We start from the raw sequence: 258,954 nt of genomic DNA on the forward strand, positions 1-258,954 counted from the left end.
GCTCGATTTTCCGTGTGTGTGTGTGTGTGTGTGTGTGTGCGCGCTGAAGTAGAAATAGCTGAAGTAGAAATCTGTAATTACGTTCTTCCTCAGTTTTTCACTAATAACAGTAGCAAAAAGATGATCAATACAGTACCGTTCCTTATTGACGTAGTTTGTTTTTTATTTTATTGATTAAATGAACATCGATCAGGCTCCTTCTGTTGACTCATTGTTTGTTTGACCGCCACATACAATTTCTTAGGCACTGATTGAATTTTGATGAAATTTGAAAAAATAAGGCATTTCTTCTTGTTGCTCCTCTTATTTCTATATTTTAAAATGACACAGATTAGACCAGCAATCGTGCTATTGTCTCTGTGCACATCACAACCAAGTTAACACACAAGTTAGTGTTCAACATGAAGGGGCGACATGTTTACCGCTGACTCATTGGCATTAGCAAAAGAAGCAAAGAATCCGTCAATCAACGAGAGTTGAACGCAAACAGTTGTAGGAGCACATTGCTAAAGGTTACGGGACTTGCACGCCACGACTAACGAGTCTGATTGCCGGTTAACGTTACATGATTGTCCACAGCAGGGTGACGTCCGGTTGCTTTTCTCCAAAAGTTGATACAGACTTACTTTTTTGCCGCAGGCATTCAAAACAAATGGAAAGACCTGCGTTTTTACCGGACTGTCTGACCGACATAGCGCTGCATTAATTAGCCAGCAGCTAGTGGACATTTAGCAAGCAGCTTAATCCAACTAAACGCCACAGTGAATTTCAGCCTGCATGCAAGTTTTTTGTATATTTTATTTATATATATATATATATTCAGATCCCAAAATTGAAAATCGAATCCATCAAACGAATATTCAAATATTTGGATCCAGCCCTAATTGCTAATAAGGACTATTGATGTTGTCCAATCCGTGTTCATTTTCCTATCTATGTATGTGTGTTTGTGTACGTGTGCAGTGATCCGAGGAATCTGTGACGACTACAACCTGGACTTCCCAGCTTTCTATGCCTGCATCGGTCTGTGGAACTGCCTCTTCCTCATCCTGGGAGGGATCTTCAATGTCAGCCTGCTCATGAAGCTCTTCAAAAGGTATTTCTCATACACTTTTTCATATTCAACTCTCTTTCATTGCTTTTGTTTTCAGTCAAATCAAATGTAAAGAAGCAATTCTTACTTTTATTTTGTATCTGTTGGCGGGCTTTCCTCTCTGTCGAACAGAAAACGGGTGGTCATGTCAGTGCCTGCAGCAGAATTACTGGCACTCAACAGAAAAGTCTGTTTTGTGCAACAAACAGTTTTCAAAGCACGCATCCTGTGTGACAGCTCCCCTCCCAGCTCCCACACATCCACAGTTTTAGATCTTTCTTTCCGCTTCCCTTTTCAGAGTCACTTTAGCCAAATCTCTGTTAGGCTATACTCTGCCCTCTCTCAACTAAACACTGTGAGGAAGAAAATATACGCTGTCAGGTTCTAAATACTATTTTATTGTCTTTAATACATTTGTTTTTACTCATAATTTTGTGTGTTTAAACGTATATACTAGGGCTGTCAATCGATTAAAAAATGTAATCTAATTAATTACATACTCTGTGATTAATTAATTGAAATGAATCGCATACATAATTAACGGTGCCTGAACAGATACTTTTTAAGAAAGTAAAAAAAAGAAAAGAAAAAAAAAAGGGTACTAAACAACAGTTGGTGACATTAAAGAGCGGCTTGTTTATTGCTAAGGCCATATGGTCAAAATTAAATGATTTAATAATAATGTATAACAATAACTAATTTCAGTAGTAAATTGCTGTTGAACCATCAGATGGGAAAAGGACATTTACAATAACTTCAAATGCACCACGAGGCTTTCCAGTTTCATTGAACGCACCGTCTGTGTTGTTTCTCCGACGGCAGCTGCAGATTGTTACATCCCGGTGTTGAATCCTCTACAGTAAAACACAGTCACACTTTACACCGTTTAGCGTTAGCTGTCAGCATTTTAACCGTGTTTAATCCAGCTACTAGCTAGCGGTAGGCTAACGTTAGCTGCTGTCGAGTATTGTGTTAACTAGCGTCACGTGCAGCGGCGTTTGTGTTTCAGAGCATCAGAGAGAAGTGCAGACATATCAGTGGCACCAGATTTCGGTAGCCAGGGTTGGCAGGAAGAAGATTTTTACAAGTAAATGTTCCAATTAATAATCCAGGCAGAACATTCTCGTCTCCCTCCTTCATTTTACAGTCCAATGGTGGCTAGAACGGCTCCGGGTCAAACATCAATATGGAATGGATTAATCTGCATTATGTTTTTAACGCGTTATTTTTTCTCAGATTAATTAATCGAAATTAACGCGTTATTTTGACAGCCCTAGTATATACAAATTTTGACTTTGCGTTACTTTGCGTTATTCATTTGATGTGTTTTTGTTTACCTGCTGCACATTCAATTGTGCGACAATTAAGGTGATTGATTGTACCTAGTTTAATTCAGTTCTGTTTACGTCGACCAATGCTGTAGAATCATTTTTGTTTAAAAAACAAAATCATGAAAACACATGCATGCAAACTAGAATTTGACACACTATTTTAATTTCAACTTTAGTTTTTTGTTATTAAAGGTGCTGTAGGTAGGATTGCGACGATCCAGGACTTAGCCAAAAAATTTTAACATCGACAACTTCTCAGTCCCTCCCCTCTTTTTGCTAAAGCCCAAAACGGTCTCCTAAGCCCCTCCCCCCACAAGGGAGAATGAATGTGTGTGTATGAGCAGTGATTGACACGCTGTTAGACACCCCCTGGCCCTGATTGGTGCATCTGAACAGGAAGTGGTGGATTTTTGTAAATCTCACTACAGGCTGTAGGTGGAGCCAGAGGAGCCAGATTTCTTTTTTAAATGACCTGCTTCCTGTAGTTCTACTGGAACATAGGGTCAGTTTCAGCAAATAAGTTAGTTGTATAAGGCTTACCTACTGTACCTTTAAAAAAAAATTTAACAATATACAAAACATACAATTCAGAACATGAACACAGTTTATATCAACAGTTTTGTAACACATTATTTTTTATATATATGCACTTTACTACAACAACCTCGAATGTCACGTCTGTAATGTTTTCTGTGTTTCTCCAGGTCCACAGAGGAGGTCATTGCACTGTTTATTTCCATCGCATTTGTTGTGGATGCAGTGAAAGGCACAGTCAAAAGTAAGTATATCTCTTTTTCTTTGTTTCTACTTCACTGATTTCACAGTCTCGCATTGCTGTTTTCCTGCCACATTACAGACATTTTGTCTGTGCAAATCAAATACGTGCTGTCGGAGCCACCACCAGTCCTGTCAGCCTCAAACTCATGTCTGATTTTTTTAAAAAGCCAATCACACTGAGACAGGAAAAAAAAAAAATTAAAATATATATATATATATATACACTTTTTTACATTATATAATTTAAGTGTGCAGCTCACTAATTAATATGGCTGTCCTCAGCTGAAGAATGATTTGACGGATCGTCAAAAGATCTGTTCAACTGATCATTTAGTCCATTTAAGTAAAACCTATCAAATATATTTTTCCAGTGTCATTGTCATCCTGAAAATAAATACTGTCATTCAGAAGAACCTCTTCAAATGTAGTGCTTATTGAAGAGCAAGCCATGTTTTTGAATATTATTGTGATGCCAGATAGTTAATTCCCTGAAAATAGACCATGATATAAGGTGCGAAAATAACTATATAATAAATTATTTATTTTTACACGCAATCAACACATGCACGTTCTGTGATTTGGCCGTTGGGCTGCTCCGTAGTTTGGGAAATCAGGAAGCGCTGCAGCAGTAAGGTTGTGGGTGGCTAGCAGAAGCACACCTTGAGCAGAAATGGATAAAGAAAAGGGTCTTTTGAATGAAAAGTTCAGTTTCAAAGCCCTTCCAGATTAGCCTGGGAAAACCCTGACGAACTTCCGGCAAATTTGAGATTTGCTCTGCAAGTCCGTCTGGCCAAGAGCTCATTCAAGCCCATTTCCAATTTTTCCAAATCGAGGTACCAATCACAACCTTTGAGGCAGGCTTAACACGATGACGATAGCGCAGCGACGTTGAAGCAACATGCTCGCTGGTTCTCCTCCATCGCTCTGATTGGTTTTTAGGTCTATCCAATTGCGCCCAGAGGCATTTGAGCGGCGTCCGTTGGTGATGCCCCTTGCTGTAAATGAACCTTCCCCAGAACCACTCTCAGTTACAACTGAGAAGGGTCTGGTGTCAACCAGGCTACTTCCAGATGGTTCTCTCCCCAAGACTGAAGTTATTTGCATGTGCTGTCGATGTGAACTGAGTTACCACCGGAGTACGTTGAGTCTCTAATACCACTTGCTGGCCAAGCTACGGCTAATGCAGAGTAACCAAAGGCAGGCCACGCTGGATAGTTTGCAATGGAGACACCCGGACAACTCTTCAAGCAACAAACTTTCAACAGCGATAGCACGAATGCACAAGGTTAATTGTTTTGTGTTGAGCTGCTTACACAAATGAGATGTTTAGTTATCCTTTCAGAGCGTAAAGTGGGACACAACACTGTGTCAGTATTACAAAGTAATGTTCCATTCAGGTCAATGCCCATCTGTTGTTGCTTGATGGGCTTGAGTTTGCCATGTTATGCTTTCAGCAGATTTTCTGAGCATGCAATACCTTTGAGGTCATTCTGCAGAGTATTCTAGACAGTCTTTGTCATTGTTTTTTTTTTAGTTTGTTTCAAAATTAGATTAGATTTGCATAAAGCAAGCAGATTTGTCCGCTCCCATGTTGATAAGATCATTCAAAACTTGAAAAATATCCCTTTTAAAGTACATTTAGAACAGATAAAAATGTGCAGTTAATTTGGGATTATTCACAAGTTAACTATGGATTATAATGCTATTAATCGTGTTTAAGTATTTTAATTGATTGATTGACAGCCCTACATGAAACACAACAAACAGATTCTCAGACAACCAAGACGTAATAATCAACAACTTTAATAAGCAGGTCGGACCCCTAACAAGTGAGCATTTTGTCTGGCCAAGAGTAAGAAACTGAGCAGTCTAGATAGTTTGGTGGTGGGAAATCAGAAGAGACATATTAGTTCACACATTAGAGAGATATTATGCACTAAATTAATCTATCCAGATTTCCAACCCAGCCTGCAGCCATATTACACCACCCCTGCCTTTACCGCACCTCATCTTAGTATATCATAAATATTTTACACAATTTAATTTCCAAAAAATAAGATGAGGATAGCAGAGTGTAATTTATTTTGAATGCAATGTTGCCAGCGTAGTAGTTCAATTTTCAGAAACCATTTGTAAAATGCGCTCCGAGCTCATATGCCATTACCATAACATTAACCTATGCCATTTTGTTGACACTTTTCATCCAAAATATTTTGCTGTAACATGAATGAATACATTCCGGGTGTGTATCCCAGTCTCCTGTACAACTTTGCTTGCCACATAACTTTTTTCCTGGATGATGAAAAGGCCTGCGGAGGGAGCAGCATCTAGGTCGCGGCACACACTCTCCCATGGAAGTGATGAGCGGAATTATTTCTACTAGTGTGGCACTCCTGTAGACAAGGTTCATCTTATTTAAAATAGTTGTAAAAGCACTCTACAGAGTTTAACATCCCAACCTTTAACATGATGCTTGCTAAAGGGGCAGAGCCACATTATGACTGGTGGGTTGTTTATACTGTAGGTCTGATGTGGGTGTCAGGACTGATTTCAGTGGACCGATTCCAGATAGAGATACAATCATACAGTATGTGGTGTTTCAGATTCTTATAGTTGCTGCCTGCAATTCTCATTAAGATGATTTTAAATTAGGGATGTCAATAGATTAAAGTATTGTGATTGATCCCATGATTGTCCATCGTTAACTCGCGATTAATTGCAAATTAATTGCACATTTTATATCTGTTCTAAATGTACTTTAAAAGGGTTAGTGCGGGCTCCCAGATAGCTCAGTTGGTAGAGCAGGCACACATATATAGAGATTTATTCCTCGACGCAGCGGGCCCGAGGTTCCGACCTGCGCCCCTTTGCTGCATTTCATTCCCCCCTCTCTCTCCCCTTTCATATCTTTTGCTGTCCTATCAAAATAAAGGCTGAAAATGCCCAAAAAAATTATCTTTAAAAAAAGGGTTACTGTTCAAGTTTTCAATGATCTTATCAACATGGGAGCTGAAAAATATGCTTGCTTTATGCAAATCTTTATTATTATTGAAACAAACTTAAAAAAAAACAATGACAGACTGTCTAGAATATTCTGCAGAATAACCTCAAAGGTACTGTATGCTCAGAAAATCTGCTGAAAGCATAATATGGCAAACTCAAGCCCATCAAGCAACAACAGATGGGCACATTGACCTGAATGGAACATTACTTGGTAATACTGACACAATTTAGAACCCTTAATTTTGACAGCCCTAGCTTAAACATGTTTGATATTTACTGTGTTTGAGCCAAACGTCCAAAAACTGTATGCAAGGTAGTGCTGTGTACCTTGAGTGAGTACTTTTTATGATCCAGCCAAAGCTCAGCTCAGGCTTATCTCACTTTTATGAGGTTCCCTCTCCTCCAGCTCTTCCTGCAGAGTTTACAGTCCTTGTCGCCCAAGTTTCTTCATCCAACATTTTATCTAAATGTAGTCTCTTCCCTGTGTTTCTGTGCCGATTGCTGCATAAACAACACAAAATACTTTTAAGGCGTTTGTTCGTGTTTGATGTGCAGTCATATAGAAGATTTCTTGTTGGATTTTGGGGATGTAGTTTTGTAGTACTTAGTATCAAACCATGTACGCTGATTAGGAGACAAGTATCAGTAGTTATGTATTCGTAGTCTGGACATTTCACACAATAATACAAATGTGCAGGTAGCGCTAGTCAGGCTATCACCAAACTCATTAGGATTCATCCTCCGGGCACCATGAATGTCTGTACAACATTCCATGGCAATCTGTCTAATAATGATTGACATATTTCAGTCTGGATCAAAGTTGTAGACCAGCCAACTGGCTAATCTTCCCATCCCTAGCCCGCTAGCTTGGCTAAAAAATCTGTGTATGTTGCTATAGTAGCTGTTTATGTGTGGGGTTTCTCAGTTGAACTAAACCTTCTGGGTGGGACTTTAGTCTTTCACAGGTACTACCACGCCCCGACGCTGGCTAACGGAAGCATAGAGACCTTCCCTCAGAGTGCAGACCTGCTCGGGGGGAACCGGAGCGAGGTGGCGGCTGGGTTAGCACTCAACGCCCTCCCTGAATCCGTCATCCAGTGCACTCGAGAGAGGCCCGTCCTCTGCCTCCTGCTGATGCTTGGGACATTATGGATGGGCTATACTCTTTACCAGTTCAAACGGAGGTACGTGCATTACTGCGGCACTGCAGCACTCACACAGATAAATCACTGGAGAAGTTTAAATCTTGTTTGGATGGGGGCACTGCCAGCTAGGACCAATACTGCTGAGTTGGACTCTAAAGATTGTCTGGAGTGACGGAGTTTAGAGGAAGTTTCTAGACAAGCTCTTACATAATCCCGTTTCTGTCGAAGCTTCTGTTCCAGCCTGTGATTTAATAAGCATTAATATTCTACTTCTGATTGCCACCAGTAATCAAATCAATCTCAAAGCCCGATAAGCAAAAGGCGGACTGAGGTACTTAAGCAGTGTCAGGATTGCAGGCATTGTCCTTTTCTTGTCCACAGTAATTGTATTCCTCTATTATTTGTCTTCTCTCCCCCCCCCCCTTCTCTTTCAGCCCGTTCCTGCATGCCAAAGTGAGGGAGGTGCTGTCGGACTGCGCCCTGCCGATCTCAGTGCTCCTCTTCTCCTTCATCGGCTCCTACCTTTTCAGTGACATTGAACGTTAGTATTATATATTGCTTCTCCAGATGCTAGAGAGTCTTTCATGCTAAACAAAACTATACCGTCTAATCATAGTGTGGGAATATTGGCCTGCAACAAACGGGACCACAATATAGAGAGGTTTCGACATACAACACTCTGAAGTCAAAATTCTTTACTCTTTACTTAACTTTAATGATCATTATCAAGATCAGATCACACACAGTGGTTATTTGAAATGAATCTCTGATTTATATATTTTATATTTTTGCAGATTTAATGCATTATAAAAATGTGAACATCATAGATATTTTACCGAAGTAGTGTTAAACACTAACTCATTAAAAATGTTTTGTCATGACCCTTTTTTCCATGGCCGTGGTGTTCCATAGAGTTGCAAAGAGGAAAGAGATGTTAGCTGATGTTATATGTTAGACGTAAGTTTCTTCCCACTCTGAATTTCCATTTCTAAATTGTCTTTGAATGATATCCTCTCAACATAAAAAATGCAGGAATCTTTTGAATAATTGAATGATACTGTAGATTTATGTCAGCTTTAATTATCTCAACTCTTCAACTAATGAATAATAATAATTGTTTTTTTTGTTTTTTTGTATATTGGCTCCATGAGCCACTGTTGCTATGGCGAAGGAGCTAGTCAGAGGCGCAAATCAGAGCTGTGGCATATTCAAAATGCTTTGTTAGCTGCATGTTGTATTATCAGGTTTCTTAAAAATAACAGCAGATGGTTTGTTAACACAGAACCATCTGAGGAGCCGTCATTGGAAACTGTTTGGGAAAGGGCGGGCACTTTCAAAAAAATACCTGGCAGGTAAATGGTTGAACCATCTGTCTATCACGTCCGCCATTCTTGTTTTGAACGGTCGCGGCCGCCACACACACCTACACCACGCCTGTAGCTGCCAGGAGCTCCTCACAGGACACTCCTTTTTTTCTTAAAAAAAACTTATATACAAACAATATGGCTCAAACTTCTTCACAGTATTATAAAAGATCAGGTGCATACCAAAAAAAAAAACAAGAAAGAAAAGAAAAAAAACAACAAATACAACAAAAAATAGAGCTTTTTTTGTAAATCATACTCTTCAATACAATTACAGTGTTTCACAGCATTACTTTTTTCATAACTTTAAGGGCTTTGGTATAGGAAAGAAATTCATGGTGAAATATATTAAAAGAAGGTTTAATTTTTATATACTTGGATTTTTGTCTTAAGTTTTCCGATAATGAGGATGTTGTTGACAACAAAGTCATCTTTGGTATTAGCCAGAACAAGTCCATAAACTGTCATTTTGCGAGAAGAGTTGAAGTTGAGAAATCCATGGGTTTAAGCCAGTTGTGTACATCCAGTCTCCAGGCTTCAGAATAAATTCATTGGAAGAACAAATGTTCAGTAGTTTCAGTATCATCACAGAATACACATTCCTTTCAATACAAAATTGTTATCGTAACAATTCACTGGATGGATAAACACCATTTAAGATCTTAAAATGGAGCTCTTTAGCTTTTGGAGCAATTATTAGAGCAATTATTTTGGAGCAAACGCCTTACTTGACTAAATGGATTTTCTTCCTCTTGGATTTAATGTGATCACACTATTCTCGTGTGGTCTTGTGATATCGCAAGAATCCAGATGCAAGGTCATCTTAAAAGTGCAATCTTTAGCATCCACTCACTGATGCACACAACCGAATTCTAGGCTCTGTGATTGGATGTTTCTGATCAAAATGCACATTTGGGGTTGTAGTTAACTTCATTCCCTACTTTTCTATGTGCAAAGGCTTTTACCTACCAGCTAAGTTTTTTTCAAAATACTACAATTGTCCATCACCGCCATTGTCTATGCAGAAAATATACAGAACTTTGATTTCAGAAACCCTGGATGCCCAAAATACCTCCTCCCACATGGTAACTCTACGCCACGTTCATGGGCATATACCTTTTCTCACAGCTTTTTAATGAATGATAAAGTGATTAGCAGTGTGTTTCTATGCTGCTAACTAGGGCGAACATTGCTGAGGGAAAAGAATAGTTAATTTCTAACATCTGCAGGTGTATTAGCATTTGTTTGAACTTGCAGAAGGTTGAAGCCTGTTATTTTGTGTCTTTAGGTAATGTTGTGAGGCTCTTTGCTGTAAAAAATTAATTAAAATAAACCTGCAAATCTAAGCATAGCGTTTTCTTCACAACATCACATTAAATATGAAAAATGAGGGAGAGTAATGAAGTAAGAAAGCTGTTTGTGTTTGCTAGTCAGCTGTCTTTTTGTGACAGTGCAGTAGTGTTTGGGGTGTATTTACACTTTAGGGATTTGGACTCTGGTCCAAGCCTGCTGATGGGCTCCAATTAATAGCTTGTTTACTTCCAAGACAGACTGTCTAACTGCGGGGCCTCCCCTATTTCGTGCCTTTATTGTCTTTTTATGTTTCTTAATCAAGGCACAGGCCAAAACACATTGGAGATTTTCAGTTTTCTATCCTCCATTGTTTTGCATAATTTTTGAGTCTTCATTCATTGTTGCCAAGGCAGCAGCTGCTCTCCAGAGGTCGACACCCAAACACAGAAATGAGCGCCAAACCCTCAAGTGAAATCAAATTGTCAAATCAAAGTGCTTGGCCAATTTTCTGTTCCTTTACCTCCAGAGACAATAAGTCATAAGATAATAAGTCCATTATTGCATTGTCATTTCTTCCCAAATTGTACCAACTTAAATCAGCTGCATGTAATGGGATGCGATATTTACAGTGTTTCTGCAGGGTCTAAAAAAGTCTAAAATTTCAAAATTGTAGGCCTTATAAAGTCTTAAATTTCAAAGTATTGTGTTCTAGGTCTTAAATAGTTTTGAACAGGTCTTAATTTTCCTTCATCCATGCAACACTACCTCCAATGCTCATTGAAATGCTCCCTCCTTTTTGATTCCGTGGTGTTGTAGTTGTTTATTTTGCTATTCCAAATATAATTCGCTGAGACTTCAGATACAGTATTAGGGGACCACTAAGGCCTATATAAAAGAGACTTCAGATACAGTATTAGGGGACCACTAAGGCCTATATAAAAGAGACTTCAGATACAGTATTAGGGGACCACTAAGGTCTATATAAAAGAGACTTCAGATACAGTATTAGGGGGACCACTAAGGTCTATATAAAAGAGACTTCAGATACAGTATTAGGGGACCACTAAGGTCTATATAAAAGAGACTTCAGATACAGTATTAGGGGGACCACTAAGGTCTATATAAAAGAGACTTCAGATACAGTATTAGGGGACCACTAAGGTCTATATAAAAGAGACTTCAGATACAGTATTAGGGGACCACTAAGGTCTATATAAAAGAGACTTCAGATACAGTATTAGGGGACCACTAAGGTCTATATAAAAGAGACTTCAGATACAGTATTAGGGGACTACTAAGGCCTATATAAAAGCATCCAAAAGCAGCATGTCATTGGACCTTTTAAAGCCAAAGTAAAAAAACATATTTCTCTTATTGTTGTTATGTAGGTCTTAAATTTCATTGGTAATAGTTTTCAAAAGGTCTTAAAAAGTCTGAAATTTGACTTGGTGAAACCTGCACAAGCATTTTTGAAAAAAAGATTTTTGGTGTTAAAACATGAGTCATCACAGTGGTTTAAGAGACATTTGATGATGGAATCTGAAGAGTTTGGGATGTCCTGATAGCTAATTTTTAAGGATTATTTGGATTGGATTATTTTTATTATCAATAATCTGCAGATTACTTTCTCGATTAATCAATGTTTTTTTTGTTTTTTTTACGATACTTTTTTGGGCATTTTTAGGCCTTTATTTGACAGGACAGCTGAAGAAATGAAAGGGGAGAGAGGGGGGAATGACATGCAGCAAAGGGCCGCTGGTCAGAGTCAAACCAGGGACCGCTGCATCGAGGAGTATACCTCTATATATGGGCGCCTGCTCTACTAACTGAGCTATCCGGGCGCCCCTCAATTAATCAATGTTGTGCCTAAAATATTAGTTGTTCTATCCAATGAACACCCCCAAAACCAAGAGGTTTAACTTTACTATCCAATAAGACAAAGAAAACCCACAAATCCTCATATTTGAGAAGCTGCAATCAGCCAATGTTTGGTGTTTGTGCTTAAAACATGACTAAAATGATGAATAGATTATCAAAACTTGCCATTTAAATTCTGTTAATTGAGTAATTGATTTATTGACTAACTATTTCAGCTCTAGTTCAGTAACTTTTTCCTCTTCTTCTGTGAACAGTTCCCGTCTTTAAAGTTCACGACCGGCCCGTCTTCAACGTGGCTCCGTTCGAGCGTCTGTCAGCCATGAACGTGGTCAGCGCCATGGGCCTGGGCTTCCTCCTGGCCCTCCTCATCTTCATCGACCAGAACATTGTTGTCTCGCTGACCAATGCACCGGAGAACAGGTAGAGGCAAAGATGAGTTCATATACAGAAGGAGTTTCACAAAGCGAGCATGATTTATTTTCATCTTATATATGACTTTATACACTTAGAAAACTGTCCATACTGTCGAAAGGGGTAATATTAGTGAGGGTGGATCTAATTATTGGGATGGGATACTAATTATTGTGCATTAAAGGGTAACTACCGCTTTTTTTTTTTTTTAAACCTTTTTCCATATTTCTGTGTGTAAGTGACTGATAGGAACAACAACTTTTGAAATTGGTCCAGTATTAAGCGTGAACGCTGTAACCGGCAGTGTGGGGCAAGTGTGCATTGTCAATTTAGTCCAAAAAGTGCTTTATTTTGCAACTGACAGGCTCAGATTATTACTCGATTATTACTCGATTAAGTGTCTGACAACATTTTGGAAAGGATCCATACAGATATAGGCCTTTTAAAACCTCTTTAAGACTTTTCTGTTTAACCAGAAACAGCTCTGAGGTCGCTAGCGCTAAACCCACCAGACTCCATTTAAAGAAATAATACTTTTAGCGTGTATAGAGCCAACATATATTTCACATGTAAATTCGTAAACTATGTGTTTATTTCAACCAAAACTAGAGTTGTGATGGTTGTAAAAATGGGGAGACGACCCAAAATGGCTTTTCATAGTTTTATTTTGTTTCTGTCGACTTTGAATGAAGTGTATTTTACAATGCTAAAATGATTGATGAATATTTACATGGAGTCTGGTTGCTTTAGCGAACGCAATTTTTATGTTTAAAAATAGGATCTTATTTTTTAACAGAAAGATCGACCTCCTTAGAAATCCTTTTCATAATGTTGTCAGACACTTAGAATACTAAGCTGAGCCTGTCGATGGCAAAACAAGCATTTTTGTGAACATAAAACAAGCTGGGCAATTGCCCTATTAACTTAAATTGTAGCTTGTTTTGCTGACTGCTGAATGCAACGATCTCGCTTAATACTGCACCAATGTCAAAGATTGTTGTCCCATCAGTCACCTAGACACAAAAACATAGGAAAATAGGGTCCAGTTTTAAAAAAGTGAGTTACCCTTTAACTGGCATAAACTATTACTGTGACCCTTGAAAAAGCCACCAAGGACCTTTGGAATCTGCTGAAACTGGATATTTGCCCGTGTGTTAGGGAGGGAAGATTAACTGAGCCAGAGACTTGACATCTGAGTCAAATTGTCACAGTCAGGGAGCTCTGAAGAAGCCTCAGAGCCAAAACACCATGTCGAGCCTTTACCCTGTTCTCCTACATTTGCATTGGATGGACCACTTTAGTGCCAACAGGCATCAGCCAGCCCGACAGTGAAAATCTATAATGATGGAATTTTCAACCCTTATCATCCACATTTGTTGGACAGAAATTAATTGGATCAAAATGTCTGTTCCGAAGGAGGACAAATTCACTGGAAGGCAAAACAGCGGCTGCTAAAGCATAAAAAAAGTGTGATTTTCAAGAAAGTTTGATTTGTTCAACACTATTTTCACAAATTGTACTATTGTGATCTAATCTACTCTACACACAAATATCTAAATAAAATAGAATAGAATCCAAAGCCTTGTATTAGCTGTAAATGGTGTAAGTCTATGAAGCAGGTTTTTAAAAAACAGTTTGCTGTATGACACCTTCATTACATCTCCGATGTGTCACTAACAATAGAACAGAAGCTGGAAAAAAAGTTGTGGCTATTTCTGTTCCTGCTTTTCTTTTTTGATCCTTTTATCTAGTGCATCCTTTTATTTGCTTGACATCTTTTTTTTTTATTTTTTATTTGGTCTGGAAATAAGATGTTTATCGACTTTTCTTTCCACCTGCACAGATCTTTTTTAGCATTACTTTGTTTTCTGTTACTTATTTATTCCATATATCTGTCATTATTATGCAAATAAACATGCACTAAGCGATCTTTTTATTTTAAAATGAATTTATAATTCACACATTTTGGCTTGATAACCATTTAGTTAGACCTATCCAGAGGGATTTACAGTGTGCTGGTTTCAAAGGCACAGGACACATGGCTGGTGATGAGTCCGATCAGTGGTTTGATATTTCTGTGCTGAACGGTTGCTGTACACAGTAGAGCTGCAGAGACAGAGGAGATGCACAGCAGAAAACGTGTGGCATCATAAAGCTCGCAGTCGTTCTTTTATGTAAAGTAACTGTAATGTCACACTCTGCTCACAATGTCGTCATCACTGACATATTGCTTTATGTTTTGCCTCGTATGAAATCATGAGAGACATGTAGCTACATCGATTTTCTTGTATGAGAAGAATTATAAGAAAAAGTGACACACTTGAGTGGGGCTGGGTATCGTTCAAATTTTTTTCGGTACCAATACCGTGACTTTGATGGCAGCGGTTCCTGAACGATACTGGTTCCTGAACAATACTTTTTTCGATAAAAATTCTATAAAAATCCATTTTAACAAAAAGAAATTACATTACGCATCACGGCACAAATCTTCATTCATTTTTCAGCTCCCGTCTCTGTGCGTAACAAAGTTTTTCCTGTGTCTCTATGGCAAGTAACGTTAGACAGCCAATCACCAGCTTTATTAGATCTTGGTAGAAGCATGCTGCATGCTTATTGGCTCCCTGACGCTGATGAGATTTACTCTTTAGGTGTTGAAATTTGGTATTGAAAGATGTGGCATTTTTCGATACTCGATACTAGGAGACAACTCAGTCGGTGCCTAAAAAGTATTGAATTCGGGACCCAGCCCTACATACGAGCAAGTTTATTCAGGTTGTGTTGAAGCTAACCCTAGAAGAACGATGCCCTTTGTGTTTGTGTAGTCTATATCACTCTTTTTCGGCCGGATGTCCGTCACCTTCCTCTTTCTATGTGCTGGCATTCTAAACTCTGGTGGATTTGTGAGGACTATGGTTAACTGCTCCTCAGATCTCTGCAGGGTAAATCCAGACAGCTAGCTAGACTATCTGTCCAATCTGAGTTTTCTGTCGCATGACTAAAACTACTTTTGAACGTACACACGTTCCACCAAAACAAGTTCCTTCCGAGGCTATTTTGCAGCGGCACTTTGGCTCCGTCAGGCGCTTAGCACCGCCCAAGACGATTGTGATTGGTTTAAAGAAATGCCAATAAACCAGAGCACGTTTTTCTACCATCCCAGAATGCTGTGTGGACTTGCCAGGCCCTCCTCCACAACGCTGTGGAGGAAGGTCTGGCAATGCAATGTTGAAGCTGACCTTAGAAGAAGGATCCCCTTTGTGTTTGTGTGACTGAGCGTGTGGGTTGACTAACTGCTCTCATGCAAATATTACTGTATGCCAATTTTCTTTTTACATCTCCATCTGTGTGTGTATGAATTTGTGTGTTTCCAGCAGTGGTCTCTGTGTGGTTTGGGTGAGTTGCTGTGGTTCAGCCTGTAGTCGTGCTGCAGTATGTTGTTGTTGATGCCGAGTGTGACCGTTGTGCTGCTCCTCAGGCTGCTGAAGGGCACGGCGTATCACTGGGACCTGATGCTCTCTGGGCTCATTAACATACTGATGTCGGTGCTGGGGTTGCCCTGGATGCACGCCGCCTTCCCGCACTCCACCCTCCATGTGCGCCAGCTGGCTTTCGTGGAGCAGCGCGTGGAGGGGGGCCACCTTTATGAGACGTGAGTTTCCCGCCCCTTCACCGCCGCTGCTAATCAGACGCTTAATTAAAGGTCGTCCTCAGAGCATGCAGGACTGGTAATTCTGTGTTGCAGGCTAACTGTATCCTGCTCTTTCCTGATTGCATGATTACTATGTAACTAACTATTTTCTCTCCGGGTGGAAGAGGGGAGCAGGGTTTTAAGAGATAAGATGATTAGGTTCATCATTACGGCCATATAGATATGTGCAAAGGTATAGTTAGCGTATATTCAGGATTAGAACTGTGATAAAGAAGGCATAGGGCACAATTTTAGCAGGAGCTTTAATTAGAGATATTGATTGAAGAAAATTATGTAGAACTTAATGTTCCAAATTTACATATCTGATTGTCTATGAACATTTGCGAAAGTGGTTATTAACAGCAGTGGTTCTAAACCTTTCCCATGTGTCAACATTAAAAAAACTAAAATACTAAAAGTAACTAAGCTCACTTACAGTATATGGCACCTTTGAGCAGGACCTTGTGGAAGTGCTCCACAATAAAAAAAATAAAAATAAAGCAGGAGACATAAAATTCCCAACAACAGAAATAGAAATGAATGAAAATTACACAAAGACGAGTCTAAACAGGTGGATATTTATCTGATCTGTCCTTTAGTTTAAGCCTGATAAAAGAAGCAATGTCTTGAAACATGCAACCCCTCGAATATGAGTTGTTCAACCAAATACACATTTTTTCTTCTAAGATTGTTTAATTTGAATAATTTTCCAAGGCCTGAAGAGGTCAAGAAAGGTCAAGAAAAAGACAAGAATGCTTAGAGGAAGAATAGACTTTTTCTTGTCTGTCCCACTAATTATCTTGCGACCTCTCAGACGTATTTAATGAAATCTTGGCTTCACCCTTCTTTGGACAGGATAAGTGGAGGGATTGGTGTTTAAATGATACTGTGTGCAATACATAAGACAAGACAAAACCTAATTCTACATTTCATCATGAAAAACTACTGATTGGTCAGCTTAGATTGCACTGCCCTTCACAACATTACACCTATCAGAGGGCAGAGGGCATTTAAAGCACAGCCACACACACAGCAACGCGCGCGCGCACACACACACACACACACACACACACACGTACACAGGATGTTTTTTATTGTGTGGGATCAAAGTCAGTTACAATCTCTGTTCCCTCTTTATTAGCTTAAGTACACAAGAAACAAGGTTGGTGTAAATAGATGTTACAAAATCAGGGTATAGCATTACTTTGTTCACAGTCCAAGATTAGAAAAATGTACTGTATATATTTCCCTCAAACTCCTAAGTGGTTTTTGGTCTGGAAAATTGAGGAAAAGCTGCAGGAACGCTGATAAGAAAATCCTGAAAAAAATGTTGTCTGTTGCATTGTATAAAACAATTGTGTGCTCTCCAGTAACCATTCAACTGTGTCTATTATTGTGTGTGTGTGTGTGTGTGTGCGTGTGCGCGCGTGTGTTCTCAGTATCGTCCAGGTGAAAGAGACCCGGCTGACGTCTCTGACTGCCAACATCTTCATCGGAGTGTCAGTGCTGCTGCTGCCTCTCCCGCTGCAATGGATCCCCAAACCGGTCCTGTACGGCCTCTTCCTCTACATCGCCCTCACCTCCATCGACGGAAACCAGATGTGCGACCGCATGGCTCTACTCCTCAAGGAGCAGGTGAGAGAAAGTGTTTGTGTGTGTGTGTGTGTGTGTGTGTAATGTAAATATTTACCTTGCATGAGAACAAGGAGAGATCCATTGTACCAGGTTGTAGCACAATTGCTATTTTAGAAAATTGCGTGCGTGTGTGTGTCTGTGTCTGTCTGTGTGTTTGTGTGTGTGAGTGAGTGTGTGAGACCATATGTCGATTGCAGGGCTCTGCAGATCAAACGGTTGACTGGGTGCCCGGTGCTGTAGGGCCACATCTGAGTCAAATCATATTTGCAAATATGATTTTTTCGTGTGTGTTTTCATCTACTCAGAATACTTTACAGATAGTAAATTAACATTGTTGTTCTCGTGTGGTATCAGCCACAGAAAGATGCTTTCTGTCACCCGTCTTACTTCCTGCTGAACCTCACGTCACATTAAAATATAAAACCATATATTACCAAAATGTTTTTTTTTTTTCAAAAAGGAAATCAACAAGAATCTATTTTCTTATGTCTCATCTCCTGTGTGTCCGATTTAACCTTGCTACTGGAAGCAAGACTTTCTCCTTAACTGTACACTTCACACACTGGCGCCTCCAAATGGCAGTGAGAGGTAACTGTTACCTCACATTAAAAATGTAATATCCCCCCTCCCCTCGGAAATGTATTTTGCTTATAGTTACTTCACTTGGATGTTTGAGCTTCACTGTGCAGAATGATGTACGTGCGGAGTTTCACTCAAAGTAACAAGAAGTAGATGACAAGATCAAAATCCCTGCTTTAACATAAAATCCTGACGACACGTGATTTTGTTTCAGGAGACACATTTACAGGCCTCCACTGTGGAGTCTTGAGTCTCTACGTTCCAGATAAGTCATGTTTCCAAAATGATTGCAGGCGGTAAGCAAGATTGGGAAACAGTTTTATTGACAGAGGTATGTAGTCATTTTTGATTGCTGTTAAGGTTCATACCCAAGGGTGTAACTTTGGGTTCAACATTGGGGGGGTTGAGATCTCCATCTATCTTGCGAGGCCGTTTGTTTCATCATTGAGGGAACAATTTCTAACCGGGGGTTCTTGGCGTGCATGCTATAAATACACTTTATAAGAAAACATCAACTGAAAGCCAAATGCTATTTATGATTTAAAAGCCGCTGTGCACTTCTTATAGTTGTGTGGGCCGTCCACTTCCCTGAGTCATTTCTTTGAGGACAGCAGGAGACCCAAGGACAGCGAGGAGAAGAACCTCGGGGTAGATTGTTTTTTAATCTGTCCTGATCCTCTCACCTCCTGCAGACGTCTTACCCGCCCACCCACTATATCCGCAAAGTTCCCCAGAGGAAGATCCACTACTTCACCTTCCTGCAGATGATGCAGCTGCTGGTACTCTGCACGTTTGGCATGTACCCCATACCGTACATGAAGATGATCTTCCCTCTGTTCATGGTCATGCTAATTCCAATCAGGTACGACCCCGGCCGCTTTTGTCCCAGAAAATGAGTTTTCCTCAAGTACTTTAAACCAGGCTGCCTCTCAGCAGCCCACACATTAACAAGTGCTGTGTCTGACCTGAATCTGTCTCTGGGCGAATCTGTGGATGTGTTTCTATTGGTACAGGCATTATGCAACATGACACCACACAAATTGCAACAACAACTCTGTCAACAGATCTAGTCTCATAAAGGTCTCCTCTATAACATATAAAAAGTCCTAAGAGATCCAAGTGGTGGAAAGTATTGAAAAATACTGACATCCCTGATGCCACAATTTCCCATTGCAGCCCCATCGCAGGGGAGACACTACAGGTGAATAAGGAAAATATTTAGACCAACAGATATTACCACGAAACTTCCCCAGTTGATTACTTACATTAAGACAAGATTTTTTTGTATTACAAGCAAGCAAGCAAGAAAAGGCCAAACTAATAAGATTTAATATTTTAGCATGACATGTCTATGGGGTTTGCCATTCTGAGTACCGTTTCGGTGGTGAGCAACACAGACACAGGCGACACCCCCTAGCGTTATGGCGGTGAAATGCACCGCGCTGCAAAGCAACCCTAATGCAGAACTCCGAAAGGGTCACGACGCCATAGGAGCTACGGCGTGGAGTTGACGCAGAATCAGAAGTGTCTGACAACATTATGGAAAGGATCCCTACAGAGAGAGAGCTTTTTTAAAGAGTAAGATCCTTTTTTGCTTCCACCACTTGGATCTCTTAGACTTGTTATATGCTATTGAGAAGACAGTTATTATCAGTTGAAAGAGTTTTTGTTGCAATTTGTGTTGAGATTCACCCCTTTTTTTCTCACAAAATGCTTGCACTACATAACCACATATCTTTCTAAACAATACCTTCTGTGTGGAATAAAGTTGACATTTCTAGTTTTCTTGATTAATCTTAATTTAATTTTTCAATTGATTTCCTTTGTGTCTAATGTGTTTCTTTTTGGAAACATCTGGCTGTCGAGATACAAATGTTTTGTGCCGCAGTGCATCTGCACAAAACAAAATGTGTGGAAAACAGTGGCTGCAGCACTGACAGCAGATGGGTGTTGTGCATTATAGATGTTATTTGTAAATTCACAGAATAATTTACCGCACTCCTTGACTTGGAATATATTCAATAAAAAATGATTTTTTTTCATTTGGAAAAAAGCAAGTCAACTTTATTTACCCAGTACTTAGTATTACTTACTAGTATTTTCCTATTTTTGTGATGATTTGATTTTTTTGCAGGTCTGTGAAGCACCTTTGTGACTAAGGGACTTAGGGTTTTTTTTTTGTTTTTTTTTAAAGCAAATGATGTTTTGTTAGTTTGTTTTTTCAGAGCACCATACCCAAGTTTACTGAAAGACACTGGTTGGGCTTCATTTCCACACCCTTACATTACATACCATTATTAAAGTCCAAATCTAGTATGCAAGCCTGATCCAGTGGTGACATCACACTAGGCCTGCACGATATTGGAAAAACCTTACATTGCGATATTTTTTTCCCCTGCGATAAATATATATATTTTTACAAGGGGACATAAATAGCCCTATTTAGAAATACTAAATCATTCTCAACTACTGGGGTGATTTTGTAGGGGAGTGCATCTACAAAGAAAATAAAAATGAAAAAGGAAATATTCTTATGTGAACCAGTCTTTGTTGAACTTTAATGCTTTACAAAAACCAAAGCAAGTTAGCTCTGTGATTACTCTTCTGAAGAGATTTTGGAGAGGGAAATTGGGAAGAAATACACTGGTTGACTGACATGACACCATTGTATTCATATAACATCAATCCAGGCTAAAGTGAATGATATTAATAATGCATGCATGTTGCTTCCTCTAAATTTGAGGTTGTGGTCGACTAGCGGGGCCTGCTTTGGTTGTTTGATAAATTGATCAACATTGATTGTGATTGGTGGTTTGCTGTGCATGCAGAGCCTGCATGTCACACTCTTCAACAAACTGTGTATCCAACAACACTTAAATCAGTGTAAATGACGTTATATCAGAAACAGACTGCTGTTGTAGATTAGTGTTATGTTTCCAGTGTCGCAGCTCCGAACCATAACGTTAGTTGGGACAGACCCATTGTTTCTTTAGGCTAACTATGTTAGCTTTAGCCTGGCTGGTAGCAGCTTTCTGCGGTGAAAAATGGCTGGGAGATGTCGTGATTACGTTGCATTAATTAGGTGATTTAGTTTGTCTTTGCAGCGAACATAAAACACTGACTGCTGTATCTTCACTACCCATGGAAAAGCATGTGCATCATTGTGTACGGTACTTTTCTACACACAGGAGAGCCTCACTTCCGATAACAACCCCATGGAAAAGGAGAACGGTGAAAGTTTACTTTTTTATCAAGCAGCAAAGAAGTTGTAGCGTCAACATCGCAACGTCCTGCGATGTGACTATCGCGCATGTGCACATCGCGATGTAGACGATGAAATAAAATATCGTGCAGCCCTACATCACACCAACTGGCAGTTCAGAATGGCTTGTTCAATGATGTCACAGTGTCACAAAGCTAAATGTATCAAAAGCACTCAAATAATACTTCTAACTGCAAAATCCACCCCGAGACTAGACAACTGCTGTTTATAGTAGTCTTTATGTCTTATTAAAGTGCTCATATTATGCTCATTTTCAGGTATTTATAGGTTGTACCAGAATAGGTTTATGTGGTTTAATTTTCAAAAAACACCATATTTTTGTTGTACTGCACATTGCTGCAGCTCCTCTTTTCACCCTGTGTGTTGAGCTCTCTGTTTTAGCTACAGAGTGAGAAATCTCACTTCTGTTCCATCTTTGTTGGGAGTCGCACATGCGCAGTAAGTACTGCTAGCCAGTCAGTTGCAGAGTATGAGGGAGTGCCATGCTAGCAGCTGTGTTACAAAGTGACCACGTTTGTCTCTGAAGTAAAGGCTGGACTACAATAGAGCTGTTTGGAGCAGTTTGTGAACAGTGTTTTCTGTTGGAGATGGTAAGTCCCTTTGGGGGGGGACTTTGGGCTTTTTCACTTTGTAAACCTATAACATGCACAAAAAGATATATAACACAATAAAGGAAAGGGAAAAAGCCAAAAAGCATAATATGAGCAATTTAAGGCTAACTCTTTTGTTATTTAAACCTTTTCGGGTAGATGCTAGATCGGATCCGCTAGAAGTGTCGACATCAAAGAACGTGCCTTGTGGCCCGCCTTATTCTCCCTTTGATTGGCTTACCCTGTTATTGAATCACCTTACCCTAACCAATCCCCACTCCTCATGCCTAAATCTAACAACATCGACATCCGGATCCGATCTAGCATGTATCACCTTTTCGGGGCACTTGAAGACTGCAGCAAAATGTCCAGACAACGTTGACATATTAACTTATACATTTGCTATTGGTTATGGCTAAATGCTCCACTATGTTCACCAGCTAGTGTCTGCCTGTATCTGTGTGCTGTTTGCTGCTGGGCAGGTAGTGTACAGTGGCTAGAAACACCTGCGTCGTGAAACGCTAATCACAACAAAAAGACTGAACCAAACCAGTTAACCAAAACAATCAGCTTGTTCACATGCTCTGTAGAGCTGAGGGGGACATGCAGAGTCGGGTGATTTTTCTGTCACTACAAGAAAAAGACTTTATTAATCCTGCAAGGGGAAACTACATTTTTATACTCTGTTGGTGTTACACATTACACACAGGCCCGAAATACACACACGTGCACAAACAGGACCTTATACATGCACTAACGGACAGATGTCAGAGTGAGGGAGCTGCCCAGTAAAGGGGCCCCAAGCAGTTGGGGGTTCGGTGCCTTGCTCGAGGGCACCTTGGCAGTGCCCACAATCCGTACTTCGTCCGTACGGGGACTTGAACCAAGTCCCTACCGACTGAGCTACTGCCACTAAGCAGCACCTTTCACATACATTTAGTCATTTCATCCATATACAATGGGTGATTAGAGCAGCTTTAGTGCAGCCATCATCATGTACAGTTTGCCCTAGTCTGTATCCACGATGTTCCACTTCCGGGATTGCTCCGTTGCCGCCGGAAATTCCCCCGGATATCACTCTTTTCGGCCGGATGTCCGTCACCTTCCTCTTTCTAAACTCTGGTGGATTTGTGAGGACTATGGTTAACTGCTCCTCAGATCTCTGCAGGGTAAATCCAGACAGCTAGCTAGACTATCTGTCCAATCAGAGTTTTCTGTTGCACAACTAAAACAACTTTTGAACGTACACATGTTCCACCAAAACAAGTTCCTTCCGAGGCTATTTTGCAGCAGTACCAAGGCTCTGTCCAGCACTTAGCGCCACCCAAGACGATTGTGATTGGTTTAAAGAAATGCCAATAAACCAGAGCACATTTTTCTCCCATCCCAGAATGCTGTGTGGACTAGCCAGACCCTCTGGATCTGGAAGGTCTGGCAAAGCGAGACTAAGTTTGCCCTAATGCCGTTTGTGCTGCCTCAACAGCAGCAGTTGTAATTCTGCTGCATTAAAAAGAAAAATCATTTAATGTCAACTTGAAGATTTTACCTTTAAGTGTATCATTTTGTAGTTGATATACAGTATATGTGGCATGTTCCCACCCAGATCTCTAGTGCCATACTTCCATCAGCCACCACTGTATCGTTGATTCCATCTGTTGTTCCCTGGTACTGCTGAGAAGGAAGTGATAAATCTGGTCTGATAACATCTGACATTCTGATGGTTTGCTGGTTTGTTTCCTCCAGTTTTCTTTCTCAGTGCCGGTCTAACAAATAACGACTTACATGGATTTTGTGTGCTCTGTGTTTAGGAACAACGTGCTTCCTCATATCATTGAGGCCAAATACTTGGACATAATGGATGCCCAACACATGTAGCCACAGATGGAGACAAGTTCTGGATCCACCAAAAAAGTAGGGGTCTGGAATTAAGAAAATGAAAAGAAATGAGGATTAAAAAACAACAAGATATTTTTCAATGCAACACTGTACGGAAGTAAAGAGGAGAATAACCGATTGTTTGGATTTTTGTATCCGATAAGAACATTCTTACAGGTGAAGCACTGGAAATGTGGGAAGTCGCGTGAGAAAGAGAGATGAGAGCTGTTGGAAATATTTCCAAACATGGACAGACAGCATCTCTCTGAGGGAAAGTTCTACCGAAGATCAGGAGCATCCAGAACTCCCTGTTTCACCTCCGTTTGACCCCCGTCAGCTTGTTCAGTGCCATATATATACCTCCACGTTCTCCTCTCACGCCATATCAATATGATTACAATATCCTTACTGAAGTGTATTCATCTGTGTGTTAAGCTAAAAAAGTACTCACTTATACTGTGTAAGTAATTAAAAATGCTGCCAGTGTACATTGTAGAGTACGTAGAAAGGTGTAATGGCACAATGTAAGTATGAACAATATCTTTTTTTGACACTTTGCACTCACATTGTGTTTTTACACTGTCATTCGGGGAAATATTGCATACTTACACTGTGTTAAGTACTTAAATACTTTTTTTCTGTGGGTGAATTAGCTGGTAAGAACACTGCATTTAAAGGTGGAATTCCGGCCAATTTTTACCTGAATCTTGATTGCTATATATCTCCGAGTACTGTCGATAGGGGGGGAAAAAACGAGCAAAAGGGGTGCTAGCAAACTGGAGTTGCTGCAGTTACGTCCAGAGATCCCAGTTTGTTAAAATGCCAGTTGTCGGGGGATGTTCTAAAGAGTGCCTTTGTGCCTCTTAACGGACACAAAATGCAATTAAAATGTCTGTGCAACATGAACAGGGCCCTTGCGTGACAACAAGATGCGTTTTCAACTCAGACATTGTGAAGAAACCGTTTAAATTCAAAGTTTGTACTGTCACCTGTCTCGATCCTGTCGGTAGCTAGCTGCCCGACTGACATCTTCGCTTCTGCTTTCTCTCCCGTCGGTAAACAGTAGTGTGCAGATCGGAGCGTAGTGTGTGAAGAGTGAAGATCGGAGGTGTTCACAATGTATGTTGATCTACTGTGGAAAAGAAATGGTTCCTGTTTGTTTACCATTTCCTGCAACAACTGAATTCCAACGGGACTTCAGCGCGAGACTACAGCTAGCCTTTAGTAACGCTATTACTGTGCAAGCCACAGGCATCATTTGGAAATAAACTTCAAGTTTTCGTCGCAAAGGCATGACCTGTCCTCTGGAGGACATAGCCAGACCACCGGCACTCCGTGGATCGTTGTCGGCAGCGGCAGGAGACGAAGGCGGCGGGAGAGAAAGCAGAAGCGAGGATGCTGGTCGGGCCTGTTAGCCCGGCTAACTCACCACCGCCAACAGGTGACAGTATAAAATTGAATTTAAACGGTTTCTTCACAGTGTCTGAGTTGAAAACGCATCTTGTTGTCACGTAAGGGCCCTGTTCATGTTGCACAGACATTTTAATTGCATATGTGTCTGTTAAGAGGCACAAAGGCATTCTTTATAAGATGCCCCGACAACTGACATTTTAGCTAACAAGCAGCAACTCCAGTTTGCTAGCACCCATTTTGCTCGTTTTTTTTTCCTATCGACAGTACTCGGAGATCTATAGCGATCAAGATTCAGGTAAAAATCGGCCGGAATTCTCCTTTAAGCCACTGCAAAGTAAACCTGTACTTTTTGTAATTCTGTCATCGTGCAGTGTTAAAACCTTTACATTCCTGCACCTTTTAGCTGTGATGCCCCTTTTTCTACGAAGGACTCTTGTGCCCGTGCATATTTAGTTTCTAAGTCATTCCAGCAAATGTCAGTGTTCATTAACCAGGCAAAGGAGTGTGTGTGTTTGTGTGTGTACATTACTAGTCTGTCCTTCATCTAGCTTACTGCCAGCTCTTTAGAGAAGCTCATTTTTAAGGTGTTTAATTTACTCAACCAAATAAAAAAATAAAAAAAAACATTCCACAGGTATATATTACATACATATTACAATTATTTAGAACGACAGCACAAACCAAATCATATAGTGAAATCTTTATCAAATTATGAATATATTAGAATATATTATGGCAATATACAAAACAGATTTTTAGGTTAAATTCAAATACAATATTTATTTATCATGATGACAGTTTATCTTTTAAGTACCAAATGAGAATTGTATATGTTTATCCCGAACTGGAAAGTGGTTTGTAATTGTCTGTTTGCTCCTTTACATTCCACAGTTACTGATTCTTGTGTTTGGAGTGTCTCGTCTTACATCTGGCTTTGCCGCAGTGTTTACATATCAAAATCCCTTCCAGCTCCATGGCAAAGTCCAACACAGTTCTGGTGCATTGCTAGTAAAGATGGAAGTCAGGTAAAGGTAAAAAAAATATAAAAAAAATAATAAAATAAAGATAAAGAAAGCGTTTGTGAGCTTTGGATTCAACAAAATGCATCTCATTTTTATTTTTGTGAACAAGTATTAAAAGATGAGTTCTAGAATAATCTGGTTTTGTTTTATATTTAGATGTTATGATTAGATCAATGCTTGCAAATGTTGTCATGTAACAATCCAGATGTCTGGAAAGATTATCTTGTTATCTACAGTACAAAAAGAACAAAACAAAAAAAGAAAATTTCTAAGCGAGCGCTGGTTTGCTTAAAGCATGACTCATCTGGGTTTTTGATACAATGTGATGCCAATGGACATGTATCCTACGATTACAAAAAAGTAGCAAGTCGAAACAGTAACTTCTCTATAAACCGAATGCAACGCTCAATATTCAGCAATACTGTGTATAAAAAAAAAAACAGAACTTCACTGGTGACATTCGAGTTTCACAGCGAAGGCAGCCAAAAAGACAGGCCAGCTGTATTTTTAAGACACAAACTTTTTTCAGTCCATCCTACAGGCAGGTATAAAAACTGCTCTGTGCCGATTCAAATATTGCACACATCAAGGAGTAGAAGGAGAAAAAAGCATGCCTGTCAACAAGGCTTTCTCAGTGCTGGATTTTATTACGGTTTACAGTACTTGCTTTTCCAATATCCAAATGGCAGCTCCCTCATGCAGTTCTGTTCAACTTTGTCTTACAGATGTGAGAAAGATGTCCAATTTAAACAGATGTCTCATGCCGAGATAGCAAGGCATGAAAGGGAAGCTCTGGGGAATTTGCATAATCTCTGGATTAAGGCTTAAAACAGCACTGGTGAGAGAGGAGAGAGATTGTGAGGTATGAAGTGATATGTACAGTTTGCAATGCAAAGTTTAGTTTTTATCAAGTATCCATTATAATCCATGGCATGGTATTAGTTTCTAACTTTGGGCCGAGTACAGAGATTTAACCATTCTTCTTATGTGACAGTAGTGTTGTCCCTTGATATCTGCTCTGTACTGATGATTTTGGAATAGCAGCAAACTTCTCTCAGAGGACTAAACATTGGATTCAGAGTGATAGACATTTGTGAAACCTTGACTCCCTTCCTCCTAATTGAATTTGTTTGAAATTGCGTACTGTGGTGTTTTTCCTTTCCTTTTCCTGAATTCATATAACCTACTTTTTCTAATCATGAATGTAAGATGTGTGGGTTTTTATATAGCATACTAATTTAGGTGTCAAACAGAATCTGTAATTTTTTGTCAAAAAGATCAGCTATATGTAAAAATGAGAAAAAAATGGTTATAAGACAGAATGTGTTGGTTTACTATAGTGTGTGTGTGTGTGTGTGTGTATATATATATATATATACACACACACACATATATACTGTACACTGAAAAAGAGACTATCTCAAGCTGTTTGCCAAATAAAAAGTAGTAGTGATGTAAATATGTGTGTGCGTGTGTGTATTGACCACAAAAAATTCTCTGAATAACTGTCCAGATGTTGAGAATGTTGATGTGTATATTAATAGCCTTTAGAGGAGGATTCAGGACAGATATTTGACCCCCTTGACTAACACTTTGTTCCATTATAAGGTATCACAAAAGGTTGAGATGTACATTTACGCAGTGAATTTGCAGGACACAAATCTGTTGTGGAGCTGTTAAACAAGACCATCTCTTTATGTAAAAAAAAAAATAACACTTTGTTTCAAGCAAGTGTAACCCCAAATGGAACTAGCACTGGGCCTCGAACCTTTAAACCTTTTTGGTACCAGCCAAAATGGTGTGTGGTATCTAGTATCAAATACTTTATAATTTAATGAAACAATGTTTTATTCTAGACAAATGTGTTTATATATCCCAAAGTAGAGAGGACACAACAGAGAACATAGGATGGACAGGGAACATTTCCCATTAAAAACACATGGCTCTATTGGTGAAGACTGGTTGAAGTGGCTGCCCCAGTTCTAAGGTGATGTCCCTCCCAAAGCTGAAATGACAACTGCACTCTTTGTTGTGCACAACACAAATATCAAAATCTAATTTGAAGATTGACCGAGCAAATGTCCAGCTCTCTGGAGAATTAACCCTTTTCTTAATGTATTTACTTTACTTAACTCTTACCTCTTGCACCACCCTCAGGCCAAAATATCAACTTTGCACACAATAAATCTCATAATCCAGCTGATATGAATGTTGTGATCATTGCTGAGCTCAGTCATGCTCCCAAAGGGATGAACCTTTTCAATTTGACTGACCCCATAGCTTTTCCTCTGGCGTCACCCTCAGGACAAACTTTAGAGTTGCAGCTCCACCACTCTGAAAATCATCAGGATGCATTGTGGTATTTTTTAGATCTTACACAGAAACAAGCCCCACAAAAAAACATGTGACAAACGGGCAGAGGTGGAATATAACTCCACTGCATTTCCTCTAGTACTGTACTTAAGTACAATTCTGAGGTTATTGGGTCTCTTTTGTTTTACATGCTACTTTATACTCCACTACATTTCAGAGGGAAATCTTTTACTTTTTATTGCACTACATTTATCTGGCAACTTTAGTTACTAGTTACTTTACAAATTAAGTAAAGCATGTATGAAAAGTTTGACTATAAGAGCAACCGAACAATCAATTATTCAATTAATGGAGAAAATAGTCAGCAAAAGAAAAAAGAATCAGTTGCATATTTAACAGTCACAGGGGACTCTTTTCTGCATTGATTACTTCTTTTTCGTAATTTAACAACATTTTTAATGCAGGACTTTTAGAGTCTTTTTACAGTGTGGCATTAGTACTTTTACTGCAGTAAAGGATCTGAATACTTCCTCTACAGGTGAACTTCTCTGAGTGCAGCCTCTGTTTGTCCAGTACATTGATGTATAATAAGATGCGTCCATATTGGGCTGCTGCTGTGCTGCACCTGCGCAGATAACCGCAGATCTCCAAGTCTTTAGCTAGATTCCTGGTGCGGAAGTGTGCCCTGTCTGTCCGTCTCTTTGTGGGCCGGGTCATGAAACTTCAGGGGTGGGTCTCTTTCAGTAACTTCGCAGCTGGAGTTCTCTCTTCAGCATCCTGGAGGCTGGTGGCTCTCAGCAGCAGCAGCAGCAGCAGCCAGAAACACGTGTGTCTGTTCAGTCAGTCCGTCGCGAACAACATGGCAGAGGAAGCGAAGAAACTGGCCGCTTACGCCGCGGTGGATAACCACGTCCAGGTACATTAGCGTCACTGTTAGCTAATATATCCACAAGTGTCCACAGCCTGCTAGCTTTTAGTTTACAGCAGCTCAGTCATGTGTAGTCTTAGCTACATTCTCGGATGCTGCATGCTAGCTAAGTTAGCCACTATACAAACAGAGGCAGACAGTAATGTAGCCTAGCTTGCTAATGTATTGCCGTTATCTAACTTGCACGGTTTGAGAGGGAATTAGCTCAGTGTTATGCATGCTTGGCCCGGCTGTATTCTGTGTTGTGTATTATGCATGGTGTAATAGTAAAGTGCCAGTTTGCAATTACACGTTATATAATTGAACTGCGATAGAGCAGGAACGTGATATATGGACAGTTTTGGTAACGAAATATCAGCTACAAGAAGTGGACAAAAGGGTATCAAGGCGTGTGATATCTTGTTGAAACTGTTAAGGTATTTTATTTTGAACTTAATTGTATTTTCGAGGCTGTAATTTAAGACTTGTGTGTTCATGTGTTGTGTTCCTGTATAACTCTATGGAAAAGAGAACCCAATGAACACATAAATACACTTTAATATAACATCTCCAGTACTGCTCTCCACTTTCTTTCAACACACCTCCAGTCAAGTCGGTGTCAGCTCATGGCAGTTTTTGAGCTCCCTGACACTTTTTAAGGCCTGGTGTGAAATCAATTTGAGTTGTTTTCTGGGGAGCTTGCCTATGTTCCCACATTTCTAAGATTTTTTTTTTTTTTTTTTTTTCAAAAAGTAGGCCCTATGTTCCCACGTTTACTTTTTCATACATTTGTATCAGAGTTTTTCCCCCGTTTCTCCCAGTTTGGTAGCCAATTACACCCAAAATATTATCCAGTAGCAATGGACTACAGATGTAATGTAACCCTAACATAGGGCCTCATTTTAAGAAAAAGCTTAGAAATGTGGGAACATAGGGCCTAATTTTCAGTGGAAAAAAAAAACCCACTTGAAATGTGGGAACATATAGGGCTGTGGGACCACTGGGCTGACCCCATTTTCTGTCTCTCATAGAACAACCAGGTGGTTGGAGTGGGCAGCGGATCAACCATTGTCTATGCTGTGGACAGATTAGGTGAGTGAAACCACTGACCAACTGACTTTTGTCTTTTAAACACTTGGCCACAGTAAGATTAAAGCTCATTGCTTACTTTTTGATTTTAAAGTTCAGTCTGCTTCAGTGTGTATGTATTGGTGTATTTTTCTGATTTATCATTGCAAGTGAATTTCTTAAAAAAAATAGAAGCAACACTTAGCCGTGCTTAAGGTTGCTTTGTGTATGCTGTTTATTCCAGCTGAGAGAGTGCGTCAGGAGAAACTCAACATCGTGTGTGTGCCCACCTCTTTCCAGGTTAGTCTGGAACATTTAGTGTTACTTATAGGCCAACATGACTTTGAATTGTATTCATCCTCGTGGCGTAATGATGTATACACAGTGGCAACAGCATGTGTTTCAACATTGTGGCTTCATTACCACACACAATCTTCTTCTTTTTTCTTGTCTTTAACATCTACATGTTAATATTATTCAGCTTGACTTGCAAGAGAAGATGCATTCATTCCTAAATTTCCCAACATCAATAAGAGCTGTTTCTGTGTATTTGTGCCGTTTTTACAACATGTCCAAAAGTACAAAGAGTATTGCAGGTTTTTTTATCAGCTTTTTGTCTCATGTCTCCAGTGTTTCTGCGGGGTCTTAAAAAGTTTCCAAATCAAAATTTTATGCCTTAAAAAGTCTTAAATGTGCTGAAATACCGTGTTCTAGGTCTTAAATAAGTCTTCATTTTCCGACGTCCTACACCGCTACCTCTAATGCTCTTTATTCTGTGGCGTTGTAGTTCTTTGTTATCAGCTTTCGTGTTATTGCCTCAAGTCTCTTTCGGATTGGACCACAGACACAAAACAGATTTTATTCTTCAGCAATACTGAATTTAGGGCTTAGTTGATGTGTGATAAAGGGTTGTAAATTTCATTCATAATGGTCTTAAAATTGACGGTGAAACCTGCAGAAACCCTGGTCTCCTGCTGGTCACATGTTGTCCCATCTCTGGGCTTGTCCTCCCACAGGCTCGTCAGCTGATTCTGCAGCACGGCCTCACGCTGTCGGATCTGGACAGGCACCCAGAGGTATGATGAGCTCGTTGCAAACAAATCTGAAAGCAGTGGCAGTGAGGAAGGGCCGCAATATGTTGGCGCTCAAACCCTGTCAGCATGAATTTGAGAGTTGTGAACATGATGCCCGTGCAACTGCAGAGAAGACATGAATTGTGGAGCTGACTGTTTCTAAATCTAGAGGATGGTTTGTTGTAGGGCAGAGTGTCGCCAGTAGCTGTGTTCCAAACCGTTCCATCATTCACTCACGCACCCGGCGCAGAACAAAGCCCGACGCAAGTGTCTTTGCTAGTTTAAGACAGACGCAGTTGTCAGTTTCCCGCCCAGCGCCCACGTCGTTTAAATAGCAAATGCACCTGCGCCCATCTGTGCGCCCATGGGCATGCTGGTCTTACAGGGAGTTGTGTTCAGGTGCATTCTGGGTGTATTGCTATCTTGAGGCAGTGGGAAGTGATTGTGCCATTAACCAACAAAAACCTGGTCTAAAGTCAATAACACAGCATTTCATTGTTATTTTAACAAGCAATTTGGTAAAAAGCATCTTGGCACAGCGCGCACACACTATGCTTGTTACACACACACAGGGAAGTGCAGCAGCACACACACATGCAAAAGATTACAAATAAAAATATTACGTTGCAAATCCTCCATCAGCAATGCTCCAAGGTCCAAACGCGCCTGGCTTTTAAAGGGAATGGGAGATGATCTCTGATTGGTTTATTGCAGGTTACGCCCAAAACACAACTCTGATTAATGAAGACACTAAGTACAACCCTTTAGAACTATGCGCCAGGCACACGGACCCTTTTTTTCCGCCGTCAAACCAGCAAAAGTGGATTTGGACACACCCTAAACACACCTGCGCCAGGTGCTTCGTGCCAGGTGCTTCACGCCAGGCGCTTAGATCAGGCCCATAGTGTTGATTATATAGGGAGCAATCTTCTGAAACCACTCTCACTGAAAGTATCGTTACGTCAGTAGTTATTTGTGTGATGGAGGCGTGCGCGCCCAGCATCATGTAAACAAACCCGAAACAAAACTACTTCTAATACGTCCCTGAAACGAACCGAGCCCTCGGGAGGAGAGTAAAGTGTGTGTGTGTGTGTGTGTGTGTGTGATCAAGCTGCCACTTCCTCCTAACACATCCTGTGCAGGCATAATGGAGAAAGACAGCAGCAATAACTCTGAAATGCGCTTTTTATTTTCCAAAACTCCTGGACGGCTCGTAGTCAAAAGCCATATGCACGTTGTGTAAAGCCGAATTAAAATATCACCGAAGCACGTCAAGCTTGAGCTTCCACCTACGGAGCTAAGCATAGTAGTACAGTTAACGTGATGCTACCCGCTAGCGGGCTAAATGGGTGGCAACTAACTGCAGACCTGTCAGCATCGTAGAGGACTCGGGTCTTTAAGACGTACTACGGTTGACCTGTCTCGTTGCCGTCGAGGGGGACAGTAGTTTCACCATACACATACCACACGGAGAAAGCAGCCGCACTGGAACTGCTGCAAACGCTGTCTCATTTACCGGTGATCACTGGACGTCAGCGAGTAATCAACATTATTTAGGAGTTACTAAACACTATATTGACTCTAGTAAGGATAGGGATTTTTAAGTTTTTTAGTTAGGTACTTGGAGGAATTGTGCAATAATGACAGATTCACACATTTTTCTTTTGTTTACAGTAAATAAATAACAATTACAAATCTTAAAATCAAGTTCATAAAGTAACTTTCTTTGCATTCATTTGATTCCCAATTAAGATACACTGGTAAAAATTGCTTTCTGTTGTTAATATGTACTTAAAAACTGTTCTGAAATGTATATCAGATTGTTCAATTTTATTTTATTCTCTGCTGTAATAAGTTTACATTCCTCCCACACAGCTGGATGTGGCGATTGACGGAGCAGACGAAGTGGACGCAGACCTCACGCTGATAAAAGGCGGCGGGTGAGTGCTGTTTAACGCAGACGGCAGAACTGAGCCGGTGTCTCCTGATTTCTGTCTCACACTCATCCTCTCTTTGTCTCATAGCGGCTGCCTGACTCAGGAGAAGATTGTAGCCGGGTGTGCCAAACATTTCGTTGTCATTGCTGACTACAGGTTTGTCGTTTATGGAAAGACGTTTCTATACAGTGAACCTCGGGGGTTTTCTGTGCTATAGGAAATAAGTTGGACTTCAGTGGAACTGTTGAATGTTATTACCCTGTTTCCACACAGCTAGATCACCTACTCTTCGTGTCTCTTTTACGTCTCATATTTTTGTGAGACTTTCCACACATGAACTATTGTATGAACACGGTAACTGGATGAGTCTGTGTAACTCTGATCCAGCAGATTGTGTACCTAAGGATACGCTCGTATGGAATACAAGGGCTCTGTAGTTTAATCTGCAAAGTGAATTGTGTGTGTGCGCCCAGATATGGATCTTATCTTCCTTCTCCTCTCCCAGAAAGGACTCCAAGGCTCTGGGCCAGCAGTGGAAGAAGGGAGTTCCCATTGAGGTGATCCCCATGGCGTACGTCCCCGTCTCCAGGACGATAGCCAAGCGCTTTGGAGGGGAGGCCAACTTACGGATGGCTGTCAGTAAAGCAGTAAGTGGAGGATTGGCTTTGCTGTCACGTCTGTCTTCATAACACCTCTCTGTTCCAGCAGCAATTTCACAATTGGGTATATTTCTGAAATTCTGTTTACATACAGTACAGTTAGTTTCTTCTAGTTCTCTTTCCAGGGGCTTGGGGGGGGAGGTGTCCTAAGTCCAGGTTAAGAATGGTGGCTGGTGATACCTTTTTTTTTAAAACTAAAAGAGCCTAGTTGTTCTTCAGCAAATAAATGAACCTCTACCAGCAGTCTGCTCTGGACCAAATTATTGGCCAAAATGGCGACCAAGTCAATGTACCTACACGTATCTGGACTTTCTGGCACCCTGTGGACTCTATGACCTATTGTAGCACTATGGAGCTGTGTAAGTGTGTTCCCATTTAGTTTGTCTTGTGCACGACGGTGACATAGCTCACATTTCTACCACTGGCTTCACACTATTTGACTAACCTACAAGCGGGGGCAAAGTGCCAAAATATGCTGCAATGTGCGAGCAAAGGTTGCGAATGAGAAGACTGCAAGCTGGTAGATGTGGTGTAAACAATGTGATTTTAAAATTTAGGGCTGTCAAAAACTTTTTTAAGATTATTTTTTTGGGCATTTTAGTCCTTCATTTGATAGGACAGCTAAGACATGAAAGGGGGGGGGGGGGGTGGGGGAATGACACGCAGCAAAGGGCAGCAGGTCAGATTTGAAGCCGCTGCGGCGAGGACTGACCCTCTGTCCATGGGATGCACGCTGTACTACTAGGTGAGCTACCCAGGAGTCCCAGGGCTGTCAAAATGAACGCGGTAAAAACGAGTTAACACAAAAACAAATGTACGCATGATTAGCGCACCCGACGAGAAGGGTGTTCAGTTCGCAGTAATGAGCGGCTCGCTCTACTTCATTCCGCATATTACACAGCTTACCCACTGAGCACACCTGTGTCCCAGTCGGGAAGGTTAACGTTACCGCCAATGAGCACGGCTCTCCCCGGTGAGTGAGCTAACTGATGCTCTTTGACCAGTTCCCATTAGCTCTGTTAGCGCTCCCCGTCTCCCCCACCCTCTCTCTCCCTTTGTGACCGCCGATCAGCTGCATGAGCACAAATATTGATTTAAAAACGATTTTATGTGGCTGGGTTAGCTCAGTTGGTAGAGCAGGCGCACATATATAGAGGTTTACTCCTCAACGCATTCCCCCCTTTCATGTCTTCTGCTGTCCTGTGTAAATAAAGGCCTAAAATGCCCAAAATAATATTCTAAAAAAAAAAAACGATTTTTATTGATTTTAAAAATGGTCCGCCCAAATCTATGATCAGAACTTCGTCCATGGCAACGGCCTGTTGTACATAAATAGCTGCTGAACGCAGTGATTGACCAATCCGCATCAAGTATTCAACCAGATGCGTGTTACCAAGTAATGTTCCATTCAGGTCAATGTACCCATCTGTTGTTGCTTGATGGGCTTGAGTTCGCCATATTATGCTTTCAGCAGATTTTCTGAGCATACAGTACCTTTGAGGTTATTTGTCATTGTTTTGGATTGTTGCAATATAAATAAACATTTGCATGAAGCAAGCATATTTGTGCACACTCCATGTTGATGAGAGCATTAAAAATGTGAAAAATATCCCCTTTTTTAAAGTACATTTAGAACAGATAAAAAAATGTGATTCATTTAGTTAGGACAGCCCTAAAAATTGTCTTTGCAAATGTTTTATGTGCGTTGAACACATTTGTCTCACAACGAGTTTTGGTTAGAAACGTAAGGGTAACTCTTGTTTGTTCACAAGAATACTCTACAGGGCCCGTTTACAGTAGGGAAGGGCTTGTGAGAACAGTGGAACCAGAGGACAAACAGAACACCTACACGTGCACTATATCTGCCTCATTAACAGTCTTTAGAGTACAACTTAAATGATTTACTTCCTACTCCGTTCTTTTAAAATGAACAGCATCCAGCAGGAGAAAGGAGAGTTTGTGTTGTTCCTTTTGGGGGCAGTTTGTGTACTAATGACTGGACAAGTCCCAGTTTGTGTACCCAGGAAGCCTTGATTATCACAGATGTGTTATTTAATCAACATTTGCCTCATAGTTACACATCATTTCTTAATCACGTAGAAGCGGTTGTCACCTAATCAAGGTAAAGGAATGTGTCAGTTCTGCTTATCGGGGGTGATTCTAGGATCAGACCTTTTGGGGGGGGGCTCAGCCCCTAATGAGAATGTGACACGGATACAGTGCCATGCAAAAAAAACAAAACTGCTAAATCAGTAATTTCATTAGCTGATAATCTGAGCTAGCTACTGAACAACAACGTCAGCCAACACACTATTAACACTGTGATGGAAGTCACAGTCGTAACGACCAAATTGACACAATGTTCTAACATTCAGCAATTTCAGTTGCTTACGTTTTAATTTGGGTTCTAATCTGCTCCATGAAATGACCAATGTCTTCTCTGGGGACCACCAACGTTAAACTTCACAACCACACTCCTACTCTTCCTCTGACAGATCAGATAGAGACTCAGCCTCTGATTGGCCAACACTAGGTTTCTGTTAACCCTTTCCTTGACTGGGTTACAGGTGCATAGCATCGGCGACAGACGCACAGGATATTAAACCAAATATTTCAAGCCCTTTGAACCTGTAACTGTTTCTTCTGTCACTAACAGACACATTCACAAACTCTAACTTGAAGCACTGAAATTGATTTTTAAGTTTTTATTATAATTTTCAAGGGGCTGAGCCCCCCTAAAAAGGGTCTAAAATAGCCAGAGCTGCTTATCAAGGCTTCAGATTTATCTAGACTTTGCCAAATTCAGTTTTAAATAAGACTATTGTTTCTAGATTTATTTTAACCTTTCTATTGTCCGAGTGCACTGGAGAACAAAGTCCTTGAAATGGAAATTGTTCGACGTTCAAATGATAACTCTTTTCAGTGAAGTTAACACAAGTGTGTGTCATTTTTGTGTACCTCAGTCGTGGTCCCTTGTCTGTGACGGACCCTTTATCACAACATTTCAGTTGTGTAGTAAGTGCCCTAAACACACATCTGTCTTGTGAAGTTGGCTCGCAGCTCTCTGCTATAAAAACTTGTGAATGATTTTATATATAAAAACTTGTGAATGATTTTGGCAAGTGACTTGAGGTCTGAGTTGTCTTTCTGGCTCTCAGGGTCCTGTGGTCACTGACAACAGTAACTTCATCCTGGACTGGAAGTTTGAGCACGCTGACAACTGGAAGGAAGTCAACACCGCAATCAAGATGATTCCAGGTGAGGCGCTGCTTGCTAACAAACACTGTTTAACTTTCAAAGATTCATTTAATGTAGGGCTGCACAATATATATATATATATATATATATATATATATATATATATATATATATATATATATATATATATATATATATATATATATATATATATATATATATATATATATTTTTTTTTATTTTTTTTTATCGTCATCACAATATTAACTGGCTCAATAAACATCGCGAAAGACATTCGGAGACTTTTTGTGTTGGTTGAAAGAAAATCTCAGAAAACTGCACTTTAGAATGTTACTGTCATTCCTTGTGGTGCTTTTTATATTCAATTCCATGTGCGATTTGTTCAATAAAAGAATGCTGGAAATGATTTCATTTGTTTTAAATTCAACTGAAATATCTTTATTTATCGCAAGTAATATCGTCTTGTGATATTCAACGTATCGAGACGTTGCAATTAAATGTATCTTTGCAAGTTAGACAATGTGCGGGACTTTGTTTGCAACTTTTGACCTACTTGCCCCTCTCCTAACGCACCTGTCTCATGAAATAGATGTGCAAAGTATTTTCCTGTTGTGCATATTGTGCTGCTAGCACATCGTCATCATGTGTGTGTGTGTGTGTGCGCGCTCTTCAGGTGTGGTGGAGACTGGGCTTTTCGTCGGCATGGCTGAACGAGCCTACTTCGGGATGGAGGATGGAAGCGTGCAGGTTCGAGATCCTCCGGTCAACTAAGAGTTTGCCATGTTCACGGTCGTCCCTCCTCCCCGAATGACCTCATTTTTACCCACAAGTGCCGTGTTTATGATTTACACCTGGTCCCAGACTGTGTTTGGACAGAGCTGCACCTTCTGCAGAACTGGACCAAACTGTAGCTGGGCTGTTTTCACACATCTCAAAGACAGATACAATTGCGGATCACTTGGTTTTTCCTCATCCTGCAGGTGATGCGTCTGACACTGAGTTTTAAAGTGCCTGATGAGTCAAATCAAGTGCGTCTGATATGCTTAGTGGTTGTTCCGTCCGTCTGTATTGTTGCTCAGTTTGGCTGCCTGGTCTCACTGGGAATGTTGCCTCTTCTTGTGATTAGCAGGTTTGACTAAATGTCTAAGTGCTGTGAATCACTGCAGTGTTGCAGAATGAAACTAAGGTGTGCCTTGAGATTATATTTTCAGTCATATCAAAAGAAATGATGCTATTAAAGACACATTTAAAAGTTTATAATCATATGTCAAGCTATTGCCATCTGCTACTGTAGGCTGCTGCAAATAACAGAAGTCTACTCGTCAAGTGAAGGCTCAAGACATTGTAAGCAGTCAGAAAGCTGATATGCCTTGAAGTCATTTTGTTTAATTAGATCACAGAAAGAGGAGTAATATGAACTATATTCGACAACATCAAGAAGTTATACTTTACAGAATTAATTTCTGTAATTAATGTGCTAATTTAAACTGAAAAAAAAGCTCCAAAAATGAATGAGATCTTCAGTCATGATAAGGGAGTTCTTCTCCCTGGCTGTTGTATTTTAGCATATGATAGCCATGGTTGCCATGGACCAGATGATTTCTTGGGAGAAGACCGAGCTTAGGAAATGTTTGCGGTTTTGTCTGAGTTTCAACAGCTGTTCCTGTACAGTTACACTAATCAGTTGTTTAACCAAACCACTGAATGTGTGCTGTCATGCATGTACCCATCTCCACTGTGTTGGCTCTTTTTTGTCCCTGTACATTACTTGCATTACAATTTCTTATTCCGTACACAAGCCATCTGGTCACAGGAGGTCTTGTGCCATCAATTTAATTTAGTGATGCACCGAATCCAGATTTTTGGGGTTCGGCCGAATACCAAATCCACTGGTTAAGATTCTGCCGAAACCGAATACCGAATCCTACTCCCATCCTCAGTCCGTTAACAGTAAACATATTAATGAAGTAAACATCTTCCATAGCAGTGTATTTTTCATTTGTTAGGGTCCTTGCCACCATGAGACAAATCGGCATTGCAGATTGAACATGTAGCTGGACTTGAATGGCCTTCTTTTGACTGAAAGTACTGCCAAACAACACATTTTTCTGCTCACAAGTTCCATTTTCACTTTCTCACAGCCTGCTGCATTGAACGCTCCACCTACGTAAACACCTTCCCGTAATCAACGGTGCTGTCATTACGTCGACCAGCGTAGGGCAAGCGTAGGGTTCGGTGGAAAAAACTTCTAAGGTTCGGCAGAAACCGAACCCCTTCAAAAAGCCCAATATTTGGCGGAAGCCGAATCCTGGATTCAGTGCATCCCTAATTTAATTTTAAATGTAGCTATAGAGAGACGTGTAGAACGTTTTGAGGTAATGATGATGGGCACTTATGCTATAAAATGGTCACAGTTAATTGCTAACTGATGTAGCTCAAATCTGAACCAGCATCAACACAAGTACATTGTATGTGCCTTGGCAGGCAGTTTTATTCAGATGTAGCCAAATTCATTGATTATGTAGCTGGTCCTATTGTTGGAACACTGTACTCAGAATCGGTGCTACATTTTGATTAAAAACTGCATCATCAGGTTTTAGGAAAGACATTTCAATAAATAAATGTATCAAACGCAGCAGTTAAAGATAAATCCTTATGGTTTGGTTGAATTAGTGTCCGGCTCCCAAAAAAAAAAAAACCCTTGAACGTATGTCATGTTTCACAAGGTAATTTTAAATATTTTGAAGTCTTAAAAAACAAAAAAAAAAAAAAAACAGGAACAATAAAACTTATTTCTTTTTTTTTTTTTTTTAAACAAATACTTGATATATATTCACTTTGGAATGCAGCTGTCCACTCTGCTTTTGGCTCACAATGCCTTAAACTTAATTTTTGTGTTTTGTATGTACAGCTCTGAGCGACTCAGAGAACATCTGGGAAATGTAATGCAAATTTGTCTACAAGCCACTGTTATTAGGTACCGGGCATCCGATTCTATTTGAGTCTACTTCTACTATTCAGTCAAATTCCCCCTAACTCCCCTAAATCAAATGGAACTGGATGCATTTGAGGGTGTATCGCCTCAGTGGGGTGTCGACAAAGTGAAAGTTAATTGAGAATATATGGCCCAGTTTGGGTCCGATACAAGTTGTTGTACACCTCTTATTCCTTTTCTTTATTAATTCACTGTGATAATCATTTTGCTGTGAAGGTGCTATTTTGTTTGTCAACCAATACATAACTGTAATGAGAACAGTAATGCCTCCTTGTTTTTTTTTTTAATTTGTGGAACACATACTTGGTTCTGAAACTAGATACGAAAGCAGAAACAATTAGTCAATAATTCAATTAGTCCATCTTCAGAAAATAAATTAATAGTGTTTTTAGGTTGGCAGATGCATCTATGATAGTAAATGAATATATTTCAGTTTACAGACAATTATTAATGTTAAGGCTTAGGCTTATGGTATAGGCTATTATCCTATGTACCAGTCTATTAATCAACAAAATATTTACCAGATTAATTGACAATGAAAATAATTGTTAGTTGCAGCCCTTTTAGACATCAGTAGAGGTAACGGAGAATTATTTGTATTTTTATTTATTTTTGTAATTTGGATGAACCAAGCCTTTGTAAGTACAGAATGTATGTTTCATGTCAAAGAAGATGTTAAAAACCAATGATTACAGTTAAAAAAACAAAAAAACATAGATTGTGCCCTTCTCCTCTATGGTCACTTGGGGGCGCTAGAAATGCTAGCAATTCTGCTGCAAGGTGTTTACGTCTCGCACAGCAAACTGGGTTCACAAGTTGACCTTATATACTCCCTAAAACCATTCAAATGTTTTCTATACGCATTGAGCAACTATCTGTACAGCTACAAATGTTTTTTTGTTTAAAGCAGCGGTCATGAATATTTGTGAAAACGCAACTAATGAATTTGAAAGCTTTGTGGCTGGCATGCAGTTTCAAGTTTCCATTTGAAAAAGTTCTTAATGCTTTTAGAGTCTTTCAAAGACATTATGTAATAATGGCTGTTTGTTTATTCGAAAGTGAGAAAATATAACTCGTGACCAGGAAATGTACCTATCATGTACAGCAGGAGAGCCACGTTGATGCTTTTATGGCGGCTGCCTTGACAACTACTGTGAATGACAGCTGAAATACCAAATCTAGTGCTAACGTTTAGTCACGAGCGTATAAATAGACCAATAGCGTTGCTGCTTATCGACATTGTCTCTCTTATTGAACGGACGGTGCCACATCCCACCAATCATATATCCGCAACAGGATTCGCCATCGGGGATTTTTTTGCGTCACCTTTTGGTCCCGTTGTGTGCCAAACGCCAGTGCGCCTGCGTCGTTTTGACAAACATAGGCTTAGCCAATGAAGTGCACTGTTTGGGGGGCTGGAACAGTTTGAGCCCGCCTTTTTGAGTGACAGCTCTCTTATTCAATCGCATTCTGCTTAGTATGCGAGTATGCAGGATTGACAGCAAACTGCGCAATGAGAGACGGTTACATGAATTTTTAACGAATGTAGGGATTTTACTGTCCAATCCTAGTGTAGAAACAAGGCGGGACTTAGCGTTACCAAGGCAAGTCTTGTGTGAAGTATAAAGGGAATAACATGGTGTCCCAGTGGCTGTTTATGTTTACTTAAAGAACAGAAGGGCGTTTTGCAAGACACAACGGAGTTTTCTTTGTAGTTACAGTTTTTTTGCACTTTAACTTTTTCATGTTAAGATTTACAAGGCCAGTGGCATGTAAATCTCATATTTCACTAATGTGCCAGTCTTACAAATGGAAAGGGGGCTTCACTTTGGAAACGTGAGCATTTCCCTGGTGCTCCTGCTGTTGCTGAAAGCGCTCATCGGATTCGGGACTTCGCAAGCTCAAGGCTCCGCCATCGGGAGGGAGCCGCAGTCCGCCACCCGGGGCTCAAGTTCGACCTCGGGGGAAGATGGTGCAAGAGTCATGGAGCGGGGCTTGGAGAACGTTGGCCCCCCGGTTATTGTAGCTGACGTTACCGTTGAGGATGACGATAACGGTTCGGCGGGGGAGACCGACGAATCCTATGGAGAAAGTAAAGGAAACGTCCAACCGACAAGGTATTTTTATTTAAATGGTTAAAGTTAACAGACAGCCAGCAGCTAGACACCCATTATCGGACACCTGCAGTTTGACACGCGTGTTTCACACTTGCAAAATGTGGACGACCTCCACAAATGACAAACAAACCAAATGAAAGCATGAAAAACTTTCTTTTTCATTGAACTAACTAGCTAGCTAGCTAGCTATAACGTCGCGTTAACCGGGCTGTTGAGACTCACCGTCTCGTGCTTTGGACGCATGCTATGTATTGCTTCGCCTCAGTACTGCAATCAAAACTTGTTGTGGAGGAGATTGCTATGTTCCCTCCGACTCACACATCTCGTTTTAACCAGTATTATCGCTGCTCACCTACTCGTATTGTTGATATATTGTCGTAGAAGAAATATTAAGCGGTGGCAGCGAGCTGTCAGAGTACAAAAACACACTGTTGACGAGTGAGTTTGACTTCGTGTCGGATAATGGGCGCAGATTTGATTAAAGTTTGACAGTTTCCTCTTTCCGAAAGCCTGTGTACTTTTCGCGTCAAAAGTACACAGGAAAAACACATGCGACAGTCATATGTGGTTAACTTGAACTAGCTACTTTTAAGGTACTATTTGAGATTATTCTGTCTAAAGTGTTTAGGACGTAGCTAGACTGTCTGTACAGTCCATTCGGCTTGGCATGTCCGGGCTAAACGCCCTTGCAGTTCATCCACTCAGAATGTTTGTGAAGTCCCCTGCGCACTGAACGCAGGCTACTACCGTGAAGCATGTCTTGGTTGTTATTTGGGCATGTCGGAAGTTGTATTAATACAGTATGCATCCATGAACTAACTGGGCATACAGGTAACGTTGTAATCATGCTCTCAGACAGGGAGTCCACAGATCTGAAAAGTTCAAAACTGCACTTGGTTCAGTTTATGTGCTAAATAAACAAGAAGAATGGTGTGAAGGGCAGGACCCTGCCTGCTTTGTTTCCGGGGCTTCTTGTCAACATTCACTCGTCAGTTTGCCCAGTTTCCATTCATTATCATACAGAAATCACATTACATGAAGGGAACATTCCTAATCACTTAACAACAGAGATACTATCATCTTATGACCCGCCTGAAAGGAGATCTTAGCTGAGAAAAGCAAAGTGTGAATAAAGTACGAGTCTGTTTATTTAATTAACCACAGTTAATTGGGAAGTGATCATGACATGTACAGTATGTTGCAATTTGAAGTCAAAGGCAAAGTGGCTTTGCAGGACAAGAAACAAATTTTCATACCCTATCTAAAGTGTTTGACTTGACATGTTGAGATGCTGCCTGGATGCACAGATCTGTTATTTAACAGAGTAGAAATGGCTAAGTGGGAATTTATTGTCATTGTCCTGGTTAGGACATTTGTCTTGGACATAAACTGAAAGCAGTTGTTGTAAATGAAAAGCAAACGTGCGATAGGTGCTCTAGCTCTACTCAGGTACCAAGAACACAAATCAGACTTGACAAGTGCATATTATTATTATTTTATGACTGTTATGCAAAGGCGATGTCACTCAGCTGAGAAAATCCCCAGGATCTTTGTCAGTCAAAAGTGCACAGCTTCACACAGACCCGAACCCTGTTATACCTGCTGCTGCTACCCAAAGTGAGATGCAGTTGTTGGCGCAGTGGGTAGGGCATTGATTTAGTCTTCCTTGGTAAACAGTGGGTTTGACGCCCATCTTAGATCTTTGGCGCAGTGTGTTCTTCAGGATGTTCCTTCTCTCTGCCATGTTATTCTTTTTGTTTTTGTTTTTGTTTTACCAAGACCATTCCAGCTACTTTTGACTGTGATACAGCTTCCAGAATCATTCTTATTCCCGTGCCTTTTCTTCGTTGAAGCCTATCCGGTCATTCACTAAATTATTCTCTGTGTAGTATTATACATGTGCTGTCTGCTTTTCAAGAGGAAGTTGGATCGAAGTCAGTCATAACATTGAACACATTGGAGTGGAACCTCTTGAGTTTTTTTTTTGCTGCTGTTTTGTAGCTTAATACTTCAACTTGCTGCTGCTGTATCTTCATGGTGGTAAAAAGGCAGCATGTTTCCCATTCGTCGTCACTCTGTTTTAATCAAAACATCAGATATTAGTTCTTGTTATTTGGGGTACCAAACAACCCCAGCTTTGTCACAACAGGCAGCCACTGAGCACACTGTGCAGTCAGTCCCATGAAGCTCAAGTCAAGAGGAATAGGTGTAATAAGTTGGCGTTAGGGCTGTGTATTGGCAAGAATCTGGCGATACGATACGTGTCACAATACATGGGTCACGATTCAATATATTGCAATATATTTCGATACTGTGCGTAAGGCAATATATTGGGATTTTTAGTATATAGTTTAGTATAATTTTAGAAACACTAATATTAAAAAAAAAAAAAAATGATGTGCATAAAAGTCAAAGAGGTTTACTTTAGGTAAACAATTCAGTAAACAGAAAATCAAACTGCCAGTTTGGGATTGTGGTTAACTTGGCGTATAATATATTCTTTTGAAAAATTTAGTAAGACAGAGAAAAAAAGAAGCTGTTTTCACACAGCTTTTACAGGAATACAATCCTTGTGTTCACCACTGCACAAGACGGGCAGGAAGTGGCTTGCTGTTTACAACCAGTGTACTACCGAGGACACAAACTTAACAGGATATAAGTGACAGCAGAATAACTGTGGTTTGAGGGCAACTTAAGACTCCTGCCTGTCATCTGCAGTGCAGAATCAAAAGTCAATCTGAAGTCCTTGTCAGAGCAGAGTTTTGCTCTGATAAAAAGTCGGCCATCCCCCCCGCCAGGCACCGCAGCTGCTGCATGAGAACTCCTGAGCGTTGATCCTGCTGCTGGTCCACACCCTGCCACTGCTCGCGTTCTGTGCCTGCCTGCGTCTGATTCCACTCACTATACCTACCTGTGTCTGTTCGCTTTCTGCTGCTTCTTCTCTCTTATTCACAGTTTGTCCGCCACCACTTATTGGCTTTGAGTCATCTTTTTATCAGTCACCTTTTGGGTAATATGTTTAGAATATATTGTCCATAGCATTAAATGATTTAAAGTATTCCTTCCTCTCTTTTGTTTTGGTTTATTACATTCAAAATAGTCTAGAAATATTGAGCTCATCAAAGGTTATTTTTGTACTTGTCTATTTGTGCAAAACCTAAGTAATAGCATTAAACTAAGTTTTTATTTCTGCCAGTTTTTCAAAATGCTGCCACAGAGGGCATGACTGTACACCCCATCACAAAAACAAACCTGTGACATGTAAATGTCAATAAGATAAAGAATGAACATAGATGGCAAATGCAGCAAGACTATAGAGGTGAATTATTTATTAAACAGCATATCTATAAAACCACAACAAATATATATGTTAAATATGACAAGATAAGAATTAACTTATGGAAGTTTTTGTCATAGTGTCAAAACAGTCCTACGACCACATCCTGTCTGTCTTTACTCTCTCATCTTACACCTGCTCCTTCCGCAATGCTCTCCCTTACAGAGTGATCTCATGAAGTGGCGTATGTATGACACGCCAATTCGTATGCCATTATTGGCGTGTTATCAAGACACATAATCACTTTTTAGCGTGTTTATCAACGCCGTTTGGCCTCCATTGACTTACCTTGCGATTGCGTGTGAATTTACACCATAGCGAGTAGTATGAAAGGGCAAAAATCAGCGTAGGGAGGTTGGTCGGGGAGGAGGATGGTTCAGCAACACAGGACTTTCTGTCCTGCATGTCACTTTTCCTTTGTGTCCCGTGTGTCACGTTTGCTAAACTCAACCGTTGCTCTCTTCTTTTACTGAAGCCAACCCCGTTCTTCTTTTCCTAAAGCCAACCCGTCCGCTGTATACGGCCCAGATAACACGCCACTTGGCTTTAGAAAGTGGCGTGTATGTTTAGGTGATAACACACCACTTTCTGCAAGTGGTGTGTATGTTTATGTCCGCTGTATACAGCGTAGACATACACGCAGATAGCTCAAAATGCGTACAGATAACACGCCACTTGGCTTAAGAAAGTGGGCGTATATGTGTACGTGAAGTCATGATATCACGTTGTCCCTTACTTTCATACATATACACATTGCTTTTTAATGTCACCCCTTGAGTATACACTCTACTCCATGCTCTGTTTCCATCCATTAGTCAAATTTGCCGTTTCCCTTCAAATGGGCCAATTTAAGCAAAAGAAGACTTCTAAATGTCAGAAAACACATTTACAACAGAAGGAAAAATGTCTCTCAAGAATCAATTCCTCTTTTAAAAAAAAAAAAAAAGTTGTTGTCCCAGTATAGTAAACAAAACCCACGGAATGGTTGGTGTTGGTAATAGAGCGACTTGGACTTAAACAATAGAAAAGAAAACCAGCTATGACTAAGTGTGAAACCGTCAAATTGAACACTTTGGAAAGTCATCGCCTCTATGTCTACGATTAATCAGGTCAGCCTTTTTAAAAACGTGAGCGCCCGGATAGCTCAGTTGGTAGAGCGGGCACCTGTATATCCTATATGTCCTCGACGCAGCGGGCCCTGGTTCGGCTCCGACCTGCGGCCCTTTGCTGCATGTCATTCCCCCTCTCTCTTCCCTTTCATTTCTTCAACTGTCTTGTCCATAAAGGCCTAAAAATGCTCCAAAAAATTAAAAAATAAAACATATCGCCAATGGTGCGGTGTCGTGCGGCTGCCTGTTGCAGCAGCTCCTGATGTGTACGTGGATTTGTGTATTTTTTTTTAAAATAGTGTGGAAGTCTATCTATCTATCTATCTATTCTGTGACCTTTCAAGGCTTTACCTGCGGCTGTTGTCCCAAGTCAAACAGACGAGCTCCTGTGGTGAAAATAAGAATGTTAACACACCCTTAATCAACTTTACAAAGTCGCCATTTAAAAAAAAAAAAAAAAAAAAGAAGAAAAAAAGTATCATGACCTTGTTCATAACACAAAATCCAAACCAATGAACCCACTCCACCTTGGAAGATTCACTTTAGTGCTTTGTTGATAATATAACTCTCACAGCCTGGATCTCTTTGTGTTTTAAAGAGAATGGATGAAAAGCCCTTTTTATTTTCTTCCAAATTAGATTTTGGTGTGGAGCACTTCAAACACTCAGACTCTTGCAAACATTTCATGCGGACAGCTTGAGAATCAGTCAACGCTCACATGTCAACATTTTTAAGTTTCTGTCAGGTTTTTTTTTTTTTTTCATCCTCGTTCCCTCCTTCGCCCCTGTATCCTGTAATCTATAAATATTCTAGATGTTCGCTTTGATCCGGCCTTCAGTTGTGACGAAAGCTGCTGTTGTGTCAGCTGACGGCTGTCACCTCACTTGTAACGCTGCCATCTATATGTTACTCTGCTCTGGAGACTTGGTGTTTACATCTGTCTCTCTCTCTGTGTGTGTGTGTGTGCGTGCATGTGTGCGTGTGTGTGTGTGTGTGTGTGTGTGTGTGTGTGTGTGTACAGTATGTGAATCATGCATGTGACGGCACTGGCAGGTTTGAGTGCTCCATCGGGACCTCCAGCACCTTAGGGAGCACTTGGAGAGGAGAGAGGACAGCAGCTTTGTTGGAACCTGTCCCCTCCCCCCCCCTCCCCCTCAAGGGCCCTGCAGCAGCAACAGCTCTTGTGGGCCGCCGTGCTTGCCGGCTGGCTCCCACCAGCCTACTGCTTAGCAACAGCCAATCCGCCAAGCAGGGCGACTTGTCCACCAATTGCGTCGGAGAGACGGGGCTAGTGCTCAGAATTTGAGTTGGCCACATGGGTCTGGCTATAGTTAGGTAAAAGAGGAGGAGGAAAAGTTTTTTTTTTTTTATCATTTTTTTTTGGGAGGGGAGAGTTCACATCCTTGTTGTGTTTTTTTTTCCTCTTACTTTGTTTCAGTAGTCCACTAACTGTAACCAGGGAGATGTTGTGGGTTTTTATAAATAGAAACTGTCCCCAAAATAACAGGTCAAGATGAAGATGATTGAACTCCCTCTGGGAGGTTTTTAATTGAGCACTTTTAAGTTTGTGTACAGCAGTTGTTTTACATTGGAGGGGTCTGAATGTTTACCTCTAGCTGCTAAACTCAGTGTCACTTCAAACAAGCTTGTATATTATATTTTAATTCCTTAGGTAACCATATTTGTATTCATGTCTGGTGCTATTTGTTTGTCTTATTCAGCTATTTCTTATTTTGATTGCTCTCTGTAGTAATGTTGAAGTTGTTGTCCAGTGTGCAGTGGTTTGAGCAGCAGTGGCCGATGCTGGGATGTGATGACCATAATTATGTCTTTGTCACTGACTGCCTGACTCTCCCTGCACTTGATGAACACTGTCTGGGTTATAGAAGAGCTTGTCTGCATGTTGTTTCCTAACTGTGTGCAGTGACATAAATAGTAACCAGTTCTTCATAAAAGTGATTGCTGAACACTATTGGTTTTTCAACGTGTTATCGAGAGGAATGAGTTTATTAGGTCAGTCAGTGGCTATTTCGGTAAGTCGGCAGGACCCATCCTGCAGCACTGCAGTATGGGTGGGGCAGAGGCAAAAAGGTGGGATACTCAGAGAGAGGGAGGGAGGAGAGGAGAGGATGAAAACAAGGAGTTAGCTGGTAGTTAGTAGGACCACGCTGTCTTGTTTTCACTCTCGATGGCTCCTCACTGCTTAGCAACAACGAATCAGATCCTCGGATCGGAGCTGCAGCCCAGCCAATCAGCCGCCAGGAGTGTGGCGCCATAGAGTTTGGATTTTACCACGTGTGAGATAAAATGGGTTGGAGAAGGGAGCGCACTTATATGAGAGAGAGAGAGAGAGAGAGAGAGAGAGAGAGAGAGAGAGAGAGAGAGAGAGAGAGAGAGAGAGAGAGAGAGAGAGAGAGAGAGAGAGAGAGATTTAAATGGTGTGTGTGTTTTTTACGCTAGTACTAGACTTTTTTTTAACCACACCCTTTGCTCTCTGCTGCTGCGCTGGTCTGCTGCAGTGACCCTGATGGATGTGAGGTTGATTTTTTTTTTTTTTTTTTTAAGGAGACTGCACATCGCAGGTCTGTCACTCAAGTCCTCATTAATCCGGCTTCAGCTGCTGTGACAAAAACCTAAAAAAAAAATGATCACTTGATTATTCAACAAGGTTTAGAGGACAGTTGTATAAAACATTCAAGTCACATTAAGCTGTCTTTAAGTGCGGCTGTTATGTCATCTCTGATTAGTAATCATGCTTCTTTTTCTTTTTTTAACCGGGATATTTAATCTAGTTTTACTGCAAGTGTTTAAGTGTAGCCATTGTTAGGCACATGGGAGCACATTCATGTTTGCTAAAGAAAAAGACCAGTTTCTGGTTTCCTGCTGTGCTGTGCTAACTGCCTGCAGGTCCTAAGCCTTTTAATATCCTGAATTAAATGATGGGATTACCACATTAAAACATTTAAACTTAGGTACCCAAGTTACTATTTCTTTCATTATTATTCTGAATAAAGACATTTTAAAACCTTATCTGTAAGAATGTGCACAGTTGAACACAAGGCACTTGATACTTTTTTCCCTTCCTGCTGATGCAGCTGCTGGTGCTGGGTGCGGCCGGCTCAGAGCTGCATCCATAACTTTCTCCCCACGTGCTCCCCATGTTCTCGTATTTTTGTTCTGCTTCTCGGTGGCCACGCAGCAGCAGAACTCCACACTCCAGCGTGCATCCAGGCTGCTCGCTGTTGCATGGTTACAGGCAGTTCTGCTCTGCCATTGGCTCCGAGTCTGCAGAGTTGCCCACCCATTGGCTAAGCAAGGAGAAAAGCGGTGCTTCCATTGGCTGCTGCAAAGTGCAAGGCTGTTACGATTGGTGCGGCTCGACGGCTCCCGCTCCTTGGAGACTTGGCCTGTGTAAACATCCTGGTTGCTTCTTTCAATGGAGTGTGTTTACCAGCAGCTTGGTTGTGTGTGTGTGTGTGTGTGTGTGTGTGTGTGTGTGTGTGTGTGTAGACTGAGGCTGAGTGTCTCTGAGGAGCAGAGAGTCTGGTGAGAGCGAGGCTAATTGGCTCCCTGCTCCGCCATACGCTTTGTGATTGAAGAGACGCTCTGCACTATTATGACACTTTGACAGCATTACAGGCAAGGACACTTACAACCCTCAGTGTGTTGGCAGCTTCACTACTTTCCCTCTTTCTCCCTCTTCGTTCTCCATTCCAACGTCTTCTTCAGTGTCTCCGCCGCCTGCATCTGCCACAGTCGACGGCAGCAGCCCCACAGGCTACATGCTATCCCTTTGGTGACGAGCAGAGCAGCAGTGTCTCGGGGCTCAGACGTGGAAAATAAATGATACAGTAGGGCTGTTTGTTTTGTTTGAGTTGGTTTTATTGTTCGGTTTAGTACTATTTTTTTATAGCTACTCCCCCGCCCCCCCACCCCTCCCTTCCTCCACTGCTCGTTTTCTCCATTACCATCATGATACCTAAGTTGTAGACTTAAGTGCCCCCAACCCCCTCTCTAGTCCTTATCCTTTATCTGGAGTACAAAGAGTCCACAAAAGCCTTTGATCTCCCTCCGAATGAAATTCTTCTATCTCTCGCGCACCCTGTTTCCATCTCTGAAGTTGAACTTGATGCTCTCGGTGACTTCTGCCTCACTTCTACATTCACAGCATGACTTGGAGGGGGGCGGGGCCGGCCGAGCGGAGGCCGCCAAAAGCTGCCACCCTCTCAGAGAGCTGACTGCTTAGCAACAACCAATCAGCCTAATATTTTTGGCAGGGTCTCGCAGCCAATCGAGAGGGTGAGAACGGGCTTTAGCGCTCTGTTTTTATTGGTGGCTGAGAGGAAAAACAATGTTTTTCTTAGTACTCTACACTTGAGTGCTAGTGGCGATGCTGATAATGCTAAAAGCAGATTTGGGGAGATAATCTTGGCTTTGATGGGGCAGAGAGACACATGGCTCATTACTGTTAAGTGATCCTATTTGCATTTTTATGCAAACTTCCCAAAATCAGTTGAGCTGAACAAAACTAGCTGGTCCAGAGCAGCAAGTTTAACTCCCTGTGAATGTGTGAGGGACTACATTGAAACAGAAGCAAAACCTTCCTAAAATTGATTTGCACCCTCTGAAACAATCAATTTCTTAGTTTTCCTAAGGCTTAAACATCGTTGAACATGCTCCTTCCCCTTCATGACTGAAGAGTGTTCGATAAGTGAGATCAATAAGGGATTATAGCTAGTCAGTAGCAATTCACCTGCTCAGTCTAAATGATGGATAGCACAGGTGATGAAAATAACACTCGGCTTTGTTGACAGCTCTTGCACTGCGCGTAAATAAAGGGAGATGAATTTCATTATTTCCTAATATCTTTCAGTCTGAGCCGTAAAAGTATAACACTGTCTCTTCCCTCAGCAACTGCTGTGTAGGCAGTTAAAACCCCACATGCCCCAGTGGCCAGCAGTGCGAAGCTGGTTGGGTCCCAGCTGTGTGGATGTGAAGCAGTGGGTGCTCAGTTCCGGCATGTGTGTATGTGTTAAATAAAGCTAAAAGCCCCGTTGACAGCATCTCCTCTAGACAGATACAAATCAATAGTCAGGAGGTGGCCCCTGCCATAGCTCAGGACATGATTGACAAGCAATGCGGCAAAACCCTTAAGAGTTAGGCAAAGGGTGGGGCTGGATGTCTCGATTCACTCAACTCACTTAAACTGTTTTTAGCCTGGAGTTACTAGATGAAATAGAATCTTGCCGTGTGGGTACATAAAGAGGAATAAAACTCATTTGGAGAATTTGTACTTTACTACTGATGGAGAAAATCCCTTCACCATGTTTTTGGTAGAGCTACAGAATTAATTGGGGGCGGGACAACTGAAATCTATAAATCCATCACCACAATTATTTAAAACATTGTTTCTCAGAGGTAAAGTGCACTGGTGCTGTGAGAAATATGTAGCCCATACATCATCTAAGGGAAAACTCTTCCAACTGCTGCATCTCATTACCCCCCCCCCTCCCTCACCCCGCATTTTATTTTTAGCTTCTCACTGTGTCTCTGCCAACAATGCCTCAGAATGAAATATGTGGAAAATATGTCCACTTTATTTTTGAAATAACAGTATGACTTTTTTTTTTTTTTTATGATCTCTGATGGTCAAACATTTTTTTATTATATCCAACAGTGCCTAAACTCACAAACATCTGTGAAGGTAAAATTACGCACGGTTTGGTTGTTTTCTTAACAGCACTGATATGGCATTGCGGGCAGTCAAGCCAATATTTGTGAATACTAATTTTCTGCTAATGTTGGAGAGCCCAGAAGAAAGCCGAAAATGTCGAATCCAACGCCCCTGGACTTTGTCGATAAATGAAACTTTTTTTGTTGCTGTTGTGGTTTTACATGTAAATGAGCCTAATGTTATGGCAGTATTAACAGCCTGAGAATAGTATCCATGTCAATTCCCCCTGTGTGCTCTTAACAGTCGCTGTTACCATCTGTTTCAGAGCATCACCAGTGTGCTCTTCCCATACCTGAGGTGCAACAAACTGTTATGCCTTTCCTGGAAGAAAAAAAAAAAAAAAAGAAAGAGGGGATAACAATATAGTCCACTTTTAATAAAATGATGACAAAAGAAAAGCAAATCATTTATTTTTTTTCAGAGCTTGTAGAAATGAAGTCACCATTGTCTGCCTGCCAGCTTTTTCTTTCTTTCTTTCTTTCTTTTGATTTTGAGACTAAATCTTAAACTCAGTCCCAGGGGGGTGCGCTCGCTCTGTGAGACAGTTAACATAAAAAAAAATGTTAAATTGTGAGTAAATGGGGGGGGGGAGTGACGTGTTGTGAGTAATAAACTATACTCAATCAATCTAGTTCTTCCATCCATTATTTTTCACTCACCTCAAGCTCTTTGAACAGAGTTTACAGTTCTTGTATCCCATTTTTCTGTTTTATGGAAATAAGTTGCTATGTGTGGGATGTCTGGTCAGGTTTGATAATCCTCAGGTCTGCTCCCATCTTTAATCAACATGCCGCCCATACTAGCTGACAGGACGGGGTTTGTCATGGCACAGGTGTGCTGTTGGCTGCAGTTGAAGGGCACCCTGATTTGCAAAATAAGGTTGAGGACTAGAGGGGAAAAGACAACATCTGCACCCCCGCTTAACAATTCTTCGCCCTTTAATGTCTTGTATTTGATTGCATTAAACATAAACCCCCACTGTGACGATAGGTCAACACTGGTGTATTTTTTAATAAAAAAACACAGCAGTGAGAGAGCAAGACAGTCTTGTCAACATTCAGGGGGGCGACCTCTAGCTCACCTAGTAAGAGCGTGCGCCCCATGTAGGCTGAGTCCTTTGCAGTGGCCTGGGTTCGAGTCCGACCTGCGGCCCTTTTCTGCGTGCCATCCCCCATCTCTCTCCCACCTGTCTATCCACTGTCACTAAAAAACAAAAAACATTGGTGCCCAGGGCTGCAAAGAGTGTACCCATGCCACAGTAGTTGTGTAGTAAAACACAAGTACGCTTCCCAATACAATATTGATTATTTGGACAACGATATAATATTTGCTGTAATCACAAAGTCTGCCACGATATGATTTTGATTTGATTCAATTCAGGGGCTTGCGATGGATATGAGACGATATTATTAATGCCCATTTAAAGGTACAATATGTAACCTTTTACCATCAAAATGACTATACCTATGTTATATATATTTTGTTGAGTTGTGTACTTACACTATCCCAAATGTTTCCAACAATGTTCAAACCAGAGAAATCTGTAATTTTATTTCTGACACGGGACATTTCGTTTAGTCGCCTGTCAGTGGCATCCTTTGACCCCTCCAGTCACTCTAACTTCCATCAAAACACAGGAACCCAGATGATGCGTTCGAGAGTAATTGGAAATCATACAATGTCACAGAGTTATACTCAGTAACTGTAATACTGCTTTTTTTTTTTTTTTTGCCACATGGCATCATATTTTCATTGATTACATGCCACTTTGCAGCACAGTAATACAGCAGAGACCTTAATTATTGATACATTTCAATATGTGAAAAGTGAAACGCGACCTCAATATGATTTGACAATTTTATTACTGAGCTCTTTTAGACATTAAAATTAAAAGCAAACTATTCTTTTTGATAAAAAGAATAAATAGAAAGTTGGAATTTTCAAAATAAAGGCGCATCTTGAGATGATGATGTGTATCGATATTTTCTCTTTGCATCGATGCTATTGGATCGTTAATCATTGAATCGATATCGTTACACTCCTATGCTACAGTATGAAAAGCTGCAATAAGTGTCCCCAACTGCTTATTTTGGACAGTGTGCTGAAGTCTTTGTGTTGTGTCCGCAGGTCTCTTGTGATCATCAGTACCCTGGATGGGCGGATTTCGGCTCTGGATCCTCACAACCAGGGCAGGAAGCAGTGGGACCTAGATGTGGGCTCAGGGTGTCTGGTGTCCTCCAGCCTCAGCAAACCTGAGGTAGACCAACCTTTGCATTATGTTAGTGAATGGTAATGCAATCAAAATCTAGATGTATTGCCCTTTACAGTTTTCACCATAACAAATATGCCACTCCATGTATAATAATTCAAATAATCCAGATTGGTATACTAAAACTATAAAGAGCCAATAAAGAGTCAACCACAGCCCCTTAAACAGGTTAAACAGACTGATTAAGATCTAGCAGAAGATGAAAAAGAGGTTAAGGATGCGGCCTTTGCCTCATAACAAACGCCGTTCCTCCTGGCTTTCTTTCCGTCGACAGTAAGACCAGTCAACCAAGGGTTCCTGTTGCTTACATTCATCTCATGTACACGCATACCCAAGACATACTGTACACCCCCACATAAATCTTGGAGTAGTTGTTTTGCCTGGAGGATTAGCCTCTTTGTTGACTGTGGTGGTTTACAAATACAAGCGCAGTAAGCCCCTCGTCTGTACATGTATACAGAAGCTTAAACCGCCCACACCGACATGCTGAAAGTGAAGTGTAGCCCAAACGCAGCTCTCCCAGATACATGCTAGAGACGTGTTCATGGTTTACTTTGATGTGGACTCGCTCTGTGTGAGAGTTTTGCCTGAGGGAAAAAGTCGGGGTGGCTGCTGAGATCAGTCTAATGTTTGTCTGCTGCTGTTGGTGAGGCGTGTTTCATTGTAATGAACTCTCTGGCTCTGTCATATAAATACGTTTCGGCCTTATTAGTCTGGTATAACAAAAAAATAATAATCTAGAGCCAGTTCATGAAGTTTAACTCCTTTTGACAGGTTTGCTTTTTAGTGGGTGAATTGGTTCTTAACTATGTGCCATTCAGCCTGAAAAGTCTGCATCTTTTCATCCTAGCACACTAAACTACAGCAGCGAAGTCCACTGATTAGCAAACCTACAATTAGGAGGGAAGGAATCACTGACTTCAGCTGTTGTAGTGTGGGTTGGAATAAAAAAAAAAAGAACCTTCCAACTTGCTTCCTGATGGCGCATTGCTGAAAACTGCTGTGTTTGAGATTTAGAAAAATACAATTCATGAACCTTTTGTCTCGGGTCCTCAGAGGTTATGTTGTGGAGAACCCCTAAAGGCTCCTCAAAGCACTGGAAGTTTAAAGTGCCCATATTATGAAAAAAAACCCCACTTTTTTCTGGGATTTGGGGTGTTATTTTGTGTCTCTGGTGCTTCCACACGCATACAAACTTGGAAGAAAAAAAAATCCATGCTTTTTTTGAGTGAGATACGGTTTTCTGAATGTGTCCTGCCTTCAGTCTCCGGGTGAGCTGTTCAAAATCAGCAGGGCTTTTTACATCACTAGCCGAAACGAGGTGGCCAACCGTAGCATGCTAGCTCGTTCTGAAAAACACTGCTACAACACACACTAGTTCACCATAATCTACAAAAGAACTACTTGCATGTCCCTGTTCTGCAGGTATTCCACGCAAAGTTGGAAGTGCGCCCTCGTTTAGAAGAAGTCTCCCGGCTAATACTGCCTTGTACTGACCGAAGTTGTAGAAACAAATGGCTAGCTAGATGATGTGATCTTACCCTGTACTGCGCATGTGCGACTGCCAACAAAGCTGTTACAATAGTGAGAGGTCTCACTCTGTAGCTAAAACAGAGACCTGAACACACAGGGTGAAAAGAGGAGCTGCAGCAATGTTTTAAAAAAAATAATTAAACCATGTAAGCCTATTCTGGTACAACCTCAAAATGCAATTATGAACCTGAAAATGAGCATAATATGGGCGCTTTAATACAGTAAAGATTGTGAGAGTGAAGTTTAGCTTCTCCACTCAGAATGTAAATTTGACCTAAATATAAAGTTGCACCCCGCTATATTATCGACTGAATTACAAGATATCACACTTGTTATATGGGAACTGCAGATTCTCATGCTGTCAGTGGATGGATAATATGATTCTCTATGGTCTGATCAAAGTCTTCAACTTGCTGTTTTGAACTAGGCTGTTTTTCTTAGTTCACAGAAAATGTACTTCTCCGAGATTCAAAGGGCGTTTTTTTCCCCCCAACATCAGTTTCTTTTCCTCTACTGTTAATTCAACTTTTTCCCCCCATTATCTTTACATTTCTCTAATAAAAAATGTGATAGTGACAAAACAACTTACATGGACACATGCACATACATACTTACAACAGGCAGTAGTGTAGAAAGTCATACAATTCGGTAATAACAACAAACTTTTCTGGACAGTGACTCAATTAACAGTGAAAGTCATCACATTATGACCCCACTGAACTGAAGTGTTTTTAATATAAACAAAGCAAACCTACATTTGCTCAAACATATTTTCTCTCTCTCTGGAATTGTAGAGGTTAAACTGAAAATAATTCAAATACTTCTTTGGGAGACATTTACTGTTAAAAATGATTGTCCAACAGGCAGTTTTTTTTATTTTGTAGCAAATAGCTTAGCAAGAAGTTCTTACTAGAAAGTGTAACGGGTACAAATCAAGAGGAAAAAATTGTTAAACACTGAAACAAAGTATTTCGCTGTCACTGCTTTTCACGGCTGCTTTATAGTCTCTCTGAGGACATTACATTGTTTTTCTTGCCTTTACATCTGTGCTCAGTGTGTGAGACCTCACAAGAGTGTCAAAAACGTCATAGACAGACACATGTGACACCCTCCCCATCGTGTGTGTGTGTGTGTGTGTGTCCCTCTATCTGTGTTTTCACCTGTTGGCCTTCATCTGGCTGAAAGAGCGGAGCGAGGAGAGATGCCTGTCAGCTCTGAACCCAGTGACTCGCTGTGACGTCATCTGTTATGGTCCTCAGAGTTTGCCTGTGTTATGCTTATGTACTTTATGTAATTTCAAATCTAGATTTGCCCTCTCTGCCCTCCGTTACCTGGGATGCCTGTCTGCTGTGTATGTGTGTATGGGGGGGGCTGCCACTAGCTCCTACCCCCCCCCCACGTCTCCTTAGCGCTTAGCAACGGTTTCATTGGTGCATGCCGGATCCCTGAGACACCATTCTGCTCAGTGATTAGAGGCTAGGGGGGGCTGCCGCCGTGCCATTGGCTGGCCTCGACATGCCAGGGAGGAAACAGCCAGTCACCTGCTGCATCCTGCCGAGTATGTATTTGTGTCGCCCTTTTTTTGTGTGTGAAATGAGGGACAGCAGAGCCACAAACAGCATTGTCTGCAGAAAAGAACCCATCACTTCAAAAAGCCAAGAGTCGCTCCGGGGTGTTACAAGGGGGGGGATGAAGGTTGTGTGTGTGTGAGGATCTTACATGGAGGGAATCAGTGGCAACGTGGAGTGAGTCATGCTGGGGGGGGGGCGGTTAAAGGGATGAAGAAGAATAGGGGGGAGGTTGGGCGATTAGGGGAGGTGAGGTAATGCCTCAGACCAGGGATGATGTCATCACATAACAGACAATACAGACACGCTCACACTTACATATACACACACACACACCTAGTACCTCTGCCGGCACGCAGCGTGAATGAATGAACGAGGAGAGAATTTGATTGATAACTCCACAATGACTAACGATTGATGGCCATGCTGTGGCTGATGTGACAAGCAATAATTCTTCTAGAGCGGCGAAGGGAATGATAAAAGGCCAGAAGGGCAGTATTTTTTGGCATAAAGTCTTTCTTCCGGCCACTCTGATTTTATTTTGATAGTTTAAAAAAATAAAAAATAAAAAAATAAATAAATTGTTTGTCTGGTTCTGTTCTGCCAGTGTGTGTGTGTGTGTGTCTCTCTCTCTCTCTCTCTCTCTCTCTCCTTTAAGTGGAGCAGTAGCCTTGTGGGCCAACAGTGGCACATTAGCGGCAGGTGAGAGCTCACACTGTTTGGCAGGTTCGCTGAATCGTCGACAGCAACACACACACACCAACACCACCCCCCCACCCTACTCCCTCTGAACCTACACCCAGACATTTCCCAAGGGCGGAATACAATGACATGAATAGTAATAGTCAAATAATGATCAAGTGCTCCAGCTCATTTGGATGACTTTGGATGAATGCCTCCTTCATCCAAAACAAAACAAAATGGGTATATAAATAGTATTTATAAAACACTAATAAAGATACACTACTAAAGATGAACTAATAATCATCAGTGTATTGCACATATAGTATTGATGCTAGAAAGTGCAAAGATGCACATGTTAAACCAGACTCAGACCTTGCACAGTGAAGACATGCGCTGGATGCTCCCTGCAGCCTCAAAATAACTGAATGGCTCTGTGGTGGTGTGGTAGTGGATCTTTTTGTTAGAGAAAGGCGCACTCACACATTCAAAAAAAGAAAAGAGGGTAAGACTTGAATGAGTCTGAGTTATAGCTCCTAAAAAATGAATAGGCATTGGAAATTCATAGCAAAAGAGACACACAAGGAGAATGGAAATGTTTGTGCGGTCACAGTCAGTATTTTAATTCATTTAGAATCTTTTTTTTTTAGGTGACGGGCTCTTTTGAATCTTTTATTTTAATATTCTCTAAAAGTTGAAAATGCTAAATGTGAGCCCTTTCCTGTTTTTGTTTTTCAAAGTTTGTCTTTTTTTTTCAAGATGCAACAAAAATATGAAACACTAACAAAAGAACCATGAAAACAAAAATGAAGACCGAACAAAGACATAAAATAACAGATCAGGGACGGGTCATTGATCATCATTTTATACACAGCTCATCAAAGAACACCTTTAATTTGCTTTGATGTTTTCTTTTCCTTAAAGAAAGGGTTTATAAAAATACATCCTTTTCCTCAAACCTTATTTCTTTCTGGAATGCTGTGCATCTACAAATTCTGAACAATTAACTCAAACAGATTTCCATTTTAATGAAATACATTTCCTCAGCAATAGCTAGCAGGATTTCTGTAAGCTTCATGGCATGGGTACACTAAGATTTAAATTAGTAAATGTACCCAACAGACATACTGTCTGGTGGGTAAGTAATAACATCTCAGATTATACTGTAGTCGAATGCCGAAATTCATAAAATGTGTGACACGGTAAAATGGATTGCAGAAATGTCCCCTTATCTAATCCACACTCCCGAAAAATTTAGTAGAAGAGTTTAGCATTAGATCTACAGTATATGTATGCAGTGTGAAAGGGGAACATAAAGTCGATGCATGTATTGGATGAATGTGTATCTGTAGTCAAGTGTAGAAGTAACGGCAACATTTTTCGTCTGGATTTCTCCACGTCAAATAATATTACAGAAGACCACAGAAATGTAAATAGTTTTAAACATTATTTTGAGGGCTTTCATTGCCTTTTATTACAGGGTTTCCACGGGGTCTTAAAAAAAAATCATTTTAAACAGGTCTTAATTTTTCTACGTCCATGTAACGCTACCTCCTAATGCTCTTTGAAATGTTTTATTTTTTATTCTGTGCTGTCGTAGTTGTTTCTTACACTCGTCCAAATATAATTCGCTGTTTATGTACAGATTATTATTACTCCGTGTCGCTTTTATTCAATTTGAATACATTTATTTACTTTGCAGGTACTTTTGTGACTCTGCATTTCGTTGTGCTTTTATGTTGTGATATAGCCTAGGTCTTAATTGTCATTCATAATGGTCTTAAAAAGGTCTTTAAAAAGTCTTACATTTGACCTGCAGAAACCCTGTATTAGAGAGAGTGCTGAAGGGGGGGGGGGAGAGACACACGCTCTACTGGGTGAGCAAGAGGTCACCCCAAAATTTATATTTTTAAAAAGAGGTCATATTAGGGAACTTTTACTGGCCTAAAAAACAAACTTTAGTGCCTTCTTTGATGACGTCCACCATAAAGACAGACTGCTTTATCTTTTAAGAGCTGTCAAAATATGCAAAGTGAATCATCCTACAGTACATGCCACAAACTCTACGGACTCATTCTACTACGCTGTGCGGTTTTCAAGCCTTGTTTACTTAGTTACAACAACAGAGAAATGGTTGATCATTTACCAGACGTCCCTGCCAGCTAGAGCCAATATGATGCTATTGTTGATAATGCACTGAACCAAGTTGGGAGAGGGGGTGTGGATAGGTCAGCCTGCTTGGCGCCAATCAGATTTCCTTACGTCTGTAACTTACATCTACGTAACTTTTGACAACTTCTGTTTCTTTTCGTTCAGTTTGACTTTTTGCTGATTTAGTGTTTTGTAGGGCGACATGATAGATTGGTCAGTGCAGAAATTAGTGTAATGAAATCCCGAGTCTATGGGAGATCTAAGAAGTGATCCAGGATAGCTGGTGTTGGAACACTTTGCTGGATCAGAGATGGATTAAGGCATCAGGAGCAGGATGACTCATCCACAGCTCTGAGACGTTCCCCTCCTGCTCTAAACCTCTTTGCTCCCCCTCAGCCATACCAGCATGGTGTGATGTGATGGTTATCATCTCCTCCTCCCCCCCTTCACTTGCTAAATTTATCCTCATCTTGAATCCAAATCACCCTCCTCCCTCGAAAAAGATGACATCACCTCTGCTCCTGGCTCTGCTCTCTAGTAAATCATTCGGCCACACATTTCTCCCTCCTGGCATTTTGTTAATCCACCACAAAGCAACCACACTGACTTTCTTTTTATTAAGTCTGATAGCATTTCCAATAGGAGGTGATTGACAGGTCACAGGTTCGACACCAGCAGCACCTGATGTGTCCATTCGTCTTTGGAAGCGTCCATTTACGAGACAAGGAATCGCTAATTGGTCCAAATTCTGCTGTTATGTCACGGAAAAGTTTGTTGAAAAGAGTGAGTCACAACTTGGATAGTCCAAATAAACAGATTTTTGATGACAGTCTTTGTATAATAATGACTGAAGTGCTCGAAGAAAACAATTGTCCCTACACCCCCTGATGAGCTAAAGCTGTGGAGGTCAAATCAGGATTAGGCTCAGGTTTTTGCAATGATGTCATCCTTGCCCCCCCCCCCTCCCACACACACACACACACACACACACACACACACCTACAGTGAGCACCTAACAGCACACATACAGGAGCACACACGCACATTATCCACGGTTGGACACTTTTTTTTATAAAGATCCAGGTTAATTACGTAGGCTCTTAGTTGTGTAATGGTCCCAAAGCCTGTGGATTGAGTCCAAGTGTGTGGGGGCTAAAGCTGCTGCTGTATGGGCGGAGGTGTGTTGGCCAGTGTTGTCTGTGTGGGCAAATGTTTTTGTGTCTGAACGATTGTCTGTCTGAGCTGAAAACGATATTTCAAACCGTAAAAGGTATTCCAGTAGGTTTAATCTATTGTGTGCTAAGGAGTTCTGCAGCATCTCTGCAGTTTGACTTTGAAAACATTTCACATTTTCAGGATTTCATAAAAGTTGTACTCTTTACAAGCAAAAGCTTTGCCTCAAACTCAAAAGAGACCATCTTTAACTGAGGGATTCAAACTTGACTGGTTCCAAAAAAACAAGCTAACCGATTAAACTGCCATGTCCGTGGTTGGGCCCCTTCCTGCACATGCCTATGTTATGGAATAACCCAGATGAAAACTCTTAAACCACTTTGGACGAAACCTTTATGATGTTTTGTGTTACCACATTCCTTTTCTTTCCTTTGTTGGGCTATGTGCTTTTCCAACTCATTTACATCAACCTGGTTTTGACACGTCAGCAATTGACACGAACGCTTTAAAACCAACCTGTTTGTTCCTGCAGGTGTTTGGCAATAAGATGGTAATCCCTTCACTGGACGGTGCCTTGTTCCAGTGGAACCGGGACAGGGAGACTATGGAGGCAGTGCCTTTCAGTGTGGAGTCCCTGCTAGATTCGTCTCACCGAATCGGGGAGGACACTGTCCTGGTCGGGGGCAAATCTCTTACTACCTACGGTCTGGGGGCCTACAGTGGCAAGGTCAGTGAACTCACCTTAGTTAGAGCTTGTTGTATGTTGATTAGGACTGTAACAGTATATTCGTTCCAAACCGTTTTCGGTACAGGACGTCCACATCAGTTCAGATCACTGTGCGACATTGGTTTGGTACGGCCTGTGACATAACCATGTACCATGAGTTTTACCCGGAAGGTTTTGGCAGCGCATTAGTTGTTGTCTATCAGCTGTAGCATGCTAGTTGATTTAGGCCAGTCATTTCGATCGACAACCGTTTGTTTCAAACCGTATGCCAACATTGTTCAACTGAAGTCGGGTCTCTCTGTGGAAACTTTCAATTAATAGAGTAATACAAAAACCGACTGGAAGGGGAGTGAGTTAAAGTAATTGTCGTAATGTTTTTTGAGAGAGGCCAACACGACACCTTGTTCTCACCACAAAACCCCTGTCTAATAACCCCCTTCGTCATGCTGTGTGCCTCAGCTTCGGTACATCTGCTCTGCGATGGGCTGTCGCCGGGGAGACGAGGAGATAGAGGCCGAAGATGTGCTCCTGCTGCAGAGGACTCAGAAGACTGTGCGAGCCATCAGGCCCCGATCAGGGATAGAGAAGTGAGTTTGATTTAATCAGTCAATCAGTCTGTCCTCGTTAGTCAGCCGGTCAGTCAGTTTGAGTCACGAAGCAGCTACTGTATCTTGTCTGGTATTCCACAAGGGTTCACAGGCACTCGATTGACTTTCCGTCAATGGTTTAAAAAAAGTCAGTTAACCTTTCACCCGCTAGCAGTTAACATTACTACGTCAGTAGTAGTAGTAGTAGAAGCATCATCATGTATCTATTGCCTTTGTCAGCGTCCTCTCAGCAGACCCATGTTAGATAAATATTACTTTTGTTTACTTTGGTACTAAGAGGGATAAAAATACTCAACCATTATTATTTATACATCTGAAAGTCTAAATCTAAAAGTTTGACACCTAAGTGTGATAATCCGTTCCAGAATTACAACTGAAGCGTGTCTTATCATTCTTGATATTAGATGGAACTTCAGCGTTGGAAACTTTGAGCTGAAGCTACTTCCTGAGACGCAGTCTGGAATGAACTTCCTGGAGGGGGAAGTTGCCAATGGCGACACCTGGAGGGAGAGTCAGCGGGTCATCACTGATGAACCAAAAGAGAGGGGGCAGACGGAGAAGCAGCAGAGCCAGAATCTAGACCTCGTCATCAAAGTGTCTGTTCCAGATTGGAAGATCATGGCCTTCAGCACCGAGCCTGATGGACAGCTGATCTGGGAACGACATGTGAGAAGTTCTAACTAACTGCATTTACTATTAAGTGTGTTTACTTCGTGGCCCCTCACTCTGGAGTTCATATATCAACTCATTCGGTATCACCTGTGTTGTGTAGTTCTGCACGCCCATCGCTTCGGCTTGGCTGGTGGGCGGGGGTAAAGTCACACCCATCGCCCTGTTCGACGACAACGCCTACAGCAGCCAGTCGGAAACGGATGAGGAGGATGACGACGACGATTCGAAGAAGGCCAGAGGAGCTGAAGCGTCCAATGTTTACCTTGGTAAATTCACACACTGCAGGCTTGTGTATTCCTCATGTTTTGTTGTAGGGCTGCACAATAGAGCTGAAGGTCTTTGCCCGAACCCGATGGGTTCGGTCGGGTTCAGTCTTAATTTCTATCATTTTACACGGGCTCGGGCTTGCGCTCCGGGTTGCGCGGTAAATGAACGGTCAGGTGATGCATTTCGATTAGCGCGAAAATGGATGCTGAGGAGATGAAACGGAGGCTGGCCTCTGGAGGACTTATTTAATTTCTTTGTTCCAACTTCCAAGTGGCCTATAGCCGACGTTAGTCATGAATAAATGATGTTAAAAAATGTATAAATGACTCATTCTTGACAAAAGGCAAAAGAGCTGTGTGCGTGCGCACATTTGAGTAATGTCAGGCTGTAAACAGGTTCAGGCTTTTAAAAAGATGTCAATCAAAATATACGAATTCTGTCGGGCTCGGGCCTTGTCGGGCCTAACTTTTAAGGCCCGATTACAGCTCTGCTGCACAGTATATTGTTGTTTTTTTATCGTCAATCAATATCAACTGGCGCAATTAATACATCGTGAAAGGCTGCGACATATCGCGAAAGACACTGCGACATTTTTTTGTGTTAGTTGAAAGAAAATATCAGCAGAAAACTGCACTTGTATGCAATGTAACTGCCATTCTTTTTATAGTGGTGCCTTTTTATATTCAATTCAACGTGCAATTTTTCGATGAAAGAATATTGGAAGTGATTTCCTTTCATTTGTTTTAAATGTAAAAAAACAATGGTTGTATTTAAGCAGAATACTGAAAGCAGCAAAACTGAGTACAATTAAACATCTGTTTATTTATCGCCGGCAATATCGCGATATTCAACATTAACGCATATTTTCCTCATATTGTGCAGCCCTATTTCGTTGCATTATTTGCAATTTCTGTGTCTTTATTTTCAGCACTAAGTCTCTACAGTATACGAGGTACCAGAGAATCGTGTGAGCATGTGTCTAACTCCTTTGCCCTGGGTTTATCAGGGATGTTCCAGGGACAGCTCTACCTCCAGTCCTCAGTGAGGATCAGTGAAAAGTTCCCCACCAAAGCCATCGGATCAGAAGATGACATCATTCCACTACCCACAGTCAAGTGGAAGCCTCTAGTCCGTAAGTTCACACCTCCATTGGTCATTAGGCGCTGTGGCTAATCACCAAAGCAACTTAGTTTGTGACGGCCACCTGTGGGCTGAGCAGTGACTGAAGACTGGCTTCCTTAGTATTGCTAAACACAAAGTGATACTGATACTGTGTTTTTTTTATCAATGTCTGTTTATTAAAGATTTTCAGATTGTACAAGATATAAACAAAATACAAACAATCAAAACTAATCTCAAACATCTACCCACCCACCTACCAGACCAACACTCTCTAAATTAAAGCCAGCCACCTTATATATTAGCCCCAAAGAAGGAGATCAAAAATAAAAACAAATATGAGAAATCAATAACATAGGAATATATATATTATTGGGTTACATTTTTTGCTTCCATGTTCTCTACAGATGTCAAGAAAGGCTGCCAAATAGTATGCAACTTTAAAACAGACCCTTGGACAGTGTATCTCATCTTCTCTAGTTTAAGATGTTGCATAACATCTCTAATCCACTGAGAATTTCAAAAAAGTATTTATTATTTATTCAATTATTTGTTCCCTGTCGCTCATGGCTTTGTTTCACTTAATGCACGGCTGTCTTGCAATTGTTGCTCCGATTCTTTTGATCCTTCTTTTTTACGGAGATGGAAGAACTTATTCATCTTTGTCCTTGACACAGATTCCCCATCTCGGACACCAGCCCTGGTCGGCACGGATGAATTTGACAAGTGTTTGAATAATGACAAGTTCTCCCATGACGAATACAGCAACGGAGCCCTATCCATCCTTCAGTATCCATATGGTAAGAACCTGATTGCGGACATAGGGCTGTAATGGAGCCACAGTAAAGTCACATCATGCTGCAGTGCACAGCAGAGAAAAGTGAATTGGCTGAGAGGGACAAAATGACCAACAAGCCACCGACTGAGTCATTGCTTTTCACTCTCCCTAGACAACGGCTACTACTTCCCCTACGGTAAGCGTTACCGGGAGAAACGCGACAGCGCCGTGAGCCTGATAAAGGGAAACGGGGCAGGAGCTGAGAGCCGCAGGAGAAAGGACCCTGTGCTGTTGCTGCCCTGGTGGAAGGAGATCCTCGGCACCATCGTCTTCTGCATCGCCGCCACCACCTACATCGTCCGCAAATTCTTCCACCCTCCCGCCCCGGTGGCCTATGTGAGGGTAAGACACAGAATGCCATGCTGCCAGTGACTGCTGGTGGTTATTCTTGTCATATAATGTTAATGTTAAGACACTACACGCAGCTGCCGAAACCAGTGACCGTATAAATAACCGCTTCCACATATGAGATGACTTTTACGATTATGATTGTGATTCGGTATGGATAAAGGCTTAATTTGAGTTTGTCAGAAAAAGAAATACAGAGTACTTCCTTTTAAAATGTCACTGAACGAACTTTGTCACATCCATGTTCATTGATGTCCGTGTTTTTATGTTGGTTATGAAAAAGTTAAAACTAGAGATTGACACTGGAATGTTAGACTCAACTGTGTATTTCTAAAGCAAGATAGAAGTAGGTGATTCTTCTGTGAATAGCGTCATTCAACATAAGTGCATTGCTTGTTATAGGAATGTCTCGTCCCAGAATTCAAATAATGTTCTTCCCTCTGTCTCATTGTGCCTGTGGCTGAGAGACTTTGTTCAGTGTTTTCTTAGAAAAAATGAATAACCCAGCATGCCACAGAAGGTGATCTTGTTTTTTTTTACATCCGAAACTTGGAAACCTTTCTAATTTCCTCATTGTGTCTTTGCTGTCCTCCTTCTGTCCCTAATAGCAACGTAAAGAGTCGGAGACACAGTGCCAGACAGACTGCAAGTTTGACCTTGAGGTTGTGGAATCCAAAGAGCCGGTTGCCATGGAGACCCGTTTCAGCGAATATGTGTCCAGGTACATTATTAACACACTGACATGACGCTGAGGCAGAATATGCTTGTAAAGTTTTTTTTTTTTCATGACTCAGGAGAACGTGACAAAACACTACCACTCTGTTGTTATCCTCGCACTTGAAATTACCACGCGAGTCTCACTCTTTCAAGGTGTAGCTACAGATTCGGCACTGTTACCATGGTGACCGGTGCTCTTCCAGCCTGCCTGGATAGGACAAGGCAGAGATGGGAGATATGAGGCGTAGTAGTGCATGATTGGATAACTCAGCTGTTTGCCATCAGACCCCACCCTGCCCAGCAGCATCTGCCACAGGGTCAGAGTGTCACTTTACATCACTGTCAGCACATTGTCACAAGTTTTTTTTTCGTTATTTTTGACGTCCCAAATATGATCAGTAGCCATAATTTATGGGCTGTCACTGACCACCTGTTGTCCGATCGATGGAGCGTGCATGTTTACATTCTTTAGCTGAATAATATGGCTCTCCCACCCCGAAACGCAAGCAACAATATGATTAAACAGCTTCTTTTTTTTTTTTTCTCCTGTTGTCACCCCATTATTTTGATCCACCTCAAAATGACAAACACCCACCCTCTTCTGTCCTTTAAAGCTGCTGCTGCAATTCATGCAACGTGCTTAAGCAGAAGTTTCCCTAAATAAAACTGGTGGCTGTTGCAGCAGCTGAGGTAGGCATGAGTCAGGATCAAGGCCTGAAGTACATGTGCCAACACGTTTCCTAATAAGACCGCCTCCAATCCCCAGAGGAGCATGAGAGGAGATACTTCATCAGGGTGTAGAGCAGTGGTTCCCAAACCTTTTCAGACCCTGAGCCAACCAACCCCCAATGTAACATTCATAGATTCACACAGATACTTATCAGTTTGAACTATTTTAAATATATATATATATATATATATATATATATATATATATATATATATATATATATATAATATATATATATATATATATATATATATTTTTATTATTATTATATATTTTTTTCTTCTGAAAATGTAGTTTAAAATGCGCAGTGTTTTTTTTTTTTTTTATGTTGTGAAACATTTATTAACAATGACTACGTTTACATGCACATAATATTCCGTTCTTTGCCCTTATTCTGAAAAGACGCTATTCCGACCAAGCTGTTTACATGTAGCCGTGCAAATTTTTTTCAAAGTTTTCCAGCGGTGGAGGACTTGTTGGACCGTGTGAACACAGCGTCCCTCTTTCATTCCTTCAACCGGCTTGTTGAAACGGTCGGTGTAGAGATGTGTGCTCATATCCAAAAACCTGTTGATATCCAGGTCTTTGATCATGTTTAAAAGTAGCTGTGTTTCTCCTTCTTATCGGGTCCGCAGCCCTGCAAATTGTTGGCTTGTTGGTTTGTGTACAGCGACCATAGCAACGCACAGAGCTGACCATAAGCCGTAAACAGGCAGGAGGCCGTAAACTGGGCATAAAACCCTGATATTGCGATTGTGCTGTATACATGTCAAAAGAATGCCTCTAAAACCCAAATAATACCAGAATATCCCACGTCTTAATCGGAAAATGCTATATTTGGAAAAAGGCCTTATTCGGAATACCAAAACGGAATATGCTGTTTACATGACCTGTATTAAATTCTGAATTTTGTCATATTCTGAATGTGGAATATTGGTGTGCATGTAAATGTAGCCATTGATTTGATAAATCAAGCACCCTTGTCCCCTCCTCAAGGCACCCCGCTGGTGTAGAACCGCTGACGTAGACGATAGTAAATGGAGGCAGAGTTTGGTGGTATCTCACTGTGAAGGAAGCTAAATGATTTTATTTATTTAAGTCAATGCAAATTCTTTTATTCCTTTAGCTGTCAGGCTACCAAACACAACCCGTCGATCTGTGCACTTGTTGTCACTGGCATGTTGATTTTGATGCTGAAGTTTATTTGATGTTACTTATTTATTTTAATCGATAGGATAGACTGTAAAAATGAATTGCTCTTGGGGATTAACAAAGTTTTGTGAATCTGAATGTAGATTAACAGAGAGCTTACAAATGATTGTTTATGAAGCTGCACAAGATGGAGGGTTTATGTGATATAGCTGACAGGTGTTGTGGGATTGAAATACCACTTGCGGTAGAGCTATGCTTACTAAAGACATTGTTAAAGTTACACACAACAAAATGCTGTATACATGTGCTTTCCCTTTGCAGTTGTAAGTTTAAACATTTGTATTTTCTGTTATTCAGCATGGAACCTCTCAGTCGAGTCTGTCTTAGCCTCATGGCAGCCAAGTATTTTTCTGACAGCACAACATTAGTTTGAATTCTGCAACTGTTTTGCTGTAAGTTGGTTACCTGCCAGCTCAGCAGCCACAGCCAGCCTTAGCAGGGATTTGACTGGTAGTAACTCCTTCCCTGGTAATCACCTTTTACCACTTAATACGCCTCCTTGACCACAGTGAATTGTCTGATCCCAGGTCTTTGAAATGGTCAGGGATATAGGTGATAACACACGTGTCACACGCAGCTCTTTTCTACCACTGAGAGCAGGGTGATTCTTCTTAGCAAAATGACAACCAAAGTGTCTCCTCCCCAGGTACCTGACTGACTTTGAGCCAGTGCAGTGCCTTGGCCGCGGGGGGTTCGGTGTGGTCTTTGAAGCCCGCAACAAAGTGGACGACTGCAACTACGCCATCAAAAGAATCCGTCTGCCCAACAGGTAGCGCCTCTCGCTGGTCACACCACAGACTTCGTTGCTCGAGGCTATTAGCTCTTCCTTTTATCTCCTTTTCTTTAAAGCTGTTGTAAGCAGTGGCCTACTTATCTAAACGCAGAGCAGCACACAGATCCACGACTGTTGGACAGTTTTGGACAAATATTTGCCATGCGTTTATATTTATACTGACAAGCATGGAAATGTAGTGTTTAGCTAAAGCGGATCTGTGGTAATTTTTTTTTTTTATTTCAGCTCTGTTGTTGGCTGGTACATCACACAGTGCATAGCAAACAAAATGATTTTTATGCCCAGTGTTTTTGTTGAAACGCTTATTGAGCCCGTGGTGTGTCAATACTAGGCTTATATGTGAGGGTCATTACAGTCAGTTAGCGTCATGGAACAGTTCCTGATATTTTTGTAGTCGAACAGTTGTAGTGTGTGATTAAAGAACACCAAACACAAAAAAGTTTAATGAACAGCAAAGTCTTATTAGTCAATATAAGTCTTATTAGGAATTTGTAGAATTTGTGTCTTGAGATCCTAAAAATGTGGGACCCAACTTCTGAAAAAAGTGGTTGTCCTAAATGTGAATGAAACTCTAAAGCTCGGTTTTATGTCGTACAGAGAGCTGGCGCGTGAGAAGGTGATGCGAGAGGTGAAGGCCCTGGCCAAGCTGGAGCATCCAGGGATTATCCGCTACTTCAACGCCTGGCAGGAGAGCCCCCCCGAGGGCTGGCAGGAGGAGATGGACCAGAGGTGGCTGAAAGACGCCAGGTTAGCCACGGATTTTTAAACATGTTATCCTGTACCGCTCAGCAGTTGGAACACGGCTCCAACACTGGGGTCTATGGTCCGGGGATGGCATCCATGCAAAAAATAAATGTAATCCTCTGACCAGGAGGAATTATGGCATCTCTGACATTTATTACACCACAGACTTTACATCACTTGGCTCACTTCTCAGGTTGATTAAGACGCATGGTTAAATGCCAGAGCGCCCCATGTACGGTTCGGTTCCGACCTGCGGCCCTTTGTTGCGTGTCATTCCCCCTCTCTCTCTCTCCTGTTTCACATCTCAAGCTGTTCAGTCTAATAAAGGCCTAAAATGCCCAAAAAAGAATCTTAAAAAACAAAAAGCATATTCACACGAGCATGTTTGCAGCGGTTTAGTTAAAGTCTGGTGTCTTTACTCCTTTTTGTTTTAGTTTACTTGGGTACATTAGAGCCAAAAGTAGCACCAGATAACCACGCAGAGACAAAAATGATCAACCTCTTCCTCTTTTGAGGCACCCATGCAGTAAGTTGTTACACAGCAAATGCGCCATGCCAAAGAAGAACAATTGTACATGTCTCGTTCATTTTGTTTTGTAAACTGTTTTGTCGTATTATATTGCACAATTGCCCAGTTATCTTGAATGATTAGTTGTAACATTGATGTAGTAGTTATGTGATTGGAGTAAGCCTGGCAAAAACCAAGCCTTCTTTATCTCTTTCAGTACCACAGACTGGCCAATGAGCTTCCTGGACCACATGGAGGCGCTGTCAGTCAAAGTTCCAGTGTCCAGCTCCGTGTCCCCGGCCTCTGGGCCCGGAGGAGACGTCCTGGAGGCCTCCGCCGACGCCAGCGCGCTGCTCTCCAGCAGTGCCGGTAGCGCTGTAGGTTTTGACGACGGAGACCTGTCCTTCCACCCGCTGCTGGGCCACGACAGCCTGATGTCTGAGAGGGACAGTCAGGCGGACCCCGACGCCTCCGACACCCCCCACTCGTTCGAGCTGTGTCCTCCGCGTGGCCCCAGCGACTGCACGTCTTCTTCCTTTGACATCGTGTTCGAGGACTCGGGCTGCGACCGAGACGCCGACGCGGACACGGCCTCATCTTCTGGCGCTGCCAGTCCCAGCACGCTGACGGAGAGGAACAGCTCGTCTTCCTCGCACACCAGACATCAGGAGTCTGTCCCGCCCTCCTCTTCCTCTCCCCCCCGGCCGACCTCCCTCACCCTGGCTCTCCCCCCAACTCCTCCGACCCAGAGAGTCCAGCCCTCTCCCAAGGTCAGTCCATCATTCACTCAGCTGGCTGTCGTTAACCGGTGTCACAGTCTTATTTTAGGGTGAAGACTGGGCTTTCATTATTAATATAACTCCTTACTGTTGTATGTACAGGTTTGTTGTTACAGGTAAAGGTTGACACCTAGCATATTTTTTCTCTGTTTTTTAGCTCAAGGAAAACATTTTTTTTCCAAATATTATACATTTTGATTCCTGCCGGTGTGGACATTTGTTATGTAATTTAGCATCACCGAAATAATGAGAAATATTTATTATAACACCAACATTTCGTGTTTTTTATATTAGCCTTTTGGCTCACAATGACACCATCTCTCATATATCCACAGTACTGTAATTGCAGTGAAGGTGCAGACGTTAGCCAGAGCCGTTTTATTTTTACAGACACCCTTTTTTTTTCTCTCTCTCTCTCTCTCTAAAATGAAATAATAGTTTCCAGTGTCCGATGTAAAATGGTAATGTATTGAAACCTTCTTCCCCTGTCTCCAGGTGTACCTGTACATCCAGATGCAGCTCTGTCGGAAAGAGAACCTGAAGGACTGGATGGCTCAGCGCTGCTTCCCGGAGCAGAGGGAGCACAACCAGTGTCTGGATATCTTCCTCCAGATCGCAGAGGCCGTTGACTTCCTGCACAGCAAGGGGCTCATGCACAGGGACCTCAAGGTGAACACACACACACACACACACACACACACACACACACACACACACACACACACACACAACACACTGTCCAATAACAGGCAAAATTGTTTGTATTTGAGCGGTAAGATAAAGTTATCCCTTCAATTCATTTCCCATTGAAATTGTAACAAATCCTGATGCTACTATTTGGACGTTGAATTGTTCACCAGGCTCACTGATAATCAGGCGGACCATTTCTATTGCAGATCAAACTGTCAAAACGTCTTTACACTCTGCTCCTAAAAATGAGCAGATCTCAAAAATTAAAACCTTTACACAGTTCAAATAACTTATGGAGTGTTAAGAAATATTTTGTTCATGTTTCAACATTTAGAAATCGTTTGGGTTAATATGAAATGGAAGGTGAAAAGGCATTTTTAACATTTTAATACTTTTGTTAATAATTTTAGTTTATTGACTTACATAAACTTTTAGCTTAGGTTGTGCTGATTTTAGGGATATGCAAGGGATTTTAGGGATTTTTTTTTATGAAAAAAGTGTAAATATAAAAGTGTAAATGTGAAATATTGGAAGAAAAAAAAAAACAGAGAGCAAGTGCCTTGTCTAAAGACTGATGTACCCACTAACGGTTCTAAATCTGTTTTAAATCCCATTCAAACTTTCCCTTTTCTTTTTTTCTCTTTACTCCACAAAAAACAAAAAGCATCGATTCCACAAACACAAAAACAAACAACTGAACAAATATGTGACAGATCAGGTCTAACCATCAAGTAACTACCAAACTTCGAAAGATAAAATGAATGGGAAAGAAAAGAAATGCAAATAAAGAAATAAAAAAATAAAAACTAACAAAAATAATAAGGTGCTGGAGCTTCCTTCCTTATTGACAACTCCCTTTTTTTTATAAACTCAACGATATCTCAGAGTAATCAGATTGACAGAAAAAAGGGCACACAAACAAAAAAACAATAATTTCCATAAAGAAATAAGACAAACAGCCAGTATTTTGAACTTCCTCATTGGTCTGTCCTCCCTATTAAATACAAAACTTCTTACCTGCCTTCAATTTCAATACACCTTTCAAACTCTCAACGATCTCTTTCTGCCAAAATGCAAAGCTTCATTGTGTATATGAAGGGATGATGAGCTGATAACGACAGGTTCATGCATTAGTAATGCTCTCTGCCTTCATGTATTTCACGTTTGGTACATGTTTACATAACATAGTCTATATCCTTGACGTTCCACTTCCGGGATTGCTCTGTTGCCGCTGGAAAATCCGCCAGATTTCACTCAGGCTTTCACGATTTCACACTCCTCAGATCTCTGCAGGGTGAATCCAGACAGCTAGCTAGACTATCTGTCCAATCTGAGTTTTCTCTTGCACGACTAAAACAACTTTTAAATGTACACATTCCACCAAAACAAGTTCCTTCCTGAGGTGTTTTTACAGAGGCCCCGCGTCTTTTCTCCGGTGCTTAGCTCCGCCCAAGATAATTCTGATTGGTTTAAAGAAATGCCAATAAACCAGAGCACATTTTGCCCCCATCCCCGAATGCTGTGTGGAGTAGCCAGACCCTCCTCCAGCGCGCTTTGGAGGAGGGTCTGGCAAAGCGAGACTACCATAACTCTAACCTGTCCCCACCGGCCCTGCAGCCCTCCAACATATTCTTCACCATGGATGACGTGGTGAAGGTGGGAGACTTCGGCCTGGTGACGGCCATGGACCAGGAGGAGGACGAGGACGAGCCGAGCGCCCTGACGCCCGCACCGCTGCTGACCCGCCACACGGGCCAGGTCGGCACCAAGCTCTACATGAGCCCGGAGCAGGTGAGCACACGCACATGGGCCAGTGATGCTGTAGGATAAGCATTACAGAAATATTGAGATTATCATCCGAACAATACACATAAAACTACAATAAAAAAAGTATAACTATGTGGCCGGGTTGGCTCAGTGGGTAGAGCAGGCGCACATATACATAGAAGTTTATGCCTTGACGCAGAGGTCCAGGGTTCGAGTCCGACCTATGACGATTTCCTGCATGTCTTCCCCCTCTCTCCCCTTTCTCACCTAGCTGTCCTGTCCATTAAAGATGGAAAAGCCCAAGAAATAATTTAAAAAAAAGTGTAACTGTAATAAGATCTGATTCCACACTATCATTTCATATCACGGGCAAGTATGGTAGGTTGGTCTCCTACTGGGGGCTGCACGATATGAGGAAAATATGCGATAACATTGTTGAATAACTCGATAACTATATAACTAAAAGTGCAGATTTCCACTGATATTTGGACAAATATCAAAAAGTATTTTTCGCGATATGTCACAGCCTTTCGCGATGTGTTTATTGCGCCAGTTGATTTCGTCAGCCCTATCTCGTACCTCCAATACGGACTTTATATCTCAAACTCCATTTTTTTTTATCCTGGCAGCTCTCTGGGAACTCGTACTCTCACAAAGTGGACATTTACTCTCTGGGTCTGATCCTGTTTGAGCTGCTGTATCCGTTCAGGACCCAGATGGAGAGAGTGAGGGTGAGTCAGCCAACACAGGGGCACACAATCAGCTCTTCATTTGACTTCATTTTTTTTTCTCCTTTTTTACTCAGTTCCCAAAAGGGTTGTAATACAGCAATACATTACCCTTTGACTGCCTAGCACATGATTATTATAGTCCATTTAGACTGTATTTGTATAAACATAAGTAAAGACAAAGGACTGTGTAAGCAAAGCAAAAAACCTCAAAGGGAGGTTTGGAGTGACTAAAGATTCATTCATTCAGATTCAACAAAAGCAAGATTATACAAAAGTCTATTTTTAGAATAAATGTATGTAGCAAGCAATATTTACCCCCAACTAAACTATTATAAACTGAAAAGCCATTAACATTTTCAGATCCCATCCAAAACTGACATCATTTAACAATCATTTAACAATCATTTAAAGATGTAAAAATGATATGATCCCATTTTTGGCTTCAGTAAGAATCCCCACTGCTTAACTAACTTAGATTTTCTTAGTGTGTGTGTGTGTGTGTGTGTGTGTGTGTGTGTGTGTGTGTGTGTGTGTCGCGCCTTTGTCTCTGTAACAAAGGGCCTGATTATCCGCCAGCACAGCTCCACTCACAGGTGTTTACATCCTTTTTTCTCCCAGACACTGACAGAGGTGAGAGCGCTGCGTATCCCAGAAGTTTTCTCCAAAAACAACGTTCAGGAGGTGAGTGGCCATCTGCTGCCACCCAGTGGCTGTAAGCACAAACTACATCTGAACCAACAAAAGTGTTTTTTTGTTTATCCTGAGAACAAGCAAATAGTGAATGAACAAAGCGGGACACATCCCGAGCTGTGAGAGTTCATTGTTACTGTGTAGTCTGTCAGAGAGGGATTTAAATGACCTGTCCACACCAACATGATCCACTTGGTGAGTCAAATCTGCTGAGCTAATCCAATTATGAGGTGTAGTTGGATCATTTTGCTCTCAAATCAACAGGATATGAAGTTAATTATGCTATTATCGTCATACTACACACACTAAAATGCAAATGGCAGCATTATTATCTGAGACCGTTGTATTGACATGATTTGAAAACATCATTTGTATCCATAATCCCATTAGACTCAAGTTATCCGTTCAAAGTCAATTGAAGGGGGCGCCTGGTTAGCTCACCTGGTAGAGCAGGCGCCCATATATGGAGGTTTACTCCTCGACGCAGCGGCCCGCAGGTGCGACTCCGCCCTGCGGCCCTTTGCTGCATGTCATTCTCCCCCCTTTCAAGTCTAAGATGTCCTATACAAATAAAGGCCTAAAATGCCCCAAAACATTATCTTTAAAAAAAAAAAAAAAATCAATTGAATATGTTATTTTCTACCACACCAGGTGTTTGATGTGGGGTTGGTCACATGACATTGTTGTTTACCTGTTGACCTTGTAATGAGATTACATAATCCCATAACATAATCTGTGATTATACCCTCACCCTGTTATCCCAGTGTAGCACTTTACTAGTTGTTCTATTTTAAGAACACACAAGTGTGTGTGTGTGTGTGTGTGTGTGTGTGTGTGTGTGTGTGTGTGTGTGTGTTCAAATATCAATTTCTACTGCTTCTTCTGCTGTGTTACATGTAGGGCTGGGTTAAAAGAATCGATTCTCCAATTATAAATCGATCTTTGTTTGAGTGATCTGATAATTCAGCTGATTCATATAATCCAAAAGTCAATCTTTTGATATATGCCTTTGGGTGTATGAATAAAAAGTACTTTAAACAACATTTTGGGGGTTAAAATCTGAATGGAAACAACAGAAACCCTTTCTTCTTGCTTGTACAATTTACAGCATAAATTCTCTGAGAATCTTTTTCATGTCCAAGCAAAATTGGAATTGTAACTGAAATTTCTCTAACCTTATTGATAACGAATCGATCAGGGACATCATCGGGAAGTCATTGGCGTTACCCAGCCCTAGTTACATGAGCTTCAACTAAAGCAAATCAGGTTGCACTGATGGATGATATTATTAGCTGTGGCATTACTGTAGCATGTCACTGTTGTGAAAGGCCTGACAGTACTGCGTTTTCTCTCTGTGTGTAGCTGAGTATGGTGTGCAGCATGCTGTCGTGGAGCCCCAGCGAGCGTCCCGAGGCGGTTGAGATCACAGGGACTCCCCTCTTCCAGGAGCTGGAGCTGCCTTGCCGACTGGCCGTGAGGCAGCGTTCCCGCACATACAGCGCCTCGTCCATGGGCCGCCCCTCACGCCAGACATCCGCTACCTGAAAGTCCTACAACGCAATATGTGACCCCCATCTCCCAATCCCCCGGTTTCCCTTTCATTCCCCCCCCCACGCTGGTCTGCAGCCCAAGAGAAACACCTCAGCCCCCTGCCATCGCACAGACTTTAACGCCAAGTACGACAAATGTGCCGGAGTTTATCCCTGTGGCTTTAGAGCAGCGAGACAAATTCCTGCACAGTTACTCTCTTTGGCAAATACACATGCCGTTACATATTCGCACAACATTATGCTGCCCACGTTCCCAATTTTAATCACACTTACAAGTGGATTCATATTTTAAAAGCAACAGCCGTTCTGTAATGTTCACGACCAGTCTTGGCTCAAGTGGAACAAGCAAATAATTCTTAGTGGCTCTATATACCAGATGGGCAGTGTGTACTGCAGTCAGTCAGCCCAGTGTAGAGTGAGCTATTATCCACAGAACATTACGACCAATTGGTTTTTGAAATGTTTACCTGTGATTGTCTGAAACAAGTAGCATTCTCCTCACTCTGACACGGCAAACCGAGTTATCTGGTACTCGGAGATAATTGACATATTAAGGACTATTTGACATATGTTTTGATTCCAGTCTGGTCACAACACGCTGCTTGCTCCCAACATTCAGCCAGTGTTCACTCACCCACGCTACACCTCAGGTATCAAGACCAAGAGGACACTCCAAAGGGGCCTTTGATGCTTGATCATCCTAACTACTAGTGATTAGTACTGATCACTGGTACGAGCACTAACGGGTGTTCTGACACCCAATATGCCTGATTTGGGAGACCAAAAAAGACCGTCTTTTTTTCCTATGTGTTTTTTTTTAATGAGAGAAGATGATGTATTGCGTAGAGAAGAGTTATGAATCCAGATCAGCTATGATTTGCCTTTAGAAAGGGGCCTACGGCCTCCTCTGAATGAATGCGGAGCCTCTGGCTACTGTCTTTTTCTGCATGTACCTGATAGGAAAGTGAAGGGGCGAGTGTGAGTTTGTTATCTTAAAGCCAGTACCTGGAAGCAGTTTTTTCTGTGTGTAAATTTACACAATGACTCGGAGGTGCTTCAATCATTTTCCAACACCCCCCTCTTTGCTCTGTGTATATAACGGAAGGGAGAAAATCTGTTTATATCTTTTTTTTCTTTGTTAATTCAGAAGATATGTTTGATCAATCCTGTACATATTGTAAGGCGCCATTGCTTGTAAATGGCTTTTTTTTCAAGAGGCAACTGTAAGATAGTGTGATATACTGTGGGCGAGAGAACAAAGAGGAGACGATCTCTGCCATTAATGGATAGCTGAATGTTCCAGTGTGACCTCCAGAGACAGAATGATGGTGGTCACCTCTTGCTCTAGCCGTTTGAAATGATTCTCAGTGTTTGTTTCCACATGTGCGGGGTACCGAGTGGAAGGGGTTTGCCCCGCTTTGAGCACCAGAGTAGAACCTGCAGGACCAGAGTGCCATTTGAAAGTCAGTTAAGTGTACTTTATCTGTAACCTGATAACTCACCTCACATTTTTAGGAATTGTGCTACTGTGCTCCAACCCCGTCCAGCTGGTGTTCCCGGGGAAGCATACTGAGGTCTGTAGCCCTCCCATGATGGGGACAAATAGCATTTAGTCAAGAAGATGATACTGTTTTATCCCCTGTACATTGTCTACTGGGGACCCGGACCTGATGTTGGTCATGTTTTATGTACATAAGAAGTGCTGCAGGAGTCATGACCCGTTTGCAATTTCACACACACAAACTGCTAATTGTAATGTGCTTTCAATGATTGTACTTTTCTAAGGATCTTCTCTTCCTTTTCTTATTTAATAAGGGCAGTTTTTGATTATTCTGCAGTTGTTTTGTTTTTTTGATTACTCTAAAGTCTTGACTTTGTCTGATACAGGAAGTCAAACTGATGTTCGTCCACTCAGCCCACTGCAGATGAGTCACTCTTGTTGTAAAATGATCAGTTCTCTCTTCAGAGTTTAAAGCCGACTGTACTCCCACCATGAGAAGGGTGGACACTGGTTTAGTTCCACAACGGCATATCCTCAAGTTAAGGGGGGGGGGGGGGGGAAAACTCGTGCTACAAATTCAGACAAAAGCTTTGTGACCGACAGTATGTAGGTACTGTTAAGTGTTGACAATGTGACACCTTTTGTAGAACTAATGTTTGTTATATTTCAAAGGAATTCAATAATGGATCCAGGATCAATCCTTCTCTCCCACAAAATTAGCTAAAAGGATTTTGTATTTTTTTATTTTATTTTATTTTTTTTGTCATCCATTTCACAGAAGTCAAATTCTTGGGAAATTGTTATTTAAAGACTTGTTTGTGGAGGATTTACAACAAGAAAAGAAGGAAACTTTCAAAACCTAAATCACCTACAGTAAATAGCTTTTCAGCTTTATACCATTAAGCATTACAAATCCACATTATTGACAATAGGGTTTTGTTCTCCTTTTCACTCAAACCAAGAACATGTGATTATAATGTAGGTGTTTTCATGCTTTGTTGAATTGTGTTTCTCCTCCTTCCACTCCTGCTGTCCAGGTAGCTTTTCCTGATGACATTTAAATTGAACCCCCCCCCCCCCCCCCCCCCCTGTCAATCTCTAATGCCTCTGTCTGGATGTGTAGTTGCCTGTTTTTCTGCACAAAACCCCATTCTCTGTCCATTTTGAATTGTAAATATGTTTATTTGCTTTATTTATGTTTTGATGCCGGGATCAATCCTTTTTGGGTTGGTGTTATTATGAATGCACTTCGAGCGATGGAGCGCGTTGGAATATGATGACTTCTTACAAGTCTAAATTTAATAAACCGTTCTATACCATTTGTACAGTTTTGTGTCCTTGGTGTGCAGTCTGTGGGATGGTGTTGGGCACTTGGGTCATACGTCACCTCAGCATCATTAGGCAAACAACCACCAAAGTTAAGACTTTCATAAGAACAGAAAGGTTTGTTTCTTTAAGCACTGGTCCTATGCATCATATAGGTGTATATGTAATATATATTTATGTCAAGCTGTCCAGCGCACAGAAACGCAGCAGTCTAATACACAACTACACAACCATCTGAAGTATGAAGTATGTGCTTTTGTAAGAAAAAAACTAAACAAGAAGAAGCTGACACTGAATCAAGAAATAACACATTTGCAATGATAACATAAAAAACTACAACACTTAACTATGTCAATACTGGGTGCCCGGATAGCTTAGTTGGTAGAGCAGGCGCCCATATATAGAGGTTTGCACCTTGACGCAGCAGGCCCGGGTTCGACTCTGGCCTGCAGGGAGACTTTCACACTTTTCACTCAACTCCCTCACTGCAGAAATCACCATAGCAACAACTTCTGCCAAACACACGCGCACACACACACACACCTCCTATCACGGAGACTCTTTACTGTGGCCGTGTTGTCCTCTCTTTGCAGGACATGTCCAACAGCAGAGTAAAGGGAGCTCAGATCAGCTGTTACTAATGATATTAACCATATACAGTACCTGTGGTGACGATGTCCTTTACTCAACCATTGTATTTTTTCTCTCTCTCTCTCACACACTTCTGCCTGTGTTTTTGGGATGTGCACCAAGTAGTAGGCACACTATCATGGATTTTTCGAGTTGAAACATACTATTTTTTTAGACAAAAATGCCACACATTTTGAACCCTATAATGTAATATTTCACCTATGTGAAATTCAGTACAGGACAGCACTCCTGTTATATAGCCTATGTAAATATTTTACATTTATTAAAGGCCCTGCACACTCACACAAGTGTTTTAATGTATCCTGTGTGATTGGACCTCTGCTTCGGTTGAAAGTGACAGATGTATGCTGGGAATTATGCTGAATTATGCAAAGTTACTGCTCTCCATATCTATCAAACACAATTCATACACATTGTCACAGCCCTGAGAGGAAGCCTGATTAGGTAAGATGATGAAATTCACCTGTGTGGGTGTTTACAGCTGTGCACTCTTTTTTAAATGTTCTTTGTTTTTTGTTGACAAAATAAACTTAATACAAGGAACACTTAATCATTTTTTTTCTCACGGTCTTCATCAGCGAATGGAGTTTGCTCAGTTGTCATTTAGTTGGACAACTTATCCATTAAGTTGCTTAATGTTGCTAACTTGTCATTTTCGCTGATGAAGACAGTGAGAAGACGTGGTTAAAAGCTCTGAGAATAAAAGCTAGTAAGTGGACCTTGAGTTACTATTCAGGTAAAATTCTTTTTGAACTTTTATGCATAGCAATTATTTTGTCAGCATTGAACACAACAACAACCCATGTGTGCTACACAAATATGTGACATTTCAAAGATTCCTGGGAGATTTTCTTTTTCTTTTCTTTCTTAATAAAGAAGATAGTAATATATAATAATGATATATAATAGTTAAGTTATATAAGAATATGGACACAAAGTCCCTATGTCATGTTTTTACAGAATGATAAAAGAAACCATGAGAAAATATTATGGGGGGTGCGGGATATCTGTTTTATTATTTTTTTATTTATTTTTTTGGAATTCAATTTACAAATATTCAATCTTCACAGTCCGTAAACGTAAAACTATACATAAATAAGTGCAAATAATATAATATGAAAGTAAGTATGTCATTTTCATTTTGGAATAGATTAAAACATGGTGTTGATTTGGAAAATGTTGCTTTGTGAATATGGAACTTACCTAATAAAATAAAAAGATTTACAATAATACTTAAATTCCTATCTTTACATTCAAAATATGTAATAAAATGTTTTCCTTCAAGTATGATTGTATGTGTTGTTATCATTTTCAAAACTAAGAACCATAAAAAAATGGGTTCAAAATAAAAGTTTAAAGTCCTCCCCGCCTCCCCCTCGGTTGCGCATTTCCGTTATCACACGTCACTTCTGGATGTCAATATGCGGCTTGGTGCAACGCTGGGAAACGGAACCACTGGAAAGATGTAAACCAAGTAACCAGCGAAGACCAGCCTCAGCGAAGACACTTACAGTTACTGCCTGGAAACCGTACCTCAGGTCGGATAAACCACACCAACCGGCAGCTCACTTAGTCGCTATTCCCAAAGCGGCGGAGCGCTCGCCTTTAAGCAGCCATCTTTTGTAAGAGAATGTACGGGGCGACGCGGCGGGCCTGCTCGAGCTCTGGCCGGGGCCGGAGCCTGCTGATGCTGACAACCGCGCTACTGCTCTCGGTTATCGGGCTGCTCACCGGGCTGCCTGGCATCACCGAGGCGAAGGAATGCGACAAACCTTGTATGAACGGGCAGTGCAACACCGCTACTGGCAACTGTGTGTGCTTCCCCGGCTGGGTTGGGGACCAATGCCAGCACTGCGGAGGGCGATTCAGGTACAGTGAACACACGGGCAGAATAAAGCTGCTTTTATTACTGAGAGACGTAGCTAGTGTACAGTATAGCCTATGTGGTATACGTCTGCTTTGCTTTGTGCCAAATGTTTGCTAGTTCAGAGGCCAGAATGCTAGTCAAGAGATACCGAGCAGTGCACACCTGAGGCTTTGAAAGACCACTACTACTCCTACAAATTACTACTCCTACTTAAACTACACTTGTTCTGGTTCAAATGCAGTAGCTAACGTTACATGTTTGTAAAGTATGTAATTTGAGGTATACGTGCAGTTTTGTGTCCCAAATTCCCCATACAATGTCCTTAATTAATTATGAAGCTGCTAAACCACCTGTGCTACCTTAACCTTAACCTGTCTCAAATAAGACCCTCATCATTTGGGACACTCAGTTTTTGGAAAAAAATTTGGGACACTAAACTGCACATAAGCCTGTAATTTGAATGCTTATGATAAGGTATATGTGGCATACAGTTGTCCAGTTTTGAGCTCCAATGCCTTTTTTAAAGGTACCTTTTTTTTAAATTAGTGGCACCATGTTGTCATTCAGACACCCAAACGTGTTTCATCATGACCAAACCTGACATTACCCCGTGTTTGTACACATCACATCACTGAACTTCGAAGGTGCTGCTTGTGGTTGGTTGGTTGGTCAGTGAACAAATTTAAATACCATAGTAGGCCTGGGAAGACTCTGACATTTGTTGTTTAATGTTTTGGTAATAAAATGTCAGAAATAATTTGTATTCCTAATGCAATTGCCCATAGACCAAGAAGATGTCCTCTGATTGCTTGTTTTGCCCAACCGACAGCCTTAAAAACCAATGGCTCAATTTAAAAGGACATAGAACACAGAAAGGCAGTAAATATCCCCACTTTAGAAAAGCTGCAACCAGAGAATGTTTGACATTTTTACCAATACCAAAAAATAACTTGATTTGAAGAACAAAAATTGTTATATTTCTATCAGTCGACTAATTGATGAATCGCCTAATCAATCAATTTATGGGCATTAATCCACATTCATGCACTCAACCCAGCCGGGTATTTATTTCCAATTGGGTTATGCCAGACACATAGTGATCCCTGTGGTTGGATTTGTGAGGACGATGAGTTGTCAGCGTCCCCTTGGCTGCTGGAGATCTCAGCAGAGAGCAGATTTCAGGGTACAGTGTTTTATCAGGCCCTGTTAGACTGTGTCGTGTTGTCCATCTTTACAGGACTCTTTGAAATAGAGCAAGTGACTGGATGCTGTTCCACTAAAAAGGACAACAGCAGCTCGGGGTCAAAGCATGGAATATATGCATGCACACAAAAGGAAGCACTCTGCGTTTTTACAGCCGAGCTGAAATTCCAACATAACACATTGCAGCACAAATATTTTTATTTATGTTTCAGCTCCTGTTTTCCTGCCTGCCTCTACGACGTGTAACGTTAAACAGCCAATCACAAACATTATGAGATCCATCAGAAACACGCTGCATGCTTATTGGCTCACGGACGCTGATGAGATTTACTCCTTGGGTATTGAAATTGGGTGTTGAATGATGAGGCATTTTTCGATACGCGATATTTTTTTTTATATATTTTTTTTTAGAGCCAATTCGGTCGGTGCCCAAAAAGTATTGAATTTGGTACCCAGCCCTAGAGCCGTCTGCGTTAAGTGCTGTTGGTTGAACTCGTGGAAACATCTGAGAGGTGGGAGGAAAGTGACCACTTGATAAAACTAAGAACAAATCCGTTGTCTCTCTCGCCCCCTTCCTGCACACATCTATGTTAGCTTTCTGTGTAGGCCCTCACCCTAATTTAGACAAAGGACAGTGACACTACATACTGTGTAATGGCCATCACAGTATGCAATTGAAAGGTGTCAAATGTCAATTACTGAGAATACTCGGGCAATCGGTGCTGCACATTTTGTTCTCAGTGTCCATTAAAGTGCCACTTCCCATTACTGGAGTTTGCATTAGTGATGTTCTGGTGAGGAGAATTGTCTGCAGCACTTGAGGGCAGCATCATTTAGACAAAACTCAGTGATGAATACACTTTTTGGTTGGCTTATAGGATTCTACCCTTCTGCATATCCTGTCAAGATAACATAAACAAGCATTTAATTAGGAAAAACAACGTTGTTTTTTTTTCCCAAATTCATTTTCCTTGATTGAGTCCAATTTTAGCTCTAACAGAAATGTTATACTTCTGCTTTCTTTCTTTTTTTGGTTGTTAGCAAGCTGATCTTGTTCCAACATTGTGATGAGCTAGCATGCCTGTGCAGCTGAAATGTGTCCCATCAGGGTGTGCCCTATTGCCAGGCCTTAGATAAATGTTTTTTTTTTTTTTTTTTTTAAAGTAGATCTAGGGTGTTTTACCCCTTTTTTCTAATTTGATATTCTCTGTCATGCTGTCTCAGCATAGTTCCAGCCTGCCAGGTCGTAAAGCAGAGCTGGTAGGGGGCCTGCGGTGTTGGTGTTATGCATCCTCTGGAATTCGGTCATGGTCGAGGAAAGGGAAGCTGGAACTATTTGCACATTAGCACAGCTGATTGCTGATCATATCTGAACAGTTGAAATGGAGTCTGAATGGCTGCTGAGCTTCTAATGTTTGACAACGGCCAGGGTTGAGTGCTCTCTTGGCTGTGTGTTAAAAATCTGGGAGCCTGTTGCACTCAAGTATTTATTGAAACAGTCTCTCACTGTGGGAAACCATCACTAGCCAACAGCTGTATCATGGGTAGCATCACGGCTCAGTTGTTAGCGTGAATTGGACAAGCAGGAAACTGCCCCTTTTTAGTCATTTTAATTGTTAAAATAGTTGTGTGTGTGTGTAGTTAAAGTAAAGTCTGCCTAATGGATGGAATGTAAAGATGGATGGATTTTGGATGAAACAGACAAAGCCTGGGAACTACTGGATTAGTTAATTCATTCTTTAGTTGATTTGAAGGAAAAAAAAAAACCAACATTCCAAAACAGTTTTGATGATGGATTCATCTTTCAGGCAAACATTCTCTGGTTTCTGCTTCTCCAAATGTGAGGATGTGTTGCTTTTCTCTGTTTTATACCACTGTAAATGAAATATCCTCAGTCTGTATGGACTGTTGGTCAGACAAAGAAAAAGCTATGTAGAACTGCCCTAGGCTGTGGAACATTTTTGTTAGCGTAACAATAAGAAAACACTGCCTGTATATGTGTAAGTATGATGCACATAAGTGTGATGTATACGCCTACTGCCCTTAAAGTTTGAGTTAGTTGAACAAGGATAAAAGTCTCTATGGGAAATATTAATTTTGAACTTTGTTGTGTTTCAGTGGCTTTGAAGTTTGCCTTCTCTTCCAACTCCTTGTTAAAAGCAGCAGAACAGCACTTAACTGTCTGTTTCCGTTCTAAAGCTCTATTGTGTAGAAAGGAACGTGCGAAAGTCTTCCCAGTCTTCTCCCCTGTCGGTGCTTTCAGACAGGTCGTGCTACTGCTTGTCTGCTGGAGGAGTGATAGTCTGACCCTGAACTTCACTAATAACACAGCAGGGCACACTGATGGCATAACGTTTAGCGGCTCAGGCTTCAGCATTGTCAGTGATGTTGGAGCTACCTCACCCCCGTCGGGCCGACTACCATTAAATGGAAATGGTCGACTTTCTGCTCTGTGATGCCAGATTTGCCTGGAATCAGGGGGCCGTGTTGTTTTGTTAACGCGGTCAAAGGGCCGTTAGGTTTTTTTTATTTTTTTTATTTTTTTTATTTTTTTCGCTGAGAGCCTGTGGTCTGAGGCCGTGTTTAGCATACAGACAATGCTACCATACAAGGCTGGCTGAATGCTGGTAAAAGCAGCCTTCTGTGGCAGCGCTCTGCCAAGATGGAGTCCCGGCTAGCCATGAGGGCCAAAATCAACACGAAGAAAGGGGGGGGGGGGGCAAAAACCGATTACTGTGTCCTGTTGTTGTTCCTATGGCATACAAATTAGATTTTCTCTTTCATCTGAGGATATTTTGAACTTGTGGATCTGTGTGTAATAAGTGTTTAACTCTTTTCCACGGGACTCTGTTGTCGGGGCTTGGGCAGCATGCTTGAAAATGAATGAATAATCACAATATTAATACAAATATTTTTCTTTGGTTTTATTTGTCATCTATCAGATTTCTGCCTCCACCCCAAAGGAGCGAGAGTGGCGCTCCCAGCATTGAGAAGTTACATTTAAAACCATTTAACAGCAGTGTGTGTGTGTGTGTTAATGTGGACAATCTATAGATCTCATTGTGAGCAGTATTTTAGAGGGACTATTTCTTTCTTTCTTTTTCTTTTTTAAGATTATTTTTTGGGCTTTTCTGCCTTTTATTTGACAGGACAGCTAGGTGAGAGAGGGGGAAGTCATGCAGGAAATTGCCACAGGTCGGACTCGAACCCTGGACCTCCGCGTCGAGGCATAAACCTCCAGTTACGTGTGCGCCTGCTCTACCCACTGAACCAACCCGGCCACGAGGGACCCTTTCTTTCTTTCTGTACTCGTACTGTTTCAGGAAAGAGATGTTGCTGTTATTTGTTTTTAAAGCAATTTTTCTTTTGTTGTCTGTAGTATTTTTCTTTTGGGGTGTTTTTATGTCTTTATTAAAGAGATGACAGGACATGTTGGGGGACAGAGATGGGGAATGACATGCAACAACGGTCTCTGGCTGGATTCCAACAAGTTACATTGCAGCTTATGGCCACTGCCTAAATGGAGTTCCATTCACCCCTGTTGAACTGGGGTGGAGGCAGAAATCTCAAAGATGGATTTCCTCAAAACCAACGCACATATCAATCAATTGGGGACCAAAATCTGTATCCACTTGAGGTACATTTATTTGGGCTGCATCGGCCATCTCTTTTTTTTATTTAAAGATTATTTTTGGGCACTTTAGGCCTTTATTTGTATAGGACAGCTTAGACTTGAAAGGGGAGAGCGAGGGGGACTGACACGCAGCAAAGGGCCGCAGGTTGGATTTGAACACGCGGCCGCTGCGTCGAGGAGTAAACCTCTATATATGGGCGCCCGCTCTACCAGGTGAGCTAACCAGGCGCCCACGGCCGTCTCTTTAATTACATTTTGGATCATAGGAGAAGTCCAGCCCCGTGATCAGTCTAGTATCTCCATGTTGGCGGTTAATTGTAAGTCTGTCTGGAGAAACCCCTCCCTGTTGCTGTAGAATCAGAGAAGAGCTGCACTGTCTACTGGCTTATGTTGTTCTCAGAAAGCCCAAAACAGTTAAACGGCATTTCTGTTTTCACGTGAAAAGACCCTTTAGTCTGGTTTACTATCGCTTAGCCATAAGTGTTGCTCGTAATGTTGATGAGTGTTGCCGTCAGGCTGAACTGTAACGGATATTCACGTTCTGATCAGATTAGGGCTATAAAGGGCATCTTTGTACTACTTTGCACAAAGAGTCCCAAAGACACACAACTGTAGTTTTTTTTATTTTTTTTTATTAGTATGACATGCTGAGATCAATTTGTTTTAAGTTGGATCACATTTATGAGCCAGTTTTTATTTTGCAGTGGGACGGTGGTGAATAAAAGCCTTGTCTCTGCCACTTAGAGCCAGTGTAAGCTTCCAACGCATGGTCTTGTCCTGGCACCAGCCCTGACTCCCCCAATTTCCCGCTCATCTTTTAATTGTATATCATGGTGCATGAATGTCTTTTGAAGGTTGTCTGGATGAGGTTGTGAAATAAACCCCATCATCCACACTAGGGCTGCACAATATGTTTTTTTTTTTTGTCATTGCAAAATCAACTGGCGCAATAAACGCATTGCGAAAGGCTTCTTTGTGTCTGCGTTGTAAACTCCGGTGGATTTGTGAGGACTATGGTTAACTGCTCCTCAGATCTCTGCAGGGTAAATCCAGACAGCTAGCTAGACTATCTGTCCAATCTGAGTTTTCTGTTGCACGACTAAAACAACTTTTGAACGTACACACGTTCCACCAAAACAAGTTCCTTCCTGAGGCTATTTTGCAGCGGCACCATGGCTCTGTCCGGCGCTTGGCGCCACCCAAGACGATTGTGATTGGTTTAAAGAAATGCCAATAAACCAGAGCACGTTTTTCTCCCATCCCAGAATGCTGTGTGGACTAGCCAGACCCTCCTTCGCAGCGCTGTGGAGGAAGGTCTGGCAATGCGAGACTAACTATTTAATAATCTGAATTTTAATTTAGAAATCTTTTAAGGCGGTGTCAGTAAACTGCACTCAGTGTGGTGCTGAATATCAGAGGACATCATTTTGTTTGTGCAGATGGGGTGAATGTGCAGGGCCTCTGTGGAGATGGGATGCATTTTAAGGCGGATAAAAGGATAAATTCCAGCACATTAAAAAACTAGTGTAACTCAAGTAAAACACTGAGTTGCGAAAGCACAGTAACTTGGGAAATGGCCACTTGTTCATAATTTATGGAATATAAATACAGTTATTATTTAATACAATTGATTTAAAGCTTCATAAGGATGTTTTGGGCTCCAAGCCTTTGTGGATTTGTTGGCAGCCATGTTTGATTCACAGCTCTCTTCCTCCGTGGCTGCTGCTGAGTATCTTTATATCATCTCGTGTCATCTTATGCATCTCTTGAATGTTCTGGCACGGCAACATTAACGAGGGAGGCTAGCATATTTATTGTTGGTTCATAAAAAATAAACAATCACGAAATCATTTTGATATTAAAGTAGGTTTCTTTCTGCCCACGTGCAAAATCATGTGAAATTATCAAATTATGTTCACCTCTCTATTGGGATATAATACTACAATATTCCACACCACCCCCCCGCCCCCCCCATCTTTTGCATGTCTGCTCAGACAGTCTTAGGGGAAAAGCCTTTTGGCTCTGTAGCATTTACTCTCTGTCTGAGCATGCTCTTTCCCCCTCCAGTCTGTGCCACTGAACACGACTATTGTCGCCTTTGAATGAGAAATCGTGTTTACTCTGCTCTCATGTTGCGCCACTTTGCCATTTGCAGACCACTTGGCCCGGCTGCAGGGATACCGTTTGCATGAGACAGAGCCGTTGTTGGAGGTCACGGTTAATGCAAGGCTCTGCTTGTATCAACGTGGGTGTAATAACAGAAGTATTGGCACCTGCTGGCTTCTTCTTTATCTCAGGACGGTTTGGATGTCTTCTGTTAAAAATAACTAAATATATTAAATTAAATAAATATTTAAAAGTATAGTAGGACATTATCACAGAAATGGCCAGTTTTTTTTTCTTCAGATTTTAGGCTGAAGTGCCGTACAAAGATCACAAGACCGTATTAATGTTTAACTAAGTCCACCCGTTGCACAGATATCAGAAGAGCATTGTTGCAATATAGAGTCATATGTTTGGCCTGTTAAGTTGTCATAACTTGACAACACCCTTGGCCTTGGACGTTGAGCCCACACAGCTGGGCCTATTGGCCTGCATGTCTGCAGCTATGGTTGCAGGCTAAAGTTTTCAATAACAAAGAGTCGCAGCACTACGGAAGAGGATTAGGGCCACATGTGGAAAAAAAGTATTGAGTTCTGACTGATGTTGCGATTGCAGTATGATTCACAATATTGAAAGGAATGATCATGTTTGTATCATTATTCTCATTTACTAATATTAAATCTTAAAAGATTTAAATGATTATAGTGTGATTTTGACCTCTGCGTCGAGGCATAAACCTCTCAGTTTATGTGCGCCTGCTCTACCACTGAGCCAACCCGGCCACCACAGGTGTTTTCTGCAGTCTGTATGATAGGATTTGTAGGCCGGGACGTCTCTGCAGCACCACAATACTTCATTCAGAATGGTTTGACACATATTTTGCCTTTAACAAATATTGCGCCCCCTGTGCGATTTGGCTATTGCACTAGTCCATATTGCGATTTCGCTAAAATTGCGATTAATTGTGCGGCTTTAATCAGGATACTGTTTTGAAGTATTTTATTATTTTTAATGGGAGCACATATTGCCGATAAAGAAACTTTGAAAAGAAACCACACAAGGGTTGAGGTTTAGTTTATTTTCATGGTGGTGCAGAGATCTTTCACTGGCTCCGGTAGCTGAAAACGGGGAGGAGTGTGTTCTCTGCAGACTCACGGTGCTGAGAGACTGTTTTGGAACAAGACTGTGACTGGGTGTGTTAGCCGAGTCATCGCACCCTGAGACCTATATCAGTAATGATACAATCTCTGACTGCACCTAAGTGTTCCCTGTGTAATTCAGCTCCCCTCTGCTGCTGTGTCATCAAGCTGGAATTGATCAGGCAATAACAGAGGCCCGGCGCCGTACTGTACTATTAGACTGTTTGCCGCTGTCCGTCGCGGTGTCGGCCTCCAAATAATAATTTGCTGCGAGGTTTAATCATTCTCAGCCCCGTAGCCGCCCTATTTGCCGCTTGCTCAACCACCAAGGAGCCGCATAAACTAAAAAAACAAAAGTGGCCGAAGTTATTGTTTACCTCCCCTCTGCTGCTCTGCTGACTGGCCCTTTCGTAACAACGTTGTGTGTAATCATTTCTATGTTGTCACTGCAGAACATTCTGAGAAATTATAACTGCAAGCTGAATATTTTATTCAGTATTTTAAGCTTCAGATAGTGACATCAAACAGTTATTGGTATTGCAAAGTGTATTAAAAGGACTTTAGCCAACATTCTGGTGCTGGAGTCATAAATGACATGGGTGCTGGTGTATATCTTTTAAACTGTCTATTTTTTTTATTTTTATGAAAACGTTTATACGTCTATAACATGTAATGTCTATAACAAACCAAATATATGGAAGTTGCAAATGATAAAAAAAAACAGCAATGCTCACATTTGAGAAGCTAAAAATAGAAAAAGTTTTCTATGATAAATGCCTGACTCACTGTCTGTGTCGACCCACTTATCTCCGCACTAAATTGATTCATCAGTTTAATAACTTATGAAGTAACAGGATCAAGCCATGCTTCCTGTGAGGCTTTAGGCACGCATAGTGGTGCTTTGAGCTAATTGCTAACATCAGTATGCTAACAATTTTTTTTTTGGCAATATTTAGTCATAAACCAAAGTTTTGGACTAATTGAAATATTGACATGATGATGCTGCTGCTGCTGCTGCTGCTGCTAAGAGAAAAGTCAGGGAATCACCAAAGTGACAATACAAAAAATGTCTGAACCAAATTTCATGGCAATCCATCTAATAGTCCAGCTGAACGACCTACCTTTCCAAGTCGTGTTTCTAGCATTATTTAACAAAAAAAAAGATTTACGTGTTAAAAAATGTAAAGCTGTGTTGTCCTGCTTTTTGTTGTGACATGTGCACACTTCTCCGTACACACCAGCGTTTTCCCAAGGTTTGTGGAAGACTTAGGTGCACATATTTGGCGGAGGTTAGGGGTCCTCCCTAGGGCTGGGCACCGAACGAATGGCACTGTCCGAAAAACTCCGATCCTATGAGTATCGAAAAATGATTTCTCTTTCAGTACCTGAGAGCGCTGAAGCGCAAGCTTATCGGTCCTCTCTGCATATTGATAGAGAGCGAAGCTCCAACACACACACACGCACACACGCACAGAGGTGCGGACGGAGTAAACTCAAGCAAACTACGTCGGCTTTGCAGTTTAGTTGAAGTCACAGTGAGTCACGGCAATGCTGATAAAGTGGTTTCAAGTGTAGTTACAGTTTTTCAGAACTTCATGCAGACAGTGATATTAAATTAATGGCGAGGCGAAAGCGGTCGCGGTGCTGTTGACGTTACACTTCCTCTGAGACAAGCGGGCACAACAGTGGTTTCTGTGCCCTGGTGACTGACTGACAGGCTGAGGTTGTAAGGCAAAGCAACTTTAGTTCTACAGCACCTTTCAGCAACAAGGCAATTAATTTACATTCCTTTGCACTTAAGGTAGTTCTCCATTAGTTCAATGTTGACAACAGGGCAGTTATTGTTAAAGGTTTGTGTCATTGCACAAAAAAGTCTTTGTTTACATTCATTTGCATTTTAGTTAGTTCAATATTAGCCTGTACACAATGTCATTTGTTTATTGATGTATTTATATGTTCATGTTGTGGCAAAAAGGTCTCTTTTTTTGTAAATTTTGGCCAAGTTCGGATTGATTCCAATCCTGAGTATCTGACTGGTGCACCTCTATCCATAAGCACAACCAGTTTTATTAGTGTTACTCTGAGTGAGCAGTGTTACCAGAATTTTTTTAATTATGATAACTGTTTTGATTCAAAATTAAGGTGGAAAATAAAAGTTTGGTGTTTAATGTATTTTTGTTGAAAAGTTGGAAAGCTATAGCAGATAATACATAAATAACACAAAAAATGCTTAAAGACAAAACTTTCTAACCAAGTCCACAGGGGACCAACCACAAACATTAAATCCGGGAGAAGTCATTTTATTAGTTTTAAAGCACACATGGATTTTACATTCATTCGGCTTAGGTGGTTCCCAAAACGGTCTTATTAAGTCTTATTATGGTAGGGTAAACCCTGCACTCACGTTAAACATTCTTGCAAAAAAGCTCTAATTCTCTCTCTGTGGTTGTGGGGGGGGAGATTCAGTGTTATACTCTTTCATCTCATACCTGCCACATTACATCACATCTGGACTAGGAGTAGAGGACACCGTTTCCAGGATTTTAGCTTGTTAAGAATACACAATGTAACAACTTCATTTGTAACCCCGAGTCTCTTTTCCTCTCCTTCCTTTTCTTTCAGGTTGACGGGGCCCTCCGGTCATCTGACTGACGGTCCAGGAAACTATAAGTACAAGACCAAGTGCACGTGGCTGATCGAGGGACAGTAAGTAGAATGCAGATCCAACACCAGGGGAGAAATACCAGATCAGGAACTTTGCAACAATGATGCTGCTCTTTAAAGACTTTCTTAAAGAGTTGAAAATCTGTCTAACACTGACTGAACTACTTAATTATTACAGAAAACCTTTGACTGTGTTTTGTCCTAAACCGCTCTGGAAATGGTCCAAATAAATCGGTATTCTCTAATAAAGTTCGTGTTTTGTAATAGACTACTTCAGAGCTTTTTCCTTTGCACGGCAGTAAACCTGATCAGTCCGCATACCGTAAAGGCAAAGATTCCTCTATGCAGGAAGAACCCTGTACTTGTAACACCTGATTTTGTCCAGACAGTATAAATATGTTAGGTTGTGATCCAAAAGTAATAGATTTTTCAAATGATCTTTTGAGGTGGTCCGACATCTTTGCTGCTCATAATGTCTCTGGTCTCCAAGTAGCCAGAACGAAAACCGTAGACACACCACATGAAACCAATACTCTCTCGTTGATTTCATCCATTAAATGAGCTTCTGCCATCAAGAAACAAAGCTAAGGAATGATTCCTAAAACCTCGAGACAGTTGAAAGACGGATTGGGAAAACCTGAGGCTGCAAGTAGATATCTGAAGGGCGCTCATAATGATTGTTTTTATACACAGTCTGCACTGCAGTCCTTCACAGAGATACCATCCAGCATTAGGAATTTACAGTACTCAGAAGGTGATGGATGAAAATAGATGGCACAGTAACTGTGAGAAATGAAATAACTCCTTGTCTATTGTTTTAGTCAGCATAACAGTGCCACAGAGTATCGATTTAGAGCGATGATTCTTTCTTTCTTTCTTTTTTTTTTTGGCTGCCAGCTCATCCGAACCGAATAAACTCTTTGATAACATTTGCATTTTAGGCATTTTGCCAACAATCTCATTCAGGGGCGGGGGGGGATTAACCAGTGGTGGAAGAAGTATTCAGATCCTTTACTGAAGTAAAAGTACTAATACCACACTCTATTACAAGTAAAAGACATGCATTGAAAATGCAACTTAAGTACTTCAAGTTTCATCATGAAAATGTACTTAAAGTATTAAAAGTAAAAGTCCTCGATGCAGAAAAATCCTCACATTTTAGGAACTGGAAACGATCCAAACTGTTCTGTGTTTAATCGGCCGCAGCGGCTGAGGGTTCGGTTGTGACCTGCGGCCCTTTGCTGCGTGTCATGTCTAAGCTGTCCTATCTAATAAAGGCCTAAAATGCCCCAAAAAATAATCTTTGAAAAAGATGAATGTAGTGGAGTAAAAAGTACAATATTTCTCTCTGAAGTGTAGCAGAGTAGAAGTAGAAAGTGGCATGAAAAGAAAAGACTCAGGTAAAGCACAAGTATCTCAAATTAGTACTTAAGTAAATGTACTTAGTTACATCCCCCCATTGGGATTAACCATGAGGGACTTTGTTGGGGCTCAGGAGGTCACACTCACGTTTCCTTGGACGGGACGTGTAGATGTTGCAGGGCTTTGAACTTCTGACCTCCCTGTTCCTGTATGGCTTCTCTAATCGTCGTCCAGCGTTTTCATTACACACTAATGGCACTTTAATATGCTGTCTTGAGGCCTCAGCCCCTACTTACCAAGCGGTTAATGCAATGACGCGTGCATCAGAATGATAGGGAACACTTTAAAGCCTCGGACATACGTTGCCTCTCAGCTTTCTCTGTAGTTAAGTGCGTCTGCAGCGGCTTCAAGTGACTTTACCCAAAGGCAGTGAAATGATGAGTGAAATAAAGCTCCGCTCTGTGCTGTGCTGCCATGCTCATAGGGGCCTCAGTGGTAATTTTGCTGATTTGTGGAATAGGAGTTTCTTTGTCAGATCTCTCCAGTCGCTCCTTACTTTAAATTCATTATTTACCAGTCACAAGCCTTCTTTTAGTTTCTAACCAAACCTTGGGGCTTCTGCCATTATTCAGTTTATTTGTCTACAAAAGGAGGGAGGGAGAAAGAGCCACCACTTCACTCTAATAAATAAAATAGTGAAGAGAAAAATGTGACCATTCATAGCATTTCCTGTACATCTTGTGTCCTCGACCTGAACCTAGATACACTAAATGAATCTTTGTGTTCTTCCCTGCTCCTTTTTGAATGATTTCATTTGACGATGTTAACCAAATTTAGAGCAGACAGTTTTAAGAATCTCATGAATGTCTTCATTAATGCCTTCTGATTAATAAACGGATTAAAAGTTGTTTTTTTCTCCTGTTTTGCGGTCTGCTGTCCTTCACTGTAAAGGACACTGACAGTTTATTCCATTCAAGTAGTCAAAGTGGGTGGTCATTTTGCGATCGACCTCTGAAACAATCACTTTCAAAAACTGAGTGCACATCTAGTTTCGAGAGTGAACGTGAATGGGTGAACAACAAGGAAGTTGAGGGCGTTGTTAGAAATATCAATACTTCGTATTCACGGTCGTAAAGTCATCTTCAGGTTGGAATTCTAAGCAGAAAAGTTGACAGGCCTTCTCATTTCCAAAGTTCTCAAATCAGCATTGTGGCTGTACATAGAGTGCATCATCTTCAAAATACAGTTTGTCCTGATTCCGCACACTGGAGAACTGGAAGGTAGCGCAGGCTGCCAAATATTGACACAAAAATAGCTGTTGCATGGGGAGCAGCATTTTGAGGTGAGCATAGAAAAAGTTTGTGTGCCCAGGGCTTTTATGTTTCTGTCTGGTTTCTTAGAGTAGAACCAGTTGGAAATGTGTGTTTTAAAAAAAAGTACTGCAGTGCTGGACCTTCAAAAGTGAAATAATAACGTTGGATGCTAGAAGCTGTCAAAGCTACAAAAGTGTGCCTGTTGCACCCACCAACTTGCAAGCTAATCAACTGTGTCTTTGTACCCGCTGGGTCAAAACATGTATTGATTTCCATATGTCGATGCATCCAATACATGTCAAATGACTGAGACGTCTGATATTGCTGTTAGAGGGGTTTGGTTAGTATTAAAGTGATCAGCGACCCAGACAGATGTTCTCATGGTCTTCCTCTCTCTCTCTCTGTGTGTGTGTGTGTCCCAGGCCCAACACCATACTCCGATTACGGTTCAACCACTTTGCCACCGAGTGCAGCTGGGACCACCTTTACGTGTACGATGGAGACTCCATTTACGCCCCGCTTCTCGCTGCCTTCAGGTACGTCTACTGTGGGTTGGGCGTAGGTTTGAGTCCAGGTAATCCCCTGTGTGGACTGGGGCTGGGTATCGTTCAAAAAGCTTCGGTACCAATACTATAACTTCGATACCAGTTCCTGAACGATACTTTTTTTTTCAATACCATTTTAATAAAATGCATGTTAACAAAAATAAATAAAAAAATGACACATTAGCACACACCTTTTTTATTTATTTTTCAGCTCTTACTACGTGAGCCTGTCTCTGTGCGTAACACAAACATTATTAGATCTTGGTAGAAGCATGCTGCTTATTGGCTCCCTGACGCTGATGTGATTTACTCCTTAGGTGTTGAAATTTGGTATTGAATAGGGCTAAATGATTAATCGTTTTCAAATCAATCGCAGTTTGAAAGAATGCGATCAGCTAATCGTGAAGACCACAGTCGATTAATCGACTGTGCAGCATTTAGTTGAACGTTTGGTGTAACATTTGATTCGCTAATTTATATTTCTCTTTTCATTATTATATCATATTATATATTTTCACAAGATTCATGCTGGAATAATAACATTTCTTATCACAGATTATTAAGAGAAATGTCCTATTTTCAGTGGATCTTTCAGTTATGTTTTATTAACCATTTTTAACATGATCGTAGAAGGTGCAATATGCAGCAAAAAAATAATAATCGCAAATTGAATCGTAATTGCATCATCTGTCAGGAAAATCGCAATTAGGTTTTTCAGCCCTAGTATTGAATGACGAGGCATTTTTTTGATACTCGATACTATGGAAGCAATTCGGTCGGTGCCTAAAAAGTATTAAATTCAAGTTAATCCAAAATGTCGGTGTAAGTACTCCCTTCTGTCCTCAGGATCTTCTTGACGGAGCCAGAAAGCTTCTTCTTCTACAGTGTAAGAGAGAACTCGATGGAGAGAAGCATTAACAAACCATTACAGAACCATTAGTTGTTTCCATAAATGAGTAGAGACTATTGTGTTTCGTTCAATTACAGCCTGACCTTCATATACATGCCATTAGGAGTGAAATATGTATACACGGTAATAAAAATGTCACTTTTGCGTTGTTTTTGCAGTGGTCTGATTGTTCCTGAGCGCTATGGGAATGAGACGGTTCCTGAGGTGGTGTCTCAGTCCGGCTACGCCCTGCTGCACTTCTTCAGCGATGCTGCCTACAACCTTACCGGCTTCAACATTTCATACAGGTGAGAGTAGCACAACGTTGAAATAGTTGAGTAATAGCATTAATTAAAAATGACCAAGGAAAAACGGGGGTCAAGTTCTGTTTTAAATTGCCTGTTGGTTCCATTTTCAAAAAAAAAGTGCAATCAATTTCTAGAATATAATCCAAGCATGTTCCAAAAGGCTTAACGTCAACTCCACGTACAGGTCGGTCCTCCCAACCAGATGTAAAAAACTAAATGAAATGTTATCTATAGTGTTATTGGTTATATTCACGGGCCTTTCCTTGATTTTGAAATCTCAGCTGTGTTGGCAGCTTCCACATATAAAATTGCTCATAATCCTCTGCAGCTGAGTGTGTGGTGCAGCCAGGCCTCAGGGTTTGAATCTCTCAGGGTCCACGCCTGCATTCATGGTTGTGTCAGTCACTGGATAAAAGTATCTGCCAAATGACGATTCCTTTTGATACTGGGTCCTGAGATGAGAACCTTCGTACAAATCGTGTCTGTTTTACTGGCTGTTGAGATTTATTTAGGTGAAGGACCCACTTCACACCCGCTTCCTTGGGACATGATGACACATACAGAGCTATCACTTTCCGCATGATTCAGCCTGTGCGCTGGCGCGGCTCTTGACAGCATTTTATCCAGAAGATCATGTCAGGCTGCTGCTGTCCATGTGCTGCAGTAGGTTTTTGTTGCGTCGCTACACCACCATCTACCAGTCAGGCACACTGTGGCATGTTGTTCGTTGTGTTTGGTACTTTTTGAGGGATGCTGTCATGAATTAGCCTGGTCCTACCAGACTCTGGTCCATTTCATTTGTACAGAGAGTCTGGCCACTCTCCATTGACAAGTGTTTACTTCCTTGAAGACGGGTACTCTGTTGAAGTTTAAAACTATTGGATCTGCCCAGAGCCACTCTGGATCACCACTAACGGAGCGAGCTGGAAAATCAAACTTTTCCCAAACCCCGTGGGGAGGAGGGCCACAACATCATGGCCACCAACACAACTCAGCAAAGATTGTTCTTGCTCGGGCTTTAACTTCTGGATATTAGGCAGCGTTGCCACAACGGACTGAGTGGCTTCGCTCGCATCTTTCTCCGACGCCATTACGGAACTACAACTCAAACTAGCGCACGACCTCAACGTCATCATTCTCAGCCACTCCCTCTGTTCACTGATTGGATCGTCAAAAATTTGCCTGGAGAAAATCCAAGACTATACCGCAAACCCAGACATCGTACTGAAGGGAAATGAAAATGAAGCGTAAGTACGTAGGAGGGCGGAGCCAGGCTAGTCATGAATACCATATGGAAGCAAAGAAAGGCCACAATAATTAGAATATTATTGTGGCCTTTTTTTTAATTAAATAAGCAACTGAACACCTAATTGAGAAATGTACAGTAACAAATACTGTATCCCTAATGTTGAAATTAAAGTGCCACTGAATTTACATATTATATGAAATATAGATATTATATATACTTTGAAAAGCACCTGTGCACAAATTCAGATCGATAATTAAAATGTTCAATATTAAAGAACTGTGTTCAAGTTCCTCAATTCGAAATGGTCATTTTCACATCCAAAAATTTCAAGTCAAAAAATGAAGTTGCTCAAATAGGTAGAAGTCGAACACCAATATTTGAGATGAAAAATTCAAACTTGAAAATCAAGGCTGACAAGAGAAGCAGTCGAGTCTGAAGGACTTTGCCCTATCGGGTCATGTTCAGAAAAACACATTATTACATAATGTGTGTCTTAATGTACATCTGTATTCCCCCCTCTGTCTGAAATGCTCCGTTTTAGCGCCTGTCTCTTTAAGCACCCCTCCCGAAAAAGCCCAGTCTGTTCTAATTGGCTTTTGAAAATAATATGGCATGTAACAAAGGAAGGGGAGCCAAATCTCAATGGCTTGTTGAAGCCCATGTTTTCTGATCCAGGAAGCCCACAATTAAACTGACTGGGTCGTTTTATTTCACAGTTTGTGGGTTGGTTCACAATTGGGTATTATATACGATTCTAACATTTTAATTACTACGGCTTTTCTGTGCTTCCATACACTAGCATTACTAAGCAAGCAATGTGCCCATCTTTACTATCTGTCATTTTCCATTTTCACTCTCCTCCTTTTCCCTCTCTGCTGATTTCTTGTTTTGTTTTTTTAGTCCTAGGATTAATGACCAAACCTCCAGCAAAAGGTGCAGCTTCACTCCACCCATGTGTTGTGCATTTCCTGCATGATGGCTCTTCTTGTGAGCTGTCGGTGCTCATTAGTCTGTATCTGACATCAACTTTTCAGAGAGCAGTTGGGACTTTTTATAGATCTGTGAGCAAGAACAATATAAGGAGACAAACACAGAAAATGTATTAATGCCCATGTTTATACAACAAACCTCGACCGACCCACACTAAAACAAAAATGTATTCACATTCCTTGAATGAACTAAACTTCACAAGTCAGAAAGAGCCAAAGGAGACATTCATTTTCTCTGTGCTGGTTGCATTGACTGACATAAATAGGCAAAGTATTCTAAAAACCAAAGTGAAGCTTGCCCGTTCCAAACATCTGCAAAAGACACAATGGACCCCTGCGGTTTGTCCCCTTGTTCATTGGGAGTGTCACCATAGCGATGGGATTGAGAAACCCAGAGTGTGATGAAAGCAAAGTGCCCCCGGGCCCCCGGTCTTTGGTTGTCTCGGCGAGGTGGAGGAGCCGAAACATCAAACCATGAGCCTGCCGAAGGCACATGAAAGAATGACGAGGGCCCTTTGTGTCGTCTGTCTCGCTCCCTTTTTCCCCTCCTGAAGACAAACATCCCACTTCAGTCTCTTGCTTTAATGGATCATAATGTTTTCTAAGAGTTTACCGCAAAACGTATGACATGGGCTTGTTTACTCTTGTCATAAAACATTAGGAACATTGTCTTGTACACAGCTCGCAGTGTTTTCCATATTAAAGGGCACATGCAAGTCTGGCAATGTTCTATATTTTTCATATGGTCAACAGATTCTGTAAAAAGACCAAAACCAAGAATGAATTTATCAACGGACTAAGAAGTATTGTCTAAGTATCCAGTGCCTGATATATCTTTTAAACTATTAAAAAAAACACATCAATGAGCCAAACTTGGTGACATGCTCCTTCATTACCATAAACTCACTCACTGTAGTTTTATTTTGGCTTAAACCTACATACATTGTGCTGCTTCTGTAAATGCTCACTGAAGCCAAATGTGTATTAATCCTGTTTGTGTGTCGTTTGCTTAAAAACTACAGTGCCAAGTCATTTTAGTACAGTATACAGTACAGTAAAAGTCTTAATTTGGTTGCTGAGCGATGGACTAACATGTTAATTTGATCTTTTCATGGGATTTGGTGACAATAAGAAAAATGTAGAATAACGCCGACCTTATCCTTTAACATCAAGAATTTTAATTGGATGCGTTGTACATGTTATTAGTTTTTAGGCGTATGTGTACATATGGTTTCATCTACCCATTTAGCTGAAGCTGCTTCAATTTTGAGATATTTTGAAGTGTATGTGTTTAAATATTAAGCTGTGTTTGCATAGTTTTTACTGCCTTAATTTGCAGGCTTGTGGCACAGACACTGCAAGTCTCAGCTAGACAAAGATCTACCGTTATTCTCAGGATGAGTGAGGCTACTCAGAAGTGCCATCACATGGCATGTGAATGGTTCTAAAAATAGTACGAATGTGAAACGGTCAGCGTTCTATGGCTGTGTGACTCACTTTGAATTCATAAATTTAGCTTTCTCTTTGTGAAGTTTTAGTAACCGTAGCTTTCCAAAGGGGGGTGTGTGTGTGTGTGTGTGTGTGTGTGTGTGTGTGTAGCATGGACATATGTATAATTAACTGTAGGCCACACTTGAGCCCTGACACTGAAGAAGTCAAATGTGCCGATTGTGAGATAATCATCAATTCTTTATTTATATTATATTTATCTAATATATACATATTTCTTAACAGATGTATAGATGTGTGTCTGCAACCGACGTGACACAAAGTACTGTCACTGGAACGAGCATGATGATTGCTCTGATTTCAGCAGGATAAGCACCATGTTTTTTTATGTTATTTGTTTGATTTTGTTGGCAGAAAATGTGTCCATTGGGTGCTAACAGAAAAACTCAATGTACAGCAGAAAATACCTGTTATGAGACACGGAGAGCGTCAGTAATGCTGTTTAACCGCACATTGGGTGAGTTTACCATCTGCTCTTCTGTGCCTGCGGTGACTTCATGTCTGCCAGTTACCTCAGCCTCTAGCTCGATGCTGTTTCAGTGCAGACGCCACTCTGAGACCAATGACAAGTGTTGAGGCAGGCGCTTAACCAACTGATGAGGGAGGACGATGCCAATAAGCAATACCTTCTGCTGTCTGGAGGGGAAATGTTACAAGTTTTAGCTTTAAGCCTGGAGACAGCTGAGGAGCTGCGCGCACAAAAGCAGATGTAACTCTATCGTTGAAAGGCATTCCTGATGTTTTATTCAGAGTCTATATTTCAGGCAGGATTTGAATCCTAGTTTCTCACCCTCTCTGTTTCTTCCCTCCCTGCCAGGGTGAACACGTGCCCCAACAACTGCTCAGGCCGGGGCGAGTGTCGCATGATGAACTCTACTGGTGCGGCGTACTGCGAGTGTGAAGACAACTGGAAGGGGGCAGCCTGTGACGTCCCCTACTGCCTGGCCGAATGTGGCTACCCTGACAGAGGCCGCTGCCAGGGAAAGACCTGCATCTGCAAGACTGGATGGCAAGGTGGGCGGGCACTGCAGCGGCATCACTTCGGCTGCCGGGGACGTGACCTAATTGTCTCATACAATAACCACAATGCCATTCCGTAGGATCAGCCAGTGTTGGGAATAGGGATGCACCAAATCCAGATTTTTGGGGTTCGGCCGAATACCGAATCCACTGGTTAAGATTCTGCTGAATCCGAAACCGAATACCGAATCCTACTCCCATCCCAAGTAAACAATGTCTGGTTAAAACAGGTTTTTAGCTGTGACTGTACCTGAAGTTGCTGCATTGTGGCTGCTGTCTGTAGATTCCTTCATGCACAACTCATTCTTTTGGATGTTTCACACGCAAATGTTTTAACAGTGCCGATTGTTTAGGGTCCTCGCCACCACGAGACAAATCGGCATTGCAGATTGAACATGTAGCTGGACTTGAATGGCCTTCTTTTGACTGAAAGTACTGCCAAACAACACTTTTTCTGCTCACAAGTTCCATTTTCACTTTCTCACAGCCTACTGCATTGAACACTCCACCTACGTAAACACCTTCCTGTAATCAACGGCGCCGTCATTACGTCAACAGAGACAGAAACTGAACCCCGTCAAAATGTATTATTATTTATCACATTGAATTACTTTTTGATAACTTTTCTATGTTCTTAGGAATTTGATATGCGACTAAATATAAACTACTCCATATGCACCAAGCAAAATATAGTGCTAAAATACGTCTTCAGTACATATTAGAAGCCCCGGTGTGTCACACCGAAGGTAGGCATGTCTTCCTTACTTTATTTAATATGACTGCTTGCAGTTACTGTGCGCTAACTTAATTTACATACCTGCAGATGATTCCTGCGGTTGGACATTAACACTTTCCATGTTGATGGCATTTTGCCCGCCGTCAAGCATTGTTTGCATTGCACGGTTATGTTCGAACCCTTCTCAGATTTTTTTGTATGAAATGTTATTTTTTCCCCCTCATATTTCCAGCACTGTAACGCGTCTTTTATTCGTAGCCATAGTGGCAACCCTCAAACAGCTTGAGAGGCAATTTAACTGCTAGGAATTCAAACAGGAGAACCAATCGGAAGCATCAGAATAGCATCAAACTTTACTAAACGGCTGTGCCTGCAAATGGCTAAAGAAGACGCGCATGAAAAATATGCAAAGCAACAAAATTAATGTTATTAAACATATAGCCTAACTTTTCACACAAATATTCAGATGCATCTCCCAATGTAAGCATGAACATTTTTGTAGGTAACTGTAATTTAATCATGTGTTCCCAGTAACTAACGTATTACAGTTCCCTTTATTTTGTAATGACACTTGTTACTCCCCTACACTGGCTTCAGCAGACCCAATCGTGCCAAACCCCCCGCTGTGACAAAGCTTCTTACTGGCTCTGTGTTCTCTGTGCAGAATAAACAGTGGCTCTGGTCCCAGGGGTGGGGATATCCTAAATTTAGCATCCTAGATTCCATTTCAAAATTATTAATACAGGATATTCATGGGAATGCAGTCAGTGTGCCACCTTCCTATTTTCAACGCATTATGGAGCAGGTATGCTTTCAGCAGTAAAGAAAATGAAGAGTTGATGCAACAACTCTGCCAAGGCCTTTTGTGTCTGTTTGATACAGAGCTGTTGGATCCCAGTCGGAGTATAAAGTTATTTAGATCTGAGAACACACCATATATAACTAGCCTGGTTCCAGATCCCTTCACTGCCGCCCACATCTGCCACTTATTCAGTGATTCATATAGACTGAATGAAATGAAACGAAATGTTAATTCAGTATGGTTATCAGGCTAATACATAACCGAGGTAGGTAACTAATCTGATTAAGTGTACCACCCCCTTAGAATGGCTCAACGTGCTGTGGTACACAGCTCATATAATAAGGTAAAAATGAATGAATGAATGCTTTATTTCGAACATGTAAAAAATACAATAAAAACTAAAAGAACAAAAAAACTTAAACAAAATATTAATGTCCGAAAAAGGAAAAGGACAAAGCATAAGCTTATTAAATCCTACCCCTTTTCCACTACTGTGTAAAAGAAAATCATCATGAATGGCTTCATATTTATATCATATATCTTTAACACATTCTTTACAATTTCATACATATGTATATTTACACCCCACAAAAAACATAGATATTTACGTATGCATATATTCACCATAGAAAATAAATAATGTAAGTAAACAAACAAATAATCTGAACACCTGAGGCCTGTACTACGAATCCTATCTAGCTATCTACTATCCAGCAACGCGCGCTTTCACATCAAAGAGGCCGTGTTTGCACAGCACGACCAATCACAAACCTCTACCAGAGCCGCATATTTTACATAAGAAGAGCAAACTATAATTCTACATAAATATGAAGAACACAGACACGGTTTTACAGGCAAAACACAATACAGTCACTGCTACCTAAAACAGGAAGGAAAGCTGGGGAAAAAATAGCTGATGCTGTAAATGCGTAAATCACAACGCTTATTAATATCACTTCCCCATCAGTTAGGCACAAGATCTGGCCATGATTACACGTGTCCATTCCATAAACATCGTTGTTGCTTTAGCCTTTTATTTCAGTTGCAACCCTGGTAGTGGTAAGCGATCATGACTAGGATTGGGCATCGAGAACAGATTCCTACTTGGAGTCGTTTCAAATATTACGATTCCAGTGGAATCGTTTCTTTATTGGAATCGTTTGAAATCGTTTGGAGGATTTGGTGTCAAATCTGATCGTGGGTTCCAAATTTAATGTGCAAGTTTTGGTTTCAGTAGTGGCCAGGCGCTTGTTGTGTTGCAACCATGGAGCACAGTAAGCAGCACTCTAGTGTGGCTTTATTTTAAGTTGTCAAACTTAAAAAGCCCAGTCAAACTGCAAACCACTATTTAATCAAATTAAAACTTTCCTCTTATTTGTGAAATAAGCATGTGACCCGTTTCAACTCCACCCCTCAAAGGATCGGAATCGATCAGAATCGAAAGGAAGAATCGCAATTGGAATCAGAATTGGTAAACTCCAAACAATGCCCAACCCTAATCGTGAGAGCAAATAAAAAATATAAAAACATAATTCAAACTGATGTGCGCATTGGCAACACACGGCTCAAGAAGCCGACAAATAGCCTATACGTAATTCCCTCTGCTGAAAATCTATATCTTTCATAAAGATACCCATCAGGGAATGTTAACGGGGTTGTGTACCTCTGTCTCTGTCTCTCTCTCTCTCTCTGTCTCTGTCTCTGTCTCTCTCTCTCTGTCTCTCTCTCTCTCTCTCTCTCTCTCTCTCTGTCTCTCTCTGTCTCTCTCTCTCTCTCTCTCTCTCTGTCTCTCTCTCTGTCTCTGTCTCTGTCTCTCTCTCTCTGTCTCTCTCTCTCTCTCTCTCTCTCTCTCTCTCTCTCTCTCTCTCTCTCTCTCTCTCTCTCTCTCTCTCTCTCTGTCTCTCTCTGTCTCTCTCTGTCTCTCTCTCTCTCTCTCTCTCTCTCTCTCTGCACCGAGCCTCACCAGATCTTCTAAGAACGGTGACGCCGTTATCAATCGAGTATTGATTGGTCAGTAGGCGGTGCTTTTACATCGTTTGATCTCTAATCTCCAACATAACCTGCTCCCGAGCAGGTTAGGTATTCAGCATAATTTACGCCGGCGATTTAACCCGGTAACAAGTGATCCACCATCGTGATACACAAAACCCTGGGTTGACCCTGAAGTTACCTCGGTAACGCTAAATCTTGCTTCGTAGGCTAGGCCTCTGGTCAAAAACCCTTCCTCCTCCCTGTACCTTGTGAAAACCATATTTTTGTACTGCTTTTTAAACCGTATCAATGTATGATTGAGAGAAAGAACAATGTTTTAGTGAAGGAGTTCCTGCCCAATGACCCAACCATTCAGTAATCCCAGTCTAAAAGGACACATTTTTATGGAGATACCTGTTGAGAAAGTCCTTATTTCAGGACTAGGGCTAATGTGAATTGTGAAACCATCCCTCCGTGTACAAACACTAAGAAAAACCTGCCAACAAAGTCAATGTCAGGTTTACTACAGGTCACTGGACAAAAACTGATTTTTTTTTTTTCCCCCAACACCACAGTAAAAGTTATTATTAGATAGATACTTTATTCATCCCGAGGGAAATTGTAGGCATCCAGTAGCTTAGACAACAACCACAAACACACATACACACGTATGTATCTCACATACATAAAAATCACTCACAGAAATTTAAAGAGTTAACAATTTGTGAAGTGATTACAAAGGTCTGGTATGGACTGACCATGTGATGCAATGATCATGATAAGGTGCAATGGTGATAGTGCAAAAGTGAACAGTGCAGGGATTGAACAGTGCGATAGCTTATTATTAAATATTAACTATGACTATGAAAAGACAAGAATGTAAACATAATAGAATTGCTTGGCAAACAAGAAAAGAAGTAATATACTTTAAGAACAATATATAACCGGGAATAACTTATAAGATGTAGATGTTATTTTTTTATATATATATATTTGTATCATTGTCTAATAATATTATCAGAAAAAATACATAATAAAGCCTCCCAGTAAATATCCCATGCATCTGAGTGCTAAGGAGCTCCAATAAATCAGTTGGAGGTTTAGTGAAGAGACTTTATCTGTCCAGATTTTGCCTGTTTATCTGGTGATTCAGCTCAGTGCTTCTTCAGCTTTAAGCCTCCACCAGTATTATCCGTTCCCCCGCTGCCCCCACGACATCCGTCTGCTGTAACCTGATGGACTTCAGATTAACTTTTTGCAGGATCAGCTTCCAGATCTTTTCGGCGGAGTCATAAAATACTGAGTCTTTTTTAATATGGTGATGACCAGACACTAGTGTATTCCTTTTTGAATCGGACCATATTGGCGTTACAGCATACAGCTCTATCAGTTCTTAAATGCCTCCACTGCGCCACTCTGCACAATCGGTGACAACGGCTTCATTTAATTGCAGTTATATCAGCAGCTCAGTGTGCCATCTAATTACCAAAGCTGAGGGAGTTGAGGAACAGACTGGCATTTTCTTTAACCTTTTATTACCCTGTCATGGTGTGTTAGCCGAGGAATAGCATGCTCAGTGTACTCGTCGCTGCCAGCTCCCAAATTAACTCATTTTCTACACAGACCAGTGCAAAAGCAGACAGATGTCGGTTTAGTCAAGCCAGCCTTGCATTTAATCTCTTTCACAGATGTGTAGCTTACAACAATTCACTGCAATCTTTAAGGGAAGCAACGGCTGCGTTTGTTTTATTTATTGAAATGCCACTAAGGTGCAAAGGTAATTTGGTTTTCTAATTGTACTGAAAGAATATGAGCCACCAGGGAGTTTTCTCAGCCACTGAACAAAGCAAAAAGCGGAACGGGTTATTTGACCTTGATTGTCACAATGAATCACAACACTTCTCCTCCGTCACGTGGCCACTTCTGCATTGTTTCAATAATGATCAATGAGGGACTCCCCCAGCGGTTAACATCCTGTTTCTGCTGTTAGATGGAGTGATTGGCTGGTACATGTTTGGATCTGGGTCTTTCATCAGGTAGGATGGACAGACTGTAGATGAACAAGACCAATAAACTCGTCCCCTGAACCACATGGAAACCTGTGCGGTTCAAAAGATTGACTGGATGAGGCCAATTATTCTATTTCTGACTCTGCAGTTGTTTGCCAAAAAAACTTCTCAGAATCTTTTTCCCTTCATTGAGAAGTGAATCCGGTTTATGCTTCCATCATTGTTCTTGTCCCATAACAGGGGAAGGCAGCCCTGGCCTGTCATTCCACTCAAATGAGTAAAGCCTTAAAAGTACACTGTGTAGTGTTTTAAGTATTTTATTAGCTAAAATCAGTGTCATTCATTCATAAATATGTCCTCATTGGTGTAAAATGACCTCTGCCAATGATCTGACTTATCCTCGTAAGCGAATAATTTCTTATCTGTATTTACACTGGACGGGAATGTCCAAGGAGGCTTCCACGTTGCTCCGCCATTTCGAAAAACTATAATGGCTGAGAGGGCCATACAGCACTAGCCTACCTGTCTAGCTAATCCACAACGCGTTTTCGTTCAGAGCCAGCGTCACGCGACTGAAACCAGCTGAGACGGAGAAGGAGATCGGTGAGAGGCGCTCGTCACTGCCCCGGCAAATTTGAAAGCCTGCACTGCACTTTAGTTCATAATGGAGGATCAGACTTATGGCGAGCGACGGGAGGAAGAATCCTCGTTGCCAAAAAAGCGAAAACATGTTGTCATAGCTTCTTGGTACATAACGGCTACCGTAGTTCCAACACGCATCTGAAAAAGCGAGGCGCTAAAGAGCATTATTCGTTTGAATGCAAAATACAATTTCACCGCTAGAAGGGAGAAATTCCTACACAGTGTACCTTTTAATAGTTTGTTTGCAGAAGAAATGTTTAAAAAGTTCATTCTCTCCAAACCAAGCGGCAACGGTGCTGAAAAATGAAGCAAATGCAGAACTTCCAAAACCTGCAGTTCATCGAGTGGCCATTTAAGGCTGGCTCCAAAATGGAATCAGTTCCCATAGACGCCTATGTTAAAATGCACAACTTTAGAAATAAACATGTTTACAGCCTTGTACTAAAAACTGTTTAAGTCTCTATAGCTAAGTCCTGCCATCATAACAACTGTACTGTAAAATTACACATAATTAAGAGCAACAGCTTTGAGTGACAGGTGGGTGGCGAGCGTAGACTGTAGGCTTCATTCAGCCCGCCATCGCTCCGTCCTTGCTGCAGGCATTGCCAAGATGGCGACGGTCTATGCTCCAAACACAGTCAATGTTCTGCAAGGAATCCAAGTTAAAAAAACTTCAGGAAACTACTTTCTAATGCTAAATTACTCCACCCCTGCATAATCAGTCTGTTATATAAAGGCTTTAAAATGCCTCTAACTTCCCTGCCCTTCCCTTTCACCTCTCACTTTCATAATTCAGGAGAAATCAATAATAGATCTCACCTACACAGTCAATTAATGGAAAGTTTTTGTACCCTCTACCTAGCTGCAGGGCATTAAAGTGAAATAATGATGCCTGTGAAAGTTTAATCCTCCCCTTTAATGCAAGAACCTTTTCTTGTTTTTTATGCTGATTCTTTTTGTTGTTATTTAAACTCTCTCAAGGCAGTTGGTTTCTATGCTCCCCTAACAGGTTGGGGCTTGTTTATCTTGTTTATCATACATAAGTGCAAAAAAAAAAAAAAAATCAACTGAGCTTCCTGCGTCATTTAATCTCCTGTGGAGCCCTGACTCTGTGGCGTTCTTCCCTCCTCAGGTCCAGACTGCCTGGTCTCTGTGCCTGCCAACTCCTCCTTCTGGAGCCGCGAGGAGTACGCCGAGGCTGGGCTGGCCAGGGCTTCCCACAAGGCAGTGGAGGACCAGGGCATCATGTGGGTCATCGGAGGCTATGTCTTCAACGCCTCCGACTATCACATGGTCAAAGCGTAAGTACTCTCTCCTGTGAGCATCTACACTTGTGTTTTTTTTTTAAGGCTTTTGGCTGCTCCTCTCATCCAACAGAGCTGCGAGACATGAGTCCTGCTGTTGCTATGCGACTAGGGAATGTGCTTTTGAAACGGTGTCTCTGTTGCAAAGATTTAAATATTTCTTTTTAACTTCCATGCCAGTTATACCGAGTGCTAAAGTAATAGTTGGCTGTCAGGAAGTCCTTTTGGCTTCTTCCTGCCGGCACGGAAGAGGAACACTGCTCTGTGTCGGGCACAGTGAGTGAAGGATGTAATTAAAACCATAAAATTACAGGATTAGCTAATGCTCCTCACCCTGAACTCCACCCAGGAAGATGGCACTTATTCCCTTGGCTCATATTTTGATTTTGTGGTTTGCAGGCAGGCCAAGGCCCTTTTTTTATTCCTGCTCACAGTCTCTCATATGACACTAAATAGGAGCATTCTGCTCTACACAATGCCTTGTGTTTGTTACCTTGACATAGTTGGATTGGACAGTAGCACCCAACTACTACTTAGTGTAACTATTTAGCTTGTTCATGATGTAGCTGCAGTGTTGCAAGTATTTCTAGAACAATGTTTTCTTAAAGAAACATACCTCTAACCTAGGTAAGAAATCCAATGAAGCACGTAATGAGTGGCATTTCTCTTTTATTTTTGATAAGTAGTTTGATGAGGTTTATGTTGGAGTCCATTAGAAGTTGGAGCTTTGATTGAAGCACATGCTGTATCCTGGCACCATTGTAGTTCTTTTTTTACCACAGTCTTTGTTGTATGACACTTTGATTTAAGTCCCACATGTGCACCTCCCCAAGTGAGAAAGAATAGTTCTCAGAACATGCATGCATACATGAGAAGATTGATACCACTCCCGCGAGCAGCCAATAAAACCCTTTTATAATTCTTGCATGTAAAACTTTATTGTAAAACATCACACTGCATAAGAGTTGAGGGTACATGCCCAGAGTTTAAGAAGATCAAGACCATTCTTATATCCATTCTAGCTAACCGTTTCCCCCTGTTTTCAGTCTTTATGCTAAGCTAGCCAACCGCTTGCTGCTCACTCCAGCTTCATACTGAATAGGCAGACATGGGAGTTACTGCTAAGAGCCTCGATAGATTTTTCCATTTCGAAAGTATCCTTTTTAATTTCCTACCTGTGGTTGGAGCTACTATATGTAGACGTGTAGACTCGGAACACTGTAATCCATGTTCTAAGCAATGGTGGAAGAATTATTCAGATCCTTTACTCAAGTAAAAGTACTAATACCACACTGTAAAAATACTCTGTTTCAAATGAATGTCCTGCAGTGAAAATGTTACTTAAGTAAAAGTATGTAAGTATCATTAGGAAAATGTACTTAAAGTATTCAAAGTAAAAGTACTCGATGCGGAAACATCCTCACATTTTAGAAACATCCTCACATTTTAGAAACGATCCAAACAGTTCTGTCAGTCGACTAAGTGTTTAATCAGCTAATCATTTCAGCTGGACTTGTAGGCCGTTATATTGTTGGGTAGTTTAATTTATAATAAAAACATCATATTTTTATAAACTGCATGTGTTTTGTGTGCAACAATCTTAATTTCTAAAGTACCTCCTAACTAAAGCTGTCAGATGGAGTTAAAAAGTACAATATTTCTCTCTGAAATGTAGCGGAGTAGAAGTGGTATGGAAAGAAAAGAAAGTACAAGTACCTCAAATTTGTACTTAAGTACAGTACTATCATCACATACCCTTCACCATACCTAGAGATTGGCATGGGGGTACTTACCATAAAATGATCTCTGAATGCAAATCAAACCAGCTATTAGGCTAACTGAAATAAAACCATGCCAGTCTCTAGGTATGGTGAAGGCTATGTGATGATGGGGGGCTATTTTAATTCCAAAGGCCAAGGGAACTTTATCAGGATCATAGTATCCTGGATCCATGAAATAACTGGCCTTTAAACATAAACATCTGCCTGCCTCTATGGGAATTTAACACAGGGGTGTACTGACTTATGCTCCCTGTATTTTAAGGAAGAACATTTATTTATTTATTCACGATACATTATTAATTCACAAAGAAAGTTAGTGTCCTTATAGGTTGGATTTTTCCATTTTTTTTTTTTTAATTAAGGCATTAAGATCAATTTCCAAAAGATGATTTTTTTTTTTTTTTTATTCCTCTTTTTAGTCAACTTTAGCATGGGTGTACTCCTTTATGCTGAGCACTGTACCTGCACATACAGTAAAGAAAGGAAAAAAGGAAATATATAGTGTATGTATATATGTGTGTGTGTATGTATGTATGTATGTATATATATATATATATATATATATATATATATATATATATATATATATATATATATATATATATATATATATATATATATATATATATATATAGTGCCAAACACGGCCTCGGACAAGACATGCATTGAAACACAACATATTTGCCAGTATTCCCTGAAGCTGCCCTTTCTTGCTATAAAATCTATATGCAGTTGCCCTATTTCAAAAAAAAGTCCTTCTTAAAGCCGTTGTGTCATGGTCATCTCACCTTTCTGTTTTCTTTCTGCAGATATAACGTCAGTAGCAAGAGCTGGCTGACCCTTGACCCCTCTGTGCACACGGTGACGCCGCGATATGGCCACTCACTGGCTCTTCATGAGGTATGTGGATATCCACTGTGAACCAGGTATACATTAAGACATTATGACTCCATACTGTTTACATGCATGTGTAGCTCTGTGTAATGTGAAACATGCTTCAAAAGAGAATAAGAAAAGAACAGACAACAACTAAATTAAATGGAGGCACTAGCAGAAATATTATAAACTCCCCATCCTTTTTATTTAGTAGTAGTGTCTGTTTGTTGTCTGGAACTAATATATAAATCTGTGGGTTTTGATAGGCCGCAGTGAAGTGGTGAAGCAGTTTCTTCTCGGCCAGAAAGACTGTTAGGAGCCACTGATGGAATAATAAATTAGAGAGAGGAGGATTCAGAGGAAGACGCAGTCCATCTGCTCTGTAGTTTGAGAGAACCGAGTCTGAGCTGCAGAGTTTTTTGTAATACACAAATTACATCACAATGTCTGAATGTGTCTTGTACAGTAAGTCAATCTGGGCTTGCAAGACAAATCAATTCCAAAACTGAACAAATGAATTGTGAAGCTCACAAACAGTACGACAGTATCTGCAATGCCTTGCACATATACTATCAAGTGCATGAGTACATTTTACCCACAATTACCCTCCAGACTTGGACTCAGCTCTTTTAGTGGGGAAGAAAAAAGGTCCGGGGAATGATGATCAGAATCAAAATCAGAATACTCTATTCATCCCCTCAGGGAAATTGTTAAGTTGTGGTCGCTCACAGTCAAATTTAAGGCAAAAATAAGTCATAAGTGTATCAAATAGCACAGCTAGCTAAGTGCAAGAAATAAAAAGTTAAAGTGAGATAAGGTTAAAAAGATAATGTTGCAATGGAATAACAAACTGTGGTTATTTTTTTTTTTTAAACCCAAGGTTATTGGTGCTAAAATTGTTTTCTTTTTGGAGAATGCCTCAAGATTTGTGCTGTGTTTTAGGTTTCATTATTAGATGTCATTAGAATGATGGGTCATGATCACCATTGTGTAACTGTGCTTTGTAATCTTTGGTTCAATCATAATGAGGTACAAAGAGTATCACAGGCCTAGCCTGCTATGTAGTGATGGTAAGACCCTCATCTGGACAAACCATGTGTGTCTCAACATATTTCACATGTATGTAGTTATGGAAGGGACGTGTGTGTGTGTGTGTGTGTGTGTGTGTGTGTGTGTGTGTGTGTGTGTGTGTGTGCGCATTTATATCTATCTGCGATCTAATAATGCTCCACTGTTTCTTCCAGGGGAGAATCTACATGTATGGAGGAAAGATAGACTCCACAGGAAATGTGTCCAGCCAGCTGTGGGTTTTCCACATCCAGAACCAGACCTGGGTCCTCCTGAGCCCCCGGGCCAAGGAGCAGTATGCTGTGGTGGGACACTCGGCGCACATTGTGCCCCCTGTCCAGGAGGGGGCCAGTCCCATCATGCTGGTTATGTTCGGACACTGTCCTCTGTACGGTTACATCAGCCAGGTGCAGGAGTACAACATTGGTAAGTGGAAGCCGTGCTGACCGGGATGAGCATGTCGTGTTCTGGTGAGACTGTCGCATAAACCAAACCTCGCAAGTTTAGTCTTCACACCTGCCATGTTCAGGTTCAGGTTGCTACCCGTACCCGTAGGGAAATTTGTTGCGCAGGTAAAAAGTGCAGGGCACCCATGACACACAGTTTCAGATGCCGCAGACAACATACAATGGGACAATAAATAGTTAGTGCTCCAGTGCTAATCAAGATACTTGAATATCTAATAAATACCTTTGAAAACTGGCCACCATAAAATACATAAAAAAACAAAGAATTGTTTGTCTTTTCACAATGCACCTAGCCTTTAGCTGCTCCCTAACTTAATAACTTGGCCTGGGTGTTATTGCCTAAATATATATGTTTATAACAACAGGAAATTAACACTGGCCACCAAGATCAAGTTAACGAGTTTTGGACTCGGGGAAAGTGTGTTCCTCTAATCCACTAACCCCGTTGGCAGGCAACCAAACCTAATTAAGAGGTTTCATTCGTCTTCTAAAAGCCAATCTGTCTGAGGAAATGGGATGAATTAACCTGCCACTGTGGCCCATTGACATGAGTGTGTGTCCTATTGGCTCACAAATGAATGGGGTTTGGTTATTACCATTACGTATATGATCCCCAATAAAATCCGATTGCAGTTTAATGTTACTTTTGTACCTGTAATGCATTTTAGGAACTATAAACTGAGTTGAGCTCTAATTACCTCACCAAATCCCAGTGGGGACCAAAAACTCAATCCTCCACAGAGCCCTTTCTTAACCTAACTGTAGTTTCACTTCACTTTCTCAGTGGTATTTCATTATATTATGTATACAACTGCCAGAAAACTGCAGGTCTGCTCCAACTCTTAGTTTTCTTTCAAATCAAGGCTGAAGACTTTTCTTTTTGATGCTGCCTTTTTTTTTTTGAGTAACTGTTTTTATTCTTGTATTTCATCTGTCTTATTCTATTTTAGCTGTTTTTATGTTTTTAATTGCTCTTCAATGTTTTATGTAAAGCACTTTGTATAGAAATAAAGCTGCCTTACCTCGCCTATGTTTTCTGTTGCTCAGTAAAAGATGTTTTTGTGACCCTCCAGTGAAGAACACATGGAGCATGGTGTCCACAGACGGTGCACTGGTCCAGGGCGGCTATGGCCACAGCAGTGTTTTCGACCCCAGCACCAGAGCCATCTACATCCACGGCGGCTACAAGGCCTTCAGCGCCAACAAGTACGGCCTGGCGGGAGACCTGTACAAGTTCGACGTGGACAAGAGGAAATGGTGAGGCTTTCTATCTGGTGCAGATTCATGTCAACAATACTGTAAAAGCAGTCTTTCTCAAACTTTTTACACTACGTACCATGGCATGGCTCGCTAATGGCATTTTTCCACTACATGGTACCTACTCAACTCTACTTGCCTTTTTTGGTTTTCCGTTATGAAAAAAAGTCCCCGGTACCTGCCAACAGGTACTTTTTTTAGTATCACCGCCGTCGAGGTCACGCATGAGGCGGTACTTAATCTGCAATGGAAAAAGGAGGACGGGGCACCGCGGCCGAGCTGAGGCGAGCAGGTACCACGTAGTGGAAAAACGCCATAAGTACCACCATTTTATGGCCCACGTTAAAGGTGACCTGCCACACGTATTTCATTACTTTGTGGTAATGTCTGAAGTTCTACCATGGACTTTGTGACATTTTTTGTGGAAAAAATGCCTTGGTTACCTTGTTTCAAGCCATTCTAGCGTGGTATAGAAAGCCTGCAGGAAGACTCCGCTCGATTTGTGCCAGTTCTCATTAATATTCAACGAGCTAAGCTGCTTGACTCTGATTGGCTAACAGCTAGCCAATGAGAGCCTGGCTATCAGCATCCTTTACCCAACGCAACTGAGCTGATGAATAGTAATGAGCTCAGGCAACACCACGTCAGACTGACCAGCTTTTGTAATTGGCCTGATTTCTCCGCATTCACAACATAACATATGGAACCTAACATATTTCAAAAAATGCAAGTAAAAACGGTTTTGTGTGGCAAGGCACCTTTTAAAATGGAGTAGCATCGGCCAACCCTATTCTGCTACGGACCGTTCAGGCAGGAGAGAGGGTTATTCCTAAAAACAATATTTGTTGTCGATGGCCACAGCCACGCTGAAACGTTACTTCCTCCTTTCCGCTCCAACTGAATCAAAATTTGAGGTAACTCGGGTCATATCTCCTGACTGTTTTGCACCATTTGCTGCTAGCAGGTGCTGTGGAGACCTCTCCGCCGCTGCTTAAGTAGCGACTAGCGCTTGTGCTCGTCCACTATAGTTTCAACAGGGCTGCTCGAAATATTCCCCTCCTCATCCACACTTCTCTTCCTTTATAGTTCCTGTTTGGATGCACAAATATTCATGTAAGACAGTGGTTCACGTTTATGTTGTGTTTAAACCCCACTACCGCTAGATGGCTATGCTGAGACGCACCACTAGTGTCCTCGCCTAACAGTGCCTAGCAGTGCCTGACTTTTTGCTAGAAGCTAACAACGTAGCTGTGGCTGAACTTTGGCCTACTTTAGCATATAAACATCAGCTCACTAAGAACCTGTGAACCACAATCCCAAACTGGCAGTTTGATTTTCTGTTTACTGAATTGTTTACCTAAAGTAAACTTCTTTGACTTTTATGCACATCATGTCTTTTTTTTAAATATTAGTTTTTCTAAAATTATACTTTAAAAAAATCCCAATATATCATCTTACGCACAGTATCGAAATATATTGAATTGTGACCCATGTATCGTGATACGTATCGTATCGCCAGATTCTTGCCAATACACAGCCCTATTGAGAACCAGAACCAGACACACAGTGTAACGTGATAGTGGAGTATGCTGTTGGAAGAATGGACAAGTTGTGGTTTTTTTGTATACTTTTTAAGGCTTTGCTTTTTTTTCTTGTGAAGTGCAGTATACTTTTACCTTCTCAGGCCTCTAAAATGATTCAAATAAAACCGTCTGAGATGGAAAAGCCCTGATTGGACAATCCATGGACATGCATCCTGTGACAAGGTGTCGCAAAATAGACTTCAAATCTCACTATGCAAAATGCAAGAATGAAGAATGCAAAATGAAAACATCTCGCAGGAGGTTCATCAGAGCATCGAAACATACGTGTTTCACTGAAATTAGCTCAGAGTCACTGTTCAAATTTTAAAATGTTATTGTTATTAACAAAGGATGATGTCAAACAGCAACTAGCTCTCATCAGAACAGTCTGCAGTGGTTATCTCTTCAAGGTTATACAAATAGCAGCAAGAAAGATTTGTTGCAAGTTATGCAAGAAAAGAAGTATTTTAAACTTTACAAGTGTAAATAGATAATGAAGTGTACAGTCAGACTTTACACTGCAGCAAATCTGACATTCAAGGCAAAGTTATGACTCACTGCATCCGTTAACTTTTTCTTCTCTGTATCGACCACAGTTTTGTTTTTATTAAAAAAAAATAAAAAAAAATCAAACCTTTGATATTTCAGTCACTTTTAAGTTTTCCTAATTTAAAATACAGTAAGCTGCTATAATATTGTAAGGCTGAAAAGCATCTGACATTAAACCTTTTACAATTCTGTAACTTTCCTTTATTTTCCACTACTTCCATACATTTGAAACCTATGGCATTTGTGGTTAAGTAATTGCAATTATATTAACCGATAATGATGTTAGAATAAGCAGATATGCTTGCACTCACCTTTGCATTGAATCTGCATGTTTTGTAATAAGCGATGAACGCTGGGAAGACTGAGCATGTTACTTTTCGTATAAGGGCAGCATTTTGTGTTTTAAATGGAAGAATTTAGCAAATCAGTTTGGCTCTTGGCATTAAGTGTTCTGCACAATGACATTCTGCTGTGTAAACTGAGACAAAGCAGTCGTCAAATCTTGTAAAAGGCTGTATTAATGGTCAGCAGGAAGTCAGTTCTGTAACGCTTTCTACGAAGAAGTGTGCAATCACAAGGGAAGAAAAACAGTTGTGAACAAAAAGGAGTTTGACCCGCTCTTTAGGCACAAAAACAGCTGCAATAGCGGCATGTGGGCATTGCCACGACAGATGAGATTTTTTTTAAGCAGCCTGAAAGCAACCGCTGAATAACCTCTATATATTGTCTAACAACCATCACTGTGTGTTTGTGCAGGACCATTCTGAGAGACAGCGGCTTCTTCCGTTACCTCCACACGGCAGTGATAGTGAGCGGGACCATGCTGGTGTTTGGAGGAAACACGCACAACGACACCTCCATGAGCCATGGTGCCAAGTGCTTCTCCTCTGATTTCCTGGCCTACAGCCTAGGTCAGACACACACACACACACACACACACACACACACACACACACACACACACACACACACACACGCTGTATACCTACAGCAGATCCTGCAGTCTGTTTTCTGTCTCACTCAGGGTTTTTCTGCTAAGCACGCATCGTCTTTTTTCTTTCCTCTGCACTGAGCTGCTTTACATTCATACAGTCGCACGGACTCGCACCTGCGAGCTGCTCAGTACAACCGCAGTGTTTTGTTGTCGGACACGCAGCGGCTCCACTGGAGCAAGAGAAGGTCAGATGTCACTGTTTGATTTACAGGCGGTAAATGACAGCCCCCTATCGTACATAAAACTCAGAATAATGTGGTCTTAAATTTTCCAGCACCTAGTAGTTTGACTGTATAATATCTCCAGGCAGAATGCACTCGAATGGGACATGGTTTTCCTGGATAAAGGAAGTGAAGCGGTGCGTTGTGCCTGTTGAAAGTTGTGCCTTCTTTTTGTTGTTATTTACTGTATATACTTAATATTTATTTATGTGCATATTAATGCGGTTCTGTGCTGGAAAGGCTGGTTGTTGTCTGGAGAAAGTTGAATCTAAATCACTGGACTGGGGTTTTGAATGAAGACGTTTTGCCGTTCATGCCTAATAGTTATTCTGCTCTGTGTACAGTTGGTCTCTTTAATCAAAAGTGCGATGATATCACATCACCTAGATAATAGAGAGGAACGCACGCCCTTAGGGCGTTTTCACACCTATAGTTTGTTTGATTTGGTCCGAATCAGTTGGTGAGTTTGCAAGCTTGACTGCAGTCTATTTCTGTGATAGAAACACTGCACGCTGCCACAGTTTGCTGCTCTGCTGCATCGCAGATTGCTAAACACACCGGACTACAGGAGACATTAGCTCAGACTTGCTTGTACCGAGACCACCTCTTCAAACAGGTCTCGGTTCGCTTGTTTGGTCCGCTTTTGATGCGCACCCGAGTGTGAATGCCGCGCTCTCACCGGCGGGACAAACAAACTCTAGTTCGATTCAACCGAACTAAACGAGGCAGATGTGAAAGTGCCCTTAGTTCCAAGAAAGGGAAATATTAATATTGACCTATCATATAATGATATTTTCAACAATAATGTTTTTTTTTTTCACTTGCAACAGTTTCAACATGACAAAGCTCCTGTGCACAAAGCCAGATCCTTAAAGCTCCATTGTGTAATGTTTTGAGTTGATTCTTAGCAAAAACCCCTTTGTTCTTTCACAAATATGTGCTCATTCATGTGTAATTACTTCCACCAACTAATCAAAGTATTCTCGTAAGCGTAGAATCTGCCATTCAGAATACATACGGGCGAGTCGCTCGAATGACGGCAGCCATGTAGTGCCTCCATCTTTAAAATACATTAGCCAAAGAGGGACATACCTCCGTCTTTCGTGCTTTTCACTCAGTGGCACCGTGACGAATGCCAGGGAGGGGGAGAAGATTACTCAGCGACTTCCGGCAGATTTGAAAGCCTGTTGGAAATGGAGGATCACGCCTATTCTCTTAGGACATGTAACGGAGTCACCAAGGAAGGTAAAAAGAGAATTAAAACGACAACGCGACAGACAAAGCTACAAGACCAAAGATCAGATTTTGTAGAACATCGGGTTGAGCTGCTGACTCCTTGAGGATTTCTCAGTGACGGTTAATACGGATTGATCAAAGCTTAACGATGGAAGCACTAAACTAGTCGGTCTGGGGTTCACACTGGCTGCTTTGGGAACATCTCTGATGTTTATTCTTGTGCTCTTCTCTTTGTACTGCTTAGATGCCCTTAATCAAGGTACTTAACCCTCAGTTTGTGCAACACAGCTGCTCCACAGCAGAGAGAGAGTGGTACAGAGCCACTCCCCCTTGTGTGTCTGTAAGTGGAAGAAGCCGAATGGAGGATAGAAAATATTTTTTTTTGCTTAAATATGACGATCAAAAGTTGATTGTTGTCCGCCGTGGTGTACTTTTTGCATTCTCATTATAATCCCCTTTCAAGTTCTCTGATATGTCCTAATAGAAGATAGCATAGTTTTGTCAGAAACCGTACCGGCATCCTCATTTTGTTAGCTGCCTGCAGATGTTGTTGTCGGCCTCCTTCTGCAGTGCTGTCAGACACTGCTCATTAATGGGAGGCTTTGGTCTGTGTGGATGGGAGGGAGAATTTCCCGCAGGCTGTGAAATGGCCCCAGGACATTCTGTTTTTCTGTGTCATTACAAAGATGATTGACAGACGGCGAAATTGCAATCTCGGAGGTCCGGGCACTCCCTCCCCCTTCCTGTGCATCCAGCTTTTGTTCATGAGAATTGCATGTTTGGACTGAAACATCCCCAACAACAAACGTCCCTTTTTCAGCTCATCGGAGTGGTGTTATAAACAGATGATGGCGACGGATGAAGCAAAAGTAGAAAGACAAGTACAAGACTGCAGCTATGTGAAATGGGACACCCTGGTACGCTATTTGAATACATTAATTCAATTCTTAGCATAGTATCCCATGTATACATTTATCACAAGTCCACACTTGATGGGCATAATGAGACCAACTCATCTCACACTGGTCATAGCGGGAAACAAATAGTTTTCATGATTTCCCCAGAGAGTTTACATTTAAGTGGAGCCTTAGAATCTTTTCCCTCCCTCATAGGGCTGGGTATCCTTAAAAAATATTTTGATACCGATACCAGTACCGTGACTTCGATACTGGTTCCTAAACGATACTTTTTTCGATACCACTTTTAAAAAAAAAAAAAAAAAATCCAGTTTAACAAAAAGAAATTCCAGCACAACACATTACAGCACAAAACGTTTCATTTATTTTTCAGCTGCTACTACGTGAGTCCCGTCTCTGTGCGTAACGTCAAGTTTTTCCTGCATGTCTCTACGACGTGTAATGTTAGACAGCCAATCACAGACATTATTAGATCTTGGTAGAAGCATGCTGCATGCGTATTGGCTCACTGACTGATGAGCTGATGAGACTCCTTCGTTATTTAATGACGAGGCATTTTTCGATACTGAGAAGGCAATTTGGTCGGGGCCTTAAAAGTATTGAATTCGGTACCCAGCCCTACTCCCTCAGCTCTTACAGTACTGGACATCTCTCTCAAGTTCAATACTTTATTGCCATGTGAACACAGTTGATTGGAATTTGTCTTGGTGCCAATCAGGTTAAAAAAGGCAATACATACACAGGAACATACAGTACATAAAAGACAATCATTCAAACCAGTAGAAAGCTTTAAATACCTTGTGCTATTGCAACTTCCCATGAAGTGTCTTGTGCAGTCTATAAAGTGCATTTGAATAAGGTGCATTTAGTACAGGTTTACTCTGCAAGGTGCCTGAGCATTAAGGAGCCTAATAGTGGCAGGGTAAGTACTGTTACAAAAGCGGGAGGTTTTGCCACTCTCGTCCATGCCACTCACGATCCTCTGTATGATTCTGTAATTGAACAGAAGAGACGCATAGACTATTTCCCTCACCTCGCCAGCCAGCCAGCCAGCCAGCCAGCCAGCCAGCCAGCTGCAGGGTTGGTGTCAGCAGCAGCGGCTCTGTAATTGTCTGGTAATTACAGTCGAGATAGGCTGTGCGTCGAGGACTAATCGCCCTTCCTTAACAATCTGAACTCAATTAGAGCGTGGAATGTAAGGGCCGTCCGCTGTCCTGACATTTGTAGACGGTGTCGTTATAAATCCCCACTCTGAGGGGGCAGTGTGCCACACCACCTGCAGTACCGGTGCACGACACCAGAGGGCAGTGTCTACCTGTGAATGTGCCGCTCTCTGCAGATGTCACTCTCTCCTCTGGGAGCCCCATGATGACTTGCACTGCATTGTACTGAGTCTTTTTTGTCGTCGTTTGTTCTGTTTGTACCGGCTCGTGATGGGTGTACACAGTCACATACTGCTGCAGATTAATTTCAAAACTAAAGGAATTCATCCACCTAATTGATTCATTTCTTCACTCAGCAAGCATTGGCTTGATGATTAGGACGTCAATACATCTCGAGGTTGGGGTTAAAACTGGGCTAAATCTTGTTTTTTGAAACAGCATTTCAGTTACTACTGTAAACTACTGCACTTGACGTAGTGTTTAAACATCTAAAAGCAGTGGTTTCCAAACTGGGGCTCAGGACCCCAAGATGAACATGAAGGGTCACAAGATGATTAATGGGATCAGTGGGAGAAACATGTACTTCGGTATCATGAAATGATGTTCACTTTTTCTGACTTACCTCTTCTCTTTTCCCCTCTTTTCTTGTGACATACTGGAAACTTTATTAGAATTTCAAAACAACCTGAGAAAAAAATAACCCTCTTCTACAATCCACGCATACATGTATGTCCACATCAAGGCCATAAGCTTTGATAGGGGTCACAAGCCCAAACTGTTAAGAACCGCGGGTCTAAAGACCTTCAAAATCACATCAGGCCTGCTTGTAAACCATAGTATACGTCTAGCTGTCCTTTTGACTTCACCAGATCAGGGCTCACAGTACACTTACTTATTCCTGTTCAGGTACATCTTTTTCCTGTTGGGCTCATCAGCCTTGAGAGGGAAGATTGGCATTCAGTAGTATTTTATCAAATCTGTATCCAGTACCGAAATCTGTTCATCAAATCTGTATCCTTTCAAATCCTTTATCCAATCTCATTACGTTTAGCTTTTAACATTTGCAGGTAAGACGGTGAGGTGACAAGTAGCTAAAGATTTAGATCTGTTGTCACCTTTTGTTGGCTCATAAGCCACAAACACTAGAGATTCTTAGGGCGGCCTAATCGATGTTGAAAATGAGAGAGCGAGCAGCAGAGGAGATTAACCTTATTTTTCACAAGCTACTTGCTCTAAATACTGCAGGTCTTAATGCAAAGTCCAACAGTGTAAAATATTGACATGATAAGCATACAGGTTTTACTGGGGGATTCTCCTAAGATTGATGTGATGCAATCAGGTGGATAACTTGTTCAGCTAAATGAAAACAAACTGAGAAATGATGTTTGAGTACACAGACCTGCTTGTGGAGAGCACCTTAACCAGACAACATCATTTTAGCCTAGTTTTGGAATTAACATTAAAGCTTTAGTGCGTAACTTTTTGATATTAATGATCGTCCGTTACATTCAAGTCATTGCCAAATGAGTTGCTACAAAGCTAATTAAGACTCGTTCGGCTCCACACAACTCTGTTTAGAAGTGTGGACGCGCCAACAGTGTTGTCATTACTTAGAATTCCTCATGGGGGTGACAGAAACTACGCACTATAGCTTTAATTAGCAGCAGCTGACTTAATCTACCACTTTAACTAGCAAAAGTGACATTATGTGAATATACATGCATTACGTACACTACATTATGTCTGTACATCGCTTGTTCCTAATACCAAAGGAGGAGGAGTAATAAAAGGTATCAGGTCAGATCAGGTGGAGGCAACAAAAGCGAGAGAATACTGCACACAGACATGGCCGTGGGCTAGTTGTCTAAGATGCAAACCACATTAGTGCAATAGACCTTTTCCACGGCAGACATGTTGACATGTCATAGTAGGAAAAGCACAGGAGTATTCAAAACCATTAATGATGGCTGCATTCCACTTAGGAGAGGCCCTGGTGTTGTGCATGCTGACTCACTGAAATAGTTTACTGGGACACTTGATGGAATTGAGCCATTAAGGTTATCAATTTCAGCTGTGCTTTTCCTACAATGACACGTCAAAATGTCTGCTGTGAAAAAGGTCCATCAACTATCAAATAAAGGCATTAATGTCTCCCGCAAACTATCTTTAAAAAAAAAAAAAAAAAAAAAAAAGAAGGGAAACATAGTGGCTGAATTCCCAGCCGTGGCAATTTGTGTCGTATTTAGTCATAAAAAACATATTTTCTGAGTGTATTTCTGTTCACATGCCTGGCTGCATTTTTCTCTGCATGATTGTTGCTCCTGTAGCCGTCAGGGCCTCAGCATCTAGGTCAAGGACATTTTGCCACCTCATTGATTGACACAAGGGTATGAGCCGTTGAAGGTCTCGCTAACCACCCACGGCATGTCCGCTGGATTCCCAAGTGCCGAAGACGCGCGTGCTTTAAGGCGTGGGCGCAGGTGTCAACCGTTTGACCTCTCTGTGTCGTCTTTTCATTGCAGCGTGTGACGAGTGGACAGTGCTGCCTCGACCGGACCTCTACCATGACGTCAATCGCTTCGGACACTCGGCAGTCTTCAGTGACAGGTAATCATTTACGCAGCACTTACTGTAACTAAACGCAGAGTTTCCAGAGTGCTGCGCAGAAAGGCTTTACGCATAATGTGGGAAAGGTATTTTTGGCTAAAAGGTCTCGATGAAATTAAAAGCAAAGTAAGATCAAAACTAAACGAAGGGTCCTCCATTAACATAACACTTTGGACATAAACATTCATTTGAATGGTATTGTATTCCTCCCATTGAGTTCTACAGACTTGTAAAACCAATGCCAAGGAGCACTGAAGACGTTGTGGAGGCTCATGGTGGCGCGGCACCTAATGCTGTTTCTTTCCTTTTTAATTTGTTGCTGATACATCAGAAATACACCACTCTTGGTTAAAATAGGCAGGAAATAAGCAGGGGTGCAGTCTGTCAGGTTACTGCAGTGCATATAAACATGTTCTAAGCTTTTCAACCCTAACCTGATTTCTCTCAATACCCTTATTTCTCGAGCGCTTGTAGCCAGGGTGACTGGTTTTATTTCCACCGGGGCCAACTCACAATTAATTATGCACTTATGGTATTTAAAGACAAATGGAATGGGTTACACAAACAAACAAACACACATGTTCAGCTGGTATCGGCATCTCATCTAATGGGAAATCACAGTTTTCTCGGTTGCGTCCCTGTTTTATTTTAAATTTTTTTTTGTTTTTTAATTCATGATGAGAAAGGATAACTGAGCCTGGTGCTCGAAACATTACACAGCATTAAAATCCTTCTACTTGGTGTGCGGATCTTTTATTCATGGTCGCATATCTGTGCACTTGGAATTTTCAGGGTGCCGATGTTCTCTAATTATTACATGAATGATTTTATAAAACTGAATGTATATGATCAGGTAGAACATTTTAAATTCTTGATTCTTATTTACTCCCAAAAGAAATGTGGGAACATGGTGCTTGTTTTCCAATATTCTAATTCAGAAAAAAATCCAAATGCTGAGCTGACAAGGAAAAAAAAATTAAACTCTGTGGCAGCATGGGGAGAAAGGCAAACACCTAAAGCCATGGCCAACTGACAGAGACATATAGCTGGGGAAAAAGCTTGTTACTTTGAAAACTAATCCTTTTGTGCGTTCATACATGACATTTCATTATTAGTCTGCAATATGAATAGATTGTGATGGGGATGGTGCTGCAACCAGAAGGGATGACTCATCGGTAAGTATTATCTGCACCGCCAGCAGAGCAAGACACAGCGATCCATATTAAATTATACATCCTGTTGTGGAGAAGGCATCAAATATTTACATGAGTCACCAGCCCTTTTGAGTCAATCCTCACTGATGACTCCTGTTCCTCAGGAGCAATTAAGAGTTTGGTCATGCATTCGTTCATTGATCCAGTTCCGATTCAGTTCAGTTTTGAAGCACTTTACGGTAAGGCTCAGAAACAAAATGATGGGATACATAATAGATAGAGGAAAAACAGTGAAAAATGTAGTCCAGAAAAAAATTGGTCGCAATTACCAGCGTCTGCAAAAACGCACTCTAAAATGTTCTTCTAAAAACAAATTGGACTGTTGAAGGGAAAGCAGTGGCGTTCACTTACTCATTCATGAATAAGTCAAACTAATCACCTACTCTAACCCCCATTTTATCCTCTTTGCATTGGCCCTTTGGTTGATTTTTAAAGGTCCCATATAATGCTCATTTTCAGGTTCACACTTGTATTTCGGGTTCTGCTAGAACATGTTTACACGCTTTAATATTTAAAAAAAATATTTTATTTTCATTTTATTTTACTCTCTGTCTAAAACACTCTGTTTTAGCATCTGTCTCTACAAGCCCCCCTTCCTGAAAAAAGAAAAGCCAGTCTGCTCTGATTGGTCAGCGTTTCTCGGTCTTCCTCATCTCAAACGTTTCAGAGCGAGTCACTTCTCTCTTCTGACGGCTCTGCATACAGTGGCTATACTAATATGATCCGCATCACCAGTGTTGTAAAGAAAACTGCCGTTTGCAAAAAAAACTTAATGCGACACAAAGAATCTGCTGGGATGTAAGAGCATGTCCACGATGGGTGATGTTAGTGATATGAGGACGGATAGGGATGTATAGCCTAAGCTATGAAAATGCATCTATAGTCGGGGCCTTAATATCATCTCCTGACATATGTTTAACTCTCTGCAGTAATGCAGCTTCTTCATCAACGGGATTGTTGACAAAAGGACATGCCATGTTTTGAGAAAAAAAAACTATTCTGCCTAACAGAGTTAATAAACCTACCCTGTTTGATTATTCATGCTGATAACAAACTGCGCTGAGGAACTGAGAGAAAGTCGAGGTTTATTGAAGAAAACCTGCTCCCGACCAGGTTAGGTTCACAGACTCAGTTACCATAGTAACCGACTCTGAGGTTAAGTTACCTCTCTTTCTGAAACGGGCTGGAGTTACCCCCCTCTCTCTCAGGTTTGATTAACCTCCCTTTCTGAAACAGAAAACCCAGAGTTTCCCTCATCTCAGGGTTAACAAACTCAGAGTTTTCACTAAACCTGCTTTCTGAAACGGACCCCTGCACTTTCGCAGTCTCTCCATCGTCATTCCAGGGAATGACTGTAACGGAACACCCACTCAACCCACACTTAAGCTCAGATCCTGGCTGTCAGGGCTCCCCAAACTCTTGGAACAGTCTTGCCTCATCAGTGACTTCCTTTTAAATCTCGACTAAAAACTTGTTTGTTTTTTTTTAAACCTGCATTTCTGCATCAAGTGTTCTTTCTGTGCCTTGTCACTTTTAACTTTTCTAACTTTAATACATCCTTTCATTGTCTCAGTCGTTCTTTGCCTCTCCACAATAACTTTGATCTTTTAAATGAGAAAAAAGGGAAGCAGCTTACTTACTGTATTTGTTCCCATTCAAAACTCTGGCATTCTCCTCCTCCTGATCCGTGCGCTCAGCAGGACGTCCAGAGCGAACAGTTTGAAGTGTGCTCTGTATAATCCAAGGGCACTTTTGGATCAGACTGGTGCAAATTACCCATCCACCCTGCCCAGCCGCTGCCTGCAAGCACACACACTCAGTCACACACTAATCCAGTGGAGAGCGATGTTCAGAAATGCCCTGAACCCCACATCCAAATACACACACAGCAGGGGGGGGTCTTTCAGGTCCACCTACACAGGAAGAGAGGGCTTGTTGGGGATTTGGCCGACTTGTGAGGCAGGTTGAAGCCCAGAGAAGAGGAAGAGCACTCGGACTAAGCTTGTCTGGCTATCACTGTGCACAAAAGGTCGAAACTGAAGATTGCGGGGCAGAAAGCTGCTGGTCTTACTTCCTGACTTTACACCTTCTCACCACCTTCCCCTATAGTAGGCCTGGGTGTCATCCATGATTTTTCAATTCCGATTCATAAGGTCCCGAATCGATTTTTATTCCCGATTTTTAATTTCTTTTTCGATTCGATATCAATTAGGCTAGGATAATTTCAGTTACAATACCAATTATCTTGGATATGAAAGAGATTCTACAATTGTTTAAGGTTCCCTCTAACCTGCTGCATTCTTAAAGGTATCAATGTTTACATTAAAAACTGACCACAAAGCTGTTACTTTAACATACTTTTTATTTAACATGAACACACAATAAGGGCAGCTCTAAAGACAGTGACTGTTGAGTAGGATTGGGCATCGAGAACTAATTCCTACTTGGAGTCGTTTCAAAAATTATGATTCCAGTGGAATTGTTTCTTTTATTGGAATCGTTTAGAGGATTTGGTTTAAAATCTGATCGTCGCTTCCCAATTTAATATGCGCAAGTTTTGGTTTCTGTAGTGGCCAGGCGCTTGTTGTGTTGCAGCCTTGGAGCACAGTAAGCAGCGCTCTAGTGTGGCTTTATTTTACGTTGAAAAAGCCCAGTAAAACTGAAAAATGTATATATTTTTTAAACGCAGCCCTACCCTGTAGCCCTCTAACATCTTTCCTCTTTTGTCCGACAGTGTGATGTACGTGTTCGGTGGCTTCAACAGCCTGCTGCTCAGTGACATCCTCGTGTACACCTCGCCCAGCTGCGCAGCCTTCTCCAGCCCGGCGTCCTGCAGCCAGGCCTGGCCAGGGATCCACTGCGTCTGGAACAGCACCCAGGGGACCTGCCTGCCCTGGGAGAGCAACGCCATCGGAATGGAACCGCAGCCGCTACCGGCCTCCTGCAACACACGATCATGTAGGTGACGCCTGCCATCGCTTTTGAAATTCTGCATTGGTGTACGTCTGCCATGTGAAACTAATAACTAATATAAAGCTTATTTTAGATCCTTAGCCGTTTTCTTCTTGAGTGTGTGCAGAACTCATCTGCATTTATAACACTGGTGTCCAATGGCATGCAGAAACTGGCAGGACAAAAGGCAGCTGAAAAAGTTCAGCAGCTGCATAGGAGGATTTGCTGCTTTTCTCTTTAAACTGAATATGTTTTTGAACTGCTGGTCAGACAAAGAAGATATTTAAAAAAAATGTCCACATGGGCTCTATAATGGTCATATCTCAAGGTTTTCTGACATTTTAAAATTAATTTAGTAGTTGTTAGTTGAGCCCCTAAAATGTAACAACTAGGGCTGGGCGATATGGAGAAAATCAAATATCACAATATTTTTTTTTTTTTACCAAATACCTCTATCGATATTGCGACGAAGATATAATAATAATAATCATATAATATTTACACAATGAGATTTTAGATAATCATCAGTAATGTGGATATAATGACTAAGTGGGTGAAGGCAAATAATAGAACTAAGAACAGTCTGCTAAGTTCAGAAAATGACTTTACTGTAATGCAGCCTTTAAAACCAGGAGAAGACAACACGTATGCCATATTACGATAGCCAAATCTAAGACAATGTGACGTCTCATGTAATAACGATGTATTGTCGAGCTGTAGTTACCACTAAGTGTCCAAAAAGGCTTCTACAAATAGTACACATTTCCTGTGGAATGTCACCTCTCTGGCTCTGGGAAACTGTGATGGACAATTCTTACCAGATTCTGACATTTTCTTAACTATATATATATATATATATATATATATATATATATATATATATATATATATATATATATATATATATATATATATATATATATATATATATGAATTCAGAATGATGATAATTATTAGCTTCAGCCTTTTGGATGATTGCCTGAGTTAATGGGGGAGTGTACATGTGTGTGTTCATCTTTGATGTGTTCACTACATTTAAGTTATTTGTGTGTGTGTGTGTGTGTGTGTGAAGATGTAATCTTCAGGACAGCTCAGCTAGCTCTCTCTGCTGAGAATTCTTTTCTATTTGCTGTTGCCATTTGTCACAAAAAAACCCCCCCTCAGTTTTCCCCACGCAGCCGGTCCCATTTCCCGGTGTCGGCGTCTACAGAAGCGCCGACAGATGGAAACTGCCCCTCGGAATATATCTTTCAGCCACATTTAATACCAGAGAGCCCTTCCTACTCTGCTGCTGTCTGGCAGTCACCCTGCCCCAGTTTCCCCAAAAGAATCCTCATGTCCAGAAAGTGTTGATTTCCACAGAATCTGAATTACTTAAACTGCAGTATAAGGAAAAAAAAAACCCAAAACTAAATAAATTCCCTGTGCTTCCATTTTAGGCCTGTGGCTCAAATTCCCAAATGAGAAATTACAATAGTTGAAACAGTAGATAAACATTAAATTGTGAGAAGTGTGAAGTCTGGCAGTGGTGGAAAGTAACTAAACATTTACTCCAGTCCTGTATGTAAGTAGACATTTCAAGTACTTTGTGTTTTACTTCAATAGGGACCTTTCCTGCTACTTTCTACTTGGCTACAATTCTGAGGGAAATGTACTATTCACTACACTACATTTATTTGACAGATGTAGTTAAGTTACTTTACAGATTCTACAGAAGGTATTTGCATCCGAAACATATGATGATCTTATCAAACATTGTACATTATTACAGATTAAACGACCTAACCGTATATAAAATTGTTAAAATTAGCTCCACCTTGACCAACTGCAATAGTAAAATGCTACTTACACATTAATGCATTAGTAATAAAATCAAAGTGTGATATTTATTAATATAACCCTCACATGCCCTACATTTCTGCATCAAGTGTTTTTACTTTTGATACTTTTAAGTACATTTTGTTAATGTACTTTTACTTAAAGCGTAACTCTCGCCAAAATGCAACCTAGGGTCTTTTTGTGAATATACCAGAGTCAAACATTCGTTTAAAAGCATAATTGGGACCGAAGCGCCACTTTTTACGATTTACCATATTCTCGTTTTGGGTCAAATGGCCTTTTGAATGGGAGAGCTAGGGGCACTACTATGATCACATCAAAATCACTATTTTGAAATCACTAAGAAGACTCGACACAACATGGAACTTTGCTCCAAGTATCACAAGAACTCCAGTATTGACAACATTGTTTGTGTACACAAAGTTTACTAAAAACAAAGGTTTTGAACAACCCACTTCAGCAGTTGTTTACGCTCGCAGCCGTCTTGTTAGTCAGAAAGTGTCGATCTCCGAATGTGAATGAACGGACTCCGTAGGAGGAAATGTCATTCTTATATGAGGCTCCTTTTTCAACCACAAGGTCAGTATTGTTTTTCACTAATGACAAAACAACCAAATTATCTGTGCATTTATACGGAACTAAGCATTAGGAGCTTTCCATCTTTACTCTCCCCCCCTGTTATGTTGCATTCGGACACTTTTTGACTGGCAAGATGGCTGCGAGCGGAAATAACAACTTCTAATTATGCTTTTAAATGAAAGTTTGACTCGGGTATATTCACAAAAAGACCCTAGGTTGCATTTTGGCAAGAGTTAAGCTTTAAGTAGCATTTTCAATGCAGGACGTAACAACAGTGTTTTTACGGATGGCTTGTATCATGTGGACGCGCCGACAGTATTGTTGTCATAACTTAGAATTCCTCATGGGCGGCAGAAACTACGCACTGTAGCTTTAAGTTAAGGGTCTGAATTCTTCCTCCACCACGGGCATCTGGTAAATGGTTGTGTCTAGATGGTAACCACCAGATTTGCGAAAATTTGCAAAAACTCGCTACCATAACCATTCGAGGTTAGTGCCTAACCTCAACTATTTTGCGAGTCCTTTGCAAATATTGGGTTACCATCTAGACGTGACCCTGGTAAATTACTAACTCTAAGCAGCTGCCCCCATTTTTTTTTTTTACCAGCTACTTTTTTAAATCCTTATTGTGTAAATATATTTAGGGCTGCACATATTGCGAAATTGCAATATGGACTAGTGCAATATCCAAATCGCAGCGCGGGACGCAATATTTGTTAAAGGCAAAATATGTCTCAAACCATTCTGAATGAAGTACTGTGGTACTGCAGAGACGTCCCGGCCTGCAAATCCTATCCTACAGACTAAAGAAAACATCTTCATTTGGTACAGATCCTCGCAAAAATCACACTATAATCATTTCAATGTTAGCAAAAATTATAATTTCCTTTTAATATCGTGAACCATATCACAATCGCAATATCAGTCAAAATAATCGCAATTAGATATTTTCCTCAGGAAACTGCACAGTTGGGCTAAAAACTCTTCCTTCCCTCGAGTTATTTTCTAATAGCAAACTATCATTCATTATCAAAACTGTTCATATTCCATGTTCTGTCAAATGTTGCAGATGCTGACAACGAGAGGTGTGACCAGTACACTGACTGCTACAGCTGCACTGCTAACACCAACGGCTGCCAGTGGTGTTCCGGCCAGTGTGTGTCTCTGGGAAGCAACTGCACCTCTGCCACGGTAAGAAAATTCACCCCCCACTGACAATGCTAACCCTGCTAACTCCAACATCACACATCACAGCTAACGGCATGGCCACATCTATCCTCATGCTCCAGTGCTTTCAAATCTGACATAAAAGGACAATTCCGGTGCAAAATGAACCTAGGGGTTAATAACACATGGGTACCGAGTCGACCGTTCTCTGGGATATGTTTTCATGCTAATCGAATGTGACCAGTTTTAGCGCAAACCGCTAATTAGCTTATAACGCTAGTCGTCGGGGCAAAATTCATAGTTTTCACGTGACGTCCATGGATGTATTAAGAGAACGGTGACGTCACAGCACTAAGGGAAGGCCACCTGGAGGGCAAAAAGAAGCTGCCCTCCACTGTCTGTGAATGAGTCGGCTCAGCTTTTACCACACTAAAATATCAGATAGTTGTTGTTCAACTGGATGCACAAACCGAGGAGAGACGAGCCTGGGTTGTGTTTCTACAGAATCACATCTCAGAATCGTAAACCCAGAGAGGAGGATATTGTGGATTTGTGCAATGTATACGTGCCGCACGAGTGGACTCGCGTTAACGTTACACTGGCAAAATGACACGACTGCGGTCAAGCTAACCATATCCCATCTCCATGGTCAAACCAGCTAATTTCATCTAAATACATTGTCTCTGCTCCCTGACACTTCCCTCTGCTCTGCCGGTCCTGGATTCTAAGATATATTGCTTGCTAACGTTAAACATCGCTGAAGTAGCTGACCGCTCCAGTAGAGACTTAACGTTAGCTGTTTATAAAGTGGAAGTAGACAACTTATACTCCTTGAATGGATTATAGTAACTTTTACCATGGCTTATTGTAGAAAGGCCAACACAAGAAAAACTTGTAGATTGTCAGAAAGACACTGGATCATGGAGGTTTGTTTCTGACTGTGGATGTTAGCTAGCAGAGCTAAAGTTAGCGCACTAGCGAGCCATCCTTTTCCCAGAATCGTGTCGTGACGGCAGACAGAATTGCAAAATAAAAAGCAATCCAACAGCACATTATACAATGTAAACAAAGACACGTTTTCTTGCGGCAGCCTTTATAAAATGAGTAGTGTTATGTTAAAGTTATTATAGTCTATCATTGATGAGCAGCGTATTTAATGATAGCGCGCTGACACACTTAATGATTGAAACACCGCAGTGGACACACACACACATATATATATATATATATATCATATATAGATAGATAGATAGATAGATAGATAGATAGATCTCTATCTATATGAAACTTTATTGTACACATTCATGTATATAACATGAAAGCAACAATGCTCACTCACCAACATTCATCATAAAACACGTTGTGGTAAATAATAGATATATTGCATAGATCATAATATAATATTGCATAAATCAGTAAAATGAATGTAATAAAAATAATAACCTATGGGGTGCAGAGTCATTATGTGTGTAGATTTAGAGTCCGGATGGCCTTAGGAAAGAAACAGTCCCTGGCTCTTTGGAGCTCAGAATGATGAATGCTTGGACACTATCGGTTCTTGCAGCCACTTGTAGTGCGCCTCCACTAGCTCCACTTTATTCTGTTTTGAATAGGATACACAAATGTTGTTGTGATGAACCTCCCTATTCATTTCCTCCAAGAGTTATTATACCTAATACATTGAGACATGTTCAATTTGAGTAATGAGTAGATAAAGGACCGATGAAGCACGTTCTTGCCTCCAACACGAAATCTGATTTGTCAGTCTGTGATTAAATCACTGCTCATTTAGATGCAAATGACGCCCAGTGACAGTTCATGTGCCTCCTCCAGCACTCTCATCTGCACTTGTCTCTAAAATATTTGAGGATCACTCTCTCTGACTGAAATTATTTGATAACCTAACACTTGCGATAACCTGGTTTACTACTCAAAAAGCTGCATTGTCAGGAAAAATAAATACATTCATCTCAACAATCATCTCTGAATGCAAATCAAACCAGCTATTAGGCTAACTGAAATCAATCTCTAGGTATGGTGAAGGGTATGTGATGATGAGATACATATATGTATGTATATAGCTTCTATTGATAATGAAGAAACATTTCATGAATGAGTTTCATTTATGGAGCATGAAATGTGATAATTTGTTACTCTGAGTTGACGTCTGTTCTTTTTCTGCTGTTTCTTCCCAGGGGGCCACAGGGGACAATGACGTTTGCCCCAAGGACAACCCGTCCTATGTGTGCAACAAGAAAACCAGCTGCAAGAGCTGCGCTGTGGACCAGAACTGTCAGTGGGAACCTCGCAACCAGGAGTGCATCTCACTGCCAGGTAACAGTGTTTGTTAGGAGATGGAAATGAAAGCATTTCCTTATGCCCCCAAGAAAATCTACTTTAAAGTAGTTTATGTTCTTTTTCCGTTATGACTAACTGTCCCAACTGGGTAATAGAAGAAAGTTCTACGGCGTTTATGCTTCACAAATGGTTTACCTAAGTTAGGCCACACAACAAAGATAGCAATCATATCACATCCATATAGGGATGGTAGTATACAGCTGTTAAAACATAATAAAATATGTGACACACTGGTATCGGATCAGTACTCAATATCGGCAGATACACAGGTTCAGGCATCGGTATCGGAATTGTTATTGGGAAGCAAAAAATGGTATCAGACCATCTCTACTACCAACCTGTAGTTCCACCTCCTCATCTGTTCTCTCCACTGCAGAAAACGTGTGCGGTGAAAGCTGGCATCTGGTGGGCAACTCCTGTCTGAAGTTCATCACGGCCAAGGACTCGTACGACAACGCCAAACTGGCCTGCCGGAGCCACAACGCCGTCCTGGCCTCGCTCACCACGCAGAAGAAGGTGGACTTTGTCCTGAAGGAGCTGCAGATCATGAGTGTGGTGGTAAGGGGGGGGGGGGAGGGCAGTCGTGGATATAAATTACCTGATTAGACAAACTTTAATATTCTCCTTGGGGAAAGTGAGTCGTCGCACCGAAAGCGAAAAACATACACTTAAGACACAAAGAGAGAGTGGTGAAGACAAAATAATAGTTGTTAGTAATATAGTTACAACAAGAAGATCGCATCAACATCAGGACTGAAGAATTAAATATCAGCTAAAAGAATAAGATCGTACTGTTTATAGAGTCCCTTTGCCAAATTTTTTTATATGTTGAAGCAGAGTTGCAATAAGCAAGAATAAAGCATCCAAGAAACTATGAAAGTGCACAAATAAACCATCTTATTTTCCTATTTTATCTTAGCCAAAAACTTGACTGTTGTGCACCGTTTTGTCGCTTGGATGTCTTTGTGGTAGCTGGCCCCTTTTGGAAATGTGGTGTTTTTTGTTTTGTTTTTTAAATCTGCAGGTGAGCTCTGAGGTTGGATTCTTTCAGTCTGGGGTTTTTGGACCAGTGAGCGTGAAACAAATCTTCCATTAACAGATTGTTTCCTCAGAGCTCAGACATCTCTCATTCGCTCCATTAGAGCAAAAACGCAGAAATCTATCCCGACAATCGACTAACCATTGCCAGCTGCTGTTTATGTCATCGGATGCAGGTCACATACAGTGGGGAGAACAAGTATTTGATACACTGCCAATTTTGCAGGCTTACAAAGCATATAGAGGTCTGTAATTTTTATCATAGGTACACTTCAACTGTGAGAGATGGAATCTAAAACAAAAATTCAGAAAATCACATTGTATGACTTTTAAATAATTAATTTGCATTTTATTGCATGACATAAGTATTTGATCACCTACCAACCAGTAAGAATTCCGGCTCTCACAGACCTGTTAGTTTTTCTTTAAGAAACCCTCCTGTTCTCCACTCATTACCTGTATTAACTGCACCTGTTTGAACTTGTTACCTGTATAAAAGACACCTGTCCACACACTCAATCAAACAGACTCCAACCGCTCCACAATGGCCAAGACAAGAGAGCTGTGTAAGGACATCAGGGATAAAATTGTAGACCTGCACAAGGCTGGGATGGGCTACAGGACAACAGGCAAGCAGCTTGGTGAGAAGGCAACAACTGTTGGCGCTATTATTAGAAAATCTTCCTCGGTCTGGGGCTCCATGCAAGATCTCACCTCGTGGGGCATCAATGATCATGAGGAAGGTGAGGGATCAGCCCAGAACTACACGGCAGAACCTGGTCAATGACCTGAAGAGAGCTGGGACCACAGTCTCAAAGAAAACCATTAGTAACACACTACGCCGTCATGGATTAAAATCCTGCAGTGCACGCAAGGTCCCCTTGCTCAAGCCAGCACATGTCCAGGCCCGTCTGAAGTTTGCCAATGACCATCTGGATGATCCAGAGGAGGAATGGGAGAAGGTCATGTGGTCTGATGAGACAAAAATAAAGCTTTTTGGTCTAAACTCCACTCGCCGTGTTTGGAGGAAGAAGAAGGATGAGTACAACCCCAAGAACACCATCCCAACCGTGAAGCATGGAGGTGGAAACATCATTCTTTGGGGATGCTTTTCTGCAAAGGGGACATGACGACTGCACCGTATTGAGGGGAGGATGGATGGGGCCATGTATCGCGAGATCTTGGCCAACAACCTCCTTCCATCAGTAAGAGCATTGAAGATGGGTCGTGGCTGGGTCTTCCAGCATGACAACGACTCGAAACACACAGCCAGGGCAACTAAGGAGTGGCTCCGTAAGAAGTATCTCAAGGTCCTGGAGTGGCCTAGCCAGTCTCCAGACCTAAACCCAATAGAAAATCTTTGGAGGGAGCTGAAAGTCCGTATTGCCCAGCGACAGCCCCGAAACCTGAAGGATCTGGAGAAGGTCTGTATGGAGGAGTGGGCCAAAATCCATGCTGCAGTGTGTGCAAACCTGGTCAAGAACTACAGGAAACGTATGATCTCTGTAATTGCAAACAAAGGTTTCTGTACCAAATATTAAGTTCTGCTTTTCTGATGTATCAGAAATTTGGATTGGATTTTTGTTTTAGATTCCGTCACTCACAGTTGAAGAGTACCTATGATAAAAATTACAGACTTGTAAGAAGTTTGTAAGTGGGGAAAACCTGCAAAATCGTCAGTGTATCAAATACTTGTTCTCCCCACTGTATCTAGGGATAGATGTGTGACTGACGGGGAGATGTACAGTGTTAGCTTGGATCTTGGCATCCCATTTGTACACGGACATATAACACTCACTGAATGCAGAAAAAAAGTTGAGATGTTGAAATGTGGCAATTACTGAGGGAAGCAGCATAAACAGTGATTTGCTGATTAAGTCCTGAATGTATTTGTCTTTGAAGATATGTGCTGAGCCTTGTAGCTTTGATCCCACACTCTGTGTTCGTGGTTGCTTGTAATGTTGATAATCAAGAATTCCAGTATAAGCTGATGTTTCACTGTACACTGAATGGGGTGGGAGTGTTGGCTCAAATGTGTAATGTAAATGAAACATGAGCACTCAGCTGCTCTGAGTCAAACGGCCTGAATGACGACCTGGACCCTATATTTTTCTCCGTTTCTGTGTGTAAGTGACTGATAGGAACTTCTGAAATTGGTCTAGTATTCATCGTGAATGCTGTAACCGGCAGCCACAGACCGGGCTGCAATGTAACCCTATGGGGCAAATGTGCATCGTCAATTTGGTCCACTAAAAGTGCTTTATTTTGCCACTGACAGGCTCAGATTATTACTCTAAGTGTCTGACAACATTATGGAAAGGATCCCTACAGAGAGAGGCCTTTTAAAACCTCTTTAAGACCTTTCTGTTTAACCAGAAACAGCTCTGAGGTCGCTAGCGCAAAACCCACCAGACTCGATTTAAAAAAACGATACTTTTAGCGTGTATAGAGCCAACATATTTTCACATGTAAATCTGTAAACTGTGTGTTTATATCAACCAAAACTAGAGTTGTGATGGTTGTAAAAGTAGGGAGACGACCCAAAACGGCTTTTCATAGTTTTAGTTTCCGTCGACTTTGAATGAAGTGTATTTTACGATGCTAAAATTACTGTGTATTTGCATGGAGTCTGGTTGCTTTAGCAAACGCAATTTTTATGTTTAAAAAATAGATCTTACTTTTTAACAGAGAGGTCGACCTCCTTAGAAATCCTTTTCATAATGTTGTCTGACACTTAGAATATTAATCTGAGCCTGTCAGTGGCAAAACGAGCACTTTTGTGAACGTAAATACAATTATTACAAAAAAATATTTTGATTATTAATCAATTGTTTTCAGTCATTTTTTTTTTCCAAGCAAAAATACAAACACTTCACTGGTTCCACCTGCATCTCTAATGTGAGGATTATCTGCTTCTCTCTCTGAAATCATTGTTGATGGAATATTGTTGGGTTTTGTACAGTTGGTCAGACAAAAACGGCATTTAAAGACCTCACCCTGGGTTCTACAGTGGTCATGTTTCAAGATTTTCTGACACTTTATGCACTAAACGATTCAAGAAAATAAGCAGCAGAATAATAGACAATGAAAAAGAATTGTTGCCACTAAATGACTAGAAAGGCCTCTATATAAAGGACACATGCCCTGTGCTAAAATGTGATCCGTACAATCACATTTCCTGAATTAATAAGCGCTGTAGAAAGAAGTCTCTAATTTTCAAGCTGTTTTCTGGGGACACACATTTTTGGCCTAATCCCAGCTACATCTGTGTAAACATTTTGGCATGTGTCTACCCTTAAGTTCACTGAAGAGGATAACAAATTCCCGCATGTGTCAAAAGCACAAAGAGTACAGTTCTAACGATCCGGCCTGCACATCAGTGAAACATGGTGTCCTCTACAGCTGCAGTCCCACTTTAGTTTTCTGCGTAGATCACCCAGCAGGCACAAACACTGCCATCTCTCTCTGAAACCACCCATGCAAAAATGTAAGCCACTTAACGGCACTACAAAGTGCCCTGGAGCCGCGTATGTAATGTTTAAGCTAAATAAGACAAAAACATTTGAGTCTAAATCACTGAGCATTGCTGAACATGAACAGTGTTTTCCATCCATACTAATGAAATTGTGTAGATTTCCCCTGTTGGCTCGAATTCAATTCTGCTGTTCAGTTCCAGGTAATCTTTATGCTTAAAGGTAGAGAAGTATAATTGATTTTCTCTGCAATATCTTTTTTAAATGTCAAACAAAATAATGCTGTACAGACAGAGACTCAGAAACATGCTTTACAAGTCTTCTTGCCATGTTTAATTGACACTGCTGGTGCTGTTTAGCAGTCCCAACTATTTCCTGACAGGATCAATCGATCCAAGAAATGCAATTAAATCCTGATGGAACAGTAATTTCACCCACGTCTGTGAGCGATCGAGCTCTCTTTGTTTACTACTACTGCAACAGCACGGCCATTGATTAGAGATGGGATGGATAACTGAGCCTCCCAAGTGAAGGGAAGTAAAGTTTTTTTTTTTATTGCTGCTCAGTCAGTCCAGGGGACTTGATGTCAGTACAGATGAAATATTGCCGCAATGATTCTTTCTGTTTTTCTTCCTTACAACCAGGGCAAAGTTAGGATTCCTGATCAAAAAAACACAGCCATCAAAATCATTTTTTGACATTGATTTCCACCAAATGTCAAATTAGCCTTCAGCTACGGAGTAACTGGCACTTAAGTTCTCTCTCTTTTTGCGAGCCTTTAGAGTGAAAAGACAACCAAACACCAGAGATAGTGAAAAATCAATTAAATGAAAAACATGAAGTGTAGAAGAAGGCAGTAGTAGAAATGTGACTGAACTTTTGAAACGTTTGAGCAGCGATGAATTTTTAAGCGAACAATGTGTAACATCCTTGTTTTTGACTTTGGCGTACCGTTGTGTGTTTGTAGTACAAGGCTACAGTAACGCCCTGGGTGGGGCTCAGGAAAATCAACGTGTCTTACTGGTGCTGGGAGGACATGTCACCCTTCACCAACACCAGCCTGCAGTGGCTGCCCGGCGAGCCCAGCGACGCTGGCTTCTGTGGCTACCTGGCCGAGCCGGCGTCCAGCGGACTGAAGGCACAAACCTGCATCAACCCAGTGAACGGCAGCCTGTGTGAACGCCCAGGTGGGTTCCCAATACTACATGAATAAAAAATTGGTATATCATCCTGGAGGAATTGGTGTTAATTAAACGATTTGGGGGGAAAAATGATTCGATTTGCGATTTATTATTTTTTAGCTACATATAACCCCTTCTTCGATCATGTAGAATAAAGTAATAAAAAAATAAAGGGAAGATCCACTGAAAATAGGACATTTCTGTAAACAATCTGTGATATGAAACATTATTCCAGAATTTACTGCATCTTATGAAAAAACGGTAAATATAATAATGAAAAGAAATGGTATAAAAAAAATGTAGTCCCCGCTTTGCCAGACCATCCACACGCTGCAGAGCGGAGGAGGGTCTGGCTAGTCCACACAGCATTCCAGGATGGGAGAAAAACGTGCTCTGGTTTATTGGCATTTCTTTAAACCAATCGGAATCGTCTCGGGCGGCGCTAAAATAGTCGTGCGAGAGAAAACTCAGATTGGACAGATAGTCTAGCTAGCTGTCTGGATTTACCCTGCAGAGATCTGAGGAGCAGTTAACCACAGTCCTCACAAATCCACCGGAGTTTAGAACGCCAACATAACGGACATCGACGAAAAGACCTGCATCTGGCAGAATTTCCTGCGGCACTGGAGCAATCCCGGAACTGGAACGTCGTGGCTATAGAATAAGTCAAATGCTACACCAAACATTCAACTAAATATTGCACATTTGATTAATCGCAGTCTTCACGATAATCGCATTCTTTCAAATCTTGATTTCGATTTGAAAACAATTAATCGTTCAGCCATAGGGCCCTATCTTGCACCGTAAAGCCCGACCAAGTGTCTTTGCTAGTTTAAGACCAACGCAGTTGTCAATTTCCCGTCCAGCGCCCACGTTGTTTAAATAGCAAATGCAAATGGTCTTACAGGGAGGTGTGTTCAGGTGAATTCTGGGTGTATTGCTATCTTGAGGCAGTGGGAAGTGATCACACCATTGACCAACAAAAACCTGGTGTAAAGTCAATAACGCAGCATTTCATTGTTATTTTAACAGCATATTAGTAAAATGCGCCTAGGCTTATACACAGCTCACAGGGAAGCACAGCAGCACACAAACATGCAAAAGATTACAAATAAAAATATTACGGTGCAAATCCTCCATCATAAAAGCAATGCTCCAAGGTCCAAACGCGCCTGGCTTTTAAACGGAATGGGAGATGATCTCTGATTGGTTTATTGCATGTTATGCCCAAAACACACCTCTGGTTAATGAAGACCCTAAGTACAACCCTTTTGAACTATGCGCCCGGCACACGGACCCTTTTTTCCGCCGTCAAACTAGCAAAAGTGGATTTGGACACGCCCTAAACGCACCTGCGCCAGGCCCTTCACGCCATGCGCTTAGATGGTTAAAATATGGCCCCTAGAGTTAATGCACAATAAGACATTGTATATGTGCTAAACGGCAATAAGGAGTAGTTTATGCCTGCAACAACTGTTATTATTCATGGAAACTACCTAACATGTACAGCAAATGTTAGGTTAATTACATACCAGACTTTGGTTTAATAGGATAGATTAGTTGAGATTAGTTAGATCAGTATTCTAATCAGATATCACAGACATCTAATGTCGGGCTCAAACTAAACAATCTTAAATTTCTGCCATGATGTTCGTTGAGAGAAATATCAGACCACGAAACTGACCAATCATAGTTTGCAGTCTTTCATGACACGCAAAGGTAATGGGACAGAAAGGCGAAAAAAACACAAACATCCAGAAAGCAAAAGTGTCAACATCCTTGGCATCACGAGGCATGTCTGAGATGTCAAACTAGCTGAGAGAAGTCAAAAAATGATGACATGTCTTTCTGTCCCAGCCTCGGGAGACATTCAATTTACAGAATTTGCAGTTTTCAAACATGACACATCACCTGCACATGCTCCATGCCCATTTCAGTTTCTGATGATATTGTGCACTCTGATTCCAGCATTAGTTGCTGTAGATGACAATTGTTGCTCTCTGGTTTGAGTTCAATTCAGTTAAATTCTGGTTAAAGTTAAAGGGGCAGTCCACGGATTTTAAAGTAAACTAACCATGACCCACTTACAAGGGACGTCGTGTTGGAAAGACGTGGGCACATACCAGTCAGGGAAGGTCTAATGAAAGACTTGAGTCATTTGAACTATAGCATCCAGTGTGCTTTGGAGCTTGACCCATGCTACCCTACTCAACTTTATGGAAGTGCTTAACTGCTAATGTAACTGCTACTAGCAGAAATACACTAGGAGGCCAAGATGATTTGAGGTTTATGAAACAACTTGTAATAAAAAAAATTCTGCTGAATTGCATCAGTTTTCTGACTGAGCAGAAAGGAATGAATTTCGTAAGCTTGTCTTTTTGCATCTGGTATCCAGATTGCCAAACATTTTTTCTGCTCTCTAGATATAGCAACACCTCGTTTATTATAATCCCGTAGAGTTCAGCAAATGGAGCACCACCAGAGGGGGTTTACCTTCCACTGAGACACCCATGCTGAAAATCTTTGCATTCATACTCCAAAGTACTTGAGTACAATGAGCTGATAAAAAAAAAAAAAAAAACAGATCAGCTCCCCAATGATCCTGCTCATCTTCTCCAACATAGTTTCCGAAGCAGCAGCAGGTCAAACGATGGCTATCTGCAGCAGAAAATCAGAACTACGAGGTCCAACAAATCATTTCTGCCTACAGCAATAAGACAATGAAAGACTGAAACGGTCTTTGGTACTTTAACTGCATCTTTGCACAACTCTCTGGCACTTTCATTTCTCTTTTTGGTAACACTTTACTTGAAGGTATCTAAATAAGAGATGACATGACACTGTCATGAACACATGAACCCTAACTCTAACCCTAACTTGTCATGACAAAAACTGAATGACACTTAATGACAGAAGCGTTATGTCATAAATGTTTATGACTTGTTTATAATGTTTATGACACGTTCATGTCACGCTTATGTAGATACCTTCAAGTAAAGTGTAACCCTCTTTTTATTGCTACAAACATTGCACTTTAGATACTATTTTTATTGTTTATTTTAGGTTATGAATTGCTTACTGTTTGTGTCCATTGTATGTAATGTGCGTACTGATCATGTTTTAAAACCACCGGATTCACCACTAACATCATCTTTTTTTTATTTGTGGTCAATAAACCTCAATTTAGATGAAATTATACCTCATTTTTTAGTTAAAAAAAGCTAGAATTATGAATTATTTCGACAAATAGTTACGATTGAGTGGATAATCACAGACTAGTCAGGATACTGTTTAGAACTCCTAGGAAACATGTTATTTTTTGGGCAACTTGCTTGAAAGAAACCCACATTTCTGATGTAGAAACTTTGGAAATGGGTTGAATTTGACCCGAGGACAACAGTGGGGTTAAAAAGTCTCACATTTGACTTGGTGAAAGCTGCAGAAACCCTGGTGTAAGACCACACCAATGAAGTTTCCTTTGACTTTTGACTAACTTCTCGAAAATGTTCCCCAGCCAACCACAGTGCCAAGCCGTGCCGGACCCCGTGCGCCATGAGAAGCACCTGCAGCGAATGCACCAGCAGCAGCTCGGAGTGCATGTGGTGCAGCAACATGAAGCAGTGCGTGGACTCCAACGCCTACGTGGCCTCCTTCCCCTTCGGCCAGTGTATGGAGTGGTACACTATGAACACTTGTCCCCGTAAGGCATCTTATTTTCTTCATGTTTTTTCTCCTTCTTATAAATTCTTTTACAGGTTTAATATGGCAATCATTATGATTTTTGTCTTTTTTTTTTTTTTTTTTGGCAAAACACACCATACCAAATGCACTCCAAAAATAATGACTCTGAAAATCACTTCCTGTTATTACATCATTACATAAAAATCTTTTTTTTCCTGTCATTCAGTCTCTTTGTAACAGTGCAGTGTGTAGACTGAAATGAACATTTATTAGAACATAGACGGGATCATTTAAAAAGCCCTGCGCCTAGACACTTCAAGAAGGCTGAACAATGTCCTTCTGCCATTCTTATTTTCACAAGAGTACATCTAAGTTAGTAGTAGAGGTGCTCCTTTATAAACCACGTAGGAACTTTATCGAGAAGGAGAACTTTGTGATTAGACGTCTGTTGAAAAAGAAGTTTGGAAAGAAATATGTAATTTCAGGGACAACTGACAGTTGATATGACACAATGACAGTTGGTACACCTGATAATACATGTATATTTCAGTCGGAGCAAAACAGGTCAGCTGAACATGCAAGCATATCTTCATATGTGGGGGGTAACGTTTTGCTATTGATAAATGAATATTTACTGCTTACTAATGAAGCTTTTCTTTTTTTTTACAACATTCCTGTTTACCCTATAATTAGTACCAAATTACAGGAAATCTCCTGGGAAATTAGGGAGCAGGAAAATGAGGCATTATGCTCTTCTCTGCTGTGGTAACAGTACATCTGGCCTTTTTTTTTGTAATCTATAATGTCTTTTCATCAGTTGACTTCATTGATCTCATCATACCTCAGTGTGAGAGCCTTTCTGCACTGTTTGTTTTACACCCCTGGCATCGGCATCTCTTGAGTCGAAACCCATTGATTATACATAAAATGTTAACGTTTAAGTGTGCACAGAGCTCTCCATGCATTATTCCAGTTACCCAGTTCTTTTCCTATTTATTCCAAACAAATTACTGTCGCTGCTGTAGAAAAACACTTTGCGCACACACTCGCTCTTGCTCTCTCTCTCTCTCTCTCTCTCTCTCTCTCTCTCTCTCTCTCTCTCTCTCTCTCTCTCTCTCTCTCTCTCTCTCTCTCTCTGACACATGAACATGTTGCAGCATACTATTAAACTTCTGATTGAGTTACAACAGCTGCATGCATAACCACCACCTGCCCATGCAGGATTCATGAGTTCCAATCCAAACCCGGCAGGAAAATGAAAGCACAAATCTGAAGTCCGCCCACGTTATGCTTCAGTTGCAAGTAATGTACTCAACCACTTGAGCAAATGTAGCGATATTCATCACACTTTTTAGGAGACCCTAAAAGTTAACATTTTGAATAACTGTGGCTCTCTGGAGCAGAGCATCTTCAAATGTTTGGTTTTTTTAAACCTCCATTTAGTCTAGCACATTAAACTCTCCAGTAGATGAGATGGGGATTAATAATCTGGTTTAATAGTTTGATAATTTAGTCTCCAGATGGTGCTTTGTTTTGTGTATAGCGCAGCAGAGAACAATTTTCATTTGTTTAACCTGGCAGGTCAATTAAGTACAAATTGTTGCTTACAGCCATAGGGCTGAGAGTTGGGAATTAAAATGTAGGCAAAATGTCTATGGAGAGAAGATGCAGAGGGAACTAGTGGCTCTGGAATGAGACTTGTAGAGGTGTTGTGTGGTGTTGTTAATTGAAACGTTTGGAAAGGCTGGACCTTATTTACTAAGAACTAACAAACTTACTCTTACCCACCACTTATATGACAGTAATTGATTAAGTGAACGCTTTAGTTACACCTGGGAAACTCACTGAGAACAATCTCTTTCTTCACACTGGTAAGCAAATAAGTCTTCCCAGTTCTAAGTCTTCTGTGTTGTTTTCTAACTGGTGCGTTGTGCTGCAGCGGAGAACTGCTCCGGGTACAGAACATGTGGCCAGTGTCTGGACCAGCCGGGGTGCGGCTGGTGCACCGACCCCAGCAACACGGGCAAAGGTCAGTGCATCGAGGGCTCGTACCGCGGGCCCTTCCAGACCTCGGTCCCAGCCCCATCCACCCTCCCCGGCCTGCCCGCCAGCCCCCCCCAGCCGGCCCTCAATGCCAGCATGTGCCCCAGCGAGGCCAAATACAACTGGTCCTTCATCCACTGCCCAGGTACGGAAGAATTAGCTCTTAGTTTAGTTTTTTTTTTAAGATAATCATTATGATAATCATTTGAAAATACTAAAATCTGTTAATCTGTTGTGTGCTTGTGTGAACACGAAACACACATAAGACGGGATTTTAAAAAAGAAGAAGAAAAAAACGTATTATGTTATTCTTAATTGTCACATACACACAGTAGAATGTAGTGAAGTTTTTTGGGGGGGTTCGGTGTCTTGCTCAGGGACACTTTGACATGTGGCCACGCGTAATCAAAGCAGCAGAGGCCACAGTGTCATGACTTTGGGTCTTAAGTATGGGTCAGGCTCTGAAAACACTGGATCCTTCACTTCCCACAATGCAACTCAATGGCGTCTTTCTTTAGACGCCCTATGCCCTCTCACTGCCCATTGCTTTCAAACACCACATGTCCAGTTTGTAATGCAGGCTTTCTGGTAAGACCTTTAAGTCTAAAGTTGAGATGTTTTTTTCCCTTCAGAGCCAAAGTTAACATTATGAACGGTATTCTTATGCTGAACTCCTTGTGATGAGTAAATTGATCCATGTGTAATGCACCCCTCGAATGAAACAAATGACTTATCTAACAACCAGAATATTTGACAATGTATTGGGATTGTTTTACTCATTCATTAAACATTTTAAAACTAACCGAAATGCATGCAGATGACCTGCTGTGGCTGTAGTTGACCATTAAACCTGGCAGGCATAGAGAATATCAAAGTAACATAATGTATCACACGAGGAACTCAAGGGCAGCAACAACAGACAAATTGTTGTTACTTTCTGTACTTGCAAGTCAACATACAAATTCCTTCATGTTTTGGCCCGGGGCTGTTTTATCAAAAAAAACTTTCAGTGTGCAATGTTCACGCAGTATGTGTTTTGTTTACTCTCCGGCAGCTTGTCAGTGTAACGGTCACAGCCAGTGTATCAACGAGAGCGTGTGCGAGAAGTGCGAGGACCTGACAACCGGCCGTCACTGCGAGAGCTGCATCTCCGGCTTCTACGGAGATCCCACCAACGGGGGCAGCTGCCAGCGTGAGTATCCGTGGGCCGCTCAGCCCAGCACTAAATCAACCAGTCAGTCTTTGTGCGCACAGCTTAATTTAACTTGTCAGTGGTTTACAGTTCAGTTTTATGCCTGCCATTTCCCTCGATTCTTAGATGCACAGCATAGCGGTCCCGTGGAATATTAAAGATTTACTCCACTCCACAGCTAATGCTGACAGTCAGTCGATCAGACAACAAATCAATCGTCCATTCCGTCAGCTTCATTTAGCTTACCAATATATTACAGCCACAGTGTATGTTTTCGTATATTTGTATGCCTCCACGCTGGTGACAGCCAGGGGCCGGAGGCATTATGTTTTCAGGTTGTCCGTCCGTCCCATTCTCGTGAACGCGTCATCTCAGGAACGCCTTGAGGGAATCTCTTCAAATTTGGCACGGACGTCCACTTGGACTCGAGGATAAGCTGTGATCTCGCATTACTTGCCATAACTCAAGATTCATGTAATTCTAATTATGACATAATTTCACACAAATGTCTAATAGAATACAATGATGAAAGTTGAATTTGAAAAGATGTGTTCGGAGTTTTGCCAACCGGATACGGCAAAAGCTTCATCTATCAACTAGCGTTGCTCTGGTTGGTTGTGGCGCTATCCTTTTGCGTGCAGAGGGAATTTGAAAGACAACCGTTTATCCCGCCCCTCGGAGCCCTGCCAATGGTGAAATCAGACGTGGACGTAAACTGCAACTTGCCTGGTTGACGGAGGCATACAACCGCGAGGCGGTAATTCTAGTTTTTTTGGCGTGAATTCCATATTTACTTGGTTCTACATCAGTGACAGCCGTACCCCAGCCTCTCTGCATATCTTCATCTTGTCAGTATTATGCAATCATTGTTCATGCCTTTTATTTCTGCCTCCTGCTTGCAGCATTGCACCGCCAGGGACTTTAAAGGCATGTTTTACTTCACAGCTAATTATTATTATTATTATTATTTATATATTTTTATATATATATAATTAATTAGGGCTGTCAAAATAACGCGTTAAAAAAAATTAACGCAGATTAATCCATTCCATATTGACGTTTGCATACAGACGAAAATCTGGTGCCACTGATATGTCTGCACTTCTCTCTGATGCTCTGAAACAGACGTTACAGGAAACACAAACCCCGCTGCATGTGACGCTAGTTAACACTATACTCGACAGCAGCTAACGTTAGCCTACCGCTAGCTAGTAGCTGGATTAAACACGGTTACAATGCTGACAGCTAACGCTAAACGGTGTAAAGTGTGACTGTGTTTTACTGTAGAGGATTCAACACCGGTATGTAACAATCTGCAGCTGCCGTCAGAGAAAAGACAGACGGTGCGTTCAATGAAACTGGTAAACTACACCCTCGTGGTGCATTTGAAGTTATTGTAAATGTCCTTTTCCTATCTGGTTGTTGTTTTTGTCGTTCAACAGCAATTTACTAGTGAAATAAGTTATTGTTATACATTATTATTAAATCATTTCATTTTGAGCATATGGCCTTAGCAATAAACAAGCCGTTCTTTAATGTCACCAACTGTTGTTTAGTACCCTTTTTTTCAAGGGTTCAGGCACCGTTAATTATGTATGTGATTAATTTTGATTAATTAATCACAGAGTATGTAATTGATTTAGATTACATTTTTTAATCGATTTTTTTATTTTTTTTATTTAAAAGATTTTTTTTTGTTGCCATTTCTGGCCTTTATTTTGACAGGACAGCTGAAGACATGAAAGGGGGGAGAGAGGGGGGAATGACATGCAGCAAAGGGCTGCAGGTTGGAGTCTAACCCAGGCCCGCTGCGTCGAGGAGTAAACCTCTATATATGAGCGCCCGCTGTACCAACTGAGCTATCTGGGCGCCCTCTTTACAGCTTATTATGACATGCTTTATATCAGTTTGACTCAGGAGGCATTATGAGCAAAAAAAGTGCATGATCGATACCTCAACCTACAATTTATAATATGGCTTGTTGTTCCACCAGCTGTCCCCCCATTGTAACCTAGATTTCTACATAATTTGCAGCTGTTTATACCAGGAGGCTCAGTGATCTTCAAACATGATGAACTGATTTAACGCAAAGGACGGCAAACATTAACATTTATACAGATGTTTATGAAACTGGTCCTCAAAATCCCCACACCTAATAGACATTTGGCATCTGTTAACGGACACAAAAACTGTCTCTCGGGACGTGGAATGTCACCTCTGGCAGCCAAAGCTCGTGTGGGAGATGCAGCGTCAACGTTGGGTTCACCTCTACGTATGCACAGAATTAGCTCTGGAACCAAACTTCTGGATAGGGGCACCATTACATTTTTTTATTTCCTCCTCGTCTTTTCCCTGGAGAATGAGACATTTGACCCCTATGAAACATTCAGGAAGGCAGAGTTGCCACTGAACGTGTCATAATTGTGTCAAACTGTATACAGACATATAGGAGAAGCTCTGGTACAGACTTTATATTTGTGACATGGACCTTAAGCGTGATTTATGGTTCTGCGGAGGCTCCTCGCAGAGCTTTTGCCATAGTGTGCGTCAATCTCTTTTAAGAGAATAGCATCGCTTGTGTGTGTGTGTGCATGGGGAGTGTGTGCTCTCTAACCACGGTGGGAAATCTGTAGCAGCAAAAGGTAACCCTCTCCTTGATTTCATGTTGTTTATGGAGGAGGAGAACCAGGAAATGAGTCGGGTGAAAAGCAACGCTACCAAGCCACGGCCGAGCCACGTGCGTCGCCGCAACGTGTAGTTAAATTTTTCGAGAGGTGACGTCAGGCTACGGCGTAGGGTCCACGTCTCCACGTACCTGCTCACGTAGCCATGGCGTAGATTTAACGCAAAAGTATAAATCACGCTTTAGGCTACGGGATCAAATATCTGTGGTTGGTTATGGAAAAACATACATTAACAATTTATGCTCAGACATTCTACAAAAGGAAAAAGGAGCTCGACATATTCCATAAGTCAATCCATCACCCTATATATCACACAATACAGTCAATATTCTGTAGCAGTTTATCTAGAGTAATTATTAGCATTTGTTAAATATAAAAACAAAATGGGATGGTATTGCTTTACTGAGGCACTTTAAGTTTTTATGTTTCATGTCTTTTGTTCAGCCTGCAAGTGTAACGGCCACGCCAGCATGTGCAACCCTAACAACGGCAAGTGCTTCTGCACCACTAAGGGCATCAAAGGGGATCGCTGCCACCTGTGAGTTTGACATTTTCCATTCCTTTGTCCTCAACTTGTCTCCTGTGTCCTGCCTAGGAAAATGTTTTAGCTGTCATATTCTAACCCCCCCCCCTTACAGTTAAATTGTGGGTGGTAGAAAATCATATGCAGTATTTGTGGCTCTGGAACTTTACTTGTGTTGTACTTGTGTGTGTTGTGTGAACATCACTGATATACTGTAAATCTGCACCTGCACGCTTTCAAAAGTCAAGAAAGCATTTTTCATGTGCGAAGGTATATCGAGCCACTGGGAATTCAAGGGTTTTGTTTTGAAAAGTAAATTTACAAAAAACCTGCAAGCAAACATGCAAATATGTTTGTTTAATACAAGACTCCTTTTTCTCTTGGCATACTGTAACAGCAGCTGTTCATAAGTACAAGCAGCATGAATCTTAACACTGGTCTTCATTACCATGGAGCGTCTCAAAACCCATCAAAAACTTGAGAGACAGTTTCACAAATGAGTGGTCATCAGTATGAAAGTGAGGCTGTTTTCGTATACAGAAAGTATCTGTTTCATCCTTCTTTATACGTGTTCCTTTCATCGGGCTCTAAATGCAGATGACTGCAGGTAAAGACTCACACTCCTGTGTGTTATCTCGGCTCCATGTGCAACGCGTGGATTTGCTCCCGTTTTAGTTTTTTTGTCAGCAATTAAATTGTCTTAATTCACCTTCGGTCTTCATTTATTCCCCATTTGCAGTCATTTCTCCATGTTTTGCCTCATTTCCCTTCATCTGTCGTCCACCTCTCTTTTTCAGGTGTGAAGTCGAGAATCGTTACCAAGGCAACCCTCTCAAAGGAACATGCTACTGTAAGTGGAATTCAAATTACCAACTTTGTGTGTCTGTTCTGTGTGTGTGTGTGTGTGTGTGTGTCTGTGTGTTTTATTAAGAAACTGTCAATACCAAGACAGGCTCTCAAATCAAAGTAGGTCTCAAGTAGTTTGATGTTTAAAGAAATAACAGCCAGAGGAGAAACCGCTTAAAACATGTCGCAGACCTAATGCTGTTTTGTCTGAAGATGACAGAGGTTTTTCGGAGACTGAGTGACTTTTAGGCTACTCCGATGCCGATTGGCCTCAGACCTGATGCCTTTTCATCCGAGACCTGATGCCTTTTCGTTTGAGTCTGACACCTGAGTCTGAGATCTGATCATGTCCTAAAATGAGTACCAGGGCTGCACAGTATATTGCTTTGTTATCGTCATCCCGATATCAACTGGCGCAATAAACACACTGCAAAAGGCTGCGACGTATCGCCAAAGACACTCAGAGATGTTTTGTGTTAGTTGAAAGAAAACTGCACTTTAAAATGTAACTGTCACTTTTTTTAGTGGTGCTTTTTATATTCAACTCAAATGTTCAATAAAAGAATGTTGGAAATGATTTCCTTTCATTAGATTTAAATTCAACGAGCAGTTAGTTGTATTATAGCAGAATACTGAAAGCAGCAGAACTGAGCACACTTTGGTGTTTATTTATCGCACGTAATATCGGTACTGCGATATTCAACAACGTTATCGTATATATCGCACATTTTTCTCATATCGTGCAGCCCTAATGAGTAGGCGAGTGAGTGCAGACAGACACTTGCTTTGGTATTCACAGAATGTGTCTAACGTAATTCTGTGTAAATCTATAGTTTTGCAGTATAGTAAATGGAACATTAACCTTTGACAGCATCACAAACACTGGATGAGTGGTTCAGCAGCATGCTCAGTAGACCCACGTTGTCTCCTGTATGAAAGGAGTATTACCAACCCAAAGATTAAAATGGTTTAATTTTGGCAGCAGTTGTTATTTCCCCACATTTATTTGAACCGGAATGAGAAGGATCAACAAGGTTTTGGAATATAGTGGCCAGTAAGTTTGAAAGGAAATTAGAGAATGGAAACTGGATGTTACAGTTTCCAGATCATTTCTGTTTGCTGTTGTATATTGTCATGGTCTAGTGACAGTGATCTCCAGCTGTTGTTTAATGGAGGCTTGCACAATGCCACATAACCCAGCCTCTGTCATCACCTTAAACACAGACAACACACACTGAAGGCTCCAGGTTCATCCAAGAACGTCAATTTTTTCAGTCACATTTTGAAAACGAAAAAAGAAAGGGGCTCTGGGTAATTTCCTGCCCCGAGCACTGTGTGAAAACATGCTCTCGTGTGACTTTCAAGTTAAATCGAGCCGTTCTTCTTTTTTTCTTCTTTTGTAATCCCCACCACGCTCTCCCACACCCACACCGCCCGGCTCAATCACTTCAAACAGACACGCTTCTCATCGACTACCAGTTCACCTTCAGCCTGTCGCAGGAGGACGACCGCTACTACACCGCCATCAACTTCGTGGCCACACCTGAGGAGGTATGTGTCTGACAGGGAACGCCCCGCCGTCACAGCAGCTGTCACTTTTTCTTAGGATTAAAGATTGTAAAGTCAGCACCAGGTGATAATGATGGAGATTAGTTTGCTTTTCTTTTCCCTCTCACCTCGTTTATTGTCAAAAAAAATAAGTTTCATCCATAGACAATTCTCCAGTTGTAACTTTAAAAAGGTATAGTAAGTGATGTTAATCCAATACACTGTCAAATTCAGCAAATATCTCCTCACGGTCACCTAGCTCTCTATTTTCTGTGTGCGCTGGAAAGAAATCCGACGTTAATACACAGCCCTGGCTGTGTAAATGGAAAACCAACAGAAGGAGTGCACGAGCCACAAAACACTATTTCAGCTAATCGGCAACATGCGGCGACAGTTGATGGTGGGGGGGGAGGCTGCATGTGACTGTGCTGGCCGGCCAGTAGTTATCTGTCAGTCAATCTGGGGGGCGGAGCTTCTGAACGGATCATTTAATCCTTTTTAGTTTATCTGCGAAATTAAAAAGTAAAAATCATCACATCTGGACATACATGGTTTTCATTGGACAGACACAAGTATTGACAAACACACAGACATTCCTATTTGACGCACACAATTGTCATTAGCAACACATCGAAGAAAAACGAGTAGTGGCATTCAAAATGCTTGAGTATATTGTTTTAAACTCTTCAAAAGTAATGAGGGGGATTTTTAATTTCAGAAGAAAAAACGAACCGCAATGATCCGTAATTCTCCATGACAACCCAGTTAACAGAATACAAACAGTTACAACAAACTATTTAGCCGTATTATATCTTAATGGTATCTTTATTAAGTTAGGAAAGTCCGCTTTGAGACTGAGATCTCATTTTCAAGGGAGTCCTGAGTACTTAAAAAGATCTAACTACATAATTAAAATAGAGCACAATAGAGCACAGGCAATAAAAGCATGTTATATTATAAAGTAAACATTAGCATAAGTTATAAATAATAAGACACACAATTGCAATTGCACACAATAAAGCAGGAAAAACCACACCCATGACTAGGCCTGCACAATTAATCGTTATAAAATCGCGATCTCGATTCACCCCAGTTCACAATTTAATTTTTAAATGTCTCTGATTTTTTATTTTGATAGGTTGATGTTTTTAATTCTGTAAAGACATGTTGAAGGAGTTCAGATAGAGGCTGTATCAGGACCATATTTAGTTCAATGTGTTATATGTCACTATTTTTGGCAGCCTACTGTACTTAAATGGCCAGTATAGATTTTCACAACATTAATCATTCATCTCTACTGAAGCTGTTAAAATGATTATTAACAAACGCTGCCTTTAAATCAGTAAGCAAACTAATTAGCTCTCAATTTACACCTACTTGACGTTATCAAAGCTGATATCACTGTACAACGGCACTTACACTTTTTTAATGCTCATCGTTTCCATCATTAACTCGTTCAAACATTTGTTTTGCTAATGCAGCTTCCATTAGCTGTGCAAATATGCTCTAGTCTGCACCACAGTAACTGTTTGTACAGCTGCAAACTTGTGTGTGTGTGTGTCATTTGCCCATATAAATCATCAATAGAAATGTGCAATGACTAATTAAAAGGGCTGTGGTGTAACTTTTCTCTGCGTGACACAGTGAAGGCGTTATGTGTGTAACTTACATTTTATTATGTGTGTGTGTGTGCGCGCGCGCAGAGGAGCTTTTTGACCTGGTACACATTTCGTTCATGCTTCTTTTTTTTCATTCATCTTTCTCCTCTGCACATTTACATGATAAAGCATAATGACACCAATGTTGATGCTAATGACGATGATGACTGCATGCTTTCTGTGTCCTCTTTCTCCCCAGCCAAACCGGGATCTAGACATGTTCATAAATGCCTCAAAGAACTTCAACCTGAACATAACCTGGGCCACTAGCTTCACCGGTAGGTCTCCACAAATACCCAGGTAGAGCTGAAACAATAAGATGATGACAGAAAATTGATTATCAAATAATCATTCAAAAATGCCAAACCTACCTTTTGATCTAGCTTCTCAAATGGGACGATTGGCTGCTTCTTTTTTTTAAATGTCATATCACAGTCATTTGAAGGTCTTCAGGTTGAAGCAATGTCCCCTTTGGCTCTTTTTCACATTTTATAGACAAACAAATAGTTTAGCCAAAAAATGATCAACAGATTAATTGTTGTGGTTTTCTGTTCCTCTCTCTGTCATTCAGCAGGCACCCAGACCGGGGAGGAGGTCCCTATCGTCTCTCGGAGCAACATCAAGGAGTTCAAGGACAGCTTCTCCAACGAGAACTTTGATTTCCGCAACAGCCCAAACATAACCTTCTTTGTCTACGTCAGCAACTTCACGTGGCCCATTAAGATTCAAGTAGGCTTTGCTTTGCTTCAGCCAAAACACAACTGGTACAACTGGTTCACTTGGATATGGCGCAAGACATAGTTTGTGTTACAGCATAACCATTTGACCTTATAGTCAAGCTGCACTTGATGTCAATTTGTGGCAGTTTAACTTTGCTAAAAACATATTGCACACGCTCTGCCTAAAAGGACGTTTTTTTTCCTCGCTACTGCTGCACTAAATGCATGCCGGCACTTTAACTTCGTTAAAAACATATTGCGTGCATGTTACCAGCCTCAGACCTAGGGGAATCTGGGCAGGTACAAAGCCACAGGCTGGATAGCACTGTGGGTTGGAAAGAAGTGGAGATACAGAAATTATGTCTTTCTCAAGCGCTGGATGTTTATTTCTGAACCAAATATCTCTCTTTTTTTGTTGTTGTTTTAGTTTCTTTTCAAAAAGTAATTAAATAACAATACCAACAGATAGGCCTAGCACACACTAGGACACTGGGCAATTAACAACACATACAATTATAAAACACACTATAATTATATAAATATCTCAATAATACTATGAGATCCTAAACCGTAACTTTAGCCATTGCATGGACTATATAATATAGAAATGTTCTATAATTACACTGAATACAATAAACAAACCAATATGTAAAGCAATGGTATAGATCAGATAAAATACAAAACCCATTAATAACTATTATTAATAATTGTGAAATAGATACCAATCTTACTGTATAATATATCAAATATACATGACACTATAGATCATATTACATCTTGAAACAATTGCTATAGCACATTCAAGTATGTAGACATGGGCAACATGGCTATCTTGCTATCTGTTAGATTATTCCTTTTAAAGTGAACACATACAACAGATCAGAGGCTACATTGGATTACTTCTATGAAATACATTACAATACAAACAAGCTTTTCATAGCTCAAATACCAAGAATACTATATTAAGATTTAAACTGTTCAGGTGACGGTGTGATAATCAATCACCAACACAACGCATCGGTCTGCCGTTTGCGTGTGTGTCTACAGGCACGCGCACATCAACTGACGGCGGCGTAGCCTCCATAGAACATTGACCAGCTCTGGCTAACAAAATGTATACTGAACAGAGCACCGGCAATACAGACAAAATGTTACAAAGTACAGAGAGACTAGATTATTTTTTGGGGCTTTTTCCCTTTTTATTTGAAAGTGGATAGATATGAAAGTGGGCGAGAGATGGGGGGTGACACGCAGCAAAGGGCAGCAGGTCGGATCTGAATCCTGCGCCGCTGCAGGACTCAGCCAACATGGGTACAGAGAGACTTAATAGACATTACATATTACACTGAAACATACTGATGTTTAATCGACACAACACTGTTTACAGTCCGTACAGAAAGACGAGAGAACGGAACCTTCACTGACGGTGACAGGCTAACTTCAACTAGCTTCTGCTAGCTCGCTAGCTAAAGCTGCTCGCAAATACATATAAACACCTCCTAATAACCTTTCTACAAGAAGAAGAACATGAAAACATCCATCATATAGACAACCGTACTGGTGATATACTCTTTTGATACATATTAACAGAGATTGGAAAGGTTTAAAAAATACACCTGTGGGTTGAAAAGAAGTGGAGATACAGAAATGTTGTCTTTCTCAAGCGCTGGATGTTTATTTCTGAGCTACCGTCTCCACGGCAACCCACTACGGTGAAGCATTACAACAGCGCCATCTACCTACATCGAACTGTTATCTTAGCCTGGAATGAATATGAATGAAATGTGACAGAAAGGGAAATTCAAAATGACTCGCCATTAGATGAAGAAAAAGTGAGAAATGTGAGAGAAACGATCTTCCGGTGCAGCTTTAAAGCCAAGTCATGTTGCCTCTTTAAGTAATGCACAAGCATTTCAAGAGCAGCATGACTTAATGAGAGCGTAAAATGTGATAAAAGCATGATTTACTCAAGTACAACATAAGTACAAACTTAAACAGGCAAAGCTGTCATGAATATTCACCGACTGCAGCAGCGCTACTTATGCTAAAAATGTATTCATGCACTTTGAATAGAAGCATCTATTAAATTGCGCGTCAGGTCTCCTAATGGTCTTTTACATGCAGAGGCTTGTGTGTATGTGTACAAATGAATAAACACCTATGCATACAGTCATAGCCCCACATATTTTGGATCAAAGTGCAGCAAAACTGCGGTCAGTTTTCACCGTGACTGGTCAGCTTGTCTGATTTACAAGCTACTTTTCTACTCTATGAAACCAAAAACGTTGGCTGGTAAAATGGCAGAATGTAAATGTTGGCAGTCACCAGTAAAATGTGGTCACTGGTGGGGGGGAGTTCCTGTAGTTGGTGCACAGAAGCTTTTCCCCAGTGTTGATGTGGCTCCCTGGCTGTAGTTGTGAATAGAGCTCTGTATCTGCTTGCTTGGTAGCTGGCGGTGTGTTTATGCAGCCGAGCTACAGTCGCAGCTGCACTCGGTGAACCGCTGCCATGTGGCTGGCTGAAGGAGAGAAAACTGTCCCTCAATAGTTTGTACTGTACGTCGTGCCAACGTAATGTTGATGTTTAATGCCTGTATTTGCTGAATTTGCAACAAGCTAAAAGTCAATTCATTTCAGTATACTCATAGTGTGAATAAATGGACCCACTAATATGCAAAAACTGTTAATATGCCAGCTGTTCTGTGTTGTCATCCACTTACTCGGTTTACATCATCACGGAAAATACTTGTTTCTGATTGGCTAGCAGATGTCCATAACAATCATGGGAAATTGACTGCACCTATATATCTTTCTACCTTACCGGACAAAGTGTCTGCCTCCTGAGCTGCCCATCATACAGCTGTACACCTCGGGAGTTGCCAGTTTATTAAGTACACATAGCTAAACTCAAATTCCCCACCCCATTATATCACTATGGGTAGTCTAGATCAGGGGACTTCAACATTTTTAAGCCAAGGGCCCATTAACTGAAAGAGAGATGGAGTCTCGTGTTGCGTGTTAAACTCGTCCTACAATATCTTGTAATACTAAGCTATTAAAGTAGCCTACTAATTGTTGGAATGATTTTATAAATCATGTTTTAATGTTAAACCATTCATGTGGTTCAGTGAATCCTTAAGATATAGTGTATCTGTGGATGGCTACCTTAGTCTACCATCAGTGGGGATTTATATTTGCTAATAATGTGTTGGACCCCCGTTTGAAGATCCCTGGTCTGGATATTAGAAACACCTCTCAGTATAACGTAATATTCAACAACACCACAAACTACAGACTCCAAATTAACCATAAAGTTGAATCAACACCTCTCGAAACCGTTTCAACAAAAATCTTCATTAAAGCAGGATTTATTGTAAGAAATTGGCATTGGTTTTAACTGTCCTGGGACAGAACATTTGGCAGTTAAAGATCAATGTAATGTGTAAACCAATAGGCTTTAGTTATGCAAATAAGGTTATTTTTTTTTTTTTTTTTTTAATCAATTTGTAATTTGGACTTTTAGTTAACCACACTAGTGCAGCATGAGGTCATCATTTTAAATAGTTTCTCTTTTTGCCAGTGGTTTGTTGCCATGGTATAAGCATGTAGTGTCCAGATATAGACCATAGTGGACTCATCTTTGGACTCTTAAATTGGGACCAAGATGGCTCTCTTGTACAACAGATCTCAATTCAATTTTATTTATAGTATCGAATCATAACAAGAGTTATCTTGAGACACTTTACAGATAGAGTAGGTCTAGACCACACTCTTTAATTTAGAAAGCCCCAACAATTCCAGTAATTCCCCCAGGAGCAATCATTATGTATAGCAGTGGCTAGTGCGACAGTGGCGAGGAAAAACTCCCTTTTAGGGAGAAACCTGGGCCAGACCCAGACTCTTGGTAGGCGGTGTCTGACGGTGCCGGTTAGGGATGTGATGAACAGTGGCATTTAATAGTCACAATAAAGATAATGGAACAGTGACTACAAATGGTAGTCGTAGTAGTTCATGTCATAACAGGGCACTGCATCGCAGTACCTTATGGAAAAACACTTTGTAAGTAACTCCGACATTGTGAATTAGATTTGTTTATATTTGATCACACAACTGAAATGGATTAGTGCTTCAAAGGTGGAGTAAAATATAAAATACCTTGAATAATATAAAATACCCCATAGCTTTGTGTCGACATTCTTATTCATGTATAGTGGTTAAGTAAAACTGTTCAAGTACTTTGTTTCAAAGCAGTTTTTCACAGTTTTGATCACATGTGTACATAGTGTGTTTATGGGTGTTTTTGCAGCATAATAAATGATTGAATAAGCCCAGCATTGGTATTAGGTTTGATGCAGTGAATTAATGCCCTGCCAGCATTGGCTGGTGCTGGTTTGGGAGCGCAGGGTGCTCTGGGCCTGGGTTGTGTGCGCTCCATGCTGCCTGCCCGCCTGTGTACCTCCCCGATCACTTTGGAAGTGATTTGACTGGTTGCCCCGTGCAAACTCCTTCCCCCTGCCCTCCTCCTGCCTCTATCTTCCGTGTCCTGCCTTGTGAGGGCTTTTAGTTCTCTCAACTTCAGATCTCCAGCTGCTGCCAGCCAGCCTCAGGAGATCTCCAGTGCAGCTCTCCCCCCACCCCCCCCCTCTCAACCTCCTCTGGTCCACCTCACCTTCTGTCTTGCTGGTTGGGATCATTTAGAAGATCAGCCCTGTCCTTGAAACCAAAGCACGCAGGTCTGCTAGCGTGTCATTTTTCTTCCTTGCACTCATGGAGCTTTACCTTCGTCAGCGAGGTAACATTTTCCACTCGTTTCTCTCGGTTTTTTTTCTGCCTCTGCTCCTCGTCTCAAAATCTTTTTTTTTTCCACCAGTTCTTCTTAATAACAGCATTTTTATTTTGTTGCCTTTTTCTCACTCTGTTTGCCTTCAGTGGTCTACTGCAGTTTGGCATTGGATGTGTGTGTGTGTGTGTGTGTGTGTGTGTGTGTGTGTGTGTGTGTGTAATCGTAGGCGGTTGGTACTCCAGCAGCGTTGGCAGGCAAAATCAGAGTGTTGGAAACCGGTTCATAAACAGCAGCCGAGAAAGTGCAAGGGCATAGTGGAATGTTAAGTTGAAACACATGCTGCATTCAGAGTGGGCTGTGTGCAAGCTGAGCCCTCTCTCTCTCCCAGCTTTAGTGTGCAGCTGTACAGAGCGCTCACTCTCTTTCTCCTGCTCGCTCTCCCACACAATACGTCAAGGTTGCTTCCGTTTGCTTTCATGTGGGTCTGAAGTAGCATTAGAACAGCGTGCACACCTTTTGCAAGAGAGTTTGTTTTTGTCCATCTGCATTGACCCCACTTGTTGCACTCACCAGTCAATCTGTTGCCTATAATCAGCAGCACACATTATTCTACCCCAAAAACTGAACAGTTTGCCTCCAGTTCTTGGTATATATAACAATGTTGCACCTAATGTGTATCAGATACAATATACAAAACTTCTGAAAAGCACAGATGTTGGATTGAAACCCTTTGATATAATCATTTTTGACCCACCAAAATTGAGACTCTTTACAATAGTCAAAGTTAATCTGTGGTGACTTCATGACCGTCGAGCAGCTCAGATCATCAAAGTGAAATCAGTTGCACTGAGATTAGTCTGCGAGGACTTCTCCCACTCCTCTTTTTTTTTATTCTACTAAAGAAGAATGGATCTGAATTTAATTATGTTTGTAATGAAAGGCAAATCCCACACTAATTACATTAAAGAGCTGTGATCTCCTGTTCCGTGCCGTAGTGAACATGTCATGATATAGTAGAGATTAGAACAGCCTCCAATTGAATACCCCGCCGTGGCGTTGCTGTAGCTATCAGCTGGCTGCGCCGCGCTGCGTGGACCAGTGTGGTTTTATCTGGGCCGTGCACGGCTTCCTGATAGAAGTGTTTTGATACTGATCACAGAGAGGTTAGGAAACACAAATCACAAATCAGCCAGCTACTTATTATTGAAATGGTAGATAACATTTAATCCCGACAAATTCAAATATCAAAAGATTATTTGCATATTCATACATTTTGAAAATGTACTAATTCCACACTGTAAAAAAAATACTCTGTTACAAGTAAAAGTCCTGCATTGAAAATGTTACTTGAGTAAAAGTATGTTCACGTATCATCATGAAAATGTATTAAAAGTAAAAGTCCTTAATGCAGAAAAATCTTCACATTTTAGAAACTGGAAACGACCCAAACAGTTTAAATCATCTAATCATTCCAGCTGGACTTGTAGGCCTGTATATTGTTGGGTAGTTCAATTTATAATAAAACATATTTCATAAATTACATGTGTTTTGTGTGCAACAATCTTAATTTGTGAAGTAATCAGTAAAAGACTCAAGTAAAGTACAAGTACCTCAAATTTGTACTTAAGTACAGTACTTGAGTAAATGTACTTAGTTACATTCCGTCACTGATTAAGTGCATCTCCTCCTCATGTACTGCACCAGACTGGCCAGTTCTTCCGGTTGTTTTTGCCATCCTGTACCCGTCCTGCAGGTGTGATATTCGGATGTACCGATCCAATGCAGGTGTGATAGTCGGTTGTACCGATCCTATGCAGGTGTGTACCGATCCTATGCAGGTGTGTACCGATCCTATGCAGGTGTGATATTTGGATGTACTGATCCAATGCAGGTGTATACCGATCCTATGCAGGTGTGATATTCGGATGTACTGATCCTATGCAGGTGTTGTTACACGTGGTCTGCCACTGCAATGACAATCAGCTGTGCTTCCTGTCTCCCTGTAGCGCTGTCTTAGACATCTCACAGTAGAGACATTGGAATGTATTGCCCTGGCCACATCTGCTGTCCTCATGCGTCTTTGTAGCATGCCTAAGGCACGTCTGCAGATTAGCAGGGACACTGGGCGTCTTTCTTTTAGTGTTTTTCAGTAGAAAGGTCCCTTTACTTTCATAATTTTATATAACCGTGATCTTAATTGCCTACCGCCTCTAAGCTGTTACTGTTGACTGTTCCACAGGTGCATGTTCATTAATTGTTTGTGGTTGATTGAGCAAGCATGGCAACCATTGTTTAAACCCTTTACAAAAAAGATCTGTAAAGTAATTTGGATTTTTACAGAAATTATCTTTTAAAATACAGTGTCCTGAAAAAGGGGATTTTTTTTATTCGTTGTTGCTGAGTTTATATTCATAAATAGAAAATGCAATCAGCTGTGTTTCACAGTTAGGCAATATGTTAGACAAAACTCTTTGACGCATGTTGAACCAAATTTAAACTCGCTAAGAATCATTAATATAGGACAGCATCATTTTGTCAACAAAAAAATATTAAGATACTTTTTGTAAATCAACCAGCTACTCATTATTTTGTATTTTGAGTCTAAAGCCATGCTAGCGGCTCAGTGAGGCTGTACTTGGCGTGGCGCTAGAGGAAAAGTCAGGGGATCACTAAATGCTGTCGGATACATCATGTGGGAACCATGAATGTCAGTACAAAATCCAACCAATAGTTGTTGGAAGTGATGGTCTGACGGACATGTACCGTATTACTATACAGCCGCAGCACTAGCATGGCTAAAGATGTACAGAATAGTAGAAATAAATAAAAGTATTTGGGAAAAAAAAAAAAAAACACATTTAGAATTTTCCCAAGAAGGAATGTTCTGTAATATAGTACGCTCTGGCACTGACACAGGCATAAAAGTATCTCACGCACACATATTCTAGCTCCACCATATTCAAAATTCAGTTTCCCTCTATCCTTTTTTTTCATTTTTTCTGGAACCTGTTGAGCAGCCCTCCCGCGCACTGATAAGAACACTTTCCTTCAAAACTCCAATATGGCTGTCAGAAGCCATTAAAGGCAGAATATTTTGCGTTCTTAATGCCCGGCGGCAGGCTAACAGGCCCTGCAGCAAGATCATTTTTTCCAGCCCCTAAAGAGTCACCCTCTGCTGGGCACATAACGAGAGCACCACCCAGGTCGCCCCTCGCCGCCGCCGCCGGCCTGCTGCTTGGTGACAAAGCACCGCACACAGCTGACACTTGAGATTAGCCGCTACAATAACTGTTATCGCACATCTCAGCGAGACGGCCTGCTTGTGCTTTCGTAACTGGGGTTATGTAGTGATGACATGACACTGAAGCACCTGTCATTGCTGTTTTTTTGTGTGTTGAGGAAGGTAGCGTTGTCCTTGAAGGGGACTATTTTGTTACTGTATGTATCCCCAATCACAGAGAGAAGTAGGTGGTTTTGTAAGTACACCAGCTGACAAGGCTTCTGTGATTATTCTAAGCTTTGCTCTTAAACGAATCCCTGCCACTCAGTTTCACACAATCTCCAGTATTTTTTTATTTTATTTTTTTTTTAAAGCTTTCTTCTTTAAAAATAACTACAACTGATACAAAACAATAACTTAATGAGAGTAACCTTTCAAGATCTCAAAACATCGGCATCCCAAAAAGAGAGCATCGTCTCTATAAAGAGAAGGCTCGCAGCCATTGATGGCATATTTGTTCCCCGATTGAAATCAAACTCACTGATCTCGGCAGCATTGGAGCCACGCTCCGTCCACTGTGATGCCCAGGGAATTAAACGCCAATGAGATCTACACTGATGACGTTTTCTCTGGGCGTATTTTGCACCTCGAACTTCTCTTCAGTGTTCAACAGTCTGGAGGAAAGTGCACCAAGGAGCTCAACAGTAATCAACAGTAACACATTAGCGAGCCAGATGGTGCTGACTACACAAGTATATGAGACCCCGGGCCGTTCACAAAACACTCACGCCCCCCGTCATCTCACCAATGCCTTTGGCCCTGTGTTGCTCTCGAGTAAAGTCACTGTAGATATTCTGACCCATCAAGTCTTTCTATGCATGTATTGTCATTCCTGAGCACATATTAGGTATTCATAGACTAATCTGACATGCGTGCAGCTTGGTTTCTCGGCTTTTGTCTTTTTTTCTCCCCCACCCTCCTGCTCCTTTTTTCTACTGGAATTATATGCAAATCCCTGCTATGCCGAGGAATAATAATAAGCAGGAGCCGTGATAAGTTCTGGTCCAAGGTGTCACCTCGGAGGAAAGATGTGTGAGGGGAATTCTGCTGCGGGCCAGAGACGCTGTACCCTGATGTTACCAGAAAGAGGCAGTGTTGTGTTGCTGCAGGAATATGTTCATTGCTAGGCTTTATTTTTTTTTGGGGGGGGGGGGGAGAAAAGGTTTGTAGGCGTAAGTGTAGCGGTGGGGAGGTGGTATGGCACTGCCTGGATATCGTTGGTACAATTGCTCCTTGTGATGATTACATAGTGAATATTTCTGCCCACGTGTGCAGGAAAGAGGTTTTTCTTTTTTGCACAGGCTGTGGACAGCTGAGAGGCCTGAGGCTGCTGCTGTGTTGTTGCTTTGACAGGCGTGAAGTCTGGATCACTGATAAGCAGACACACTGGGAGCCTCCCAGTAGTTGTGAATAAGGAGTTGTGAGTGAGATAAGGAAGAAAAAAAACAACCCTTTGAAATCCCTTATCTTTAGACCGTCGTTTAACTTGTGAACCACTAGAAATATGCACATTACAAAACATGCAATTATATGTAAAGGCACAGGCTGACAACATAGTGTCATAAATATACATATATTATCCATAATACATATGCACTGTCTGCCTTTGTGAGCAGAGGCTGCATTTTCTCGCTGGTTTGTGTGCCTTTTTGTCAGATCTGCAAGGTCGACTCCAGTCTAAAGCTTGCATGTTTATGAGTGTATAATGCTGACTTCCTGTTTTAAAATCTCCCTCATTAAAGCAGATTTTCTGACCCGGTCTGTTGTCCTTTTTCTTTCCCTTCTGTAGATCGCCTTCTCGCAGCACAGTAACTTCATGGATCTGGTGCAGTTCTTTGTCACGTTCTTCAGGTGAGCAGCTCTCCTCTTCCTCCAACTGTCAACTCACCAAAGCACAGATGTGTTGGTGTTAAAGTGGCGACAGTCTCTGTGTGTCTGTGTGTGTGTGTGTGTGTGTGTGTGTGTGTGTGTGTGTTGCAGAGTGTGAACCACGCTGATGGATCACCAAGGCTGTGCCTGTGCACCAGCCATTACTATGAAGAAGCACTGCAGCTCACTGGTTTATAGGAGCTGCTTAGCTGTCGGCACTTACAGGCAAATGCACACACGTGCGACTCCTGTTGGCTTATTTTATACACCCACATAATGCACAGACATGTAATGGCATGGCAGCAAGTAAACCTAGAAAAACAGGAAATCCAACTGCTCTGAAATGTGAATGTGTGTTCCAGTATCCCTTGGAAATCTGTTCCCATTAAATTCAGCAGGTCATCATTTATGTCCAACACCAACCTTTCTCTTGCCGAAGCAGAAAGTAGTGTGTCCTTTATGTAGCATGTAGGATGAACATGTAGCACATCCGATTTAAATTTGCGTCCTGTCTCGGGCAAACAGTGAATATTATTTTTCTAACCATGACCTGTCTTCTATTTTTTTTTTTTTTTTACTGAAAGCAGTTTTTTTGTGCCACTAGGGAGCATAGAAACTCCACAACACGCTGAAAGACTCACAGCCCTGACATACAGTATAAAACAAAACAATATAAAAATGCCCATTGTATATATTTTTCTATATCGTTTCTATTGCGATGTCGAAAACCCAATATTGATGCCATTAAGACAATGCTTCCCATTCTGATCCTTCACATTATGTTCATTTTCCAAGAAAGTTCCTAATAAAATAAGAAAATACTCTTAGTAAGTACCTTTTATTCACACAGTAGTATACAAAAATAGGCTTTATGATTTTATATAGACTATTTATTTATTTATTGAACATGCTATATCATGATATAGAGATATGAAATAGGCCTATATCAGATGAGAAGATTTTAGCCATAACACCCAGCCCTAATATAAGGTTGTCTTGGCTAATGTATTGCCTGCTAGGGTTGCAGACGTAGAGCAATATTATCACAATGAGCTGACAGAGCCTACTTTGTAACTGCACCCAATAGTGATGTCACGCTGTACTGACACAGTCTGGAGTGCACTCTCACAACACTGAAGGAAGATGAGGGGCCCTATTTTAACGATCTTCGCGCACGGCGTGAAGCGCCTGGCGCAGGTGCGTTTAGGGCGTGTCCAAATCGACGGCGGAAAAAAGGGTCCGTGCGCCAGACGCATGGTTCTAAAGGGTTGTACTTAATATCTTCATTAATCATAGGTGTGTTTTGGGCGTAACCTGCAATAAACCAATCAGAGATCATCTCCCATTCCCTTTAAAAGCCAGGCGCGTTTGGACCTTGGAGCATTGCTGTTATGATGGAGGATTTGCACCATAATATTTTTATTTGTAATCTTTTGCATGTGTGTGTGCTGCTGCGCGTCCCCGTGTGTGTAACAAGCATAGTGTGTGCGCGCTGTGCACGAGCCTAGGCACATTTTACTAATTTGCTGTTAATTTGCGCTATTGACTTTAGACCAGGTTTTTCTTGGTCAAAGGCGCGATCACTTCCCGCTGTCTCAAGATAGCAATACGCCAAGAATGCACCTGAACACACCTCCCTGTAAGACCAGCCCATGGGCGCAAAATGGGTGCATTTGCTATTTAAACGACGTGGGTGCTGGATGGGAAACTGACAAATGCGTCGGTCTTAAACTAGCAAAGACACTTGCGTCGGGCTTTGCGCTGCGCGGGGTGCAAGATAGGGCCCGAGAAGTTAAAGCACTGCAAAACCAAGATATTTTTTTCAGCTGCTTTGAAATTGCTCATTTCAACTTTACCATGTATGACCGTATCACATATACAGTACATTCTGTATCTGCTTATTCAACAGTGTTTGAATACCCATATGATGAGAAGGAAATGGACATATATAGTTACTTTGCAGCCATTACCCCCGTGGTTCACGCCGACATACAGTTGCTGCCTGGTATTTTTTGTAACCTTCGGATCTTGAAAGACCGACGAGAATTTAAAAGACATTTCTCAAGGATTCTCAGCAGAGCAACAAGCTGGTTTTTAAAGATGGAACCGCTGGTTTCGCTGGAAGGGCTGAACACGCATGCATGTGTGATGAATCCCTGAACCTCAGGAACTGCTGTAATATGTTATTGATTTTCTTTATTTATTTATTTTTTTTAAAGAGAGCGGAACCAAAAATTGGGTACACAACTGTGCTCCATGCATGCTTGACTGCATGTGTGTATTTCCCTCCTGTGTATCCCGTGAGAGTGTTTGCGTGCGCCTCGGACCCAGAGGAGAAATGCAGATCACTTTCTTGCTTGTGTCGTCTCCACAGCGCCCTGAAAAAAAATCGCAGGGCTGTTCCAAGTCATACTGCTTTTATTGATCCAGCCGCCATGTACAAGCGGAGGAGATTTGATGGGGCTGATTTGAAAGATTCTCTTTTATAGTTAATTTCTTTTTCTTTTTTTTACGGCCTACCCTTTGCAAATACAGTCATGCTCAAAAACAGTATGTTTCAGCATCGACTGAATAAATCACCGTCCACCAAACTGAGGCTTATTTTGGATGTTATTCAGCTGTAAATGCTGTAGGACTACATGTGCGGTTATATTCCTCGCTCCCTCTGCATACAAATGCAGCCCCTGCAGTGACTCGCTCATGATGCTCATATGTTTTGTACATATGCGTCAGCATTTCAATGTTTGCATGTCAGCATTCGTAGCAAGCATACAACCTCTCTCTCTCTCTCTCTCCCTCTCCTCTCCCTGTGTTGCTCATTCCATCTTTCTTCTTACCTTCTCTCTTTCTTGTTTTCATCTCTGTCTCACCATCACCCTCTTCTGTTCTGTTCCTCTCCTCCGCCGCCTCTCCTTGTCTGTCTCTCCTTCCCTCGTCATATATACATTCCCCTTCCTCCTTCCTTCTCCCCTACACTCATCTCTCTTGCCTCACCCCTGCTTTTCTGTCATCCTCCCTATCTCCCTCTGTCCCTCCCCCTCATACTTTCCTCTTTCCATTCTCCTGTCATCTCTTGCTCTCAATCTCTCCCTTCTGTTCTGTTTTTTTGTTTCCTCCTCTGTCTCCCTGTGCCCCCTCTCTTCTTTGCCTTGCTTCCCTCCCTCTGTCAATCTGCCTTGTTCCATCGCCCTCCCTCCCTCCCTCCTTTCCCACTCTGTCTTCTTTCCTCCCAGCTTCCAACCACTCCCTCTTAATCCCACAGCTCAGTCTTTTTTTCTTTTTTTTTTGTTGGTGTGTGTGTGTGTGTGTGTGTGTGTGTGTGTGTGTGCTGCTTGCCACTGTTTTAGCACAGATGAGTAGAGACCCAAAGTTAGCGAGCTCGTTGCCTTGTCCCCGTTTGCTTCTGTTTCTTTGGGCGCTGCATTGTTTGTGTTGCGGGGGAGGAGAGCGCTGCTAATTAACGTGGAAGTTGTTTGCTCTTTCTCACTTCGACTTTCTCTGAGTCTTAATCTCACTCTCGGTGCTTTCTCTCTCTGTGCCATCACGTTCCCCGCGGGGACAGATGAAGGTGGTGTCATCCCGTTATCTGCAGCACCAGCAGAGAGAGACACCCCCCCACACACACACACACCAGCAGCATTCCCCCAGCCGCAAACAGCTGCATTAAACATCAGCGTCACGTCCAGCTGTCCAGCAGCTTCTCACCTCAGGCTCGTTACGTTGAATCAGGGCTTTTAAAGCCACCTCATTTCAGAGTTCCAGCATTTATGGGAAACTTTTCATGAGTGTTCTACAAACTGAATGTTGTCTCTAGTTGTGCAAATTGAATGTTTGCCTCCAGGCCTGGAAAATCCCTTGAGAATGTCAAAATTTCGAAAATATTTTTGGAACTGCAATGAAACTGTGTTCTTGAGCTTTTCTTTTTTTACTCAAACTGTCATGATTTTTAATTGAAAACTTGGCTGCTGCTGCGAAAACAAGCACCCTTTGAAGTAATAGTGACCTGAATGACAGATGTCTTGGCCACATTAGTCCAAACTGCTGGATGGAGGAATCTAAAAGAGCTATCATAAAATGCGTCTTTTTTTCTCTTTTTTTTGTTGGTGTGTGTGTGTGTGTGTGTGCTGCTTGCCACTGTTTTAGCACAGATGAGTAGAGACCCAAAGTTAGCGAGCTCGTTGCCTTGTCCCCGTTTGCTTCTGTTTCTTTGGGCGCTGCATTGTTTGTGTTGCTGGGGGAGGAGAGCGCTGCTAATTAACGTGGAAGTTGTTTGCTCTTTCTCACTCCGACTTTCTCTGAGTCTTAATCTCACTCTCGGTGCTTTCTCTCTCTGTGCCATCACGTTCCCCGCGGGGACAGATGAAGGTGGTGTCATCCCGTTATCTGCAGCACCAGCAGAGAGAGACACCCCCCACACACACACACACCAGTAGCATTCCCCCAGCCGCAAACAGCTGCATTAAACATCAGCGTCACGTCCAGCTGTCCAGCAGCTTCTCACCTCAGGCTCGTTACGTTGAATCAGGGCTTTTAAAGCCACCTCATTTCAGAGTTCCAGCATTTATGGGAAACTTTTCATGAGTGTTCTACAAACTGAATGTTGTCTCTAGTTGTGCAAATTGAATGTTTGCCTCCAGGCCTGGAAAATCCCTTGAGAATGTCAAAATTTCGAAAATATTTTTGGAACTGCAATGAAACTGTGTTCTTGAGCTTTTCTTTTTTTACTCAAACTGTCATGATTTTAATTGAAAACTTGGCTGCTGCTGCGAAAACAAGCACCCTTTGAAGTAATAGTGACCTGAATGACAGATGTCTTGGCCACATTAGTCCAAACTGCTGGATGGAGGAATCTAAAAGAGCTATCATAAAATGCATCTTTTTTTTTTTTTTTTTTTAACGTGGAAATATTGATGTTGCGGATATTTTTGAAGTTGGACTTTTTACATCCTCTGGCCTACGTTTCTCCTCACCCAAATAGTTCCTAGCTCCTTTGAAAGGGGAAAAAGTAAAATTGTGAATAGTTTATCTTGAAGCCAGTGTTCAGCAGCTGTCTTGCAAAGGCAGATAGGAAAGTATATAATTTAACAAAATAAAAAAATTGACTTTAATGTCCTATTCAGCCAAGTGTTCATATTTCAGTGTAGCAGTGAGTTCTGCAGAGTTGACCCGTTCACAGCAGTGTGAGCAAAACAAGAGAGACATGTTTTGATGTAACTTTAATCCTGAAAAAAGAACCAGGTCAGGTTTGATGAAATTGCCAGGTTTTTGGAACCAAACTCCTCTAACCTGCAGCGGGATCTCAGTTCTTTGTTGTGTTATTTCTTTATTTTTGATGGATACATCAAAGTTACAGAAGGAAAAAAAAGAATTTCTGAACTAATCCCCCTCGGACACTGACCAATCTCGCTGGCACGATGTGGCGTTTAAAGAAACTTGACTTAACCTTCTAATAGTCAACGCAGCACTGAGGCCTGATGCCCCAGAAAAGTCTGCCTCCCCTGAGACTGTACGTCCCTGGCATATCTGTGCTGCTGACAGCTAATATTAAAACACTCTGCTTTCTGATGGCCACTCGCATCCAACCAGAGTGCTGGCATATATTTTTAGTACATGACTGCTCCCAGTGGGAAGGGCCCCCTTGATGCTGGCGTTGTTCTGCACCTGAAAGTGTCACCAGTCAAAGCTACTTGAGTCTGTTTTTTTTTTCCTTTCAGACTCTTAAATAATAGCTTCTGATTCAAGTCTATTTTATAACAATAATGACATACCACACACGTACATCGAAAGAGTCAAATCCACAGTCAGTCATTTTAGTCGCCTGAAATTAAATATGAGGCTTCAGCTCCCACACTGTAATCATAGTCCTAATATTATAAAAAAAAACACATTTTATCGGGACTACTTACTGCAGTGAGCTTAGCCTTTTCATACACTTTAGCATTGATTAGGCATAATAATATGGTAAAGTTTTATTTTTTTTTATTTTCCTAACTCACAAAACTTACTTCCACTGCATGGTACCACTCGACTCGCTCTTTTTTGGTTTTCCATTAGCAAAGGTTGTGGATAGTACAGTACCTGGTACTTTTTCTGGTACCACCTCAGTCAAGGTTCCAAGCGAGCTGAGCCGATACTAGAAGATGGAGTTAAAACACTGCAGACCGCTGATTGGCCAGAGAGAACCGTCGCTAGCGTAACACTGGACGTCCTGCACAAACCTGTCATTTTTTTAAATAGCCAAGCTACCGTCAATAGCGACGCAATTTTATTTTATTCACTAATCCCAGATTTATTTATTTTTTTTTAAATGGCAGCCTGCAAAATTATGCTGTACGAAGTGCAGATGTTCCTCTGTTTGGTTGCAGATGAAAGGGAAAGTATTCAGCGGGTGTGGCGCTGAAGATTATGTCACAGCAGTTTCGAGTGGCGTCGCTATTGCGATATGAGAATCCCGTTTACACTGAAGGGGTACCAGCAGTGGAAATGAAAAAAAGTACAGGAAAAGTATACTGGTACTAAAAAAGTGAATGGAGCAGAGTCGTATAATACAGTACAGACATAGCTTTAGCTACAGCAGAGTACATTTTTAGTACAAAACAGTTTTCATAACCGGTGGATCGGAGTTCTTGCAACTGGAAAACTCTTTCAAGATCAATGCATTAAGTATATGTGATGACGGGCAAAATCTATGTGTTATGTAGACCAATCATGTTCACCGCCAAATATATTGTGATGGTGTTTGTTGCAGACTCTGAGAATGATGACCTGTGGTGGACCTAAGACCCAAACCCAAGTTGGCACCTCACCAAATGTACGCCGTAGGGCACGTTCACACCAGAAAAAGATATGGCAAGTCCCCGCAGGGTTGTGCAGCATTGGCAGTGTCACTTAAATGGCCCATTTGTGTGACGTCCTGTTGTTATTTAACCCTCCAATGTAGCACAAGTAGACTTTAGATTTCACAATTATTGTTTTCCCTCAGATTGCTTTTAGATCTTGACATTTCCAACCGCACTTACTGACAGCTTCATTTCACGGAGAAGGAGAGAGTGAGAAAAAAGAGACCGAGCCTGTGCTTTGTTGTTGCAGGAAACAGTCAGCTGTTACAAACTCCTGGGCAGTTCAGTGCTTGTGTTTCGTTTATGAACCCTCATAGTGTTTTAAAACTTCCTTGGGGCAGGGATCGAGGCAGTGATGTTTCCTGTTTCCTGTACGGGTCTCTCACACCGCCTCTGAACGGACTGACAAGCCAGATAGCTTGTTACACGATTGGCCAATGCAGCCAGACGTCGAGTTGCATTTCTCCAAAAGTGGAATCCGTCTCAACCTTTTCGCTTCAACTTTTCCGCCTCCCCCATGCGGCCCCAAACTCCGCGGCCTAAATGCACTACCCCTGCGTTTTCGCCGCACCGTCTGACGAACGAAGCAGTCGGTGTGAAAATCTTTCCAATCAGCTAAAGTGTGAGAATGCCCTAAGTGTAAAGCATTGGGCACCATTAAAAGGAAAAGTCAGTAGTCATATATTTTCCTTGTAGTAAACAAATCCCATGAAAAGACCAAAACCAGCCATTAATTCATCCTACTAAGTATCCAAAGCTGGATATCTTATTCCTTTGTGCCATAGAGCTCCATTTTGTATGACCGTAAAAAGCCATTAGTGAGCCACAGTTGCACTGGTGTTCCTTCATTTCAATAAACCGTAATGACCATAGACACGTGTGAATCAGCACCAGGCAACACCCTTGAAAAATGTCATCCTCTTTGAGATGAATCATTAAAATTGAAAAAAAACCCTTTACTGATCTTAATTCACCCCCCTTTGCAGCGTGTTATCACGGTTGCGTACTTAAAATGATTAGTGGTTTGTATTGCTTTGCTGCCTGTTTGAACAGAGGGGAGACGCAATTTGGTTGGGGCAGAGGCATTAAAGGAAGGAAGGGGGGGTACCAGCAGGCGGCCCACCCTGGGCCAAGTCTGGGTAGGTGGGTGTGTGGGCGGCTGGGATTCGATTAAATGAGAGAATCACCCTGCTGCCATCAAGGAGAAGAAAAACAATTCTGTCCTCTGAGCGAGAGGCTCGTATGTACAGCAGAGTTTTCTGAGGCTTCGGTCTTCACCGTTGTCCCCTTCTGCAGTCAACCGGTGAATAACTTCTTCACTGCTTTGTTTTGTTTTAGCTTATGTTCAGTTGTGATCCGCGGTGAAACGTACATCAGTACATCTACTCAAGTACTGTACGGTACTTCTTATTTCTGCTCTGCTACATTTCAGAGAGAACTATTGTACGTTTTACTCCACTATAGTAATCTGTCATCTTTAGTTACTTTACAAATTAAGATTATACATGCAGTTTATAAAATACGTTTAATTATACTGTAAATTAAACTACCAACACTATTTCGGCCTTCAAGCACAGCTGAAATGATTAACCGATTAAACACTTAGTTGATCGACAGAACTGCTTTGATCGTTTCGGCATTGAGTACTTTAACCTTTTAATACTTTAAGTACATTTTCCTGATGATACTTAGATACTTTTACTTAAGTGACATTTTCAATGCAGGACTTTTACTTGTAACAGAGTATTTTTATAGTGTGGTCTTGGAGCATCAGCATGCAGCAGTGTTCTTCCACTCGCCGACCTTGTTCTCAACCATTTACCCCGTTAAAGCCGAGAGGTGATTAGTGTCGTCAATCGCAGGGCTCTCGAGTCAGCATGCCAGCTATGTACGTTCCTCTCCTCCGCTCTCCACCTCCCGCTGTCAGCTCACCCTCCCATAATCCCCAGAAAAGCCTTTAAAGCTATAGTGCACGACTATTTTTAAAATAATGAACGTCCGTTACGTTCATTCATTGCCAAATGAGTTGCTACAAAGCTATTTAAGCCTATCGGCTCCACAAAACTCTCTCTGTATTTCTCAATATGGCCGTGTTTACTAAATGGTGTAGTCCAACGACTTTCGCTCGCAGAAGCTCGAGCGATGCGTTTGACGTCACCGCTGAGAAAGGGACAACAGCGGACAAGAGGACTGCTGCAACAAGGTGAAGGCATTTCTGAAATCCCGAAGAAGCGCCCACAAAATGTTTCAGTCAGTGAATGTACTGCGAAGAAAAGACCTACACCGTTCAGCAGAAGGACTAAAATCCAAAAAAGAGAAGTGGACCATGGGACCGACCGCATTTCTTTGCATTTCTTTGCATAACAATTACAAGATAATTACCTCTTCTGAAGAGTCCATGTTTTGTTTTTTTATCCTCGGTGTCCTTGATTTGACTTGATAAACGCTGTGTGGAGGAGGGGCGGGGGTGGTGCTTGCGTCATGTGGATACGCAGACAGTGTTTTTCTCATTTCTTAGAATTCCTCAAGGGAGGCGACAGAAAACACGCACTATAGCTTTAACCCCTATTTTTCCTGATACAGTTTCTAAAATGATACTTTTACAACAGTACTGTTGCCTTAACTGGGCCTGAGTTGATAGTTTTTTTGAAAATAAAAGGGTTAAAGTGAAGTGAAAGCAGCTTGGCTCAGGCAGGTACTAGTCCACCGGGAAACTGGTGTTTAATCGAGAGGAGGACAGCACTCCAATTAAATTATTCATTCATGGTTAGATGTTTTGGGCCGCCGCCCTTCCTCTGCAACAGTTGCAAACTTTTGCATCTGGCAGTGTTGATTGGAGGGCTCTTGATTTAGCTTTTTGCTTTTGAGGATTCTTCTGCACCCATTTACACATACAATTGTTAAGCATGTGGATTTACTATCATTTGGAAAGAAATAGAAGCTTGACCATCCACTCTCAAATATGGGGCAACAGACACACACACACACACACACACACACACACACACACACACACACACACACAGTGTTGGTCCAGTCTCCGAGGGCAACGGAGTAGCCACTCATGCATATTTTGGCAGCTTAAAGTGGCCTGCAACAGAACATAAATAATTCTGTTGTGCCCATCATCTAACTATTCAGCCTCTTAAACACATCTGCAGGTTTAGACTCTTTATTCAAACATAGGAGGCAGCTGGCCACTCAGTGGTGCTGTGTCCCCCCCCCGAGCTGTATGATTACCTTTCATTCAGGCACACACACACACACACCATACACAAACACACCGACTGGGTCTTCTTTTTCTCTATTGCATCTTTTTGCTTCGGACTGTATTCTGCATGGGTGCGCGTGTTGGGGTTGGCTCAATACTATCAATTCCAAATGTCAGTTTAAATTGCGATCAGTTAACTTAACGACAGATCATTCCCAATTATTTCCCCCGTTTGTTCTCACTGGCTTCATTATCGAGTGGAGAGAGTCTTCAAATTCAGAAAAGGATCCATCACTGTGATTTGTTGAAAATGAGAGTGACACTGACCCCTACCGCGATATGCGCCCCCTAAAGCGCGTGCTTTGTGTTTGTACACAAACGTCGTCCTGCATCAGCGTCACCAATAGTGCTGACAGGGCGGCCGACGGGTGACTGACAGCAGGACACAGGGCAAAGTGCGGAGGACTCTGCTGCACCAAAACATAAACCGTAGCTGTAATTTCATCTAAATGTCAAGTGAATGTTTTTCGAACTTTCAAACAGTCTTCTAAAATTATATTTCAAAGAAAAAAAAAAGAGTTCATTTTGGGGGGGGAGACTACGCACGGCAGGAAGCATGATCGGGCCACGTACACTAAATGAGTCCAAACCTTATTTGTTATTGTAATTCATATATATATAAACCTCTTTGGGGGAGGGTGCCAAAAATTCCTCTGTGTGTAGGATTTGAAACACGTCTGAATTTAGTAGTCCCAGTGGTAGCATATGCGCGCTATAAAGCAACGGATTGATCACTTTTTACTGGGAGTTCCGTATGCCGACAGAATGACTTGAAAGATGTTATCACATCATAAGATACTACTGCACTTTTAACTGTTAGTCATTTATAAATAGTTTCTGCATCTCCAGTGTGATATTTTGCGACTTTTCGCTTTATTGTTTTTCAAAAATTCTGGGATTTTTGACTCCTGCTTTGACAAAACATGACACCTCAGGCTCTAGGAAATAGTTTCAGCCAACGTTTCACCTTATATTCTTTGAAAGTTTATGCATTAAACCCGGCATGGAGGTTGCAAGTCACAGCTGTTCTTCAGCTCTTCTCTTCCTTCCTTTACCTACTCTCTCTAATAATAAATATTTGTATGGAAACCCCGCTGCTTTCTCACATGAACATACACACATTGGGCACATGATATCATTCAGACAGACACTAACACCTGCACACACTCGGCGTAGTGTTTGCCCTCAGCGTGCTCCCTGTTGTGTTGACTGACAGCAGACTCTCTCTCTCTCTCTCTCCCTCTCCCTTTTTCTATTTGCGACACCTGAGAGAGAGAGCGAGCTCATCCAAACCCTGTCTGCCTGTCCTAAGGGGCCTCCCCGGGCACTCAGCAGGGGCTGCTGCAGGTGCTGTGCCACAATCCTAGCTCTCTCCTCTCCAAGCTTTCTAGTCCTCTGCCTCTTCCTCCCTGCAAATCCCTGCCTGCTCTTTACTTTCTCCATCTTTATCTGAACCTGTGTCGCTGCATCACCGCCTGTCCGTTTGCTAGGGCTAGGCTTGATATCCTTTTGTCCCGATTCAAGTCTTTCCTGATACAAGCGATTTGATTTGTATTGCGATTTTCTTTATTGCTATATATATATATATATATATATATATATATATATATATATATATATATATATATATATAATATAAAAAAAATAATGTCTGCTTTCGCTCTGATTTGCTGCAAACAGATATGAAGTCGCGGTACTGGATGAACAAAAAATATTTTGGTGAATCATTGGTAAAAAAAATCCCTCTGTGGTAGCCATCCACAGAAACTATATCCTAAGGATGTATGTTTTAACATTAAAACATGATTTATAAAATCATGCCAACAATTATTAGGCTACTTTAATAGCTTAGTATTGTATGCACTAAAAAGGTATGTATGTATGTATGAAGGCTTTAGGCTGCCCACACATTATTGTAGGCCCAGTTTAATATGCAACTCAATATAATACAATATATGTAGTAGGGGGTCCCTGCTCCTACTCTTTCAGTTAAGGGGTCCTTGGCTTAAAAACGTTGAAGACCCCTGTCTTATTTCTCTTTCTTATTCCTTCCACATTTCATCTTCCTCCCCAGCCTGCCTTCTTTCTCGCCACCTCTTTTTCTTCTCTCTTTCTACTTCAAGATGGGGGGGCCATCTTGAATTCTTTAACATTCTTCTCTTTGTATCTGACCTCATTGCTAGGTCATCAGCGACGAGCCAGTGAGAAACAAGTGGTAGATGAAGCAGATAGAGAGGAGAGAGTGCCTCGTGGCTAAACCTTTCCCCCAGATAGGTCCGCGAGGAGCTAAAAGGCACTCTGCGTCCGATTTAATAATGAATGAGTCAGATCAGTCGGTTTGACGCCACTCTCTGCTTCTCCTCCTCTTCCTCACCTGTAATAAGCAGGGAGCAGAGCAAAGGGAACGTGAACTGGAACGTAATGCCCTCCTGGGGAGTCCCAAGAGGGAGGCAAAGTCTTTTCTTTCCATCAGCCTCATGTCCACTCCCTGTGTGTTAAGGGCTGCAGAGCCCTTGCTGTAGAAATGAGTTCTGGCAGAGAACTGTGGGAAATATATAGGATTGTGGGAAATATGATATGAATTGTGGAAAAGCCCTTATTGGTTGACTTCAGTGTTTTTGGTCTAATCTTTTTACCTGTTCAGAATGAAAGGCGCAGAGGCTTACTTCTGTTTGTAGAAGGAATCCTTTCCTTTATTCACAAATCAATGTCTTAATCCTTCTATTCCATCAGCTGCTTTAGTGCTTCTATTACCACAGCCTTTGTTTTTATCCCTGAGTTTTCAGTTTTCCTCTGCTTCTTCGTTCCCTAGATTACATCTCAGACACACACTCACATTTAGCAAGTTGTCAGTCTACTACAGCTTCCTACAGGTAAATATCAGCAGTAATTTACAGCTCCAGATGGACATGATAAAGTGTTCTTGTATTTAACTTCAAAATGTATTTTTCAAACCTGTAGCTGTGTAAGTTTGAAAAGGGGAAACCCTAACCTTAACTGTCGATGGCAAATTTAATTGGGGGGGCAGTGAGCAAAGCTGTTTAAGAAGTTCAGCTCGGCAACCTGTGCACACCACTCTGCAGCAGCATGCTCCTGTTATGCTTGCAAACCTGCCTTATTACCTGTAGGAACATGCCATATTTGATTTAGCTTTTTGTCTCCCATACCCAAAGAGAATCTAGTCACTTTTCCCAGCTCCCTAGGAAGGAGTAAACAAACCAACAAAGCTGAAGAGATTATGCAGAAATTTGTATTCTGCAGCATGTTCAGCCCTGCTTCTGTTTACGGTGGGTCAGACTGCGTGGAAGTGTCCCACCACCCATAGTGCTGCAGGGTTTAGTGGTGACAAGTACAGGGCAGAATAGGACCTCTGAGCAACTGCTGGTTAGTGTGTGGTTCCGTCGACAAAGTTATCAGCTATAGTGAAAAAACGAAATGGTAAAAGCAAGCAGGCAGGCAGGCAGACTGCTGGATTAGTATTCAGCTGGCTGCAGACAACAGAGCCGATCTGTTGGTGTTTGCCCTGTGGCTGTTGTCTCGCTGTCAGGTTAGCCAATGACACGTCAGAGCTCAGCTCTCTGGCCTCAGCAGCTCGTGACTGTAATACACTCTCACTCTTTGCCACTGAAACCGACAGCTTCCATCATTTCTTTAAATCTGAGCTAGTCAAGAGAAGTTTGCTCGACACACATGAAGCTTTTGCCAGTTTTTATGCCTCCAGTTACATAATCATACTTTGGACCCTAACCCTTATACCTTTTTTCCATTTTTGAGTGCTAAAAACAGCTAAAAAGAAATCCAAGCTAGGAATCACTACCGCACAGAACTATACAAATTCAACATTGTGTCCATTGTAGGAATAGTATCTCCCAATATAGAATCGTACATTGCAAGAAAACATCCACAATACATCAGTGAACTAATAAACATGCCCCCCTAATCAAATCTTCCCTGTTGGCTTGAAATCCACATATTCATGAGGCACTTTCTTTCTCTACATTCTGTCTTTAATTTCTTTAGACTTGGCATGAATTTATGACTCAGCTGACAAATGAATCAAAGCATTTTCTTCCAGTATTTCTATTAAAGTGGAATGTGAATAAATGTCGTGCAGAAAACCTACCTAGCGCGGATAACATCGATTGACGCATGCTGTCCATAGTGAACATGTCTAGTAAAATACACACTGCCTGTTTTGTTAAGTAATGTTACGACAAGAAGCTCTATTGTAAAAACAATCCAAGTTTTTTTCACTCATTTGTAGAGCAAGACTTGGTGTTCCCTCATGAGCTGCCAGAGGTGAAAACTATATTTTCTGCGTATTATTTTAGGCCTTTATTTATGGGACAGATAGAAGACATGAAAGGGGGGAAAGAGAGAGAGGGGCGTGCAGCAAAGGGCTGCAGGTTGGAGTTGAACCCGCGGCCGCTGCGTCCAGGAGTAAACCTCTGTATATGGGCGCGTGCTCTACTAGGTAAGCTACCTACGCCCAAAATACATACATGTTTATGACAATAAGAGGCATGGTTTACTTCATAGGGTGTGTATTTTGGGTGCTACATCACCTGGGTCACATAACGGTGATATAACCAAAAGATGTATCCTGGAATTCATTCAAAAATGGTGTTTTGTTCAGAAAAGTAATTAATAAATAAGTAAATAAACAATTAAATTGTTAATTGCAATTATTTCGGAGACAATTAATTGTACAGTAACATTTGGGGCCCTATTTTAACGATCTAAGCGCACGGCGTGAAGCGCCTGGAACAGGTGCGTTTAGGGCGTGTCCAAATCCACTTTTGCTAGTTTAAAAAGGGTTCGTGCGCCGGGCGCATGGTTCTAAAGGGTTGTACTTAGGGTCTTCATTAATCAGAGGTGTGTTTTGGGCGTAACCTGCAATAAACCAATCAGAGATCATCTCCCATTCCCTTTAAAAGCCAGGCGCGTTTGGATCTTGGAGCATTGCTGTTATGATGGAGGATTTGCAACGTAATATTTTTATTTGTAATCTTTTGCATGTTTGTGTGCTGCTGCGTAATATTTTTATTTGTAATCTTTAGCATGTTTGTGTGCTGCTGCTCTTCCGTGTGTGTGTGTGTGTGTGTGTGTGTGTGTGTGTGTGTGTGTGTGTAACAAGCATAATGTGCACATTTTACTAATTTGCTGTTAAAATGACAATGAAATGGTGTGTTATTGACTTTAGACCAGGTTTTTGTTGGTCAATGGAGCGATCACTTCCCACTGCCTCAAGATAGCAATACACCCAGAATGCACCTGAACACACCTCCCTGTAAGACCAGCACGCCCATGGGCGCAAAGATGGGCACAGGTGCATTTGCTATTTAAACGACGTGGGCGCTGGGCGGGAAACTGACAACTGCGTCGGTCTTAAACTAGCAAAGACACTTGCGTCGGGCTTTGCGCCGCGCTGTGTGGGGTGCAAGACAGGGCCCTTGGAATTGGTACAGGCCTAATTTATACCTGATGCATCAGTCTGATAGCCTAGAAATCTAGACGCATCCTAGTGGCAGCAAATGTAATTTGCAGCCAGGGTCAGTCTAGCTGGCTGGCTGGCTGCTGCTGCTGGCGGACAGCGGTCTTTCGAATCAGCTTTGGCCGCGACTCTGGAAGACTTGGCGTTAAGCTTTTCTATGAGAAAAGAACAAAGAACGGTACTGAAGTCATTCTTACAAAAGGTAGATGTGTTCGGAGTTTTGCCGACCGGATACAGAAAAAGTTTAATCCATCAACTAGCTCCTCTACCTTCTTCGTTGCTCTGGTTGGTTGTGGCGCACCAGCAACCTATTGCATGCAGAGGGAATTTGAAAGACAACCGTTTATCCCGCCCCTCGGATTGAGCTCTGTCAATGGTGAATTCCCAGACCCAACATCTTGATGTGGGTCTGGCTCGTCAGGCTATCAGTCTGACACATTTCTGTCAACCTCCACGACTCCACTGCATCACCATCTGTTTTCAGTGGCAATGCAGAGAAGATGTGGTGCTCTATAGTGAGCAGGGCCAAAACTAATAAATTGCTGCATCATAAACAAGCTCTTTGTGTCTCTTGGCCTCAGCCACTGCAGAAATAGTTTACTGAAAAACAAATCGCACCAGTTGAAGTTACAGCTGCCCATTGCACTGTTGTACTTGTGTCATACAACAATTCAGTTGCTGCAGTTTACAATTACTACTTCATAAAGATATTACACACCACAGAGTCTTACAGACAGATACAAAAACCTCAAAAGAGTCTTTATGACATTTCAGACCTCAGATCCTTATAGTGTAAAATTAAATTTGATTAAAATACAACAAAAAAAACATTGCTGCAGTTTAGAAATGCCCTCATTTTACTCATTGTAGTAATGACATTTTTAAAGTTTTTTTACGTTTCCGAATATAAAAGCATCCTTAAAGGAACTGCAGTAAATGTTGCTCTCTTTGGGAGTACTGTCAGTTGTTTAAATTTGACGTAAAACTGACAATTTAGACTTTTTGTGGACTTTGATTCAGTCACACACAGTACTGATTAAAGTAGCATCACATACCACAATGTGCACAAGCTAGGTTTTAATGGAGACAGATCTCTTTGAAATGAGTGTTGTTGCCCTCCAGGCTTCATGAAGCTTCAATCCCTACAGTGAACTATGTAAAGCTCCTTTTCCCACTGGACAAAAAACCCCACTAACATCTGGCTTGTGTCTTTTCGGCAGGCAACATCACACCTGACCTGACACGACACAACTTTTCGCTGGTGCGATGCTATGACGCTGGTCGCATCCGTCGGTACCTTTTGCGACTTCTTGTCATCTCCAACACAAATAGAAAAGAACAGAAAGCCATACTCATTTACGGGCAATGGGAGTCGATCACCTATTTTTAACAGGTTTTTCCCGCACTGCATAAATGCGCTAATTTTGGTGTGTAAAGGGTATAACAGAAACCCTTCTGTTATACCCTTTACACACCAAAATAAGGCCATGGTTGGACAATATTGTTTACTTGGCTCTTGACTTAATATGAGTTGTGAATTTAGGTGAATCATTTGGCATAATGCTAATTAAACAATAGGAAAATCATTTCTTAAAGTCACCTGAGTTAGCACTTTTAAAGGGGCGCTATGCAGTTTTAGCAGGTTTCTCTATAGAGCTCCTCCTACAGCTTCCAAATAGATATTTGGCAACACTGTTGTAAAAACTCGTTGGTGACTCTCCCCCCCTCCCATCTTCTCCCTCTGGTCATGTGCATTCGTTTTCAAAGAAGCCGGCTAACGCGCGGAGCCATGTCCACTGAGGTTTTTCTTAAAATATTACCCTTCTCTCCCGGGTCCGGGAAGAGCAGAAGCAGAGCAGAAGCAACGAGCGTTTGCCAACATCAAGCTGACAAAAAAACTCAATCAAAGATACTTACAAGTGCAACAGCAAGAAGCGCCAGGTCAGCATCGGATTTGCAGGCTTCCGTTTGTCTCAGTTCTCGCCATTCTGAAAACGCAGCTCCGATGTTTACTCGTGTCTGACCCCTCTCTCGGTCAGTCTACCGTCTCCTCTTTCTCTGTTCCTCCGACAATGCTTTCCTAGCTTTCTGCTTCTTTTTGCCGGCTCAGCCACGACGATAGTGTGGAAAAACTCCATCACTACCTTGCTAGGCGGTTCCTGAATGGGCGTATGTGTGCAGTGCAGTGAAGCACATCGTTACATGGCGAGACCTGATATCACGCAATACTTCCTGACGCTGAGGCTGGCGGCTCGCCGGCAGAAAGTTGCAAGGGTGGTTTTTCCGCTCACAGGCGCTAGGGGGAAGTGAGACGACTACCATTCAACCCGAAAAAAGTCATATAACCATTCCAATGACTCTGAAGCTGTTCAGTTAAGGTAAATTAAGCTAAAAGCTTCCACTTTAAAGAATAGTTGTTAAGCAGCTCCTGTAAGCTACAGTAAATAGTTTCATATTTATCTTCGAACTGCAGTTTCTCAACCAGGTTGGAGGGATTCAGTTCATGACACCACTGACTGTTGGTTGCTTTTTTTTTGTTCATGTGTTCAGCGCTGTGACTCATTTGAATTCTGTCGTCAGTCTCGGGGAGTGCACTGTCAAAGTCTCAAACCATACTCCGTCTGTTTAAATCCTCATTCTTCTTTTAACCATTGCCGTTTTCACATGAAAAAGTGTGATGAGTGCGGGTGGTTGTGTGGATGCTGATTTCTATTCCCAGTGAGCTCTAGGCGTGATGGAGCGGGTGGGGGGGTGGGGGGGTGAGAGCTGCAGCCTGACTAACTTGGCCAGCTTCCCTTGCGGAGGTTGAGCTCAAATGAAGCCCACTGTTCAGTGTGTCTTCTTTTCTTTGTGTTTGTGTCCGTCTCTCTGTTGTTGATTTCTATGTTTCTCTTTCAGTCTTTTGGCCACCCGCTATGGAAGTATATTGACGACAAAAGATTTGAGAGAGAGTTCAAAACAAATTTGAGTGCATCTCAGTCAGCGCGCAGGCAGGGATTTGTATAGCAGAATTGGATTTGTGCACGAGGGAGGACAGACCTTTGAGCATAACGATGATTTGAGCATACGAGAGGAATTGTGTAGCATTTGAGCCAGCGACGGGGATTCTCTCGCTCGTAATGATCAAAGCTGCTCGTGCTTATCTTTTGGCAGTCTGAATACCCTGAGCGCAAACCCAAACCATGAGCAGAGAGTCACCTGTTCAATTTCCTTCTACTTTAAAAATAAAAGCTGGGACACTCGCGTCCAGATTAAGTCAGGGAGCAGTTTTTTTTTGTATGTTTTTTTGTCTGTTAAGAGCACTCTTTTTATGATCTTAAAAATCAAAATGCGACAACACTACAACGACTAACATCACGTTAAAGTACTTACTAGCTATATTACATAATGGCCAAGTGAGCTACATGTTAACTGCTAATCCTAGTGGGATTTTCTGAACCAGATGTTTTCTTTTTACATTTTTATGAATCCTTTTAAAAATGATCTCCAATTAATTGTTGGAACCATTAGAAGAAAAACCGTTATGAGTGAGGCCTTTCATTGTCACTCAGAAATCTAGTGAACCTAATATGGGCTGGTTGGGTATACAGTGATCTCCTCTGACTACACTTAGGATCTCAATGCTCAGAAGCCAAAGCAGCTGGAGAAAAATAGCAATGCAATATATGATTATAGGATTGCACTATCAAATCTAATTTGGCTATTATAAATGGGTGATTGTGCGCTGATAAATGTTGACTTGCAGATTGAGTAGGTAGCGCTCGGAATTAGTTTTTGTGCTCTCTCATCAATTGACTTTCATGTATGTCTTCTATCTAGTTCTTTTGGTAACACTTTACTTGGGGTAAAGGTAGCTACATAAGAGTGACATGACACTGTCATGAACACATGACACAGTCATGATACAATGAGCCCTAACTCTAGAACTCTAACCCTAACCCAACTTGTCATGACAAAAACCGAATGACACTCACTAAAAGAAGCGTTATGTCATAAACGTTTATGACTTGTTTATAATGTTTACGACACGTTCATGACAGTGTCATGTCACTCTTATGTAGATACCTTCAAGTTAAGTGTAACCGTTCTTTTTTTTTTTTGTCCATTGTTTTGACTTTAGCTTGCACTTTCTAATCTCTCGTCTGTCTTTCACCATTACTGTCCATTTCTGTCTTTCCCTCTCTTCTTCCTCGCGTCCTTTGTCTGCGTGTCCCTCCCATCCCGCTGAGCAGGGAGGCCTTTTGATGCAGGGCTGATATCTATTCACGCGGGTCATTCATCAGCACTGTGTCGCTCTTTAAGCAGCGAGCAGGAAGCCAGATCAATAAGATGGCTGAACGGATGGATCGCTTAAGAGTCCTTCTCAGTCTGGAGAGATAAGGGTTTTGTGTGTGTGGAATGGATCTTACTATAACCAGTCTCACAGGGTGGGCGGGGGCGATGAATAAAGATCTGAACGCATCACAGCTGGTATTAAAATTGGCAAAGGCATTTAGATTGAAAAGGTGGTCAAACTTTGGAGAAAAATGTGCGAGGGGTCTCGCTGGAAGGCCCATACGTCGAAAGAAGTTATGCTTCATCGTTTCAAATGAAATCCTATTCCGACCCTTGAAAGATCCTATTCCTGTGATCGTAAACAGCCATATCAGCAGTGATGACTTGAATGTCTCTTTAGTAGGCAACACTTGTTTTTCTACAGCGCTATATATACAGTACATGCATGGTGTTTCTTTCCTTAAGTACTTTTCATAACTTCAAATAGAATCCAATTAAAGTCATTTGTATTGTTGCTGTTTCTTCTGCCACATTCAGTATTTGAGTAAAACCCTAAATAAACATATAGTTATGGCTTAGTTTAAACATACATATATTTTGTCTCACTGAGACATTATAATTCAGTGTCCCACTGCTCAGTTTTCTAGTTTTGGGTGAGACTTTGAGTTCACACATCAGAATTGAGCCGTCCTCGATGACAGAAATGTCTACTTTTTATCTGAGATGATGTTTGGATCGCTGGTGTTTAGGCGTTTAGGCGTTTCGCCCTCCTGCTGCTGACACTTTGCTCATCAGCAGCCCGTTGCCAATACTGACGTGAGCTGAAATGTAGGAAGTCTGGCCCACAGAGCCACAGGAATGCTGACAGGAAATCAGCAAACACTCGGGGAAAGAAGTAGAGATTGCAGGAGATGTTTTCTCTGATGTATTTGTGCGTGTGTGCGTGCGCACACACACACACACACTCTCTCTCTCTCTCTCTCTCTCTCTCTCTCTCTCTCTCTTTTATTCTTGTGGGTTTTTCTTACCACACACACACACACACACTCATCACAGCTTCCTAAGTGCAAGTGTGAAAGATGCACGCATGCAGACACACACACACACACTCAGTGACACCTCTCCAAGACATGTCACCCCTGCCTTCATTGCCGTAAGGTGATTTTTTTTTTTTTGATTATTTGTGTATTTTATTTTCCCAAATGTGGAAAACAATGAAAATGGAGTAGGGGGGGGAAAAAAAGGACTCAACCAAAAATAAAAAATAAAAATAAAAAGGTTCCACAGTGCTAAAAAATCCTATCCAGCCAAATAAAGTGAATTCAGAGTAAACAAATCAAGATGACAAAGATGCTACTTAACAGCAAAACTAAAGAGGAGGAGAATCATCCAGAAATAAACATGGGACATAAAAGAACATTCATGCAAGTAGACATGGTTTCATACCGGTTTCAAGGTATACCGACTTTCAAAAGTCACGGTTTCAAAACCACTAAAGTTTTTTCGTCATACCTTTCCTGCCGTATAAGCTGTTTTTTATGAGTTGTTGAGGACCGAAGGTGCAGTTTAGAAATCCCTGTCCCTGCCAGTGTGCAGTGAGTTTAAAAACAAAATACATTGTGTACAATGGAGAATTTGATTATTTTTTTTTTTTAATCCAGACATTTCAAAATAATACATTAAAAACTGTAATTGCAATACCGTGAAACCGTGATATTTTTGCCGACGGTTATCATACCATCAGAATCTCATACCGGCCCATGCCAGAATGCAAGTATAATACAAACACAGTTGAAGTCGAAGTATGTTTGGGAGTGTATGAATGTAAAGGTGTCTGATTTTGCACCCTCCAGAACCTCTGCAATCTCGTGAAAAGTGCAACAGGTAGTTGGCCTCGCTGCCTCCTCCATCTGGCAGCATTTCACACTTGCACCTCGGATATTGTGAACCAGTGACAATCCTCCTCAGTTATTTTATACACTCTAACTGTGAAGATATGTTAAGTTGTGATTCTATATGTGATATGATTCTATATTCTATATGTGGTCACATTTTGTATATAGAGCAGGCTGGAATTTTTGAAACTTTTGAATTGATTCTGATTCTTAAATGCACAAGAAATGGGACCGTATAACTTATCATCTTTATTAATTGGATAAAGGAACACGTCGACTTATTGGGACTTTAAGTCAGAGTTAGAGAGAGTTAGATAAGTCCATACACACCCTTTTCATCTCCGTGCGTGTTGTAACTCTGTCTGCCACACCCACCGGTAGCTTAGCTACAGTAACATAACGCCAACATGTTCCTATTTACATGTTGTGATTTGTATAGTCACAGCGTGTACAAAAAAGAAAGGGGAAGCATTGCTGATCTGCTCGGGGCTTCTCAGGTGCTGCAAGCATATCACTCCGCCCAAGTAGCAGAAGTAGCAGTGCTTCGCCTTTCTGAGAATATAGTTCCCAGTCTGTATACGGTTAGAAGACGGCTGTGTCTCATGTGACCTTGTTATTTGTAAACGCTGTGACTAAGGGTTCATACGTTTTGAAAAAACCTGTAAAAGTTATGGAATTTAAAAAATGCAAATTCCAGGCCTGGAAAGGTTTTAGAAACATAAAAAGACCCAGAAAGTTTTGGAGAAGTCATGGAATTATAATACAGCATAAAAATGTGTGATTAATAAATGTATTTCACGTCGTCCTAACCTCAACGTTCTATTCGGGGCGCGATATTACGAATCCCATAAATTGACATTTTCAGGAATACCAGGTGGTGATAGCGCAGTGGATATGATACATGCCTTTGGTGTGGGAGACCTGGGTTCAATTCCCGCTGTGATACATCAACCAATGTGTGAGCAAGACACTTAACCCCTAGTTGACATATATAGCAATTGTAAGTCACTTTGGATAAATAATGTAAAAAGCGTCAGCTAAATGTAATGTAAAGAATACATAGTCATGGAATTTTGCCGAAAAGTATTGGTTAAAATGCGTATGAACCCTGGACTATACAAATCACATGTAAATAGGAACATGTTGGCCTTATTTTGTCAGTTATTGGGAGCAGTAGGCTAGTTGGAGCCTGTTACCTCCAGGATCTGTGCTAGGCTAAGCTACCGGCGGGGCGTCGGACAGAGTTACGACACGCACGGAGATGAGAAGGGTTTGTATGGACTTGTCTAACTCTGGGGGTTACGGTGAATAAGCTAAAGTCCCAATAAGTCGGCGTGTTCCTTTTAATGGTAATGTGGGCTGCTGTTGGATGTACAGTATAGACGGGACACACTGCAGTGATATGTTAAAGCAACCTTCAAAGTCGTACTTATCATAGCTTATGATGCGTTTTTGTCAGGAGGCAAAACAACTACTGAAGGTTGGTCCACAAGCTCATTAAATAATAATACAGAGCAATGTAATCACCTCTTCTGTCAAGCGCTGTCAGACCAAAACACACATGAATATGCATAAGTTCTACGCAGAAAATCACTGCTCATTGATCCGTCTGTGAATGACAGAAACCGCTACACATGGCCGTGCACTTGTTAGCTTCAAACGCTCCCCGAGTTTCTCTGCTCCATCAATCAGTCTTTTTCTCCCTTTTTGATTGGTGTCTTCCTCTCCACCGTCTGTCCACAGCTGCTTCCTGTCCCTGCTCCTCGTGGCCGCCGTGGTTTGGAAGATCAAACAAAGCTGCTGGGCGTCACGGCGACGAGAGGTAAGTCAGAGACTCAAGCTGACAACTTATATAGATTTGGGCTACTCTGGTAGGTAAATTACCAAAGCAGCGTTGGTGTTTATATACATTTTTGCCCGCTATTAAGCTCCTGGAAATATTAAGCTACTCAGAGGTACCGTGGTTAAATGGATCCTACGGCATTGCAACATGCATCTCTGCTAGAATACTCCAATATGAATTTTTATAGTTGGTAGTATAAACTGAATTACTCTGATGGGTTTTGCTTTCCGGAGTTGAACTGGAAATGCATGTTATCAAAACACTAAGGTTTATGATCAGAAACCTTTTAAGTTGAGAACAGTTTTTGTCTCGACTTTGGTCTATCCGAGACCATTTTTTACTTCTATCTGCAAGATGCCCTGTATTGTTTCCTTTCTTCCAGCAGTTAGTTCCATTAAAGAGAGTAATTGAATTGAAAGAGTGAAAAGAGTGGAGAAATCAAACACAATAGCTGACATGTAGTTATTTTTTTTTCTACCCTTGAAACTTCCATTAGCTACTTTTTTTCTTGTGGATGGAGAATTGCTTAGAAAAGAACACATGCATTGCACGTTCTCCAATTACTCATGTGAGTGTTCAGTAATCTAATAGATTAAGTGTGTGGACTTAGTTTTGTCCAAACAAAGGAACCCAAATATGTGTTATTGTAAACCAACCAATTACATCAACAATGATTGGCTAACATCTTCTTGCTAATAGCTAAGCTACTGTATCATGACATTGTGCCGGTGTATTTTCTGCCTTGGAGCTGTGCTAAAAAAGTTAGCTAAAAAGTAGACTCATTTATTTTGCCAGGAAAACCGTGAAGCTGAAATCAACATTGTAATCACAGTCAGTTGGTGTCACTTCCTTATGAAACCGCTACAGAGTACTCCAAGTTACTGTATTTTTATGTGGGCGAAAACTATCTCGCTAACTTGTTTGTTAGCTAGCTAGCAAGTTTGCTGGTTGCTAAGAATATCACTCAGACTGTCAGGGACACCAGAGGCTTGTTTACATGTCTGAAGTTTGACACTGACCCCATATAACGACTGTTATCACCAACATTCACAGATTCTTAGTCTTGCCTTTTTAGGCTCAACTGAAGTTCTGCGACAACACAAATTCTTCTTATTCAAAACATGTTAATGTATGGTGCAATTTGCATAGAAAAAGCAAACGAGGTAAACATGCTAGGTTCAGATGAGGAGCTGGATGGAGAGATTTGCATTGAAGAAGTGTAAAGAGAGTTGGAGGTGCGTGTGCTGTGGCTCTGCACTAAAGCCTAGTGAAGAAGATGCTAAAGTAATTGTCGCTCATGGCACACCACAACCTTTCGGCCAGTCAATATTTTTCAAAAATTGCAAACGCTAAGCAATACAGGGATGCGGAAGGCTTTTATGAGATGTTTCCCCAAAGCTCCATAATGGGACCAGCTTTCTGCGGTACCTGCTGCCACTGGGAGTAATCGGGGAACACAGGAGTGATCTTTCTATCAGTGCAGACCAAATGTGTAGTTGTAGGTTTCGGAATTTCATTTCATTTATTATACAGGAAAATTTAAGAGCAACAGTTAAGTTACAATAAATGGGCCTGACTCAGTTTAAAAACTGGTTTACAGCAGGTTCCTGTTCTGCAGCAACATAGAACAATGAACACAATTTCGGCACATTTATACAGGACATTATTATTGACTAGACAGATGCAAACAAATAAAACATTAAATACGGAAAAACAAGACTAAAAACAATACGTGAACAATCAGTGTGTGCAAGTATGACTATCAAGAAGAAACAGTTTATATGACTTTTTGAAATATGTGATGGATGATGGTGTTTGAATGTGATGGGGAATGCCATTCCAAATTTTAGTGTAAATATAGAAAAAGGATTTCTGACCGTAGTTGTTTTTGTATGGGGGAACTGGAATGAGTGCCTGTGAGACTGATGTAGTGAAGCGTAGTGGTCTCATCAACCAGTGATATATCAGTCCTATTGATAATTAGTTCAGCGATTGTATCCATTTGTGGATGTCACACAACTGAACACCGATGAGTCAACGTTTTAATTACTGGAGCAAAGACTCTGGGCACTCACTTTGAGGCGTGGGAACAATACATCAAGCCTCAATCTATTCACTTTTGTGCTTTTTGTATCCTGATTTGAAGTGCAGCCATTTCCCTGACAGGCTGTACTAGGAGCCTAATGGATGCTTTGATCTCGAGCCGGTTTTTTTAAGACTACGCAAAGAAAACCTGAAATTGCATAAATGGCAGATTATTCAACATACAGCAGCACAAATGCTGACCAGGACAGAGTCAGAGCTCGCATTATTGTCTGGCTGTTTGTTTCTAAAAGGCTTGTATTTATTACATTTAAAGATTGTGTTATTTGGGTCATCAAATCATTCATTAGAATTGCGCCTTAATGTGCTTGACTTTTCAGATATGTTCCTTCTATATTCAATGCATGACATATAGAACAGTAGACATTTGCAGGTGTCACATTTGATTCAAGCAGTAGTAATGTAATAATCTGAATACCAACTGTCCATAGATGCATAAATGAAGTGCATATTAATTATAAACCTGCAGATGTGTAAATACTCCAAAGTTCAGGGACATCTATGAAACCCGGAGGGTTTTTAAACACTCATTTCCCAAATTTCGTTTTAGGACATTTCGGAATTTCTTTTTTAATCTGTCATTCATTGTACACAAGTACATTACAGTAACCATAATTATTTGTTTCTGTGGCAAGCCTCATTGAGTCAACCGATTGAAAATGACAGACAATTTTCAGGTCTTCTAATAATTCTGGAAAACCAAAATGAAGTAAAAAAGAAATTCACATATTGATTCGTAGGAGAGAAAGTCTTACATCAAGCTGTCTGTATCATACCTGTGTATCAGGTTTACAAGCTTGTAAATTACATTATTTATTTTTATATATATACACACACACACACACACACACACACACACACACACACACACACACATTTTAACAATGTATTTAAGTCCACTTGAAAAGAATATAGATGCAGTTAAATACATATACAAAATCATGGGCCATTGGCATGCAGCAGGTCTTCATACTATTAAGCATACACCTCTGTTCTTATGGGTATAAGTAACAGCGTCTTCGCCATATATGGCAGCTGCCTATGATAGCAGTACTTTGCTAGCCGTTTAGCCCTCTTTTTGGGCATCCCAAACACCTCACTGCACTCCTCATTGATCACAACAACATCTGGTGTATCAGCAAGCAGGTGTGAGAAGGTATCAGAGTTACTATTGCAGTATTGAAACATTGATGGATTTTTTTGTACATTCCTACTGAAGGTGAGAAATGGTTTGATATGTCTTCCAGTATTAGATCCACTATTCTGTCATGACGTGCTATGCACATTCCCTTGTAAGCGTGGCAGCCATTCAGGATGTGTGGTAATGTTGCAGTGATCTGTTCTGTAGTGTGATGCAAACAACAAGGGACTTGAGTTGTGGGGAACCAGACAGACAGGTTGAGTCTAGTAGGAAGAACTTGCAATCTAATCATGCGCACGCACACACACACACACACACACACACACACACACACACACACACACACACACACACACACACACACACACTGTGCTGACTACAAAAAGCAGGCATCCTGAAAGAGCTCCCATATGATTGGTTTATACCTTCTAAGATGACAGCAGCCACAAAAGATTTGCTCAGTTTATGATCATTGTCCAAGTAACTGTGATGGCATTTTATTTAGCCAAGGAAAGAGGAGAAAACTGGCCTGATGAGATTGGCCCGGTGGTAACTAGCCGACTGACACACCTTTGACAGTTTGAGCTATTTATAGCAGGGCTAGCATGTTGCAGCTGGTCAGCTACCTAAAGTGATGTGGAAACAATGAAAAGTCACTGAGTGCAATGTTTGCATATTGAAAACTCGCTCCCTGAAAGAAAGGTTGTGTGCATGTGGTAGTGTAGTGTTTCTCTCCGTGTGTGTTTCTGGCACACAAGCCATTGTTGTGCTCAATATGAATATTTTGGTGTGGGCTTTTTCACACTCGGCGCGCCAGCTGAAGTGCCTTTCGGCTGTAGCCTCGACCAAGAGTGCTGTCATCACCCTCACCTCTGGGTGCCTGTTAACATCCCCCTTCACCTGCTCCCACTCCGACCTCTCTCCATCACACAACCACTGTTGTCCAGCTGGGCTCTCAACAAAACAAAATTAGCACTGGACCTTTTGTTAAAAGGATTGACAAAAGGACCAGCAGACCCTGCTGTCCCCAACAGCAGGGTCTGCAAAAATGCCTTTTCTTGGAATCAGCTTGGTCTCCCCTAAATTGATAAAATAGAAAGATTTACTTCACATGGTAGCAGATATGAAAAAAAAACTCTTAATGTAGGGCTGCACAATATGTTTGTTTATTGTCATCGCAATATCAACTGGCGCAATAAACACATCGCGAAAGATACATTTATTTGCGTTAGTTGAAAGAAAATATCAGCAGAAAATTTTAAAATGTAACTGTCATTCCTTGTTTTTAGTGGTGCCTTTTATTTTCAATTCAATTTTCAATTTGTTCAATAAAATTAGTGTAGAGTATTTGAAATGTTGTTGTTTTAAATACAACAAGCAATTTGTTGTATTTTAGCAGGATACTGAAAGCAGCAGAACTGAGTACACTCTGAGTACACTGTTTATTAATCGCAAGTAATATCGTTATCGCAATATTTAACGAAATATGGAAAATTATATATTTTTTTTCCATTCACAATTTTACACTTGAAGTTGGCATATTGCTCATCACACTTCAGTTGTATATCACATACACGTGTAGCATTTTTCTGATGTAGAATAACATAATGAAGTTGAGTGTTAAATCCCATGATGCCCTTTTTTCGTGATGACACCAGTGTCTTCCATATTGTACGGTCTCAGAGGGTTAGGTGGTCACCTATTTTTTTTTAATTTAGAAGTGTAAATAATCATAAGTGTGATTGATATCCCCATGTAGTGTCAGACAGTCATGATGGTGCCCTGACTCGTACATTCTTTTCAACACGCTGGGCACTTTTGTAAAGAATCTTAAGTGTAAAAAAAGCCAGTTAATAGATATAATAATTTCTGCCAATCAGAATTGCAGAATTGCCGCAGCAGGCTTTATAGTCCGCCTTTTAAAAAATCTTTTGAATCCTGTAGTATTGCATTTTAATCGCACAAGATCTGAAACACAGAGGTTCAGATCCGTTTCACACAAATTAGGCGTGTTGCCATCGTTATGTTAGTCAATTGTGCAAACCAGCCAATCCATCGAGCACAGGTACCTTTTTAGTACCTGCAGTTCAAACAGCAGGTGGCAACCGTAATGACCCATCCTTTCTGTAAGAATGAATATCTCGCTCCTAGAGGTGGCTGCACTTAAATGCGGTCTGAGAAAGACACCCCAGCAGAGAGCGACCGTCTCGGAGGGGGGGGCCTAATAATGATGCTCTGTGAGACATCTTTGTCCTTCATAGAGATAGTCGTTGCTCTTTTTCTATAGATAGATAGATAGATAGAGATATATATAATATATATATATATGTGTGTATATATATGTATGTATATATATGTATATATATATATATATGTGTGTGTATATGTATATATATGTGTGTGTGTGTGTATGTGTATATATATATATATATATATATATATATATGATATATATGAGATATAGATATATATATATATATAGATATTGAGAAGTATTGTTTTACTGCTCCAAAATATGTGCAAATACTCTTGTGTGATCTTATCGCCTCACACACTTTTTGCAACTGACAGTGATGTGATATATTATGAGTATTATAAGTAGGGGAGAACCAAACCAAACAATATTACGAATCAAGAAAGTAAAAAAAGCTTGAATTGTGCCGCTGAAGCTGTATAGGAACCTAGAATGAGCTTTAACTATAATTACCTTGTCCTCCTCATGCAGAAAGGCACAAAGTTACACATAGCAGACCTGCCTTCATGCATACACATGTACTGGGTAAACACACGGTGGCACATAATGATCTGCCAACAGAAAGCCAATCATGTTTTTCCACGAGGCCGACTCTCTCTTGTCATTGCAGCCGCCTGTTTCTCTGAAACTGGTGCCGCTCTGTTCTTCTCTGTGCTGTCGCTCCAGGCTTTGTTCCCACATTCATCCCGGATTCCTCCATGTTACTCGGTGCTTGCATCAGCCGTACAGTGACGCACGGTTACAGCTAATTATGCCCACCGTCACCTCACTTAGGTAGGGTGCATTGAGAAATGGTGGCCATAGCATTTAATGTGGTCATTGCAGGGTCACAGGAATTTAAGGCTGTGGCCCCTGATCCTTGTACTTGTTACTCCTGGCTTCTTGTCATCTGACTGACAGAAGTTTAAGCGTATTGTGCTGTCACAGTCATTGTAAGTTGCTCTAGATAACCGTATTAGCTTAAGCACTAAAATGGAAATGTCACTGTGAGCTGCTCTTAAGAAATGCAGTCTTGAAATCAACTTTTTGAGATGTTTTTTTATACCAGCAACTCGCCCAAACAGTTTCTTAAAATAAAACTGTTGATGAGTCATTGCATTTATTCCGTTATTCATATTCATTTGTAAAATCTGCAGATATGAATGGATGAATTGAATGGATGGATTGAACTTTTCGGTATGCGACTGTAAATATGTAGTATCGATAGCTTGGATTCTCATGTCTTCAGTCCTAGTGGTTCTTTTCAAAAATAATGCCTGTTGTAGAAACTATCCATAGCTTTAAAGTAGTGTGATTTAACCCACAATGTAAAATCCTAGAAAACCTTATGGCCAAATGTATTGCAAGGCAATAATGATCAAAAATAGCCAATTTATTTTACTTCAGATGGACCACCCAAAAAGGGAAGGTGGCAATTAATTTTTAGTCTCACGTTGGCAGGTTTTCAGGTGTGAATATCATGCACTGACTAGAAATAAGTTTAGGACTGTATATGAGGTTCCTCTGACTGTGGTAGCAGGCTAACACCTGCTGAGACTGGTGAAAGGTTTATGGAACAGCCCAGAGCCCACCTGTTGGGGTCTGTGTGCTTGTTTGTGTGTGTTTCAAAGTGTTTGGGTGTATGTCTTTCCTCATGTGTGTGTTTGCTGTGCATCTGTTTGCATAGATGTGCTCAGATGTGTGTATATATATATATATATGTGTATATATATAGTGTGTGTGTGTGTGTGTGTGTGTGTGTGTGTGTGTGTGTGTTTTTGTACTGTCTGATTCGAAATCAAAGCCTTCCTTTGAGACCTGACAGTCCCTTTGAAGGAGCTGGAGCTGCCAGATGGCATTAGACAGACCCAACCACAGCAGCCATTTTGTGCCAAAGAAGGCACCGGCCTTTTAGGTCGAATAAGTTCCACTGCAACTTGAGCGACCCTCGGTCAATGCTGGTTGATTATTCCTGCACAAACATTCGGGTACAGAAGGTCTTTGGTGGCAACCGTTCTTTCTTTATTAGGACTTTATTTATATATATATATATATAGATAGATAGATAATTTTTTAAAGAGGCTAAGTCATAACAGTCATAGCTTTCGCTTATCAGCAGTCAACAATTCCAGCAGCACCTGCAGGTTTCAGGCACAGCTTAGCCAATCTGCAACAGACACAAATGACACAACTTTTGAATAGAGATGAGTAAGCCAGCTAATTAGAGCAAAGATCCAGCAGAAGCATCTTGTGGCAGAGTAATATATCATGATGCAAAATACTGTAATAGTGGTGCCGCTTTAACATTCACTTTCTTTGCCTTAGGACAGAACGTTTGTGTTTCACTCGATTGTTGCACCAAAAGAGATTTTATGCCAGAGTTATGAAAAACCTGAATTTTCAGCACCTGGCCACGTAAGAGTTGAGTCAAAATTCATATATTATTGTATTGTACAGTATTGATTCATAACGGGGACATTAAAAATGTTATTGCCTGACTTTGTGGTGCACAGAACTGTTAGTCTTTGATGTTTATTGTTTTCACAGTGTTCCTTTTGTTACTTTTCTTCACTGGCGTCTAATACCGTTACATCCCCTCCTTTCTTACTGTATCTCCGCAAAAATGTCCTCGTATGATGACAGCATGCGTGTTTACCCGACATCCGTCATCGCGCTAACACAGATATACATCACACCTAACTTGACATATATTAGACATGTATTGCACCCTGAGGTATTGACAGAAATGCAGAATGTGATAATGTCCCTGATCGTTGCCGTGGCATCCCGCATGATTAATTGTGTTGTAGATTCTTTACACTACGCCCGAGGCAGACCGCCGAGAGGTGGCAGGGAGAGAGAGCGGCATAAACGTCTCCAGATACCCTCACATATTTATTACCCCATTAAGTTGCCCTCCTCCTTCCCTTTGCTATAAATATGAATGTCAACCAAAGTGTCAAGGCTCAGGCCCCTTTTAGAAATACCTGCTATTATGTCATAAAATGAGTGGAAAGCTGCTCAATGGCCTGTGATGTGTAAACATTTTTATTTTTTTGTTTAGTTTTTTTCTAACCAACTGTTCTACAGCTCAGGTTGTGGGATGTTAATGTAGGATGTGCAGAGGTACAGCTCCCTGAAAAGTCCTCGCCCTGAACACACACACACACACACACACATATATTCCCCAGCTGGGAGCCAACTGCCACCGTTTCACTTCTCCCTTTGATGATTCTGTGAGGGAAAGTATACAGTCCACACGTAATGGTTTCTAAAGCACGGGAACAGATCAGAGGAAAGATCTGAGGCTTTAACAAGACAGGTTGCTGTGAAACCGCTCCAGTCTCTGAAGTAAGACTTTTCACTGGCTTTATTTACAGCAAGTGTGTTAACCTGTGAAAAGGCCACAAATGTAGTGTTGTCATCTTTATTGTAAACCGTTAGCGATGAGCAAGAAAGTATGAAAACAATTTATGTGCAGTGACAGAAGTTTGGAGCTTACTGTATGCCAGTTCTTTAGACCAGTGGTTCCCAACATTTTGGGTCTGAGGTACCCCCACAGCCCTGTGGGATTAAACTCACGTACCCCTTTATCGATTCCCAATGTATTTTCCAAATGTATGACTCTATTCATATAAAAGTGGATATTGTTTCTCATACAATTGAACTATCAGTGTTACAGTTGGTTTGGTCTGCAGTCGTACTGCTAGCCTACTAGGTTACTACTACTTAGAATGAAGCTGAATATTTGACAGTTTATCCAATAACTTTACTTTTACTGTAAACAACAATTGCATCCATTAATTCAGTACTTACAACTAATCATTTGAACTGTTTAGCCATTACTTTTAGCTACCTGTTAAAACTTCTGTGCTCACTTGCTAACAGTGGCAGCTGCTGGTCTTTCAAAGAGAAGCTCATTTTCGGCCTACATCATAAAAATTGTCCATGTATTTATAATGTTGTTATTATTATTATTATTATTTATAATATCTGTGAGATAGTTTCATCAAGTGGCATGTAAAATGTAGTCTTCCTCCAAAGCATTTCCAATAACTTATTCTTATAAACACAAAGTCACACAAGCCCACACTCTCAAACACACATTAAACATTCACCAAGTTCACTCACACTCTCCTCTTGCCTCGTGCACACTGCCGAGGTCTACAGCAGATGGTTCGGTATGAAAGCGCAATAGAGAGGGAGAGATTGGCACCGCTATCCTCTGAATAAGCACAGTCCTGGAATACAATGAAGATATCACTGAACACGTAGAGTTCCACATCAAATTAGTTTCCCAGAATCATCCGTAATGATAAGGAGGATACTCTCACTAGCGTGGCTGCTCCTGCCCCGTTCGCTCCAGTCCCACAAGCAGATGGCTGGATGTGAATGCAGTTCACACATGAGCGGGGAAGAAAGGAAAAAACAATCTTTCCACCTTTACTTTGCAGCTGTTACCCCCTTACGAAGCACTTCTCGATGATGCTCTGTAATACATTATCATTTTGGAATCATGGGAATACACTGTGGCTTTGTGCCTCTCTCCACTTCTGCTTGCCAGCCTGGATGCATTCCCAGATAGCGCTTTGATGCACAGGACCTAAACTTTATGTGCCACAATATTTACATTCTTTAGTTCAAATGGACAAAAAAAATTAACAAGATAGATAGCCCAACAGAACTCAGCAGAGTGTGGGAAACCCATTCACAACAGCCTAATTACAAGTAGGAGTAATAGAGAATTTCTTCCAGCTACGATATCTCCCAGTTTCTGAAAAGAAGAGTCAACAAACTCCTGCCAAAAATAGTCGCAAAGCAGCCACGGCCTGTAGTAGAGTTTTAATAAAATCCACTATCAACACTGATACAGTCATTGCAGCTATTTGAAACCTCACTTCATCCCTTTACTCCACTGTAATGGGCAAACAACCAGAGTCAATGGAATTTGTTTTTGGTACAACACGGTCAAAACGCTCAATACACTGTCAAAAGCACAACATATTACTCTTTCTGTATAGCATCTATCATGCAAAGATGCAGCCCAAATTTAAAGTGCTAAACAAAACATGACTAAAAACCATAATGATAAATAAAACGTTTGATAACCGTACCATAAAACATTTAATAAAACCAACAGGAACATTTAATAGAAATACCAAAGAGCAGAATTTAACAATGTTAGATTACCCCAAATTAAAAGGCAGATTTAAAAGAGATGTTTTTAATTAACAATACCAAGGGACTTTGCAGTTCTAAGATCCAAGGGGAGGGTATTCAACAGTTTACTTTCATAAAAGCAGAAGACAGCCTCACCACATCTTGTGGGAAATATTAGGAACTTCTAAAAGAAAAGCAGCGGAAGATCTAAGCGATACAGACAGACATAACTATCACACAATAAATAATAATCACAATATTGCTGCATGTAGCGTAACACCAGGTGTTAAAACGGATAGTGAGCATGGTGATATGTTTTTTTTTGTTGTTTTTTTCTTCTCATTTATTCATTCATATAGATAGGAATGAAACTGCTGATTTGGTGTACAGTGGGGCAAAAAAGTATTTAGTCAGCCACCAATTGTGCAAGTTCTCCCACTTAAAAAGATGAGAGAGGCCTGTAATTTTCATCATAGGTTCACTTCAACTATGAGAGACAAAATGAGAAAACAAATCCAGAAAATCACATTGTAGAATTTTTAATGAATTCATTTGCAAATTATGGTGGAAAATAAGTATTTGGTCAATAACAAAAGTTCATCTCAATACTTTGTTATGTACCCTTTGTTGACAATGACAGAGGTCAAACGTTTTCTGTAAGTCTTCACAAGGTTTTCACACACTGTTGCTGGTATTTTGGCCCATTCCTCCATGCAGATCTCCTCTAGAGCAGTGATGTTTTGGGGCTGTCGCTGGGCAACACAGACTTTCAACTCCCTCCAAAGATTTTCTATGGGGTTGAGATCTGGAGACTGGCTAGGCCACTCCAGGACCTTGAAATGCTTCTTACGAAGCCACTCCTTCGTTGCCCGGGCGGGGTGTGTTTGGGATCATTGTCATGCTGAAAGACCCAGCCACGTTTCATCTTCAATGCCCTTGCTGATGGAAGGAGGTTTTCACTCAAAATCTCACGATACATGGCCCCATTCATTCTTTCCTTTACACGGATCAGTCGTCCTGGTCCCTTTGCAGAAAAACAGCCCCAAAGCATGATGTTTCCACCCCCATGCTTCACAGTAGGTATGGTGTTCTTTGGATGCAACTCAGCGTTCTTTCCCCTCCAAACACGACAAGTTGAGTTTTTACCAAAAAGTTCTATTTTGGTTTCATCTGACCATATGACATTCTCCCAATCCTCTTCTGGATCATCCAAATGCTCTCTAGCAAACTCCAGATGGGCCTGGACATGTACTGGCTTAAGCAGGGGGACACGTCTGGCACTGCAGGATTTGAGTCCCTGGCGGCGTAGTGTGTTACTGATTGTAGCCTTTGTTACGTTGGTCCCAGCTCTCTGCAGGTCATTCACTAGGTCCCCCCGTGTGGTTCTGGGATTTTTTGCTCACTGTTCTTGTGATCATTTTGACCCCACGGGGTGAGATCTTGCGTGGAGCCCCGGATCGAGGGAGATTATTAGTGGTCTTGTATGTCTTCCATTTTCTTATAATTGCTCCCACAGTTGATTTCTTCACACCAAGCTGCTTACCTATTGCAGATTCAGTCTTCCCAGTCTGGTGCAGGTCTACAATTTTGTTTCTGGTGTCCTTTGACAGCTCTTTGGTCTTGGCCATAGTGGAGTTTGGAGTGTGACTGTTTGAGGTTGTGGACAGGTGTCTTTTATACTGATAACAAGTTCAAACAGGCGCCATTAATACAGGTAACGAGTGGAGGACAGAGGAGCCTCTTACAGAAGAAGTTACAGGTCTGTGAGAGCCAGAAATCTTGCTTGTTTGTAGGTGACCAAATACTTATTTTCCCAAGGAATTTGCAAATAAATTCATTAAAATCCTTCAATGTGATTTTCTGGATTTTGTCTCTCATAGTTGAAGTGTACCTATGATGAAAATTACAGGCCTCTCTCATCTTTGTAAGTGGGAGAACTTGCACAATTGGTGGCTGACTAAATACTTTTTTGCCCCACTGTATGTAAGTGCTACGTAAGGGGAGATTTCTGGCTATGAGTATGAGAACAAAACCTTTAAAGATCTTTATTGTAAAGCTCATATATTTAGAGGCAATTCATTTTTGTATTACAAGTTTTCTGAAATGGTATGCTTAAATATGCAAATGAGGCATTATCCAAAACAAACTTGTGGTGAATTTAGAAGAAATCTACAGATGCAAATAGACAAAGTGTTGTAAATGTGTAATTTGGATGTTTTTTTTTTCATTCGTCTGAAAGAAGACATGGAAGCATAATAGCCTCAAAATGATTATATGCAGATGTGTTTGGCGCACAAAAAATAAAGGCAGATTTTTTCAAGTTCAGAGTTAACCCGCAGGACTTAAAGCAGAAGACGGTTGGTAGAGCGAGTTTGGTAAGGTCCTGTGGTCCAGTCCAGCATAGTTATATAGGGTGGTTAAAGTCCAATAAGGGATTTATGGATGAAAAGATACAGGTGTTTAAATTTCACCTGCCATTTTGATGATGCATTTGTTGTACAGTGATTCCATTGATGGAAGGGGGGAGGGTATGATTTTTGGATGATCTGTTGGCAGTGCGGTCATACAGTACCAGTCTCTTGTAGATGAAGTGAGGATACTTTTAATGATGGCTGTATAAATCTGCGGTTCACTTTGAATTCCTTGAGTTGTCTGAGACAGACAACGGTCTCTGCTTGGCTCCTTTAGTGATGTGGTCCACTTCAATATTCCAATGTGTGCCGAGAAATTGAAATGAGTCGTGTGCGTTCACCTGAGATATAGTACCGGTATTAGAGAGGTTTGGGTGGGGGCACTGTGTCTGAAGTCAATCAGTTCCTGGGTTTTTGGATATATGGGCTACCTGCTCCATGTAACTGTGCTGTACTCTGTGTTATTGGATAGGGCCCTTTTTAAGGCTGTGTCATCATAGTGCGTTCCATTTGTACTCGGAAGTTGGATTTTCCGAGGTCAAAGTCTGAAACACCCCCTGACCTCGGATTTCCATGCTTGGAACTCAGACAACCACCGAGTACACCGAGCTCAAACTCCAACATGGATGGCCCGTGCATCAACAGTAGTGAAAGCTGTAGTAACATACAGTTATTAGCACTTCTGTCTTATTTGTGTCTCACTAAATCAATCATACACACAGTCCTGTTCAACTTCTATCTATGGACATATTTCTATAGTGTTTGTATGCACACAAAAACAGCGTAATGCGTTGTTATCAACTTGCATTGCTAACAATGCTAACCTGGCTAGAGCTAACACGGTCAACTCGGGTGTGATGTCATTCCCAGCTCCGGCCTCCGAGTTCCGAGATAAATGGAACGCACTATCAGCATACTTACGGGGTGGCTACATTGCACGTGTAACGGATGCGGAGTGAACGTTCCAACACTATGCTTCCACTATAGTCAATAAAACTGGCTACACCGGGCACAAGAGCAGCGCGTAGTGGTGTGTATCCTCCATGGAGATCCGCTCTACAAGCGTAAAAAGAGGACAATCTTCTATTTATATTTTTTAACCGAGGTGTGTGCGGCCCTTTTACACAGAAATGGATCATAAAGTGTCTATATTTCTTTTAAATTAAACTACCGATATACAGGAAATGACTTAATGAGCGTTGGCAGTTTCATTTTGAGTTTCTGTTGTTATTTCTGGTTTCCCTCACCTGTTTATTCTGATAACAGCTGACAGTAGATTGACGTTTTCACAGCGCTGTGACAGTTTAAAAAAACGGAAGAAACAACAACAATCCCAACGCAAAAGCTTACCGTCTCGCCTGTGACTCACACAATCCTACGCCGTGTGTGCCCAGCAGGTCTAGCCAGTTAAAAATTACATTTTGCGGCACATACGCTCCGCGAACAGTTCGCATACGTTACGCGTTCAATGTAGCCAAAGCATTAGGAATGGTGACTGAGCTGTGCTGGTATGTCAAATTGTGTACGAAGAAAAAGAGTCAGGATGATGGGGCACAGCACTGAGCCACCCCTTAGGAAGCTCCAGTGTCGTCATACTGTATGCAGGGGCTGATGTTCATGTCCGTGAGTGTAGTGAAGAGCTGGATGGGGTTTATGGTATTAAAAGCTGAGCTGAAATCAATGTAGGTTTCAGGCTTCTTCAGGTGTTCCAGTACGTGATGAAGAGCAAGGTTGATCTGCATCTTCAGCAAAAAGGACCTATAAACAGATTGTTTATATCTGATTTAACTTGTTATATAATACCAAACTACATCATCTATTATTGAGGAAAAATGTCCATTTATCTGATGTGACAACAGGTTAAGCAGTGCAGGTAAACTTTTTGGAATAATGTGTGAATGCTCCCAAGTAGTAACAAGAAAGCGTTTTTTCCTGTTCTCAATGTGAAAGCACGATTAGACTGCAGAGTTTGATCCAGCTAAACTTTATCTTTAGCCTCATTTGCTTAGGACTAACACAGCCTGGGGACATCCACTCATTTTTAATAATCAGCTAATTTTTTTTATCATCAGCCCAGACGCCAAGTAGTAAAAAATAGAACAGTGTACAAAAAAAAGCTTTAAAATCCAACAAATTTGTACACGTTTACTTAAGAATCTGTTTAAGTATTTTGATCACACTGCTTAATGGATTTTCTTCTTTTTTTTAAGCAGTCAGGAACAGATACTGGAGGTGAGCTGGAGAAGTTCACAGAGTGGTGGATGGTTACAGTCTTAAAGAGCTTTACACAGAGCCTGTCCATCACATCCCCTCAGACAGATTTACTCTGCTTCACCCCTATAATCTCATTGGCTTGGTCGATAATATGGTTCAAGGCATTTCTGTGTTAAATTGGTGACTGAATCTGCCTGGTCTGCAGTTTAAAAGGTGGAAATTCCTGTGCCTACGGTGTTTTGTTTAACTTAAAGGTCCGTTGGTACTGTCACATTAATCCCGCACAGATTTCAGCTGCAGTTTTTTGTTCATTTGGGGAGACACTACTGGTGAATAGGGTAAAGATTTTAACTAATAGATATAACCATTAAACTTCCCTAGTTGATTACTTACTAGAGCTTGGCGATATGGAAAAAATCTAATATCACGATATTGTTGACCAAATACCTCAATATTGATATTGCAGCGATATTGTAGGGTAGACAGTTGGTGCTTACAAAACAATATTTACACAATGAGATTTTTGATAAATAATCATCATTAATGTGTATATAATGACTAAGTGGGTAAAGGCAAATAATAGAAAAGATATAACAGTCTGGTAAATTAAAAGATTACATCACTTTACTGTAATCCAGCCATTAAAACCAGGAATGACAACACTACTTGTCATATCACAATATTACAATATCCAAAATCTAAGACGATATCCAATCTCATATCACAATATTGATATAATATTGATATATTGCCCAGCCCGATTACTTACATTAAGACTATTTTTTTGTATATTTTTCTGAAATTGTATGTTTAAATATGCAAATGCTTAGGGGTGTGACGAGACACCCAGCTCACGAAGACGACACGAGATTGGGTTCACGAAATCAAGACAAGATTTTAACACTATTTTACAGAAAACTACAATGAAGAAATAAGAAGAATAGTCCTTTATTCAATTCAAAGTCCCAAAATGAAAACCGAGCACTGAAAGGTTTTGCCACAAACTCTGGCTAACTGGCTTCTCTCCTGTATAACTAACAGTTAGACCGTTACTTATTCCATATGTATAGTGGAGAGAGTCTCTTCACTCAGAGAACCAAGGTTACAACATAACCAAGCGCTTTCTGGCGGTAGGTTAGACCAAATGTTTTGTACTCGAATTTGTCATTGTACAGTAGACAGAGAGAAATAAAGCTTATTTTACTATTGTTTCACATTGATTACGTTCTAAAGAACAAATAAATTACCGTCAAACACTCAACAGATGATTTTTGTGAAAGAGGATGCTCTTTTCTCCTCCTCTGCATTTTATTATATGCAGCAATAAACAAGGAAGTAGGCTACTCCAGTATCGGTTTATGACCATTATAGGACGAACAGAGAACATTTCTCTTTGTTTATTCTCATTAAAAGTAAAGTTAGGCTTTGCTGAGAGAGAGAGAGAGAGAGAGAGAGAGATTTACAGGCAGCTTTTTTCTTCTGCTATCGCTCTGCAAAAGCAAAGTCGGAGTCAACTTTGGAGAACAGGCTGGAGATTTTCTATGCTAATTTCAAGGCTGCTGCTCTGCATTTGCACTGACACTTTTTACCTTGACGAGAAATCTCGTCACGTCGTGGAGACGAGATCTCGTCACACCTCTACAAATGATGCATTGTCAGCAGATTTTAGTAATTGTGCTTTTCAAATACATCCTCCAAATGCAGAGGCCGGGGCAGTAATCCATTAATAGCCCTTTGCAAACACATCTTTTTACAACACTTGTTGGCGGTGTAAACTTTACCCACTTGAACTCTTTCTCAGTGGCAGTTAGTCTAACAGTAAAGTAAGGCTTATGAAACCATTCCACGCATTTAAGGTCACTCTTAAACAACATCAGCTGCGTGAGTAAAATGCAAATGTACAAAGATCCTTGTAGATCCAGAGCACATGGTATTCTTGAACTCTTGCGAGAAATGTGGTCTTGCTGTTTGAAGATACTGGTAGATCAGTGTTACCATTGTGCACCCTTGAAAATGGACTCAACCATGGCCGCACTCAGTAAGAATAATTGTGCCCTTGGAGGCAGACTGTTGAGGCCATGGTCATTGTTATGGCTCACTGGTACAGTGTACTGTACTGGGATTGTCGCTTTATGGAATATGAAGAACTTGGGATTCTTATGTCTGTTGGAGACACCCCCAGCACTCTATTAACTCATTTGTAACTGTCACTTGTGGGTTCAAAATGTTTCCTGTTTTCTTGCTCTGCAACATTTTGCAGAACTCGTCTCCCCCGCTACCTCTTCCTCTCGGAAACGCACACGCATGTAAACTGAACTTTTCTTAACGATCGACTGTGCAACAGAATGCCACGTGTCTCTCCAGGGAGAATGTGGTACCCCTTGAAACATTAAGAAATATGCAGGTGAAGAATTTTCTTTTATTGAATAGCTTATTTGCTGTAAGGGTTGTTCTTTTGTCTTCTCAGTCTTCAAAAAAAAGTAAGGGAGGCAAAGACTTTTTACCTTCCTTTTTGGCAAACACCTATCTGCTTAGTTGTGGCAAAAAAAAGAAGCCCAAAAGTCACCTCTTCTATAGTCTCGCATTGCCAGCTCTATCTCCACAGCGCTGTGGAGTAAGGTCTGGCTTAGACCACACATACGTTCCAGGAAAGGAGGAAAAAATGCTCTGAGTTGTTTGCATGTCTTTAAACCAATCACACTCATCTTGGACGGTGCTAACAATATTAAATGAAGTTAGCTATTTAAATGAGCTGGATACATGGTTAAACCTCATTTGCAGGTTAATTAGTCAATGACGTAAACATAGTCTGTGTAAATCTTTACAATCATTCCCCGAAAGAACAAAGCAGGCCTACCTTGTTGCTCGATCTAAATTCTCTTCAAAACTTGACATTTTCAGCGTGTAGCTTGCTAGCTCAAAGTTTGTTGTTGTTTCCCGTAGTGAAGGGAGTTTAAGAACGGCAACCCACAGAGAGCAGATATCCTGCACGTGAGCCACACTTCTGACATCAGGCTTTATCCTCATTGTATTAAATCCTCAATTGCATTTGCTCCTAACGCTAAAGCCTGCCCGTTAAAAGCAGCACTGCGCTAATTCTCTGCAGTTCTGTGCAACAGCATTTAAGCCATATAAATTATCCTTTTTAAAGCAAAACTAATGAAAGTCTGTGCCGCAGCATTTAGATGAATGAACAGTTAAAAGCTCCCTTCAAATCAATGCTAATGAAATTCTGTCCATACGAGTCTAAAGCAGCTTTTAAATGATGCAACACAAAATCAGAAATGATAAGTTTTAAGGACTTGAGTCAATGAAATATTGTAATAGCAGATTTATTTTTGTCCGTGAGTCGTCAGTTCCTTCCGACCGGGGTTGCACATGATAACTTTGCCAACAAGGAAGTTATTGACGTTGTCCTAGCTACAGATTATGATACAGAGCTGAGGCATGCAGACGTGGACGAAAAATGTGTTTCCTGTGTACGGAGGCAGCAACATCAACTGTGTTCTTTCTAGCGCTCTCGGTCCCCTGTAGATTAACCAGAACGATGCTTTAAGATTCTATGAGAGCTGCCTTCCATCTCCTCCTTGTCTCTCCTGAGGTCAACGTTCGCTGCACCGCCGCACAGAACAAAAGGCTTACTTCTGAGGTGATCAATCCTGAAGTGAAAGGTAAGGAGAGGGGAGTTAGGAGAGAGAGAGAGACGGGCAGCAGTGAAGGTCACTTACACATGAAGCTGAGAATCTACGGGAACACGTGCATCGTCCGTAAAGACAAGGCCTCCTTAATGGTATCCGCCGCATAGTCAAGCTAACAAGAGTCTCCTCAGACCTGACAGGATGCAGATTCATCAAAACGTGACGGAAAAAAAAGGATCCGGAGCCTCTGCAGCACTGGCAGCCAGCTACCTCTGCAACAGAAGACGAGCTTTACACTCATGCCTTCCGAGTCCCTGCCAACTCCACCAGCAAATATTAGCTCTGGTTGCTATGAGGGAAATTACCAGCATGCAAATAATAGGCCGCCAACATAAACATTAGTGGCAGAATACTAATAATACATGTATGTGTTAGACTGGCTCGTTTTTGGGGTCTTTCTCTGTGTTTGTGAACATTGCGTTTGCAGCATTTGGTGTGATGGAATGCTAGTCTGTGGATGTCCGTGGGTTGGTTGGTTGGATTGTGTTCTAGCTGCTTTCCACATTCTGCTTCAGTGCAGTGTTTGCGCTGGTTTCATAGCACATTTTGTGTGTGTGTGTGTGTGTGTGTGTGTGTGTGTGTGTGTGTGTGCGTGCCTGCGTGAACACGTGGCTCTTTGTCTCTCAAGAGTTCCCAAGATGCTCCTAAACCCTGCTAATCTTAATTCCACAGACATAGTGCGTATAATTAGAGTTTGGATCAGCGCCAGTGTCTTATTGCTCACGATATATAGGCTGGCTTATGATCCCAACCCCACTGCACTGTGGGTGACCCCCATTCAGCCTAGTAACACCCCCACCCATCCATCATGGCCAGGTCTTATCATAAGCCCAGAACCTCTGTCAAAACCCCCGCTCCTCTACTTTTTGATTCTGTTTCATCTGATCTCGGTCTGTCTTCACATTCTTTGCTTCTATTCATTTCTTTTTCCCGCAGCTGTCTTATCCCCTCCATCATTGTTCACTCTTTGTTTTAACCTCCGAACCACCTCCTTTCACCTCTTCTGTCACTCTAAAGTCAAACTCTGGTACATTTGAATTATGCTTACTATTGCAATTAAGTTCACAAGCATATATTATAACACTGTGGCTAAATATTAGCCCAAGTCGGTGTGTTGTAAAGTGTTTTCTGTTGCACGACTAAAACAACTTACACATGTACAACGTACACGTGTTCCACCAAAACAAGTTCCTTTCCAAGGCTATTTTGCAGAGGCACCGTGGCTCCGTCAGGCGGCGCACAAGACGATTTGTGATTGGTTTAAAGAAATGCCAATAGCCCAGAGCGAGTTTTTCTCCCATCCCAGAATGCTGTGTGGACTAGCCAGACCCTCCTCCTCCACCAGTGGTGGAATGTGACAAAGTACAAATACTTTGTTACTGTACTTAAGATGTGCTATAGATATGCAAGTATTTTTACTTTTAATATGTAAAGTACATTTAAAATCAGGTACTTTTTACTTTTACTTAAGTCGGGTTGTCATTGTGGTACTTCTACTTTTACTAAAGTAAATATGTCTCCGGTTATTTGTACTTTTACTTCAGTAATGAGATTCAGTACTTCCTCCACCACTGTCCACAGCACTGTGGGGGAAGGTCTGGCAATGTGAGGCTAGCTTGACTGTAACGGACGTTCATTAATATAAAAAAGTTACGCACTAAAGCTTTAAATGGTCTGGCTCCCTCATATTTCTCCAGCCGTGTTCCCCATACACTCCATTCGGCCCTTTACGTTCCCTTGATGCCGGTTTCTTAATCATTTCTGGATTTAACAAGAACTCTTTTGGTGGTCGAGCCTTTGCCCACCAAGCTCCATTTCTCTGGAAAATCTCCTGCTCACATTCAGGGACAAGCTCTGTTGATACTTTAAATCCCGGCTGAAAACACATCTTCTGTTGACTAAGATCTCTTCTGATTTCCCCGGCTGGGAACCCAACTCACTGACCGTTTCACTGGGTTGACAGGTAGGCTAGCTACTCCAATCCTGTTACAGTTATCCTGTATGATCTCAACCTTGTTGTCATATTATTACCTGTGTGAGTGCACGTGAGTGCGTGTCCTTTTACATGTAATGTCCTCATCTTTTCTGTTGTCTTTACTGACTCGTGAAGTGTACAGAGACTCTCTGGGTGATGTGCACTTTAAACAAACAGGAGTTGAAGATGATAAAACTTTAGATGCTCTGAGCACCTCTGGGACTTCTCGTTGGCTTAACAGTTGAGGTTGACAGTTCATTCTTCGCCTTTGGGAACCTTTTGTCAACTGTTGTATCCGAGTTCAAGAATGACGAATCCCTCTGTGTCATTTTAATATGTTCCACTTTAGCTGTTCCTGCTAAACACAGACACAGTTTAAAGCTCCAAAGTGTCACCATTCAGTATTAAGATATTGTTCCCAAATGTTTCAACTGCACGTTTTCAGCAGAAAATGTAGCCTTTTTTTCTTGTTAAAGGAGAACTCTGGCCAATTTGTACGTTATCGGGGCATATTTTAGACTGCCTTTGTGCCTCTTAACAGACACAAAATGCAATTAAGATGTCTGTGCCACATGAACAGGGCCCTTACGTGACAACAAGATGCGTTTTCAACTCAGACATTGTTTAAATTCACCTACCCTGTCTCGATCCTGCCGGTAGCTAGCTCGCCCTGCTAGCTGCTAGCTGCCGTCCGGGATGAGTGTGTTCAGCCAGGCTTCTGTGCCCCGACAACTGCTGTTTTAGCTAAGTGGAAGCTCGGAAATTGGCTTGAATTCTCTTCTTAACATATGTTGTGCTTGTATAAAATTAACATTTCATTTTTTAACAAGATCTGTTTAGAATTCTGTTTATATCTGACAAGAGCAGAAGATATACAGTAGCACAGTTTGCAAACATTAAAAAACAATTACAAAATAGAGTACCAAACCAAATTCACACAATACAATGTAATATCGTGGACTAAAAACATCTTAGTCTTAGTGTCAGTTATGAGTTGAAACACTGGCGCCGACCCATAGTATTGAATAGAGCCTGGTGGACAAGGTTACAAACAGAATCAGGGGGTGTAATCTGTCCACAAAAAAGTCACGATAATACAAACAGCATTGTGGGCTGCAATGATTTGGCTGTTTACATGTTAGATCTGACCAGCAGATAGAAGATCTAGCTAGATTAGAGCTAGTCCATGTGTTATTATTCTCACTAACATTAGTGCTATCAGAGGAGACTGGCAGCCTGCCAAACAGTTTAAACATCATCTACAAATCAGAAATGTATAAGGTAGCTAAACTCTTGTTTTCGTAAAACACTGGCCTTGGTCCAGAAACTGCTGGCTAGCAGATGTCAAATCCTGTCTCCTTGTGTTTTGGGGGCTCCCTTCTTGACAAAAACTCTACTACAGACCACTCATATGTTGAGGCGTCTTGTTGCTGTCCAAAGGATCCATTTCAACCTCAGAGTGAGAGTTGAAATGGGAGTCTTTACACAGAGACAGGCAGGTGTTCACCGTGGTCATTGGTTAAATGCCCTTTCAGTGACTCATCAGTTATTGCTTTATTTGAGGGGTTTCCATAGTTATGGACCACCTTCATGTCATCTCATCCCAAGCTTACTGAAGTTTCTTTACCTTTTTATTTAATTTTTTTTTCATTTCTACTTTTTTTGCTTTTTGTTGGTGCTTTGATGGACTATTGATTATCATTGTGGGGAGGGGAGAGATTAAGAGGGAGGGTGTGATAGATGGAGAGGCAGGGGCAGCAGGAGGCCGCCGTAGAGGGAGAGTTGGGGAGTAGATGGAGGTATAAAAGAGAGGAAGAAGAGACAGAAAGATGTGGAGAGAGAAAGGGAGGGATCAAAGCCTTCTCCCTTGTCAGTATTCACAGCGTGTGTCCTCTGCACCCCCACCTCACCGATGGAGAGATGAAGTGAGAGAGAGAAGCAGCTAACGTTGCTTCACAGACGGAAGATTTCCTCTCCCTCTCTCCCTGCCCTCCTTGACTCTCACTCCACAGTTTTCCTTCAGTGGGGCTGAAGGATGATTGAGAGCTCTTTCACTGAAGGCATTTTTAAACAGACGCATCAATAAATAAACGGCTTGATGGGGTGTGTGTGTGTGTGTTTATCTCTGTGCGTGTCTGTGTGTGTGTGTTTATCTCTGTGTGTCTGTGTGTGTGTGTGTGTTTATCTGTGTGTGTGTGTGTGTGTGTGTGTGTGTGTGTTCTGGGCGCCCAGGCGATCCGGCACTCTATCCCCTCTTCCCAGGGGCGAACCTTTGAAAACATTTGTCTTTGTTTTTGCTCCCATTTCTCTCTCTTCGCTCTCTTTTTTTTTCTTTCTTTCTTTTTACCTCTTCTTTGCTGTTTTTGCAGTCACTTGTCCCTCTCCAACATCCTCCCTTACTTTTCTTTGGTCTCATTTCCCCTGCTCTTTTGTTTCTCTCCTGCATCTTGCTTTTTCCTCCTCCCTCCCTCCCTCCCTCCGTTTTTTTCTATACGCTCTGCTGACGCACTCAATCTCTGTGGCGCACGGCTGAGAATGCCCCTGTGAGAGAGTGAAATGCACATGTTTGTGAATCTACTAGTTTCTTCTAAGTCTGCAACTGATAATTGTCATTAGTAATTAATCTATAGAATTTTTTTTTTTTTTTCATATAGCAGCTATAATCAATATTTGCACATGTAGCATTATTATATATTATTTGTCTTTTTGGCCCACAGCTTTACTGTTTAGGTTCAGTCTCACTGCTCTCAGCAGCATCGGTTTCAGCTGCAGCAAGAAGGTGTTTTCAGCAGAAAACGCTCTGATAACACCCCCCACCCCCCCGTACACTACCTACTCAGCCCCAAACATCAGACCAACAAAGTTAACGATTTGCTGGTGAACGTAGTGGAGCAAGTCGCACCTCAAGAGCCAGATATCTTGGGACCGAATCCAGGCTAAAAGGAGCGTGAATATTGGACTTTAGCATCCATCACATGGGTGTGTAAATGACTCCTTTGGCATTTCATTATTAGGTGGTAATAAGACAATGTGGTGTTTACAGTTTATTGCGCTATATACAATAACTGTTTTCGCACTAGTTTCTATTTATGCCTCTGCATTTAATTTACACATGCTTACGTCACCTGCAAGCACATTTGTTTTGTCTCTCTCTCTCTCTCTGTCTCTCTGTGTGTGTTTGAGAAAATTCATTTGCATTTGTGAAAATATGCACACGCATACATGACTGCTCATGTGCAGGTATCTCCAAACTCTGTGTGTGTCTCATAATTTGGTTTATATATGCACAGTTCGCTCTGCCACAGTCGGATGTTTGCTCACACACTAACTACCCTGCAGAAAACTAAGAGCCAATTTAAGAAGTAGGCGACTTGCACTGTAACTCGTCTGGCTTCTGGTTATCTTTGGAGCTGTACAGCAGCTGCCTACTCACAGCACGGAATAATGAGATTTGTAGCAAAGAAATATCTTCTGTAGGACTCGGTCCAAGACGGTTGTGCTCGTAATTCTCACGCTCAATCTTCAGCCCTCCTCTCTTACCTCTGGTTTGAAACATTGGATCACATTTACTGTCTTGTCATGGGAAAATACTGTAGATTGGAAGACTTATTTATTTGTGTTTTTTAAGCATTGATTTGGTTTTATTTTTTTATTTTAATTGTCAATAAGAATGTTTTGGATCCAGGTTGATGGAACTTGAGACTCTGATTTCCCTTGAGCAAAAAAACTCCTTTGGATCAGCTTATTGTTCAGAAACGCAAGCCCTCGATTGTGGACACTTCCTAGTTGTTCAGTACAAATATTTAATTGGGAATATGACAAAAAAAAGTTCAGCCGAGTGTCCCTGTTTAAACAAAGGTTAGCTGTATGTTAGACAAGAGACCAGTCTGTTTGCAGAGAGGCTCAGAGGAGATGGACAGAATATTTAAAGTTTGTTTACCGCAACATTGAGATGCTCCTCCATCTGCTTTTTATCCACTAAATCAATTCTGTTGCTTTGTGCTGTTCAAGGAGCACCGCTTATGAAAAAGGATGTGTCTGCATGCAGATTTGCCCACAGCTCCAGGCTGTGATGTTGCTGCCCCGGCTCAGCCTGTTGCGTCATTATGAATGAGTTGATTGAACTTCTTGCAGTTCATTTTATGAGTTAACGTTCATTATCTTACCTCAGAGTGAAACCTGTCTCTTAATAACAATAGCTTGGATTTGTATAGCGCCTTCCAAGGGACCCAAGAACGCTTTACATGAAGGCAAAACAAGTGACCCACAAAGAGAACAAACAAAACTGTAAATAAATAAATGGATTAGTGGTGACAACGTTTGCCGGGATAAACAGGATTTAACGGAGTCCGTAGGCTGTGGTGGGTTTTGAGGAGTCTTATCAGCAGTGTTGAGCTTTGGTTGGTTGGTTGTTTGGTTGGCCAGAAAGTCACAAATTGTATTAGTACTTAATAAGAGGTTCTGTTAAAAGATTGTAATTTCTGTCAAAGACAAAGTAAATCAGACTCCAGTGCAAGAGAGTACTCGGGCTGCTGTGCCTCCTCGCACTACAAAGGCTACATATTTTGGCACTCTTGATACTTCACACAGTGGGATATCTAATCATGACAAATCGGGAATCAGCTTAATGAGTTGCTCATTCGCGTTTTCATTTGTTAGTGCGTGTTGACTGCTGTGGTGGCAGCAAAGAGTGTACAACAGCAAGACGTTACACTGGGCCTCTTTATAATATCTGTGTACACGGGAATGAGGCGACTCTTCTTGCGATTGTGTTTGGATTCATTCATACTTCATGGGTGTTATTGTCTGTACTATAATGTATCGCATTGTTTCGATTTATAGTTTTTGGTTGTAGTTTGTCATCTTTCTTTTTATAAACCTTCTCTTATAGTGTATAATTCTGTGTTATCACTGGCTTTATTAAGCACTTTTATGTCTTATTGACTTGCACATTTGCTATTTAACTTCCTTTACAAAAACAATATGAGAAAGTATTCATTCAGGCAGTATCCAGGTAGGTCACGCATCATCTTCTATCAGATGACATTACTCTGGCTGCAGTCATACTTTCTAAACTGCTGTGTGCATTGAAACTGTGTGCGCGTTGCTGCTTATTTTAGGTCACCCAATTAAATAGTGGAATGTTAATGTTAGTTTGTGAGAAAATGGTAAAAGTGTAAGGGCTGCATAAGAATAACTTGCCAATGTGATTCATTGATTTGTCCTTTGGTATAGAAAATGTCAAGGATAATGATTGCCATCCCAATTACCAGGAGAGGTTATGTCAACAAAATACTTCATTTATAAATACTAATTTATTTTGTGAACTGTCAAGAGAAAAATAAATAATTCAAAATCCTTTTTAGTCATATTTGAGAAGCTGTATTTCAAATATTTGGTATTTTCTACATTCGTATACACGGACACGTTCATGTTGTTTATTTTGTTGTGGTCAGCACGTATTTTAAACTAATGTATTTCAACGGGAAGCATCTTTCGTGATCTGAGCACGACTATGGTAGCGAGTAGTATGAAATGCCGAAAATCTGCGCAGGGAGGTTGGCTCAGGGAGGTGGATGGGTCAAACAACACAGGACTTTCACCCTGGAGACCGGGGATCGTGTCCCGGCGCGTGACGTTAACTTTCCCCGTTCTTCTTTTCCTAAACACAACCGTCCTGTTGTTGTCCCGTGTCCCCCACAGACCGTGGATCGTGTCACGGGACGTTAACTTTCCCCATTCTTCTTTTCCTAAACCCAACCTCCGTATAGATGCTTCCCATTACGTGCTGGCCACCACGAAATAAACGATATTAACATGTCCGTGTACACAAATCAATAGATTAAAAATAACGTGAGACCGTGTTGAACAATTATGACATAATTGTCTAATTGTCATTTGTGTTTACATAATCGCGGTTTCTTTGTTAAACCACAATTAATTGCTAACATTAGCTAAGGTCTTAAGGCTTATGACTGGTAATTGTTGATTTTCTTTTAGATATGCCAAATTGTAATTATATAAGTGAATATTGGTCGGACTATATATTTTAATTATTTCAGTTGTTAGTTATTGACACTAATACATGTTCATAGCAACACAAATGACAAGGGGGGGGGGGGTTACAGTTAGGAAAAAAGTGTTATGATAATAAAGAGTGGTTTACTTCATAGATTTGTGTTATTACATCATGGTCACATAACGGTGATATTACCATTACATGTATCCTGGGATTCATTCAAAACTTTACTTTGTTCAGAAAAGTAATCAATAAATAAATGTTTTTATTTGACTGAAAGAGACAATTATATTGTTCATCACAATTATTTCTGAGACAAATACCACTCCTGTTCAATATGAAGCTGGAGACAGTTAGCTTAGCTAAGCATGAAGAACGTGAGAACATCTAGCCTGGCTCAGTCAATGTTCCCACAATAACTCCAAATGTGCTTGGGTCAAATTTGACCCGTTTTCAAAGTTTTTTAATATTCGAAAATATGGGATGTCGAAATATGCACCGAAAATGTAAAAAAAAAACGTTGGAAAAAGGTGACAAAACGTCAGCTAAAGTGATATCAATTTTGAAAAAAGGGACCCAAACGTTGAAACCCCCCCCCCCCCCAAAAAAAATAAATAAATAAATAAATAAATAAATATGAATCTGTAAACTTTAGAGGTGCTGGTAGGCTGGCAGATTTTGCTTCCTTTGGACAGAGCCAGGCTAGCTTCTTCCCCTCTACTTCTCATCTTTGTTGCTAAGCTAAGCTAACCAGCTGCAGCCTCGTATTTAATAGACATCAGAGTGCAATCGATCACATTTAATGCTCAGCAAGAATGCCAATAAACTTGTTCCCTGAAATGTTAAACCATTCCTATTTTTTAAAGTAGTGACTCGAGAGCAGAGAGGAGTGTGGGAGATACAGACACACACCCATGGACGCACGCAGGAATTTAATGAGCTGGCTTGCTCCACAAAGAAAGGGAACACGGGACATTAAATTTAGATGTTTTTTTTTTCTTTTCTCCTTGTCAGGCTTTACTGTAGAGAGAAAGAGACACTTTCCCTCCAGCTATTTTTTTAGTCCTTGGTAAGGATATGATTATAAGGCATTGCATTTAGAGAGAAAGGACTGACATGTCAATAGACACAATTGACAGGCTCACAGGGGGATGAAAACGTCTGAAGTACTCGGAGATGTATTTCAAACAGAACCCTCGATTAGATGTTTCCTTTCCAACGTGTTTGACTTCCTTTCTTCCTGCTCGTTCAACGGTTGCAGGTGTTTTTGATTTGTTTTCGAGGGCCCTGTTGCTGCTGGTATTTAGGTCTTGGTGCCTTGACAGTTGACGCCGTTTGTTTCTCTATTCATAGCACTTTGACAGTGTATGGCCTTCTTTACTGTGCTCTCTGGCTTACCTCCTCTTTCTCCCCTTGTCTCCTTTCAAATCATTACGATCCTCATCCTTTTCCTGTTTCTTCTTGGCCTTATTTCTGTTCTCTCTTTCCTCAGCTTCTGTTCCATCTCCCCTCCCTCCTTCCCTCATAATCACCTGCATCCTCCTCCTCTTTCTCTGGCCGAGATCCATGTTATAAATCAGACCAAATGTCTCCGCCTTGCAGTGGTGAAAGTTACATTTAAAGTTAGCTTAGGTACACTTTAAAGGATACTTTACTTCACTATTTACATGACAAGGTTGTTTAAACCTCTGCGCCACTGCATTTTGGAGGGAAAAATGCTGACGACTACGAAAGATTTTACATGCAAAACATACAGTGTGCTCATAAAACATGATTTTTACAGACGGTCGACAGGAAATAACTAAGCTTTAATAATTAGCTGCACCAGCTACAGCAATAATGTTGGGCACCACATTCCAATAAGGCAAATGGTTTATACATTGTGATTTTTGCCTCAATTAATAGGTATTCTATCATGTACTAATGTGTTAAAGCTTAGTCGTATGCTATTATTATTAATGTCTTTGGGTTGCCAGGTTCATTACAATCATTACTGATTTATAAAGCATTAAAAGCACCATTCTGGATAATGAGTACTTCTACTTTTAAAGCTTAAAGAAAATAATTATATATTTATTTTAACAATTGATCAAATGACTGCCTAATGTCAAGATCTGAATACTTGCATCCTTGCCTCCTTGATTTCAAGTTGTGTGTGAACTAGTCCTTTAAAAACAACTTAACCGTGTGTTAAAGGTCCCACAGCATGAAAATTTCACTTTGAGGTTTTTTAACATTAATATGCGTTCCCCCATCCTGCCTATGGTCCCCCAGTGGCTAGAAATGGTGATAGGTATAAACCATGGCACATCCTAAGGAAAGCTCATTGTGGGACTGGCTCTAGTGGCTGTAATTCTGCACCAAGGCTGAATTTCAGGAAAGAGACTTCAGATACAGTATTAGGGGACCACTAAGGCCTATATAAAAGAGACTTCAGATACAGTATTAGGGGACCACTGAGGTCTATATAAAAGAGACTTCAGATACAGTATTAGGGGACCACTAAGGCCTATATAAAAGAGACTTCAGATACAGTATTAGGGGACCACTATGGTCTATATAAAAGAGACTTCAGATACAGTATTAGGGGACCACTGAGGTCTATATAAAAGAGACTTCAGATACAGTATTAGGGGACCACTGAGGTCTATATAAAAGAGACTTCAGATACAGTATTAGGGGACCACTGAGGTCTATATAAAAGAGACTTCAGATACAGTATTAGGGGACCACTAAGGCCTATATAAAAGAGACTTCAGATACAGTATTAGGGGACCACTAAGGCCTATATAAAAGAGACTTCAGATACAGTATTAGGGGACCACTAAGGCCTATATAAAAGAGACTTCAGATACAGTATTAGGGGACCACTAAGGTCTATATAAAAGAGACTTCAGATACAGTATTAGGGGACCACTATGGTCTATATAAAAGAGACTTCAGATACAGTATTAGGGGACCACTAAGGCCTATATAAAAGCATCCAAAAAGCAGCATGTCATAGGACCTTTTAATACGTTCTATTCAGTAACTAGAAATGAAAGACATGCTGGGCAGTTGATTGGAGAATAGACGGTAGACAGTCTGTGTTTACCTCTCACTGACCTCCACACTCCTCTTCTTCCTCCTTCTCCCTAGCAACTGCTGAGGGAAATGCAACAGATGGCCAGCCGGCCTTTCGCCACCATAAACGTCGCCTTGGAGACGGACGACGAGCCGCCTGACCTGATAGGCGGAAACGTCAAGGTGAGCACAACCTTTTCTTAGAGCTATTACTGCCAAATCCCAGGGATTCTATTTTTTGTCTGGGCTGACAGGGCCGCAAAACGGAGGAAGCTCCATCCATCATCGGTTCCTCGTTCATCCTTCCTCAAGTGGGAGCTCAGTCTAGTGCCCGTCGACTGTGATTACCGTCGGGATGATTTCCTCACATCATCTGTTTTAGGTCTTCTTTTTTTTTTTTATTTTTTTAGACGGAGCTCTTCATTGGTGGAAAGTTACTAAGTACTGTACTAAAGTACAAATGTTGAGGTACTTGTACTCTACATGAGTCTTTTCTTTTCATGCCACTTTCTACTTCTACTCCGCTACATCTCAGAGAAAGATATTGTACTTTTTACTCCACTACATTCATCTGACAGCTTTAGTTACTTTACAAATGAAGATGTTTGCACAGAAAACACATGTAGAAACTACCCAAAAATATGACGGCCTACAAGTCCAGCTGAAATTATTACTCTTAGCCGATTAAACACAGTTTAGATCGTTTCCAGTTCCTAAAATTTGAGGATGTTTCTGCATTGAGGACTTTTACATTCAATATTTTAAGTACCTTTTCCTAATCATACTTTCATACTTTTATTTAAGCAACATTTTCAATGCAGGACTTTTACTTGTAACAGAGTTATTTTCACAGTGTGGTATTAGTACTTTTACTTAAGTAAAGGATCTGAATACCACTGCAGCTCTTTAAATTGATTCCATTAGTTTTTAACAAGCCAAGGAGGCTAAATTGAGCTCACTTAAGGGGAAGAGTTTGAAGTGTAGTGCAGGTCTAGTACACCTAATGAGGGCCAATGCGGTGTACTTTTTGCTGGGACAGTGTGAAGGCTGCCTGATGATGAAAGTGGGCTGCTGATAAGTAACACGGCGCATTATACCAGTTCTAGCCAGTTATTGTGGGAAGACGGTGCATTCTAATGAGAATGAATTCAGTTCACCCTGGAGTTAAATACATGCAGATGAGTGCTACGTATTGTAGATTAAGACTATACTTAGAAATGGGATAAGAGTTTCGTTCCAACATTGAGGTTCTTTATTTGGAAAAGAAATAATTATTAAACGCCTACTTGCAGGAAATGTTTGCTGGCATGGAAATTAAGAACATTAGGGGACACTATTATTTTTATATATATAAAGTCATGATTCATCATACAAAGCAGCCTTGTTTTGGTGCATCAAACCATCTGTTTTTTCACCACTGACGGAGAACTCTAAGGTAGCAGGTTTAGTCAGTATGGATCAGACACAGCCCCTCACTTTTAGTTTCTGGGTGTGTTGCTATTGTTTGTCTAGCTCCCCAAAAAACGAAAGTGAATATTAAATAAACGTGTAATAGCTGTGAAATAAATGATCAACGGTTGTCTGAGGAATGCCAGAAGTCAAAACCCCAAACTAAAAAGCTAGAAATGTTGTAGAAATTGAACTAGGGGTGCACGATTCAGAAAATGTCACGATTCGATTCTATATCGATTTGTAGGCTCAAGATTCGATTCAAAATCGATTTTCGAAACGATTCACCGGCGCCCGGATAGCTCAGCTGGTAGAGCGGGCGCCCATATATAGAGGTTTACTCCTCGACGCAGCGGGCCTGGGTTCTATTCCGACCTGTGGCCCTTTGCTGCGTGTCATTCCCCTTCTATCTCTCCTTTCATGTCTTCTGCTGTCCTGTCAAATAAAGGCTTAAAATGCCCAAAAACATCATCTTAAAAAAAAAAAAAAAAAACAATTCACAGTATGTAAATGTAGTTACTTTTCCCATGTGATTGCAGTAGACATACAATTTAAAAAAAACAAAAAAACCATGAATCGATTTTTGGAATTCTATGAATTGATTTTGAATCGGTAGAGCTTGAATCACGATACCAATGTGAATCTTTTTTTTTTTTTTTCACACCCCTAGTTTGAACTGCGATGTTGGATGCAAACACAACTTCTTTGGCTTCACATTTTTAGCCTTTGTGTAATATTTTGCATTCGTTACTTTCGGTTGCTGTAATTATTGTTTGGTTTGAGATGCCTAGTTTTTACTAAGACAAACAATGTCATTCTCTATATAACAAAAACACATTTTCTCGTATCAAGCAATGCCGAGGTTTGGAGACGTCTATCTATGAAGCTCCTGCCACCAGTATATGAAGATGAACAGAATTTAGTTTGTACAGCTCAAAGCATTTAAAAAAGCCTCAATATGGACAGTTTTTATATGGACTTTTTATTAGGAAGTGTTGATTGAAGAAAACTCTCTTACATAAATGTCTTTATCAATCTCGGCGTAGAGAAAAGTCCTCAAGATTTATACAGTGGAGTAAACAAGACACACTTCCAAGAGGAAACACCTGCTGTTTCCTGACAATTGAATAAATGGAGTCACAGACAGAAGAATGGGGGAGATCAGAACAGTCTGCAATGTGATCAGTATTAAAACAGACTTCTTTGTCTCAGCACTTAAGGAGATGAAGTGTTAACACGTAATTTGTCACAGTCATTTTTCACCACAGGTAGAAAACTATTTCTAATGAAACTGTCCTCTTTAGTTTTTTTAAATAAACCTCTTTTTCAATGCTGTGAGCACTACAACCAAACTTCTTTCACTATCATTATATCGGAGTGTGGAGGCAGAAATCTCAGATACCTGGGAAAATGAACTGCATCACTACATACCGCTCAGGGTAAGTGGGTGGGTTTGTGTGTGTGTGTGTGTGTGTTTTGGACAAATAGGCCCTTTAAATCCAGTGCAACACTTGTTCAAAGTATTTATTAGTGATTGATTAGAGTTGTATCCCCCACTAGGACTGCACGATATGAGGAAAATATGCGATAACGATATTACTTTCGATAAATAAACAAATATTAAAGTGTACTCTGTTCTGCAATTCTGCTGCTTTCAGTATTCTGCTAAAATACAACAAGTTGCTTGTTGAATTTAAAACAAACAGGAAATAAGTTCCAACATCTTTTTATTTAACAAATTGAACATTGAATTGGATATAGAAGGCACCACTGAAAAAGAATGACGAGCTCAGAACTCGGACAACCTCAGAGTACCCCGAGCACAAAATCCAACATGGATGCCCTGTGCATCAACAGCTGTGAAAGCTGTAGTAACATACAGTTATAAGCACTTCTGTCTTATTTGTGTCTCACTAAATCAGTCGTACACAGTCATGTTCGTCTTCTATCTGTGGACATGTTATACTGTTTGTATGCACAAAAAAACAGCGTAATGCGTTGTTATCAACTTGCATTGCTAACAATGGCTAACCTGGCTAGAGCTAACCCCACAATAAAAAATCCGACTTCAACGCATTCAACTTGGGTGTGACATCATTCCCAGCTCCGGCTTCCTAGTTCAGAGGTAAATGGACCGCTGAGCTCCACTCTGTGTCTCTCGGGTACCGAAATTTGGCACCGTTTCGATTAGGGATGCACTGAATCCAGATTTTTGGGGTTCGGCCGAATTCCGAATCCACTGGTTAAGATTCTGCCGAATCCAAAACTGAATACCGAATCCTACTCCCATCCTCAGTCCATTAACACAGTAAACACATTAATGAAGTAAACAATGTCCACAGCAGTGTATTTTTCATTCGGTGTAGTGCTAGCAAAACAATGGTCGTCTGGTTAAAACAGGTTTTTAGCTGTGACTGTACCTGAAGTTGCTGCATTTTGGCTGCTGTCTGTAGATTCCTTCATGCACAACTCGTATTCTTTCGGATGTTACACATACGCAAATGTTTTAACAGTGGCGATGTTGTGTATTGTTTAGGGTCCTTGCCACCACGAGACAAATCGGCATTGCAAAATGAACATGTAGCTGGACTTTAATGGCCTTCTTTTGACTGAAAGTACTGCCAAACAACCATTTTCACTTTCTCACAGCCTACTGCATTGAACGGTCCACCTACGTCAACACCTTCCCGTAATCAACGGTGCTGTCATTACGTCGACCAGCGTAGCGCAAGCGTAGGGTTCGGTGGAAACAATTTCTAGTTTTAATAAACGTGAATCAGTCTTTGGTAATACCGACGTAATTTGGTCGGTACCCAAAAAAGTAGAGTTCGGTACCCAACCCTATTTATGACAATTTCATACTCATGATGGATAGAACAGAGCCAAGAAAAGTATTATTGTCTTTTTTTGTTCCCAGATTCTTCTTTCTTGTCACAACCTGGCGCCTACATTACCCACAATGCAACTGTGCATTAGCTGCTAATGCAGTGTCGGGGAAATGATGGAGAGGGCTACAGAAATCTAGTCAGCTCCTTTTTTTCTAAGTCCACACGCCCAGATTTGTTTCATTCAAACTTGTATCTTCAGCCCCAACCGACGCTGATTCAAGTGACATCACTGAGGGCCATTTATCAGGCTTCACACAGCTCCCTCTGGAGCCACAAAAGACTATACAATGTTTCCCACTTATGCACCAGTCCTCCCCCAACACCTGTGGGCAGACTTTGATGTGTGAAACTGGTGGTGTTCATACCATGACTAATTGTCGGGCTGTCAGGATATGCTGATCTCACTCTTTTACCAAGCTAAGGGCAGAAACTGCTAAATTATGGGGTAGATTTTTGCAGTGAGAGGTATGATGCACCAAGTGCATTTACTCAAGTACGGTACTTAAGTACAAATTTGAGGTACTTGTACTTTACTTCTTCTTCTTTTCATGCCACTTTCTACTTCTACTCAGCTACATCTCAGAGAGAAATATTGTACTTTTTACTCCACTAAATTCATCTGACAGCTTTAGTTACTGGTGACTTTACACATTAAGGTTTTTGCAGACAAAACACATGTAGTTTATAAAATACAATGTTTCATTATAAATGAAATTACCCAACAATTAATAGGCCTACAAGGCCAGCTGAAATGATTAGACCATTAAACACTTAACCACAGTTTGTTGACAAAACTGTTTTGATCGTTTCCAAGTTTCGAAAATGTGAGGAATTTTCTGCATTGAGTACTTTTGCTTTTAATACATTTTTGTTTGGTTTGTTTATAGAGGACTATATGTGAAAACACCCATACTTCAGTCATATTTTCAATGCAGGACTTCTGGTATTGCCAGTATACCAGAATAAAAGTAGAGATTGAGCATGGTGAAGTACAGTAGTTGAAGGGTAGATTTAAACGTAAAGATCAAGCACAGCTTTAGATAGTCGCTGAGAAGACTTTATTATAGAGAAGGGTTTGACGCACTGGCGGAGTTGAAGGAGGTTGGAGCAGATTCAAATGCAGATATTGAGTAACCGAGGCAGCGGCAGAGCACATTTAAAAGTAGGAATTGTGCCGAGTTATAGAAATTGCAGTTGAGTATTCCGCGGGCAGGGAGCTGCGGGCAGCTATACCTGTGACTGTGCACTCTGTGATGAATGGCCTGTGAATGCAGATGTGTTGCAGAATTATAGGGCCGTTTGAGCCGGCTGGCTCGGGGCCCCTGGGCTCTGACAGGGGCCATGCATCTCAAGGGGCATCTCAAGGAGCACAAGGTTACTCCCAGCAGCCCCGGCGGCAGGGCCCCCTCGGGAAGATCAGCAGCTAATCAAATCCCCGCTCCAACCGAAACTATCCCGCTTCCTTACTTTTCTTTTGTCCCCTATTCACTTCTCTCCTTCTTTACTGCTCGCCTCTTTCTTTGTCCTCTCTTCTCTGTTTAGTCCCTTTTTGTTAATGTTCTCGCCTCTTCTTCTGTCGTTTTTCCCTTTTTCTTTTCTCTTTCTATGTGTCTTGTGTTTTTCTCTTTTCTTGGCTATTCTTTTCCTCTTAATGTTCTCTGCAATTTGTCATATTTTCATCTTCTTTTCAACTGTTATCTTCTCTCTTCTTTTTTCACTTGTCTTCCCTTTACTATTTTGCAGTTCTGTTTCTCTTTTCACTTCTTTTTTCGCATCCTGTTATCCCTTCACTTAGTCTCTTTTTGTCTTCTCTTCTGTTCTTGGTTTCATCTGCCTTTTTTGTCTTCTTTCCTTTGTCTCCTTTTCTTTTCTCTCCTCCTGTCTCCCGCTCTTCTCTTTCTTCTCTTTTCTTCAGTTGTCTCTCCTTTCCTGTTTTACGTACCCCTTTCCTCTTCTTTTCTCTTCTTTTTTGAACCGTGTTCTCTTTCTGTCCCCTCTTTCTACTCTTTTCTTAGTTTCTCTTGTGTTCTTTTCATCTCTTATGTTCTTTCCATTTATCATCTCTTTTTTTTGTCTTTCGCTCTTCTCTCCTTTTCTTTTCCCATTATTTTTTCATTCTCTATTCACTATTTTATTTATGTTCTGCTGCATTCTGGTGTGTCCTTGTTTCCCTTCTTAGTTTCAGTTCTCTTCCTCTTCTCTTTTTGCTGTTTCACATCCCTTTTCGTTTGTCTTTACTCCTCTTTGTATCTTTTTCCTTCTTTCCTTCTCTTTCTCGTCTCCTATCTGACATCCTTACTTTACCTTAGCGTTCTCTTCTGATTCACTTGCCCTTCACTCATCCTATCAGTTGTCTGGGGTTTCTGTTGCTCTGACTTATCTGCTGCGTGTGTGTGTGTGTGTGTGTGTGTGTGTGTGTGTGTACTTCTGCATGTTTGTGTGGCTGTTGGCGTGTGCGTGCGGCTGTGTAGAATGAAAAGATGCAACTTGCTGTGGGAATCAAGCAGCCTCCACCTCGTCCGTCTCTGCTTTACCTTTTCTTCTCCCACCTCCACCTTTCTTTTTCTTCCATTCTTCCCGGCCTGCTCTCCTCATCATCATCAGGGCAGGAACATCCCAGACGCAGAGATCCAATTTAGATCTTCCTCCTCAGCTTTTCTCTGCCTTCACCAGCTCCAACGCTGAGCACGCGCTATCCTATCTCCTCCCGCCTCAGATTGAGCGACTCGGAGCAGGTTCCTCCTCTTGTTTCCATGCTGTTTTATCAGGACGCTACAGTAGTGTATTAAGGCCTCGCGATCAGAGTATACAGGGGGGGCCGGGCGTCGCGCAGCGAGCTGAAGATCATTAAAGTTGTTTATAGCCTCGGTGGGAAGTCCAAACTTCGCTCCGCCAATGAGATATATTCACTCGGCTTCTGCCAAATGGAGCTTGGGCCCCGGCAACACGGGCAGATGATTACCTTTCTGATGCCTTCTGCTCTGCTTTTATTTATAGATACCGTGGGACGAGGGAATATCGGGACATGTGATGCAAAAAAAAAAAGGAGGAGGGAAGAAATTGTTGTGGTTTATCTGACATGCTTGTGGTGCACCATTACCTTCTATCTAGTTATCTACCTCCACTCATTGCAGTGTTTTGTGGAAGATTTAGGTGCGCGTATTTGGCCGGGGGGTTTAGGCATCATTGCTCAATGTTTTTCAATAACAAAATGCATTGTCTCTTCGTGGGATTTTTAGGTCATTTTGTTTTCTTTGGGTTGTTTTGGGTCTCTGTGGTCATTTGGCTGTTCGTGTACCTTTTGTGGTAGTTTTTGTTTTCACATCATTTTGGACCGTTATTACCGTACCTGTATCTAAAAGGTTGGAAAAGCTAGAGCAGATATAATAAATAACACTCAAAAAGCTTAAAGACAAAACTTGCTGAAGAAGTCCACTGGGGAGGAACTGGAACTATAATCATTAGATCTGTGAAAAGTCATTGAGTTACGTTCACTCGGCTTAGGCGCTGCCTAAAACGCCACATTGCAACGTATTGCAGAACCGGCTCGGTTTCTGCACCCAAGCCTTGTAATGGCAGGGGAAAACCCTGCATTGTATATTGCAATAAACCAATATGCACGTGGTTGATTTTTGTACCTAGTGTGATCATCTTAAATTCCGTGATTGCCAGTGTTACAGACAAGAAAAAGTAAGATCAAAGGTCAGGACACCAGCGGAATGCTCAATTATGATCATTTATAATACAGAAGTGTGGGTTTTCATAAAGTCAGAATCTAACAGACTGACTGACTTGTTAACATGCAGGTGCGGCAGTAACTCCAGGTGACAGCAGACGGCAGACTTTCTGAACATTTTCCATATTATGTAGACATGAGAAGAGGCGTGTGACACAATTATACCTCTATACCTCTACTTTATATCTACATTGCCTTGTGGTGTTATTTATAGCATCTTTCATAAGCACGAATAGTGTTTTCTTTAATGTTGTAATGACTTCTGGTTACCTGGAGAGAGAGTTTTTCAGAAAGCAGAAATGTTTGCAGTTAAGTGTGCCCTGATGACTCGGTTTTTTATGAATAATTTTCACTTCAACTAACAGTTAAAACAGAAACAAAGTGAGAGAAAGACGAAAGGTGTTTTTATTTGTTTGCAGTAATCAGAGTCTGTGAAGTTTTTGAACACATTTTAAGTACTCTTGTCTTCTGTTCTGCAAAGAATCATTAAAGATGTTAGCAGTTACAAGTGGCACACAGCAGGCATCTTTTGTGGTACGGAATTCATTTTGTGCCTTTTTCAAAGTTCCAACAAAACTTCCAAAGTAATAAACCGAATTGTCATCTCAAAAGTAAAACTTGCAAACAAAACATTTGTGTAATTGTAAACTATTTGTCTATTATATTTATTGTACGGCATATGTCCTTTTGTTTACAGTTCCCTCTGCTTCTTTCTCACTAATGCACAAATATTTTGTTTGCAAGTTTTAGAGCGTGTCGCTGTGTCTGATCTATTTTACGTCCGATTTCCTCGTCGTGTTTCAGATTGAGAACCAACATTCTAAATCGGGAAAATAGAGTTCACTCCGGCCGATCTTTTTTATCCTTATTTTTTTTCTGCGGTGTTTGGTTTAAATACGTTGTAATGTGGCATTATTATCACAGGCTGGCAACAACATTTTCTTTGCAAACGGTATAAAAAGTCATCAAAGCGGGCTCAGTGGACGCGGCAGTACCTGGTGAGTCAAGTTTGACTCACTCTCGTCGCTGGCGGGTGGGGGGAAAGTCATCCCCAGCTGCTGCTAAAGTAGAGATGAATGCTGCGGATGAAAGCGGAGCAGCATGCCGCCGCAGTATATGCCCACATTAGCCGTGTGTGTGTGTGTGTGTGTGTGTGTATGTGTGTGTGTGTGTGTGTGTGTGTGTGCTTAGCATCTATCCTACGTGCTGGGCTAATTACTGGAGGTAATTTAACAAAACCTTTCGCCGCTCTGCCTGGCCAGTTTAGATAACTCTCCTGAGTGGTGCTGGTGGGAGATATTGGGCGGGGGAGTTGAGCAGAGGGCTTCAACGCTTTAAAACAAAGGCATCTGCTGGTGAATGTTATGAACATGCAGCCTCTGTAGAAGTCTACGGGAAAAGACACTACATTTGCATACCATCTTAGGCACAAAAAGAACTCCAAAAGCACATGCACAAAGAGTTTAAAAGGATGGATAATTGAATTTTTCAAGGTGTTGTTGTTTTCTTTTCCCCCTTAATTTCCACTAAGGAGGGGGGGGGGTGCGTGCGTGTGTGTGTGTGTGTGTGTGCGCTTGTTTAACTATATTCGTGGGGTCCAAAAACCGGAAGTCCAGTATACTTGTGTGTGGCCAAAATGCTGGACCCCACTACTGTTTGACTGTTAATACTTGGTTGTAGGATTAGGGATAGAATTAGGTGAGGGTAAGGGTTAAGGTTAGGCATTTAGTTGTGATGGTCAAGGTTAGGGTAAGTGGCTAGGGAATACATTATGTCAATGACGGGTCCCCACAAAAATAGTGCCACAAACCTGTGTGTGTGTGTGTGACGTGAACTGTTTTGTTCTTGAATAAAGAAAAATGGAAAGCAATGCACCTGGAAATTGAGGTTAAACATTGTATACAACAGTCGCGCTGATGAACAGTCAATGGAAATTGTTTTTTTTACGAAACGAGTTGAAATAAAAAATGATCCCACTGTCACATCCCACATCAGTCTGACAGCAAGTCTCTTTCAATTCCAAAATGTATCTGCAGTGCTTATTCCCTCTCTGGTTTGAATATGAGATGCTGGCGTTCTAAAAATGAGAGACAAGAGCGTAAACAAGCGAGAACCTAAGAGCACTCTGCAGCTGCTGCAGTGGAAATTGGACTTGGCAGGAAAGTCTTACTCTTAATTAAAAGCTGCCAGTCTTTTATTTATTTCTTCCACGTAGAGTACAGATGTGTTCAGGTTATCACGGGCAGCCCTCATTTTTCCAATTGTAAGCACACTGGATATACTTTTTGCCCGAGGCTAAAACAGACGTTTGGACTGGAGCTAACCAAGTCCGTTTGGATCGCTCCTGGCAAAGCCAAAATAATTGTTTCATCTTTCCTCGTACCGAGAGATTGAAAATTAGCCAAGTGTGATATTGCACCACCTAATATATTGGAATAGTTAGTCAGTATACATTTTTCATTGTTTTTTTATCATTAGACATACAGAACAGAGAAACAAAAACCTTCTCCCACCCCCCACCCTCTGCGGTCTCGAGGAAAACAGAACAAACAGTCAAACAGAAATCACACCTTACCTAGTCACTCTCCTCTAGTTCTTGTGATGCTGAGGTCATTAGGTCTGATATTTGTGCTGCTGTGCTTTCCCATAGGTCTGTAGTTGATGATTTAGCTTTGTTAATCCTTGCTGTAGAGAGCTCAAGCATAACTATGTCCAGAAAATACGCCAACCACTATTTTATACAAAGCGAGTGGGGGGGGGGGGAGCCAGCGCTGAGCTATAATTTTCTTGGTTGCGGTTGAGCCGGCTAGCCAAATTTTCCTCTGTCTCACAAGAAGGTGTAATTTAGAGTCGTCATTAAGTAACAAGACAATCGGGTCAGTAGGAATTCGACGTCCTATTACATCAGATATTATTGACGTTGTTTTAGTCCAGAACTCATGCACCTGTTCACACTCCCAGACCATGTGCAAGAAAGTTCCAGTTTGTTCAGGTTGGCAGAACGTATCCTGATTTAAATCTATCTCCCCCTATAATTAGTGAATATTCAAATGAGAGAAAGCAATTCATTGGTTAGGTGGGGGACAAAACTTTCATCATATGTAGACGGTGCATATACCGATACGAAGGCTATTTTCCTACTCCTTATCGTAGTACATATATATGATACCCTGCCTGAAGAGTCTTTACTACTTTTGTCTAGGGTGAGTGCGCATTCCGCGACAGCAACACAATGGAGCCCTTGGTTTTGGTGTCGTCACTAGATGAAGCAGCAACCTTGAAGAATTTATTTTGTAGGCGGTTTACATCTATTTTACGTAAATCAAAATATACACGTATACATGTCTCATGTACCCTACCGGAATTCACTGATACATTTTTAGCAAAGGGTGAACTGTTAGATCTAAGCAAGGTGTGGTGAAAACATAAAAATTTAAATAAATCCCCTAACCCTGTGAGACCGCAGACCCCAACCCCTATCTGTAAGGTACGTGACCACATCATACGCAGCATGCGCAAACTCCAGCCCACAGTTACCCCTCCTGTTTATAGTCACATGTACATTGAAACAGGTCTGATAAACTTCTTCTGCTAAATATGAACGGTGTTACAAAAACCCTAGAACTAGGTTGTAACCAGCTATCAAAATTCCGAAATAAGCTAGGTGAAAAACACACCAATCTAGTTGGAGTAACAGAGTATAAGCTGAACAGACAGCATCCCTCATGTTCTTTCAGTCTGACTAAACATAGACTGTAAATTGACCAGCCAGTATTTATCTTGTACTTTCAGTCTGGTTAAGTGTCCCTTTTAAAGCTTGGTTCCAAAACTTACATACAGCGTCCTCAAGTCAAACTTGGTACAGTAGCCCAGATACCGCTAATCCACAGCCGTCGTCTTCTGGTTCCGTTGTCGGCAGCAGGCCGTGGTGCGGAGCGGCTCGTGTGGATGTCACATCGTCCTCCATATCCAACTCCCGAAAGAAAACGCCCGCATCTGTGGCTGTAGTGAAGGTGAACGCTCTCCCTCCGTGGGTCGTTCTCAGGGTGGCTGGGTAGATTGGCGAGTTTGAGGTGCCTTTAGCATGTAGCTCGTGTTGTATCCCTTCAAGCTCCCGAAGCCGCTGGATCGTGAATGTGCAGTCAGGTTGCATCGGATCACGTCCCATAATTTCCTACATCTCAGGCTCTGCCCAGATGTGTTGCAGCGAGGTATTCATTTCCGTTCTTCACTGCGTTGTAGATCACTGATTCAAGCATACTTTGTTGCTTTTCCAAGACCTGAGCGATCAAGTCCTCCATGTTTCGGGATCTTGCTAGCATCAGTTGCTATATTAGCCACCGCTCTGTTAGCCGCCGCCATGTTGCAGATTTCTCTGTCCGAGTAGATAGTTTAGACGACAACGAGACCTGCTTTTTCGCGCTTGCAGGTGTTTCACTGAGTCACTGTGATAACAGATAAAACGATTTGGCGTCAAAGAAAATGGAATAGACCTGGTTTTTCAATGAAATGCGGAGGTGGGTAGGGAGCGCTAGTTTTCTACGTCCATTGCGGTTGCTGGTCACGTGACCTCCCGTCAGTATTTTTTTAATTCCCATTTCTCAGCTATCCATGAAAGCTGCATATAATGAGGTTCTAGTACCATGATTTTGAAAATGGAAAGAAATGATCCTTATACTGAGTGCTTGGTTGTCTTTTCTAGTTATTGAGTCATCACTCATTTATCACACAGAGCAGTAAGTGATATTAACGTTTAATTGCCCCTGAGGGATAATATTGGCTTTTACTGCAATCAAATGGAAAACAAAACTGCAATTTGCCCTCTTAATTAGGATACTTTAATCTGGTTCACTCCCAGCTCTCTCGTGAGTTTTTAAAGTAACGTCTCTTAAGTGCTTCCAGAGCGGGAGACAAGCCTTTTTGACCATAATTAATAGAAGCTTAAATTTAACGGTGGTTTTAGTTTTCCAAAGTTAAGTAAATTAAAGAAAGAATAAAAAAATAAATGAAAATACTTTTCTCATTCTAGTATTCTTCCTATTTTCTTCCCACATCACTGTCTTGACATATCTAACAGTTACAATTCTAAATCAAAAGGAGTTTGTGGCTCTAACTAATGCGCCAGCTCGAGATAAGTAGCTGGTTCATTATATGAAACCAAATGTTTGATATCATTTATGGACAGCCTTTTTTCAGCAATATCCATTCCATGCATTTTTTTTTTTTTTCATTCTGTAATAGCTATTTTCTGTAGAAATTTACATCAAGTGGTGCAGTCCGCCTTTCTTGTATGGGATTCAAAGGAAACCTAGCAACACGCCCGTGTGCATGCATTTCACATCATGTGGAAGACAGAGATCCCTATCGTTGTGTTGGATGACATCTTCAGTCTGACGCGGTGAACCCTCTCAGCCTACGATAGTTTTGGTTGTTTGGTACCAGATTAACTCCCAATTGCGATTTGGTCTGTTCTGAATGATTTAGCTTCTCATTCACATCGGTGGTGTTGTTGGTTCTAGTGTTTCTCATAATTAAGAAAACTTTTTCTTTTTTTAAAAAGCTGCCCCTCTTACTGTTCTGGATATTGTTGTTACTCGTCCCTCTGGTATCATTCTGTATTTATTAGTTTTTACTTTGCTCAGGAGTGTAAATATATATGTATGTGTGTGTGTGTGTGTGTGTGTGTGTTGCCAGTCTTTTCAGCAATGGTCTTGTTTGTTTATGACAACTATTATTAGTGGTAGCCTATATTTTGAATATATAATTAAATGCCATTCAAATTTCTTTTAGAATTACTGTTGATGTTTTAAAATGCACTGCTAAAAAGTCTGTGCATGGAAGCAATATAGGAAAAAAGAAAGAAACAATAGAGAGAAAAAAGGAAGGGAGTGAAATGAAATGTTTTTCTTTATTTTTAAAACCCTTTGGGACAGACTTGTCTTAATTTTGTTAAGTTTAAGATGGAGAGGCCATAAAACAAAGCAGTGACCCCTTTCTTTATTTACATTAATCACGCTCATTTCTCAAAGTCAAAGCACCGTGATGAATGATTTATTTTTAAAATGCCAGCATGTCAGAGTTTAGACGCTGTACATCACTCTGGTATCCAAAGATGTGTCTGAATGTTTGCTTTTTTCCGTGTGTTGTTGATTCTGCTGCTGGTTTGACTGCAGTGTTTCCAGCAGGCGAGCCTGCCTCTCTACAGGCCCATTTGTCTGCATCTGAACTATTCCCCCTGTCAGTTCAGGGGGGGGGGGGTGGTGTGTGTGTGTGTAACGCTGCATGCATGTGAGTGCAGGATCAACACAGCTGAAAATTGCTGCAAGCCCCGAGGCATGCATGCAAAGCACACACACACAAACACAACCTCCTAATAAACTTTTCTGTCCAGCTGCATAGCAATATAACAATATACACACATTCAGACAGGCGCTCATATTGCAATCACACATACAGCCCCTTTCACACATGACATTTGTAGTTTAGCTGGCTTTATCATCTACCAAAGTAATTGGCTTTCAAACATTTGTAATCTTTACATAATTGTCCCTGACCAGCAACATTCTACTCCGTGTTACATTCTGATCCCAGACATTAGATCATGACTCTCAGTTAATTCGAAATTCCTCCAATGCTGTATGCAAAGCTTTATGCGGGGTATTCATACTGTAAGCAGTTGGTATTAATGAAATTGTCAAATGTAGGCGATTCGCTGATCCGACATGAGAAGGACTATAGTTAACTGTTCCTCAGATCTCTGCAGGGTAAATCCAGACAGCTAGCTAGACTATCTGTCCAATCTGAGTTTTCTGTTTAACGACTAAAACTACTTTTGAACGTACACGTTCCACCAAAACAAGTTCCTTCCTATTATGCATGAGGCTATTTTGCAGAGGCACCGTGGCTCCGTCCGGCGCTTAGCACCGCCTAAGACGATTGTGGCAAGTTACTCAGGAAGTGTAGTACGTTACTTTTTACTTATTACCCCTTAAAAACTATATAATATAACCTTACTTATTACTTAGTATCAAAACATTACGTTACTCGTTATATTACTATATTACTGTCGCTGCCCCCGAGAGTTTCACATTATACTTACATTATAAAAAGGACCTGGCAATGCAGATTCCCATAACCATGGTAACCCGCTGTGCCTGTGTGCACAAGGTGAGAGAGGAGAGGGACGCTGCTCTGCTCACAGTGACATGTTGGATGTCATCCATGTTCCCACGCGGATCAAAGCTTTTATATGATGACAATACTTCCAGCTGTATTCCTATCGCCGTCATCCTCCATCCTTGGTTTAGCTTTTTGGCTAGAAGCTGACGTGATGAGACCTGCCCTGGTCCTGACCTGCAGCACGCTAAGTGTACATGTCGCATCATGATATAAAAACAAACAAATAACATTCTGGTAACGCAGCATTACTTGGATTAGTAACTGTAATATAATTACCGTTTTGGAAATTGTAATCTCTTACACTACTTGTTACTGGGGAAATTAATACAATTACAGTAATATATTACTTAGTAGTAATGCTTTACTGCCAACACTGCCCATAACACCCTTCTCTGCATCTTATAAGAGCCTCATATCTTCTGAGAACCTTAGGTCCAGCTTCGGAAGGCACGGCTGTGTTGGAGGTGTTATAGAAATGTTAAAATGTCTGACCAAGTAAGATTGCAGCCGTGGCTTTTTACGGAAAACCGATTTGGGGGCTTATTCAGACATTAAATGGACATTACCAGCAAATTTCCTGAGTAAAGAGCCTGTTTGAAAGGGTTTATTATACACATACACACATCCAGTGCCAATAGCAGAGGATAAAATGCCCTTCTCTGTCAGATTGTACACCAACACAGCCAGTTGCACAGATAGATAGGCTACACATGGGAAAACACACGTGCTATAAACAGGCAGACACATAGGGGCATAAACAAATAGAAAATCCCCCTCTGTTACAACATCCACTGCACTGAATCTACATGCGCACACACACACACACACACACACACACACACACACACACACACACACACACACACACTGCCCCAGCTACCTGTGTGACAGCCTGTGTATCCTGCTGGTATGAAAGGTAAGCCTCAGAGAGACGGAGCAGAGAATAATTGTGTAAAATGGGTCAGATCCCGTGTGCACACTTACACTGTGTGTGTGTGTGTGTGTGTGTGTGTGTGTATATATATATATATATATATATATATATATATATATATATATATATATATATATATATATATACACATACACACACACACACACAGTTATGTTCTTACAGTGAGTGTGAAAACTGTGTTGCAGTGTGTGTGTGTCACACTCCTGCGGCATTGCTGCTTGGGGCGTTAAGCTCAACTCTCCAGAGTATAAAGACTGGCGTGGGAAGGGATTGAACTTGTGTTCGGAGATGTGTGTGTGTGTGTGTGTGTGAGCACATTTTGAGAGGCTGTGCCAGGAGTGTGTGATGTGATGCCATGGCCCAGTTTCCTTTCCGTCTCAGGAATTGGAAACACAGAGCGAGATAGATGGCAAGAAAGAGATATCAAGCGATCTGTATTCGGTTGAGGTGGCGGCGTTCTCCATATCCATATCCTCCGTCGAGTTAAATCCATGAATATTGTACGAGGCGCGCAGCAGCAGATCCGGCCAGTGTTTACAGCCGGGAAACTCATCCCCACATATGGATGAGTTGCTGATAAACAGGAGATATTGGTATTAGAGAGTCAGGTGTGTCAGGCAGCCTGCAGCAACAGGAGTGCACTGCCGACACAAATCCCCACTCCCAGGGCCACCACTTGATATCCAGTCGCGGGCACACAGGCAGCATTGTCATGAAATTGTGCACAGTGAGGGATTTTGGGAGGAGGGGAATCCAATTTGTGCCTGCAGATCAGTCTGTGTATCTCAAGTTGTTTTTTTGTGGTTGCTGTGCGTGTTGCTGACACAAACAAGAACAGTAACAGCAAAGCCTCTGTTATCCATGTCTGTGAAAATGGCGTGTGTTCACCAGGATTTGGTAGGCTTGTAATGTGTAATTTTGTTTTTGTTTCTTGTTTTTTCCGCAGTCCGTCCCAAAACCCATCGCCCTCGAGCCTTGCTTTGGCAACAAAGCCGCCGTGCTTTCCATCTTTGTGCGGTTACCCAGGGGCACCGGCGGCATCCCTCCTCCAGGACAGTCTGGTAAGACGCAGCCGCTTGGTTTTTTTCCTCACGTCATCTCTCTTTTTTTTTTTCTTTTTTTTTTTAAAACGACGCCTTTCCTTGATCCACCTTCATTCCTCTGTCTTATGAAGCTTTAGTCATAGTTAGAGAATAGGCACGTTTACACGCCACACTTCTTTAATGTGTTTCTCTTCCTTCTCTTTTGTTCAGCTTTATTTCTATCATCCTTTAGAATTTCACACCATGTCCACAGTAGGGCGATACAACCTACAACACATTACATCTGCAGATGACTTCTCTCCACACATTATAGGTCGTTTTCAGTACACACTGAAACACCATAACAGCAAAACTAAACCCTTTCTTCCTCCCGTACAACAAAATGATTTGTTACAGCCTTCATCTGGTGACAGTCAGTCTGGGTACTCCTACTGTCTCAGCTAGTTAAATGGGTTTTCCTCTGGTTAAGGTGGTTTCATCATAGCTGAACACTATTTAGTTGTTATTATTCACATCTTAGATGTATCTGTTTCTGCTCTCTGACAACTATACATATAAATCAAAGTGATTTAATTGTGGCTTGTAAGTGCCACCCCTTAACCAGGTAAACAGTCATTCCTGTGCTGCTGCAGCAGTCCATCAATCAAATCTCAAACTATTTTGCGCTTGTAAAAATAAATCATCTGATAACAGAAACGTAAATACATATCAACACCTGTATTGTGTCATCACATATTTTGGCAGTAACAATGAGGGATCTCGGAGAGAGTCGAAGATGACAGAAAGGTGGCTGCGTGCCTGTACTTCTGACTGTGCAGGGGCGTTGTCATTGTTTTGGAGAAGCTTCATTTTTCTCTTCCCTATTACAATGTGAGAGCAGTGTTTTCAGAGTCATCCACTCTGGAGAGCTATTCAGAGAATAGAATAGTGTTTTATGGACTGCAAGAAATGAACTAAAAGGCCAAGAAAGTAAAAAAAAAACAAAAAAACATGGGTTTTCAGATGCAGCCAGGCTGGTCTATAAAGCAGACACAGTGGGCCACTGGGCACCAGACCTCTTTGGCAGTTTAATTATTGCATTCATGAAAGCACCACCTGCAACCACCTTGCACCATCATCATTAAACAACCTGGATTAAGGTAAATCCTGCATTATTACTTAAAGGGATGCACAGGTTTTTCCAAATAACGGAAGTGACGTCGACACAGTGGTAGCGCTGCAAGCAGAGAGTAGAAGCCATCAGGCTAGTGATATTTAAGTAAACTCCTGGTGTACTTACAAACTTTCCAATGCCCAGTTTTATGAGTACAGAACCTATTTGTACTACTGTAGAATTTTGGTACCATTCCGGGCATTATTAGTGGGGTAATTTACGAGATAACCTTTTGGTTCAATTAGCGCCTGCACTAATACATTCGGCTGATAGCGCTAACGCTACCAATGTTAGACCAAGGGAAAAAAGCTTCTGGGGGGGTGTTTGGCTCAAGGTCATGGTGCAAAGGACCCTAGGCTGAAATTACTCCGAACCATCCCTTTAATATTGCGGCCCTGTGGCCCAGAGGGTCTCTGTCTCAAAATCTTGTCTTAAGACATGTATTATATTGACTGTCTATTTTTTTATTTCATTTATTATTATTATTATTGCAGGGACAGCACACAATTGAAAGTAATTGCACCAGAGATAGCTAGCAGCCAATTTACATCTGTCGCTGGCCAGGTAAACAAAAAACACGGATAAACCACAGAAGAGCAAATACACTACTATACATAAAACTACATATTTTGCATATTCCTGGAGAAATATGGGTCTGTAGTCTGGATCAACGACAGTACATTTCCAGGATGATTGCCTCATAAAAGAAAAGCCTGCAGTGGCTACTGCAAGTTACAGATTTGATAGTCTGGATCAACGGAAGTACATTTCCAGGATAATTGCCTGACGTGCCGGATGTATGTTGATTTCCCAAACTCCGTTTGCATCGGGAAACAACAAACTTTGAGCTAGCAAGCCACACGCTGAAAATTGCATGTTTTGAAGAAAATTGGATTGTGCAACAAGGCAGGCCTGTTTGGTTCTTTTGGGGAATGATTGTAAAGATTTACACAGAATATGTTTACGGCATTTGGGAAGTTTTGGGAGCGATTGGTGGGATTGCTGTGGACAAAGTACACACGGCGATACACTGGGCTGAGCAAATGACGTTTAACCATGTGTCCAGCTAATGTAAATAGCTCACCTTACTGTATTGTGTCAACAGTTAACATCATTTAATATTGTACGTGGTGTTTTCTTTTGCCGGGTGCAAATGTTCCACAAAACAAGTTCCTTTCTGAGACTGTTTTGCAGAGCCCCCGTCACTGCGTCCGGGGCTTAGCACCGCCCAAGACGATTGTGATTGGTTTGAACAACCAACCCAGAGCACTTTTTTCTTCTATCCCAGAATGTATGTGTGGTGTAGCCAGACCTTACTCCACAGGGCTGTGGAGATAAAGGTCTGTCGATGCCAGACTACTTGGTCTGTGGGCATTTAATGAAGCTGCCACCTACAGTATAGTCTACCGTTTCTCTGGGGAGGTCAGATTTTTGCCCCAGGGCCAACTGATTAATTCACCCATTCATATAGTAAGGACTTGGTCTCACATACAATATATAAGGATAAGTATTTGCAGTTTCTGTCAGTCTCTACACTTTATATCACATTTTGACATAAAGATCAATTTCACAGGAATTTCTCTCTGCATTGCAAGTTGTTCTGTGCAAACAGAACAAGAATGTTATTTTAGTTTTCCAGACAGTGAAATCCTCTTACATGAAAATAAACACCATGGACTGACGATCCTCAGTGACGGACGAGAAGAATCGGGGATTATGGAATGTGTCGAGAGACGCTGACAAAATCATAAAACTAGGCTACCAATCATGTTGACCATGGCCTCATTTGTTTACAGTCATTATGGTTGCACCATTAATGTGCCCCCCCGTTGTCTTTCCTTATTCTGTCCTGTTAGCCCTGTGTGGTGACATGAAGTCTGCAGCTTGTTTGTTGCTTCCCCTCTCATCTGTGTTGCTGTGTCATGCATGTCGTCTTCTTTCTCTATGCTCAGAAGCATTCTGCAACTCTTCTCTTTCCCGCTCTTCAGTTTCATTTTTCCTCTTGGTTTTTTTTCTCCTCTCTCCTCCCTTCCTTGTCATCTGTGAGGTCTCCGTTTAAAGCACAGTCTTTTCTTTTCTTGAATTTCCCCGATGTTCCTCTGCCTCCCTCTTTCTGATAGCACTGAGGATTGAGCCCGTTTCTTCCTTTCATCTTCTGCCGTGTCACTTGTTCTCTTTACATTCCCATCTGTCCTTCATCTGTATCCCTTATCTTTCTTTCCAAGACAGTCTGATAGGACCCCAGACTAAGCACTTCACTTGCCTTTTCTTACAAGTAATTTTTTTTCTTCTTTTCTATCTTTTTTAAGGACTCAAACAAGAACTCCACTTGATTCCTTTTCTGTCCTTTTTTCCCCCTCTGTGTTTTATAGGCTCTTTGCCTCCCACAGTTGCAGTCCCCAGACCATCAGCATGCCCCAGGCCCTTATTAATTACCACGTAGTCCTTTTGTCATAACGGAACCGCCTCGGCTCTCGGTGGAGCTTTCCCTCGGGCAGCTTTTGTTGAGCCCATGTTAGCCGTGTTCCTACCATCTCCTCATGCCCGCCAGGGTCTCCTGTTCTAATGCTTTTAACTCGTTTCCCATCTGGCGGATTCCCATTCGTTTGGAATCCGCAGGCTGCTGTCTGTCATCAGCGTCACGACCTCACAGCACATCTGTTTACAGTTAAGCTTGTTCCAAAAATGGACGCCCTCCTAACTCTCCAAACGTCCAAGAGGGGGTCAGCGCCGTAGATGATCTCTGATTCGTGTCTGAGCCTCATTTGATTGCTTTGAACCATCCCGCACCCACTTTTAGATCAAAAAACAAGTTAATAGTTGCAGCCTGTTTCACTGAAAACTCTCAGACGGTCTGATTTCAGAGGATGTGATCCTTCTTTCCTGAGAGCTTATATTTTGCTGTTGGCCGTGTGTACTCGATGGCGGTAAATGCATCAATCACTGTAGATAAATGGACTTTATTGGAATTTCATGGCTCAGAGAGTAATAATAAATGTTAATGAAGTGTGGTATAAGTGAATGATTGCCTGCACTGCCAGTCTATGATCTCACCTCCTGTGTGTGTGTGTGTGTGTGTGTGTGTGTGTGTGTGTGTGTGTGTGAGAGAATCTTACACTACACACTCATTCTAAATAGGCTTTGTGTACAAGGTGGTGGTGAAAAACTGACAAAATTAAGTGCATACCAAAAATGCAGTATGCATGCTACGTTAATTTTTTGCTGTTGACATTATTGACCCACAATACGTTGTAATAGAGGGGGTGCTAATACTGCAGGCAAGGCAAGTTTATTTGTACAACATCTTTCAAACACAAAGGGCATTTAAAATACTTGACATAAGAAAGTCCAGGAATTTTGGACTGGGATACATGATAACCTTTGTCGGATTGCAGGGACCCAGGTTCCATTCAGCCCAAGATTATTTGTTCTTGTCAATCCTAAGCGTGATGGATAAGCACATAAGAAACTGGGTCCAGACTAGTTTAATGATAGCCAGACAGATTATTTTAAGAGGATGGAGGAATGAAGGGGTGCCGTCAATCCAGGAGTGGGCTTGTGAGATGGCTAAGGTGGTGGCGAAAAAAAAGTCATATAAACAGTTTACCAGATTGGATGTCTACACTAGAAAATGGGGAAAGTACCTGACTCTCTGGAGGGGCTTTGTGCTGGGGAGAGACGTGTATGATGAGCTTATGGTCATTGGTCACGGGCTTGTCATTTATACATATTTTATAGTTTATTCTCTATTGTTGTATGGTTTTGAATAGTGTGGTTATTGTCATCTTTTCTTGGTTTTGTCTGGGTGGGTGGAGGGGATTTGTTCATGTTGAGAATTCTTTGTTTTGTGTGTTGATTAAAAAATAAATAAATTGTTTATCTCAAAAACTACTTTACATAAGGCAGAAAAACAAAATCGCACAAAGAAAACCAATCAGGAAAGTCAAAAGGGAATAGAAAAAGTCAAGAATAATAGCTACGAAATACAGTTTCAGTGCAGTTACTGCAGTGATTAGTCCCACATTTAAAGTATAGCCCAGCTGATACTGGATTTGTGAGGCTTCTGCAAATATTCATATTTCAATGATTAAAAATGGGATAATGATATATCAACACATAACCTAATCAAACATTTCCTACCTTACATGTATTTTTTTACATGATTGTGTGACTATAATATGTGAGTGTGACCTTTTCCAGTGTAGAAATAAACATGTCACTGTTTCTGGCTGACAAACTATGCAAATGATAGTGAATTAAAATGAAAGGAATAAAAGTGCATTAGAGTATTAATCAATCAAAGACACAGGAGAGCTTTTGATTGCTGGATAAATGGTTGATATTTTTGGTTTCTTAAAGTTGCAGATGGTTGTAATACAGCTCCAGAAGTGTTGAACAGTAACACATTTCAAATTAGAAACGAGTAAAGTTATTGGTTTTGTTTGAAGCAGGAAGTTATACATCCAATCACAGTAATGATGTTAAAACCTTAATCAGACAATGCACAGGCAATTAAGTGATATCCCTGAAGTTGTGGTCTTGACCGGTCTTGAAATAAAATCCAGAGTCCTCTTCATCCAAGACCGAGACAAGACCGACTAAAAATGTGGTCGATACCGAGACCTTCAAAAAGTGGTCTCGAGACCAAGACCGATCTCAACTTCTACAACACTAACGTCTAGATCATGAAATAAGAACTCAATGGCATATACATCTCTGCATCATCTCCACCTAATTGTAATATTTGTGTGTGTGTGTGTGTGTGCCTGTGCAGGTCTGGCAGTGGCCAGCTCGCTGGTGGACGTCTCCCAGCAGATGTGTGTGGGCTACAAGGAGAAGTCTGGAGGCCTGAGGAACCGCAAACAGCAGCCCACCGCACAGCCATCCACCTGTATCTGACCAAGCCCCCCCCGGTCCTCCTCTGCCACCCCACCACCCGATGCTCTCCCATCAGCCCCCCGCTTCGGCCCCCTCCTTCAGAGACTCCCGCCAGCTCCGCTGTGGCAGGCAGAGGTGCATGCTGGGATGCAGGACTAGAACATTTTGGTGAGGGGCCGAGTCGTCCAGTGGACTGGAGCCTCAGCGGGCTTCCCCTCCCTCTCCTCCTACGGGAACTATGGCTCCCCGCGAACAGAATGACCAAAACTGGACACAAAGTTGGGGATCAGTGGAGGGAGGGACAGAGCGAGCGGGTGCTGACTTCAGCCCTTCCCCTCAGAAAACATTTTACATTTGTCGGCACCGCCTCGTTAGAGTCGAGGCGGCCGCGGCTTGCTGCTAGAAGAGATCCTCGTCTCGTAGTTTTGAAAAATCCAGAGACTTTGCAACCCTCGATGTTTTTCATTTAACTTAAGTTATTGTTGTTTTTTTTGTTTTGTATTGTTTTATTTTGAAGGCAGGAATAAACTGGACATGTTCCAACTGCACACACACACACACACACACACACACTTCCAAAAACCAACTTTCCAGGCCCATGCACCCATTTGTAGCCCATTGTCGCCTGCTTTCACATTCACAGCTCAGCACTGAGGGCTACTGTCACCGGAGGCTCGTGCAGTTTGGCCTCCAAGCAAGCTAACGGCATGTTCAGACTTCCTTTAATGAGGATCCGCTGTAGGAGGCTAGCCGTGCAGCCAAAGCCCATCCAAAGAGTCTGTCACATTTCTAATCAGCCGCTGTGTCTTCTTCCCCTGTCTTCTCTGCAGCCTGTCTGAAGCTTTGTCTCCGCCCCGGTCTCTCTCAGTCTCTGTGGCCAACTGGCTGCCGAGCCAACCACCTTTCCCACCTCTCTGGCAGCATGGCCGAGTACAAAACAAGACCACAGCAACATCTTATCCGCGCTGGCTGGCGGGCAGGCTGGATAGTAAGCCAGCAGCGATTGAAACCTTTCCAGCCAATTACTCCCTCAGTTGCAACGAAAGCCAACGCCGTGTGCACACACAGGTGCACACGCATGGCTCTCACACATACAGCAGAGCAGTTGGTGGTGAGAAAACCCTCCGGTGTTTAACGATTGTCCTTTTGGCAGTGCTGCGCCTTAAGCCCATCAGAAACAGGCTTCCTATAGATCTTGTGACTCTGATAGAATGAAGTGATTAGGCTGATCTGCGTGAGGGGAGCCGGGGCAACGGTATAGCATCCTCTGTGATCGTTGCCTAAGAAATCCATAGCGTCTAATTGCTGCTCCCGTGTACCCAAATTCAACGCATGTCCTTCCCCCAGTGCCAGAAATCCCGTTGCTCTCCCCCTTGCCGCTCGATGGCGATTATTCCGTGTCCCTGAGCTATCTACGGCTGCCCAGTTAGCCCCCACAGCAATGGCGTCTGTGTTCATATTGATGCTACTTAATACAGTGGAGCTTCTAATGCCCAACATTTCAACTGTACCGGGCGGACAACTCTGAACACGAAGCACATACATTAGCAGAGTTAGCAGCCACAACGCAAGTGTCAGCTTTTGTTTCCTTTGTTAAACAGGACTTTTGAATTGGCCACATCTCATGAAAGACCTCGGGTATTGATTCAAAAAACAAAAAAAAGGACAAGAAACAAGAGCATTCATCGCTTTTTCATAAAATTGCCTCTTGAAATTATCTTGTTGCCTGGTCTCTTGGGCTTACTCTGTTTTTGTGCTCTCTGTGTTAGGTTTTTCCCATTTCCCCTTCCTTTTATATCTGCTCCACCTGCCCTTTCCACAGTCCTTATCTGAAATCACTGGTCCATTTATAAAGAAACATTACTTCTTTTTGTCAACTGGGGAAAATGAGGGAAAACACAAGACACAAAAAGGAAGAAAAAAAACTCAGGTTGCTAGTTGGAAACAGAGCTGTTGCTTTGAAATGTCACAAGTAATTTTCAGTTTTAAGGGCATCAGGGTGTCACATCTGTCTTTCTTGCCTTTTCGTTTTTCCCTCTACAGCCCTGAATATCAGAGCAGGCTTGAAGTAGTTCTTAATGGTCATCTTTTAACAATTGAAGTTGCATAATATAACACCTGCAGGTCTAGAGGTAGAGGCACACACCAGTATAGAAAATATATGTCCTCTTGCTTCATAAAGTTATTAACTTCCTGCCCTCGGATGAAGTACAGTAATAGAACAATTTAATAACTCGCCTTCTGCACTAAAGAATGCGTTGTCTTTAGTTCCAGGCTATCGCATGTGTTCAGCTTACTAGAACTGCTCACCGTCTGGTTAAAGGGCACACTTTTAGCACTGGGAAAAGGTCAGAGCAGAAAGCATGAACAAAGTTGACATTCTGTAATTATAGAGAGCTAGATGTGCTCACAACTTCACTCAGCGAACCCCAGCGAGTGTTAAGGAGTCAACGCTGTTCATAGACTAATCTGAGCACTTCACTTTCAGGGCCCTGTCTTGCACCCCACACAGCGCGGCGCAAAGCCCGACGCAAGTGTCTTTGCTAGTTTAAGACCGACGCAGTTGTCAGTTTCCGGCCCAGCGCCCACGTCGTAGCAAATGCACCTGCGCCCATCTTTGCGCCCATGGGCTGGTCTTACAGGGAGGTGTGTTCAGGTGCATTCTTGTCATATTGCTATCTTGCGGCAGCGTGAAGTGATCGCGCCATTGACCAACAAAAACCTGGTCTAAAGTCAATAACACACCATTTCATTATTTTAACAGCAAATTGGTAAAATACTCCTAGGCTTATACACAGCACACACACACACACACACTATGCTTGTTACACACACACACAGGGAAGCACAGCAGCACACAAACGATTACGAAAAGATTACAAATAAAAATATTACGGTGCAAATCCTCCATCATAACAGCAATGCTCCAAGGTCCAAACGTGCCTGGCTTTTAAAGGGAATGGGAGATGATCTCTGATTGGTTTATTGCAGGTTACGCCCAAAACACACCTCTGATTAATGAAGACCCTAAGTACAACCCTTTAGAACCATGCGCCAGGCACACGGACCCTTTTTTCCGCCGTCAAACTAGCAAACGTGGATTTGGACACGCCCTAAACACACCTGCGCCATGCACTTCTTGCCGTGCGCTAAGATAGTTAAAATAGGGCCCTCACTCTTCATTATCAAGCTTATTTTTTTTTTTTTAATCTTTTCTCCAGTAGAGCAACAGCGTTCACCCATAATGCCCCGTTCAGGTTTTTTTTGTTTCTGCAGAGACTTGATGGTGAAAATAAGAGAATCTGGTCTGCGGTTGGTCAGTTTGTCCACATGATTACAAATTGCAAAGGAAACCTCCCACAAAAAGTCCTCCTGAGTTGCATAACACATTTTATTAAACACTGTTTCAGTCAGGAACGGCTGTCGCTCTGCTTCTTCTCAGGTGTGCAGACGTTTTATGTTTGTCTACACTACCGGTCTGCTTGGCAGGTAACCAATCATCGTTTGGAGGTGCTATTCAATTCCAAAAAATCTTGTAGGGAGGGATGTACAATGCTCTGTGGCTCGACGGAGGCAACAGTATTCTTCAGCCTGGGCAGAAATGGTACCACTTTATTGACTTGAGTCAAATTTTGATTCTGGGTTTTTGCAAAATATTTAATTTTCTTCCCTTTTGTTTTAACCTGCTTGTCTAATTAATGGGACGCCCAGATTTGGCAAACGTCGTACTCCAAGCAGCTTTAAAACAAAAGCAACAATTAACACTTATTTGGAGTAGAAATGTGACCGTGAGCTGAAGAGAGAGGTGACAACCATAACCTTCAAAGTCCCATCACCCATCATCACATGGGTGATGTGCTCCTGACACTAATGCCTGAGGTGTACATGTACTCTGCAGCATCAGCAGCACTCTAACAGGAACAGCTCTGACATCAGCCAACTCCTCGTATATTTGATTTTCTGTAGGAGGAATGTTTAATCCTACAATGCCATTTAAAAAAAATATATATATATATATATAAAAAAATCACATTATTGCATTCACCGCCACCGGTAACAATATCCAGTGACACTCTAACTGCTGTCATCTTCTGTTGCAATCTTTATTTAGTTTCACACAAAGCAGATATCTCATTTGGCAAAGAAACTCTTCATATAACAATCTGTTTTAGGGCTGATTCAAATGTACTGTAGTGATCATTTTCTCAAAGAATGAAGATTGGGTATTTTCCTTTTTCTGTTTTTTTTTTCTTTTGTAAATGAATGTAAACTGAAATCGTGTCTGTGCAGCCAAGGTAAATGTGTAAACTGAAGGTCCCTGGGGACGGTTTGTAAGTCCCAGCAGCCTGATGTGGTGACAAGGCAGCTCAGTGGCTAACACAGACAGCACAGTGACTGAGGGGGTCACGGGTCAGACCGCGTAAGAGCTTGTTTGTCTCGTTAACGATGTATCGAGAAAGATGCGATGTCTGCGGCCTGGCCACAGCATCGCAAACTGCAAATCTTTTTTTCTGTTTGACGGTTCAGACAAGCAGATCCTGGGTCTGATAGTGTCTACATATTCATCGGAGAGTTTTTTTTGTTTGTTTTTTATCTCTATGCTTTCATTAAGTTCACACTTCTTTGACAAACCAAATTATTTATTTTATTTAGTCGTCCTGTGTGGCCAGTCTTACTCATTTCGCAAGATTGGCAGAGTGATGAAAACCCAACCTCTATTATCTGTAAATACTATTTGACCCCAATCTGTTGTCAGCAACCTCACGCTCTGTTCCTACACCGGTCTGCAAAGTCTCAAAGCATCAAAAGTGATTAGGACTATGCAGGGGGAAAAAGTAGCAGTTTCAACAGTTATTCAAGACTTTTCACCCCTGGTCCTCCCACACAGGCGTTTTCATTTATTTTTGGCTGATTCGGCGTCTTTTCAGGCGCTTGATTGACATCTCCCACGCTGTCCTTTTAGCTGTGTTACACCTGTTAGGGTGGGACTAAATGAGACCCTTTATGGCAGGGCTGGACAACGTGACCCAAAATCTAAATCCCGATAAATTGTCACATTACCTTGATGGTGATAAATACAATGCCCTGCTTAATAGGAGCCACAGCCAACCTGTGACCATTTCCTCCTTCAAATCCTGACTTTTGCTCAAATGACTGCTCAGCTTGTGTCGTTGTGCTGGTGACTAGAAATCACGTTGTGTTTAGCTCTCAGTATTTCTGTGGCTTCCAACTAAACTCGAGTTTAGTTTTACTCCTACGATCCTGTACTTTCAGATGTCGGCTTCATTTGACTTTTTACTGAACGCTTTCAGCCGTATCCCAGCTTTTCCTTGTGTTGTCTTCCTGTCACCTTCCCTATCTCAATGTTTCAGTCACTTTTTTTCAAAGTTTTGTATTTTACATTTTAGTGTTTTTTTTTCTCTCCATTGTTTTGGTCACTTTTTTCAACATTTTAATTGCTTTTCCTGGCGGTTTTTTTCCGCTTTTTCCCCAATGTTTTTGTCACTTTTTCAATGTTTTTGTCCTTATTTTTGACATTTTTGACGCTTTTTTTGCGGTTTTAACCGTTTTTTTATCATCATGATTTTTTAACGTTTTGTCGTGTTTTTGTGTGTGTTTGTTTTTTACATTTTCGGCGCTTTATCGACGTCCCATATTTTCTGATATAAAAAAAACTCGTCAAATTTGACCCGAGGACAACATGAGATGCCCTGCGGAGGTCTAAAATGCATATAAGGCCGATTTATGCTTCTGCGTTAAATTGACACCGTGGCTACGTACGTGGAGATGCCGTAGCCTGACGTGCGTCTCAAAAAAATGTAACTACACGACTTTACTCCTAAATTCCACCAGGTGCGTCTATGATCGCAGCGGCTCAAGACGAGGCTTGTGACTCCGGCAGACGCCGCGCAACCCAGCAGCAGTTCTCCGCTAAAAATAAATGCTAGGTCTATTTTTGACGGAACTGGGGCAGGAAGTGGAACAGCTAGAGCATCCAGTCAATTTTTTCAAATGAACACCCTGTGCAGTCTAGTATCCCAGCCTGCCTAACTGAGACCCCCATAGAAGTGACAAATCAAAACTTAAGAGCACAATACAAACCTTCGCCCTGTCCAGAGAAAGCTAGGCTCACTAAGACTAAATCGCCTGATTTTCTCCCTTCAGTTTAACGCATCAAAACCCAGCCCTGTTAGTTAACATGAACTTAACTGTGTGCACTGTTCTGATGTTGCACTACAGGATTCCCTAAAGTAAATCGCCCTAAAGTTCAGATTTTCCAGATGATTACCTCTCGCCACCTTTTGGAGTTGCCCGAGTGTGAAGGGCCCCCCGAGCATTTCAAAATATCTGAGTAGGGGAGCGTGAAAGTTTGCAAAGGGAAATGTGTAGGAACTCTGTACACTGTCTGCCATCGAGCCAACTTACCCAATAAATACCCGTCAAATTAGTTTCCATTTAAAGAGATCAACTCCCTCTGTCTCACCCCGCTTTCCAAGCCTCAAACTTTATCGGGTAACGCTTTAACTTTACAGTGGCCTTGTTTCAGCATATTAATCTCTGTATTAACTGATACATATTTATAAAGTGTGATTACTTACTGGGAATCTTCTTAATATTCACAATACAAGTAGAGTTTATTTCCTCAAACACTGGCAGCATTAATATGTATTTAAAATGCTTTTTACACAGGTTAAAGCATCGGAATAAGGTCATTGTAAAATCAGGTATTACCCCTCTTTTTTTTTTTTTCCTCTCTCTTTGTATAGTGGCATTATATATACTGAGGAAGTGGTTTGTTAATATGTATAATTTAGCAGTTGCTGTTTTTTTGTAAATAATGAGAAAGTATTGTGAATGAAATGTGTTGAATGGTTTTAAAAATCATTTATGGCAAACCTCTCCAGGCTTTTATAAATGTGACTGCAGTATATAGCATATTTTGTATGTAAGACAGCAGTGTGAAGATAAATAAGCATTACTACTAGAAACTGATGAAACTACATGTAAAAGTTGAGGATAATAGCATACTGAACTTGTAATTACTGATGTACATAAAAAAAAAATGACAGAACATTTTTGTCTATTATTAAATGTGAAAATCCCATCGTTGTCCGTCTTGATAACTACTACTTACCCAATTTCTACCACCTCCTGTAGTGCTCATTTGAATCTGCCTGGATTTGCCACAAAGGGCGGTGCCTCGTAATATGCAGTTTCTGGTAAGATGTCTTTCAAGTAAGTACGCTAGAATTTGAAAGATTTTCTTTGATGATGTAACTACAGTGAGAGAAAAAGAAACCCTGTTAGCAGCCCCTAGAGGCTGCAATGTTCACATCACGATGTGTAACATCGGATGGAGTTCAGGGAGTCTTTAAAATCAAATGCATGAATCCACTGAGGAGCATAAATCGTCCTCATAAAAATTCATTTCAGGTTTTTATTTGGCTTCCGTTTGGCAGCAGAGGGAACTTTATGGGGTGTCCAAGTTGGTAAGGGTTCATCCTTTTAGGGAACTAAAATGCTCACACAATTTTTTTTTTTTTTTTTTTTTTTTTTACGGCAATCTGAATTTTAAGGTTGGTCATGTAGAAGTGGAAATTTAGGTCGTTGGAGTTCATGGGGGGGGTCACAAAAATCTTTGGAACTCATCCCAGGGGGATCTGAAGTAACTGAACCAAGTTTCAAGTCAATCTGCTCAGCAGGTGTCATGATGTCTCACTCTGGATCAAAAGTGGGAGACAAAAAGTTTTCCCCCAACATGCCCGTCTGCAGCACCCAGTAGGCTCAAAAAACAAATATGGAGAATTATTATTTGTAAATACACTTTTCAAAAAATGGCTGCTATTTTTAATGCTGCTGTTGATGTTTGCGAGCCCTGGAGCTAAGCGGCGGCAGGAGAGGCTGAGTGCCTGCTGTGTTCATCACCAGATTCTCTCCCTTTAATCTCTCTGTCTCCCACCTCTCCCTCCCCGCTCCATGTCTCTTTTTGTTTCTGTCTCCCACTCTCTTCTCCTTTCACTTCGGATCTCTCTCTCCCTCTCTCTCTCTCTCTCTCTACACTCTTCTCTTATTCTTTCACTTTCTCACACATTGTTTTACACCCTTTTCTCTTCTGTTACTCTTTCCTCTCTCTATTCTTTCCTCCTACTTTCTCCTCTTCTACACTCCCACTCGCCCCATCCTTTATTTTTATTTTTCCTCCGTCTCTTTCCTACCTCTCCCTACTTTTTCTCTTCTTCCCTTTCTTCTCCATCTCTCCTATGCCTTTTCGTCTCCCTCATTGTTTCTTTTTCCACTTTCACCTCTCCTTCCCCTCTGCCTCTCTTCAAAATGTTATTTTGTCACCCACTCTCTCCCCAGTTCATTTCCTCCCTCATCTCTCCTGCCTCTCCATTTGTTCACTTTTCCCTCTCTCCTTCCTTTTAAATTATTCTTCCCTTCCATCTCTCCCCTTATGCTTTCTTCTTCCCTCTCTCCCTCTTTCTTTCCTCCTATTTTCCCCATCGTTACCACTCACGTCATCCATCCCTCACTTCTTCTTTCCTTTCCGTCTTTCTTCCTTCTGTCATCTCCAAATCTTTCAGTTTCTCCTACCTTGTATGTCCCTCTTTCTTTCTTTCTTTCTTTCTTTCTTTCCCTTACCAACCCCCTTCTCCTGTTATTTGCACATTTCTCTTCTTTCCCTGCCACCGTCTTCTACTACTCCATCCCGCCTTTTCTCTTCTCTCCAGTTTTCTTTTTTCGTATTCTCACCCACTGTCTAGCTTCTCTCTCCTGTCACTGCTCCCTCGAGGCTCTTCCCTTCTCTCCAACTTCTTCTGTCTTCTCTCCACTCTTTCATTCCTAACACATTTCCAACTCCACTCATTTTCACTCCCCCACCTCCACTATTTTCTCTCCTTCTGTCTTTATCTCCCACCTTTCCTATCACCTTCTTCTTCTCTTGCTTTCTCCCTTACCTTGTCCCAGCCCTGTTGTCCCTCTCCCGCCCCGCCTCAGGAGCTCCTACACGGTGTAAACAGATGATAAGGTGCTACCCTTTGATTTCAGTCTTTGACTAAATCCATCCTGATCATTTTGACAGCCTGCACACTGCTGCTCCATAGCAGTTGGCTGATAATGAGGCTCTTATCCCCCCCCCTCCTTCACATTATGGGGATGCTGTTTATGAAACCTCCCCCCACCCCCTCGAGTCTAAGCCCGAATAGGCTAAGACTGTTTACATTCATCTGCCCATTTTTCAGGCCATAGTCTTTATTGCTTTCATCAAACAGTCTAATGTAATTATCTCTCCTCAGCTTTGATTCAGTCTGTCTTTCAGCAGAGCTGTCAGGGGCAATAACATCGTCTGTTTAAAAATGAAATGTAATTCTCGAAAATGCTGCATTTGTGTTTTCTTGTTGCAGACGTTTGTATTTTTGTCTTCTCTCTCACATCTTGCTGACAGCATTAGACACATTATCACAATTAGTCAACATTTCTCAGAGGAGTTGTTCCAATCTTATCTGCCCCCGCTTCATCCTATACACCGAGCTGTCAGATTCTGACTCATGATGATGTTTTTTCCCCTCAGTACTTGTTACGTTGAAGGGTTTCACTCAATTAATCTGCAGTAGATCCATATTTGGAAAGAAGACCTGTTTGCTGACGTGCAGGAGGTACTCCAAAACAAAAACAGATGTCTTCTAAAATCACAGATATCATGCAAGATGTTTCTAACAGCACAACATGGCTATAATTAATTATTTCTAGGAATAGTTAGTTTTTGACAATATAAGCTAAGCTAAGGCTTTAAAAACTTTTTAGTAGCTTTTGATCACATCACGTGATCCCCAGCAGATGCTGCCGGATGTCAACTCTTTTCGGCCAGATGTCCCGTTACCTTCCGCTTTCTTAGTGTTGGCGTTCTAACCTCCGGTGGATTTGTGAGGACTATGGTTAACTGCTCCTCAGATCTCTGCAGGGTAAATCCAGACAGCTAGCTAGACTATCTGTCCAATCTGAGTTTTCTGTTGCACGTCTAAAACATTTGAACGTACACATGTTCCACCAAAACAAGTTCCTTCCCGAGACTATTTAGCAGAGGCACCATGGCTCAGTCTGGAGCTTAGCACCGCCCAAGAAGATTGTGATTGGTTTAAAGAAATGCCAATAAACCAGCGCTGTGGAGGAAGGTCTGGCAATGTGAGGCTTAGTGAAATATGAACAAAACTTACTAACTTTCTTTTTGTGCAATGAAGTTGGGGCTGGAAATAGGACCGCTGAGAGACCGGCAGCAACTAAGCTGTCGTCAATTAACATTTCTGGTAACTTACTAGCTTTCATGACTGTTGTGTATTACGGCCATGGATAGCCATGAAACAGAACCTGGACAAATGATGTCGTCATGTCAGTCAATTTAAAATAACAAAAAAAAAAACATAATTAGGCTAATTTATGTATTATTGTAAATCTTTTTATTTTAGTAAGTAAGTTCCATATTCACAAAGCAACATTTTCCAAATCAAAACCATGTTTTAATCTATTCCAAATTGAAACTGACATATACTTTGAGTCTCTTAAATTAGTAACAAATAAGAAAGGTATATTAATAACTCACAATTATTTAATTAAGAACTCCTGCTGTCATTATCATTAATGAAGTCTGTCACTTCTTCACTTACGTATCTTTTATTTGTGTCTGTTTAAATCATTACTTACATACTTAGGCCTACTTTCATATTATATTATTTGCACTTATGTATGTATAGTTTTATGTTTACGGACGGTAATGACTGAATCTTTGTAAATTGTATTCTAAATAAAAAAAAAAACATAATTAGGCTTACTTGTGGCAGAAAGGGAGAGACCACCAGTGGCAGTGCTGAGCGCACTGCTGCTGAGTCGGTGAACGATGAAGAAATCCTGCGCCATCTTTCATTTGACATAGTTGACTCATGTGTTTGTATAATAATCGACTTTAACATAGATCATATCCTATAGCCCAAAAATACTTTCCCCCATAGGCTAAATTGCGAAAGAGATGTCTGTAAATCAGCTGCCTCGGGTTCTCGCGATATGACGAGACAACGTCGGGTTCACATGTTACACGAGAATCTGGCGTATAAGGTTAGCTTCCTCCCTCCCGTTTTAGGAAAGTTTGTAACATCCAAATACTCCCCTTTTATAGGTGAGTCCCTTCAACGGTTAATGCTTCTCAGTGTGTTGGGTGAATATGTATACAGTATGTGCTCAGGGATTTTTTTAATGCGGTATGTTCGTCTATCTTGAAGCAATGATGTTAATGTTAGCTTACCTAACACCGATTATGCTAGCCACATTAACCTCTTGCAATGCTAATGTAGCCAGTTAGTAGTGTAGAGTAAAGGCTATCCTGTATTTAACGTTATGTTTACCGTTACTGAGTGCTGTAAGTTGTAAGTTGCAGTATGTTATCAGTAGAAGTAGCCTAATTATGTTTTTTTTTTTTTTTTTTTATTTTAAATTGACTGACGTGACGACATCATTTGTCCAGGTTCTGTTTCATGGCTATCCATGGCCGTAGTACACAACAGTCATGAAAGCTAGTAAGTTACCAGAAATGTTAATTGACGACAGCTTAGTTGCTGCCGGTCTCTCAGCGGTCCTATTTCCAGCCCCAACTTTATTGTACAAAAAGAAAGTTAGTGAGATAGAATTGAAGTTGTCTTGACCGCTTTTGTTCATATTTCACTAAGCCTCACATTGCCAGACCTTCCTCCACAGCGCTGGTTTATTGGCATTTCTTTAAACCAATCACAATCATCATGGGCGGTGCTAAGCTCCAGACTGAGCCATGGTGCCTCTGCTAAATAGCCTCCGGAAAGAACTTGTTTTGGTGAAACGTGTACGTTCAAATGTTTTAGACGTGCAAGAGAAAACTCTGATTGGACAGATAGTCTAGCTAGCTGTCTGGATTTACCCTGCAGAGATCTGAGGAGCAGTTAACCATAGTCCACCGGAGTTTAGAACGCCAACACTAAGGAAGCCCAAGGCAACGGTTATCTGGCCTAAATGAGTGAAATCCAGCGGATTTTCCGGAGGCAACGGAGCAATCCCGGAAGTGTAACGTCAAGGATATAGACTATGTTATCAGTAAGGTTATATTAGAAGTTAGCTGAGTCAGTACATTTTGTGAAATTATGTAAGGTTCCTTATGTCCAGTGGTGGAAGAAGTATTCAGATCCTTTACTTAAGTAAAAGTACCAATACCACACTGTCAAAATACTCTGTTACAAGTAAAGGTCCTGCATTGAAAATGTTAAAAGTATGTAAGTATCATTGGGAAAATGTATTTAAAGTAATAAAATTAAAGTGCTCAATGCAGAAAAATCCTCACATTTTATAAACTGAAAACGATTAAAACAGTAATATATTTAATCAGCTAATCATTTCAGCTTTACTTGTTTACGGTTAAATTGTTGGCTAATAGGTGATAATGCTTGAGATGTTGATTAGTCAATACATTTCATGCTTTTCAGCTTTGCTGTGTTGCTGTCTAGTGGAAGTTTCTCATACTTCAGTTCCTAACTTCTTCCTACTTTGTAGTTGGGAACTGGGAGTTGTTTTGTGAAGTTGGAGGTTTTCTGCGCTGTTTCACCCCTAGAAGCACTCACTTGGCATTTGTCATTTTGCCTCCTTCACATCAAATGATAGTGATCTAATGATAGCATCAGCTGCTTTCACTTGTGTGCAAGGGTGTCACCTGTTGTTATGTGACACATGGAGGGTGTTCAAATGCTGTTTGAGAACTCATTCTAAATCGATATTATATTTTTGTCACCATTTTGTAGGTAAGGCTGAACTGAAGTGAGTTCTCCTTCCTGCCAAGAAAAAGAAGTCTGACGAAAAAGCGGATGATGTCTTCTACGATGGCTTCACTCCAAATGTCTTTGAAAGAACAAGATGGATAAAGGCCAGATCAACCGATAGTAAGGTAATATACAGTATATAAATAAGTATGTAACTCATTGTGTGTTTCCTTGAGGCCAGTAGCAAGTTGCTCACATCAGTCTAGGGCTGCACAATATATCGTTTTGTTATCGTCATCGCGATATCAACTGACGAAAGGCTGCGACATGTCGCGAAAGACACTCTGAGATTTTTTTGTGTTAGTTGAAAGAAAATATCAGAAAATTACACTTTAAAATGGAACTGTCATTCTTTTTTTTAGTGGAGCCTTTTATACTCAATTCAATGTTAAATTTGTTTAATAAACGAATGTTGGAAATTATTTCCTTTTCAGTTATTTTAAATTCAACAAGCACATTGTTGTACTTAAGCAGAATACTGAAAGCAGCAGAACTGACTTTGCGCTAATATTTTTTTATTTATCGCGAGTAATATTGTTATCACCATATTCAGCAACGTTATCGCATATCGCAAATTTTCCTCATATCGTGCAGCCCTACATCAGTCATGGTCTTGTTTGTTTTTCTGATAATATTTTTTACCTTGAACTTAATGTGGTAACAATGGAGGAGGCCCTAATAGACACTGCAGCAGTATAGTTATGTTTACTGCTGATCTGTGGTGCTCAGATGTGGCTAAAAGTTTCTTGTAATGAAAACATTTGCTTCTCTTGATGTCATCTACTGTAGTTATCTAGTTTAATTTTGTTTACCCATGTCTGTTAATATACTTATATTAACTAATAGTGTATCTAGATATAATTTGTTTCCCTATCGAATAGGACTGCAAATATAGACCTGTGCTTACACACGTTACTGGTGTAACAGCATAGAAACAAAAATAACTTATTTTTTATTCATTTATAACACAAAATGTAGTTGTTGCTTAGTGTTGGACTGTTGAAAGACACAAGAGAAGACATGTACCTTGAGTTTAGTTTGGAATGCTCTTTTAGTTTGAAAAAGAGTTTGGAAACGTTTCTCATTAGTATACATATATCATTGGGTGCTCCACAATGGTGGAAGAAGAATTCACATCCTTTACTTAAAGCTACATAGTGTAAGAATTTCTCCCATCTAGCGGTGAAATTGTATATGACAACCAACTGAATATTACTTTCTAATGGCGTGGACGGCCTCCAGCTCAGCCCCCGCCCCCTACTCCCCTCCCTCCCAAGCCTCATGCACCCTTTTCCCCACGCCCGTGCCATAACGGGACCCCTGCTGCTGTTGGGGCTCCTCGACCTCTGGTGCAGCGCAGCCGTTGTGGCCGGTTACTACGCCTGCCTCCCCGTTGACTGTTTGATTTCTCTTCTGATGTGGTGAATTCTGGGGGGACATGTGTAGTGAATGTGACAGACATAATTCACCTTTATTGTTTAGTGTATTATGTTGTGCATGTAATACGTTGGTTTAGGGATTGCGGTCCCTTTAAGTGTGTGGTGACGTGCAACCCGGGGGTTGTTGATGACTTGTTTTCCCTATATAAATAAACGAGACACGCATTTGTGTGCTCAACGTGAGAAGTTGTCTCTTGCAATTTAATGCAATTTCCACACCCCTCCCATTCCGAAATTAGCTCTTAGTATCTCCATCGTTTACACGCAGCTCTTCTAGCTGTCTGTGTTACAACTGCATGACGTGAGTTGTCTGCCAGGGAAATCACGACGTTATGCACAACCGTGCTATAGTTAACCAAGCAACTATGAAACTTTGAATTACCTTTTGAGAAGAAAGCAGGCAACTTCGGCGTCCCTTTTTAAAATCCCTGCTCCTTATGAGCTTTTTCCACCTTGGAAAAGCCACTCCAATATTAACTTTGGTCTTGTAGCTTTGTCTGTCGCGTTGTCGTTTTAATTCTCTTTTTACCTTCCTTGGTGACTCCGTTACATGTCCTAAGAGAATAGGCGTGATCCTCCATTTCCAACAGGCTTTCAAATCTGCCGGCAGTCGCTGAGTAATCTTCGCCCCCTCCCTGGCATTCGTCACGGTGCCACTGAGTGAAAAGCACGAAAGACGGAGGTATGTCCCTCTTTGGCTAATGTATTTTAAAGATGGAGGCACTACATGGCTGCCGTCATTCGAGCGACTCGCCCGTATGTATTCTGAATGGCAGATTCTACGCTTACGAGAATACTTTGATTAGCTGGTGGAAGTAATTACACATGAATGAGCACATATTTGTGAAAGAACAAAGGGGTTTTTGCTAAGAATCAACTCAAAACATTACACAATGGAGCTTTAAGTAAAAGTAATACCATACTGTAAAAATACTCTGTTACAAGTTAAAGTCCTGAATTGAAAATGTAACTTAAGTAAAAGTATGTAAGTATCATCTGGAAAATGTACTTAAAGTATTAAAGGTAAAAGTACTCAATGCAGAAACATCTTGACATTTTAGAAAATGGATACGATCCAAACAGTTGTGTGTTTAATGGTCTAACTTCAATCATTTCAGCTGGACTTGTAGGCCGTTATATTGTTGGGGTAGTTTAATTTACAATAAAACGTTGTATTTTATAATCGTTTTATTCAACAATCTTAATTTGTACAGTAACTAAAGCTGTCAGATGAATGTAGTGGAGTAAAAAGTACAATATTTCTCTCTGAATTGTAGCGGAGTAGAAAGTGGCATGAAAAGACTCAAGTAAAGTACCTTAAATTTGTACTTAAGTACAGTACTTGAGTAAATGTAATTAGTTACATTCCACCACCGGCGCTTTCTTTGCGCCGTTGAAACGTGATGAATCTTTTATTGACAGAGAGGAGAATTTGGGGATCTAAAAACGTCACAGGCCAGTGAAGGTTAAGAAACCCTGTTATAAAGATCTTTAAAAGTGTCAGATCTTACGCTGTACTCAGCTTCCTGTTGGTGCTCAGATTTTAAGCCTTTTATCAGCCTGCAGCAGCCATAAGACCTCACGGCTACAGTATGTGGGACAGCAGGAGGTCTGTCCCACTTAGCCGTTGACCCAAAACACGGAGACTAGCATCAATTACAGCCGCCATATGCAAAGCACAGGTGGCACACGGGCGGCTGGAGTCTCGCTTTGTAAAAGGATGCAATTTTCTTTTGTCAAGACAAGCAATGTGGGTGAGGTGATGACGCAGTGATTTTAAAATAATGCCAGGATACTTTCAAGTACTAGTAAAAAAATTGTTTTGCCAAGAACTGCAATTAAAGTTTTTTTTGTTGCTCACATACAGTGCCTTTTATTGCCATCCACTCTGAGCCATTTTCCAGCTGCAATGTGCTTTACTTCAGCTGCCTCACAAATGTGCCCTCGCACCGTAGCCTCAAGATATACAGTAGGTT

The 258,954-nt window shown here is 41.3% G+C and overlaps 4 protein-coding genes across 13 annotated transcripts in view; all 4 read left to right on the forward strand.

The window, feature by feature from the left end:
• Positions 1-27,839, forward strand: part of slc4a11 (solute carrier family 4 member 11) — a 142,665-nt gene extending 114,826 nt beyond the window's left edge. For 4 of the 8 annotated variants that reach the window (XM_078276759.1, XM_078276762.1, XM_078276763.1 and 1 more), the window contains exons 12-20: positions 964-1,096; positions 3,129-3,202; positions 7,160-7,388; positions 7,784-7,890; positions 12,139-12,304; positions 15,771-15,944; positions 17,423-17,618; positions 18,890-19,059; positions 23,879-26,514. In XM_078276759.1, coding sequence (XP_078132885.1) covers positions 964-1,096; positions 3,129-3,202; positions 7,160-7,388; positions 7,784-7,890; positions 12,139-12,304; positions 15,771-15,944; positions 17,423-17,618; positions 18,890-19,059; positions 23,879-23,945 — 1,316 coding nt within the window. In that variant the 3' untranslated portion in view covers positions 23,946-26,514. Of the gene's footprint in view, positions 1-963; positions 1,097-3,128; positions 3,203-7,159; positions 7,389-7,783; positions 7,891-12,138; positions 12,305-15,770; positions 15,945-17,422; positions 17,619-18,889; positions 19,060-23,878; positions 26,515-27,105 lie in introns of those variants that run through there. The other 4 variants (XR_013503607.1, XR_013503606.1, XM_078276760.1 and 1 more) reach the window with 4 other exon arrangements.
• A 1,486-nt stretch (positions 27,840-29,325) lies between these two features.
• Positions 29,326-40,148, forward strand: rpia (ribose 5-phosphate isomerase A (ribose 5-phosphate epimerase)). Its single transcript, XM_078277585.1, has 9 exons — positions 29,326-29,609; positions 30,632-30,692; positions 30,913-30,968; positions 31,685-31,744; positions 33,617-33,681; positions 33,766-33,834; positions 34,184-34,325; positions 37,496-37,595; positions 38,230-40,148. Exons 1-9 carry the CDS (start codon positions 29,409-29,411, stop codon positions 38,325-38,327), a joined length of 852 nt encoding a protein of 283 aa, XP_078133711.1. The 5' UTR covers positions 29,326-29,408; the 3' UTR covers positions 38,328-40,148.
• Positions 40,149-42,153: 2,005 nt separating this feature from the next.
• Positions 42,154-80,535, forward strand: eif2ak3 (eukaryotic translation initiation factor 2-alpha kinase 3). Its single transcript, XM_078276876.1, has 18 exons — positions 42,154-42,668; positions 54,976-55,105; positions 62,756-62,950; positions 63,410-63,537; positions 63,963-64,224; positions 64,331-64,496; positions 65,504-65,629; positions 66,294-66,416; positions 66,567-66,796; positions 67,411-67,523; positions 70,108-70,230; positions 70,852-71,001; positions 71,724-72,276; positions 72,781-72,954; positions 74,593-74,766; positions 75,372-75,473; positions 76,092-76,154; positions 77,526-80,535. The coding sequence occupies exons 1-18, from the start codon at positions 42,361-42,363 to the stop codon at positions 77,706-77,708; spliced, it is 3,303 nt and encodes a 1,100-aa protein (XP_078133002.1). The 5' UTR covers positions 42,154-42,360; the 3' UTR covers positions 77,709-80,535.
• A 2,061-nt stretch (positions 80,536-82,596) lies between these two features.
• atrn (attractin) lies at positions 82,597-242,737 on the forward strand. 3 transcript variants are annotated; one of them, XM_078277614.1, is made up of 29 exons: positions 82,597-83,060; positions 93,760-93,843; positions 96,899-97,012; positions 98,090-98,218; positions 102,783-102,979; positions 110,278-110,446; positions 113,040-113,130; positions 114,351-114,600; positions 115,715-115,898; positions 118,787-118,941; positions 125,084-125,168; positions 129,117-129,340; positions 132,822-132,943; positions 135,115-135,253; positions 135,654-135,835; positions 140,756-140,975; positions 144,484-144,669; positions 146,590-146,838; positions 147,748-147,885; positions 151,014-151,107; positions 151,890-151,942; positions 153,395-153,489; positions 155,344-155,422; positions 155,716-155,873; positions 165,715-165,776; positions 189,312-189,390; positions 219,504-219,611; positions 236,582-236,696; positions 242,606-242,737. In XM_078277614.1, the coding sequence occupies exons 1-29, from the start codon at positions 82,822-82,824 to the stop codon at positions 242,728-242,730; spliced, it is 4,125 nt and encodes a 1,374-aa protein (XP_078133740.1). In that variant the 5' UTR covers positions 82,597-82,821; the 3' UTR covers positions 242,731-242,737. The 3 variants fall into 3 exon arrangements, with proteins under 3 accessions (XP_078133740.1, XP_078133741.1, XP_078133742.1); XM_078277615.1 differs by having other exon boundaries at positions 155,719-155,873; XM_078277616.1 differs by lacking the exons at positions 189,312-189,390; positions 219,504-219,611; positions 236,582-236,696; positions 242,606-242,737 and adding an exon at positions 165,906-165,958.
• Positions 242,738-258,954: the final 16,217 nt, after the last annotated feature.

Source organism: Sander vitreus, chromosome 20 (genome assembly GCF_031162955.1).
Source record: "Sander vitreus isolate 19-12246 chromosome 20, sanVit1, whole genome shotgun sequence".
NCBI lineage: Eukaryota > Metazoa > Chordata > Actinopteri > Perciformes > Percidae > Sander > Sander vitreus.

Excerpts from the sequence above, each read along its gene's own strand:
- rpia (XM_078277585.1), top strand. The coding sequence starts at position 29,409 with ATGAAACTTCAGGGGTGGGTCTCTTTCAGTAACTTCGCAGCTGGAGTT. Across the intron at positions 33,835-34,183 it reads GTTGTCATTGCTGACTACAG|AAAGGACTCCAAGGCTCTGG; the intron begins GTTTGTCGTTTA and ends CTCCTCTCCCAG. Across the intron at positions 34,326-37,495 it reads GGATGGCTGTCAGTAAAGCA|GGTCCTGTGGTCACTGACAA; the intron begins GTAAGTGGAGGA and ends TCTGGCTCTCAG.
- eif2ak3 (XM_078276876.1), top strand. The coding sequence starts at position 42,361 with ATGGAAAGGGGGCTTCACTTTGGAAACGTGAGCATTTCCCTGGTGCTC. Across the intron at positions 62,951-63,409 it reads TGGGGGCCTACAGTGGCAAG|CTTCGGTACATCTGCTCTGC; the intron begins GTCAGTGAACTC and ends TGTGTGCCTCAG. Across the intron at positions 76,155-77,525 it reads CCAAAAACAACGTTCAGGAG|CTGAGTATGGTGTGCAGCAT; the intron begins GTGAGTGGCCAT and ends CTCTGTGTGTAG.
- atrn (XM_078277614.1), top strand. The coding sequence starts at position 82,822 with ATGTACGGGGCGACGCGGCGGGCCTGCTCGAGCTCTGGCCGGGGCCGG. Across the intron at positions 115,899-118,786 it reads GACGTGGACAAGAGGAAATG|GACCATTCTGAGAGACAGCG; the intron begins GTGAGGCTTTCT and ends GTGTTTGTGCAG. Across the intron at positions 165,777-189,311 it reads TTCTTTGTCACGTTCTTCAG|CTGCTTCCTGTCCCTGCTCC; the intron begins GTGAGCAGCTCT and ends GTCTGTCCACAG.